Here is a 270,732-nt window from a genome sequence, read left to right as displayed (position 1 = left end):
GGACTTTATTTCGTGTCATGTACATACTGTGTCATGCGATGTGGTCGTGTGCTTTGCTTTGCTTTGCTTTGCTTTGCTTTGCTTTACCCGGCTCTCGTTGCTTTGGTACTCCACTCTCTTCGTTGTACTCGGCTCTCTTTGGTGCGCATTCCTGTTTCGCTGCTGGCAGTGCATTGTCTTGGTCTTGCATGTCGGCTGCCATGTTGGACGGTTAGGTTGTCGCGGCCACATGCACCCGCCCGGCTGCGCCAACGACCACAATGCACTCTGTAGTGTGTACATGTAGGTATTGTACTCTACTAGTAGCATGTATCATCTGGGCTACACGACCGAGTCCTACATAGTACATGGCAGACAAGGGGGACCTGCTCCCCGGGGGGTTGATCATTCCGTCACCAGCACACCCACACTCACACCCACACTCACACCCACACAAATACAAATACAAATACAAATACAAATACACACACACTAGACTCGATGCTCAGGTGCACGCAGCAACATGGTCGTCCATTTTCATCGTCCCATGGTCTCCTTGCGCCAGCCAGTGCACGCCCAGTTCGCTAGTCCGGCTCTTGACCAAGAAAAACCCCCCCCCCCTCCCCAGAGAAGCCCACATAAACACCCTCGTACAAGTGATTTCGGCGCGCGTTGACCCCTTGTCTGGCAGGCAAAAACGGCGGGATGGCTGGGGTTCGCCTGAGTGGTTCCAAAGGGGCCGCAATTGCTGCTTTGGGCCTCTTGCCCCGGCTCTGCTCGTCTGCCTTCCCCCCTCCCCCCGGCAAGTCAGTGGTCAGTCACCATGTCTGCCTCTGCCACACACACACACACACACACTCTCTCTCTCTCTCTCTTTTTCTTTCCCTCGTCCTTTTGTACTTGTACTCCCAAGGCCTCACCACGCTCTTTTGGATTCTTACTCCCCCCCCTCCCCCCCCCCCGGCTCGCGACACCGACGCTCTTTTTTCTTTTCTTGTCCCCCCGCCCTTTGTGCCTGCAAGCCTTTGGCCTACCACTTCTTGCTTAACCACAGTCTTTCCCTCTGACCACCACGAATCACAACAATAAGACCATGTTTCACCGCACAACGGGCGCACTGCCCGCCCTGCTACTGCTTGCCGTCTCCCGCCTCGGTACGTGACCTGGTTGCGCTGCTTACTCTTGTATTCGTGCTCTCGTTGCCGATGTGACTTGCGGATGATCTCTGTCCGTTGCATGCTGACTGTATGCGCCCGCCAAACAGCCAATGCGGCCTGCGAGTGCGGATACTCGCTCAACACCACCACCGACGCCGATCACGCCGTCTTCACCGAGCTGCAAGAAAACGACTTCTTGCACGTCGACACGGACAACTTCCGCGAGGTCGGCTGGCAGCCCCAGGTCTACAATGTCTCGGCCGTCAACGCACGCGGCCCCTTTGGCAAGAACATGGAACTGCACAACGTCGTCGCAAACCCCTTCACCAAGTCGGACGTCTGGGCTGGCGATGCGGATCATGGGGGCGACGCCGGTCTGGAGCTGTGGGTGCGCGGTAACAATTCCAATGGCTTCGTGAGCGGCGCGGAGATGGTCAGCCAACGGACCGATGCCCTGCATGGTTCCTTCCGTATTGGCATGAAGCTGTCCAACTCGTCTGGCACTTGTGGTGCCTTCTTCTTCGTACGTCGTCCACCCTCTTGAGAAACAGCAAAGCAAAGCAAAAAAAAAATGGCCATCCGGGCGCACAGCCAGCACACTCCCACTAACCATGCACACAGTACCACAACAACTCGCAAGAAATCGACATGGAATTCCTGTCTCACCAGTTCAACGGCTCCCAGGGCGCTGTCAACCTCGTCCTCCAGACGCCAGAATCCGTCGCCCATGGCTACGATGCGTCTGGCACCGCCGAGTTCAAGGTCCAACCCCTCCCCTTCCGCCCCGATCAAATGTTCCACGAGTACCGCTTCGACTGGACCCCTGGACGCGTTGCCTTCTACGTCGACGGCGCCTTCTTGTACGAGGTCACCGAGAACGTGCCCACCGAGGGCGGCGGCATCTTCATGAACCACTGGAGCAACGGCGACCCATTGTGGTCTGCAGGCCCGCCCGACAGCGACACCGTCATGACGGTCGCCTACACCAAGTTCTACTTCAACTCGACCGACACGGAGCGCTCGCAAAACGACTACCGGGAGCGATGTCCCACGTACGATCCGGCCAAGGTCTGCGCCATTCCTGCCCAAACCACGCCTCCCGACCCATCGCTGGGCCCCGAGGCCGCCAAGTCGTACTTTTTCTCGCGCGAGGAGAACATGACGCCTGGTCAGACCGTCTTTGGCAACGCCGCGCCTGTCTTGGGTGCGCCCACAGTGTCAATAGCAGTCCCATTACTCGTCACTCTCCTCAGTTGGGCGCTGACATAGTAGTGCCGGATCAATACTACATAATAAGATTCTTTACAACCCACCACGCACACACACTACCACCTCCTTCCCGTGTTCTCCCGCCATCGCACCGTCACCGACTGAACCTGTCCTTGATCAACACCCACGGGCACATTTACGAGCGTATGAACGGCGTTTTCTCCCTTCGCGCGATTTGATTCGCCGCAACTTTTACCATTACCTTTTATGGCCATTATCCGCGCACGCCACACTTATGCATCCCGTATTCCCGGATACGACGCCTACTATTGCGGCAGATACCCCCCACTGTTAGGCCCCCCCTTTTTGCTGTACCTGCATATTTTACCACTTTACGGCTTTTTTATACTACACTTTTTAGTGCACGCACATCATACTACGCTTCTTGTTTATACCTTATTTTCTGCTGCGTTTCCCAAGACGTTCTGGCTCGTTCGCGGGACTTTTGAGAGTTGCTTCACTTGCGTCGCATCGCTGGGCATATATACAATTCTCTCCTCCTTACTCCCAACCTTTCCCCCACCTGCCCTGCGCGGTTCTCCACATCTCTCTCCCTCTCTCAAAATCCAGCGCTTCGAGTATCTTAGCAGCCAAGCACACAAGAATGACGTCGCAAACGTTTTTTTTAATCCGCTCCGTTTCCCCTTGTCTATGGTACTCTGTCGCACACGACACCTACAAACTCTCGCCAGTTATATAATTTCTCGGGCGCTGCTCTGTTGAGTGAAAAGGGGCGAGTTGGTGTTGTTGGTCGTTTACCGTCTGGTCCGCCGCACCGGTTCTCGGCGGATCGAGTCCGGCCCTTTTTTTTAATGGTTGGTTTAAAAAAGAAATGGAATCTCAAATTGGCCAGCGGCATGGACGGATCGTTTTGAGGTTTTTTGCTGCTCCTTTGGACTATGGGGGTTTGCGGGGTTTTTCTTTTAGACAACCGGTGGAAATGGTTACGATTTGAGCCGATTTGAGCCGATTTGGCATTCTTGCTTTGTTGTGGATGCATGCGCCCGGGAATGGTTTGCGTCATTTGTAGGGACGGGATGGCTTGGATGTGTTGTGTTGGTGGTGGTCGTGCTGCACTGCATCTCCCCCTCGTCCTTTGGATCGGGTCAAGGGACTGTGGTGGCCAAGCTTGGTTTGTGCACGACATGGCATGGTCTTGCGACTTTTGTTGCATGGTGGCCGGGTAGTTTTGATAATTGGATAGAGAAGAGAAGATGATGTACATTCGGCATGCAGCGTTCGAGCTCCATACAAGACATGGATTCCTTTTTGTTTGAAACCCTTTTCCAATGCCATTATGACAATGCCAATGACGATGACGCTTATGATTTCCTAGGGCAATCACGCTACTCACTGGATTAGACTGGACTAGACTGGACTAGAGTCACTAGACTAGACTATGCAGCTGCTGTTGCTGATGCTGATGCTGTGCTGTCCGTGGTGTTGGTGTTCAGTACCCAAACTGGTACATTGTAACTATGATGTACTGTGCTGTATTGCAGCACTGTGGCTGCGACTACCAGTCTGATTGGGATTGCCATGGCCATTGGAAGTGCCATACCCTTGGCTTTATTCAGCACTGAATCATCACTTGAGCCAGTCTTGTCGCTATAGTACTGTACCACTCCATGTCCCCTAAAGCTTGCATCACACCCCTCCCTCCCCTCCTCCTTATCATCCATGGTACGTTTATACCAAACATCGCTCCTCTTTGCCGCCATTGTACACCATACATGCCCACCACACCACTCGCACAGCACCCACCCCAGCGCCAAAAAAAACCCCCCAAAACGCCACACCGGCCGGCCAAAGCCCCATAGCTTGTCGCCCTCAAGCATCTTTGCGCCCGTCTGGGCAGCGCTTGGGAGATGAGGGGATATGCGAAGGGGGCGATGAAAAGGTAGGGCTTTACTGTATCTTGGCCGAATGGTTGGGCCCGGTCGTTGGGAAAAAGTGTGATTCGAGTAGAAAACGTCGTCTTCCATCACATTCCGTTTGAAGGGGGTTTTGGATACCCTGCACCATTGTAGCTCTACTAGTGGACGGTGGAATTTATAATCTACAGTAGAAACCCCCTAGTAGGTGTACAAGATATTGCAATCATAGTGTTGTAGAGCTAGGGCGTCCGTTACGTGAACGCGTGCATAACGCGCGCAGCCTTACTAGTACCTACCTACCGTATGGTACCACACATACTGATCCTCGTACCGGTACCTGCATCTCGCTTCCCATTTCCAACCTCCTGTTCTCCACCATCTCCCTATCTAGAGTACCGTACCTATACACATATGTGACTGCACATCCAGCAAACGTTATCCTTGACATTCCTATCATTAAGCCACATTTCTCTCAAAACACAACTCTTGGGTCCCGTCCGTGCTGCAGCTTTTTTCAATACCATCCGCCCCCCTCCCTTTAGCACCTGGGTTGTCAATATTGCACAAGCAATTGTGCTAATGCTGGGGATGCTACTATTGGGGAGACAGGCAAAAGGTGGTGACGCTTGGTGCGGCTTGTGTGACGGTGGTCTGTATGCGAGGTCGGTAGATTGGGAGGGGAGTGCAGAAGGGAGGGGCGTGGAGGGTGGGGGAGGTAAGGAGAAAGTGGGGGAGTGAATGGCGTGGGGGGGGAGGAAAGGTGAGGGAGAGGCGCAGGGAGCGTGGATGTTGTGGGTTGTAGGGAGCAGCAGGGGATTCTAGTGAGGACATTGGAACGTGTACGCATACCTTTGGTTTTTTTCCTCGGGTTGGCCTACAGTACCTTGGGGTTCTCGGGGTTCGTGGGTCCTTGATCGGACACCTTTGATGATGTGATCTCGTACGACCATGAACAGGCTAAGGCGTTCACCCCCATGAGCTCTTCCACCACACTGCAGCTCGAGCGACTCTCGGGTCAGATTTTGCACGACTCCAAGTCCCGTGCAACCTCCCAAGCCATTATCATATACCTCCCCCCCCCCCCCGACTAGATGATTCTGTTGATCTTCGAGACAACGCCTTCACTTTCGTTGACGATATATGTTGATGACATCTCAAAGATGGTTGTGGCTCCTTCGATTCTCTTCTCCCGTTCTCTTCTCTCGTTCTCTCCCTTGCTCCCACTTCTCGGGCGGCGATGATCCAGACCAAGGAGAGGCAGAGGCAAAACTCAAGCTGTAGACGTGATTGGCATTGCCAGAGCGATGAAAAAGGCAGGAGAAGACGTGGTGATGATAGTTGCCACCCACACTTGTGGCAGTCATACCTGGACGAAGCTGAGTTGCTCCTTCCCCATGACCTCCCGATCGGTGTGTCAATCGCTATTCACATTTCTCACCACCAACTCTCATTCCACCATCTTACCAACATCCCACATCCCCCCTCGCCCATCCAACATTCAACTCTGCACCAATTTTTGGGTCTTTTTCGTCACTCTTTACTCTATAGTTTCGTCCCTTTTTCGGGTTCATGCCTAGTGTTTGCTTCGTCAGTGTCACCGTTGCCCTATATCACGCGAATAGAAGTTCCAAGCAAATAGATTGCAACGGCTCTGAAGGTATTTGCCTGTCAGTGTTGGGCACGAAGCAGAACTTACCGTGGTACCGAACTGCAAGGCGATAGCGCCCACGCACGCACTCACGCTCCAAGCCTTGAGGCACAAGCAACATCCAACGCATCTGGAGAATCGAAATCACCTTGCTGGAAAGATAAGCCGTGTGATGACTATGCGCTCCATTGTATTGCACGCGCTCATTCTCCCTACTGTGTCAGCTGGTAGGCTGTTCGCCGACGATGCGTACCTCGAAAGTGCTTGGGAGGCTTCCACCGTAGCGAATGCCTCTCCCGCTTCACTGCCACGATCAGATATTCCATTCCAGACTATAACAGCTGAACACGAGAATATAGAGTGAGCTCCACAATGCCTCATCCATATACAGCTCACAGACGCTTACAGTGATACAGGCTCCGACAAGCACCGGACGTAGCTGCCAATGCTGCCCAGCCACCTGTTGATCCTAAAGCGATGCCGGAAAGCCCTGAGAATGCAGCCAAACAAGTAGAAAGTTCCACGGACCCAGCACTGCCTGCGCCTGGGGCAGCGTTCCCTGCACCAGCATCATCAACCTCTACCGAACTCCCACCCGCCAACCCAGACCCAGTAGACGCAGCACTTCCAGCAACTGAAACCTCATCCCCAATTCCAGCAAGCAAGTCCCCCCCAGAAGCCGCTCCCATGCCTGCACCACTCGTCGCCCCCCTTCCCTCAGCCGCAAGCCCCATCATAGCAGTCGTAGCCAGCGCCAGCGCCAGCGCCGCCACCACCACACCTCCCTCCCCCACAGGCGTCAAAGGCGACGACTACATCTCGGTGCAATGGGTCGAAACCTGGATTGGCGGTACATTCAGCACCTGGGTCCCCGAGACCTGGACCGTCCACTTTCCCTCACGCACACCTGGCCCAGCACCAGGAAAGGGCGAAATCGGCCTGGGCACCATCGAGGGCCAGGCCGGTAGCACGAGGACGATATATGAGGGTGCGGCGCCTACGCCGGCTGCGGTGTGGGCCAGGGGCGTGGCTGCTGCTGTTGGGATGGGTGTGTTGGGTCTTGTTGCGTGAGGGGTGGTGATGCTGGAGACTGTGACGCGCGGTGGGGGGTGTGAAGCAATTTGGTATGGCATAGTTATATGTGAACGAATACATGGTAAACGTTCAGCTACACTTATGACTGAACAGAGTAGGCGGGAGCCACCAAGCATGCACAAGACTACGAAGATATCAACGCGTACGGCGGGCATGGGACAGAACAGGGCTTTGGGGTTTTTCAAACAATGAATTTGGCTTAGATGGGCATGATGTAGCCGGCTACTTTTCACATGTACAATACTTTTTTCTTCGTCTAGAATGAAATACGATTTCGCTCAATGTTTTCTGTCTGACAAGAGCATTGGTGACGATCGACAGGAAAGAAAGAAAAGGAACATCTTCACCTTGATAAACAGTCAGGAGATTACATAGCACAAGTACTAGGAACAGATGAGCCATCGTCCACTATGCCATGCGTATACCGCGCCGCATCACAGTGACCAAATTTTCATCAAAGCTACATGCAATCATCATCATCACCCTCAATGAAAAGCAATTTCAACCCTGGCCCGTTGTCGCGGTTTGCCAATGCAGTCATCTGGCGAGGGCGCGTGGCCACGGGGATTCGGACGGCGGTGGATGTGAATTTCGGACGTGTTTGGATGACGCTGATGGTGTGGTAGGTGGCGTCTATGGTGACTTGACCGTGCACTCGCAATAGGACCGTGGTTTCTGTAGAGCGAGTGTGGAGAACTTGGGGGGCTGGATGGAGAGGGTGGGTTCAGGGGAATTGGTGGGGTGGTTTGATGAGGTTGGTTTAATGGGCTTGAGGAGGTTGGTGGGCTATATGGGGTTGGTGGGGTTTCGGTGGTCGAGGATGACTCTCGATAGTGTGTTTGACGGGAATGAGAGAGTTGGGGTGTTGAAACGTTGTAAGACGAGCTACGTTGGCGGCCTTGAGCACTTTGCGCGTGTGTATATCGACCCGAGGCTTTATCAGGCTGATTGTTGAACAGCCAGGACAGTAGGTTGCGGGATTGGGCAGTGTCGGGCACAATGGGTGTGAAGTCGTAGGAGGTTTCTACCGTTCGATGTCGACATATTTCGTCTGCTATTTTGCGGCAAATGGTGAGGGCATCGCAATGTTTGGTGGCACCTCGTGAGCAGTTTTGCGGGCAGCACTGCGTTTCTGGATTGCAGTGTGCTCCCAGACAGTTGCTGCGTTGCTGCTCGGTCTCAAAGCTAGTGTCCAGTGGTGAATGCACAGCCGTATTTGCGAGTGCGTGGCAGTGCTCCCAGGCTGCTACATCACTCTTTTGGAGATCCGCAAGGATGGCTCTAATAGCAAGAGAAATAACATTACATCCGGATGTGCTGATCTCTGGCTGTAAATCCTGGCCCACGCCTGCTGATACCAGCCCGAGGAGCGCATAGATGTAGTCCTGCCCACGGGAGCTCCAATTCTCCCTTGCTTGGTAGATGACACTGGCCAAGTCCATAGCAACTGCGTTTTTGATGTTGTAATCCATGATCCTGGCACAGTCAATCTTTCTAAAATGCGCACGGGTAAGCGTGGCCATGACGGCGAGCTCGAGAAAATATATCTCTTCCTGACCACAGACAAGCCGGTTCTGCTTGGACACAGCAATCTCTTGTAGGATCCTGGTACGAATGAATATGTTATCAACAAGAATGTTAGTCTCATTGACTGCTCACCATGTGCGCGCCCAGTATGGTTCTTGAAGAAGATGCCGTATTGCTAATTCGAGTTCTACAACATCCTGCACATCTTCATTCTGATCTTCATCCTCATCCCACTCATTTGGTGTTCTGAATCTAGCAGCACGATGTTGGGTTGAACTATTTTTAATGAGACGCATGCTGTGATGAAGCGACGGTGAGCCTATGCCTAGCCAAACTACAGTCTCTCTGGCCCCAGCATAGATCTCCTTCATTTGTGACAGTTGTGCAATCTTTTCTGGATTGTCATCGCGGTGAACCTGGTTGATGCAAAGGGCATCAACCCACCAGTATCCGGCCCATTGATGTGGAGCATGGACTTGTTGTAGCGAGACGTGGTGGAGAAAGTCGTATAGATTGGATTGTACCTGACTGACAGATGCATCGACCAAAATCTGACGCGTTCCACAGTCTGACCAAGCGTATGAGAGTGCTCGATAGCCATCCTCTGGAGGCGATTCCCGATTGAAGACCATCACAGTGCATCTAACGCCATTCTCCCCGTCATGCGGCAGTACGCGAATAAGCCTGATCTGATTGTCGGGATCCTTGAGTGCGGGATATTGCCAGCCCTTCGTAGCTGTGTCCTGAGAGTAGACTGCGGTATAGTTGCCTTTAGTGATAGCAGGCAGCTGGGAGGGTGCTGTGGTTTCATTCTCGTGCGCTGTGGAGCTGGATGTGCCAGAATCCTCCAGAGACTGATTTGACGATCGAGTATGAAAATAATTGAAAACGCGTTCAAACATGATGCATGAAGGAAGTCACTAGACCCGATGATGGGCGTACGAGGGGACAACAGAGGGTTTTACGTGTGTGATTTGAAGTAGTCAAGAGAAGGGTGAGAGCTGACATAGCCACGTTGCTGCGCCCATGGCTTGCCGACCACTGGCGACGCCATGTCTTAGCAGATGACGAAATGGCTCTTTGAAATACCTGAACCGAGCTGGAAAACGGTTGGAAAAACGGATTAATTGATGATGAAATCCAAGAGTGAACACTTTGCTGTCTGTGATGTTGGCAATGACATTGGTGGTCCCAGAGAGCTTCCCCCGCACTCGTGATCTTCCCCGTGACCTTGGCCGTGATCTCGTGACTCGTGGCCGCCCGCAGAGAAGGCTCGACTGACTCCCTCCAGGGTTGCTAGCAGCATTATCAATTATCAGCAACAGCAGGCCAGGCGGAGATCAGAGAGGAAACACTGTCGCGATAGACCGAATCTCTCTCTTCCATTGATTGAGCCGGTGCCCACTCTCCATAGACACGTTTGCTTTCCCCATACTACCGTACGCCGCTGCGAGTAGGAAAGCGACTCAAGTCAGACCCAGCTCAGCCGCCGGTACCCGACCGAAGACCGCCAACATGTCCAGCACGCAAAGCCCGCCAGGACCGCGGGGAACAGCGGGCGCCCAACACACTCGCACCTATCAGGCCTGCATTCCTTGTCGCCGGCGCAAGGTGCGATGCGGTATGTGTCCATGGCTCCAGCCTTGCTCTTCCTGCTCTTCCTGCTCTTCCTTGCCCTCGACCACCTTCACCACCTCCACTACTTCCTTCTTCTGCCAAGTCACAAAAGACATGTGTGCTGACCTGCCTGACCTGCGGCACCCTCAGACCTGGGACCAGTAGTAAGTTAAGCCTGCGACTAACCATCGCTACCTGTACTATCTATCGCTGGGCCCACGGCATCATTGATACACAGTACAAGTGCACGTGAGCATCCTGTTGATAGAATTGTGCCTCTGTAGGACCACCCCCACGACCCGCCCTGTGTGCGCTGTCGCCGTGAGAGCAAGGAGTGCTTCTTCTCGGCCACGCGTCGCAAGAGGAAGACGGACGGCGAGGACGACTTGGACGATGTCGACGACTACGCTGTACGCAATGGCAGGAAGCGCCAGCGCTCAGACGACGTGCGCCCAGAGCCCACCACCATCACGGCGACGACGACCAGCACCGCCTACATCTCCCAGCCCTTGACTCCGGGCGGCTCGGTTGGCCGCTATGAGCCTTTGCGCCGGCCCACCACCTCTGCGAGCCACGACCGCCAGCAGAACGACGAGGAAGACCAAAAGGTCAACAACGAGACCCTGGCTACGCTGCAGGCGGGCGAGGTGTACAGTGGACACGATGCGCTGAACCTGCTGTTCGAGGCAGCCGGCATGAACAGCCACCACCGCACCACTAGCACTTCGAGTCTTCAGCGGCCGACGCTGGGCAGCACGCCAGGCTCGCAGAACAATTTTGCCAGCCCCCAGCCAAACACGTCCAACATGCGGAGCCACTCGCGCGCCGCTCCCGAGCCAGCCGTCGATCCCGCCCTCCACCAGCCCATCATTCCAGATCCGCCGAACGAGCAGGCGTTTGCGGATGCGGTCAGGGCCTGGACCAAGTTTCGCTTTGTGCGTGCAGGCTGGCTCACAGCAAAGGAAGCCATTGCCTACATCGACTATTTCTACACCTACCTGTCCCCCCTAACGCCCATCGTCGTGCCGGATTACCGCGACCATGCCTTCCACGGCAAGATGCTGAGGGAGGAACCCATGCTGGTCATCACCTTGCTCACCATCTCCGCAAGATACTCGCAACCCAGTGGCTCCTGTGGCGTTGGTGCCACTTCGCGCTCCTATCTGATTCACGAGAAGCTATGGAAGTACCTTCAAGGCATGATTGACCGCATGATTTTTGGTCAGGAGCAGTTTGGAGGTGGCTTCTGCGGTGCAGGACAGCAGCCGGGATCCGATGTGAACCCCTTGTCTCGCAAAGGCCTTCGAACGCTTGGCACGGTCGAGAGTTTGATGTTGCTCACCGAGTGGCATCCGCGCGCTCTTCACTTCCCACCTGGCGATGACGATGACGAGCTCGTCCTACCGGATGACCCGTACGAATCGGGCCCCAAGGCTGACATGTACAAGGAAATCGGCGATCAGCGGATCGATAGCTGGCTAGAGCCATGTTGGCGCAGTGACCGCATGTGCTGGATGTTACTTGGCAATGCCATGTCGCTGGCCTTTGAGATTGGTGTTTTTGACGAGACGAGCGAGACCGAGTTTGAGGAAGCGAATCAACATCTTTCGCATGCGACTGTGAAGGCATATTATCGACGGAAGAATCATTTACGAGACCTGCTCATCATCTACGTCACACAAACGAGTGGAAGACTGGGCCTGACATCGATGCTTCCCAAAATCGACGCGCGCGATGAGAGTCTGGCCGGAGGTCCTACTCCCTTGGAACTCTATCAGGAGCGCATCAGCCGCATCAAAGCCCCTCCACCACAATTTGGTATGCGATCCGACGGACAACGTCTCCCCTTGGAATCGATTGCAACACAAGAACGTCACGCCGTTCAAGATCTGGTGCTAGACTTCTGGCAACGCATCGCCAAAGTCATGGAAATGGGAAACCTAAAACTCTTTTCCAACCGCAGGAAAACTCGAGAACTTCTCAAAACAGGAAGCTATGAGGAAATGCTCAAGTTCTTTCAGGGTCCCTTGCAGGAATGGCGAACATCGTTTGATCGCGCACATCAAGTTCCCGCTCAAATTCGCCATGTGCTCATAATCGAATTTGAGTACACGCGCGTTTATTTGAACTCGCTTGCCCTGCAAGCGGTTGTAGAACGCTGCACGCATAATACGCCAATGCAGACGCATGCCCAACCCCATGGCGTTCCGAACAGCAACGGCAATGCCAGAACCGCAAATGGTACCGATGATGGCGGCGCAATCCCCTTTTCCACGCTTGTAAAATGGTACGCCAACGACCGCCATTACATCAACGAAGTCATCGATGCCTCGCGCAACGTACTCCGCGTTGTTGTTGACGGTCTCTACCCCGGTGGATACCTGCGTCATGCACCTGTCCGCACCTTCTTCCGCATCGTCAGTGTGGCCATCATCCTACTCAAGACCTTTGCTCTCGGTGCTACCGAAGAAGACGTCGCGGTTTCCCTTGGCCTGCTGAGCGATTCAGTGGATGCGCTCCGGACGAGTATCGTGGATGATGTACACGTGGGAAACCGCTTCGCAGACCTCGTCGAAACACTGACCCACCGGATTCGTGCTCGCTTTGTCCGTGTCGCCGCCAACGGTTCAACTGGCATCTCGCGTGCAGGCAGCAAAAGTCCCGGCCAAGCACCCCTTATGCCGCCTCCCGCGTCCGTAGGAAACAACAACAATAGTATTAACCCCGGCTATATCGGCGGTGAACCGAACGGCTTCACCTCCATCCCAGGCTCCGCGTCCCCTTCCCTAGCCACAGGCGGTCTCGCAAACGGCTCAGGTCGCGCAACTCCCCTCTGGGGCATCAGCGTCGAGCCCTATGATCCAAACAGTAACTCCATCTCCATTATGCCGCCACCCGGAAACTACAACTTTCCCGCCCCCTCGAATGGCAATCCCTCCTCAGCCTCCAACAACGGCCCCAACAACACGGGATCGACGTGGTCACAATGGGCGAATCACAACAACAACAGTAACGGTGGTTGGGGCGCCGGTGGCCACGATCAGGACTGGCTTGCACTGCCCCTGGATCCGCTGCTCGATCAGTGGGGCGCGGAAATCAATCAGACGGCTATGGGGCCGGACGTCGGGGGGATGGATATGTTGGATATTTTGCTCAACATGGGGGGGCCGCCGGGGAGTACGAGTTAGATTGGGAATGCAGGAACGTGAGCGGGAGGGGGATGGGGGGTTGGAGTTGGATTTAGTAGATGGTTTGGGGCTCAAAGGACGAGGCCAGTATGGCACGAGGATAAAACACTGCCAAGAATGAGATTATGATGATAATGAAGATTATGATGAAAGGGGAAATTTACAGAGTCCCCATTTTGTTGGCACGGCGAATAGCTTGCGCCGGCTTTGATTTGTAACTTCTGGGACCCGGAATTCTTTCTCTTTTCGACGGCTTCTGGAGTCTGGAGCGCGGAGTCTGGAGTCTGAAGCGCAAAGGGCATATGTTCTCGTTGTGTTGGTTCGGATAGAGAGGGTTGTGTTCTCCTTCCAAGGACTAGGGGATATGGATATCCACGGCCTAGGTTTACCAGTGTTTGTTCAATGTCAATCAAATGCAAAGCTGCACGCAATAGAATTCGTCGATGCATTTACGCGCCCCGTGTTATACACAGCTCATGGATGGTTTTTGCGCTGGGGTGGGAGGGGGTGTTTGGCTGGGAATGGGGCTGGGGCTGAGGTGGATGAACGACGTGTGAGTATGTGTGGGGAGGAGAAGGATGTGGGTACACTGAACATCCAAAGTTAGGGTGGTCTGTCAACTTGGTGATTTGCCAGACTACCACCAGGCATAACAGCATACTTGGGTTGGGGTTGATTTTCCAAGTTGGCACAGAGTCCTCTACTCTGTTTTGCCATCCTACCTTGCATCTTCCTTGACAGGAATACTACCATCACACCTCACGCAAGTCTCTTGATCTCAAGGGCCATGCAAAAGTGCCACTACCAATACAAACACCAACAAATTACATCCATCTCCATCTCCTCAAGATTCAAAGCCACCCGTCATGTATACCAAGCCACATGGAGCAATCCATTTCTTTGGTCTAATAGGTCCAGTTAGTTTCACTCGCTCATGCACTCCCAAAAAGTAACAAGAAGAAGAGGGGAAATAGGAAGACAAAGGCCAAAAAAACATACCCTAGGTCGACCACCCTCCTCACACTTCGGTGCCTGCCCAGACCACTGCGCAGCCCGACACTCGCCACACTCCTTCCACGTCTCATCATCATACCACGTGCAGCCCTCATATTCGAGCCGAAGGCGGTTACGTTCCCAGTCAAAAGCGCCAATCGTCAAGTTCTTGTACGCTTTGACGCCGTGGTTTACAGTCTGTTTCTCCTCGGGCCCAAGCTGGAGATTCTGAATGCTTGGTTGACGGCCATTGTAGAAGCTCGCTTTGACCTGGCGCTGGTGCTGGTCGCAGTAGTCGGTGAGGGTGACGTGAAAGGGGAGGATGACGATGGTGTAGCGGGTGCCGTCTAGGTCCCAATAGTGCTCCTTGATGGTGTCTACACGTGAGCGGGAGGCTGTGACGAGGGATTCTGGGGAAGTAGTGGGGGGATTTGTGAGGGCGTGGACAGGGTTGTTGGGAGTGGTGGTATCGATGGATGGGATGTTCTTTCTCTTAATCAGCTTTGGGGTTTCGATGTATGGGATGTTTTTTCTCTTAATCAGCTTTGGGATGTCGTAGGGCATGGGCACCGGACCGGCGCGTGTAAAGTCGAATATGCACGAAGCTATGTAGGACTAGGAACTGTTAGTATAGATGCAATTGATGCTAGTAAGCGCACCTACTCTCGCAAATATTGGCTTGGATTTGCAGTCAGGCTGATGACCGTTGCCCTTCCATCCATTGACGACGCAGAAGCCACAAGCCTGACTGTTGAACCTGTCCATGGACCACTTGCAAGTTCCGAATTGAAAATTGAGAACAGCTGCAGATTCGTCAGTGCATGCTATACAGCGAGCTATGGGGAGCGTACAGCTACCGGTACCCATTGTCAATTTCACTGGTCCAACCTCCGTGTTTACAAAGTACGCAGCCCCAGGGTCTGACATATCTGGGATGTCGACCGAGGCGTGGTCACGGGTGTTTATCCACTGCAATCCCATCTTTTTGGTTTGGTTATCACAATATTCATCGACGGTGACGGAGAAACCAAAGGTCGTTCCTCTAACCGTGGCCAACATCAAGGCAGGGTCTGAGAGCTCCTCGTGCGCGGTGACGGGCTGGGCCTCTGAAGGAGAACGAACACCAGCGCCACCCACAATTGGACTGGCAGTTGCAACAGAGGCGAAGATGATCCCAAATAACAGTGCTAGAGGAAACCTCATCGTGGCTACTTAGACTGCCTTGTGCGACTTGAAGGTGAGTGAATGTAAGTGGCGGTTGAGTGTCCACCTTTCATGACTTGGTCAGAGAGTGTGTACCTTTACCATCCTCATGTAGAATTGACTCACCTTGGCTGATAGAAAACTATATGGAATGATGTTGCAAATGAGTGAGCACGAGGAGTCTTTAAACGCTCGAGAAGGGGGTTGAGTATCATGTATGGGGCTAGGCAAAAGGCACCATCACAAACGGCAGGAGCGTGAGCACGGGCACTTGGAATCGAGCAAACAGTCAGGAGGCCAATGAGATAATAGTGTTGGAGCCTGAAGTGATTAGTCCGACACTAGGCAGACGGCTATTGGAAGATATCCAAGTGCAACGCAATACAATCACATGTGGAGGAGTTGCATGATGTGAAATGCAGACAGGATAAAGTGCAAATGAGAACACGATTGAGAGTTGGAGTGATGAATGACAGTGTGAAAGGTATTACAATTCAACTATGGCATTATCTATGCGTTAGGAGGCACAACACAGTGGGTATAAGATAGGAAGAGAGATTTGGACCAAACATCTGGGAGTACCAGTACCAGCACCAAGTGAGGATAGTAAATGAAACCAGCTCGACATACGCACAAGAAATAGAGAACAGTAGTGATGGGTAAAAATGTGAACTACAAAAACAAAGGAGAGATTAGCGTCTGCTTTTTCGTGTGCCATTGCGACTGGGCCTCTCGTCTCTCAGCGGTTGCTGCATAGCTTGCCGAGAGCCAGCCATCTGATTCTCTATATCAGGCACCCGTCTCCCATCATAGGAGCGCTGGGGTTCGCGGACAGCGTCATGGTCATCGGCGAATTCGTTTCGCCGGGCACCGGCCTCGTCGTCAAAGTCGACATACACAGAGGCAGGGCGAGGTCGACGCTCTCTGGGCAGCTGAGAATCCTTGGCTTTGAGCTCGTCGGGCTTGTAGACCTTGTCGAGATGTTCTTCGAGGAGGCGGACGTTCTTGCCGTTGCACTTGACGGCCGCATCTGCAATGTCGCCGATAAAGGGAACAAGACCAACCAAGAAATCAATCGCCAGATTGATCAGCATCATGACCAGGACACTTGATGGCAGGCCACACTCGATCTTCCTCATGCCTCTGATCAAGTTGAGTGCGAGGGCAGCATCCGCAAAGTCGCCAATAGCGGGCACAAGACCGATGACCGAAGCCCAGCCAAAGCGGATTCCAGCAAAGGTGAAGAGAGCATAGTCGAGCCTATAGGCAGTTTTGCGGGCTTTTGCAAGCACATCGGCATCATGGGGTGGGATGTAGGCTGCAATCTGCTTCTTTACTTTCTTGGTCTTGTTGGGTTTTGTCGGATGGGGGATCACTTCGTAGTAGGGATCCTGTACGTCATCAGTCAAGGGTCAAGGGGAAATGGGTTGAAAAGGAGGAAAAAGACGGGATATTTACATAGGGACCGGCAGCATCCTTGCTCTTGTACTTTTCCATCTCCTTGCCCAGCACCTTCTTCATGGCATACTTTGCGATGAGCCCAGTCATGGTGGTGGCGGTGTTGTTGGATGTGGACTGCAGTAGAAGTGGTGCTTGCTGTGTTAAAGGGGAAGTCGAGTTGAGGTGATGATGACTGTTTACAAGAAGATGTCCAAGCGGCCTTGGTTATATGGCCCACGGATCAAACAAGATCCTTTGCGAACAATGCGATGTCGCGGCAGTCCAGAGTCAAAGGTGGGCGGGTTGTGTGGTGGTTGGCTGGCGGTTGTTGTTGGCTAGAAAATGTGAAACGGGCGCGTCGCTCTCTATGTATAGACGGCGACGGCAGCGGCCGAAGTGATGTGGCAGGCACGAACAAAGCAGAGCAGACTTTTGACAAGATCAAAGGTGAAGCATGCAAGACAGGAATTGTGAATGGGGCATGGGGGGGGGGGGGCCGAGCGACCGTCTTTATTACATCACCAGGCTGGCGGTGAGTCGCTGGCTAGGACTTTTTACTCTAGTAGACTGACTGTAGAGTTGTTGTCGACATGCAACATGCTGCCCTGATTTGGGTAACATGACGCTGCTGTGGCTCAACAAAGTTGCTTTGCATTGTGATTGGTTGAGTGTGCCACTGCCTGCACAGCCTCGACCAGCCACCCGCCACAGTGAGGCAACTGTTTGGCCGACGTTTCCCCGGCACGTTAGTCAGCCAGCCAGTCAGTTCTACTCTACCTGAGGCTGAGGGTGGGAGAGAGAGAGTGTGGGAGAAGTGGGACCTGAACAGTTGAACAGTGAGTGAGCACCACCACCACCACCACCACCACCACCACCTGGCACCACCTAAAGAACGCGCTGGCCAACGCGTGCACCCTTCACTAACTTCCCCTCCCCCTCCACCCTCTCCTCCATCCATCCATCCATCCATCATTCTTGGACATTCTTTTGCCCTTAGACTGGCCGTGTACCGCAGCACCTCAACGCAAACAGTAGCCTAGCTGTCAAACAGTTGAACAACATCAACCTTCACTCCCAACACGCCTCCTCGACTATCGCTAGCAACCACCCGACGCGACCTTTTCTTCTACCTTGTCTTGCCTCGTCTTGCCCTGCCTTGCCTTCCCAACCACACGCGACGCGACAGCTGTCCACACTCCCCGCCCGCCAACTGTACCTAGGTAGCTCCCCACCTGCTTTTGGGGCGCACCCATCTACCACCAACTCTACACCAAGAGTATCATCGCCGCCCACGGCATGCGCGACACGGGCCAGCTCGACACCCACCACCCACAACATGACAAACACAAAAATGACGCTCGTTGACTGGCTGGACGACTTGTGCGTCCGCTTCATCGTCAACCTGCCCAACGAAGAGCTGCAGTCGGTCGAGCGCATTTGCTTCCAGATCGAGGAGGCCCAATGGTTCTATGAAGACTTCATCCGCCCGCTCGACCCCCACAACCTGCCCTCGATGCATCTGCGCAAGTTCTCCCAGCTCATGTTCCAGCACTGTCCGCTCTTCTCCGCCTACTCGGAAGAGCTGCACCAGCAGGCCTATGAGCAGTTCCTCGCCTACAAGACCCGCGTACCTGTCCGGGGCGCCATCATGCTGAACAAGGACATGACCCACGCAGTCCTGGTCAAGGGCTGGAAAAAGGGCGCCAAGTGGAGTTTTCCTCGCGGCAAGATCAACAAGGAGGAGACGGACCTGGACTGCGCAGTGAGAGAAGTCTGGGAAGAGACGGGCTACGACCTGCACGAGGCAGACCTGGTCATGCCCGACGAGAACATGAAGAAGATTACAGTCACCATGCGCGAACAGAGCATGATGCTCTACGTCTTTCGAGGCGTGCCCATGGACACCTATTTTGAGCCGCGCACGAGAAAGGAAATCTCCAAGATTGACTGGTACAAGCTCACGGACTTGCCTACACTGCGGCGGAAGAATCAGACCCAACAGCAGGGGCAAGGTCAGGACTTGGTCAAGGAGAGCAGCTTCTACATGGTCGCCCCATTTCTGGGTCCGCTAAGAGCATGGATAAAGCAACAGCACAAGCTCGACAAGCAAAAAGCGAGGAATAGTGCACACGTTACCGCCCCGCCTGTCGCCATGACCGATGACGAGGACATACAACAGCCTGAGGTATATGAGACCACGGCTGATGAGGCGGGTCCAGTTGCGGGTATGCCTCGCAGCGACAACCTTGCGGGCCTTGCAGCCCAGCTAGGACACGGGCGACAGGGCGAGAATTTACCAGAAGTGTCGAACCACCACCACTACCACCAGCAGCCTCAAGAGCAAGGACAAATTGCAGATCCTGCAGCGGAGCTAAAGAGGTTGCTTAGTGTAGGTGTGGGCATGCAGTCACATCCTGTCGAAGCACCCAGTATGCCTCTTCCAACCCAACATCACCAAGCAAACCCATTGCTTGCCTTGTTCCACCAAGGGAACAATCAGCAAAGTCCTCAGATGCCTCCACCGCGGACACCCTTCGACCAAGCCATACCATCTCCCATGCAGCCTTCAAGCCCTCATGGCCAGCACCAGCCACGCCAACCACAAATGGGTAGCATGGGCCCACCACCATCGTTTCCTTATCATCAGCAGCAGCAACAGCAGCAGCATCACCAAATGCCATATCGAGGACCTCCCCAATTCAATGGAATGCCTCCGCTTTCCATGAACCACTATGTGCAACCACAGTCACACAATAATCCTCACTTCCCACCGCAACCACCCAACATGCAGCAAGCCTTTGACCAACGCAACCCACAAATGATCCATGAAACGAGCAACTCGCAATTTGCTAGTGATCATGGACGACCGGCAATACCGTCCGCCTCGAACCTGCCAGCTCCAAACTTAAATGCACATACCCTTGGACTGTTGAATAGCTTCAAGAATGGTAGCCAGCGGCCACCACCACCACCTCAGTCATCTGTAAATACATTTCAGGGACAACAGAGCGCGCATAACACGCCGAGAATACAACATCGTCCACACGACTTGGCATCTCCTCGGGGATCATATGCTCCAAGTCCACCCAAATTCCAGTCACCGGCTATCAGTGCAAACTTCCAGCCTGAACAGCCGATACCTCGATCTCTGCACCAGGATTCGCTCTTGACACTCTTCAGAGGCGCGACGCCTGTCGCGAGCCCAGAGCCTGTCGAATTGTCTGCACATCCAAAGACTCCTGGTAACATGGCTGCACAACCGGCGTCCAATGCTTCCAAGGTACCCAATGCAGACCTACTCAACGCATTCGGTCCTGGTTCCAAAAAGAGTGTGACACAGGCGACTGTGAACAGACCTGTCAATGTACCTGACTTTGAGACGATGAAGAAGTACTCGCATCCAGCTAGCGGCAGTTCACGGGGGCCATCTCCTCAGATGCCGTTCATGCCACAGCAAATACTCAAGCGCGGCTCTACTAGCAATATCTCAGGAGGGTCTTCGAATGCCACGGCTGTACCGCCCAAGTCTGCACAGCCAAATGCTGCAAGTGCATCGGTCGCGCCACAGGCGGTGTTCAAGCCCCAAATCTTGAAGAGACCTCAGCAGGGGCTGCAACAAACATCACAGGCCCAAAATGCCACACCTGCACCTGCAACCAAGCAAACAGCTCATCAAATGGGCTTACTGGACATGCTCAAGGGCCCTTCACCACAGTCCGCACCTACACAACCTGTTCACCCAGTGCAAGCAAGTCGTTCTCCGCCCCCCCCTACAGGCCACACCCAAGGCCTTCTCGATATGTTCAAAGGCGTAGGCATATCTCCCAACCCACCAACCACCCAACCTACATCCATGCACACGCGACAATCCCCAGCTCCACCTCCAGAGCATAAACAAGATTTGCTCAACATCTTCAAACGCGCATCATCCTCATCCCCTCGACCTTTATCCAATCCTTCTGCCCAACTACTACGTACCAGCCTCTCCCCCGCACCAGGAAATCCAGCCACGAACAACGAGCACCGCGAATCCACATCAGCGGAGAAATCCAACCTCCTCGCCCTCTTTAGCAAACCGTCTCCGCAAACCCAAGGCGTCAATCTGGCCCGAGGACCTCCACCTCCGCTCAAGCCGTCGCGTAGCCCTGCGCCGGGATTCCAGCATTTACCTACGACCAAGACGAACATGCCCGGCGTCATTAGCCGTGTAAGTTCACTGCACGGGGGTGTCGGTGGTGGTGCTGGTGACGAAGGCGTGCACCTTGGCGGCGTAGGCGCTGGAACCAACGTGGCAGGAACGTTGGCAACAGGCCAGGCATCAAAAGGAGGAGATGGGGATAAGAGTCCCGTGGATAAGACGTTTCTCCTTGGATTCTTGGAAAATGTGGCACGTAGGGGTTGAACGGTTGAGTGTTTTGGTTTGGTTCTGGTTTTCTTCGCGTGCAGGTGCGTGCTTGTGTGCATGTAGGGTATAAAGGTGAGTAAGTAGGCAAGGAAGTAAGCGAGGGGTATGGTATACCGAAGGATTTTGGGCCTAGAAGATGTAGAGTAGAGGAGATTAGGGTTTGGGCAGCAGAAGAAAGAGTATTCTAATATTGACATTACTTGAGTCTATCATTTGTTCTATCTTAACGTACAGAAAATAACGAAAATAGGTACTAGAGCTACAAAACATTCCCTTTCCGGATACACTTTTGTGTTCAACATGACTTAGGGATTTTTTATGGATGTTGTCGTTGTTGTTATTTTATCCTCTGTATGCTTCTGTGCTTCTATGCTTCCCCCTTCGCCTTCGCCTTCTCTTCCTCTCCCTTCCCTCTCCACCCTCCATCCTCCACACTTTCCCCTCCTGCACCCTATGCCCCACCCACCCAAAGCACTCCTCCCCACACCACCCACGTCTCAATCAAAACAAAGGATAATTCCCCCCTCAGAGATGCCATCGCCTCTGTTATGAGCGCAACGCGAAAAGTCGTACGACTTAAAATTAGTGTTCTTATGATATAGAGTCTTAGGGGGAGTTAGAAGCGGGGGCAATAGAGTGGGGAGTGTAAAGGAAGGCAAAGAGAAGTGGTAAAATCATGTAAGATATATAGACACATTGATTTCCTATAATATAACTATTCTCCCATATAGGGGTACATACGTATGCTAGACAACCAATATAGATACCCGTTTGATGCATTTCCACAAAACTCCCAACGTACCGTGAAACCCACCGCCACAGTACTAGTATGATTACTCCTCCCAACAATTCTACACACTGCCTTATCCTTCTTGAAGAAGAAAAAATCACCAGGCGATTTTGTCGTGTTGTCTTGGGCGTGTATTGGGATTTACTAGTTGTTTCTCATCTATATGTTCACCAGCCTCGCCTCTTCGATCCCTCACACTTCCCGCCGTGCATGGTTCACTCCGGCTCATACCATTCTAGCCTCATGACCCCCAGTACCACGCCTTGCATCGTCTCGACGCGACACAGCGTCCGGTAAAGGCAACACGAGAGTACCCGTACACGACTGTCTTGTTTCAAGATTTGTAATCTCCAGATGTGGCCGGAATGGGATTAGGCAATTACCGCATCGCGACTGCGATTATGCGGACAAACGGGCGTATGCGTTTCCGTGATATAGAAGGTGGGTCGATTTTTTGAATCTAGATTCCAAGATTCGGGTCTGAAGAAACCGCGTGGGGGTTAGGGTGTAATGGTATCATGCAATGCTGTTTTGATGAGTTGGCTGGGTTTGAGTTGGGGTTTGTTTGCGCAGTTGAATACGGATAGCGAATGGCAGATATCAGACGCATGGATAGAGTCTACTAGTACACGGCAGGTAGGAATGCATTGCTGATGCCTGCTACTGCGCAGGAAGGTGGTGCTGGATGGCATGAAGATGCGGTTTTGACTCTGGCTTTGTTTATGACTACAACTATGACTACAACGATGACTACAATCTGTCCGTCTCTCTTGCCCTCGACGGACCAAAGGCTGGTTAATCCACCTAATTTCCTTGCTATACGCTGGAATGCCGATAAAAGACATGTTAAATGACAGATCCTAAAGAAACACGTGCTATGTTGCCATAGTATTGCCCAAAATGAAGAGGAAAGAAACAACCGAGCTACCATGATGAACAAACAAAATCGGTAAGAAGCGACTGCGACTGCGGAGGACTGGAAAATATGCACAAATAACATTTGACATTGGATACTGAACATACAACCACCTGCCATCATCATTCAAGTGCAGCATTCTTTCTCCCCCTGTCCAAAACTTCACTAGGAACTTCACTCCTCACACTAAACCGAACCTCTGTTCCCGGGTGCGCCCTGAAGATTGGCGCCGTCTGTACAGTCGTCGCAGTGTCGTGTCGTGCATGCTTGACATTTTTGCCTGCTAGTCCGCCTCCTGCCCCTCCACCTTCACTCCTGGTACTCGCGCTGCGGCTCAAATGTTGCGGTACGCTTGGCATCTCGGGTACAGTGTCAATGTCGTCGTGGTGATTGTTAGCATCTCCGCCAGAGGAGGTGGACGATTGCGTCATCCGGAATTGCTGTTTCAACCGCAGCTCCTGGACGCGCGTCGTCTGCTGGCTCACCCATGAGTCTACGGTGCGGAAACGTGGGACAGAGGACCGTTGCGTCATGAAGCTGTCGCGCCCGACGGGTGGCGCGGCCGTGTCACGAGATACTTCGTGGGGTGTTTGAGGGGCATTGGAGTTTGTCCAGCTGAAGCGGCTGGCCATGGGCCCTCCGCAGCCAGGACGTTGCGAGATGGAGGGCCGGTTGGAAAGGAATTGGCGGAATGTTGGAGGAGGTGGGAGTGCGCGCTGAGGGCCAATGTCTTCGGGGTATCGGAGCTCTTCAGATTCACCGTCTAGGGAACGGGTGTTCCGGGTTGAGGCGCTCCGGCGGAGATCTTGGTAGGGGAGGACCGGTGAGGAGGGCGTTGCGCTGTCGTTGCGACGGTGGGAACCGGTTTGCGATGGTGTGTCATCGTAAAAGCTCTTGTCTTGCGACGGGATTCTTTCCAGTCCTCCTTGTTTGAAGCTGTCACTTCGTTTCAAGGCTTGCAATGGTCGCTGTGATCTTGAAGAAGATGAACGGGTGAGTGAGGCTGCTCGTTGGGGAGCGTAGACAGGGTTCTGTTGTTGAGGAGAATAGGCTGGGGTCTGCTTTTGAGGATGGTGGACAGATTTTTGCCGTTGAGCATAGTAGACCGCGTACTGCTGTTGAGGGTAGACTGAGTTTTTCTGTGCGCGTCCGTATCCACAGTCGTGTACCTTTTCCATGCCGTAGTGCTTCTGATCCATTCCATATTTTGCTGGGGGCGGTGGTGGGCCACGTCGTAAGTGACTCTTACCCTGATGAATCACGTCCGCCAGAGACAGACCACGCTTACGCATAACATAGAGAGCCAAGATAATCATGACAATGATGATCGTTGCACCTACACATGTCAGTGGAAATTAGAAGGGGCTTGCATTGTTCTCGCTTACCAATGGAACCTGCAGCAATGAGTAAATGCTCGGTAGTCCGCGAGATCTTGCCATCACCATCATGTCGTGATGGTGATGGCGATCCCACTATGACAGTCTCCCTGGGGTCGTTATCCGCAAGAGCGGGAGGTGTAGCCTGTGTGAGAGGATCCAAAGTCGCGGTGATTTGAAACTATCATTGTCAGCCAAGTTACCTGACTGCCTGCTTCCAGGTTTCCTTACAGCTGGGAGTCCTGTTGGAAGTGTTGCTGTTGCCGTCATAGTCGAAGTTACGGTGCTGATTGTGGAATTGAATGCAGGTTCATCCTCTTCATCATCACTGTCGCTGTCGATATCCGTAGGCTCAGGAGCCTGTCTCTTGGTGTATGATCTTCGAAGTCTGCGGTTCGCTGTAGCCGTGGAGTCTTGCACTTCAACATTGTGGGCTTGAGCCTCTTTCTTGTCCACCACACCTCTGTTCACCACAATGTAATCCACCTTTTCATCCACCCATTGTCGCCATGATGGGGGCATCTTGTTCGATAACTTGGGCGTATGATGGGGAAGCCCCGGTCAGTCTTCCTGCCGATTGTATGTTCCAAACAACATCTGCAAAGTCGTCCAGCGATTGTGCTCTTCGCGATTGAATGGTGAATTACAGCCCTAAGCCTGCAGGACCGTGACGTTGAGAAGCGAAGTTGAAGGAAAGTCGCGTGTATTAGCAACAACAGCCGGCCTGCGGAACGAAGGACAGAAGGAAAGCAGGTTGGCAGAGAAGGAGCGGAAGGCTGGGCGAACGACCAGGAGCAGACATGTTCATGCAACTGAGGGAGGGGCCGCACATTTGAGAGAGATGCATGAAGGAGGCTGCTAGTGAGTCGTTGCTGGTCCCATGTCGGTTTGAAAGACAAGGCGAGAGGCCGGTGCGGCCCTAGGATGAGAGTGGCAGGTTTGTCAACAATAATGTTGCGCAAGTTGCTACGAATGGCCGGATGGGAGACTGTTTGGAGCCCCTAAAGTGGCCATATGGGGGTAAGCGGATCGAAAAGTGTGGGCCAAATGCGAATGTAAGCTCTGTGATGGTGTCTTGGAACTGTCTCAGGGGAGAGTGGGAGCGTTTCAACTTCCGCAGCCGTGACACTATCGGCGCCACACGGGGATATCGTGAGACTAACATGTCCTGAGGTTGGATTACTTCTTCGTTCATGTACCCCACAGCCGTTGTGCAGGCGACACGAGCGTGGGCATCTGGATCTTGCAACAGGAAGTCTTGGGTCGCGACAGCAGCTGTGCACGGCGGTGTACCGGTACCTACAGTCCCTTACGGTACCTACAGCAGGTAAGCCAGCATTTCCTACTGGTCAAGGGCGAAGCCACTCCTGTCCACGAACCGAGCAAAGGGCTGCGCCTCACGATGGCGCACGCTGGGGATGGCGCATAGTTGGTCGCTTGTGCCGTCGGACGGGCTCGGACTCGGAGCCAATGTTCGCTGCGATTCGGCCGAGCGAGGAACCCACCGGTCTTGAATGACGCGCAAGACGCAGATGGCGTTTCGTGGAGAGAGGCCGCAGTGGACAGGGTGTGTGTTTCTTGGTCCATATGTATGGCACATCCACACAGAGGGGGCAATCTGTGTATCGGAAACATCTGGAGATGCCAAGTACTGTTCTGTACAAGCGAACGACGGGAGTGGCCCAATTCAGTTCTCGCCACGTTCAGGCGATAGGTATGTACATAGCACTCTAGAGTACTCTACTGTATGTGCCCTACATGCAACTGTGCAGGTACCCCAAGGGACCGGCATGCCTGGGCCGAACAGGCCGTTGAACTCGGACGAGCTTGCGGTTTGAGGCTGAGTTCAGTGTGTTCAGCTGCCATGGCCCTGCTCCGCCTCCTAACTGAACCTAGGTTTCCTGGTCATGAGGTGGGGGTGGGATCAAGTGTTGTGTGAGTGAGTGAGTGAGTGTGGATGTATGTGTGCAAGTCATGAGAGAATCGAAGACTATAAGTCCAACGTCTGCCTGCTGTGTGGTGTTCCCTCTTCTCTCTCCATCATTACCATACGGTACAATACCATTCCCTCTTCTCTCTCCATCATTACCATACGGTACAATACCATTCCCCATCTCGTCTCCATCTTACGTCAACCAAACAAGGTCACACCCCCTTCCGCAGCCAAGTTACCGTACCCCTCTATCGACCCCTCATTTGAGTAATCACACGTCAAACGTCAACCTACCCATACTCCAACCCTCTCCCTCTCCACACCAAACGACACGCTCGAAACACCCAAAATGTCAGGACCCTACGACCAATACAACCAAGGCTATCAACAGTACCCACCTCAAGGCCAGGGCTACCAACAGCAACAAGGCTATGAGCAGGGCGGTTATCAACAGCAAGGCTACCCAGCCCACCAACAATATGGCCAGCAACAACAAGGCTATGGCGCGCCCCAGGGCCAGTACGGCGCACCTGCGCATGGCGGCTTCCAGCACGGTCAACAAGTAACGCCGTACGGTCAGCAACAGCAAGTGTGAGTTGGCCCAGACTTGCGTGACGTGTGACGAGACTGATTTGTGATGTGATGCCTAGTGGTTATACGCAACAATCACAGTACCCTGGTCCTCAAGCTCACAACCAATTCCCTCAACAAGGGGCATACAGCCAAGACCAATACCCTCAAGGCCAGAATGCAAACGGCCAGCATTACGGTTCAACCGATCCCAGTACACAGGCTGAGGGTGACCGAGGCCTTATGGGCGCCCTGGGAGGCGGCGCAGCGGGCTACTTTGGAGGCAAGAAGTTGGCAGGCCATGGCATCATCGGTGCTCTAGCAGGCGCAGTCATGGGTTCCAAGCTCGAGGACAAGCACAAGAAGAAGAAGCAAAGCACCAAATGGTGAAGTCGCAATCGACTTTGCATTACCTAGGCACCCCCCCCTTGAGTCTTGAGGGTGGTCCTTTTGCTTGACGGCGTCATGGACTTCCTCTTATATTGGGCATTTCTTTTCAGTTTTCATAGGCCATGAGAGGAAGCATCAATAGACTACTATTAAATGGTAATCACGATTCATACCGTACCCTATGTTAACCACAGTCTCGGGTCCTTGGCGATCACACTGCATATAATACTGGTATATCGCCCGTCTGGCGATCCGGGTAACGCCACACCAAGCTGATTCTGCCTTACACACACCCTCGACGTACTTGAAACGAAACTTAAGTCCTTCAAATATAGCCTCAAAAAAAGAACGGCCGATTGCCTACCCCAACGATCTACTGGGTAATGGGCTTTGGAGTTTCCAATAACAGCGACATAAGCCGAAATTACCGAGACCAGAGCTTGAAACAGGCCGGGTTTCGCAAGTAATGGTCGCAAAACTACAAACTCGGTCATAGTCTTTTGGACTGCCCGTGGAGCACATCGGAATCATGGTTCCAGGTTCCATGTGTGGGTATGCATAACATGTTAGGTACACTTGGAGCCTCCTATAGCGATGATGACGAGAGCTTGACGTGTCATTCACATCATGTACGGTACTTGAACTTTGGGAGACGTTGGAGCGACACTGTCACAGCTAAGAACAACCTTTGCCTATTCAAACAAAATGTAGACTTTCGACAATTCCAGTCCATGCTACAACTCCCAATCCAGACCAACACGTCCATTCTCACGCGCAAAGTTGATGTCCCATATACACACTATGCGCACCAATCACTACCACCGGCCTCCAAACCCCCTAACAACCACACTGACCCACATCCCATCCCATCCCCTTTGAGAACCCAACTCAACCTGACGAACCAACTCCCCCACGCGCCTCCATCAAACACAAAAGCACCCCTCAGCGCCGTCGCCCACCATTTGCACAGTGAATCCACACATCCGTCCTGCAACGGGTCTGCAGCGCGAACACCGCATACATACAGTAGACGCCTGGGATTAGGTCTCGGGACGTGGTGGTGGGGGGTGGGTGTAACTGCAAGGAGTGGCGTACGAAGATAATAGATAGTAGTGCCGTGGAATGCGAGGGAGATGGAGGGTTAGGTGGGCGCTACGTATGTACGGTGTAGCGAAGTGCCTCGATGGTGCTTGGGGAAAGGTGCTTACTGGCACTTGGGTACCGGTAGGTAGAGTGTTTGCGCTGCGCGTGATGGATAAAAAGAGCGGGGGAGTTAGGTAGCCACATACATCTACGTTGCACAACCGCCACACAGTTTTTTGTACTTATTTGCGATTGAGGGCTAATTCTCAAGAGACTTTTTTTTGCAGTCAAAGAAGTTTGCAAATCTCTCGTGTTGTCTTCTCTTTCTTCTGGTCCTGCGCTTTTTGACACCTTTGGATGGTACTGTGTCAAGCGAGACTACCTTCACCGCCATGCAAGCGCCATTCCTTCACATACTCCTTCTCTCCCTCTCTTTAACCTCTACAACATTTGCAGCACCAAAACCATCCCTCTTGCCCCTCTTCACGCCAAACCCAAACCCGCAGCCACGCTCCCTTCACCCTCGCCCATTTCCATCCGAATCCCCATCCACAACCCAACTATGCACCTTTTCTCTCCACCACCGCCACCACGCCCCATCACCATCTACATCTTACATCCTTCCCCCCATCTTAACTGACCACGCCAACGCTCTCACCATCGACATTGCACTCCTCCGGCCCCGCGAAGCGTACCACAGTTTTGTGCGCGTGAGCGAGACGCGTGAGTTTAGGATTGCAGGGCTGCTTGGGGGGCAGAATCTGACGATTCGGGGGACGGAAGACGGAGGGTTGGTGTTCGGGGTGGACGGTGGGGCCTTGAGCCGACGCTTAAGCTGGCGGAGTGATGGGCTTGATGGAGAGAGGGAGGAAGAGGGCAAAGGGGAAGGGCGGGAAGCGTGGTGTGTGAGCGGGGAATGGAGTGTTGGCACCACGGGTATGAGTCGTGTGAGTCTTATTCTTTTCTCTCCCCCACCATTCTCGTCGGGATGGCAGTTGGATGGAAGGAGGAAGAGGAGGGAAGTGTCCACTGAGCTTGAGAGCCATACTAACACGCCCATCTCCCTCACTTCAGGAACGAAGACTCCACTGTGCTTTTCCCTGCGAGAAGATCTTCGACAAGGAAGGAGGGGGGGATGAGAGGGCGGACGATGAGAATGAGAGGGTTGAGCTTCGCTGATCCTTTGGGAAAAGAAAAAAAAAAGTAAATCTGGCTGGTGCTTCGGACTGGGGTAGGGTTTGTATCGTACTTTGACACGTACTCTGACATGTCATACGCATGGAATACATAGCGACTGTATCCCCTACTCCCTACTCCATATGCAACAACCATAGCCACTCTCTTCTCCTCTTATAACCCAAGATTCAAGAATGTCATGCATGTATGCAGTCTTTCATCAGCTATCCACTGCAAGCCAGTGTGGTGTGAGACTAGATGTGATTGCTGTATGTGGCCTAGAAAGGGATGGCTGTCAACTGTGTTTCGGATAAGAAGGAAGAGGTGGGATATAGCGAATTATAGAGCGCAAGTCAGAGTGCAAGTACTGTTGCGAAGAGGTGACTGTGTGCGTAGTTCTTGCACAGAATGGCATAACATTGGGCTAGATTGTAAGGTCAGGTCAGACTATACCTTGAGGAACAAAGTCAAAGGGAGAGAGAGCCACCATAATCACAATTATAGAGTGATGGTTTCAAGTATTGTTTGCATTCATGACTATCCTAACCGGTCGGCCCTGAGCCCTGTCGCTCATCTCATCTCATACTCAACCGCATACACTCATACAGAGGCCTAATACCAATCCAAATCACAAAAGCAACGCCAATTCACGCCTCAAAACATCATAGCAGCGAACACCCAAGAGCACGCCCGCGATAGCAGACCATGCTCTACACCCGCAAATGCAAAGCCACCGGTAGCCCAATGTTACCCCAAAACCCCACCCCGCCCAAAGAACCCAAACGGTTTTCCAAACCAGGTATACAGCGACTAGATAATTGAGAGATGAAATGGTCGAGAGAGTAAGACAAGTGTTCGAGTGAGAACGGTGGGAAGAAATGATGAGATCGCAAAGAGAGGCAAGGAAAGGAAAACTTCAAGACTCATGTCTATCATGACCAATGGTCTAAAAGTCCTCTTCAAAGCAAAAATCACCACTCTGACCCATGGGCACGGGCGCCGCAACAAGCGAACCATCAGCATTCTCTTCGTGTTTCTTGGTGCTCGCCATGACACCTGCCTTCTGGTAGTCACCGACGCGCTTCTCAAAAAAGTTGGTCTTGCCGGCTAGCGAAATGTTCTCCATGAAGTCAAAGGGGTTGGTCGCGTTGTAGAACTTGGTGTTGCCGAGCGACAGGAGCAAGCGGTCGGCGACAAACTCAATGTACTGGCACATGAGAGTAGCGTTCATACCGAGGAGTGCGCAAGGCAGCGCATCGGAGAGAAACTCCTTCTCGATCTCGACGGCCTCGGTGATGATGGCTTGGACGGATTCCTTGGAGGGGCGTGTGTTGAGGAGTGAGAAGAGGAGGCAAGCAAAGTCGGTGTGCATGCCTTCATCACGTGAGATGAGTTCGTTGGAGAAGGTGAGACCAGGCATCAGACCACGCTTCTTGAGCCAGAAGATGGAAGCAAAGGAGCCACTGAAGAAGATGCCCTCCACGGCAGCAAAGGCAACCAGGCGATTGGCAAAGGTGGAGTTCTTGTCCGAGATCCAGCGCAGGGCCCAGTCGGCCTTCTTACGAATGCAGGGAATGTTGTCAATGGCATTGAACAGGTACTTGCGCTGCCTAGGCTCGCTGATGTATGTGTCGATGAGGAGCGAGTATGTTTCCGAGTGGACGTTCTCCATCATGATCTGGAAACCGTAGAAGCATCGCGCCTCCGGTATTTGCACCTCGCCAGAGAAGCGCTCAACCAAGTTCTCGTTGACAATGCCATCGGAGGCGGCGAAAAAGGCAAGGACGTGGGAGATGAAGAAGCGCTCGTCATCATTCAATCTCTTGTTCCAGTCATGAAGGTCCTTGGAGAGATCGATCTCCTCTGCGGTCCAGAAGGATGCTTCGGCCTTCTTGTACATTTGCCAGACCTAGTGGGAGGATGACGTTAGTCATGGTTCATACCAAGGTGGATTGACGCGTGCCAGTACGCGTTTGACGCGTATATCACATGGGACAACTTACATCATGGTACTTGATGGGAAACAAGACAAAGCGTTGAGGGTTCTCCTGTAGTAGAGGCTCGTGTGCCTCCTCTGGTCGGATCGTTGGCGCAGTAGATGGCTTGTGGTCCGACGCGTCCTCTTCAAAATCTGGTATGCCGACAATGGGCCTGTAGACATTTTCCTTTTCTGCCAACGAGAGATTGAGCTTCTTTGCAGGTGAGTCGGTCATCTTGAGAGTGTCAATTGCAGCAGTCGCCTACATACGCGTTAGTCATGGCCGGGACGCGTCCGTAAAATAGTACTCGAGTTGCGCGACATACCTGCTTGGAAGGCGTTGACTGAAGAGCAGACATTGTGTGCGTGTGTAGGTGGGTAAAGGCTGGGTGAGGCTCTGGATTATCTATACACGGACGAGTGTAGGGTTTCAAAATAAAAGTCCTGGCGCGTGAGAGGAGTTGATGATGCTGTGGTGTGAGTAGGGAACAATGGCAGACGCGCTCTCTCTCTCTCTTAAAAGTACGATGTCCCGCTACCACGTGACTTGGCGAGCAACCTGCCGCCCCTCGCACGCGCCTTCCCATCGCGAAAAGACGCTATGACCTCATGGCCAAGCACCACCGATCGCTGCACTTTTCCACCACCTCGGCCCAGAAATCACAAGGAAAACTCGCGACAGGATACATAATCGACTGCGCTCGTTACAGTGGTACCCATATCGACTTTGCAAATACTCTGCATGGGCTACAATTCCTCGCCATGCCACTCTTCACCTTCACCCCAGCCACAGCTTTGATGCGAGACCGTCTGTGCAAAAACGCGTCTCAACGCGTTATGATTCGGCCTGCCTCCCCCACCCACCAAAACACCGCCAGGGGTCTGTGAAAGCCTATTGTACGCCGAGAATGAAAGCGCCAATACTCAGCCCATCCACTCTCAGTACAGTTCCTGCAATTGCACGAGCATGTCGCGGCTGGCGGCTGATTCAGGCCTTGCAAGTGCCACCGCCTTTGGCCGCTACAGGCATCGCACCGACTACGCTTTGCACCTGGCTTGCAGCTCCTTCGTGCCGTCCTCGGATCTGATAAGATTATCTTTTTGTCAAGCTGATGTGATCGGACGTGACGGCTTAAAGAAGCGCCCCACCGTACTCGTCACACTTTTGTCTTTGGGAGGATCGGTGCAAGGAGAACGCGTGTGCGTGTGCGTGCGCGTGGGACGCGTTTTGTACGTAAACTTGCTACCTTTTCTTTGCTGTCGATTTGACACTCAAGACCAATGTGATACCTTGATGATGAACTTGCCCAAGGAAATGCTACTTGCAACGCCTTTGACAATGCTTTTGAGTCTTGACCATGTCCTTGTCCAAGGAAGCAAAACCACCCATCAGCCAAGCATATTCTCCCAGTCCGGCACTACGACAAACTTGCCCTTGACCCTCCCCATGCTGATCGCATCCCCCGCCTCCTCTGGAACCACCCTATCTACCGGGGAGACAGCATGGATACTCACAACCTCCTGCAGAAACGACGCCTTGTTCCCAGGCGTGAGTTCGTAACTTGTTCCGCCCCAATCTAGTGTCGTACGACCTGATGCCCGGACACGTAGTTTGCCCACCAACCCACTGGCGAAGCGTGGGCCGTCGTGCGCCTTTGCAGAAGGGTCTGAGAAACTACCCTCCTCGAGCTTGATCTTGGTTCCGATCTTGGTTCCGGATTTGCCTGATGCTGGTGCCGGTGCCGGTGCCGGCGCGGGCGGTGCGACGATTGCGGTACTGGAAGGTTCGTCGGTTGATTCAAGTTTGAAGGATGGGGGGAGCAGTTCTGGCATCAGAGGGGGAACTTGGAAGAGGTAGACGTTATTGTCTCGTACAGTAGGCTTCTTTGCTTTGACGGCTCCATCTGCCATTTCAGTATCGCCATTCTCATCCACGGCCGGTGTCTCCTCTGGGCCAAGCTCTGCTCTGACAGATTGCAGATTGGACTGGAAGCGTGCCCATTCTGCGCGATCTTCATCGGTTTGTAGAATCGGCTCTGCGATGCTTTTCGTCCGTATCTTGGATCTGCGCTCCGCATTTGGCGATGCGGTTACTGACTCCTCGGTGGGTCGGGGAGCCTGCTCAGAAAGACCTGCTGGCTCGGATTCTGCCATAGCCTCATCATCGCTTATTGTCTCGGTCTTGACGGCAACTTTAGAGTCGTCTATATCTTGCCAGACACCTCTGAACGGTTTTCGCTCGCCTGTGATTTCAACTTCCTTCGCCTTTCCCTTCCGCGGAGCTGACTCCGACACTGCCTCTGTTGATAACTCGCCCTTTGATTCGGTTTTCTCGAGTATCTTTGCTGCAGTTTCCGAACTTGCATCTGTGTTGATGCCTACTGTACGTTCTTGGTGTTCCTTTCTGCCGATGCGAACAGGTAGTGTTGTGCGGGTTAGACGTTTCGATGGGGCGGCGGCGCCTTCATCTTCGTTCTCGTCGGATGAGATTTCGATGAGATCAATGTCTCTTCGCGGAAATTCTGCGTCACCGTCTTCTTCATCAGAGGAAACGTAGCCTCCGTCCTCTCTCTTGACAGAAGGACCTCCTCCGCCTCCACCTGATCGAGAGCCCGAGCCCGAGCCTCCATAGCCGTCTCCTTCATTTTTGACACGTACAGCTCGCGAGCCTGATCCACCTCCGTACCCCAACGGCCCACGGTTGGAATTGTTCTTCCGGTCTATAATTCCAATTAACATTGTCCATGCATGAACATTGGACGTGACATACCTTCCTTTGAGCTACCCAGTGAGAAAGGGCCGCTCACTGCAGCATGATAGCCACCTCTTGCACGCTGCTGCTTGTTCTGTTCCCTTCGATCCCTGAACTTCTGGTCGCGTCTCTTCTTCTCTTCCGCAGCATTGCGTTCAGCGTTTCTCAACTCTTCACGTTCCTTCAATTCTTTCGCCAGAGCCTCTCGCTCTTCCTTTGTCCGTCGACCTGTAAATGTCGGCTTTACCATGCCCCGCTTGCCACGAGTTACGCTTCCGCGTCCTCGTGCAGACGGTGAGGCAGATCGCGAGGGCGGCACCGAGCCCTGTAAGCCTCCGATTCTCTGGACAGGGGGGCGTGAAGATGATTCTACGTCATTGGAAGGATTAGGGAGATCACTGGGTTTCCACGTTAGCATTGCACCGCATGATGCGGTGGATGGTATAGCGTACGATGCATCTGCAGAAACGACTTGCGGTTCGACGGCTCCAGAGAGGTTCTCTCCGATGACCGGCACCTTTGTGTCTTCGCCATCTTCTTGCTTTGTTATCACGGATGCTGCTGGTGCCTCAATTGCAGCTGTCGCATCTGTGCTTTGCGGTGTTGCATCGTTGGTACCGGCAGCGGATCGCGCTGCTGCTGTTGCTCCCCCTCTGCTAGCTCCACGAGCGCGCGTAGCTCCTCTACCTCTTGAGGCCTTCGGAGGCATCACTGTCTGCTACCTTCAGGTTGTGTTGGTGGGCTGGATGAATCAGGATGCAGTGACTCGCGCAACTGCAAAACAATTTGGGGGTCTGCTTATCGATAAGCAGGGGGGGTATGAGAAACGCGACGTCACCTGTATTTTGTTTCACTTAGCCTGGAGATCCCATGGATAAACACAACCAGTAAGAAACGGCGCGACACAATGCAATATGATTCGTTTCAACTATATCGTTCCCAAAGCAACCTCTCTGGAAAGCAAACCACTAATTCTACCAATTACAAATTCTTTCGCGGTGCATGCTTCAAGGAATGGGGTTGTGTAGTAGGCGGATAACAGTTGTGTGGTATGTCGATGAGTTAAAGAAGCTTTGCTCCGCCAATGCTCGCACGCTATAGATGATGAGATACTTGCTTTCCGAAAAAAACGCCGACCGTCCAACATCATGGGTTGCCAACTTGTCCAAGAACTCTATGTGACAAGGGACCCTTCAACAACAAAGCGATAATGTAACTTCAAGAAGAAGGATGACAAATGTCGGTAGTGCTAGGTGATGATAGGGAGGCGATCAAGCCTATCACCCTTCGACGAGGGCCTTGGGGGTCTGGCCCAAAAGTCCAAGGCAGCGGCGGGCGAGGGTGACTACTTCGCCTTCGCCGTCCTCGTTGTCTTCGTCGTCAGATTCGATGTTGCGCTCGGCAATCTCAGTGACCATGTGTACGATCTCAGTGGAACTGCCAATGCGCTCCATCAGTTGCGTGTCCTCGGACTCGAGGAGCTGGAGCAGCGTCCAGATAGCGATGTGCTGAAAGGTCGGATCGCCGCTTGCGAGGAAGCGACGAAGGTATCCGTGAATACCGCCAGCCGGCTCGGTCCAGTTTTGAATGAAGATGGAGTAATCGCCCACTGCGTTCAGTCAGCAAACTTAGCCTCGAGATGGGTCCGATGCAGAAACTTACCTTTTGATGATAGATTACCAAGTGCAGCCGCACTGTTGCCCTGGACTTCTATGCTCTCTGACTCGGTGAGTGGAATCAAGACATCGAATACACCGAGGTTGAGGAGGTGCGGCTTGAGCTCTTCACTAAGAGCAAGTACAGCAATGGCAGCCGTCATCTCGGACTGCACGGGAAGTCGGACGTTGAGGACCAATTGCTTGCACTTTTGTACGGCGCCAGCCTCGAGTACCAACTCCTTGTTCTTGTCGGAACTAGCTGCGAGGTTGCGTAGCGTGGAAATTGCGTGGCATTGGATTTCATCGTTGTCCGTAGAGCCAAGCAAGTCTACTAACGGCCGAAGGAAGCCAGCTTCGATAATGGGCGACTCGTTGGCGGGGTGGATGGAGATGTTTCGTATACATGCAACAGCGGAAAGGATGAGGGGAAGGTAAGATGACTGCAACAGGCGGAGGAGAGACGGCAGACCACGAGCGCGTACGATTTCGAGCTGGTATCTTTCGTCGGAGGCTAGGTTACGCAGGGCCAGGGCAGCCTGACATTGGACCTTGGGCGAGGACGATTCCATCAGGTGCACCAAGGACCCCACCAATCGCCCTTCGGTTTGGGCCAATTTGGCGCGGTTGCTGGCGTCGACGGCTATGTTGCTCAGTGCGGTTGTGCAATAGTATTGGACGTCGACGTCTGGTGAGGAGAGGAGCTGAACGAGCACCGGTATCGCGCCAGCATTGACGAGCTGTTGCCGGTTATCGTCTGTGGGCAGGTGAGTATAGAGGATCGTGATCATGGCATGGCCAAGCTTGCCTACCAGAGTGTGTCATGTTCAGCAACGCGCCCGTGGCGTTTCTCTGAACTCGCATGTCCTTTGACTTTGCCAGCCGTGTGAGGGGCTGCAGGGCACCTGATCGTGCAATCTTGGCCTTGTTGTCCTCGTGGGTAGCCAGATTCGTGATGCATCCCACGGCATTACATTGCACCTCGACGTTGGGCGAGTTCATCTGTTTGATCAGGGGTGCAAGCCCTCCCAGTGCGACAATGGCCACCTTGTTCTCGGCTGCTGGGCGGTCAGTACTTTTTTCTGATGCGGCTCATGGGACCTACTGTTGACGGCCAAGTTGCCCAACGCCGCACTCGCAGCGCGCTGCACCTCGATATCTGGGTTCTGGAGAAGGAAGAGAATGGGCTCCAGGGTGTCTCGATCGACTTCTCTGACATCTGGAATGCTTCATCAGCGTATGTGTGGGTCGGGCAGGCGGAGACAGACGTGTACCTCGCTCTGTGATCTCGGCAAAGGTCAAGCTAGCTGACCGCTGCAAGTCGATGTTGTCGGAATAGACGAGGGTGCTCAGTGCGCGGAGGGGCTCGCCGGAGAAGAAGTCGGTTTCGGCTCGCTGCGAGGGCTCTCAGTCAGTATGGGACGGGATGGTGCAGTGTCTCGAGGGCGGGCAGGTCCTACATTCTCCAGGAAGCCGAGCAAGTCAGCTACGGCCTCGCGCTCGCTGTCGGCCAGCACAGGGTCGTAGAGGCTGTCTCTCGAGCGTCCTGCCATGCAGCATGTTAGTCATGATGGCGGGCACTGGGGCTGGCGCAGAGAGAAGGACTTACCGCCGCAGCAGTATGAGAAGAACTTGGAGAGTCCCATAGCGCCGGTGGACAGGCCGGGGCGGCCTTGGGGTTGTGCAGGGTCGGGAGTCGGGCGCTGAGCTGGGCGGAGCTTGGAGGGAGGAGGCTGCGGAGGGCGACAGCGGTGGCGCTTGTAAAAGGATACGGGGAGGGGGGTTGGATGGGTGGGTGGATGGACGGGCGGCGAGAGGGAGGTTGGCGATGGCTGCTCTTGTTGACTTGACCTCGTCACCTCTCCTGCGAGTCCTGCGGCTTCGACGATGCAACGCACACGCCCGCCCCGACGTGGACCCTAGCTCGAGCTGTAGCCGCCTTAGCTGGATGCGGTATCAAGCGCCAGCCTCACTTGGGCATCGCGCGGACGGCGGCAGTGTCGACTGGACCGATGTCCATCCCATCCATGCCCATGTGTGAAGGAGGCCACAACGGCCACAACGGCCACTACATGGTTAACTGGAGCCCATGGTAGAGTAGAGTAGTAGGTACCAGTCCAGTCCAGTCCAGTCTCTACGACATGGCCTACCCACCGACGGTAATGGATGCATATCTATCCTTTTGATGCTTCCTCGCCTCCCCAAATCAACAAAGGGTCATTGGGAGGAGGAAGTCCCTCGCCTAAACAGAGCTGGTTGCTCCACACGCTTACCCGCGTGGGCCATTGGGGCGCCGACTTGAGTGCTGGGGCAGTACTCTACTCTAGTAGTAGGTAGGTATTGGGATCCCAAGGTAGTGACAACGTCATGGACTTGGCGGACTCTTTGCAACGTGCATCGTTCTCTTTCTCTCCTGTGTGAATTCAGATGGAATCAGAGCAACATGACAACATGGGGTGCAAGTAGACAACAGGTACGGTGTCATGTAGGAGCTTCGCGGTGGGCCTACCTAGGACGGTGTACAACTCAACTTACATAAGTACCGTACCGGTACCTACCGAAGTGGACGGGACTTGGACGTCTTACTGGAGACTAGCGACTAGCAGTAGCAAAGCGAGTTGGCGCTGTTGTGACCACCAAAGAACAGAGTTGTCTAGTTGAGCCGCTGCCCTGCATGTCCCTTGACTTGCAGACTACAATTACACTGCACTGGGTGTGGACCATGACCACAGCGCGAGAGCCTTGTCGCCGACTGCACGGTATCGACTGTATACATGTACATATATATATATATATATATATACAAGGCACACCATCGGCAAGCATGGCTCAAGTACCCAAGTCCGTCATACCACACCGTGTTCAAGCATGGTTTGCGTGAGCCGACGCTGGCGTGAGCATCCCTCTGTACCTACCGTACTCATCGCCAGACCAGAGTCTCTGCGAACTCGCACCACCACCCGCCACCATGACCCGTGCCGTATGAAAGTACCAGGTAAAGTACCTGTCTGCAGGAATCTCTACCCAATTATACTCAACATCCAACAACCCAACACCCCAACGCCCAATACCCAATACTCTACCCAAGGATGCGGGGCACACAACCACCCGCTTGCACTCGCTCGTTTCTTATCTCGGCAACCAACAATCGCTGGTCCACTCAGCGTGCCCGGCCAGTATGTGTTAGAAAGCCAAATTTCTGCTGCTTCGCCTGCGGCCACTCACAACACGTCCATCATCCCCATCGGCTTGCTGCACTCTTGCTGCTCATAGGCCCCCGAAAGACTGCCCAGCCATGCCATCCCCGTTCACGTGCCCAGCATGCACAAATTCCGACCCCCGCTCCGGTCCTCGCCGCTGCAAGTCCCCCCCCACGGCCCATCGTCGACCATGGCCCGCCGCCGTGTTAACAACGACGGCCGTGCCTTCTAGATAGTGTGGACATCTTTTTGTATTATTATTGTTATTATTATTATTTCATTTGGCTAACACGACTTCTTGACTCCTTTCACTCCTTCACTCCTCCCTTCACATCACCACCAAATTCTTTTTTACCACTTTTCGCCGGTAGCGTACCCATCTTTTTTTCTTCTTGCGGGCGCGACCATCCAGTGTACCGGGCGCTAGTAGGACAAGCAACTTCCAGGACATAATCGCATTACCTTTTGCTCCCGAAATTGCTCTTTGCGCCGCGACCTGCACCCCACGATCGTCGCATATTAATACTCACGTCGCCGGCGAGCGCTGCGAGGTTTGCTTCCACCGTACTGTGAAACGATGTAATGGCCCCCTCGGCGTCCTCACACAATTTCCAGAAGCTTAAACTCAAAACCTCGTCGCCCGCCAAACCTGTCGTCTCTACCTTTGCCTCGTTCCCTCGCCAGGAATGCCCGCAGCCGGCTACTAAGCATGCTGCTACGCCGCCGCAAGACATTTACGAGGCTGCCGCCCTCACTCGCGTCCCTAGTGACCGCAATGGCCGCTCCTTTGGCGGCAGCAGTGCCCTAGGCAGCAGTGGGAGCGACGAAGACGATGTGCTGGCCAGGTTCAACGAGCGGCGGCCGTCCATCACTTTCAACAGCGAAGTCAAGCTCGACAATGGCGAACGCCATGCGCTCGAGGTGCCCATCCCCAAAGCATCGCGAGGATCACGTTCACGCACGCCCGAGGAGGGCAGCTACTCTGATCGAGAGTACCTCGAGATGCCCTACCATGTGCGTAGGCACAGACAGTACGGTGTCGGCGAGGCCACCTATCCTCTTGCACAGCCTACCGTCCATGACTTGGCAAAGAATCCCGAATACATCGACCAGGTCGCATCCCTCACCTCGGCCACTACCGCCTCTCCTCTGCTTGAGGAAGCCCAGACGCCTCTCGAGACCCCGACCGACTTTATCCTCTCCCCCTTGGGGGCCACGTCTCCCTCTGACTTTCCGCTCTTTGCACGGCGGAACGTGCCGGTGAGAAACAAGAGCTATCGGTCCGAAATAGGAGAAGAGGGCAGCTTACGGCGCGCAAGTCGTCGATCCTCCACACGCTCGGGTCGCTCCCTGTCGTCCATGTCGCCGGCTGCTTCGTTTCTGGCACGCTACAAAGCCTCCGAGGCGCCCATCAAGCCAAGCGAACCCGACGACGAAGGCCAAGGCATAGGCTACGAGGGTGAATACATCATTGGCAAGCAAATCGGTTATGGTGGTTTCAGTATCGTCAAGGAGGTTACGAGCATGGAAGACGGCAAGCCTGTGGTCAATGCCGTCAAGATTGTGCGCAAGACACAGCAGGACAAGTCCGAGCTTGAGAATGAACGTATTCAATCCCAGTTCGATCACGAGGTGGAGATCTGGCGGTTCTTGCGACATCCCTACATTCTTCCTCTGCTTAGAGTGTACACTACCGAGTTTGCTACCTTTTGTATCACAAAGCTGAACAAGGGGGGCACTCTCTTCGATCTGATCCGGGAGACGCGCCGTCAGAAAAAGTCTGGTCTCCCGGCCCATCTAGTGAAGCGCTATGCTTACCAGCTGGCCTCGGCGATGCGCTACCTGCACAACGATGTTCAAGTCGTCCATCGCGACATCAAGCTCGAGAACTGCCTCGTTGATAGGACGGGCCCAGATTCCGATCGTGATGGAGGCAACCTCCTGCTTTGTGACTTTGGCATGGCCGACTTCATTGTGAGCGACCAACGTGATGGTCCAGAGCCCATTTCCAGTGGCGACAATCTCAACATTGGTCCTGCAAACACTAGCACGTCCTTTGCAGGCAGCTTACAGTACGCCGCTCCCGAGCTCTTCAGTGCTACCACCCCCCTTTTTTCGCCAGCGGCCGACATGTGGGCCTTTGGTGTCGTTGTCTTTGCGCTGCTCACGGCCAGACTGCCCTTTGACGATGGGCTTGACATAAAGACGACCGAGAAGATTCTGCGTGGCGAATGGGATGAAGAGCTCATTCGCAACGCAGAAGCCGTCAAAGGAGGTTGTCCCGAGGACGCTTTAGCTCTCGTCAAAGGTTGTCTCGCAATGGACCCTGAGCAACGCTGGACCGTCAACGATGTCTTACATTGCCCCTGGCTTGCCGAGTCTGCCCAACAGTTTGAACATGTCAACTGTGACTGGGTTGCCGGCTCCTAGCAAGATGGCAAGTCTTGCTGCACGCTTGAAATCTCATGTTACTGCGCGTTTTTCCAATACCCTGCATTTGTTTCCTTCCCATCTCTCTACCTCCGGTATTCAGCATTTTTCCTCCTCAGGTTTTCTCTGTTGGTTCTGGATACCCCGCTCAATTGTCTCGTTCCTGTGTCTTTCTGGTCGATATGTGGGGAGTTGGGCTTACCAGGTGTGCGGTCGAAATGAAGTCTTTCAGCACATTGCATTTGTTCTTACACATCCTTTGGTCAGGCGATTATTGGGTACCCCGAGAAGTGGTATTATGGATTGCGTACTTTCTTAGTGTTTAAGAAACTCCTCGATGCTCAGTAGATGCTAATAATCTCACTATACCCAAAATTGCGAACATCCCCTGGCTTTCTAACTCATGTGGCATCGGCCTTGTAGACTCTTTCTCTCGGTCTCTCTAGTAATAGGACAGACCATGGTTTCATACATACACGTGGCAACACATTCGCGCCTACATCTCACCACGCCTCCGTGAGACTGGCGCCCAACAGTTCGCGTGTGCACATGTACTACATGATCCTGCCATGTCATATTGATATCAACGCTCCCCCACCCCTAATTACGCGCCACTGTATTCTCGGATAATTTCTGCCTCACACTTCCCCCGCTTTTGTTTCCACACCACCTGCCACCGCTGTCATCTGCATCCTCCCGAACGCCATCCCCGTGTTCCACAAGCATTTGCTCTCTCGGCTGCACAACCACGCAACCTGCATTGCACACTTCAACTACACGCCTGCTTCCCAATGGCGCAAGGCCACAACCATAAGCTCTCTTAGTCTCTGTACGAGTACAACGCTGTATGAATGGGACCACGTCACTTGTACGCAAGATCCATTCGTCTTTGGTACCTGATTTACGCTTCAACAACGTGGCAAAACAAAGCGGTCATGGGCATCGTGAGGCTGCACACTCATGCCTTGGCTGGTAGTATAGTTGGCCGCCGTCCTGGGCCCTACATTAGATGCGCTGCGGTTGGAGTAAATCACGTCCTGCAGCTCAATCTGGCTTGGGTGGTTGAGTCTATCCCGGTAGTCGCTTGGCCTTGACGTTGAACGGTAGGGTAGAGTAGGGTACCGTACAGTACCGGGAGCTAGCTGCAGGACAAGCGTCAAGAGCCTTTGTCTGCTCGCTTGTTCCTGCGCATCTCACCAGTTTTATAGGACGCTTGCACGGTACGCCAATGAAGTTGTGGTTCTGCTCTTGCGACAACAATCAATCTTGCTGGCCCGATTGAATTCGAAAGACTGACTTGCCATCTATCAGTACCGGTACCGTACCGTACGCAACAAAAGTTGTACTTTCCACACTACAAGGACTTTTGAGGTCTTATGTTTTTCAGTCATCATCTACAGGCCTTCACAATCTTGGGCAATTTCTAATACCGGCAATGCGAGTCTTCGGTCTCCAGAATCTAAACAGTGCATTCTATAACTAGCCAAGGGCTTACCACAGCCCTAGCCCTCAACCGTGACCCAGACATTGACCGTTTACATTGCAGTCGGGCGCTTGGCAGCGGCAAACTAGCACTGTTCACTCGACATCTAGGGAGTCATCTCTTTAGTTCACACTGGCACGAGGCGGAGGTTCTCGGTGCCTGATTCAGGACTTATGTGCTATGGATGGTTGTTACAAGAAGTACTCTATAGGGTGACATAGGATTGTAGGCAAGTACGAAGCTTTGGTGAGATGTAAACGTAGCTGATTATACCGTAGTGAACTTCCATCGATTCTCCAAGTAGGTACACTTTATGTAAATACTAAAAACACCAATTTTTTTGAAAGCAGCTACAATTTGCCTTTACTTGCAATACAGGCAATACAAACAGCCCATTTTTTGGTTACATGGCTTCGTTGGACTAGACCTTACGTCCTAAAACTTCTGCAACAATTTTAAGAAATGCTACGGTGTTTAAGCATTCTCTTCTAACGGATTCCTCACCGCTCAAGGTATAATCTATGATTTGGGTGTCTTCATTATACTGTAATAGTGTCCAGTCGTAAGAAATGTCCGCTTGTCCCGTCAGGTAGTGCCTGCCACCCGCAAATTTATCGGTCATGGGGGCTACCTATGGGTAAAACCTCTAATTCGAGCATAGATTGTTGTACTCAATTCCTCTTATACCTCATCTCTGTCTCTGTTCGCTTTCATAATACTTTAAATACTTTGATTGACGGAGATTCAGTCATTGCTAATATTTAGTATCACATTTGGCGGCTTGTTTGCCACCGTACTGCAGATTGGGTCTACGTTCTTCCCAGCGCGCCCTGCGGCCTTGCCACTCGCGGTCAAGTCAGCATACTTTAGTGCTTGGCTTCCTGCAGGAAGCAATGATAACAAGGGTGGCTATCTTCCTGGTCGGTGGCCAACATTCTGGACGTACACACATGCATACTCACGACAATGCTGGCCAGAGCTATTCTTATGCAGGCGCCAGTATCTTGGATGGACTGGATTGATAGAGTTCGATGGGAAGGCTTTGACGTGGATGGGCGCCCCGAGTTAAGTCAAGGACTTGGTGAACCAGACATTTTATGAATATACATCGACGAGCAGCGTCTTCATACTCAGAGTGGATAACAAGATCGAGCGCAAGGTCACGTTTCTTTCGCCACTGACTCCAATGAACATCAAGCGACTAATACTCAAACTGTTTAGGTCATCTAACCAACTTCGCCTTTCTTCCTTTATACGAATCCGGAGTTGATGACCATGCTCCTGACCTGAAACCGCACTTCGAGCATCAGGAACATGGTTGGTATCCTTAAAAAATCTGCCATACATGGTTTGCGCATCCAATATTCAACAGATGATTTTGCCGGCAAACTTGAGATTCAAACCAATCTTGCATTGAGAGGAATCATTGGTCTCGAAGCCATGTCGCACATTTCCAAGCTCGTCGGCGAGACCGCAGACGCCACCAACTTCACCGAAATCGCACATGAATACCTGACCAAATGGAAACAACTAGGCATCAACCATGACGCCAAACCTCCACATTCAACTCTCACATACAACAAGTCCACCCACGGTGTCCTCCACAACCTTAATAATAATGACCGCCTCCTCAACCTCAACTTCATCCCCAAAGACATCTACACCATGTAATCCAAATTCTACCCAACCCTCCTCGACAAATACGGCGTCCCCCTCGATACGCGAAACCGCCACCGGACGAAGACCAACTGGCAAGTCTTCTGCGCTGCAGTTGCGAGCACAGACACGCGTGACAAGTTCATCAATGCGATTGCGAGATTTGTGCAAGAACGTCCTTGGGTTTTTTTTTGACATCACTGCATCGCATCTTGAGTGTGTAATGTGCATAATATGGGTGTTTGGAGGAAGGGGCGGGTGGAACGTCTGGGGCATGAGGGAAAAGGGAAGCTGATGCGGAGAGAGTGTTGGAAAAGGGGAAGGGGGCATATGAATAGGAGGGGCGAGTGAGGAGGAGAAGGAGAAGGGAAAAAAGTCAATGCACAGGGTTTACTATGGCACCCTTTTGGTCTCTGTTCCTCTGCTTGACATTGACTTTCTAGAAGTTACGGGCCGTGCATCTCCCACTGTTTCGAGAATAAAACATCGGGGGAATTATCGCCGGCTGTACCACCGAGATCTGCGTAGTGGAGCAGCACTGTGATTTGGCGTGCGGTTTTTAGTTTTTCATATCTTTATTTTTAGTTCCAACGACTGCTAGTACGGTACAATAGGAAACTGGTAGAGTACTACTACCGGCATGCACGAAACTGCCTTGCACCTCCTGTGTATCTCACGTACGTTGATCGCAAACTCTAGATGCTTACACAGGGGGAGACGATGCTGTGCGTCCATTTCTGATTGGTGGAAAGTACCATGGTGCGCTATAGAAGCGTAGATTGCTAGGGACTACGATTCACTTGGAATGATACCGGTAGTCATCGGTAGCTCTAGGATACCCACATACGGTAGGCAGCTCTGGTGTTTTGGGTTGCCTCTAAGCTCAATATCAGTGGTCGCATGCTATAGCACATGTGCTTGAAGCTGCTAACTATGAGCGGCCCACGGATCACGGCGGGACTTGGTGCCACACCATCGAACATGGCGTCACGTGTTTGGTACCTAGGCTACTCTAGGCGCATTCCTTGAAGAAGCCACAAGCGAACAACGTTGGAAGAAACGCGATGCAACAACAGGAAGGTGCGTGGAGCTTACTGACAGCTCTACATATTCTGTGTCGTCATTGAAAAGGAACACGGAGGCAGCTATCCTCACTCATCGTTCCCACGACACTTGCGAAGCTTTCTGCAGCCTCCTTACGTTATGCCGTCCGTGTGATCCCGCGGCACCGACGACACATCTTATCTGCAGACACCACTTTCAATCTTTCTGACGCTTTCGCAACAAAAGCGCACACCGATTCCCAGAGTCGGAGCCAGACACTGCCAAAGTAAAACTGTACCTGAAACACCGTCGCAAAGTACCAAGACAATAGCGGCAGCACGGCTATGTGCATCCATGTTACTGCTGTGTAGAGTACGAAGATGCTAGATGCGTTACCCAAGATCAAGGTCTCAGACCCCGCAAGGCAGACTCCAGCATGCCCCTTTGAAAAACAAGAGACTGGATCTGCGTCTATTGACGGTATGTGACATGTCTACACGAACTCAAATTACCGAAGCACGGGAACCACACTGATTTTGCCCACTGTAGGCTCACCGTCGAACAAGAAGCTGGCCGCCAAATTTCGGAATTCTACCTTGACACTCGCACAGGCGAATGACGCACAAAATGGACTTGATAGCAATGGAAGGAGAGTATCGGACGCCGCTATAGATCCATTGTCGCACGTATGTCTCCTTCGAGAACGCGTGTCGTGTACGATCGAGAGCGAATGCTAATCGTGCAGCAAATTCTTCAACGAACGAATACATCGCCGGCTGGACAGAAGCTACGACTACAGGGTACGGACGTGGGTTTGAGTCAAAGCCCAGCGTTGCATACAGAGATGAACGCGGACAATAATAAGCATAGTGGAGAGGCATCCCGCGAGCTCAACGTGGCGCCCAGGGCCGATAAGAAGTAAGTAAGCTCTTAGTGTCGCTTGATCTCACTACACAGTATACATAAAAATGCATTCATTATGTGATATGGGGTAGTCCATTACCCGTATTTGCATCCTCCAAAGCGCGCTATTCTTATCCCCTGTTTTGATTGGCGGGGAGTTAATTCCGCCGAAGTCTGCCTGAGGCTGAGCACCGTATGCATTACTTTTCAAGGCTAATGAGTACCACAGAAAAGGAGTTTCATTTCTCAGTCGCTTTATAGGCACCAACAAAAAGAAAAGTACAGTCAATGGAACGAACGAGAATGGTTCAGATGCCGGAGACCTGCGACCAGAAGGTATGGACGCCCAATTATACGTCGACAATGTTAGTTTCAATCCCAAGATTCCACATCCACCAGCCTACATCAAAGTCCGGGCCAAATTCAAGAAAGACAAAGAGTTCGATCACGTGTTTCTTGCGCAGGAGTTGCGATCTGGCTCGGGCAAGACCAATGCTCCTGTGGCGGGAATGAATCCGGCCCCTCAATCTGGATCAGCAGCAAAAAACAATCCCATCTGGGCTATCGAATTCAGTAAGGATGGCAAGTACCTCGCAGCAGGTGGACAGGACAGAGTTGTACGGGTTTGGGCTGTGTTAGCGAATCCTGAGGAACGCCAATCACATGGCGGTCATGAGAATGAGGGGGAAGGAAATCGCCTCAGTGCACCTGTATTCCAGCAAAAGGCTGTTCGAGAGTATCATGGCCACACTTCCACAATCCTGGATCTGAGTTGGAGCAAGGTAAGCTGTGCAGGATACAAAGCATCGAAGTAGACAGGCTGACAAACGCAGAACAACTTCTTGCTCTCTTCATCGATGGACAAGACGGTCCGACTGTGGCATGTCAGTCGCGAGGAGAATCTTTGTACATTCAAACATTCAGATTTCGTCCCATCGATACAATTTCACCCCACAGACGATCGATTCTTCCTTGCTGGCTCTCTCGATGCGAAGCTGCGATTATGGAGCATACCAGACAAAAGCGTGGCCTATTCGACTACAGCCCCGGATATGATCACCGCTGTGAGTTTCACGCCAGATGGTAAGACTTGCATAGCGGGTACCCTTGGCGGACTCTGCATGTTCTATGATACGGAGGGCTTGAAGTGGCAGGCTCAACTCCATGTCAAGTCAACACGTGGACAGAATGCCAAAGGCAGCAAAGTCACGGGTATACAAGCGACATATTGGCCTCCAGGTAGTGAAAGTGGGGAAGTCAAACTTCTGGTATCCAGCAATGATTCAAGAATACGGGTATACAACCTCAAAGATAAGAGCTTGGAAATGAAATTCCGTGGGCATGAAAATAATTCTAGCCAGATAAAAGCGACTTTCGCTGGTTGCGGCGGTCATATCATCTGCGGCAGTGAAGACCGCAAAGCGTACATTTGGTCTACAGCCACTCCTGAGGGCGACAAGCGGGAGCAGCGGCCGGTGGAGATGTTCGAGGCTCACAGCTCAATTACGACTTGCACAATTGTAGCGCCAATCCAGACAAGACGGCTGCTGAGTGCATCAGAAGACCCAATTTTCGATCTCTGCAATCCACCGCCAGTCACCCTCGTGTCGCGTGCCGCGTCTGTTGTATCTTCGCGGGCGCCAACAGAAGCAGGCTCGGCAGCTCCAAACCCAGCACATGTCGACTCAACGTTCAGGAAAGCCGCAGAAAGTCCAGCGTACATCTCTAAATCCGCTCATCATGGCGGCAACATCATCGTCACAGCCGACTATACTGGTGCGATCAAAGTTTTCCGCCAGGACTGTGCCTTCCACAAACGCATCCGCCGAAGCGAAGCTTGGGACACTACCTCCATGCGACCCAGTAGTATCCTCTCTAGAACCAACAAAACGAGAAGAGATAGTGCTTCCACTCAACCATCCGACGACCGCATCATGACATGGCGCCAAGGCATCTCCAATGGTAGTTTCGACTCCCACACCTCCATCCCCCGTCGCAGCAATTCGACTCCCAAGCACTTGGTAAATCTTAGCATGCGCTCCCTCGACTCTTCCATCTTCGGTCCAATGCGCGCTCCAACACAAGATACTCCTCTCGGGACACCCAAAGACTCATTATCTGTCGATCGGGCCGCATCTGTACATAGCGCTTCGCAAACAGAATCTGACGAGTCAGAATCCTCTGTTGAAGAGAAATCCCCACCAAATGGGAGGCTGGATCGGGGCCCAGAGGCGAATCCGCTCGCGGTATATGGAGGCCAGAGTTGGCTGTTTTGGACGGCGAACCGCAATGGTATGATGGAAAATAACCAGGCTCCGGCTGAGAAGCGATTGGGCTTGACGCCTCAATTCAGCAATGTCAGTCAGGTTAGTCGTCTGACTGATGAGATGAGTGGGGCGGAAGGGAGTGTGGAGGAGAGAAAGGGGAGGCTTTGAAGGGGATTAAACATCATACTGTTCAACAAGTGATTGGGATATGGGCTTATCGACTCATTCACATTTCTGCAATGGCGCTGTGATGATCTATATCGACGACTGTGTTCAAGTGTAGAGCTCTTATAGAGTAATCGAGGTGGTGACTACCTGCGGTATCCAAATGCTAGTCGTCTGAACGCGGCTAGGGCAGATGCTAACTCCAGATGCTATTTAGGGGCTTTTGTCATCCTCGTTCTCTTGACCTCTGCATCTTGACACTCCATCCCACCATACACATCCCACCATACCAAATAATTTGTCGCTCAACACCGTACCAACTCAGGGACAAGAACCAGAGAAGCTGCGCAAGCTGCTGGATCCATACTTTTTACCTTCTCTTACCTTTTCCCTTTTTGTTCTTGGGTTCCCTGATGATAAACTCGATTGGTAGCTGCGCCTGCTGCTGAGCCTGGAGCCGCAATAGGACTGTCTTCCTATCCCCTAATAACTTAGACAATCGTTTGTCCTCCTCGTCCGCTTCCTGACACTGCCGCTTAAGGCTCTCGATGTAATCGCCCTTTTCTTGTACCTTTTCTTGTACCTGTTCTTGTACCGGTCGGTCCTTTTCGTCCAAGATAGGAACAAGCCGTTCTTCCGCGCTTTTGAGGTGCTCGTCCTTTTGGCCTAGCTTCTCTTTTAGAGACTGCACTTGCTGGGCGGAGGCTTCAACGTGTTGCTTCAGCTCCTGGCCCTGTTGGGTTTGCAGTGTCTCGACATGTACTTCAAGATCATCTTCGCCATCCTTGGTGCATTCCCTCGGTATGTCAACATTCTCTTTATTATCATCAGCTTCTTGGGCGAGATCCTCGGGCATGAAAGCGACCTCCTTTTTCAGCTTGGTGCATTGGATATCTTGGTCTTCTTCCTTGGAATCCTTTCCTGGTTGCACCTCTTGAAGTTGGCCTGCGAGGATCTTGATGCGGTCGTCTTTCTCTCGCTGCTGTCGATTGAAAGCTTCGCGAAGGGCTTGGAGTTGCTCTTTTAGTTCCTCAATGTACTCTTCCTTTGCATGTCCTTGCTGGCCCAGCGATTGGATTTGTGCGTTCGAGTCCTGAGAACGCTCGTTATCTTTCGCTAGAAACGGCTGCCAGGAGTCTTTGTCTACGCATGTGTATTTCTCAAGGTGCTCTTCGATGTACTGTGTGCTTTTGCCATTGAGAGAACCACAAAGTGTTTCCATGTTGGAATATAATTCCCAGTGAGTTTTTTCCAGCACATCTTCCAGATTTCGACACTTGTTGATCAAGTCATTGACAAAGCCGGGCTCTTCCCTGTTTTTGGCCGAGTTTCTCAGAAGCCGATTGTCGTTTGCCAACTCCGCAGCAAGAGTACTCTGCGCTTGTGCATCTCGCCGATACTGCGCTTCCAGGTGTGTACGTGCCATTTTCATTTCCGCAATGACAATGCCCTTCTCCTGAGAGTCTTGCTGAAATTTTCTGACTTGGTGAGACCAGGCTACAAGCTGTCGGTTCAGTTCATTGCAATGTTCCTTCCATATGTCTAGTTCCAACTGCTGTTGTTTCAACACATGATCGATATCGGCACATGTCGTGCAAGGAGCCCATTTACAGCAGTCGAGAACGCGACCAGTCTTTGCGCAAGTAATACATCGTATGCCTTCCTTTTCTGGTTTGGCAGGAGAGCAGTCCCGGCTTTTCATCGCATGAACCGAGCCTGTCGCTATATCTTGTCTAGGATTGTCGTCGGGCGCATCTAAGATGCGCTGGTACCGTCCGAAAGTCCCTGCTGGCAATTCCGGTATCATCTTATATTGGTTGTGGGGAATAGGTTGTGATACTGCGATCGTTGAAGCTTGTTCTCGTTCATGCAGGTAGGCAGTATTATGAAGAGTAAGAGAATTGAAGTATCTCCGGAAGTGCCAAAGGTGAATGCAGAAGGTTATTGCCACAGTGCCGGCCCACAAGACGTGAACATTTGATCGCACGCACGCGACGCGCAAAGCAAACGCAGCTCCAGGGTACTTCGATGGCCTAACGTGGCTACCAACGCAGCGAGGCGATGTAATACCCATTCGCCGCCACTCGACCACATAAATACTGAACAACACCTATCTTCACGCTGAAGGACCACGAATCGAACGCGTGAATTCTTCTGTTCATCGCTCTGCACATCTCGCCCAACTAATTCGAAACCTCAGCAACCTTCTGCTTTCATCCGAAGGCCCACCCCCAAACCAACTGCATCGTTCACCTCAGAGCCACGGCCGCTACATAGCGCACACAGAAGACAGTGAGATCTCCAGGGGAATCTGCAGACATCCATATCTGCAACGACGCAGGCGCGTACTGGTCCGCGATGTCAACAAGTACAAGCCTAAACCCAACGCGCAACCCGGATCCAACTCCCACCACTCCACGCCATAGCAACGACTTTGTTAGGATCAGGGCAAGAGAAGCGCACAGACGGCTTCTGGGTATACCAGTACCTCAAGGTAGACCTCTTGCGGCTGGCTCACACACGGGAAAGCCGACAGTGCACCAAATGCAGAACAAGCGATCCGACAATTTACTAGGGCGTATTGTGCAAACAATTCCGCCTTCACTCTTTCCTTCTCCGGCACAGCCGTCACTGATTTCACTGGCGGGCATTGCCGCACCACCGATATCACCATTCAACTTCGGTTCGCCCCCGTCTAGTAATAATCCAGGCAAAGCGTTTACACCTGTATTGCCTAAGAGCCACAAAGATGAACATACATCTTACTCTCGACTTGCTGGAAGACAACCTCCCAACACCCTAGTCGATCAACAGAAGCCCACTCGCACAACAAATACCTCTTCCACCTTGATGCCATTGTTCAAGATTGAGACATTCGAGGACCTCCTCGCGTGGGTGAGAACATTCTTAGATATAGACTCGGCCCACATGAAATCATTTCATACCGAATTGAAGGAGATGTACGACATAATCAGTGCATTTGAAAGCCTTACAGATCTTCAAGCTAAGGCCAGATATGAATGCGAAGCTTTCATGAGGACCAAGGACGACGAGATCAAGGCTTTAGAAAAGGATATCGCTAGGACGAGCTTCAGCTATAGCAAGAAGTCCAAGGTCATCCAACTAGAAAACTTACAGTCAGAGCTGTCTAGCCTGAAGCGTGTGACGCAAGAACAAGACGCAAAGTCCGATGGCATTCGCGATCGATTTACGAAAGCTCTTTTAGCACCGTTGAAGACTTTTTCCAGGCTGAATGAAATGAATTGGCAAACCGCGCTGAACCAGAAGCAAAATATCATAGCTGTTCTGCAGGCCGAAGTCGGTGGACTGAACGGACAGGCTTCGTGGTTGGTGACTCAGAATGAGAAAGGCCGCGAGGATCTCAAAACAGAGGCTCTTACCAGAAAGCGAATGTGTGGCAGCGAATGCCAGTCCAAGCTAGAGAAGTTCCAGAAAGATCTCAGAGCAAGTCGCGAGATGGAAGCAGTACTCACAGAGAGGTTATCAACGGCAATCACAGAACGCGACAGCGCGTTTGCTGTGCATCAGCACAAATTGGCCGAAGAGGCTGCTCAGAAGACGAGATTGGAGAACGAGCTTGCTGCAAAGGCAAGCGAGCTGTCCCTGCAAGAAAACACCTTCCAGACCAAGTACCGCGAAAAGATGAACGAGAAGCTTGCTTCCTTGAAACAAGAACAGGAACGCGCTGTGCAGATTCAGAAGCAAAAGTACGAAGCGCAGATCGACATTGCTCATTCAAGAGCACCTTTGTACGCGGAAGCGGAATCCAAACTCTCGGTTCTCGAGCGACAGATCAAGCAGCTGGTCAAGGAGAAGGTAGACCTCAACATGGCCAAAGCAACACTTGAAAAACAACTCCACGACATCAAAGCTCGTGGTAAGCAATTGCAGAGCTTCGAGGATGCATATGAGCAGGTCAAGCGAGAGTTCGACGAGCTTCAGAGCACGTACAATGATGTTGAGGTTGAGCGAGATGAGTTGAAGCAACAACTGAGCGCACTCAAGAACGAACTGAAGATCTCGACTGATGCTAGACTCGACGCCCCTGATTCTCGCCGCACGAATGGAAATGCGCAACGACCGGAGGATGAACATACTCGCTCTGTTGCAGTGCATTGGGAGAATCAGCTCAAGTCCAAGATGAGGGCTGTAGACAAGAAGACAGCGGATCTTGCATCGTGCGATGAGGAAATTGTAAAATTACAACTCTCTAAGTGCGCTGAGGCTTCTTCCTCGAAGGCGCTACTGCCGCCGTCGTCGCCGTCGCCGCCGCGTCCTGTAAGCAGCGGTCAGCTGCTGGATGTCGGTGTCATAGAAACAGAAGCCCAGGGAGCTGATACGCATGCAAAATTGAAAGACTATAGATCGTTCACAACTCAACAAACTAATTATATACCTATACTTCCTGATGCTACTGCAGATCCGAAGTCTAGCGACCAGCTCATCCGAACAGGTGTTTCAAGCGCTTTGGCACCCACGTCCAGTAAGAAGGAGCCAGGCGTATGTCTTGGGAAGCCGGAGATTGGGGAAGCAGCGTGTTTGGAGGTACTGACTCGGAAGATTGTGAATGCTAAGGCGCGGAAGCTCTAGATGATGATGATGCTGTCTATGAAGTGGAGGAGGAGAAGGCATTGTGTGATGTGATGATACCGGTATGTGGTGTTGCCTTGGCGCTCTCCTCATGTCACAGTACTCTGGAGTCTCCCCAAGCAGATCCCATGTGTGTCTTGCACGGGATTCGGGGTTGACTGGAGTTGCGATGCAATCTGGATATATCTAGTGGATTTGCTGCGCGGGGCATGGTCTCACTTAACCTAGTGCAAGTGATTGAGATTTGAATCAGAAGTTACACCCGGACCGGTGCGTATTATGTAGTATGCCAGTGATGAAGATTCGAGTGTACCTTCATTAGGTAACGCCATGCTGAGGGTTATGGCAAATACTCCTGTACATTGTGACCTCCACACAATACCACTGCCGCCTGATGACAGCGTCTATAGTCTTCAGCTTCTGTCTCACCGATTGATAATGCACTCTTGATAACACACTACAAAGCCCTGCTCTCTCCTATGACACCTCTCCATTCCAACCACTGAATGCTCGCGCCAATCATCACGCCACCACGCCTCAAAACCTCCACCCAGCCTTCAAACCCTCATTATCCATACCCTCCCGCGCCCTCCTCAACGGCTGATCCTCATACATGATCCTAACCTCCCACATCTCCCCCCTTGTCCCCATCGCCATCAACATCCCCGTTCCCCTACCCCCCTGATCCCAGCTCTCCGTAACCCTAACATTGTTCATGCCTTTCATAAGATCCCGCATTACACCCTGCGCCATGCGCTTCGCCTCGCCCCTCTCCACATAACTGCCAATAAGTCGGGAAGTCGCGGCATAGCCCCGCGGCTTCGTCATGCCAGAGCGTCCTGCGCTCCTGCGATCAGCGGCGAGTGAGACGGCCATAGCGGAGTGGACGAGCGGACCGGACGCGATAACGGTGTAAACCGGGGCGGGGAGATGTTCGAAGACTGCCTCATCGACACGGCGGTGGATCTGTAGGACTGTGTAGATACCGCGCTGACTGTCTACTACAAACGTGGTGAAGCCGTTGATGTCAAAAGCGTCGTTGACTTCGTATGTGTCGCCCCATGCGTCTTTGGTTTCGCGCAGATTATCTAGCTTGTCGATTGCGGCGGGGGAGTTGGAGATGATACTTGAGATGGAGGGAAGGAGATGGGCAAAGGAGCGGACGGGTCCGGTGATGGTGTCGGTGTCGGTGTGAGGGCGGATGATGGAGAGGTAGAATGTGGTATGGGGGGCTGGAGCGGGCGGATAGAGGCTGTCGTCGGGCTTTTGGTAGGTGGGTGGTGATATGGTGGGGGGGCTTAATGTTTTCATCGACTCTTCGAAGAAGACTTCTTCTGCCATTGTAGAAGCTGTAGGGGAGTCGAGGTACTGGAGGAGGAGATCGTGACGCTCCTGAAATAGGCAGACGTCTGCCTTGTCGTTATATTGTAGAGACCATTGAGAAAGGAAAATTCGAGCGGCTGGATAATAGTTAGGGTATGAGACAAGGCACCTGCGTTGAGAGCGTTTGCGTGACACAAGATCTAAAAAATCGCGACTGGTGAGAGAAGGAGTTAACTCCTAGTCGTCGCATGCCCGCTCTCTGACCGCCCCAATCACCCAGAAAGTATCATCACCATACTCCCATAAGTCGGACTAATAGTTGCTAAATGTATTGTAGTCATCGTACTATACTGTCGTATTAGCGTAATCATAGTTACGTCCAATAGCTCCATGTGTGATATACTGGTATGCCTTGGTATCTTACGACTGCAACTATCTCGCAAGAAACAGTCTTTTGCCCACCCAGACTAAAACGCCAAAGCGCCGTATCTATGCATAACTGCTCGTTCTCCCTTCTACAGTAGCACCCTAGTGCCGCTTCGCCCTATTCGCCTTACCAGGCCGTTTACTCGCACCTCCAGTTTTACCCTTCATCTTCTTGACGGAGAAGTCCCTTCCATCTGCACTAGACTGCGCATCATTGCTCTTCGCATGTCTCTTCTTGCCACCAAACCCATATTTCTGATCCTTCTTCTGGCGCTTGTTGTTGAAGATTTTGCCGCCACCGTCGCTGCGTTCGCGTTTTCCGGGCTTGGAGTCGTCGTTCTTGACGGCAACGTCGAAAAGGTCCTCTTCATGGGTGGCTGTGATATCTGCACCTTGACGCTCTGTGGACAATGACGGTTAGCAAATTGCGCGTAAATAGATAGTAAGGACAGCGAGCATGGACATACTTCTCTTGAGCGTTTGGATCTTTTCAATAGTCTCACGCTTTTCCTTAGCGCGCTCCTGTAGCTTAGCGACCTGAACTTGCTTTCCGAACTTCTTCAGATCCCTCTGCTTGCGTGCCTCAGCTGCGGCCTTCTTGCCTGCTGCCGCATCGATCAGCTTTTGCTTGATCTTGCCCATGTGCTCATCGCTTTTGACCATCTCGGCGAAATAATCTGCTGGTCGCGAGAAGGGGACGCCTTCCTTCTTCAGCCTCTTTCGCGCATCCTTTACAGATGACAGACACTGCTTATAGAACGCAAGCTCACGGCTGAGATCGTCTTCGACGTCTTCGATCTCGACCGGCTCATCGGTGACGACGGCTTGGTATTCTGAGAAGGCGAGCTTGTTGTAGGGGAGCTGTATGCGGTGGAGGGCGGCGGTCAAGGCGGTCGTGTTATTGATAATCAAGCGCTGATGTGGTATGATGTCGCCCTTGTCCTCTGAAGCGACAGACTCGAGGTCTGAAAGCGGAATGTCATCTTCTTCCTCATCATCATCCTCTGCTTCCTCATCCTCATCCTTGTCATCTTCCTCATCTTCTCCAGCTTGTATTTCTTCCTCGTCAGAACTAACATCACTCTCGCTGTCTTCGAGATGCGCAAGGTTCAGCACAGCTCGCTCAGGCATGTCGTCATCATAATCGCCATCGCTATCGCTGCCATCTGTCTCCCACTCTGGTTCCTCGGTGGGGGTGGGCTCAACATCGCTCTTCTTTGATTTCTTTGATTTGCCATGGACCTTGACCTCGACCTCGTCGAGTGGCACAGGTGGGGCTCCATCATCCTTATTCTTTGCGCCATCCACGTCTAAGCTGCTTGCCTTGTTCTTCTTCTCCTTCAGTTTCCTTACTTCCTTTTCATGTTTGCGCTGTTTCTCAAGCTTAATATTTCGGCCTTTGTGATTGTCTAGTGCCGACTTGAGCTTGCTTTTTACCATTGTTGTTCTTGAATAGCAAATTGACCGGCGCGCACGTAACAAGCAAGGGTTGCGAAGGATGTGGAGATGCGATGTGGTGTAATGCGACGCCAACGTCAGTAGCTTACTGCGCAAAAAAATTATCGCGAAGTTCGAAATCTTGGCCGAGAAAACATTCCAAAGGTTTAGCGTCGGCAACTCGGCGCCGCCTGTGGGCGATGCATTGACCGCCTTCGCGAAGGGGCAAGAAGCCGCGGCGTTGCTGCACAGTACAAGGACATGGGTGCCGTGGGCATTCTTAGCATTCACCCTACCAACATTCCCAGTCAGGTGCGGACTTCAAACACCGGGAAGCTGTCAGTCCTTTCGTCCTTGGGCTTTTACTTTAAAACACAATCATGGCGACCCCAGAACCTCTAGCAGATCGTGTGGCGAGCGACAACAATGTATTCGCCCCAGACGTATGACTTCAACCTCATCTAACAGACCGCGCTAGTCTGTCAACTCCAACAGCGAAGGATCAGGAGAACTGACCGCTGTCGTCGACGACCTTCTCAACCAACTCAACACCAAATTCACAACAATCAGCAGTGAGTTGCTGTCCAAAAGTAGGTTCTCTGCTGATCTTGGAGTCTGTGAGGGCTGACTGTTAGCAAGTGGACGACATGTCGCGACGGCTGGACAACTTGGAAGCGACTATTCAGGCCAGCGAAGGGAGCAAGCCGTCTGGGACTGGGAAGTAGAGTGTCTCTACCCAAAGACTACGATGAACGGTTGCATCCAAGTGTTCATTAACGGACATGTTGCGTTGTAAGCAAGTTGTTGAGCGTTGGAGCATCATACGCGTTGTTTGATATATGTACATACAGTGCGCTTGTCGCAAGTCGTACACGTATACTGCATATGTTCTTTCCCATCCATTTCAAGTAATGATTGATGCTATCTCATGACCATGACCATGCACAAGCCTCTCGGCGCATGCAACTTCGTTCTCTACTATATATCTTATCCTATACCATTCTTAACCTACACAAGCGCTAATGCCAAAACGATCGAAAGTTTCATGAGTCCTTTACAACTCAGACTTCTCTTCCATGCCCAAAAACTTCCTCAGAATGTTACTCCTGCTGGTAACATCATCGACCTTCTCAGGGGCTAAAGTGCCCTTGGCAAGAATGCCCTGCAAGCGTTTGAGCTCCTTAGCAGCATAGTCCTTGTTTGCCCCAATCTTTTCAAACACCTTGACGTAGTACTGAGCGTACTTGTCCTGGAGACCAGCAGCAATCTTCTTCGCCTCCTCCGCTCCATCGCCGTATGCGCCCTGAAACTTCTCGATGACAGAGTTGAAGGCCTCGATGGTGCCACCAGTGGCATCAAGTCCGCCACCGACCGCGCGGTGGGTGCCTGAGTTCGTGTTGAGGAAGTTGATGAAGTCGGCCTCGCTGCGTCCACCCTCATAGGGTAGAGCCTCGGTGGATCCCTTCTTGAAGTACTTGATGGTGGGGTAGCCTTGAACGCCCTGTTCTGCAGCGAGTGCCTTGGAATTCTCAGCCTCAGCATCGACCTTGGCGATCAGCACGTTGGGCTCGTTGATGAAGTCTTTGGCGAGCGTCTCCCAGATGGGGGCGAGCGACTTGCAATCTAGTAACTCGTCAGCAATGCATTTTCGCAGGGAATAACAAGGTTGACATGACATACGTCCGCACCATGGAGCAGTGAATGCGACTAGCACATCTTGATCCTTTCCAACCCTCTCCTTGAAGCTCTGATTATCCAAATATGTAACCGCGCTGGGCAGCTTGGCCTTGATCTTGGGCTTGACCCCCGACTTCTCTGTGATGAACTTGGCTAAGCTGTCTAGATCGCGTCCTCCATCGTAGTCGGCAGGCTTGTCGCTTTTCCCGTCGAACCACTTGAGTGTGGGGAATCCTGTGACGCCGAAACGCTTGCCCAGGTCCTTATGGGCATCCGCATCGACCTTCGCTACGCTGACTTTGTCGGAGGCGTGCTGGAAGGCACCAGCAAGTTCTTCATAGATGGGGGCAAGGTTCTTGCAGTGACCGCACCAAGGGGCGAAGAACTCTACAAGAGTGGGTTTTCCAGACTTGAGTACAACGTCGTCGAAGTTGGTGGGCTCGAGGTCAAGCACTCCCGCGGCGACAGTAAGAGCTGGCAGCAACGCAATGGCTGCGGGTATCACGCGGCTGAACAACATATTGATCTTCTAGTGAAGCTCAGTGAAAGTTTGAGACTTCAATTGACTGTGTAATGTACAACAAGAGAGTTTAAATGTCAAGCGACGAGCACTGTACATGTGCTAGCGCTTAGCGGCTATTGGAACAGGTGGCGGCGAACTCTTGGCGGAACGTGGCCTCTTACACAGCATTGTTTCAGGTCTCAACCCATTTATAGCTTTTATCAGCACCGTCAGAAGAATGGGTACCCTATCACGCAATCTTCTATGAACGAATGTATTTGAGATGGTAAAATTCAGTTGCGCAGTACCATCTCCAACCAGTTCCTCGCCAATCGATAGGTGCTCACAACCCAATAGTCAGTGAGACCAAAATTATCATGGATATCACACTATATTGAACCTGGGCTCATGAACTGCTGTCCCCTAGTAACAAACTCGAAGGAGTTCTTACTAACCAAAGTTGTAGATGTTCTCAGCGGGCATGTCAATCAGCTGCTGCAACCCGAGTCCCCACTTTGTTTCTACATCCCCGTTGTCAATTCTCTGGTTGTTCCGGAACATGACAAAAGCAACCACGGATACGGTAGTGGTTACGATAGAAAAACCACAGGATGCGATTTATCATTGGTTATTAGCTTTGCAGCAAACGAAAAGGCCGCACTGCGCTCAGTCACCCAAGTGGGAATCAGAAACCCAGTCATCTGGTGGTAGAGTGACTTGGCTGCGAACGAGAAGTGTGATTCCATCCGGCCGGCTTACCTGCTCCAAACGCTTTGATCAATATCCCACGAACATAGAATCGTATCGACAGAAACAAAAGCGACGCCACTGTTAGAGAGATTGCCGTGGCCGTAATGCGTATATTCCTATTTGGAACATTCGCAGGGTTGTGAGTCCAGCAGACACAAGTGCCAATCTCGTCAGATTCTGGAATCAGCCACGCAAGTGCCGAAGACCATGGCCACTAATACATTATGTCCACCATCAGACGATAACTGGAATTGGCGCACGTTATGCTCGTCTATCACAAAGGAATCTGGAACAGTTCACTCGGAACTTGCGCTGTTCCTAGGGCGTGCATCCCGGATGCCTGGGGATCTCTGTGGCGTCTGCATATGCACTATAGTATATGCATTAGTCTCATCGCTATGCAATTATACATGGGTAATCTGCAGAATGTATGAAACAAATCTATAAAGTGAAGGATGACGCCGCAAGTATACTGCGCCGGCCTTACTGTCGACTTTACCGTCCAGCAAATTGACACATGTCCTCGCTAACACGAACGTCTATCGTTAAGCTCATGTGTGCAACGCTTGCTAGCCGTCAGTCTTTAAGCTGCTGCAAGACATTCCTTTGAGATCCAACATGACCACTCACAGTCTGAGTGGGATGCCTTCAATCAGACAGTGCGGACGACATTTAGTGGCAACTGTGCCACTTGGAGCGCTATCTCACCCACCCAACTTAAATAACGCCACCTGCGAGGCTTTGAGGAGTGAATGGCAGACTGAGAAGATCCAGTGTGCAAAGGATGCCACAGAATCAAAGATTACAACTGACATCCTATTAGCTACACCTCTTCTTCGTCAGTCATGGCACTATATTTTGCTGATCAAAGCTGTGACCCTTTCCAACCCAACGAGCGCCCTTGCGAGCTTAGAAACTACGCTCGATACGCTGTCGATGCATTCACACCTCTAGATATTCAACGGACCATTGCTTTGGCTACTTCAAAGAATATTCGCTTAGTTGTTCGTAAGACTGGACGTGATTTTTTGGTCGCTCTACAGCGGCAGGGTCTCTCGCTGTGTGGACACATCATCTGAAGGATGTTGCTCTGATCCGGCAATACCGTGACTCGGGCTACGCCGGACCAGCCTTCAGGTTCGGTGCTGGTGTCCAAGGATTCTGAATTATGACTGCTGCACGTGACGTAGGTATGATTGTCGTTGGTGGGGAGTGCCCGACCGTTGGGATCGCTGGTGAATACATGCAGGGTGGTGGGCACAGTGCCCTCAGGACTAGTTTCAGCCTTGCTGTCGATAATGTCCTGAAGTGGGAAGTCGTGACTGCCGCTGGAAAACTTACCATTGCCAACAAAATTGAGAACGTCAATTTGTTGTGAGTTTGAACGGAGGGGGTGGTGGCACGTGTGGCGTCACTGTCTCCGTCACACTGAAAACCTACCTAGGCAATGTATTCGGTGGTGCCTCACTATCATTTCCTGTGAAGGAGAATCTGAGTACTGCTGTCTATGATTGCATACAAACATCCCACAAGGAAGTGCTCGGCATGATCGATGAGGGACAATGGTAGTCCAATACTTTATCACCCAATTCTTCATGATTCGCCCCTCACAATGCATACAACAAGACCGCCCACGAATTCGAAGCCATCCTCGCCCCTTTTACCGGCAGAGCAAACTGATGAGTCTCATTATAAACTACACTGTCACGTACACCGAGTTCAAACCTACTACGGACACTGGAATAAGCTCTTTGGGCCCTCTCCTCATTGGCAGCATTCAAATCGGTATCGTACAGTACGACGCCCCCATCAACCCCCGATGCATCATCGGCAATCTCACTCACGACTGGAGAGACATAGTTGAACAGTAACATGAATCGGCGCCGGGACTAACGTCAATCTTTCAGTAAAAAGACACCACATCCGTCCACCCAGCCTGGCACAACATCCTCATTTACGCCCCTCTGACGTTGCCCTAGAACTTCTCGGTTCCCTGATCGCTAATGCCACGCAGAAGGAAATGACAGAGAATTAATTCCTCTTATTGAGGCGGCTACGTCGGGGAGCGGCGCCTAAGTGCATAAAGCGGATTAGAGGAATTCGAATTGGCAAGATAACTTGTGTACGCAGTGTAAAGAAGAAGTGGGATCCCGAGGATATCTTTTGCACATCTGTTGGAGCTGGTAGTGAGGCGTTTAACGGACGGTTGTGTCATTTTAGTTGAGCGTGAGGTGGAAAGGTCTCTTTTGGTGGGATGCCACGTAGATGTGGGTGGGTGGATATAAGCTTGGAGGGAGAGTTTAATGTTTCCTGAGACGATGCTGAGGTTAAAGAGCGTTGTAGTAGGGATGAATAAGTTGCTGTGGTTTGTAGCACTCTACTTTCGGATGATAGTTTTTCAACGTCCATTCGACCAGAGAAATAGAGCGATGCTAAGAGGAAGAGGAAGTGCGTGTATCTGCTTGATTAAATTGACAATTGATCTTTGTGAATTACATGTATGTCCATTGTTCTAGATACTAGAGAATAATAGCGGGAATTTCGAAGAAGAAAATCTGAATGGAAGACTTGGGAGGCGGGCTGTTTGGTATAGGATATTGATTTTGAATGTTAGTTCAAGTGAAATATCGTTTTTCAGACAGGCAAAAAAAGACTCATCCTGCAGCTTGGTGAAAGAAAAGCCAGTGGATTGTGAAGTATCTGCATCCTCCATAGTCGTCAGCCGAAACACCCACCCATGCAAAATCTACATCGCAGAAAACGCCCTCGCTATGCATGCAACTTTTCAGGTATAAATCAATCCGCAGTGCTTCCACAAAAACCCCAATTGCGAAACCCATGCCCCTCAGCCACTTTGTCTCTCATGTCGGCCCCCTCGCAAGTATATCCTCCCTTTCCAACACCTCGGGCTTGAACTTGATCAAAAACACCGTTTTCCCAGGCCACATGCCCTTCCCATCCTTGCCCTCATCCTGTTCGCCCACACTGTGTGCCGTAACACCCTCTGTCGGAAACCCGGCACCATCACACGTGCCCTCAATCACGCCGGCCACAAAGGCTGCGCAATTCAGACTGGAGAGCTCTTTGGGCAAGGAAATGTATTGGTTGACCATGGGCTCATTGTCGAATAACATGTATTGGCCTGGATCTGTGCCTGAGCGTTCCAGGGCGTCGGCGGGGCGGCCGAACAGGTGTCGATAGAGTGTTTGGGCGATGAATTGGAGCAGCGAGAGGATGCGTGTAGGGCGGATGCTGGCGAGGGGGTTGGGTGAGCGGGAGAGGAGGAGGTCGAGGAGGCGGAGGCCGATGGGGTAGCCTTGGGTGTTTAACCTATGTCGTTGTTAGCACGGATGGATAGTTTGTAGGTATTTGGGTATTGACGCTTTGGGAAATTATACCGTTGTTCCAGATCGCCAACATCCTTTGCGCCTTTCTGCGCATACGCAATCATCTCAATGAACAGATATGCAAATGCCGCCCGGCTGAGCTCTGCATTCTTACTCCGATTCAGATTGCGGTCATATATACTCTTTTTGTTCGATGGATACCGCAAGCCCGGCCCTTGGCTGGGTGTCCCACTCATGATGATTTATGCCCTGTGGTCTGCCTATCAAGTCTTGTTCGTCGTTGTGGTTGTGCCGTTGTAATGGTGATGTCGCATGCACATGCACATGCACATGCATCTGCGATTGCGACTGCGATTGCGGTTGCACTAAGCCTACCTATTGTCGCGGCAGAGCTGGTGGAGGCGACGGTGTGAAGTAGAACTAGGAGGGGGGATTGGCGGGGGCGATCGAAGTGAGGGTGGTGGAGCAACGACGGCTTGGGTCTTCCAAGGTTGGGCAGGGGTGGACGGACGTTGCGCCAAGGCATACCGTATGGATAGGTACGGTACGGGCGCAAAACGCTACAAACAAGACACTGGATTCTTCTTTCTCCAGCCAGAAAAAGAAAGAACAGAAGGCCGGACCCAGGACGAAAGTCACTAGTTTTGTGTGCTTTCAATACGAATTTCGTCGCATATAGCTTGCAGAATCCACTCTGTATCGCACCAAACGAACCTTCACGATATTGCAAACTTCACTCTTTATCACACCAAATGAACCTTCACGATGTCAGGTGCGACCGGATAGATACCTAAAGCTTCCCTATCCAGGCCTACAACCGCTCATTACATTCGACTGAAAAGCTCCCTAACCCTTCAAGTAGCCTGTTCACTCATGCATACAGGGCTCTCTACTCAGACATCCTGCTGTAGGCCATCTTCACTGCTCATTTGGACGCATCCTCTCTTTTCTTTGCTTTTGCCTTGCCATCAACTACACGCAACGTCTTCCAGGCCAATATACCACCACCCATGTGCGAGACTGTGACCCGCCTTCCCAAGGCAGGAAAAGCTTCCTTTGCTACCAAAGGCTTATTGTTTAGACGGGGTAGCTCGTTAGGTCTTGGTGTGTTTGCAGTCCAGGCCACCGTTGTCTTCGCAGGAATCGGGACAGGACTTCCGACCCTCTCGTCAGACTTGGGGCTTTGTTCGTTCTGCGGTTTACGAGCATTCTTGAGTTGCATTACTTGTGCTTTGGCCTCGCGCACTTTGATACCCGTCGCCGTCTTTGCAGCTAGTGATTGGTCTTTCTTTGCAATAGCAGCATGGAGGGCGTTCTCCCAGATCGAAACAAGGCCGTCCAGATGTTGGAGTGCAGCAATCTGTCGATCGAAGGAAGTGACGGCCACAATTGGCATGATGGATGGCGTGCCGTTTTTTGAGATAGTGGTAGATTCCAGCTTCTCTCGCAGTGCGTCCCCCTCCCTCTTCACCTTCTTTTGTTCGTCCTTCAGATCATCAATGTCCACCTGTAGTGTGTTATTGTCCACCTGAAGTCTAGAGACATCGGTCCTGAGTTGCTCATAGCCTTCTCTCAACAGGGACAGTTCCTCGCCCCTTGTTTTTAATTGTTGCTCGAAGTCGTCCCTTGCCTGACGGTGTATGTCACTATCCTTCTCTAGTCGCGCCACACGTAGCTGCAATGCTGTATTTTCCTCCTTTGTTTTGTCGTATTGCAAAGCCTTGCTTTCAGCAGTGCTCAACCTATCAGAAAGCTCCAATTTGACATCGGCAACGCGACTCTCGACTCGTTTCTGGACATCTTCGTAGTAAGTCTTCTCTACGTCGCGCTTGCTGTACTTAAGCATCCGTTCTGTTTCCAGAGTTTTGTCCTTTGCGGCTTTCAATTCCAGCTTGAGAGCCCTAATCGATTCGTCCTGTCGTCTGAGTGAGGCGTTCAACGTGTGAATTGCGTCATTCGCGGCATCTAAGCTTTCACACAAGCTCTCATCATGCATGCATTTAGGTTTGCAGTTCCATATTTCCACACCTGCATATAGTAGTTTGTACGCAAAGAGCTTGAGGACCTCTTCCATTGCTGTCTGTTCCTCTTGTAGTTGATGCCATGCTTTCCTCCAGGCCTCAAAAAACGTCGGTCTCAAGTTTCTGAAAGTTTCACCTTGGCTGATGTTGTTTCCCGTAGTATTCTGGTTTTTGGCCATCCACTCGTTTGCAATATTAGCAGTAACGGCGTCTAGACAAGCTGATGCTTTCAATTTCCTTTTTGTCTTTGTTTCTAGCAACCCGAAATAGCGGTCTAGATCTTGCAGTTCTTTCGTGGCACAACTCTTCGTATGAAAGTCCAGATACACGAGAGCTCTTGTGAACTTGGAGAGATCGCCGGGTTCACGGTGGGTGACATCGTACTCCCAATGATGGACGCATGTGCCACTTGCTTTGTATGCGCGCATCTCTGTGTTCACAAGTGCGATGTGTTTACTCCAGGAATCTTTGCAAATTGGGGCTCCATGCATCGGACTAGAAGATGGCATAGATTCTGCTCCTAGCCTTGCCAAAGTCTGAACTGTATTTGCGGCGTAACTAACGTCAAGGGACGCATCGAAGTCCTGATGTTCGCATCGAGTACGGATTTTCTCCCACAGGATTCTGTGCAGCATATCGTCAAGCCGAGCGTGAGCTTGTTCTTCCACACAACCATCTTCCTCAACATGATCTGTGGCTAGATTCAGCGGGAAAGTTCGATTGGTATTCATAATAATTGCACAATCTGTGAGAATGACTAGGGTTGTAGATGAAGGACACCGGTATACGCGCGTTTCCTTGAAATTGAGATTTTGTCTAGCGGGTTGACAAGCGATAAAAGGAGATTACTCGCCACCGATTTGAGACAGTGTTTCGATCGCAAGTTGAGTTCTTTGGTTTGTGGGAGCTAGAAAGTCACCACTTATGAATACCCAGCTGATGATGCAGGTCTCGTTTGCATGATGCAGATAATGAGCATGCCGAGCTAGTTTGTGCTAACCGCAAGCGTTTGAGTGGGTGGGGTGAGAGCAGGTACATGCTCACTCATTATGTCGAAGTGAGAGTCACAAAGCGCGCTTCACCAGGGAATTAGCAGTAGTGGCTTGTTCTATGCTTCTACACTATCCATACCCCCTAAGGGGGCTTTAATCGGTGGTATTTGGCATAGCAAGCTTATACACAAACGACAATTCAGCTTACCATATTGGTTGGCACATTGGTACATCATGCTGCTGCAGCTGCCCTTAAAATTGCGAGGCTGCCATGGTTCTCCACTCAGCGCTGAAACGCCAGCGTTCATACCAGGCGATACTCCAATCAAGCAAAGTGAAGGCCAGCATCCAAAATTTGAAAGCGAACACCTTGAGATGGATGGCATCAATGCGGCTATATACGACCCTATCGACGCGAGCGGTACCGGTACTGCAAGTGTATCAAATGAGACATCCAACAATCAGCTCCCGGCAACCGAAAATCCTGGCAACGTTGAACGATGCGACTTTTGCGATACTACGGGCCGCATACTCGATTGCTGTCGAACATCAAGAGCTAGACGGCCATGCACCACGTGCACGAGACTAGCTGAGCTCTTTACTCAAGATTACCGCAAACAACAAGAATGTATCGAGGACTTGAAACACAAGTTGGAACAGCAGAATCGCGAAACACTAGATGAGAGATACACTAGGCTGCATGTCGAAAAGAATAGAAGGATCGAGCAGCTCAAGGAAGAAACCATGAAAGTCGAGCAAGAGGATGCAGAACTGAGAGCAGACGCAGAGAAGCGACAGTGGGAATTGAAAGCGTTGAATATGGAAATTAGGAGGTTGCAGCCGGTACAGCTATTCTTTATTAAGGAGAGAAAGGGCAAGAAGTGATAGGTCAAATATCGTATGCCGGTAGGTACCATTGATTTGGAGTTAAAGTTCCTCCTGCATGGGATACCTTTGATTAGGTGCCATTTCCTATCTGATTACATGACTGTGGAAATTTGGATCACTAAGGTCAGGAATAATTTAGGAGATGGATTATTAGATTGTATCTACTACGATTGGACTTATATATATAGAGCTTCAGCTACCCTTACTAGAAGGTGTATAATTAGTAAACCTTCCTTACTAGAGCTTCTACTTCTATTAGGTACTTAGTAGTAAGCTAGCAGTTAATTAGATAGTAGGTTGTATAGGGGTATTAATTAGGATTAATTAGGATTAATTAGGATTAATTAGATTAAGATACTCTATAATCTAGTTATTATCCCTCCTGTGGAAATTTGGATCACTAAGGTTAGGAATGATTTGGGAGATAGATTATTAGATTGTCTCTACTACGATCAGACTTATATATATAGAGCTTTAGCTACCCTTACTAGAAGGTGTATAATTAGTAAACCTTCCTTACTAGAGCTCCTACTTTTATTAGGCACTTAGTAGTAAGCTAGTAGTTAATTAGATAGTAGGTTATATAGGCACTACGGTAAAAAATTGTTTACTGTAGAATAGTACGCTAGGGGTTTACTATATAGGTGTAAACTAACCTTATGTATACCTGTAAATAGGTTTAAAGTGGTGGTTTACTTTTTTATAGTATAAACATAGTATAGTTTACTATAGACCTATTAGTAGAGTAAATAAAGTAGTTTATAATAGACCTATTAGTAGAGTATATAAAGTAGTTTATAAAAGATAAAATATAAGTATTAGGTATAGTAATAATAGTATTAGATTTTTTTTAGTATCCTTATATAAACTACTAGTACGTTATCGCCTGTCCTATCCCTAGGCCTAACCCGCCTAATTAACAGCCTATACCTGCCTAATTAACAGGCCTAAAACTACCTAATTATTAGCCTATACCCGCGTAATAATCAGCCTATACCTGCGTAATTATAAGGCTGTCCACTACGTACCTTACTTATTTTTAGAAAACTGCAGTATAATATAAATTAAATAGGTATATAAGTAGTATAACTACGTAGTAATTAGTATAAGTTAGTATATCTAATAATAGTCTAGCGTAATATATAGATAATATACTTACCTAATAAATGCTAGTATATTATATAGTAATAGTGTTAGTATAAAGAGCCTAGTACTATAAAGCTAGATATAGACCTATTATCTTACTTAACTATAGGTAGTTAGTCTTAGACTATCCGCGTTTATTAATAATATATAGCTTATTACTAGGTTAAAGTTAAGCGCTATATCTATAGTAAACTATAGCTACTCCTATAAGGTTAACAATTATTGTTGTTTAAATCTATTTAATACTATTATTATCTTCTATTATTCTCTAAGGTTAGGCTAGTTAGCCTATAGCAGCAGCGGGTTATATCTATTACTATTAAAGTACTCCTGCCTATTTAGAGTTATTAGCTAGATCTTAAAATAGGTGTATTACTATCCTAAAGGAGAGCTAAATATAGTTATTATAATTATTTCTAGCAGCGTAATATATAATAAATATAGTGCTTTAGGGGTAGTTACTATCTTTATAATTCCCTAAAACCCTAATAGTATACCTATTTAGAAGTATATAATAGTTATATATAACTATATCCTAGGCGCGTGTCTATATAGTATGCACTGTAGTTACAATTATAGTATAAGTATTATCTAGGATACGTCCCTAGTGCGTATCTATGCTACTATAAGACTTAGATTTTAGATAGTGCTCTTATAGCTAAGTTATAATTATATTTTTATTAATATTATACTCTATACTAAGCCTAAGCTATTACGCGTAGATAATACACTTATATACTAGTATATTCTACTTTAAACTAATATACTTCTAGGAAGGAGAAGTTACTATCTTCTTAATATAACTAATAAGTCTCTCTAAAGACTATTAGGCATAGTATATAGGTAGTCTAAAATCCCTAGTATTAGATATAAGGTAGAGTAGGTAATAGATCTAAATAGAGCAAGATAGTAACTAGTCTACTTTACTATAGTAGTAGAGTAACTTATACTAGCAAATAAAATTCTCTACTAATAGTTCTAACTTGTTAATCTAGTTAATAGTAAACTCCCTCTAGCTTATACAGAAAAGTAGTTTATAGTAGCGTAGGAAGTTATTAGTATATTCCTTCTAAAGATAGACCTATATAGCTAGCGCTCTATAAGTAAGTATAAAAGTCTACTATTTAAACAAAGTCTATATCTTGTATATTATAGTGCTTTATAAGGCAGTGCTAACTTAGGTTAGTACTAAGGAATAGGACTTGTAAAGACCTTTATTAATTAAAGCCTAATTAGCGTTAGTAATAAGCTATAGTATAGTCTTGTTATTAAATTTATCCCCTTTCTAGAGTTAGAATAAGGCTTTAGGTATATTATAGGATATTGCGTGTATAACGTTAATAGGAAAGCTATAAGGAAAGTGTATAGTAGGGAGGTCTAACAGGATAGAGTAGTGGTTAATACTAGTATCTTAGCGTAAGGTAGTGTATCTAGAGGCTAGCATATTAGTCTATTATTTATATATATCTTTAATAGTAGTAGCTAAATTATTATATATAACTAGGCAAAGGGTATCTCTATTTAGGAAAGAGTATTTACTAGTTCTCCCCTTAGTTCCTTTATATAGGCATAGGCAGTAACTCCTTTTTAATATACTAGGCTATTTTATTCCTATAATCTCTACTATAGCTAGCCTATCTCTAGTTATTAGTATAAGGTAGGCGTAAAGAATAAATTCTTCCTAAGCGTCTACGTTATATATATAAACTCTAACTACAAGTTAGTATAATTCCTCTACTATTAGGTATAGCTAAGTATCTATAAAATTTTTGTTAAAAGTACTAGGTATAATAGTAGTAATAAGTGTATTATAGTCTTAATCCTAAATAGATAGGTAAAGGTTTAAGATATATAGCACTACTAGTATAATACTTTATTATTTCTTAGGGTTCTTTACTATACCTACCGCGTCTAATATAAGTTGTAAAGCTAGATCCCTAGGGTCTTAGAAGTATCCTTTCCTACTATATTCTTAAAACTAGTCCCTGTTATACACGTCTTAGTGCAAAGTACATTCGCTAGTAGGGTTAAAAGTTACCTAATACGCTTTTAATTATTATAACTAATAACTATTATTATACTAGATACGCAGTTATAGAAGTATAGGGATATATTACTATTAATATTTTAATTTGCCTTTCTTATTATACTAAGCTCTGCTATAGGATAGGCACGTATAAGTAGTGTTAAGGTCGCTAGTAAAGGCTACGCACCTATTAGCATAACAATTAATAGATAGAGTAGTTATAGTATCCTAGAATAAGGTATGTAGTATATACTACCCCTAGTAGATAGCATTACTAATATTAATATTATAGCATTTCTTTAAAGTTTATTATATCTTTTAGAACTTCTTACGTAGAGTACCTATAAATACAGCGTATATATTAAGAGAGGTAGTGTAAAGTTATTAAACACGCTCTATTTACTTTTAATATAATATATATCCTATTTGCTATTATATATCCCCTAAAAAATTCTCTAGGTATAGAACCTCTTTATCCTTGTCCGCGAGTTGCATGTTATTGTTATAGTTATCTATTAGGTCTGCACTATTACTAGCAGAATTACTAGTAGAATTATAGGAAGAATTAATATTAAGTACTCCTTATATGTTATTAAGGTGTAATAGTTAACTAGTAGGGCAGCTAGTAGTCTGTAGTATAGCAGCATCTTTAGCAGTAGTAAAGGGAATATTTTATTTATAGCACCTTTGCTAGTGTTATATATACTACTTTTAATTCACCTTATAGTATATACCTTAGTATAGAGTAAGATAATAATAACACTAGAACTTGTTCTATTAACTAGATATTTATAGGCAAGGGGTAGCAATTACCTACTGCGTACTATCTATAATAGTTTCTACGTTAACATAGCACTTAGGGATATAGATAGTAGATATATAAATATAGATAGTAGTATCTAATCTAAACTGTAGTGTGTTCCTTTAATAAGCTATAATATAATTATACTAGTCTTCTAGTATAATAGCTTAGTAGCATAAACTTGTGAAGGGCTTAGGCTTATGCCTAAGCCTAGGTCTAACACAAGACGGACCAAGTCTAATACTACTACTAAGCGAACACATTGCACACCCATAAAAAGGCGCTAAGGGCTTACCTCTCCTTTAAGATACTAAATACTATTATTAACGCTTATTACATTCTCCCTTAAGGCTAGTCTATAATATTTTAGTATCTTCTTCTAAATATACTATAATAGTAATAAGAGATAGACGCGCTAGATATTTAGAATAACTAGGTGCAACCTAATATAGTAGAAAGGCTAATACAATAGGTCTATAGATTAATAGAATAATAGGCTTAAGACTCTACTATAATAGCTATACTACGTTAATAGAATAAGGAAATACGCAATTAGATTCTATCCTAACCCTCCTCTAAGCCTACTAGGTTTAATAATATGCTGCCTCTGCCCTCTCCTGCCTTATATTGCAAACCCTTCCTAGTTAGCTTACTATATAATAGCACTAAGGTAAACTTCTCCTTCTAGTAAATAACTATAGAGTTTAAACTACGTGCAGACAAGGTCTTTATTAGGGATAAGGAGGCAAGGTTTATATATATTTAGTCCTAGTTATTGCCTATAGTTTAGCGCGCTATAGTACTATACTTTAAGAATAGTATATATAAGTGTTAGGATATAAGCAGGTTTCTTAACTACCTAGCGTTTTATTATAGCAACTATTATAGGCAGGAGCGCGCCTAAGTTACGTTAGAATACTTATATTAGGGCTAAAATTAGCCTTTTATAGAGTTCTTTATAAATTTTATATAGCTTCTTATATAGTTAGGAGGTTTATACTAGGATAATAAATAGAAGCTTTTATAACTTTAGTAATCTCTTAATAGTTATATGCGCTTAGTTTCCCTTAATAGGGGAGTCTCTAGGATAAACTACAACATAGCTATAGAGGAATATAAGATAATTATAGTAGATATTAAAATAGCCTCTCTAGAACTAGGTTTTCTTTAGGCTAGTAAGTCTAAGGAACCCTAGTAGAAGTCTAACTTAGATTAGGATAGTAATATAAATATAGTAGAAGTAGTAGCCTTATTAAGTGCACTTACTAAACTACTAATATTATGTCCTAACTAGATCCTATAGGACCTGTTTAATATATAGAAACTAGCGAAGGTCTATACCTAGTATAGATAGGGTAGTTATTTTGTGCGTGCATGCCCTAATACCCTATTACTACAACTAGTAGGTGTTAAGATAGTTATAGTATTAGTAAGCGGCTCTAATTTAGGAAACTAGCTGCCCCTAACTTTAGGCTAAGTTAGGGGTATAAGGAGGACACTATAATAGAGGAATTATTAATAGTAGAGGCTATTAAGTATCCCCTAGATATTAAGGCTAGGTTAAATAATCCTCCTTTCTTTATTCCCCTCCTCCTAGGTAGAGTAGAGAATATACAAGTAATAGTTAATTTAGGGTGCTAGTGTTTTAGTGTAGTTAAGGAAAAGTTAGCAAGATAGATTAGTAGGAACTTTATAGATATTCCCCCGCGACCCTTGCAACATGCCTAGGGAATTGCTAAGGGTATAAGAATTTTATAGTTAGTAGTATTAGACTATAATTTAGATAGTTAGTAGTCTTAGCTTTTAGCCTATATAGTACCTAGTCTCTCCTATTAACTAATACTAGATAGACTATAGCTATGTAGAGAGGGTGTTATTATAGACATTCTATAAGGCGAATTAATAATTAGAAAGGCAGGAAATATAGTAGTATAGGAGAGTAGGAGACGCCTATATCCTACCTATATCTCTATTATCTTAGGTTTAGTTATAGTAGGGTTGCTAAATTAAGGACCCTAATAGAAAGATATATAGGTACAAATATTTATAATAAATATACTAGATATTTTATAGGTAATATATAACTTACGCCTAATAAAATATCTAGGAAGTATTAATAAGGGAAGTCCTATTAATATACACACTATCTATATTACTAATAGCATAGTTCCCTATAAGCCTAAGTATAAAACTAGAAAGATAAAGTTACTACTAGAACTACAAGAGTTTAGGGACCTGTTTAACAAAGAGTTAGCAAGCAGTTTGCCACCCTATTAGGGCAGTATAGATTACTATGTTTAGTTAACAACTCTCCTAGATAGAACCTAGCCTAACCCCCTATAGGGTCCCCTATACCCTATATCTTGTAATTAATTACTAGAACTAAGAATATAACTTACTAGATTAATAGATAAGGGCTAGATCTAAGCAAGCTCTTCTGTAGCTAAAGCTCTAGTATTACTAGTAAAGAAGCTATTAGGTAGTTAGCGCCTTTGTATAGATTACTAGATACTTAACAGCATAATAATATTAGACTAATACCTACTACTACTTATTAAGGAAACTTTATATATACTATCTAGCGTAAATTAGTTTATAAAAGTAGATATTTACGCTACCTTTTATAAAGTTAGAATAGTAGAAGGTTATAAGTCCTTAATAGCTTTCTATACCTAGTTTAGGTTGTATAAATAGTTAGTATATCTATTTAGTCTTAGTAGTGCGCTATCTACTTTCTAATAATATATTAATACTACGCTTATAGAGTTACTTAGATTATATATAATAGCCTACCTTAATAATATCCTAATTTATTTAGGAGGAGACTAGTTTAACTATATAGAAAAAGTAAAGCGTGTACTTACACTATTAAAAGAAGTAGGACTACACCTAGACTTAGAGAAATATGCTTTTAGTATTAAGGAGGTACGCTACCTAGGCTATATTGTTAAGGCGGGCAAATTACTTAGACCTAACCCTAAAAAGCTTAGGGCAGTATAGGAATAGGAACCCTCTAGGAATATAAGAGAGGTAAGGAGTTTTCTAGGTTTTACTAACTTCTACTGCAATTTTATCGCAAAGTTTTCTAAAGTAGTAGCGCCTTTAAACTAACTAACTAGGAAGGACACCCTATTCTAATAGGGAGAGGAAGAATAGAGTATATTTAATATACTAAAAAAGGCATTTATATCTAGACTAGTACTAATGTAATAGGACCTAGCTAAAGAAATGTTATTAGAAGTAGACTATTTAGGATACGCTCTTAGGGGTTGCTGTTATAGACTAGCCTTAAGGGAGAATGCAATAAGCGTTAATAATAGTATTTAGTATCTTAAAGGAGAGGTAAGCCCTCCACGCCTTTTATATAGGTGTCCAGTGTATTTACTTAGTAGTAGTGTAGGACTTAGTCTATCTTATATTAGACCTAGGCTTAGGCATAAGCCTAAGCCCTTTACATACCCCCTAACCTTCCCCTATAAACTATCGTGAAATCGTCTTTCTTAGGGTCTAGGGTTATATCTTTGTCCTCTATAATCTATATTAGGCTTTATTACTATATTTTTTAGTTTTATTGTTATATCTTTGTGTTCCTTCCTAATTTATAACAGGCCTGTATATTAAGCAGTACGCGCGCGTGGCGTCTATACGCTTATTTTAGCACCCTACTATAAAAGTTCTAATATAGCTGTCCTACCCTACTATAAGTTTCCTACACTTACTTTATTACATAGCAGATTTTCCCTACTAATTAGTCTTATCTCTACTCCTTTTCTATTAGTCTAGCCTATATAGCCTTTATTATATCTCTATCTACTACTACTAGTGCTAGTAGTAGGGAACTACTGCAAGATAGTTAGACCCCGCGCCAGGCCTACTAAGATAAGGTGCGTACTTCCTATATTCTCCTAATATGTCCTGCACTAACTTTTGCTTAGTACACATCTCCCTAAACCTAGCTACTTAGTAGCTTTATTATTTCTAGTAACTTAGATAATAAGGAGTATAACAGTAGTTTTATAAAGCTACTTCCCTATAATTAGTATATTAACTAACTCTATCTCTTTAGTAAGTGTAACTATTAGGAGGGTAGTAGTAAGTTCTTCCTAATTTTTATATTCTTTATAGCAAGCTCTAACTATATCTAGGGCGTTTATGCAAGTCTTATTATTATAGTTACAAAACCTATACTAGGTTAAAGGCTATTCTTGCTAATAATCCTAACGTCTGCCAAGCCCTCCGCAACTAGCTTTAGTTTTATTATAGTTACTAGGAGGATTGCCTCTACATTATAAAGAACCCTTAGGACCTTTATAGGAAAACCTACTAAAGGCACTTACTACTAGTTTGTGCCACAATTCTACTAGCTCTACTATTAGTTTAAGGATCTTATATTAAGGGCCTAAACTAATAATACTATTACTCTACTTGCCCCCTCTACCTACTCGCGCGCCTATAATTAGTACTAGCTTAGTGCTGTTATTCCCTCTACTACTAGTGCTCTAGCGTTTCTACTATAATCTACTATTACGCCCTTACGTAGCAGTTGTAGTAATAATAACGTTATATAGCTTGCTACTACTACTAGTGTTGCCTTCTAGCGCATTAACTAGCGTATAAATAAGACTTAGGCCTAAACTAACCTTTATATTAATAGGCTTAAGAGCGCTGCTAAGCGCACTACCTAAGGTATTAAGACTCTTATTATTAGTATTAGTTTTCCCTTATTCCCTTTATATCTATTCTAATATTTATTTTCTTTAGGCCTAGGGTACTACGCGTTAGTAAGCTATTAAAGCACTACCCTCCTCCTAACGCCGCTACTACTACTACTTATACTTATTAACTAAGTCCTCCCCTACCTACGCTGCGCGTAAGCGTTACTACTATTACTAAGAGATATAAAGGCGTTAGAATAATATAAACAATAGTTTAGGGGGGGCTAGGAGGGGGTTAGTTATAGATAGTAATAGTATAGATACTACTACCTAATTATTAGCTATATTATAAAGCTTTAGTAGTAGGGTACTTACTTAGAGTGTTATTAGGATAAATAAAAGATATCTCTAATACTTTTCTACTTCTTAATTATAACAAAGGTCTAAGTTATTATTTTAGTTTCCTTTTACCCTTACCTCCTAGCTTTTGTGCGTATTAGGCTATTATTATATATAGCATCCCTATACTATTCCTTAAACCTATCTAGAGCCTTAGTATCCTATACTACCTCTAGTAGGTGCTATATTAGATTAATATACCCCTTCTATTTTACTAGGACTTAACACTTTCCTTTTCCTCTTGCGTTCTTTATATAAAGGATCTCTTCTACTTCCTATTTATCTAGCGTTGTATCTTTATTTTCTAGGGTAACTATTAGACCTAGTTATAAGTCCTAAAGCTTCTAGCTTAGTAGTAGGTTATTAGTAGCTCTCTCTAGCAGATCTATATATATAGTCTTATATAAGTTCCCTAGTAAGTCTAATACTACTATAAGTAGAGTAGGGACTTCTATTACTTTATACTTAACCTATAGCTAGTTAAACTTTTTACTTAGTTAGTTTATCTTTATATTACGTATTGCAAACTAAACTATATTACCTTTTAGGAACTTTTTAGCTAGGCGTTAAGACTAGTTTATTACTTCCTATTATTATTACTATTAGAATATAATAGTAGCTTGCGCTAGCTCTACACCCCTCTATAGGTGTAACAAGAACGTTACAGCTTCTCTATAAGGATTCTTAGGCTTTACTAGTAGTAATATTATCTTTTATAGCGTGTCTATAGTATACCTATTTAAAAGTAGATTTAGGCTAATACTAGTTATGCTAGAGTCCCTATTATTAAGTGCAAGTTAGTAGGCTAGTAGGTAATTAGGCTAGTTAGTCTACTTAAAGCATACTATTATACGTAGAACAGCCTGCACTTCTTAGTTTACCTACTCTATCCTGCTATCTGTCTAGGGGTAGTATATAGTAGATAGTAACTAGTTTATCTTTATTATCTAGTATAATATTATCTAGAAGGATCCTAACTAGTCTAAACCTTAGTTAGTAATAATAGAGGATAGGAAGCCCTAGAACTGCTACTAGTTATCCTAGAAGATCCTTGCATAATAATCTGCTGCTATAAAGACTATTGCTTTAAGCTAAATATATTTAGATAATCTATTAGTAATAACTAATAGGGACTAGGGTTTGCTATTATCTTTTATAGGTAGGTTAACTATAAAATCTATAGATATTTAGGACTAGTATTATAACGCGACTAGTATAGGTTGCAATAGACCCTATTAGCGCTTCTAGGAGATATAGGCACTATAATAATAGTAGTTTTAAATATACTACGCAATATCTCCTAATATTCTATCCTAATAATAGTCGCGGCGTAGTATTTAAAATATTGTATTCTTCCCTAGATATCCTACTAAACCTAATTTATGTGCTTACTATATAATAGTAGTTATAAGGGGTTCCTATATTAGTAACTAAATAACACCCCTCTAGAGCAAAGTACTATGTGCGCTAATTATATAGTCCCTAATCTATTGCTTTGTATTAGTAGAAACTAGAAAAGACCTAGCGCCTTTCTAAACCGCATTAAGACGCACTTAGTATATCTTATCTTCTAATACTACTTTGTCCTATAATGTCTATATATACAGGTTAGCAAAAAGGCTAGCGCCCTTTAGTAACTTAGACGCCTCCTCTACTTCTAACACTACAACCTAAATTAATTTAGGGCATATTACTAACTATAGTGTTGCTTTAGGGGAGTTTAAATCTTATAGTTATCTACTTAAGGTATTAGGTTATCCTATAAGATAGCTAGGCCTATACTATAGGATGTACTAATATTTTAAAAGTTCCTCCGCCTAGTAGTACTATTGCTTACTTAAGCTTTAAAGGCTAGTAAAGTACTCTAAGTTTTTATAGTCTATAAATATTATAAATAGCTTATAAACGCTCTATAACTCTACTAACTAACTTTTAAGATACTTAATAATAGTAAGCAATTCCTTATTATATATAGTGTAGTTTTGTCTCTCTAGCGTTAGTGCTATAGAGTAGTAAGCAACTAGGCGCTAGACGCCCCTAACTTTTTGCAATAAGCAACCCCTAAGAGTATATCCTAAATAGTCTGCTTGTAATAACATTTCTTTAGCTAGGTCCTATTATATTAATACTAGTCCTAATATAAACGCCTTTTTTAGCGTATTAAATATACTTTATTCTTCCTCTCCCTATTAGAATAGGGTGTTCCTCCTAGTTAGTTAGTTTAAAGGTGCTGCTACTTTAGAAAACTTTGCAATAAAATTATAGTAGAAGTTAGTAAAACCTAGAAAACTCCTTACCTCTCTTATATTCCTAGGGGATTCCTATTCCTGTACTACCCTAAGCTTTTTAGGGTTAGGTCTAAGTAATTTGCCCGCCTTAATAATATAGCCTAGGTAGTGTACCTCCTTAATACTAAAAGTATATTTCTCTAAGTCTAGGTGTAGTCCTACTTCTTTTAATAGTATAAGTACACACTTTACTTTTTCTATATAGTTAAACTAGTCTCCTCCTAAATAAATTAGGATATTATTAAGGTAGGCTATTATATATAATCTAAGTAACTCTATAAGCGTAGTATTAATATATTATTAGAAAGTAGATAGCGCACTACTAAGACTAAATAGATATACTAACTATTTATATAACCTAAACTAGGTATAGAAAGCTATTAAGGACTTATAACCTTCTACTATTCTAACTTTATAAAAGGTAGCGTAAATATCTACTTTTATAAACTAATTTACACTAAATAGTATACGTAAAGTTTCCTTAATAAGTAGTAGTAGGTATTAGTCTAATATTATTATGCTATTAAGTATCTAGTAATCTATATAAAGGCGCTAACTACCTAATAGCTTCTTTACTAGTAATACTAGAGCTTTAGCTACAGAAGAGCTTGCTTAGATCTAGCCCTTATCTATTAATCTAGTAAGTTATATTCTTAGTTCTAGTAATTAATTACAAGATATAGGGTATAGGGGACCCTATAGGGGGTTAGGCTAGGTTCTATCTAGGAGAGTTGTTAACTAAATATAGTAATCTATACTACCCTAATAGGGTGGCAAACTGCTTGCTAACTCTTTGTTAAACAGGTCCCTAAACTCTTGTAGTTCTAGTAGTAACTTTATCTTTCTAGTTTTATACTTAGGCTTATAGGGAACTATGCTATTAGTAATATAGATAGTGTGTATATTAATAGGACTTCCCTTATTAATACTTCCTAGATATTTTATTAGGCGTAAGTTATATATTACCTATAAAATATCTAGTATATTTATTATAAATATTTATACCTATATATCTTTCTATTAGGGTCCTTAAGTTAGCAACCCTACTATAACTAAACCTAAGATAATAGAGATACAGGTAGGATATAGGCGTCTCCTACTCTCCTATACTACTATATTTCCTGCCTTTCTAATTATTAATTCGCCTTATAGAATATCTATAATAACACCCTCTCTACATAGCTATAGTCTACCTAGTATTAGTTAATAGGAGAGACTAGGTACTATATAGGCTAAAAGCTAAGACCGCTAACTATCTAAATTATAGTCTAATACTACTAACTATAAAATTCTTATACCCTTAGCAATTCCCTAGGTATATTATAAGGGTTGCAGGGGAATGTTAATAAAGTTCCTACTAATCTATCTTACTAACTTTTCCTTAACTGCACTAAAACACTAGCACCCTAAATTAACTATTGCTTGCACATTCTCTACTCTACCTAGAAGGAGGGGAATAAAGAAAGGAGGATTATTTAGCCTAGCCTTAATATCTAGGGGACACTTAATAGCCTCTACTATTAATAATTCCTCTATTATAGTGTCCTCCTTATACCCCTAACTTAGCCTAAAGTTAGGGGCAGCTAGTTTCCTAAATTAGGGCCACTTACTAATACTACAACTATCTTAACACCTACTAGTTGTAGTAATAGGGTATTAGGGCATGCACGCACAAAATAACTACCCTATCTATACTAGGTATAGACCTTCGCTAGTTTCTATATATTAAACAGGTCCTATAGGATCTAGTTAGGATATAATATTAGTAGTTTAGTAAGTGCACTTAATAAGGCTACTACTTCTACTATATTTATATTACTATCCTAATCTAAGTTAGACTTCTACTAGGGTTCCTTAGACTTACTAGCCTAAAGAAAACCTAGTTCTAGAGAGGCTATTTTAATATCTACTATAATTATCTTATATTCCTCTATAGCTATATTATAGTTTATCCTAGAGACTCCCCTATTAAGGGAAACTAAGCGTATATAACTATTAAGAGATTACTAAAGTTATAAAAGCTTCTATTTATTATCCTAGTATAAACCTCCTAACTATATAAGGAGCTATATAAAATTTACAAAGAACTCTATAAAAGGCTAATTTTAGCCCTAATATAGGTGTTCTAACGCAACTTAGGCGCGCTCCTGCCTGTAATAGTTGCTATAATAGAATACTAGGTAGTTAAGAAACCTACTTATATCCTAACGTTTGCGTACACTATCCTTAAAGTATAGTGCTATAGCGCACTAGACTATAGGTAATAACTAGGACTAAATATATATAAACCTTGCCTCCTTATCCCTAATAAAGACCTTGTCTGCACGCAGTTTAAACTCTATAGTTATTTACTAGGAGGAGAAGTTTGCCTTAGTGCTATTATATAGCAAGCTAACTAGGAAAGGTTTGCAGTATAAGGTAGGAGAGGGCAGAGGTAGCATGTTATTAAACCTAGCAGGCTTAGAGGAGGGTTAGGATAGAATCTAATTGCGTATTTCCTTGTTCTATTAACGTAGTATAGCTATTATAGCAGAGTCTTAAGCCTATTATTCTATTAATCTATAGACCTGTTGCATTAGCCTTTCTACTATATTAGGTTATACCTAGTTATTCTAAATATCCAGCGCATCCATCTCTTATTACTATTATAGTATATTTAGAAGAAGATACTAAAACATTATAGACTAGCCTTAAGGGAGAATATAATAAGTGTTAATAATAGTATTAAGTATCTTAAAGGAGAGGTAAGCGCTCTACGCCTTTTATATAGGTGTCTAGTGTGTTCGCTTAGTAGTAGTGTAGGACTTGGTCCGTCTTGTGTTAGACCTAGGCTTAGGCATAAGCCTAAGCCCTTCACAGTTGCTTATTATAAAAAGTTAGGGGCGTCTAGCGCCTAGTTACTTACTACTCTATAGCACTAACACTAGAGAGATAAAACTACACTATATATAATAAGGAATTGCTAGCTATTATTAAGTGTCTTAAAAGCTAGTTAGTAGAGTTATAGAGCATTTATAAACTATTTACAATATTTACAGACTATAAAAACCTAGAGTACTTTACTAGCCTTTAAAGCTTAAGCAAGTAATAGTGCTGCTAGGTAGAGGAACTTTTAAAATATTAGTATATCCTATAGTATAGACCTAGCTATCTTATAGGATAACCTAATACCTTAAGTAGGCAACTATAAGACTTAAACTCCTCTAAAGTAATACTATAGTTAGTAATACGCCCTAAATTAATTTAGGTTGTAGTGTTAGAAGTAGAGGAGGCGTCTAAGTTACTAAAGGGCGCTAGCCTTTTTGCTAACCTGTATATATAGACACTATAGGACAAAGTAGTATTAGAAGATAAGATATACTAAGTGCGTCTTAATGCGGTTTAGAAAGGCGCTAGGTCTTTTCTAGTTTCTACTAATACAAAGCAATAGATTAGGGACTATATAATTAGCGCATATAGTACTTTACTTTAGAGGGGCGTTATTTAGTTACTAATATAGGAACCCCTTATAACTACTATTATATAGTAAGCATATAAATTAGGTTTAGTAGGATATCTAGGAAAGAATATAATATTTTAAATACTGCGCCGCGACTATTATTAGGATAGAATATTAGAAGATGTTGCGTAGTATATTTAGAACTACTATTATTATAGTGCTTATATCTCCTAGAAGTGCTAATAGGGTCTGTTATAACCTATACTAGTTATATTATAATACTAGTCCTAAATATCTATAGATTTTATAGTTAACCTACCTATAAAAGATAATAGCAAACCTTAGTTCCTATTAGTTATTACTAATAGATTGTCTAAATATGTTTAGCTTAAAGCAACAGTCTCTATAGTAGCTAATTATTATGCGAGGATCTTCTAGGATAACTAGTAGTAGTTCTAGGGCTTCCTATCCTCTATTATTACTAACTAAGGCTCTAACTAGTTAGGATCCTTTTAGATAACGTTGTGCTAGATAATAAAGATAAACTAGTTACTGTCTACTGCATATCACCCCTAGATAGACAGCAGGATAGAGCAGGCAAACTAAGAGGTGTAGGTAGTGCTGCGTATAATAGTATGCTTTAAGTAGACTAACTAGCCTAACTACCTGCTAGCCTACTAACTTGCACTTAATAATAGGGACTCTAGTATAACTAGTATTAGCCTAAATCTACTTTTAAATAGGTATACTATAGATACGCTATAAAAGATAATATTACTACTAGTAAAGCCTATAAATCCTTATAGAGAGGCTGTAGCATTCTTATTGCACCTATAGAGGGGTGTAGAGCTAGCGCAAGCTACTATTACATTCTAATAGTAATAATAATAGGAAGTAATAAACTAGTCCTAACGCCTAGCTAAAAAGTTCCTAAAAGGTAATATAGTTTAGTTTACAATGCGTAATATAAAGATAAACTAACTAAGTAAAAAGTTTAACTAGCTATAGGTAAAGTATAGAGTAATAGAAGTCCCTACTCTACTTATAGTAGTATTAGATTTACTAGGGAACTTATATAAGACTATATATATAGATCTGCTAGAGAGAGCTACTAATAACCTGCTACTAAGCTAGAGGCTTTAGGACTTATAACTAGGTCTAATAGTTACTCTAGAAAATAAAGATACAACACTAGATAAATAGGAAGTAGAAGAGATCCTTTATATAAAGAATATAAGAGGAAAAGGAAAGTATTAAGTCCTAGTAAAATAGAAGGGGTATATTAATCTAATATAGCACCTACTAGAGGTAGTATAGGATACTAAGGCTCTAGATAGGTTTAAGGAATAGTATAGGGATGCTACGTATAATAATAGCCTAATACGTATAAAAGCTAGGAGGTAAGGGCAAAAGGAAACTAGAATAATAACTTAGACCTTTGTTATAATTAAGAAGTAGAAAGGTATTAGAGATATCTTTTTATTTATCCTAATAATACTCTAAGTAAGTGCCCTACTACTAAAGTTTTATAATATAGCTAATAATTAGGTAGTAGTATCTATACTATTACTATCTATAACTAACCCCCCCCTAGTCCCCCCTAAACTATTATTTATATTATTCTAACGCCTCTACATCTCTTAGTAATAGTAGTAACGCTTACGTGTGGCGTAGGTAGGGGACGACTTAGTTAACAAGTACAAGTAGTAGTAGTAGCAGCGTTAGGAGAAGGGTAGTGCTTTAATAGCTTACTAACGCGTAGCACCCTAGGCCTAAAGAAAATAAATATTAGAATAGATACAAAGGGAACAAGGGAAAAATAATACTAATAATAAGAGTCTTAATGCCTTAGGTAGTGCGCTTAGCAGCGCTCTTAAGCCTATTAATATAAAGGTTAGTTTAGGCCTAGGTCTTGTTTATACGCTAGTTAATACGCTAGAAGGCAATACTAGTAGCAGCAGCAAGCTATATAATATTATTGTTGCTATAACTACTATATAAAGGCGTAATAGTAGACTAAAGTAGAAATACTAGAGTACTAGTAGTAGATAGAATAATAGCACTAAGCTAATACTAATTATAGGCGCGTAAGTAGGTAGTAGGGGTAAGTAAAGTAACAGCGTTATTAGTTTAAGCCCTTAATATAAGATCCTTAAAATAATAGTAGAGCTAGTAGAACTATAGTATAAACTAGTAATAGGTGCCTTTAGTAGGTTTCCCTATAAAGGTGCTAAGGGTCCCCTTCTTTATAATATAGAGGCGATCCTCCTAGTAACTATTATAGACTGGCCTTAAGGGAGAATGCAATAAGCGTTAATAATAGTATTTAGTATCTTAAAGGAGAGGTAAGCCCTCTACGCCTTTTATATAGGTGTCTAGTGTGTTCGCTTAGTAGTAGTGTAGGACTTGGTTTGTCTTGTGTTAGACCTAGGCTTAGGTATAAGCCTAAGCCCTTTACATACCCCCTAACCTTCCCCTATAAACTATTGTAAAATCGTCTTTCTTGGGGTCTAGGGTTATATCTTTGTCCTCTATAATCTATATTAGGCTTTGTTACTATATTTTTTAGTTTTGTTGTTATATCTTTGTGTTCCTTCCTAATTTATAACGGGCCTATATATTAAGTAGTACGCGCGCGTAGCGTCTATGCGCTTGTTTTGGCACCCTACTATAAAAGTTCTAATATAGCTATCCTACCCTACTATAAGTTTCCTACACTTACTTTGTTATATAGCAGATTTTCCCTACTAATTAGTCTTATCTCTACTCTTTTTCTATTAGTCTAGCCTATATAGCCTTTATTATATCTCTATCTACTACTACTAGTGCTAGTAGTAGGGAACTACTATAAGATAGTTAGACCCTACGCTAGGCCTACTAAGATAAGGTGCGTACTTCCTATGTTCTCCTAATATATCCTACACTAACTTTTGCTTAGTATATATCTCCCTAAACCTAGCTACTTAGTAGCTTTATTATTTCTAGTAACTTAGATAATAAGGAGTATAATAGTAGTTTTGTAAAGCTACTTCCCTATAATTAGTTATAGAAATTTGGATCACTAAGGTTAGGAATGATTTAGGAGATGGATTATTAGATTGTATCTACTACGATTGTACTTATATATATAGAGCTTTAGCTACCCTTACTAGAAGGTAAATAATTAGTAAACCTTCCTTACTAGAGCTCCTGCTTTTTATTAGGCACTTAGTAGTAAGCTAGTAGTTGATTAGATAGTGGGTTATACAGGGGTATTAATTAGGATTAATTAGGATTAATTAGGATTAAGATGCTCTGTAATCTAGTTAATATCCCTCCTGTAACACACCCCCTAGGTGTAGGTGGATCTTTTGTTGTTGTGGTTGCGCTTATAGTTAGTAGGTAGTGTAGCTAATTAGAGCGTTATATATCTAAAGGGTTAAATTAGCTTACCCTTTAGATACTAACTAGCGCGCCTTCCTTATTTAGCCTGCGCTTACACGCGTAGATATTATCTAGATAGAGCTCTATAACTCTATCTACCTAACTATAATCTTTACTATAGCTTAAGTTATAAGATTATCTAACCCTAAAGATCTAAACTATACCTATATCCCTACTAACCTATCTTAGTTAAAGTTAAAACCTACTACTTACGCTCACTCTGCCTGCGCTGCCCTTATTGCCTCCTGCGTAGCTAAAGCTATAGTTGCTAAAGCCGCTACTACTAAAGAAGAGCGCGCTACTACTAAGCGTAAGGCTATAGCAGAGTGTATAGTAGCTAAGTGCATAGCTACTACTACTATAGCTAAGATTACAAAGCTAAGGAAGGGTGCTCCTGCTCTAGCTCCTACTACTCTAGCTCTAACTCTAACTCTAGCTCCCGCTTCTCCCTAGACCCCTCCTAAGGCCCCTACTCCTGCTCCTGCTCCCTCTCTAGCTCCTAAGGAGACCCTAAGATCCTCCTACTATAGAGAGCCTAGCATTTATTGTGCTAAAACTTGTCTAAATTATCTGCGCTTAGCGCTCTTTAATAAGTCTAATAGCAAGTGCTATAACTCTTCTAGTAAGGGGACTTAGTGCTAGTAGTGCTCCTCTAGGTATAGCTATATCCTAATATATATAATCTATATAAGAATTTTTCCTTTATAACGCTTAGTAAGATCTTATACTAATAAACTAATAGCCCTAAGCTTACCTAACGCTCTATACTGTCCTTCCTAGTAAGGAAGTAGGTAGGTAAGAGCTAAGACCTTCTTAAGGATAAGAAGAGGAGGGTCTTAGTGCTCCTTAAGGAGAGTAAGGCTAAGCAGCAGGAGCTAGTAAAAGCTGCTGCTGCTACTGCCAAGCTTGCGCGCAAGGCTGCTTCTACAGCTAAGGGCGCCTAGAGCTCCTTATTAGAAGATAAGGACTCTAGCTCCTCTAAGGTTCCCCCTATAGATCCTAGGATAGGGTAACCTAGGCAGCTCCCTATAGACTCTAAGGCACGCTTCGCGCGCATAATAGAGCTCCTTAGGGAAGCTACCTAGTTAATAATAGAGAGGTAGGCTATAGTTAGTTATTTTTGTATTATATATTAATAGATCTTATATACTACCTTACTTTAATTAACGCTATATAATATATGCTCTACTATTATATAACTTTAGGTGTTCCCTAAACCTTATAAATTATTATATAGTTAGGTTTTTAGTAAGCCTATTAGCTAGCATATTACTAGTAGGTAGGTAGGCAATATAGAAAGATCCCTTTATATGCTCTTGCCTAAGCTATATGTTTTAAATATCTACATAGCGCAGCTTAGTAGTAATCCTTTTATTATTGCCTACTACTAACCTAATAGTTTGTTAATTATTACAATTAATTGTTTAGGTAGTATCTAAAGTAAGGTGTATTTTAGTTAAAAAGCGTTTTAACCCTATTACTTCTTTGCTTACTTGCTTAAGCGCAAGGAGCTCTACCTTAGTAGTTAAAGTAGTAACAGTTAATTGTGAAGGGCTTAGGCTTATGCCTAAGCCTAGGTCTAATATAAGACAGACCAAGTCTAACACTACTACTAAGCGAACACACTAGACACCTATAAAAAGGCGTGGAGGGCTTACCTCTCCTTTAAGATACTAAATACTATTATTAACGCTTATTGCATTCTCCCTTAAGGCTAGTCTATAATATTTTAGTATCTTCTTCTAAATATACTATAATAGTAATAAGAGATAGACGCGCTGGATATTTAGAATAACTAGGTGCAACCTAATATAGTAGAAAGGCTAATGCAATAGGTCTATAGATTAATAGAATAATAGGCTTAAGACTCTACTATAATAGCTATACTACATTAATAGAACGAGGAAATATGTAATTAGATTCTATCCTAACCCTTCTCTAAGCCCGCTAGGTTTAATAACGTGCTGCCTCCTCCCTCTCCTGCCTTACGCTGCAAACCTTTCCTAGTTAGCTTACTATATAATAGTACTAAGGCAAACTTCTCCTCCTAGTAAATAACTATAGAGTTTAAACTACGTGCAGACAAGGTCTTTATTAGGGATAAGGAGGCAAGGTTTATATATATTTAGTCCTAGTTATTGCCTGCAGTCTAGCGCGCTATAGCACTATACTTTAAGGATAGTGCACGTAAGCGTTAGGATATAAGCAGGTTTCTTAACTACCTAGTGTTCTATTATAGCAACTATTATAGGCAGGAGCGCGCCTAAGTTGTGTTAGAACACTTATATTAGGGCTAAAATTAGCCTTTTATAGAATTCTTTGTAAATTTTATGTAGCTCCTTATATAGTTAGGAGGTTTATACTAGGATAATAAATAAAAGCTTTTATAACTTTAGCGATCTCTTAATAGTTATATACGCTTAGTTTCCCTTAATAGGGGAGTCTCTAGGATAAACTACAACGTAGCTATAGAGGAATATAAGATAATTATAGTAGATATTAAAATAGCCTCTCTAGAACTAGGTTTTCTTTAGGCTAGTAAGTCTAAGGAACCCTAGTAGAAGTTTAACTTAGACTAGGACAGCGATATAAATATAGTAGAAGTGGCAGCCTTATTAAGTGCACCTACTAAACTACTAATATTACGTCCTAACTAGATCCTACAGGACCTGTTTAATACACGGAAACTAGCAAAGGTCTGCACCTAGTGTGGATAGGGCGGTTATTTTATGCAAGCATGCCCTAATACCCTGTTGCTATAACTAGTAGATATTAAGATAGTTATAGTATTAGCAAGCGGCCCTAATTTAGGAAACTAGCTACCCCTAACTTTAGGCTAAGTTAGGGGTATAAGGAGGACACTGTAATAGAGGAATTATTAATAGTAGAGGCTATTAAGTGTCCCCTAGATATTAAGGCTAGGTTAAATAATCCTCCTTTCTTTATTCCCCTCCTCCTAGGTAGAGTAGAGAACGTGCAAGCAATAGTTAATTTAGGGTGCTAGTGTTTTAGTGCAGTTAAGGAAAAGTTAGCAAGATAGATTAGTAGGAACTTTATTAATATTCCCCCGCGACCTTTATAATATACCTAGGGAATTACTAAGGGTACAAGAATTTTATAGTTAGTAGTATTAGACTATAATTTAGATAGTTAGCAGTCTTAGCTTTTAGCTTATATAGTACCTTGTCTTTCCTATTAACTAATACTAGGTAGACTATAGCTTTAAAGAGAGGGCGTTGTTATAGACATTCTATAAGGCGAATTAATAATTAGGAAGGAAGGAAATATAGTAGTATAAGAGAGCAGGAGACGCCTGTATCCTACCTATATCTCTATTATCTTAGGTTTAGTTATAGTAGGGTTGTTAAACTAAGAACCCTAATAGGAAGATATATAGGTATAAATTTTTGCAACAAATATACTAGATATATTATAGGCAATATATAACTTGCGCCTAATAAAATATCTAGGAAGTGTTAATAAGGGAGGTCCTATTAATATACACACTATCTATATTGCTAGTAATATAGTTCCCTATAAACCTAAGCATAAGACTAGAAAGATAAAGTTGCTACTAGAACTGTAAGAGTTTAAGGACCTGTTTAACAAAGAGTTAGCAAGTAGTTTACTGCCTTATTAAGGTAGTATAGACTACTATGTTTAGTTAATAACTCTCCTAGATAGAACCTAGCCTAACCCCCTATAGGGTCCCCTATACCCTATATCGCGTGATTAATTACTAGAACTAAGAATATAACTTACTAGATTAATAGACAAGGGCTAGATCTAAGCAAGCTCTTCTATAGCTAGAGCTCTAGTATTACTAGTAAAGAAGCTGTTAGGTAGTTAGCGTCTATATGTGGACTACTAGATGCTTAACAGCATAATAACCTTAGACTAATACCTACTACTACTTATTAAGGAAACTTTACGTATACTATCTAGCGTAAATTAGTTTATAAAAGTAGATATTCACGCTGCCTTTTATAAAGTTAGAATAGTAGAAGGTTATAAGTCCTTAACTACTTTCTACACCTAGTTTAGGTTATATAAATAGTTAGTATATCTATTTAGTCTTAGTAGTGCGCTATCTACTTTCTAATAATATATTAATGCCGCGCTTATAGAGTTACTAGGATTATATATAATAGCCTACCTTAACAATATCTTAATTTATTTAGGAGGAGACTAGTTTAACTATATAGAAAAAGTAAAGCGTGTACTTACACTATTAAAAGAAGTAGGACTACACCTAGACTTAGAGAAATATGCTTTTAGTATTAAGGAGGTACGCTACCTAGGCTATATTGTTAAGGCGGGCAAATTACTTAGACCTAACCCTAAAAAGCTTAGGGCAGTATAGGAATAGGAATCCCCTAGGAATATAAGAGAGGTAAGGAGTTTTCTAGGTTTTGCTAACTTCTACTATAATTTTATTGCAAAGTTTTCTAAAGTAGTAGCACCTTGAAACTAACTAACTAGGAAGAACACCCTATTCTAATAGGGAGAGGAGGAATAAAGTGCATTTAATACGCTAAAAAAGGCGTTTATATTAGAACTAGTATTAATATAATAGGACCTAGCTAGAGAAATATTATTAGAAGTAGACTATTTAGGATATGCTCTTAGGGGTTACTTGTCGCAAAAAGTTAGGGGCGTCTAGCGCCTAGTTACTTACTACTCTATAGTACTAACACTAGAGAGATAAAACTACACTATATATAATAAGGAATTGCTTGCTATTATAGAGTGTCTTAAAAGTTAGTTAGTAGAGTTATAGAGCGTTTATAAGCTATTCATAATATTTATAGACTATAAAAACTTAGAGTACTTTACTAGCCTTTAAAGCTTAAGCGAGTAATAGTGCTACTAGGCAGAGGAACTTTTAAAATATTAGTACATCCTATAGTATAGGCCTAGCTATCTTGCAGGATAACCTAATACCTTAAGTAGATAACTATAAGATTTAAACTCCTCTAAAGTAATACTGTAGTTAGTAATGCGCCCTAAATTAATTTAGGTTGCAGTGTTAGAAGCGGAGGAGGCGTCTAAGTTACTAAAGGGCGCTAGCCTCTTTGCTAACCTATATATGCAGACACTATAGGATAAAGTAGTACTAGAAGATAAGACATACTAAGTACGTCTTAATATAGTTTAGAAAGGCGCTAGGTCTTTTCTAGTTTTAGCTAACACAAAGTAATAGATTAGGGACTATGCAATTAGCGTACACGGCACTTTGCTCTAGAGGGGTGTTATTTAGTTACTAATATAGGAACCCCTTATAACTACTATTATATAGTAAGTATATAAATTAGGTTTAGTAGGATATCTAGGAAAGAATATAATATTTTAAATACTACACCGCGACTATTATTAGGATAGAATATTAGGAGATATTGCGTGGTATGTTTAAAACTACTATTATTATAGTGCTTATATCTCCTAGAAGCGCTAATAGGGTCTATTACAACCTATACTAGTCACGTTACAATACTAGTCCTAAATATCTATAGATTTTATAGTTAACCTACCTGCAAAAGATAATAGCAAACCCTAGTCCTTATTAGTTATTACTAACAGATTGTCTAAATATATTTAGCTTAAAGTAATAGTCTCTATAGTAGCTAATTATTGTGCAAGGATCTTCTAGGACAACTAGTAGTAGTTCTAGGGCTTCCTATCCTCTATTATTACTAACTAAGGTTTAGACTAGTTAGGATCCTTCTAGATAACGTTATACTAGATAATAAAGATAAACTAGTTACTATCTACTATATACCACCCTTAGATAGATAGCAGGATAGAGTAGGCAAACTAAGAAGTGCAGGTAGTGCTGCGTATAATAGTATGCTTTAAGCAGACTAACTAGCCTAACTACCTGCTAGCCTGCTAACTTGCACTTAATAATAGGGACTCTAGTATAACTAGTATTAGCCTAAATCTACTTTTAAATAGGTATACTGTAGATACGCTATAAAAGTTAATGTTACTACTAGTAAAGCCTAAGAATTCTTATAGGGAGGCTGTAGCGTTCTTATTACACCTATAGAGGGGTGTAGAGCTAGCGTAAGCTACTATCACGTTCTAATAGCAATAATAATAGGAAGTAATAAACTAGTCCTAACGCCTAGCTAAAAAGTTCCTAAAAGGTAATATAGTTTAGTTTATAATACGTAATATAAAGATAAACTAACTAAGTAAAAAGTTTAACTAGCTATAGGTAAAGTATAAAGTAATAGAAGTTCCTACTCTACTTATAGTAGTATTAGACTTACTAGGGAGCTTGTATAAGACTATATATATAGATCTACTAGAGAGAGCTGCTAATAACCTACTACTAAGCTAGAAGCTTTAGGACTTATAACTAGGTCTAATAGTTACTCTAGAAAATAAAGATATAACGCTAGATAAATAGGAAGTAGAAGAGATCCTTTATATAAAGAATACAAGAGGAAAAGAGAAGCGTTAAGTCCTAGTAAAATAGAAGGGGTATATTAATCTAATATAGCACCTGCTAGAGGTAGTGTAGGATACTAAGGCTCTAGATAGGTTTAAGGAATAGTATAGGGATACCACGCACAATAATAGCCTAATACGTATAAAAACTAGGAAGTAAGGGTAAAAGGAAACTAGAATAATAACTTAGACCTTTGTTATAATTAAGAAGTAGAAAGGTATAGGAGAAATCTTTTAATTATCCTTATAATACTCTAAGCAAGTGTCCTGCTACTAAAGTTTTATAATATAGCTAATAATTAGGTGGTAGTATCTATACTATTACTATCTATAACTAACCCCCCTTTAGCCCCCCCTAAACTATTGTTTATATTATTCTAACGCCTCTACGTCTCTTAGTAATAGTAGTGGCGCTTACGCGTGTTACAGGTAGGGGACGACTTAGTTAACAAGTATAAGCAGTAGCAGTAGCGGCGTTAGGAGGAGGGTAGTGCTTTAATAGCTTGCTAGCGTGTAGCACCCTAGGCCTAAAGAAAATAAATATTAGAATAGATGCAAAGGGAACAAGGGAAAAATAATACTAATAATAAGAGTCTTAATACCTTAGGTAGTGCGCTTAGCAGCGCTCTTAAGCTAGTTAATATAAAGGTTAGTTTAGGCCTAGGTCTTGTTTATACGCTAGTTAATGCGCTAGAAGGTAACACTAGTAGTAGCAGCGAGCTATATAATATTATTATTACTATAACTACTACGCAAAGGCGTAATAGTAGACTAAAGGGGAAATACTAGAGCACTAGTAGTAGATAGAATAATAGCACTAAGCTAATACTAATTATAGGCGCGTGAGTGGGCAGTAGGGGCAAGTAGAGTAATAGTATTGTTAGTTTAAGCCCTTAATATAAGATCCTTAAAATAATAGTAGAGCTAGTAGAACTATAGCATAAACTAGTAGTAAGTGCCTTTAGTAGGTTTTCCTATAAAGGTTCTAAGGGTCCCTTTCTTTGTAATATAGAGGTAATCCTCCTAGTAACTATAATAAAACTAAAGCTAGTTGCAGAGGGCTTGGCGGACGTTAGGATTATTAGTAAGTATAGCCTCTAACCTAGTGTAGGTTTTATAACTACAATAATAAGACTTGCACAAACGCCCTAGACATAGTTAGAACTCGCTATAAAGAAAATATAAATTAAGGGGAACTTACTACTACCTTCTTAATAGTTACACTTGCTAAAGAGACAAAGCTAGTTAATACACTAATTATAGGGAAGTGGCTTTACAAAGCTACTATTATATTCCTTATTATCTAAGTTACTAGAAATAATAAAGCCGCTAAGCAGCTGTGTTTAGGGAGGCGTGTGCTAAGCAAAAGTTAGTGCAGGAAACATAGGGAGGACACTAGAAGTACGCACCTTATCTTGGTGGGCCTAGCGTAGGGTCTAACTGCCTCTTAGTAGATCCCTACTACTAGCACTAGTAGTAGTAGATAGAGATATAATAGAGGCTATATAGGCTAGATTAATAGAAAAAGAGTAGAGATAAGACTAATTAGCTAGGAAAATCTGCTGTGTAACAAAGTAAGTTAGGAAATTTATAGTAGGGTAGGATAGCTATATTAGAACTTTTATAGTAGGGTGCTAAAATAAGCGCATAGACGCTACGCACGCGTACTGCTTAATATACAGGCCTGTTATAAATTAGGAAGGAATACAAAGATATAACAATAAAACTAAAAAATATAGTAATAAAGCCTAATACAGATTATAGAGGACAAAGATATAACCCTAGACCCCTAGAAAGATAATTTCATGATAGCTTATAGGGGAAGGTTAGGGGTATATAAAGGGCTTAGGCTTATGCCTAAGCCTAGGTCTAACATAAGATGGACCAAGTCTAACACTACTACTAAGCGAACACACTAGACACCTATAAAAAGGCGTGGAGGGCTTACCTCTCCTTTAAGATACTAAATACTATTATTAACGCTTATTACATTCTCCCTTAAGGCCAGTCTATAATATTAATTGTTAAGCTGCCTTCTAAATAATAGGTCCTCTAAAGAGCGTAATTAGGTATCCATGTAATAATTGCTAAGTATTAATATTATTAGCAAATAACGCATTACTACATATTATAAGCTTATTAGGATCCCTATTCCTATATTAGATTAATTAGTATTAAGTTTAGTATAGATAGACGATTACTTAATTAACCGCATTAAAGTGTTGTTTAGATAGGTTAGTAAGGTATTAGGAGAGCTAGGAGGCTACATAGGCAATATTAGGGCGCACTATAATTAAGGTGTAAAGGATTAATCTAACGCGCTCCTAATAGTCCTTAATCTCCTTTTTAGTAGCTTCTCTAGTGCTCTTTTTAATATCTTTACTTAATAGTAGTGTAGCAGGGAATTTTCCTGTCTCTACTAGATTAAATTTCTTTGTAATCTTGTTAATGTATTTATTATAAATAAGCATTATTGTCCGTCTCTTTCTATCCTAGATTACTCTTACCCCTAGAAACTAGCTTATAGGTCCTTTTTCTTCTATAGTATATCTTTGCTTTAGAGCTTAGATAACCTTGTAAGCTTAGCTTGCGTAGTTTTAGTAATAGAGCGATAGGATATTATCTACATAGAATATCAACAAGATACTGCGATCTCTGTTAAAGAACAGGCATAGCTCCTCTTTAGAAGTAATAAGCTTATTTTCTTGGAGTGTAGTTAAGAGCTTATTATACTATAATAATAGTAAGTCTTTTAATCTATATAGAGCTCGTTTAAGCTTAACGCACTTCCTAGGTATTTAATATCCTTTAGGTAGCTTACAGATAACTATAGGGTGTTAATCTCTTAAGGCGTTAAGGAAAGCTCTAACAACGTTATATTAATATATCTTAAGGTTAAACTTAGCTCTAATAGCTATTGCAGTCCTAAAGGTTTAAGCTACTAGGGTAGCTGCGTAGGTTAAATAAATTAAGTTAGTAAGCTGTAGATCTCCTCTTACTACTATCCTTGCTTTGCACTTAATTAGGTAACTATCCTAATTAAGCTTGTATGTAAACACCTATTTAAGTAGGAGTAGACGCTCTCCTATATTTAGCCTATTAATCTCCTCCTAGGTACTAGCTTTTAGTAGAGTATTAATTTCTTTATATGCTGCGTCTCTAAATTACTATCCTATTTAGTAGTTATAGAGATCCTTCTATTATTTTAGCTCTTTTTGTAGAGCGTCCTAGTGCGTATTCCTTTTAGGGTTTTTAGGAGATTTACTCCCTATTACTACTATAATTATAGCGTAGATTATAGTATTTAGTTTAGGATATACTAAAAGATTATATAAGGGATTTCTAATTAGATCTATATCTAATAGATCTATTACTATATATATTCCCGTACTTATAGAGCCTCCTAGTAGTTTATTAAGGTCCTGTCCCTAAGCTTACTTACTAACACGTGTTAGTGGTAGTCCTTTAACTCGTGGTTTTCTACTTCTTCTAGGAGCTCTAGGTACTGCTTGTAAGGGATCTGCAGGAGATACAGAATCTAGTCCTAAAGCGGGTAGGTAGGAGCTCTACTTACCACCCCTATAAGAGCTAGATAGGGTACCCTTACCTATCTCCGTGCTCTTATAGAGTGACCTACTAATAGCACTCTCCCCTCTAGGTCTTTCCTAGGAGCTACCTATTATAGCGTTAAAGTAAGTTAGATTACTACTATCTTAGGTAGTAAGACCCTAATCTATAACCTGTATAGATCCTTTATTTCCTATACTAAAGTTTAGTTCTAGTGTTAGTTTAGGAGTTTAGAGCCCTGTTAGCTTAGGGGACTTTATATAGATCCTTTGTGCTAAGCTAGCCGTGCTTAGTACCTACGCTAGAGGTGTCTGCTTAGGGGGTTGTGAATTACTAGGCTAGCTAGCCTAATTATCTACCTCCTCTAGCTCTACCCTACCCCCTAGCTCCTACGCTAGGTTTAGTCCTCCTTACTTACTAGACTCCTTATATTGCTCTACTGCAATATAAAGCTAATTAAAGATATTAAGCTCTTTATATACTTCTCCTATATTATAGATCTTATCTTTACTAATAACATTAACTATCTTTTAAGCTTCTAACTATTAAAGCTACTCTAGATCTTTCTCTTTATAGAAAAGATCCTTATTAAAGGTAACGTTCTATGTTATAATAATTTAATTAAGTAAGGGGATCTATATCCTATATATATTAGATACTCTATATTCTACTAGATATCTAATATAACCCTAAGGGTTCACCTTAAAAACCCTCTTATAACGCCTAGCTACTTAATCTCTGTTAAGGGGGTAAGCTTGACAGCTATAGGCGTATATTCCGCTCTAATTAGGGCGGAGATTAGTAGTTGCCTCCCTTATCTGCTCTAGTTGCCACCACCTAAAGTATCTAGTAAACTAACAATCTAGCACTTTATTAGGTAATATTATATTATAAGTATAGGACAGGCTTATATTATAGAGCTAAGTTGCTACTTTAACAATTTTAGGCTAGAGCTTTGTTAGTAGTGAACTGTTAGGGAGAGTAACCTATTCAAACGAGGAGAAGTGGGAGGGGCAAGGTTTAATAGTAGTGGTGCTATAGTAGAGGATATGGTTTAATCTAGGAACATAAGTAAAAAGATAATATTGTAAGGTTAAAGTAAAGTCTCTAAGAGTTACTATTCTCCTATCTTCTAATCCTTCATGCCTTTATACTATTTAATCCGCCTAACCTTTTAGGCTAAGCCTTATTTTTCTCCTATACATCCCTTACTATAGCACAAACCTCCCCCTCCTTTAAGCTTAGCCCTATTAAGCTTAGACCTTACTCTTCTCCTCCTAGTCTGCGACCCTAGTTCCTAGCTTGTTAAGCTTTAGGTAAGGGAGTAGGAGTATCTAGGGTCTCTAATCTTAAACCTAAACTTAACAAGACAGTTCTCCTCTACGCCCTAGCTAGACTTCCTAGATAGCCTAGCTCTAGGCGCCTAGATCCCTCCGCCTTCTATTCCTCCTTAATAGCTCCTAGATACTTTTTAATAGTATCTAGAGTCTCTAATTACTTAATCTATCTATTATACCTCTACTACTCTCCTGCCTTAGTAGGCTATACTCCCTTTATACTAAAGTAGGATTAGTCTAGTACCCTAGCATCCTTGTCCTTACTAAATGCAAGCTTCTTATTCTTAATGTAGATAGCCTAATTCTTCTTTAACTCTTTTACTATCTTAACCTAACTCTTCCTAATCTATACTCCTATCTTTTCTCTATTTAAATCTCCTATTAGGTACTTCTAGATCTCTACCTTTACTAAAGGGTTATCCTATTAAACCTAATATATAATTGCCTTTAAGATCTAGGTTAGGTAGGTAGCCTAGACGTCCCTAGAAAACTACTATTAGACTCTACTATATTTAACTAGGTACCCTAATAGAGTCTTTAGGGCTATACTTATCTATAGGTAGGCTAGTGCGATCTCTATATATATCCCTATCTCTAGCACCTCTATTATTATTATATTGTCCTACACTTTTATATACTATAGTAGAACTATACGCCGCGTTTAAGTAGTAGGTCTAGTAGATCTATATAGCATTACTAGGCTTATAATCCTTACCTATCCTTTTTAGCAGATCTCCTTCTCCTATTTTACTATAGGGCACTTCTCCCTTAGCTCTTTAGGCTAGTGCACCCTATCTTCCTATACTTAGATATAGGCCCTCTTATTCCTCCTTAATCCTCTATCTATCTAATTTACCTAATTCTTCTATACTTCTTTAAACCTAATTAGAAGCTTAGTATAGTTATCTTAGTCCTTATTATTAAAAGAAACTAAGCCTTAGATTATCTTAAGCCCTTATCCTAACTACGCTGCCTTAGAAAGGTTTACGTCCACGTAACAAAAGAAGGTCTAGTCTCCTACCTAGGCGTACTTAGTATAGTATAGGTATAAGATTAGGTTTATAGTTTCCTAGATTATAGCGTATTAGAGCTAGTATCCTATATCCCCTTATACTAGCTATTAAATAATAGAGTAGTATATAGTCCTACACTACCCTAAATTAGCTACCTACTTTATCTCCCTTAAGTACTATTTATATATCTTAAAGCACTTATCTACTATCCTTACTAGTTCTAGGTCTTTGTAGATCTATATAAAGGTGTCTAGGGTTATACTTCCTTTTTATAAGAAGCCTTAGTAACTCTACTTAAATCTTATTACCTGTTGTAGTTAAGCCTAGTTAATTATTAGTGCTATCTTCTTTAGCTAGTAGCAATAAGCTTATAGATCCTTAGAGGTGTAATCTTAGTTAAATAGCTTAGTAAAAGCTACTATAGTAACTAGGTTAGCTTGCAAATTTCCCTATTCTTTAGGCTTATAGTATAGTACCTTTAGCTATCTATTACTTGCCTCTACGTTTAGAGTCTAAGTGCAGAGCCCTATCTTGCTAGTAATAAACTTTAAGTAGCTAAAGCATACCTAATTTAAATCCTGCACTATCCTCCCCTTAGTATCCTAGATAGTGCTATAATTAGTAACTTTGTAGTACTATACTTTAACTAGCTTCCTTTGCTTAGTGTTATTAAGTACGCTACTCCTAATCCTAGTAGCAATTAATTATAGTGCAGAGCGTTAGTTTTTACACTAATAGGGCGCTTTATTCTTAACTATAGTATGCTTATCTTTAGTAACACCCTCTTCTTCTAGTATTATTATCTTAGTGTCTAGAGTCTTGTTAAGTTCCTTAAGTAGTCTAGGTAAAGAGTTACGTAATTTATTTATTACCTCTATATTAGTATCCTATAGTTATAGGCCTACTACTATATATTAGCTAATAATACTAAACTCCTAGTAAATATTCTCTCCTATCCTTTTTAAGAGCTAGGCGGCGTGTCTTCCTTATGCTCTTATTATCCTTTGCATAGGTAATTCTACTAGAGATTCTTCCTCTAAGATACAGGCAGCTAATTTAATTTCTCCTAGGGTAGTATCTAGTATATCCTCTATCCTCTTCTTATAACTCTATAACTCCCTTGCTATACTTCCTAACCTTAATAGTCCTCTATTCTAGACCACACTCCTATCTAGTAGTATAGTCTAGGCGCGTCTAGCGTAGGATATAGTCCTAGGTAGCTAGTTACAACCTAGATTCTTAATCTCTTATGTTACCCTCTCCTCCTCTACTTTCTTTTTAGCTACTTCTCTGCTTCCTTGTGGAGAGCTAGCTAGAATATCTTTAATTTCTTTTAGTACTAGTATCCTATAGTTTATTAATAGCCTTATACCCTCTTTCTATATCTATTTACTAGGGGGGATTATACTAAGTAGCACCCCTACCTAGTTCTCTAACTTCCTATACTATTACAGCACTAGGCGCTAAATCCTAGTATAAGCACTATCCTCCTCTCTATAGCGTATATTAAAGTTGCGTAGGTTACTTATACCTTTAAGCGTTAGTCTAGGTAGGGTATATAGGCCTATTACGTAGTAATAAATAATTACCCTAATATATTATAAGAAATAGTCCTCTAGTTCCTTCTTAGCCTTTAAGATAGTATCTACCTTTCCTATTAGCTTAGTAATTATAACCTAGACCCTATGCTAGTTAGTAATATTAACAAAATTATCTTTTAACTAGTTTTAACCCTATATTCTATAGTATACCTCTAAGTTTAGGAAGCTAGCAAGCTAGTCTAGACCTACGCGATATAGAAGGTACCTTACGTCTATATATCCTTAGTGTGTCTAACCTACTTATAGGGTAAACTAGCTTAGGTATTTCTAACTAAATTTAGCGTAATTAGCGCAGATATACTATATTACTAAGCGTATTTTATTAAGCCACTTCTTGTGTGTATTACGTGCTTCCTTTATAAATAGGTACTATAGCCTAAAATTAGCTACACTACTATATAACTGCATAAGTGCTAGGCTAGACTCTATAAAGCTCCCTACTACTATTATTAATCCTAAAGTTTTATTAAAGTACTCCCCTAGTGCTCCTATAAAGTTATCTATAATATTCCTCTATTGCGTAATAGTGCTTATACGCATCTTGTTAATCTAGCTACCTATAGTTGCACCTCCTTTCTATAGAAGAGGGATACCTTTATAAAGTGCCTAGGTCTACGCGTTAAACTCTTTAGGCTAAACTAAGTCTAACCTTTTAATAGCTAAAAGACTCCTCTATTATAATATATGCTAATAGTCTAGTGTAAAACTTCTAGGTATTATAGGCTATAGCTACAACCCTCTAGGTTATAGGCTTAACCTTAGGGGCTGCAGGGAACCTATTAATATTAGGGATCCTAGTAAACTTAGCTTAACTACTAGCTATTTTCCTTTCTAGACTTCTAATAACTATTTAGGGCTTGTTATTTTGTTTAGGATCTTCTAGTAGTAGCTTTGTTAGATACTTATAGCTTTGTTAGATATCTAAAGTTTTTAGTGTAGCTTATTATAGTAGTAGCAGCGCAGGCAGAATATATATAGGAACACGCGTGCCTTCCTATTATGCTTGCGCCTTCCTATTATTCTCCTACCTTTACTTTATTCTACCTTTACTTGTTTATTATCCTTCTACCTTTACTTATTTATTATCCTTCTACCTTTACTTTCTTATTGTCCTTATTATAATTGCTTATCTACGCGCAGGTAGGTAGTTAGTATAGCTAATTAGAGTGTTATATATCTAAAGGGTTAAATTAGCGCACCCTTTAGATACCTATTTAGGACTAGCGCGCTTCCTGCCTTCCCCCTACTAATCTTGCGCCTGTCCTATAGCGCATCTTTTTCCTAAGTTTTAACACTAAAGTATTAATACTATTAACTCTTTAATTATTAATTATCCTCCTCTTAATTACTTTTACTAGAATCTAAGATATTAAAATATTAGTATTCTACTTGTTCTTTATCTAAGAGCGTCCTAGGCCTAATCTTAAGAGTAGGACTGCCTATATCTAGTTATAGGATTTCCTAGTCCTAATTCTCTAATTTAGCTTCCTTATTTTCTTCTCTTCCCTCTATACCTAACTTATTAAACTGCGCAGGCGGCGCTTAGAAGATATGCCTATTTTCCTATAGTGCCCTATCCTATAACTTTATAAGTCCTTAGTCTTCCTAGTTTACCTTATCCTAGCTTCTCTAGTAGAAGATCTTTACCCTCTAGCCTAGTATTATATATATAAACTTAGCTCTATCTAAATCTTTTAGCTAATACATCCCTAACTCTAGAAAGCTCTACGCTACTAGGTATAGACCTAGCTATTTGTTACTAAGTTTCCTATCTCTAGATATATCTATCTAGCGGGCTAAATCCTATAGTAGTACTAACAAGCTAGGGCTAATTTCCTCTCTTTAAATTTCCTTATAGTTATCCTAATATTCTTTCTTCTATAAGCGCAGCCTCTTAATTCTTAATACTGCATCTTTAAGAAACTAATCTCTTAGGTTAACCTAGGTAGCCCTTACTACTAGTAGCTAAGCCCTATCTATTATCTGCCTAAAGGGAAGCGTCTGCTATATTAGAAGAGCTAGTTTAATTAGGAGTACTAGGTTCTAACTAGTAACTAGCTAGTATGCAGAGTATCTAGTATTTTCTTAAATAGATATTTAGTTAGCTAGGAGTACTATTAGTAGATTAGAGACCTAGCTCCCCTAGAGCTTTGCAAGTGCGTTAATAATTAGTTTATACCCTCCTTTAATTTTTCTATTAGCCTAAGGGTTATAGGCAGAGATCTAAACCCTATATATACTATAGATAGTAGCTAAATTATAAATAACTTTTTAGAAGTTAGGCCCCCTATTAACTATAATCCTTTACGCTATACTCTATCTATATAGGATGTCTTTGTATATAAATTTAGTAATAGTTTTTAATCTATTATTTAGCAATACTTATGCTTTAGGCCACCTGCTTAAATAGTCCTAGGCTATTACTAGGAATTATTTCCTAGAATTATAAGGCATGTAAACTACGTTAATAGCTACTATCTCCTATAGCGCATAGGAGTAGGTGTTAGTAAGCATATTAACCTTCTTCTTGCTACTTCTTTTCTAACACTTATAACACGTGCGTAGAGTAAGCCTTACTATCTTATATATCCTTTCCTACTAATATTACTAAGCTATTATTAAGTAGATAGTATTTACCCTATAATAACTAACAAGGTAATATATTTCCTATATAGCAGTAATCCTAATATCTTTATTATTAACTACTTGTCTTACTACTATATTTTAAGATATCTTGCAGAAGAGGAACCTATCTCTTATAAAGAAGTTTAATGCTTATTTCTTCTATACTCTTAACTCCTTCTATAGAACGTCTAGGATTTTAAACCTAACTAGAAACTAGGCAATTCCTTCTAATTTAGCGCTATATTTAGGACGTAGTACTTTGTCCCTTATTAGATTATATAACTTAACGTTAGTAATTATATACTTAATAAAGTCTTTAACGTTATCTTTAGTTTTATCTAGGGGTTCCTATCTATCCTCTTTTAGATATCGTGATAGAGTATCTATAACTATATTCCTCTTGCCTAGAACATGTTAAATTTTAAAGTCCCACGCTAAAATAGTAGCAAGCCACCTATTTATTACTCCCCCTAGTATTTTGCTTAAGGACTAATTAAGCTAAGTAATTAAGGTTTAAGCGTCTATCTTAATAATAAATAGTATTCTATAGAGCTAAACTCTAAACTTTTTTAGGGCCTATAGTATAGCTCTATACTCTAGCTTAGTAGAGTGCTACTTTGCTTTAGACTTTAACTATACAGTACTTTTAAACTAGCATAGATGTCGCCTTCTATCTAGCCCTATTTGTTCTAGGGAAGCTCCTACGCCTTCCTTACTAGCGTCTACTATAAGGTAGATAGTCCCTCTAGTCTTATAATTAATAGTTATTAGGGCTAGTGCTATAGTAATAAAATACTTAAGCTCTTTTATTACTACCCTCTATAGTTCTTCCTATATCTACCTAGTGTTGCCTTGTAGGAGTATAAATAATAGCTTTGCTTAGATAGCAAAGCTAGGAACCTATATCTAGTAGTAGACACAGATCCTAATAAACATCTAGACTTCCCTTATATTTCTATATTCTAGCTATTTTATAATCTTTTCTACCTTTATATAGTTAGGGTATCTTCCTTTAAAGCTAACCTTATAGCCTATAATACTAAGACAAGCTATACCCTAATAATATTTCTTTCCTAAAACTATACCCCCCACTCGCTTAATATCCGCTAGGACTTGGTTAAGCTACTACACATGCTTAAGCACAAATCTCTAGACCCTAGGAAGCGCCTCTTTGCCCCTATAGTTAGTCTTAGGCCCCCCTATAGTTATATTATCTATAAATAGTATTATATAAGAGGAATAATTATACAGTATTTTTATTATAATTCTCTAAAAGGCTACTACTAAGTTTGTTACTCCTTATACTATAGTGTAGGATTATAGTAGGCTAATAGGGGTGTATATAGCAGTTATATCTCTACTATCTAGGTGTAGGGTAATCTAGTTATATCCTAAAAACATATCTATTAGGGATAATATCTTGCACCTAGCAAATTTCTTAGAGAATTTATCTGTAGTTAGAGGTAGGTTAGCGTCCCTCTAGCTAACCTTGTTTATATAGACAGTATTCTAGACTAGATAGTACTTCCTATCTTTCTTTGCTACTAAGAAATATAGGTTCTAGTACGGGCTATTGCACCTCTTAAGTATTCCTTAATCTAGACACTCTTCTAATATCTAAACAAATTCTTCTTCTACTGCCTTAGCTACTAGGAAACTACGTATTTGCTATACCTTATACAGGATTATCTTTATTTAGTAAGGTAGGCTAATGTCTTAAGTAATACGTCCACTTTCTCTAAAGTTAAAGGCAATAGCTACTTCTTAGTTAAGAATTATTTCTTAAAATAGAGTCCTTTCTACTACTAATAAGTCTAGACTAAATTTCTATTCTTGCATCCTCTTAGTAGTTAGCCTAGACCCTCTTAGAAATAATGTATATCTTTTCTTAAAAAGATAGTTAAAAGGGCTAAGGTTAACTCTTTCGCGAATACTAAGCTTTAGCAGTTAGTTTTCCTTAGCTACTATTTTCTAGTCCTCCCTTCTAAACTCTATATCCTTATCCTTCTCTTTTAGTTTATCTACTAGTTAGATTTTCTTGCTAACTTTTTTATACTTAGTGCTTACCTTAGTAACTATTTACACTACTTTTTGCTATGCACCTTAATTTAGCTTATATATTACTAATATTAGGTTTAGCTCTTAGATAGCCTATAGGTCTTTGCTTGCCCCTATACTATATTCTATAGTTTGTGCTACCTATTTTTCTAGCATCTTTTTATCTTCTAAGGTAAATAGTTATCTATATTTACTAAATCCTGCTTATAGCTCTATATAGTCTACCTCTTGTAGAAATTTTAAATATGCTATATATTCTACTATATAGCATTTATCTCCTAGGTATTAATTTTGCAGGATCTCTTTCCTAAGCAAGGGTCCTGCTATTAGTTTTCTAACTTGTCTTCCTCTTCTATTTTATCTCTATCTTCTAGCTTTAGATCTAAGGCTATAAAGACTGCATTCCTTTCCCTATCTAAGGATAGCACCTAGCAGGTAACCCTCCTATAGATATTATACTAAATAGCTAGCCTAGTAGAGGTATACTATAGCCCCCCTAATATAGCTAAGTAGGTTAGGTTTATAATTACCCTAAAATAAGTTAGGGTCTCTACCTCCCCTATATATACTAGCATATTCCACGCGGTTCTAATAAATAGGTCTATCCCGCTGTTAGCTGTAACTACCCCCTACGTATGCCCTAGGGTCTAGGTTAGTATCTTAATAGGTACCTATAACGCCTACACAGCACTTAATCTTAAGAGATTTATTTATACCCCTATATTAATTAGGTAGTTTACTACGTTCCCCCTTATACTAGTCTAGTAGGTTAGTAGTTCTATATAGAGAGTTATCTAATTTAATTCCTAGTTAGCGCAAGACTTATCTTTCTCTTCTTATATAACTAAATCTTTTCTATACCTATCTAAGTTTTGTCTAAATTAGAGCCTTACTTAGGTATTAAGTACTTCTAGCATCGCGCGTATATTGCGCTAACCTAGCATAGGGTCCTTTACCTCTAGCTCCTCTAATTAGTTAATATATCTAAAGGGTAAAATTAGCGCACCCTTTAGATACCTATTTAGGACTAGCGCACTTTCTAGGCCCCCTAGCTCTACTATGTTTACCCTGCTAAAGTTATTATCTAGCGGGACTTAAGTCTAGGGTTCCTATAATAACGTCTTAATTTGTTCCTATAGATAATCTTACCCTAGTAGGTTAGCTACTATAATTCCCTAGACTTCCTATCTAAGAAAAGCAGCTATTATTTAGTTTAGGCTTAGGCGTATTATCCCCTTAAGCTCCTTATTCTTTACTTCTTTAAACTGTACTTTTCTTCTTATTACTAGCAGGTCCTAGTTAGGCCCTAAATTTGCATAGCCTTTACCTGTATTATCTAGTAGCTAGATTATTATAAAGGGGTCCGTATAGGCCTAAGCTAGGTATAGAATCTCTAGGGTCTCTTTAAGTTCTATCTCCTTACTTGCCCCCTCTTCTTAGTTTACTAGGTTTTGTGTTAGTCTTCCTTACCTGCGCTTCTAGATTAATCCTATCCTTACTTCCTCTAAGACTTAGTCCCTTTGCTTTTCTTTCTCCCTTATAGAGGCGTGGATCCTAGGTATATTCTTATCTGCTAATCCTAGGATAATATATCTTAAGTCTACATAATCTAGCATTATTACTACTAGGTCTTCCTTACTAGTTTATAATATTTAATAGTTTAAGAACTACTTATATTCTTTTTAAGTATCTCCTAGTTCTAATCCTTAATTCTAGGAAGATATTGCGTTAGCTCCTGCTCTTTTTGCTACTAGGTAGTCTAGTCCTTAAGTCTACCTCTACTACTAGCCTCTTAAATCTATTCTATTAAATAGTTCTAGCTTAACCTATAACGCTAGCTAGCTAAGGATATCCTTAGTGACTTTATAGTATTTACGTAACTTTTTCTTTATCTAGTAAAGAGTAAGGTTCTATAGTACTAGCTTAGTAACCTGCTCTAGTCTTTTATATAATAGTCTATAGTAAAATATCCTAGTCCTTATTTCTAGATTCTAGGAAGTGCTTACCTACCCTAGCGCTATAAGTTCTAACTAGGGGGGGTAGTCCCTTACTAGGTAGGTTTCTAATCTATATATATTACAGGTAGGTAGTTTCTTATTATACCCCCTATAACTCTATAGCCCTAGCTAAGTAGTTATTATTTGCGTAGGGCCCTAGGTTCTTAGCTAGTTTATTAGTAACCCCCTAATTACTATAGTATTCTAACGTATTCCTTACTCTATCCTAGCGTTAGTTGTATATAAAATAAAGTAGAGCTAGTTTACTAGGCTTTTTAGTAGCAGGCCTATTATATAGTGTTCCTATAGCCTATTAGCCTTAGCTAAACTTATCTTTATTTTTCCTAGTACCCTAATTAACTAGTCTATTTCTAGGTTAACGTTTAGTAGTAGTTAGGTAGTAGCTTACTCCTTTCTAACGCCTTTTGCTGCCTCTATAATATCCTCCTTTATAGGCGTAGCTTTTACTAATTCTAATATCTAATATACCTGCTAAGTATCTTCTTCTATTTAGCTAGCTAATATATATTTTATTCCTTCTCTTTGCTAATAGATTCTTTTAACGTAGGTATAGATCTTCTCTAGCTTATAGCTTACTACCTTATCGCTATTAGGCCCTCCTAGTATACTAAGCAAGACTAGCTCTTTATCTACCTAGGGTAACCCTCTAAAGAAGAAGAATCTAACCTTGCTTTTATATAGCTATTTAGATACTAGGCAGGCATTGCTATACACTACAAAATTAGTATAGTAGTCTAAGAGACCTAGGAAGTTCCTAGAGGCTTCTTATATATACGCATCTAGGAAGGTTTAGGTACCTATCCTTTAGGCTATATCCTAGTCCCTCTAGTGCTCCTTTATAGCTTCCTGCAGCTCCTCCTAGTCTTGCTTCTAGTAAGGTCTAAGCTTCTTTATAAATATTCTGTATATAGCATTATAAAAGTCTAGTAGAATTTTTAGCTAATCTACTTTATCTAGCCCCCTATTTTCTACCTAATAGTTATAGTTATCTAGGAACTCTATAACCTCCCTCCCCTAGAACTAAAAGTTAGTTTTCCTAGGCCTTATAGGGACAAGGACTCTTCTTAGGGGTCTAGAGGTTTCTATTTTAGTTAACCCTAGGGTAATATTACTTTCTCTAGGTATTATTCCTAGTAAAAAGGATAGGCTTAGTTAAGGTAGTAGGCTTCTATAAATATTAAAGGAGGTGTATAAACTAGTAATATTAATTAAAATTATTAGATAAGTTAGTATCTGCTTGCTTATATTACTTCCCCCCTTTCCTGTCTCTTACTTTTATAGACTGTCTCCTCTTCCTTAGTAGCTATATCCCTAACACCCTTCCTAACTAGTACTAGCACTTGCATTTGTTTTTAGTAGATTCTTATTGCATTAGTAACTTTAGCCTAGCTCTATTTTCCTGCTAATAGCGCATACTATCCTATAGCCTTTGCTATAGCTTTTCTATTAGTAGTAATATTCTAGGTGTTCTAGCACTTCTAGTATTACTAATACTTCTTGTAGTTCTAATTATTCTAATAGTTCTAGTTGTTCTAGTTCTAGTTATTCTAGTTCTAGTTGTTCTAGTTCTAGTTGTTCTAGTTCTAGTTGTTCTAGTTCTAGTTATTCTAGTTATTCTAGTTCTAGTTATTCTAGTTATTCTAGTTCTAGTTATTCTAGTTGTTCTAGTTCTAGTTATTCTAGTTGTTCTAGTTCTGGTTATTCTGGTTGTTCTAGTTCTAGTTATTCTAGTTCTAGTTATTCTAGTTCTAGTTATTCTAGTTGTTCTAGTGTTTCTAATGTTTTCTAGTTAGCCTCTTAGTGTTGTTACTCTATTCCTACTAACGCGCGTTTGCCACGTCCTAATATAGGCCTACTATTTTTGCCTTAACAATATTAATTATTAATACTACCTATTTTTTAATTTTTCTCTGCCCTCCTTATTCTTAGAGAAACGTCCTCTTGGTTACATGCTGCTAGGCCCTCCCCTTTACTAAGATAAGATAAGTTCCCCTTAGGCTTCGCTATTTAAACTGTTAGGGAGAGTAACCTATTTAAATAAGGAGAAGTAGGAGGGGTAAGGTTTAATAGTAGTAGTGCTATAGTAGAGGATATAGTTTAATGCAGGAACATAAGTGAAAAGATAATATTGTAAGGTTAAAGTGAAGTCTCTAAGAGTTGCTATTCTCCTATCTTCTGATCCTTCATGCCTTTATACTATTCAATCCGCCCAACCTTTTAGGCTAAGCCTTGTTTTTCTCCCATACATCCCTCACCACGGCACAGTAGGTTAGCACTAATCCTTATTTTAATTAATTTTGTTATAATCTCCTGCCCTACTCTTTCTGCTCCTTTATTAGGTTTATAGGTATATACGGGTAAGCTCTTAATTTTAATACTATTATTAGCTACCTAGATCTAAAAGCAAGATTCGCCACACTATAGGAGCGTTGCAACGTTATTATCTTATATAATCTTAACTATGCTAAGCTTATATTAGTTAAGTATTAAGCTCTTAAAATTTTTAAACACCTGTATAATCTTATTAAGGTTTTTAGCTTGCAGTAAATAGGTATAAAGCTTTCCTAAGTAGTTACACTTTAATACCAAGATCTATTACTTGTAAGCTATACCTGTTAGCATATTAAATAGATCCTATAATACCTAGTAGTATAGACGTAGTAATCTTTCCCTTAGTTGTCTTAATATAACCTGTTAGGCATGTGTAATAGCGTAGTGCTTGCATTTGCTCCTAGGAGTTCCTTTAATCCTAACGTTTATAGCTAACTTAACTAGAGCTTTAAGCGCCTTAGGTCCTAAATAGCCTAATTATTAGTGCTAAAGCTCCTTACTGTTATGTCTTAGGTAAGTCGTCTAGGATTGCTAGGGTTATTTAGGCACTATGCTTTAGATTATTAGATAAGGAGTAGAGGGCTTGTATTCTAGGAAAGTTAAGTTAAACTTGCGCAGTAACTTAGCTAATATAACGCTCTTTTCTAATAATCTAAACTACAAGGTAGCATCTAGCCTAAGGAACTAAACTCCTGCTTTAAGCAATTAAGCTTCTAATATAATATTTATATAAAAACCTTCTACTAACACCACGTTAGTAAGCACTAAATCTTCTGTTTTTAGACCTCTTGGTCTATAAAGAGCATTAGGGATTACTCTTGTCCCTCTACCTAAGATTAGAAAAGCTTAAGTTCCTGCTTTAACTATCTTATATTTAACTAATCTAAATAAGCTTTCTTCTAGGTAGCTTATATTATTAACTAGGTGCACTACACCCCTGTTATTAAAGATAGTGCTCTTTAATAGAGCGTAAGCTTTAAAGTCTATAGTTAAATAGATCCTGTTCGTTTTCTCCGCTATTAACATAGGGTTAATTAGTGCCGCCTAGATACTACCTAGATAGGTGATTGTGCTTACCTTACTACTATAATCTTAATTAATAGGATAGGACTTAATTAGAGCTTTTCTTAACTCTTTAAATTTTAGATTCCTATTAATCTTTTTCTTAATCTCTAATTGTTAAGTAGTAGTAAGCTTGTTACCTATATTAGTCTAAGCTTTAATAACATTTTTGTATTTAGGAGGTTTCTATAGGTAAGATCTACTACATAGGTATAAAGACTCCTTCTTTAGTTAATTAGAAGGTAGAGCTCCTATTATTGCAAACACTCTAGGACCTTTAGAGCTTAATCTTATATCGTTTTCTTAGAGAAGTAATAAATAGATCTTAGTAACCTATAGGAGGTTATAAGTTAGCTCTCCTATTACTAACTTTTTAATAATCCTTTAAAATATAGTTTAACCCTAATCTAGTAAGATCCTAGTAGATAGAGCTTTAAGATAATCCTGTACTACGAGCTATCCTTTAATATTAGGAACGTTGTATACCTTAGCTTGCGCATATAGGATTGTCTACTCCTTCTGCTAGTAATTAGTGTCTTAGCCACTTATCTTTGCCTTAGCAAGATAAGCTTTGTACTATAATCTCGCTAGTGTTGCAGCGCTTAAGTTAGTTAGCGCTAGGTTGTTGCAGAGCACTTAGATAAGTGCTTAGAGGGTTACTCTTCCTTAATTAACAAGCTCTATATAGGCTAGGGTAAGGATCCCTTAATCTACTATATTGTTAACCTATATAAAAAGGTTCTAGATTGCTAATAACTTTAATACCTAATCTAATAAGCAGGCTTAGTACTAAGCTATTTAGAGTTTGTACTACTCGCTTATTATATTAGATAGCGTGATACCTATTAGCATATTAGGCTTAATAGGTTTATTCTTAAAGTGGTTTTTAGCATCCTAAGTATTAGGGTCTACCTCTACCTAGATCCCTTTAGTTAGGGTATAGTATCTAAATTAAATGTACTAGGTAGGCTAGTTAGTTAATCTAGTAAGTAGGATATCCCCCTTTAGGATTTAGTTGCTTATAGTAGAAGAGTAATAAGTAAGCTTCTGCTTAAGAAATAGTATAAAAGAAAAAATAAAGCTTGCTAGCTTAGTGTCTAAGTTAAATAATACACTTAAATAGATAGGACGATCTTTTAATAAGGTAAAGCGCGAACTAGGCTTATAACTGTAGAAATCTAGATTACTAAGGTTAGGAATAATTTAGGAGATAGATTATTAGATTATATCTACTACAATCGTACCTATATATATAGAGCTTTAGCTACCCTTACTAGAAGGTGAATAATTAGTAAACCTTCCTTACTAGAGCTCCTGCTTTTTATTAGGCACTTGGTAGTAAGCTGGCAGTTAATTAGATAGTGGGTTATACAGGGGTATTAATCAGGATTAATCGGATTAAGATGCTCCGTGATCCGGTTGATATCCCTCCTGCAACAGCTCCTCTTCAGCTCCTTACTAAAGGAAAGCTAGTATTAGAAACTTAAGAAGACCCTATCTACTATACTAGAGAAACTAAACTATAAGGACGCCTTATCCCTTACTTCTTAGATATATAATATATAAAAGATTACTAAAGAAAATATAGAAAGAGCTTAGGACTAAATACGCTCTACTACTAATTACTATTACTATCTAGTTAACTAGAAGGTTAGTAAATATATTTATTTATCTACTACTAATCTTACTATTTTATTACCTAGCTAAAAACTATCTAAATACTAGGAAGGTCCCTTTAAGGTATTAGAATAAGTAGGAAATGCGTACTATATCTAATTGCTACCTAGTTCTAAGGTCTATAACGTTTTCTATCCTAATATATTATACAAAGATCCCTAAGACCTATTACCTAGATAAGAGGCTCTAAAACCCCCTAGTACCCCTATATAAGGTGTAGAGGAATAGAAGGTAGAAGAAATCCTAGCTAGCAAATTATATTAATCTAAGCTAAAATATAAGGTTAAGTAGGTTAGATATAATCCTAATCCTATTTAGTATCCTACCTCTAACCTTATAGGTGCTCCCTATAAATTACAGGTATTCTACTAATAGTATCTAAATTAGCTAGGTCCCCCACGTAGCTTACCTAAATAGATATAAGTATAGGAAAAAGGTAAAGAGGATCTAATATTACTTTATAATAATTATACCTAATATTAGAACTAATTTATATCCTATTTAGCTACGTATTATACTATTAACTATTATCTATTACTATTATTCTTGTTACTATTTATTATTATATCCTATTTAGAACTATCCTAGAACCCTTAAGGTTCCTAGGACACTACCCCTAGGAAACCTCTTTATTCTATATCTATCTCCCTATTAGAACCTAGTTTAGACTCTATATTAGCTAAGATAGCGCCTAGACCACCTTTCTTAGCTAGCTTCTAGATAACTAGTGTAGTAGGTTTTAGAGTAGGTATAGGAGCAGGTGTAGGAGCTAGAACTAATTTAGACACCTTCTTATTAATCGCCTTTATCTTAGCCTATACTATAAAGGTTACCTCCTAATTTAGTGCTATTTCCTCTTTAAGTTTATTAATAGCCCTTATTAAGCCCCTAACTACTAAGACTATCTTATAAATACTATTCTAAAGCTAATATAAATTAGATATAGTAGTATAATATATAGCTATAAGGATCTTAGTAGCTTCTATGCCCTTAGTCTAAGTATTAGTAATAGTAACGCACTTAGTAAGGTTTTAAGTAGCTTCTTAAATAGTAGCCTTAAACTATTTAATATCCTTCTAATAAGTAACTATAGCATCCTTATCCTTATCCCCTTTAGTAGGGTTTGCTACTAGGCTATAGTACTTATCTAGAGCACCCCTAAGGGTAGAGTACTCTAGGCTAATAAAAGAAGGAATCTACTAGAATTAGTAAAGGAACCCTATTAGACTTAGATACTTACTAGATTATAATACTTATTCTAGGAGATATAGTACTAGCACTTCTTAGAATTCTTTAACTTAAAATTAAAATTATTAAACTTGCCCCTAGCTAGAGCCCTAACTGCCCTTATATAGAGAGCGCGATAAGTAATAGGGAGGACTCCTAGTAGTACTAGTACTAGCATAGCTAAAGGTTCTAATTTAGATTAGTAACTACTTAATTATATAGATTAAATACTTACTAGATTTTAGATAGATTAGGTTAAATAATTAAAAAATTAGGGATATAGGAATAAGAAAGTTAGTAGGTAAAGGGCTAGTTATAGGCAGGCTAAGGATAGGGGTCTATGCCCTAGGAACAAGAAGTAAAGGTAAAGGTAGAGGTAAAGGTAGATTTATTTTGCAAGAGCTTTTCTTTAATAAGGGATCTAAACCTAATCCTAAGGATAGGGACTATCCTTTCTCTATAAGAGGGGGTAGTGTAATAATAAGGTAGAGTTACCTGCCTATTATTCTATACTAAGTTAGGCCTAATAAAGGCCTAACTTACTAATATATATAGAGAACAGCTCGCCTATAGTTAGGATAGGTATGTTCTTCTTATCCTTTCGTACAAGACCTATAGGTATAGGAATCTTATCCTTTTCTGTATAGACGCGCACTCCTATATGCCTTTAAGTCGTATAGGATACCTATTAGATGCCCTACCTACCTAAGTCGTTACATAAAGAGGGGGGATAATATTAGGATATAGGGCTCTACTAACCCTACTAACCTACGTATAGGCTAGAGTAGCCTAAGCTAGATAGATTATATACTTATAGGTAGTATAAATACCTATAAGAACTAATACATATAGTATTAATATATTTAATATTTAATTAATACCTATTATCCTAACCTACTACTAAACCTCTATCTCCTACTATAACGTCTTATAACCCTAACCTAACCTATTTCTATTTAATACCCTAGTTATAGAAGTCTTTAATAAAGTAATTAAAAGGACTCCTAAATTAAAACAACCCTAGAATTAGATAAAATCTTAAATACGCTAATTAAAGCCCTATAAGAGATCCGAAGGGAGGGCCTAGTAATAGCTATTAGCTACTACATCTAGTAAGAAAAGATATTTTATAACCTAAAAGAAACCACTACTATAGCCCTACGTAAGCTAGGGAAGAAAGACTACCCCCTAGTAAACACGTATAGGCCTATTACCCTTAAAAATAAAATAGCTAAACTAGTAGAGATAACTAAAGCCACGAGTCCTTACTATATACTAGACTAACTCTTAGGATCTTTTGCTCTTCTTAGTCCTCTAGAAGCTTAGAGTCTGGTGACCGTTGGAACCACCCATGGTGCACGTCACACGTGCACGGACGAACTCGAAAGGTACCGTAACGCTTGCCCGACTCAGATTGCCCCTCTCGCATTCCTACTCTTTTTTAAAACATTGGTCTTCAACATGTCAATTTCACAATCAAACCCTCCAGTTCCTTCCAGACCACTTGTTATTGCGTCTTCTCAAGCTCATAAAACGACATTAATCATTCTCCACGGTCGCGGGTCCACTGCCGAGAAGTTCGCTGAGCCTCTACTACAACATGTGGTCTCTGCAATAGATGGCAAGACCATTGAGAACCGCGAAACATCCGCAAGCAGCAAAACCTTCCAACAGCACCTCCCAAATACCAAATTCGTCTTCCCGACAGCCCCCCTTAGAAGAGCAGTGGTGTTCAAGAGAAGTCTAACGCATCAGTGGTTCGACAACTGGTCTCTGACACAGCCGGAGCTAAAGCAACATTTGCAAGTCCCTGGCCTTCGCGAAACGAGTGTCTTCCTACATGACTTACTCCGAGAAGAAATCAAAACCATTGGGGCCGAAAACGTCGTGCTCATGGGGCTCAGTCAAGGATGCGCGGTCAGTACTATTGCTGCGCTCTTATGGCAGGGCGAGCCTTTTGGAGCTTTGATCGGCATGTGTGGCTATCTACCATTCCGCAAAAGCATGCAAGATTATATTGAAGAATCAGACGATAGAGACAGTGATTCCTTCGTGGGATCTGAGGCTGACGGGGATGACATGTTTGAACGGGACGGCGAGGACCGCGATGAGCGGAGTCGGTATGGTAAGGCAGTAGACTGGCTACGCGAGGAGCTACGATCTGGTGAAGAGCTCGAGGTTCTGAGCAGCGCTTCACCATCTTTACAGTCAATACCAGTTTTCATGGGACATGGGAAAGATGATGAGAGGGTACCACATACCTTCGGAAAGTTGGCTGCGGATTTCCTAGATAGTATAAATGTGGACGTCACTTGGAAAGAGTATGAAGGACTGGGACATTGGTACTCGGAGGATATGCTACGGGATGTCATTGAATTTTTAAAAGAGAAGGTCAAAGGATGACGTCTTCATGAGTAAAGAATTTGTAGTCACGCTACGCTTTACATTCTTACCATCTTTGATGATAGACCGACAACATATAACACAAAAGTTGATTGAATTGTATTAACGATTGATTGATGATTAAGGTAAATATCTTACAGCTTTGCTTATCTGCTATCATAGCTTCGTTCAGAATTTTTATACTAATGAGTTTCACAGAAGAACAGCGTCGCGCTGCGGCACAGCTACTGTGTCCGACCACTTTACAATCCTATGAAGATCCTTTCAACTCCACTGAATCAATGCCGTGCAAACGAAGCGGCTCTAAAGTGGACCCTCATCTCACTCTATTAATTCCGGCCCTGCCGTCATTTTGGTGAGTTTTGGGCGTGGTCACTTTGATAGGTAATTCAATGCACATTTCAATGATCTATGTTCACTTATATGCAGGTGGGAGCTACTCGGGGTAAATGACAGGTCCATGTTCTTTCTAGTTCCCTAGTTTCATGTGTAGTGTGGGCTTTGGCGCCGGCTGCGCCACGCTGGTGCATTCGTCTGATACGGAGAAAGTCTCAAACAATTGCGCGCGTGAGTCTAATCAATCAAGCGTGAGCAGACTTCTGATATTTCTTCAGCCGAAACGGCATCGAAATGTGCTAAAATTGAAGTCGGCTTTGCACCCCGGGCTTTTGCCATGGTTGGTAGACAGGCTGATCAAGTCTCTACACCTTATAAAGGCTTCGCCGCTCTCCTATGAAGAGTTCGATCGAACAAAGAGAATTCCAGCACTCCTATCTATCTATCACAGCACCCTCTTTTAAATACGCCTGACTAGAGCCAAGCGTCCTTGTCTATCACGCCGTTGTGAAGACGTAAATCACACCCAACTCGCATCTGGCTTACGTCCGATCAAGGCAAAACAGTTTTGATATCAATATGCCAAGCCAAATCTTCGACATTTACGTTGCATTCGGACAGCGACGTGGCAATGACCCTCTTCATTGGATGCTCCTTGTAGCCCCGACCGGATCCGATCGATGCACTTGGTATCATGTAACTGGAGGGCCAACACAGGGAACAGGTTACTCGCTCATAATCCAAGCCAATAAAAGAGTAAACAGTCTAGGTATAGCTTCGAAAGAGCTTGTTGGGAGGATAGAAGACAAGGACATCAACAAGCTGAAAGCATCAGCGCAAAAACCCAACCTCCAAAGATGCCAGAGATGGACTTGCGAGGTACTTGAGGACTTGGAACGTAAGGGGCTTATTGCAGTGGGGACGACTGCGACATACCGCCGCCGTATCGAGCCTAGTCCTCATGAGAGGTCTTGCTAGAGCAGCGTGTGTACACTGTCACTACGGTACAAAACCTGTTTACAGTAGCCATATTTATCTAAAGTAGACTAAGAAGTGGTTTAGGTAGAAGAAGTAAACCTAAATAGGGTTTACTATACCATGTATTCCACTTTTACTTCTACTTCTATTAATCTACTAGTTTCCTACTAACTATCTAAGTATTTTACCCCTCCTTTCTTTAATCTTCATTACCACCTCTACCACCACCTCTACTACCACCTCTATCACCACCTCTATCACCACCTCCACCACCTCCACCACCTCCACCACCTCTATCACCACCACCACCTATTAGTAAAAATATCATGACTCATTATTATGTTACATGTGCGTATAGCGTGAAGCTAATCTTTTCTACCCCTTTTAGTCTTAGTTAGGTATTATAGTGTATAATAGAAATAAAACTACTTTTTATACTTAATTTAAACCCCTACTATAAAAGTAAACTACTACTTTAAACCTATTTATAGGTATACATAAGGTTAGTTTACACCTATATAGTAAACCCCTAGCGTACCATTCTACAGTAAACAATTTTTTACCGTAGTGAAGGTGTTCGCGCACCTACACGATCAGCTTCACGCTCAGACTGGGAATAGCTCAGACAATGAAAAACACGAGTGCAAATATGACAAGCAGTATAAGCGTGCATGATCGTACCAGTGTCTACATCAAGCTGTTGTGAAAGAATAGCACGAGTTGTTGTATTATGGCCTAACGCTCTTGATGCCTACGAGCTTACTAGCAACGCACGGACCTCTGGGTGGGGAGCTGAACCGATAGTAAATTTAGGGTCGGCTGCTGAAGTTTGTTCTTTCCCCATCTCTGCACCCTTTAGGGACTAGCTACGGCACTTTTTCAACGAAGCGACAACTCGGCTTATTGAGATAAACAACTTTACTCCATGTTAAGAAGCAATCGCATTTACTGCCTACGTTCAGCCATCTGATTTCCCAAAAGGTAGGTACGCATCCCAGGTAGTCTTTTATTACTATAGGTCTTCTCAAGATTCTTACATTCCGTAGATGCCGCCTAAAGGAAGACATGGGAGAGTCATTACTGAAGATGAGCTTGCTCAAGCGTCGAGATTTGGAGAGTTTGTTCCTGTCTACAAGGTCGATTCAACAACTATTGTCAAAACTGGCGACTCTGTCCGATCAGCTGAAGCGGCCGCCATGAAATTGGTCCGTTCGAAAACGAATATCCCGGTGCCTGAAGTCTGGAACACATATATCGATCCTATCACAGGCCATACGCGGATTGTGATGGAGTTCATTCAGGGTGACTGCCTGAAGGATGTTTGGGACAAGTATACCCCTGAAGACAAAGAGCGCGTTATCGATCAATTACGCGAAATGTTCTCAGAGCTTCGCCATCTAAAAGGCTCGTTCATAGGATCTATAGATGGAACAGCTTGCGAAGATCCAATATTTGAGGAGGATCTTGGTGCGTATGGCCCTTACAACGACGAGGCTGCCTTCAACGAGGGCATCGTCACAGCGCTCGAAAATACCTTATCGAGTGGTTGGGTAAGCACTGTCTGCGACATGGTTTGCAGCTTGAAAGACCACGAGATTGTGATGACACACGGTGACTTTTCCCCAAGGAATATCCTGGTTCAAGGCACCAAAGTAGTCGCGGTATTAGACTGGGAGATGGCTGGCTATTATCCTGAGTATTGGGAATATGTGAAAGCGTTGTACCGGCCAGCGTGGGAGGATGACTGGATCAAAAGTGGGACTGTAAACAAGGTTCTAAAGCCTTACCTCCCTGAGCTGGCTATACTCCTGCATGTCAATAGTGTGGGAGCATGGTGATTAACTCACGCCAATAGTAAGACTTCAAAGATGATAATAGAGGTCCTTAAGGTAGAGTAAATAATAGTGTTAAATATATTAGTACTATTATAGACTAGCCTTAAGGTAGAAAACAATAAGCGTTACTAATAGCATATAGTATATTAAAGGAGAGGTAAGCCCTCTACGCGTTTATATAGGTGTGTAGCGTGTGTCCTTAGTAGTAGTATTAGTCTCTACCTATCATAACGACGCAGGTAGGTAGGGCATCCAAAAGGTATCTAATATAACTTAAGGGCATATAGGAGTGCGCGTATATATAGAAAAGGATAAGATTCCTACACCTCTAGGTCTTATACAAAAGGATAAGAAGAATATACCTATTATAATATAGATAAGCTACTCTCTATATACATGTGCAAGTTAGGCTATAGTTAGGTAGTTATTAGGGTTAACTTAGTGTATAATAATAGGGAAATAAGTCTACCCTATTAGTATACTACCCTCTGCTATAATAAAGGATCGTTTGTATTATTTTAATATTAGGTTTAGTATAAGACGATATAGTACAGGATACAGATTTAGTAGTATATTAGGATAATAGGTATTAATTAAATATTAAATAAATAAATACTATTAGGACATAGGGCCCTACTAGCCCTACTAACCTAAGCATAGTCTAGAGTGGCCTAAGCTAGGTAGATTATATAATTATAGGTAGTATAAATACCTATTAGAATTAATATATATAGTATTATTTACTTAATATTTAATTAATACCTATTCTTAATATCTACTACTAAACCTCTATCCTGTACTATAATATCATACACTTAAATTAATCTACCTAACCTAATAGAATATTTACTAGCTAAGTAGTATATTAAAACATATAACTCTAATAAAGGCTAGCTTCCTATTAGCAACTCCTAGTAACTACTTACTAGTAGACCTAGTATAAGATACTGTAACGACTTAGGTAGGTAGGGCATCTAAAAGGTATCCTATACGACTTAAAGGCATATAGGAGTGCGCGTCTATATAGAAAAGGATAAGATTCCTACACCTATAGGTCTTGTACAAAAGGATAAGAAGAATATGCCTATCCTAACTATAGGTAAGCTGTTCTCTATATATATAAGTAAGTTAGGCCTTTATTAGGCCTAACTTAGTATAGAATAATAGGTAGGTAATTCTACCTTATTATTACACTACCCCCTCCTATAGAGAAAGGATAGTCCCTATCCTTAAGATTAGGTTTAGATCCCTTATTAAAGAAAAGCTCTTGCTAAATAAATCTACCTTTACCTCTGCCTTTACCTTTACTTCTTATTCCTAGGGCACAGACCCCTATCCTTAGCCTACCTATAACTAGCCCTCTACCTACTAACTTTCTTATTCCTATATCCCTAATTTTTTAATTATTTAACCTAATCTATCTAAAATCTAGTAAGTATTTAATCTATATAATTAAGTAGTTGCTAATCTAAATTAGAACCTTTAGCTATGCTAGTACTAGTACTACTAGGAGTCCTCCCTATTACTTATTACGCTCTCTATATAAGGGTAGTTAGGGCTCTAGCTAGGGGCAAGTTTAATAATTTTAATTTTAAGTTAAAGAATTCTAAAAAGTGCTAGTACTATATCTCCTAGAATAAGTATTGCAATCTAGTAAGTATCTAAGTCTAATAGGGTTCCTTTACTAATTCTAGTAGATTCCTTCTTTTATTAGCCTAGAGTACTCTGCCCTTAGGGGTGCTCTAGATAAGTACTATAGCCTAGTAGCAAACCCTACTAAAGGGGATAAGGATAAGGATACTATAGTTACTTATTAGAAGGATATTAAATAGTTTAAGGCTACTATTTAAGAAGCTACCTAAAACCTTACTAAGTGCGTTACTATTACTAATACTTAGACTAAGGGCATAGAAGCTACTAAGATCCTTATAGCTATATATTATACTGCTATATCTAATTTATATTAGCTTTAGAATAGTATTTATAAGATAGTCTTAGTAGTTAGGGGCTTAATAAGGGCTATTAATAAACTTAAAGAGGAAACAGCACTAAATTAGGAGGCAACCTTTATAGTATAGGCTAAGATAAAGGTGCTTAATAAGAAAGCGTCTAAATTAGTTCTAGCTCCCCTACCTACTCCTGCACCTATTCCTGCACCTGCTACACTAGTTATCTAGAAGCTAGCTAAGAAAGGTAGTCTAGGTGCTATCTTAGCTAATATAGAGTCTAAACTAGGTTCTAATAGAGAGATAGATATAGAATAAAGAGGTTTCCTAGGGGTAGTATCCTAGGAACCTTACAGGTTCTAGGATAGTTCTAAATAGGATATAATAATAAATAGTAACAAGAATAATAGTAATAGATAGTAGTTAATAGATAATACGTAGCTAAATAGGATATAAATTAGTTCTAATATTAGGTATAATTGTTGTAAAGTAATATTAGATCCTGTTGAATTTTGGATTACTAAGGTTAGGAATGATTTGGGAGATGGATTATTAGATTGTATCTACTACGATCGGACTCATATATATAGAGCTTTAGCTACCCTTACTAGAAGGTGAATAATTAGTAAACCTTCCTTACTAGAGCTCCTGCTTTTTGTTAGGCACTTAGTAGTAAGCTAGTAGTTAATTAGATAGTGGGTTATACAGGGGTATTAACTAGGATTAATTAGGATTAATTAGGATTAATTAGGATTAAGATGCTCTGTGATCTAGTTAATATCCCTCCTGCAACATACCCCCTAGGTGTAGGTAGATCTTTTGTTGTTATAGTTGCGCTTATAGTTAGTAGGTAGTATAGCTAATTAGAGTGTTGTATATCTAAAGGGTTAAATTAGCTTACCCTTTAGATACTAACTAGCGCGCCTTCCTTATTTAGCCTGCGCTTACGCGTGTAGATATTATCTAGATAGAGCTCTATAACTCTATCTACCTAACTATAATCTTTTACTATAGCTTAAGTTATAAGATTATATAACCCTAAAGATCTAAACTATACCTATATCTATACTAACCTATATCTTAGTTAAAGTTAAAACCTACTACTTACGCTTACTCTACCTACGCTACCCTTATTACCTCCTGCGTAGCTAAAGCTATAGTTACTAAAGCTACTACTACTAAAGAAGAGCGCGCTACTACTAAGCGTAAGGCTATTGCAGAGTATATAGCAGCTAAGCGCGTAGCTACTACTACTATAGCTAAGATTACAAAGCTAAGGAAAGGCGCTCCTACTCTAGCTCCTACTACTCTAGCTCTAACTCTAGCTCCCGCTCCTCCCTAGACCCTGCCCCCTATCCCTACTCCTGCTCCTGCTCCCTCTCTAGCTCCTAAGGAGACCCTAAGATCCTCCTATTGTAGAGAGCCTAGTATTTGTTGTGCTAAAACTTATCTAAATTATCTACGCTTAGCGCTCTTTAATAAGTCTAATAGCAAGTGCTATAACTCTTCTAGTAGGGGGACTTAGTACTAGTAGTGCTTCTCTAGGTATAGCTATATCCTAATATATATAATCTATATAAGAATTTTTCCTTTATAATACTTAGTAAGATCTATACTAATAAACTAATAGCCCTAAGCTTGCCTAACGTTCTACGCTATCCTTCCTAGCAAGGAAGTAGGCAGGTAAGAGCTAAGACCTTCTTAAGGATAAGAAGCAGAGGGTCTTAGTGCTCCTTAAGGAGAGCAAGGCTAAATAGTAGGAGCTAGTAAAAGCTACTACTACTGCTGCTAAGCTTGCGCGTAAGGCTACTACTATAGCTAAGGGCGCCTAGAGCTCCTTATTAGAAGATAAGGACTCTAGCTCCTCTAAGGTTCCCCCTATAGATCCTAGGATAGGGCAACCTAGGTAGCCCCCTATAGACTCTAAGGCACGCTTCGCGCGCGTAATAGAGCTCCTTAGGGAAGCTACCTAGTTAATAATAGAGAGGTAGGCTATAGTTAGTTATTTTTATATTATATATTAATAGATCTTATATACTACCTTACTTTAATTAATACTATATAATATATGCTCTACTATTATATAACTTTAGGTGCTCCCTAAACCTTATAAATTATTATATAGTTAGGTTTTTAGTAAGCCTATTAGCTAGCATATTACTAGTAGGTAGGTAGGTAATATAGAAAGATCCCTTTATATACTCTTACCTAAGCTACATATTTTAAATATCTATATAGCGCAGCTTAGTAGTAATCCTTTTATTATTACCTACTACTAACCTAATAGTTTATTAATTATTATAATTAATTGTCTAGGTAGTATCTAAAGTAAGGTGTATTTTAGTTAAAAAGCGTTTTAACGCTATTGCTTCTTTGCTTACTTACTTAAGCGCAAGGAGCTCTACCTTAGTAGTTAAAGTAGTAACAGTTAATTGTTAAGCTGCCTTCTAAATAATAGGTCCTCTAAAGAGCGTGATTAGGTATCTATATAATAATTGCTAAGTATTAATATTATTAGCAAATAACGCATTACTACATATTATAAGCTTATTAGGATCCCTATTCCTATATTAGATTAATTAGTATTAAGTTTAGTATAGATAGATAATTACTTAATTAACTATATTAAAGTGTTGTTTAGATAGGTTAGTAAGGTATTAGGAGAGCTAGGAGGCTACATAGGCAATATTAGGGCGCACCATAATTAAGGTGTAAAGGATTAATCTAACGCGCTCCTAATAGTCCTTGATCTCCTTTTTAGTAGCTTCTCTAGTGCTCTTTTTAATATCTTTACTTAATAGTAGTATAGCAGGGAATTTTCCTATCTCTACTAGATTAAATTTCTTTGCAATCTTGTTAATATATTTATTATAAACAAGGGTTATTGTCTATCTCTTTTTATCCTAGATTACTCTTACCCCTAGAAACTAGCTTATAGGTCCCTTTTCTTCTATAGTATATCTTTGCTTTAGAGCTTGGATAACTTTGTAAGCTTGGCTTGCGTAGTTTTAGTAATAGAGCGATAGGATATCGTCCACATAGAATATTAACAAGATACTACGATCTCTGTTAAAGAATAGGTATAGCTCCTCTTTAGAAGCAATAAGCTTATTTTCTTAGAGTGTAGTTAAGAGCTTGTTATACTATAATAATAGTAAGTCTTTTAATCTATATAGAGCTCGTTTAAGCTTAACGCATTTCCTAGGTATTTAATATCCTTTAGGTAGCTTGCAGATAACTATAGGGTGTTAATCCCTTAAGGCGTTAAGGAAAGCTCTAACAACGTTATATTAATATATCTTAAGGTTAAACTTGGCTCTAATAGCTATTACAGTCCTAAAGGTTTAAGCTACTAGGGTAGCTGCGTAGGTTAAATAAATTAAGTTAGTAAGCTATAGATCTCCTCTTACTACTATCCTTGCTTTGCACTTAATTAGGTAACTATCCTAATTAAGCTTATATGTAAACACCTATTTAAGTAGGAGTAGACGCTCTCCTTTAGTTAGCCTATTAATCTCCTCCTAGGTACTAGCTTTTAGTAGAGTATTAATTTCTTTATATGCTATATCTCTAAATTACTGTCCTATTTAGTGGTTATAGAGATCCTTCTATTATTTTAGCTCTTTTTATAGAGCGTCCTAGTGCGTATTCCTTTTAGGGTTTTTAGGAGATTTGCTCCCTATTACTACTGCGATTATAGCGTGGATTATAGTATTTAGTTTAGGATATACTAAAAGATTATGCAAGGGATTTCTAATTAGATCTATATCTAATAGATCTATTACTATATATATCCCCGCACTTATAGAGCCTCCTAGTGGTTTATTAGGGTCCTGTCCCTAAGCTTGCTTACTAACACGCGTTAGTAGTAGTCCTTTAACTCGCGGTTTTCTGCTTCTTCTAGGAGCTCTAGGTGCCGCTTGTAAGGGATCTGCAGGAGATACAGAATCTAGTCCTAAAGTAGGTAGGTAGGAGCTCTACTTACTACCCCTATAAGAGCTAGATAGGGTGCCCTTACTTATCTCCGTGCTCTTATAGAGTAACCCACTAATAGCACTCTCCCCTCTAGGTCTTTCCTAGGAGCTACCTATTGTGGCGTTAAAGTAAGTTAGATTACTACTATCTTAGGTAGTATAACCCTAATCTATAACCTGCATAGATCCTTTATCTCCTATACTAAAGTTTAGTTCTAGTGTTAGTTTAGGAGTTTAGAGCCCTATTAGCTTAGGGGACTTTGTATAGATCCTTTATGCTAAGCTAGCTATGCTTAGTACCCACGCTAGAGGTGTCTACTTAGGGGGTTGTGAATTACTAGGCTAGCTAGCCTAATTATCTACCTCCTCTAGCTCTACCCTACCCCCTAGCTCCTGCGCTAGGTTTAGTCCTCCTTGCTTACTAGACTCCTTATATTGCTCTGCCGCAATACAAAGCTAATTAAAGATATTAAGCTCTTTATATACTTCTCCTGTATTATAGATCTTATCTTTGCTAATAATATTAACTATCTTTTAAGCCTCTAACTATTAAAGCTGCTCTAGATCTTTCTCTTTATAGAAAAGATCCTTATTAAAGGTAACGTTCTGCGTTATAATAATCTAATTAAGTAAGGGGATCTATATCCTATATATATTAGATGCTCTATATCCTACTAGATATCTAATATAACCCTAAGGGTTCACCTTAAAAACCCTCTTGTAACGCCTAGCTACTTAATCTCTATTAAGGGGGTAAGCTTGATAGCCATAGGCGTATATTCCGCTCCAATTAGGGCGGAGATTAGTAGTTACCTCCCTTATCTACTCTAGTTGCCACTACCTAAAGTATCTAGTAAACTAACAATCTAGCACTTTGTTAGGTAATATTATATTGTGAGTATAGGACAGGCTTATATTATAAAGCTAAGTCGCTGCTTTAATAATTTCAGGCTAGAGCTTTATTAGTAGGTTAGTACTAATCCTTATTTTAATCAATTTTATTATAATCTCCTGCCCTACTCTTTCTGCTCCTCTATTAGGTTTATAAGTATATACAGGTGAGCTCTTAATTTTAATACTATTATTAGCTACCTAGATCTAAAAGCGAGATTTACTACACTAAGGGAGCGTTGCAACGTTGTTGTCTTGTATAATCTTAACTATACTAAGCTTATATTAGTTAAGTATTAAGCTCTTAAAATTTTTAAACACCTGCATAATTTTATTAAGGTTTTTAGCTTGCAGTAGATAGGTATAAAGCTTTCCTAAGTAGTTGCACTTTAATACTAAGATCTATTACTTGTAAGCTATACCTGTTAGTATATTAAATAGATCCTATAATACCTAGTAGTATAGACGTGGTAATCTTTCCCTTAGTCGTCTTAATATAACCTATTAGGCATGTGTAATAGCGTAGTGCTTGTATTTGCTCCTAGGAGTTCCTTTAATCCTAACGTTTATAGCTAACTTAACTAGAGCTTTAAGCGCCTTAGGTCCTAAATAGCCTAATTGTTAGTGCTAAAGCTCCTTACTGTTATGTCTTAGGTAAGTCGTCTAGGATCGCTAGGGTTATTTAGGCACTATGCTTTAGATTATTAGATAAGGAGTAGAGGGCTTGTATTCTAGGAAAGTTAAGTTAAACTTGCGCAGTAACTTAGCTAATATAACGCTCTTTTCTAATAATCTAAACTGCAAGGTGGCATCTAGCCTAAGGAACTAAACTCCTGCTTTAAGCAATTAAGCTTCTAATATAATATTCACATAAAAACCTTCTACTAACACTATATTAGTGAGCACCAAATCTTCTATTTTTAGACCTCTTGGTCTATTAAGAGTATTAGGGATTACTCTTATCCCTCTGCCTAAGATTAGAAAAGCTTAAGTTCCTGCTTTAACTGTCTTATATTTAACTAATCTAAATAAGCTTTCTTCTAGGTAGCTTATATTATTAACTAGGTGCACTGCACCCCTATTGTTAAAGATAGTGCTCTTTAATAGAGCGTGAGCTTTAAAGTCTATAGTTAAATAGATCCTGTTCATTTTCTCCGCTATTAATATAGGGTTAATTAGTGCTGCCTGGATACTGCCTAGATAGGTGATCGTGCTTACCTTACTACTATAATCTTGATTAATAGGATAGGACTTAATTAGAGCTTTTCTTAACTCTTTAAATTTTAGATTCCTATTAATCTTTTTCTTAATCTCTAATTATTAAGTAGTAGTAAGCTTATTACCTATATTAGTCTAAGCTTTAATAATATTTTTGCATTTAGGAGGTTTCTATAGGTAAGATCTACTGTATAGGTATAAAGACTCCTTCTTTAGTTAATTAGAAGGTGGAGCTCCTATTATTACAAACACTCTAGGACCCTTAGAGCTTAATCTTATGTTGTTCTCTTAAAGAAGTAATAAATAGATCTTAGCAACCTATAGGAGGTTATAAGTTAGCTCTCCTATTACTAACTTTTTAATAATCCTTTAAAACATAGTTTAACCCTAATCTAGTAAGATCCTAGTAGATAGAGCTTTAAGATAATCCTATACTATAAGCTATCCTTTAATATTAGGAACGTTATATACCTTAGCTTGCGCATATAGGATTGTCCACTCCTTCTACTAGTAATTAGCGTCTTAGCTACTTATCTTTGCCTTAGCAAGATAAGCTTTGTACTATAATCTCGCTAGTGTTGCAGCGCTTAAGTTAGTTAGCGCTAGGTTGTTGCAGAGCACTTAGATAAGTGCTTAGAGGGTTACTCTTCCTTAATTAACAAGCTCTATATAGGCTAGGGTAAGGATCCCTTAATCTACTATATTATTAACCTATATAAAGAGGTTCTAGATTGCTAATAACTTTAATGCCTAGTCTAATAAGTAGGCTTAGTACTAAGCTATTTAGAGCTTGTACTGCTTGCTTGTTATATTAGATAGCGCGATATCTGTTAGCATGTTAGGCTTAATAGGTTTATTCTTAAAGTGGTTTTCAGTATCTAGAGCCTTAGGGTCTACCTCTACCTAGATCCCTTTAGTTAGGGCATGGTATCTAAATTAAATGTACTAGGTAGGCTAGTTAGTTAATCTAGTAAGTAGGATATCCCCCTTTAGGATTTAGTTACTTATAGTAGAAGAGTAATAAGTAAGCTTTTGCTTAAGAAATAGTATAAAGAGTAAAGCTTGCTAGCTTAGTGTCTAAGTTAAATAATACGCTTAAATGGATAGGACGATCTTTAATAAGGTAAAGCGCGAACCAGGCTTATAACTGTTAAATTTTAGATTACTAAGGTTAGGAATAATTTAGGAGATAGATTATTAGATTATATCTACTACGATCGGACTTATATATATAGAGCTTTAGCTACCCTTACTAGAAGGTAAATAATTAGTAAACCTTCCTTACTAGAGCTCCTGCTTTTTATTAGGCACTTAGCAGTGAGCTGGCAGTTAATTAGATAGTGGGTCATACAGGGGTATTGACCAGGATTGATCGGGATTGATCGGGATCAAGATGCTCCGTGATCCAGTTGATATCCCTCCTGCAACAGATCCTCTTTACCTTTTTCCTAGGCTTAAATCTATTTTAGTAAGCTACGTAGGGGACCTAGCTAATTTAGATACTATTAGTAGAATACCTATAATTTATAGGGAGCACCTATAAAGTTAGAGGTAGGATACTAAATAGGATTAGGATTGTGTCTAACCTACTTAACCTTATATTTTAGCTTAGATTAATATAATTTGCTAGCTAGGATTTCTTCTACCTCCTATTCCTCTACACCTTGTATAGGGGTACTAGGGGGTTTTAGAGCCTCTTATCTAGGTAATAGGTCTTAGGGATCTTTATATAGTATATTAGGAGAAAAAATATTATAGATCTTAGAACTAAGTAGTAATTAGAGGCAATACGCGTTTCCTACTTGTTCTAATACCTTAAAGGGACCTTCTTATTATTTAGATAGTTTTTAGCTAGGTTATAAAATAGCAAGATTAGTAGTAGATAGATAAATATAGTTACTAACCTTCTAGTTAACTAGATAGTAATAGTAATTAGTAGTAGAGCGTATTTAGTCTTAAGCTCTTTCTATATTTTCTTTAGTAATCTTCTAGGCGTTGTGTATCTAAGTAGTAAGGGATAAGGCGTCCTTGTAGTTTAGTTTCTCTAGTATAGTAGATAGGGTCTTTTCTAGTTTCTAATACTAACTTTGCTTTAGTAAGGAACTAAAGAGGAGCTAATATAGAGCTATGCTAATAGATAAATATAGAAGAGTACTTTAGGCACGGTCTATTATAGGTAGTAGGTCACTCTAGTTATCTTAGTAATAGGATATAAAAGGCCTTAGTCTCTAATTAATATACTTATTTATAATCTTAGTTTATCTATTAGTTTATTTATAGTAGGTAGTAGAGAGCTTGATTTTAGTGCCTATAATCTAATAGAATTTAGACTAGAAACTAGATATAAACTAAGGGCCTTAATTAGAAATAATAGTATCTAGAGTGTGTCTAAATTAGTACACCTACTAAATAAATAAGGTAGCTATACCTTAGGCGTCTATAGTTTTATAGCAAGGGATAGTAATAGCTTGCTTTAATAGGCGATTAATAATAACTATAATCTAATTATAACCACGTTAATCCTAGGGAAAATCCTTAAAATTAATACACAGGTGTTGCATTAGTAGACTAGGGATAGGAAGGGGGTAGAGTATACTAGGGAGTTAGTGCTATCTTAGGTGCCCTCTCCTGCATAGGATATAGTTCTAAACGTAGCGTTTATAGGTAGTCTCTATACCTTTCTAGTAGTAATATTAGGCTAGAATCTAATAGGTTTTAGTAGCTAATAGGTAGGTAGTAGACACTTAATTATAAGCCTTACGAATTAGTCTAGTATATAGGACTAATCTAGCAGGCACGCAAAGTTAATCCTAGTAGAGAAGGAGTCTATTTTCTATCTAATAGTGCTTAGGCAACTCTAATCTTTCTATTAGGAATAAGGACCTATTTTCTTAAAGAAGAGATTTAATAAGTTCTAGGGATCTAAGAGTTATAGGGTTCTAAACTATTATAATTAAAGCAAGGATTAGTAAGGAATACTTAGCTAGGTAGTCTTGCGCTAAGTTAGAGTTAATTTAGGGGTGTAACCTATCTAGTAAGATTATTACTTATAAGCAATTATCCCTTTAGATAGTCTTAAGGTTAATTATATCCTATTCCCTTCTACTTAGGATATTAGCTTAGGCGTTATAAGATCTAGGAGTATACTTAATTTAGAAGTTAAAGGGACTTATAACCTCTAGCTATCTAGCTTGCCTAGCACTAAGGACTTTAGTAGATATAAAGTACTCTAGTGCTTTATAGTCTATGTATACTCTAATAAGGTGCTAAGTACTTATTAAGTTAGCACGCTATTTCTTAAAGGCGTAGATTATTATAAATAATTCTTTATTATAGATTTCCTAGTTAAGTTTAGAACTAGTAAGGGTCTAACTAAAGAAGGATACAGGGTACTATTTCCTATTAGGATGCTCCTATAAGAGGATAGCTATAATAACTCTATTAGAGGCGTCTATCTCTAGTTTTAGAGGGTATTTAGGGTAGAAGTAAGCTAAGCTTAAGATTGCTAGCAGGGCATTCCTAAGCTAGTTAAAGGCCTATTAACATTCTAAAGTCTATACAAATAGGGTAGCAGGGCTCTATAGAGCGGTTAAGGGCTTAGCTATCTTAGAGAAGTTTTCTACAAATTGCTAGTAGAATCTAGTAAATCCTAGGAAGGACTTTACTCTAGTTATTGTCTTAGGAGCAGACTAGTTTTAGAGTACTTTAACTTTGTTAGGGTCTACCTCTAAGCCTTTATTAGTTAGGATATATCTAAGGTAATAGGTATAGGTTATATAGAATTCGCTTTTCTTAATATTAGCCTATAATCTAGTAGAATAAAGACGCTTAAGGACTTTTTAAATATAGTCCTTATAAGTAGCAAGGTTTTTAGAGTAGATAAGGATATTATCTAGATAGGTAATATAGAAGTTATCTAAATAATCTATTAGTATATTATTTATATAGCGCTAATAGGTTATAGGTCTGTTATATAGCCTAAATAGTAGGACTTTGCATTTATAGGCACTATACCTAGTGTAGAAAGTAGTGTACTCCTCTAAGTTAGGGTCTATTTAGATCTTATTAAAGGCAGTATAAATATCTAGCTTAGTAAATATTTTTGCTTTAGCTAGCTAGGATAATAGATTATCTATACAGGGTATTAGATACGCGTCCTTTTGCGTTAAGCTATTAAGCTTATAGTAATCCACACAGATCCTAAGGCCTCTATTTAGCTTCTTAACACACAGGATAGGAGAGGCAAATAGGCTCTAACTAGTCTTAATAAAACCTTTCTATAGGTGCTCTTATACATATTCCTTAGTAGCCTAGAGTTCCTTAGTATTTTAATAATAGAGGGGACTATAGTAATTTAGAAGGGGTTCCTCTAGGACTATCTTGTAGTTATAAGGCTAGTAGATTAGAAGTTTATTAGCCTTAGCCTTGTTAAAGACGTCCTAATAGGAGTTATAGTTAGATAGGAGCTTCTAATCTAACAAGCTATAGTTAAGAGTATCCTATTTAGATAGGGTTTAGATCCTACGCTTAATCTTATACAGGCTAGTAGTAAAGAATTTATTAGAAGATTTTTTTATATTAAAATAGAAAGTATTAGCAGAAATAGTAGCAATTTAGAATTTTAAGGGTAAGGTAATAGTTAGCAATTAGACTAGGGTAGGTAGCGTAATAGGTTTAGTAGCAGCCCTATAAGTAGCTAGAATTTTAAGTATACCACGTATCCTATTAATTAAACTAGGACTATTTTAGTTCTAGTTCTCCTCTTAATCCTAAAGGGCGTCTCTTTGCAAGATGTTATAGGTAACTAGAGTTAACAGCACTTGCTAGTAGAGTTGTACTAGAATAGGAGGTGCAGGGTTGTAGGTTAGAGGATATTTCTCTAGCTAGATTAGTTAAGATTTATCTATATTAATTAGGATTTAGAACTATTTTAGCTAGTGTTATCTAATAATACAATCCTAAGAACCTAAGTCTACTATTACAAAGGGGCAGTTATAAACCTTTTAGCTACTAACTATTATATAAAGCTAAATATAGTAGGCAACTAGGGAGGTAATCTAATCCTAGAACCCTTTAATAGTAAGCTTATATAGTAGCTTTTAGATAGGTACCCTAAGCGTAGAAGAGATATTATAAGTAATTTTTAAATTAAGAAATAAGTAACCTTAGGCCCTAGTATCTACTAAAGCGTTTAGGCAAATACTAGATCTATTAAGGCACAGGGTTATATATGTAAGTAAATAGGAACTAATAAATAATTTAGTTAAGGAAAGGTTTAATAGGTTATATTAAGTTAAGCTTAGGAAGGAGGATCCTCCTAGGCGTTATTATTTCCTGTCTAATAGCTATCTAAATTAGTTAATTTAGCAGTTTCTTCTTCCTTAGAATTCTTAATAACCTATTCTATATCTATAGCCTAAATCCTAGGGGGTTTAGGGTAGTTACTAGAGAAGTGCCTAGGCTTTCTATAATTATAGCAAGTTACTAGGGTTCCTATTGTAGTAGCGCTAGGAGTGGCTAGCGTAGCAGATAGGGGTTAATTACTTTAAGGGATAGTGCCTTATTATTGCAAGTAGGGCATATAAGGTTTAGCTATTAAAGGTTAATTATAGGGTTTCTAATTAGCGTCTAAATAGGACTAGTTTCTAGAGTATTAGAAGGGGGTTAGTCCTTTTCTAGATAATAGAGTAGTCTAGGTAGAAGTAGACAAGGTAGGGTATAGGCAGCGTTCTATATTAAAAGTAGTAAGATAATCTACTATAGTCTTAAAATTATTGTGCTAATTCTATTAGAAAGTAAGGTTTAGCATCCTTAGGGAAGGTGTAATCTTTATCTAGAGGTAGTAATACTACTCTAATTAGGGTACTTCTCCTCTAATAGCAAGACTCTAGAATTATAACTTAAAAGTAGGGAATATCTTTATATTAGTTATATACAGGCGGTTAAATATAGTCTAACTCTTAGCTATCTTATTTCTAGTAATAAAGTAAGTTTAAAGAAGGGTAATTATTTCCTTAGCTTTTTAGAACTAAAGACTTAGGGAATTAGATAGGTAATGTAGCTCTAAGTATTCTCTTGCTAGTCCTAAGTAGTGTCCCTAGACTAACGCTATCTAAGCTCTAGAAGAGGGGTAGTAATTAGCGTTAATCTCTAGCCTATCCTAAATAGATACTTGCTATTATCTAAAAGTAGGATTAGCACTATTACTAAGTATAGAGATATTTAGTATCTTTTTAGATTATCTCTTAGCTTTTATAGTATATACTATAGGGTTTAATATAGAAGCTAAAGACTAGCTAGGTTAGGTAGTACCCTATATCTCCTTATAGAGGGAGGTGTTGTACAACTAATTAGTAAGTTGTTTAACTTATTCCTCTAACCTCTCCTTTTTAGATAGGGTTAATATATATTTATCTTTAAGGGAGGTGTTGCTTTAAGATCTCCTAGGAGCACAAGGTACCTTAAGAGATAGATAGGAAGCAGGTCCTTCTAGGAGGGCGTTATTAATTAAGTCTTCCTTATCTAATTTGTTTCTATTAGTAAATAGGCTTTTAAAAGCAGCTAAACTAGATACCCTTCCTTTACCTTTGTCTAACATTTTGTAGTTAATAAGAATAACAAATCTTTTCTTTTTAGGGGGTTTAGTTATAGGAGGATATTAGCTTTGCCTCTAATTCCTCTAGGCTTTTAGTAGTCTCTAGGTCTCTACCTTAACGCAATCTAACGCGATTTTTCTAAAGGTAATCTAGCACCACCTATAGGTCTAGAAGTCTAAGCCTATAGGCTTTAGTTATTAGAAGTTCTAATAGCTGTTCTAACTATAGAGTTGTAGGGTTAGATAGCTACTAGAACTAAATTAGTAGCTTAAAATAATAATAAGTGCAATATTCTTAAATACTATTACTAGCTAGGATAATATTCTTCTTATAATATAATAACTTAGGTAGGTAGGGCATCTAAAAGGTATCCTATATAACTTAAAGGCATATAGGAGTGCGCGTCTATATAGAAAAGGATAAGATTCCTACACCTATAGGTCTTGTACGAAAGGACAAGAAGAACATGCCTATCCTAACTATAGGCGAGCTGTTCTCTATATACATAAGTAAGTCGGGCCTTTATTAGGCCTAACTTGGCATGGAATAATAGGCAGGCAATTCTACCTTATTGTTACAATTATTATATCTTTATATTTCTTCCTAATTTATAACAGGCCTATATATTAAGTGGTACGCGCGTATAGTGTCTATGCGCTTATTTTAGCACCCTACTATAAAAGTTCTAATATAGCTATCCTACCCTACTATAAATTTCCTAAACTTACTTTGTTATACAATAGATTTTCCCTACTAATTAGCCCTCTCTCTACTCTTTCTCTATTAATCCCGCCTATCTAGCCCCTATTATATCCTTGTCTGCCACTACTAGTACTAGTAGTAGGGATCTACTATAAGGTAGTTAGACCCTGCGCTAGGCCTACTAAGATAAGGTACGTACTTCTAATATTCTCCCTATATTTCCTGTACTAACTTTTTACTTAGTATATATCTCCCTAAATATAGTTACTTAGTAGCTTTATTATTTCTAGTAACTTAGATAATAAGGAATATAATAGTAGCTTTATAAAGCTGCTTCCCTATAATTAGTATATTAACTAGCTTTATCTCTTTAGTAAGTATAACTATTAGGAAGGTAGTAGTAAGTTCCCCTTAATTTTTATTTTCTTTATAGCAAGTTCTAACTATATCTAGGGCGCTTATATAAGTCCTGCTATTATAGCTATAAGACTTATACTTAATTAGAAGCTATCCTTACTAATAATCCTAATATTTGCTAATCCCTCTGCAACTAGCTTTAGTTTTATTATAGTTACTAGGAGGATTGCCTCTATATTATAAAGAAGGGGACCCTTAGCACTTTTATAGGGAAACCTAGTAAAGGTACCTATTACTAGTTTATACTATAGTTCTACTAGCTCTACTATTATTTTAAGGATCTTATATTAAGGGCTTAAACTAATAATACTATTACTCTACTTGCCCCTACTACCTACTTGCGCGCCTATAATTAGTATTAGCTTAGTGCTATTATTCTATCTACTACTAGTACTCTAGTGTTTCTACTTTAGTCTACTATTACACCTTTATATAGTAGTTATAGCAATAATAATATTATATAGCTTACTACTACTACTAGTATTACCTTCTAGTATATTAACTAGTATATAAATAAGACCTAGGCCTAGACTAACCTTTATATTAATAAGCTTAAGACTGCTACTAAGCGCACTACTTATAGTATTAAGACTCTTATTATTAGTATTAATTTTCCTTTATTCCCTTTATATCTATTCTAATATTTACTTTCTTTAGGCCTAGGGTGCTGCGCGTTAGTAAGCTATTAAAGCACTACCCTCCTCCTAACGCCGCTACTACTACTACTTATACTTGTTAACTAAGTCGTCCCCTACCTACGCCACACGTAAGCGTTACTACTATTACTAAGAGATATAGAGGCGTTAGAATAATATAAATAATAGTTTAGGGGGGACTAGGGGGGGGTTAGTTATAGATAGTAATAGTATAGATACTACTACCTAATTATTAGCTATATTATAAAACTTTAGTAGTAGGGCACTTACTTAGAGTATTATAAGGATAATTAAAAGATTTCTCTAATACCTTTCTACTTCTTAATTATAATAAAGGTCTAAGTTATTATTCTAGTTTCCTTTTACCCTTACTTCCTAGTTTTTATACATATTAGGCTATTATTATACGTAGTATCCCTATACTATTCCTTAAACCTATCTAGAGCCTTAGTATCCTATACTACCTCTAGTAGGTGCTATATTAGATTAATATACCCCTTCTATTTTACTAGGACTTAATACTTCCCTTTTCCCCTTATATTCTTTGCATAAAGGATCTCTTCTACTTCCTATTTATCTAGCGTTATATCTTTATTTTCTAGAGTAACTATTAGACCTAGTTATAAGTCCTTAAGCTTCTAGCTTAGTAGCAGGTTATTAGCCGCTCTCTCTAGTAGATCTATATGCACAGTCTTATATAAGCTCCCTAGTAAGTCTAATACTACTATAAGTAGAGTAGGGACTTCTATTACTTTATACTTTACTTATAGCTAGTTAAACTTTTTACTTAGTTAGTTTATCTTTATATTGCGTATTATAAACTAAACTATATTACCTTTTAGGAACTTTTTAGCTAGGTGTTAGGACTAGTTTGTTACTTCTTATTATTATTACTATTAGAACGCGATAGTAGCTTACACTAGTTCTACACCCCTCTATAGGTGCAATAAGAACGCTACTACCTCTCTATAAGGATTCTTAGGCTTTACTAGTAGTAATATTATCTTTTAGAGCGTGTCTATAGTATACCTATTTAAAAGCAGATTTAGGCTAATACTAGTTATACTAGAGTCCCTATTATTAAGTGTAAGTTAGTAGGCTAGCAGGTAGTTAGGCTAGTTAGTCTGCTTAAAGCATACTATTATACGCAGCACCGCCTATACCTCTTAGTTTGCCCGCTCTGTCCCCCTGTCTGTCTAGGGGTAGTATGCAGTAGATAGTAACTAGTTTATCTTTATTATCTAGCATAATGTTGTCTAGAAAGATCCTAACTAGTTAGAGCCTTAGTTAGTAATAATAGAGGATAGGAAGCCCTAGAACTACTACTAGTTGTCCTAGAAGATCCTTGCACAATAATTAGCTACTATAGAGACTATTACTTTAAGCTAAATATATTTAGATAATCTATTAGTAATAACTAATAGGGACTAGGGTTTGCTATTATCTTTTATAGGTAGGTTAACTATAAAATCTATAGATATTTAGGACTAGTATTATAACGCAACTAGTATAGGTTATAATAGACCCTATTAGCGCTTCTAGGAGATATAAGCACTATAATAATAGTAGTTTTAAATATACTACGTAATATCTCCTAATATTCTATCCTAATAATAGTTATAGCGTAGTATTTAAAATATTATATTCTTTCCTAGATATCCTACTAAACCTAATTTATATACTTACTATATAATAGTAGTTATAAGGCGTTTCTATATTAGTAACTAAATAACACCCCTCTAAAGTAAAATACTATATACGCTAATTATATAGTCCCTAATTTATTACTTTATATTAGCTAAAACTAGGAAAGACCTAGCGCCTTTCTAAACTATATTAAGACGTACTTAGTATATCTTATCTTCTAGTACTACTTTGTCCTATAGTGTCTATATATGCAGGTTAGCAAAGAGGCTAGCGCCCTTTAGTAACTTAGACGCCTCCTCCACTTCTAATACTATAACCTAAATTAATTTAGGGCGTATTACTAACTATAGTGTTGCTTTAGAGGAGTTTAAATCTTATAGTTACCTACTTAAGGTATTAGGTTATCCTATAAGATAGCTAGGTCTATACTATAGGATATACTAATATTTTAAAAGTTCCTCTACCTAGTAGCACTATTACTTACTTAAGCTTTAAAGGCTAGTAAAGTACTCTAAGTTTTTATAGTCTATAAATATTATAAATAGCTTATAAATACTCTATAACTCTACTAACTAACTTTTAAGATACTTAATAATAGTAAGTAATTCCTTATTATATATAGTGTAGGTTTGTCTCTCTAGTATTAGTGCTATAGAGTAGTAAGTAACTAGGCGCTAGACACCCCTAACTTTTTATAATAAGCAACCCCTAAGAGTGTATCCTAAATACTCTACTTCTAATAATATTTCTTTAGCTAGGTCCTATTATATTAATACTAGTCCTAATATAAACACCTTTTTTAGTGTATTAAATATACTTTATTCTTCCTCTCCCTATTAGAATAGGGTGTTCTTCCTAGTTAGTTAGTTTAAAGGCGCTACTACTTTAGAAAACTTTATAATAAAATCGCGGTAGAAGTTAGCAAAACCTAGAAAACTTCTTACCTCTCTTATATTTCTAGGGGATTCCTATTCCTATACTACCCTATGTGAAGGGCTTGGGCTTATGCCCAAGCCTGGGTCTAACACAAGACGGACCAAGTCTAACACCACTACTAAGCGAACACACTAGACACCTATAAAAAGGCGTGGAGGGCTTACCTCTCCTTTAAGATACTAAATACTATTATTAACGCTTATTGTATTCTCCCTTAAGGCTAGTCTATAATATTTTAGTATCTTCTTCTAAATATACTATAATAGTAATAAGAGATAGACGCGCTAGATATTTAGAATAACTAGGTATAACCTAATATAGTAGAAAGGCTACTATAATAGGTCTATAGATTAATAGAATAATAGGCTTAAGACTCTGCTATAATAGCTATACTATATTAATAGAATAAGGAAATACGCAATTAGATTCTATCCTAACCCTCCTCTAAGCCCGCCAGGTTTAATAATATGCTACCTCTACCCTCTCCTGCCTTACGCTGCAAACCTTTCCTAGTTAGCTTGCTATATAATAGCACTAAGGCAAACTTCTCCTCCTAGTAAATAACTATACAGTTTAAACTGCGTGCAGACAAGGTCTTTATTAGGGATAAGGAGGCAAGGTTTATATATATTTAGTCCTAGTTATTACCTATAGTCTAGCGTGCTATAGCACTATACTTTAAGGATAGGGCACGTAAGCGTTAGGATATAAGTAGGTTTCTTAACTACCTAGCGTTCTATTATAGTAACTATTACGGGCAGGAGCGCGCCTAAGTTATGTTAGAACACTTATATTAGGGCTAAAATTAGCCTTTTATAGAGTTCTTTGTAAATTTTGTATAGCTCCTTATATAGTTAGGAGGTTTACACTAGGATAATAAATAGAAGCTTTTATAACTTTAGTAATCTCTTAATAGTTGCATGCGCTTAGTTTCCCTTAATAGGGGAGTCTCTAGAATAAACTATAACGCAGCTATAGAGGAATACAAGATAATTGTAGTAGATATTAAAATAGCCTCTCTAGAACTAGGCTTTCTTTAGGCTAGTAAGTCTAAGGAACCCTAGTAGAAGTCTAACTTAGATTAGGACAGCAATATAAATATAGTAGAAGTGGCAGCCTTATTAAGTATACCTACTAAACTGCTAATATTACATCCTAACTAGATCCTACAGGACCTATTTAATGCACAGAAACTAGCAAAGGTCTACACCTAGTATAGATAGGGTGGTTATTTTGTGCGTGTATGCCCTAATACCCTGTTACTGCAACTAGTAGGTGTTAAGATAGTTGTAGTATTAGTAAGCGGCCCTAATTTAGGAAACTAGCTACCCCTAACCTTAGGCTAAGTTAGGGGTATAAGGAGGATACTATAATAGAGGAATTATTAATAGTAGAGGCTATTAAGTGTCCCCTAGATATTAAGGCTAGGTTAAATAATCCTCCTTTCTTTATTCCTCTCCTCCTAGACAGAGTAGAGAATGTGTAAGCGATAGTTAATTTAAGGTGCTAGTGTTTTAGTGTAGTTAAGGAAAAGTTAGTAAGATAGATTAGTAGAAACTTTATTAACATTCCCCCGCAACCCTTGCAACATGCCTAGGGAATTACTAAGGGTACAAGAATTTCATAGTTAGTAGTATTAGACTATAATTTAGATAGTTAGCAGTCTTAGCTTTTAGCTTATATAGTACCTAGTCTCTCCTATTAACTAATACTAGGTAGACTATAGCTTTGTAGAGAGGGCGTTGTTATTAACATTCTACAAGGCGAATTAATAATTAGGAAGGCGGGAAATATAGTAGTATAAGAGAGCAGGAGACGCCTATATCCTACCTATATCTCTATTATCTTAGGTTTAGTTATAGTAGGGTTACTAAATTAAGGATCCTAATAGGAAGATATATAGGTACAAATTTTTACAATAAATATACTAGACATTTTATAGGTAATATATAACTTACGCCTAATAAAATATCTAGAAAGTATTAGTAAGGGAAGTCCTATTAACATACACACCACCTATATTGCTAATAACACAGTTCCCTATAAACCTAAGCACAAAACTAGAAAGAAAAAGTTGCTACTAGAACTGCAAGAGTTTAAGGACCTGTTTAACAAAGAGTTAGCAAGCAGTTTGCTACCTTATTAAGGTAGTATAGATTACTATATTTAGTTAATAACTCTCCTAGATAGAACCTAGCCTAACCCCCTATAGGGTCCCCTATACCCTATATTACGTGATTAATTGCTAGAACTAAGAATATAACTTACTAGATTAATAGATAAGGGCTAGATCTAAGCAAGCTCTTCTATAGCTAGAGCTCTAGTATTGCTAGTAAAGAAGCTATTAGGCAGTTAGCGCCTTTGTGTAGATTACTAGATGCTTAACAGCATAACAATATTAGACTAATATCTACTACTACTTATTAAGGAAACTTTACGCACACTATCTAGCGCAAATTAGTTTATAAAAGTGGATATTCGCGCTGCCTTTTATAAAGTTAGAATAGTAGAAGGTTATAAGCCTTTAATAGCTTTCTATACCTAGTTTAGGTTATATAAATAGTTAGTATATCTATTTAGTCTTAGTAGTGCGCTATCTACTTTCTAATAATATATTAATACCGCGCTTATAGAGTTACTTAGATTATATATAATAGCCTACCTTAATAATATCCTAATTTATTTAGGAGGAGACTAGTTTAACTATATAGAATAAGTAAAGCGTGTACTTACGCTATTAAAAGAAGCAGGACTACACCTAGACTTAGAGAAATATACTTTTAGTATTAAGGAGGTACGCTACCTAGGCTATATTATTAAGGCAGGCAAATTACTTAGACCTAACCCTAAAAAGCTTAGGGTAGTATAGGAATAGGAATCCCCTAGGAATATAAGAGAGGTGAGGAGTTTTCTAGGTTTTGCTAACTTCTACTGCAATTTTATCGCAAAGTTTTCTAAAGTAGTAGCGCCTTTAAACTAACTAACTAGAAAGGACACCCTATTCTAATAGAGAGAGGAAGAATAGAGTGTATTTAATACACTAAAAAAGGCATTTATATCTAGACTAGTACTAACGTAATAGGACCTAGCTAAAGAAACGTTATTAGAAGTAGACTATTTAGGATACGCTCTTAGGGGTTGCTTATTACAAAAAGTTAGGGGCGTCTAGCGCCTAGTTACTTACTACTCTACAGTACTAACGCTAGAGAGACAAAACTACACTATATATAACAAGGAACTACTAGCTATTATTAAGTGCCTTAAAAGTTAGTTAGTAGAGCTATAGAGCGTTTATAAGCTATTTACAATATTTATAGACTATAAAAACCTAGAGTACTTTACTAGCCTTTAAAGCTTAAGCAAGTAATAGTGCTGCTAGGTAGAGGAACTTTTAAAATATTAGTACATCCTATAGTATAGACCTAGCTATCTTATAGGATAACCTAATGCCTTAAGTAGGCAACTATAAGATTTAAACTCCTCTAAAGTAACACTATAGTTAGTAATACGCCCTAAATTAATTTAGGTTACAGTGTTAGAAGTAGAGGAGGCGTCTAAGTTACTAAAGGGCGCTAGCCTCTTTGCTAACCTATATATATAGATACTATAGGATAAAGTAGTACTAGAAGATAAGATATACTAAGTGCGTCTTAATATAGTTTAGAAAGGCGCTAGGTCTTTCCTAGTTTTAGCTAATACAAAGCAATAGATTAGGGACTATGCAATTAGCGCACACAGCACTTTGCTTTAGAGGGGCGTTATTTAGTTACTAATATAGGAACCCCTTATAACTACTATTATATAGTAAGTATATAAATTAGGTTTAGTAGGATATCTAGGGAAGAATATAATATTTTAAATACTACGCCGCAACTATTATTAGGATAGAATATTAGGAGACGTTGCGTAGTATATTTAGAACTACTATTATTACAGTACTTATATCTCCTAGAAGCGCTAATAGGGTCTGTTATAACCTATACTAGTTACGTTATAATACTAGTCCTAAATATCTATAGATTTTATAGTTAACCTACCTGTAAAAGATAATAGCAAACCTTAGTTCCTATTAGTTATTACTAATAGATTGTCTAAATATGTTTAGCTTAAAGTAATAGTCTCTATAGTAGCTAATTATTGTGCAAGGATCTTCTAGGACAACTAGTAGTAGTTCTAGGGCTTCCTATCCTCTATTATTACTAACTAAGGCTCTAACTAGTTAGGATCTTTCTAGACAACGTTATGCTAGATAATAAAGATAAACTAGTTACTATCTACTGCATACCACCCCTAGACAGACAGGGGGACAGAGCGGGCAAACTAAGAGGTATAGGCAGTGCTGCGTATAATAGTATGCTTTAAGCAAACTAACTAGCCTAACTACCTGCTAGCCTACTAACTTACACTTAATAATAGGGACTCTAGTATAACTAGTATTAGCCTAAATCTGCTTTTAAATAGGTATACTATAGACACGCTCTAAAAGATAATATTACTACTAGTAAAGCCTAAGAATCCTTATAGAGAGGTAGTAGCGTTCTTATTGCACCTGTAGAGGGGTGTAGAACTAGTGTAAGCTACTATCGCGTTCTAATAGTAATAATAATAAGAAGTAACAAACTAGTCCTAACACCTAGCTAAAAAGTTCCTAAAAGGTAATATAGTTTAGTTTATAATACGCAATATAAAGATAAACTAACTAAGTAAAAAGTTTAACTAGCTATAAGTAAAGTATAAAGTAATATAAGTTCCTACTCTACTTATAGTAGTATTAGACTTACTAGGGAGCTTATATAAGACTATGCATGTGGATCTACTAGAGAGAGCGGCTAATAACCTGCTACTAAGCTAGAAGCTTAAGGACTTATAACTAGGTCTAATAGTTACTCTAGAAAATAAAGATATAACGCTAGATAAATAGGAAGTAGAAGAGATCCTTTATGCAAAGAATATAAGGGGAAAAGGGAAGTATTAAGTCCTAGTAAAATAGAGGGGGTATATTAATCTAATATAGCACCTATTAGAGGTAGTATAGGATACTAAGGCTCTAGATAGGTTTAAGGAATAGTATAGGGATGCTACGCATAATAATAGCCTAATATGTATAAAAGCTAGGAAGTAAGGGTAAAAGGAAACTAGAATAATAACTTAGACCTTTATTATAATTAAGAAGTAGGAAGGTATTAGAGATATCTTTTATTTCTCCTTATAACACTCTAAGCAAGTGCCCTACTACTAAAGTTTTATAGTATAGCTAATAATTAAGTAGTAGTATCTATAATATTACTATCTATAACTAACCCCCCTCTAGCCCCCCCTAAACTATTGTTTATATTATTCTAACGCCTCTATATCTCTTAGTAATAGTAGTAGCGCTTACGCGTAGCGCAGGTAGGGGACGACTTAGTTAACAAGTATAAATAGTAGTAGTAGTAGTAGTAGGAGGAGGGTAGTGCTTTAATAGCTAGCTAACACGTAGTACCCTAGGCCTAAAGAAAATAAATATTAGAATAGATATAAAGGAAACAAGGGAAAATTAACACTAATAATAAGAGTCTTAATACCTTAGGTAGTGCGCTTAGCAGCGCTCTTAAGCTAATTAATATAAAGGTTAGTTTAGGCCTAGGTCTTGTTTATACGCTAGTTAATACGCTAGAAGGTAATACTAGTAGTAGTAGTAAGCTATATAATATTATTATTGCTATAACTACTACGCAAAGGCGTAATAGTAGACTAAAGTAGAAATACTAGAGCACTAGTAGTAGATAGAATAATAGTACTAAGCTAATACTAATTATAGGCGCGCAAGTAGGTAGTAGGGGCAAGTAGAGTAACAGCGTTATTAGTTTAAGCCCTTAATATAAGATCCTTAAAATAATAGTAGAGCTAGTAGAACTATAGTATAAACTAGTAATAGGTGCCTTTAGTAGGTTTCCCTATAAAAGTGCTAAGGGTCCCTTTCTTCGCAATATAGAGGCGATCCTCCTAGTAACTATAATAAAACTAAAGCTAGTTATAAAGGGCTTAGCAAACGTTAGGATTATTAGCAAGGATAGCTTCTAATTAAGTATAGGTCTTATAGCTATAATAGCAGGACTTATATAAGCGCCCTAGACATAGTTAGAACTTACTATAAAGAAAATAAAAATTAAGGGGAACTTACTACTACCTTCCTAATAGTTATACTTGCTAAAGAGACAAAGCTAGTTAATACACTAATTATAGGGAAGTGGCTTTACAAAGCTACTATTATATTCCTTATTATCTAAGTTACTAGAAATAATAAAGCTACTAAGCAACTATGTTTAGGGAGATGTGTGCTAAGTAGAAGTTAGTACAGGAAATATAGGGAGAACATTAAAAGTACGCATATTATCTTAGTAGGCCTAGCGTAGGGTCTAACTACCTTATAGTAGTTCCCTACTACTAGCACTAGTAGTAGTAGATAGAGATATAATAGAGGCTATATAGGCTAGATTAATAGAAAAAGAGTAGAGATAAGACTAATTAGCTAGGAAAATCTACTATATAACAAAGTAAGTTTAGGAAATTTATAGTAGGGTAGAATAGCTATATTAGAACTTTTATAGTAGGGTACTAAAATAAGCGTATAAACGCTACGCATGCGTACTACTTAATATATAGGCCTATTACAAATTAGGAAGGAATACAAAGATATAATAATAAAACTAAAAAATATAGTAATAAAGCCTAATATAGATTATAGAGGACAAAGACATAACCCTAAACCCCTAGAAAGACGATTTCACGATAGCTTATAGGGGAAGGTTAGGGGTATATAAAGGGCTTAGGCTTATGCCTAAGCCTAGGTCTAACACAAGATAGACCAAGTCTAACACTACTACTAAGCGAACACACTAGATACCTATAAAAAGGCGTGGAGGGCTTACCTCTCCTTTAAGATACTAAATACTATTATCAACGCTTATTGCATTCTCCCTTAAGGCCAGTCCATAACACCCTAAGCTTTTTAGGGTTAGGTCTAAGTAATTTACCTACTTTAATAATATAGCCTAGGTAGTATACCTCCTTAACACTAAAAATATATTTCTTTAAGTCTAGGTGTAGTCCTACTTCTTTTAATAGTATAAGTATATACTTTACTTTTTCTATATAGTTAAACTAGTCTCCTCCTAAATATATTAGGATATTATTTAGGTAGGCTATTATATATAATCTAAGTAACTCTATAAGCGTAGTATTAATATATTATTAGAAAGTAGATAGCGCACTACTAAGACTAAATAGATATACTAACTATTTATATAACCTAAACTAGGTGTAGAAAGTAGTTAAGGACTTATAACCTTCTACTATTCTAACTTTATAAAAGGCAGCGCAAATATCTACTTTTATAAACTAATTTATACTAGATAGTGTGTGTAAAGTTTCCTTAATAAGTAGTAGTAGGTATTAGTCTAATATTATTATACTATTAAGTATCTAGTAATCTATATAAAGACGCTAACTACCTAATAGCTTCTTTACTAGCAATACTAGAGCTCTAGCTATAGAAGAGCTTGCTTAGATCTAGCCCTTATCTATTAATCTAGTAAGTTATATTCTTAGTTCTAGTAATTAATTATGTAATATAGGGTATAGGGGACCCTATAGGGGGTTAGGCTAGGTTCTATCTAGGAGAGTTATTAACTAAATATAGTAATCTATACTACCTTAATAAGGTAGTAAACTACTTACTAACTCTTTGTTAAATAGGTCCTTAAACTCTTGTAGTTCTAGTAGCAACTTTATCTTTCTAGTTTTATACTTAGGTTTATAGGGAACTATATTACTAGTAATATAGATAGTGTGTATATTAATAGGACTTCTCTTATTAATACTTCCTAGATATTTTATTACGCGTAAGTTATATATTATTTATAATATATCTAGTATATTTATTATAAAAATTTATACCTATATATCTTTCTATTAGGATTCTTAATTTAGTAACCCTACTATAACTAAACCTAAGATAATAGAGATATAGGTAAGATATAGGCGTCTCCTACTCTCTTATACTACTATATTTCCTACCTTCCTAATTATTAATTTACCTTATAGAATATCTATAATAACGCCCTCTCTACAAAGCTATAGTCTACCTAGTATTAGTTAATAGGAAAGACTAGGTACTATATAAGCTAAAAGCTAATACTACTAACTATCTAAATTATAGTCTAATACTACTAACTATATAATTCTTATACCCTTAGTAATTCCCTAGGTATATTATAAGGGTCGCGGGGGAATATTAATAAAGGTCCTACTAATCTATCTTACTAACTTTTCCTTAACTATACTATAATACTAGTACCCTAAATTAACTATTACTTATATATTCTCTACTCTACCTAGAAGGAGGGGAATAAAGAAGGGAGGATTATTTAACCCTACCTTAATATCTAGGGGACACTTAATAGCCTCTACTATTAATAATTCCTTTATTATAGTATCCTCCTTATACCCCTAACTTAGCCTAAGGTTAAGGGTAGCTAGTTTCCTAAATTAGGGCTACTTACTAATACTATAACTATCTTAATACCTACTAGTTATAGTAATAGGGTATTAGGATATATATATATAAAATAACTACCCTATCTATACTAGGTATAGACCTTTGCTAGTTTCTATATATTAAATAGGTTCTATAGGATCTAGTTAGGATATAATATTAGTAGTTTAGTAGATATACTTAATAAGGCTGCTACTTCTACTATATTTATATTACTATCCTAATCTAAGGTAGACTTCTACTAGGGTTCCTTAGACTTACTAGCCTAAAGAAAACCTAGTTCTAGAGAGGCTATTTTAATATCTACTATAATTATCTTATATTCCTCTATAGCTATATTATAGTTTATCCTAGAGACTCCCTTATTAAGGGAAACTAAGTATATATAGCTATTAAGAGATTACTAAAGTTATAAAAGCTTCTATTTATTATCCTAGTATAAACCTCCTAACTATATAAAAAGCTATATAAAATTTATAAAGAACTCTATAAAAGGCTAATTTTAGCCCTAATATAAGTATTCTAATATAACTTAGGCACACTCCTACCTATAATAGTTACTATAATAGAATACTAGGTAGTTAAGAAACCTACTTATATCCTAATACTTATATATACTATCCTTAAAGTATAGTGCTATAGCACGCTAGACTATAGGTAATAGCTAGGACTAAATATATATAAACCTTGCCTCTTTATCCCTAATAAAGACCTTATCTATACGTAGTTTAAATTCTATAGTTATTTACTAGAAGGAAAAGTTTACCTTAGTGCTATTATATAGTAAGCTAACTAGGAAAGGTTTGTGTTATAAGGTAGAGGGGGGTAGAAATAGTAGGTTATTAAAACCTATAGGCTTAGAGGGGGGTTAGAATAGAATCTAATTATATATTTCCTTATTCTACTAATATAGTATAGCTATTATAGTAGAGTCTTAAGCCTATTATTCTATTAATTTATAGACCTACTATATTAGCCTCTTTACTATATTAGGTTATACCTAATTATTCTAAATATCTAGTATATCTATCTCTATTACTATTATAGTATATTTAGAAGAAGATACTAAAATATTATAAACTAGCCTTAAGGGAGAATATAATAAGTATTAATAATAGTATTTAGTATCTTTAAGGAGAGGTAAGCCCTCTACGCCTTTTTATAGGTGTGTAGCGTGTTCGCTTAGTAGTAGTGTTAGACTCTGTCTATCCTGTGTTAGGCCTAGGCTTAGGCGTAAGCCTAAGCCCTTTACAGGGGATAATATTAGGATATAGGGCTCTACTAACCCTACTAACCTAAGTATAATAGGCTAGAGTAGCCTAAGCTAAATAGATTATATAATTATAGGTAGTATAAATACCTATAAGAACTAATATATATAGTATTAATATATTTAATATTTAATTAATACCTATTATCCTAATCTACTACTAAACCTCTATCCTACACTATAACGTCTTATATCTTAGACTTAAATTAGAGCTATATTAGAGCTGTATTAGGGCTAATAATATTTTAGCTAGTCTAACGAGAACTAGAACAAGTGCTTGCACTTGTTACAGAATGGAGCTATAGCGCGTAGCCTTGGTGTACAAAGCACTAATAATTGTACATCAATCACTATTCCTCTTGCAGTGTTCTTCACCGCTTCTATCATGGCAGCCTTGTTAGGTATCTTTCCACGCTTACTTGCACTGGTATCAGACTACCGTCTCCCCTGTCCCAACATGCCCAGATAACGCTCAATCTCTACTGCTGCACTGCCCCCGGCCTTGTCTCTGATCTCCTCCAACAGGGGCCTGTCCTTGGCCTTGAATGCCTCCTCCCCAGCCTTGACCAACAATCCACATTTGACCCACATGTTTGTCCTCTCCGCCACTGTCAAATTTGTGCATTTAGAAATGAATACACTAGCCACCCTAGTGTTACCCGCTGCCAGTATCTCATTGAAAAACGGTTCCCACCCGATTGGGCTCTTCTTCTGCTTTGCGCTCTCTTCGAGCTCGACCCAGTGGCGAGCTGCTACAAGAGCTCGGAGGCGGACGTAAGCGTAGGTTTTGTCAGAGATTTTGAACTCGGCTTGTACGCGTTGGGCCCGCTTGTAATGTCCTTGACGTATGAGATGGAAGATTGTCTGATTGGCGCTGAGGCCAATGAAGGATTGGCCGGGCGTTGTGCTGCCTGCAGGTACGGGGTCTCTGGATCCAAGGTCTTTCTCAAAAGCTTCTTGCATCTTCAGGAGTTTTGAAGCGTCATCGAGGGCTTGTCGCTGGAAGACTGCGGCGTTGTCGCGAGAGTCTTGCAGGTATTTTGAAGCAAGCTTGAGTTTGTCAAGAGAGGCACGCAGGTCGGGTTGCGTTAGTGCTTCCAAGAGGAGGAGATTTGATCCGTCTAGCCGCCTGTCATCCTGGTAGTAGAGATCTTTGAGTAATTCTCGGTCTTGATCCCACGCCGAAGACTCAACAAGGGCGGTTGCCATGGGTCGGCTGTTGATGACACGGAAGAAGGAAGCGAGTGGTAATTTCTTGCGTAGATGCAAGAGTACATGATAGACAAGATCTGTGTCGCCCGATTCGATCGCTTTGTCCAGCGCAATTGTGTCCTCTTTCATATTGAGCAACAGGGGAACCTGCTTGCCAGCTCTAGGTTCATAGTTCAGTAGTTCCGTCGCCAGGCGCACACGTCCTTCATCATAGGCCGCACGCGCTATCTCTTCGAAGGAGACCCCGGGCTTACCACACAGCTTTTTGACGATTAAGCTGCATATCTCTTCTTCTGGAGCTTGGGAGACGCGGACCTTCTGCTGCGCCCAGTGGCCATGTATCTGGTTGGCCGGTAGATGTAAGTGGTCGGCTATGCGTAATGCCAAAAGATATTCGTTGCGATTCGTAAGACGCTCGATCAGTTTTTCGGGTGTCATCCGACGGTATTGATCATAGCTCAATGGTAGCCCGACCTCGTAAAAGCGGACGGCGTTAAGGACCCTCAGGGTATCGCATATGTCGACGAAGTCGTCGGATGAATAGAGATCGAGTACTGATTTGCCGTACGATGCTGCCTTTAGTAGTGCCTTTTGCCAGTGTATATTGTATTCGTGCGCGGCTGCTTTGATGCACGTGTCGACTGCCTCCGCCAGGTTTGGGCGAATCAATTGAATGAGATCGTCCGCTTTTGGACTCTTCTGATCCAGCAAAGATGACGCCTCGAGCAAATTTGCAGCAGGCGAGTCCGACCCTAACCTGAAGACTTCCACCGCTTCGTCCGGCACCTTCTGAATGAATTCACACACCTCGTTTGTAAAAAGCCGTATGCCGTCCACATCTGGGAGTAAATGGACCCAGGTGTCGTAGTAGAACTTGGTAGCTGCGCTATTGGGCCCAATCAAGTGGACTTCATCTTCCCAGGCCAGAGCTACGGCGTTGGACCCGCACCACTGCATGTCTTTGGGTACAGTCTTGACTCCGCTGTCGTACTCGCTGAGCTTCTCGCTCCAGTCGCCACTGACTACCCAGACCTTGCCATCGTCTGTGTAAAAGGCGAGGAACTCAGCGCGCGGGCTGATGCCTATGTGTCTGAAGGGACCAGCATTGAAGTTGCGATCCTCGGCTTCGGTCGCATCGACGACATATAGGGTGGCTCCAATGGCAAGAATGACCTCTATCGATCGCGAAAGGGAGTATGCCGGTGGAATGATGCTCCACGACACGACAGGCTCATTGGGCGGAATGGCGAGGAGCTTGGGACGCGGTTCGGTGTATGAAGTGATAGAGACGAGATGATTGTTGCCAAGCAAGGCGACAAAGCCAGTGCTGTAGAATCTACACGAGACCACGCCATATTCATCTGCGCCATGGCCCAGCGTGAAGGGGACGAAGTCGCCCTGGAGGTCGCAGTAGCAGCGCACCGTGCCGTCCGAGCTCACAACAAGCAGCTTCTCGTCTTCGGACCATCCCAAGCCTTTGATCGTGCCCTTGTCCCACTGCCTGCTGTCAGCTTGCTAGTTGTCCATGCGTCAGTTGGGCGTGCGCGTTCGTACGTTGATACTACGGATGAGCTTGCCAGCGCAACTGTAGAGATCGATGCTCGCCTTGGTTGCACCCGGTCCGCGGTATGTGTGCAGCTTCTCCTCATCACGGTAGACGGCTATAGAGAGGGGTTAGGTAGAGCATGGCAATGGCAGCACATAGATGCATACCTACCTACAGCACCGCTGTACGGCGCCCCCACCACATTGTAGTTTTCGAGCTCGAGATCCGAGTCGAAGACGGCCGTGTAGAGTTGGACCTTGCGGTAGAATTTGTCGCCGACTTTCTCCCAGTTAGCTGTTGGCTTCGACATGGCGATCGGGCTTATCGGGCTATCATGCTGGTGCGGTGATGGCTGGCTGCAACCTGAGCTGTCAGCCACAACTACGGTATCTAAAGCTTTGGAGGTGAGGTCCTCCAGGGTCTGAGCTTCCCTGCTTCCGGTAGGTACTACCAGTATCGGAAACGTGACAATTCAAAACACCATCTAACGCATTGATGTCTCAGTGTACAAATGTTACGTATCATCTCATTCCATTTCTTGAGAAGCAATATACTATCCAAACTATGTATTGCAAGCCATGACTATAACTCGACTTTATCCCAACGACCTCAAAACGCCCTCGCTCGATGCATTCATTCATTACTCGCTCATGCGCCATGTCAACAGCGTAAATTATATGGTTGCTTTGATGCCAATCCAAAAGGCATCCACATGATACTCAATGACCGGCCATCATTTGAGCTAGTGCCTCCCGTACGCCAAATCGTTCAACGTCACTTCCGACCTTCTTGCGAAACATGCCGAGGTCCTTCAAGAAGTCCTGCGCTTCGTTCTGCAACTCCTGTGCCAGTTCGTCATGATCGCCCTCATCATAACCTGAATCCGAGTCATCATCGCTGATCTCATCATCAATGGGAACGGGCATGTCTTCTTTACCATCCCCGTCACCTAGCCAATCGCCTTGCTCAAAATCAGGCGTACCAAGGGATCGAGGCGGCGGTAGCACGATGGGGTTCTTGAGCTCTCCTACTGCAAGCGCAAGATGGCGGCGCAGCGAATCGATCTCAGCGCGGAGTGCAGCATTGAGCGGACGAAGTTCTTCAACCTCGGAACTCAAAGCCTTAATCTTTGCAGCGGAGACTTGACGGTTCTCTTCCATCAGTCGCTGCATCAAAGCGACTTGTCTCTGATACTCCTCCAGCTCAGTCGCTTCTTCACGCTTACGTTGGCTGGCTGCGTTGACGCTGACTTGCAGACTGCGGATCTGCTCGGCCATCTCCTGAAGCTCCGCATCTCGCTGGGCAGCAGACATGCAATCCTGGTTGACCGAGGCGCGGGTGCGGATTCGCTTCGCTTGGTCTGCGTAGCGCAGCGTTGATAATGTCTCTTCGTAGTCGGCAGGTGCAATACAGGCAACCATGGCCGTCTTACTGTTACCACCGAGCGAATCCTTGAGAAGCCATGTTAGGACCGAATCACGGTATGGCACAACCTCTCGTGGTCGCCGGCCTTTTGTCTGCCGTCGAGGATCTGCAAGGGCAGCGATGACTCGGCCCAGTGTTGTGAGGGACTTGTTGATCTGTCCTCCTTCCTTTAGTCGCTGGCCTGTGGCTTCTGTTGACTTCGCCCGCTCAGAGCCCGCAAGATCGACAAGGCGCATGCGTGCTGTACGTTCGACAGTCTCGTCAGAGAGCAGTGAGTGCGTGATTTGCTTGAGGCGGATTGTGAAGACGGCGTGAGAGCGTGACGAGGTGTCGTTCATCTTGGTGGACGCTGTTGTTCGGCTCTGCGAGGGGATAAGTGCATGCGCTTGCAAGGCTGAGAATACGAAGTACTCACCATGTCACCGATCTTCATTAAGCGCTCGACGTCGGCGTAGCTCCGGACTTCAGCCTCCGTCAGACCTTGTACATACACGCCGTCCTTTTGACTCTCGCGGATCTTGAGGTAGATTGGCGGAACGGTTCTTGGGGTTAGAAGATCCCGAACGTGCTCATTGTAAACCTCAAAATACGAGACCTGAACATGGTAATTTGTGTTGGGTGAGGGTTCATGGGCAATGCGGTCGAACAGCTCTTGGCACGTGCGTGGAATCAACCCCGGATTGTCTGGAGTGCCCATCATGGTGTAACTCTTGCCTGAGCCCGTCTGGCCATATGCAAAGATACATGTGTGGTATCCTGCAAAGTTGTGATCCAAAAACTCCTCGCCAAACGACCGGTAGACGTCTTCTTGGTGGGCGTAGTGCGGGTCAGACTCGTCGTGCGACCAGTATGACTTGTCAAAGGTAAACTCTTTGTCTTCATAGACTCGCCGCGAGTTGCCGTCCTCTTCATCGGGTGCATACAGCGTCGTCTTCTGGGTCGCTGGGTCCATTCGAATAAGACATCGAGTTCCCTTTTCCTTTTCTTGTTGGATGCGTCAGTACATACAAGTGCATGTCTCTTTGGCAACGAGTCGCTGGTCCTACCTCTGGGCACAAACGCTCGGCATCGCACCACGACCTTGACATTGCCGGGGTCGTCGTTGACGAGCGGTGTGGACATGATGGAAAACGGCTCGACGGCGCGCATCGAGGGCGCTGAAGCGGTGGTGTGGAGTCCAGAGTACATTGGCTCAGCTATGATCTCGTCCAACAACAGATAGCAATGATGAAGGAGCTGTCGCGACCGCGAAATGTACAGAAGGTGCATTGGGCGCAGTTCATCGGGACACCGCACGCATGGAGCGAAGCCCGGCCGCGCCTTGCCCAAACAAGGCAAATGTCAACAACAACAACAACAACAACAACAACAACAACAACAAAAGCGCCCGCTGCCCGGGCGGTTGCTGGGGACCTCGGGAGAGCCTGGAAGCTTGTGCTTAAGCGACGTCACGGCCTTGGCACCCCGCAACGGACGATCAATGCCCAACTCTTTCTTCAACGTGACGGTGACGGGGGGAAAGCGGGTTCGTTTCGTGGATGGGCTTGGATTGGGATTGGGATGTGGTGAGTGATGAGATTCCCTGTGGACAGAACACATCTCTTTTTAGGGTACAGCGCTGGAAGGGTCTCATCAACAGACTGGTTTGCATTCTGGAAGACGTCTGCAAACATTCCGCTGCTATGCTACCCTGGGGCCTGAATTAATTACCTAGCTACCTAGTACTTAGTTCCTATTAGCTATTCGGTACGGCGCTGTAACCTACTTACCGCTACCCATCGGTACTAGCGACAAAATTAATTTCATCGCATCAACAATTTTGGCTGCTGACTGGTTGTCAGTTGACAACCGTATCAGCCTGAGAATGCACAGCCAGACCTCTCGTGCATTCGATTCAACCTTCAAGCTCCCTTCAGCCACGCGATCTAGGCCACAGCTTGTGTATATGCCCTCCGTTGTTCTTCCTTGGATCATCTCCGCCATTCTGAAGACGTCATGCGGTCCGATGCTCTCCTAGCTCTCCTGGACGAGAGCACCAAGAGGGCCATCTTCGAACGCAGTGTAAAGAATCTCAATTTCACCGCGTCACTAGACCTTGATGCACTTCGGACTGCCGTGGCCTTGGCGCCCACGGTAGAGTCGTCACAGTCAGACCATGCAGTTTTATGGGATGGATTGCTCCACTGGATAGACTGTGTGCAGCGTTCACCGGACGAGAATACGCATGGGCGTCTGTACGAGATAGCTGACATATGTCTCGGCAATGGCTTCGTCATAGCCTCGCGCTTCCACGATAGGCTTTTCTCTGCACTGAAGACAGTCCTTGCAGACTTGAGCATCAAAACTTCGTCTAGGGCGTCGGCAGGGCATTTCTCCGATCCATCAGAGGCGGCGAGCCCATCCAACTTGGCCGCAGCATATCTCAGGTTCTTGCGCTGCTCGTTTTGGCTACCTTCGGATCGACACCATCTGATCAATGCTGAATGTATTTCGATCATTTCAGGCTTCATCGGTCTAGAACTAGAAGACATTGCGCTGGATACATTGTCAGCTCTCTTATCACTTCTCCAGAATAGTGAGCAGATCGCGATCGCTAGTACACTCAATAATCTCCAGCTACCTTCTACTTCCTCCTCAATAGTCGCTGCGAATGTGTTAGCAGGAGTGCTCCTTAGTCATAAGCGGCATGATCAAGATTCACTATGGACGCAGATTGAGCACGTTTCGCCATCAACCTGGCAGACGTACTCCAGCAAAATCATGAAAGTATGGTTTCAATGGATTTCGCAAGCTCGTATGGCCGGAACCGAACTACACTGCTTACGAAACGCTGTCTACTGGCAAATTGTGTCTAACAAGCTTTCACGTGGTTCTGCAGAAGAGCAAAAGTACTGTCTTGGCATCATCTACCAGTCTCTACTTCTTGCAAAACAGGATATTGTCACAAAGACTATGGTATATCGTGTGGGCTTGGCCTACCAGACAGCTTACGAACAATACACCACGCTTTACCGAACTATCGTACTGAATCGATATCCCAACCAAGTGGAAGCATGTCTACCTGAGTTGACAGCATTGCTTGGACCAGGTTCAAAAATCACTATGGATATGACGGCAAGCTTGCTCTCAGCGGCTTTAGATTCGCGCGTTCAAGTAGGTGTTCGCAAGATAATTGGACATTGGTACATGAATCATGCGTCCGAGGTACGTGCATTTCTGAATGCCTGTCAGTGATCTCTGCTCAAGGCGATCAGGGAGTAGCTGCTACCACCATAAACAGTGTCACTGTCATCGTTGCTACACTTTGACGTTATGTGAAGAATCTCCTGCTAATCATGGGCCCCTGCATTTAGACCGACAAAGTTACCATAACGGACAGGAACTTCTTCACTGGTAGCTTCCTTCCGTGGGCCACAGAAGGCAGCCTTTTTGTTTCCAGTCTCCGATCGACCCGCAGTGAGACAGTATGTTCGCATGGTGCTGCGTTGACCGATGTCGTCGCACGGTTGGTTGCAACCGAGGGCGCCAGAACTGGCATAGAAGATGCATCATCTCTACAGTACGGTGCAACCGTCATCGCTGATGTCATCTGCTTCATCAATAATGCTCGTGGTCGAATCTTTCAACCGGCCATCCTGTATCTATTGGAAGGCCTGCTCAAGGGACTGCAGAAGCGCGCTGCGGGCTCTACCCTAAACGCACTGCAACTCTCCTTGAGTTCCGCAGACTTGGTCGGAATCTTGACCCTTGCGCGTCTACCTGGGCTACCTGAGATCTCAACTGATCTTCTTACTCTATATTGTCGAGACATTTGCGCACTCATTCGTCCCGACTTTGGCTCTATGGGCCTCTCAGGATCCGCACAATTGCTTGAGCGAGTCCGAAAGCTATGCGATCCAGCTGATGGAAAACAACTCCCTCTCGTGAACTCGTCTAGTGGGGAAAATGTGTCTTGCTCCTTGCAGAGTTTTGTTGCAGAGTTGAAGCGCTCCAGGCATCGATCTATCCAGGACGACAGATTTGGTCTGAGTTGCAACATTGTCACCGGTATACTGGATCAGATCGAAGTCTCATCAATAGACTCACAGCAGCTCTACGATATCTTGCAAGCGTTTTGGGAAGAAGCTGAAAGATGTGAGTTCGGTAGGCACGTGGCGATACATCTACCTTCCGTACTATTTCATCCCTCCTGCGTTGCGATTTGTGTTCAACAACATTCGGTGCCGACAGGAGACCCCGGAGGTTGTTTGGAAGGCTTGCTTTCGAGAGCCTTGCTACATCTTCAGCATTTGTCCAAAGGCCGATCATATATTCTCTCTGTACTTGGAGTGTCGATCCGCAAAGCTGTCTTTTGCAATCCTCCCATTGCGAACTGCCTCCCTCTGGAGAAATACATACTCGAATACTTGAACGATCCGCCAACTTCCAAGCCCGAGTTCCTCTTCGAAGTGGCTGCGGCAGAAAAACTAGAACGCTTGGTGAGCCACAAGACCTATATATCGTACTATGGACAGCGTGAGTGGCATGCATATGCAGCATTTGTCGACATGCTGCAGCGCTGGCCTGAAGAACAGTTGGGTATTGCCAAAAATATCTTCGCTGAGCTGGTTAAGCCATGGCGAGAACAGAAAATTCCAGCACCTATCAACAGCCCGTGGAAAGATACCTTACAGCTACAAGCTATGCTTATACTTAGCGACTATTGCGTTGAAGAGTCTGATGCGGATGAATATATAGAGTCGCTGACGTACGCTTTGTCTCATGAGCCATGGCCCCGTTATCGTCATCTGCTCGAGTGGATCGTAGCACGTATTTACAGCCGATTCTCAGGAAAGACCTTTCGTATACTCGAAGACCTGGAAAAAGCGGCACAATACCCCCCTGCGCGTATTGCAAGTCTTATCAAGCTTGGACAACTGGTTGCACCATTCGAGTCGGAAAGATTCGCAAAGCAACTTCTGCTACAGCTGGTCTGCTTCTCCGCTAGCCCGAAGGTCCAAATTCGCCATGAAGCCAATTTTGCGTTCCCTGTCCTGTTCTCACTAGCAGGAGAAAAGAAATGGCAAGGAATCACTGCAGAAGCCACCTATGCAGCATTAGATCACTATATTCGGCAGATGGAAAAGTTCCATGCCGATCCCTGGACAATTCGGACACTGCCATTGAACGCGAAAGAAGACTATAGTCTTGTCGATATTTTTCAAGGTCGCTATCTCACTATAGAGTCGCCAGAAAAGGAGCGAGTGATCTATGAGGACTTTATCTCACTAGAAGCGATGGATGATGCTGAAAGCATACGCTGTCCCCCGTCCCGCATACCACTTGGCGAGAAAAGACCGCTCTTTTTCGATGTCCAGGCTCTGGAAACTCGCCCGAAACAATACAGCAGTAATAATGATGTCTTCACTGTCGCTCCAAGCTTCCTGCAAACCAAGGCCTTCGACTTCGGCTCGCTTTACCCACCTCCAGACTCCCCTTTCACCAAGTATCGGCGACCAGCTTCGGTCATCCTGGTCGCATCTCTAATCGACAACCCTACCAATCTCGGCGGTCTCTCTCGAATCTCCGAGTCCTTCGGCTTAGAAGCTTTATACATCGACGACCTCAAGAAAACAGCACACAAAGACTTCAAGGCAACAAGTGTCACGTCTGAAAAGCATTTTCCCATTCATGCATTGAAAATTTCAGATGTTCCGCAATTCCTCATTGAAACGAAACGCAAAGGGTATGTTGTCGTGGGTGTTGAACAAACGGACCGTAGTGGGATTCTGGGAGAAGGCGAGGATGTGGATGCACATGGAGGAGCGGCTTCCACACGCTGGGGGAAGAGTATAGGTACATTGCCGAAGAAGTGTGTGGTGGTGTTGGGAAGCGAAAAAGGCGGCATTACGCCAGAGGTTTTGACGGTTATCGATCGCTGTGTAGAGATTAAGACAGTGGGTGTGACAAGAAGTCTCAATGTGCAAACTGCGGGGGGTATTGCGCTGTATGAGTGGTGGAGGGAGTGGGGAGGCAAGAGTTGAGTTGAGAGTAGAGAAGAGACATGCAGTGATTCAGTCGCTTGTGCAATGTGCTGCACTGTGGCACATGGTATATTCACCGTTATTGAATTCATGATTTGCGTTTCTGCACACCTGATCAACAAGATTGTAGGCCTCGGCCCGGCGAGTATCTGTGTCCGAGAGATACATGCCACAATGCCCAGATTGGCCCAAGAACGCCAAAACAATGCTGCGCGAATCTCCAGTGGAGGTACATACGATACAAGGGTATAGAACACCAAAATGCAAGTCAAGACCTCAACCATGCACCCCTCCTTCTTCCACTTCCAGCGACAACACCCAGGCCAGCCATCAGATTGCCTAGGTCCTCGCCGCAGGTATGAACATGGCACCCTCGGAGCCCAATATTTTCTTCACCCTCTCCACCCTCTCCACGGCCTTCTCCAGCCTGTCCAAGCGCGCCATCTTCTCTCTATCCCTCCGTTCCAGCGTCTCCACCCTCTCCTCGAGCTTTGCGCGTGCACGGCGCTCTTCAGCCACCATCTCGTTCGCCTGACTGAACAACTGTACACTCAGTTCTTCAATCTCAATGTCGATCTTTTGTGCGCGCTCCTCTGCTTTGGCGCGGAGGCTGCGTTCGCGCTCGAGTTCGTTAAGGAGGGTTAGGTCGGGCGGTGTTGTGCTTGTGGTGGAGGGCAAAGCGGGTGGAGGAGGCAGAGAGGCAACATTGGCAGGACTCGCGCGACGGCCTACGCCGGCGAAAAAGGAGAAGCGGCTGGCGGCTTTGGCCGAGCTTGCGGTGCTGGGTCGCGCTGCTTCCTCGGACGGGAGACGGACTGTTTGGTACGAGTCGAGAGTCTGAGAGCGCAGGGGCTGGACCGGCAGTTGGGAGGAGGTTTGGAGGCGCTGGAGTTGGTCTTCGTAGTCGGTGCATTTATCCACTGGGCGGGGGTCAGAGCGGCGTTGATTTCCTTGGTGTTGGAAAGCTTGTCGCGCGGACAGGGATGTGTATGTACGTAAGAGAGAGAGAGAGAGAGAGAGAGAGTTGGGTGGACGTTGAGTGACTGACCTGCAGCGGCGAGTTTTGCCTTGAGCATCTCGGCCTGCTCTTCGAGCTGATTTATCCGCTGTCGCGCGCTGTCGAGGCTCGCTCTGTCCAGCTCCATGGCTGCTGTCCCGCATGCAGGACAGCTCAGGCTGCTCGTCTCTATCGACGGGGCAGGGGGCGGCAGCTCCACTGCTGCTGTCATTATGGGTGAAGTCTGCGTGGCTGCGTGTTTGGGGGAGTAGCAGTGTATACACTGTAAACACAAAAACGGTAGTAGTAGTAGTAGTAGTAGTAGTAGTAGTAGTAGTAGTAGTAGTAGTAGTAGTATAGTAGTAGTACCTGAGGTAGGAATGCGAGCTGCAAAATGTTGGCGCTTGCGGCGTTTCACCCGTGTTCCATGAAATCCATCATGGTTCATGCTGGCCATCTGCCCCTAGGCTGTACTGAGGCTAGCCATCTTTGTCGATCAGATGGCTCCCGCGCCAGGGTCCAGTCCAGACCCTTTGGTTAGTCCACTCCGGGCATAGCATGACATCACCCTCCACTGCATGTGATGATGAGCATCCTGCGGTTATTCAACTTGTTATCCTTGGAAAGAAATCACGTCTTCCTGTCCTACTCTACTATCTCCTCTCCTCTCCTCCTCTCTCCTCCACGCTCTAGAGTCAACTCTACTCGCCGGCACACATTACTTTGAAATCCTATCTCTTTTCTCAATATCGATCAATATCAGGAATCATGCACCTGTCAATACAAACACAAAATACGAAGGCGTCATCCGTCTTTAGGCAATTTTCCGGCCAAGAAATCACTACATGAGCTACTCTACACCGTGCTGTCTTGCTGCACCCGCAGATTCCGGATTACTTGTACTACTACACATGCTATTTCTACCTCATACCCGTCCCATCCCATCACCGACAACGCCCCAGGTCTCTATGCATGCTGCAGTTTCCTTGTAATTCCCATGTCGATTCGTGCATGCAACAAGGAGCCACCTCGAGATGATGGCTAACGTACTTAAGCGGTCCACGGTACCCTCTTTGGCTCAGTCGTATCCTATAGATTCTCTCATTCTCTGTCATAACGCTACGTGCAAGTGACATCGTCCTAATGTTTCTCTGCAATCGAATAGCCCTTCTCATCCTCATCGTCATTTGTCTCACCTTTTCCATTGATGCAGTGCAAACGAGACCAGGCAATGAGACCAACACGTATGATTATCTAATCGTCGGTGGCGGGGTCACGGGACTCGTCGTTGCCCATCGCCTGACAGAAGACAAGAACAGTAAGCTCTCTTCTCAGCCTTACTACATGCTACGAGCTTGAAGGGAGATTTTGATCTAGTGAGAATGATACATCCGTCAAATAGCCAGTTCGATCTGCGATTAGTAACCCTCACATTCGCAATGCTAACCCGACAGTCTCTGTATTGGTCATCGAAGCCGGTGGCGCATATGATAATCCCAATGTTCGCTTACCATACGCTGCAAATTACCCTCCCAATAGCTCTTTGCTATGGGCAAATTATATTTCTGAGCCGGAGCCGTTACTTGGAAACAAGACATGGGAGGTGTACGTGGCTCAGGTGCTGGGTGGTGGATCGGTTATCAACGGTATGGTGTATGATCGTGCAGCAAAGATCGATTACGACGCCTGGAAGCAACTAGGAAATGACGGGTGGGGATGGAATGATCTGTTTCCCTACCTAAAAAAGAGCACAGAGTTTATCGCACCGCCTAATGCGACTGCTGAGGCATTTGGGATCACTTGGAGTGTAGATGCGTAAGTTCGTTATGATGGATGCTACGTAAATGCTGACCACTTGCCCGATAGATACGCCAATGGACCTTTGAAGATTGGTATCTCAGATTTTCATTACCCGGACATTACAGCATACTTTAGGGCCTATGAAGAACTGGGTGCTCATAAGTCTGTTGATGGCAACTCTGGTGATGCATATGGTACATCATGGTATCCCAACTCTATGGATCCTAGAACGGGTGAAAGATCACATGCGCGAAATTCGTACTATGAGCCCATCAGCGAGCGCGAGAACCTCCACGTCCTTTTGGAGTCTGAGGCGATAGAGCTTGTTTTCGAAAAGAACATAGATTTGACGGCTACAGGCGTTAGAATCACCTCTAGGAAGACAAGCGCAATAAGTACAGTCTATGCATCGCGCGAAGTAATTCTCGCCGCCGGCGCAATCAACACGCCCAAACTCCTCCAATTGAGCGGCGTAGGCCCGCGCTCTGTCCTCAAATCCGCGGGCATTGCTGTAAAATATGAACTCGACGGGGTAGGAGCAAACTTTCAAGATCATCCATTCATGTTGATGGCTTTCAACGTTTCAAACGTCAGCAACCCTAATCCGCACTCATTGATAACGAACGCGACATTCAACGCCTCAGCATGGGAACAATACCGCACCACTAAAACAGGTCCGTTGACGAATGCCCGCGGAAATAGTCTAGCAATGATACCTTTTTCCCAAGTCGACCCAACCAACTACCTAAACCTTACCCTAGCCATGCTCAGCCAAGACCCCAGCGCTCACCTCCCACCCATCTATAATAACAGCTCCAAGCTCCAAGCTGGCATCGCAGCACAACGCAAAGTCCTCGCAGGTCTCTACACAAGCAACCTCTCTGCAATCATGGAATCTCCCATCTCTGCGGCCGGTGACTCTGTCCTCATTGCGCACGAGAAACCGCTGAGTAGGGGCAGTGTAACATTAGACCCTCTGAACCCCAGAGGTCCCCCAAACATCTTCTACAATGCTCTCAGCAATCCCATCGACAAGGCTGTTCTTGCAGCTTCCGTCCGATATATTCGCCTCACGCGCAAAACCGCCTCCCTGGCTAAGTTCTCCCCTATAGAGACGTTACCGGGGGCGCAATTTACAACCGATGACGGCATTATTGATGCCCTGGTGGCCGCAGGGAGTGTGATGCCCACGCTCGCCCATCCGAGCGGTACGTGTGCAATGATGGGGGAGGAGTTCGGCGGGTGTGTGGACAAGAAGCTTAGAGTTTATGGGGTTAGGGGTTTGAGGGTTGTCGATGCGAGTATTATTCCCTTGGTGCCGAGTCAGCACCTGCAGAGTACGATGTATGCAGTTGGGGAAAAGGCTGCGGATTTGATCAAAGAAACTTGGTAGAAGGGTACTGTTGGTATCGAATAAGGCGGTCGGGACTGAGTCTCTGACTATGGTGCTGTGAGTTGGTTGGTCCTGAGAAAAGATGGCCGGAGCCAATAGGTCTCAATATGGGATGTGCCGCAAGAATTGTGTTTTAGTTTGCGAATGTAACTTGGTCCAATATATCGTATCGTTCATGGTCCGTTAGCGGCAAAATCAAGATGATAAAGTCCTCGCCCACGCCCCGGTAGAACGACACACATGAAGATCCGAAAAGGAGGATGCGATTTCGCTTCTAATATTCTTGAGAACATTGACAGAGCAACGTGCGTATGCTGATAACTTGCACGATAAAGAACTAGAGATCGGCCCAGTTCAGGAATTACACGGCACATACTTGACAACTGACTCATCTAAGACTGACCGCGAACTTGCTCAACGCGAACGTTCTCGTCTTTCTCGTATCCGGAGGTCATGACAGTGGCCTCAACCTTCTCCAGATCCACATGGGCAACCTCAGCTTCATCACCATCGAATATCTTGGCAACCTCCTCGAGAGTAGGTCCACGAGTCTCGACGTAGAACACGGTGACGAAGACGAGTTCAAGGAAGATCCAACACTGGGAATTATTAGCAGCGTGTTTTTCAATGACAAAAAATAACAGGTGGGTAGACTTACAGCGTAGATGGTGTAGAATTTCCAGGTTGGATGAAGATACTCGAAACCGTACGGGTTGACGTATTGGTTGATGGTCAGAGCAACTTGAATGAAGAAGTTCATGATCATAAGACCCTTGGCACGAATCTTGAAAGGCAGGATTTCAACGGTGTAGGCGACTAGGAGGCCAGACCAGGCCAACGCATATGCCACAGAGAAAATCCAGATCATAGCAATCACAGTCTGGCCAGCGGACTTGCTCTTCTTGGCTTCTTGCTGTGATGATGCGATTGTCCAGACAACGAAGGTGACGCACATGGAGGCTGTGGCAGTCATGAAAAGTGGGCGACGACCGACACGATCGACAAGTAGAGCGCAGGAAACGGAGACTATTAGCGAAAGGATGGTGAGGCCACCGTTGAGACCGAGCTGGGTATCATCATCGGTAACACCAATGCTTTTATAGACGTCCGTTGCGTAGTAGGACACCAAGCCGTTTCCCGACCATTGCGAGAAGAGACCGAGAGATGCAAGAAGCATGAGTCTGTATCTGTTGCCCTTGGTCTTGAAGAAATCAAAGTAAGAAGATGTTTTCTGATACTGGAACTCGAGGCGAAGAGTCTCCTTGATCTCGGCGTATTCGAACTGTACTGTGGCGTTGTTGGCATCGCCATTGGCGTGGTACTTGGCGAGTATGTTGAGAGCTTCCTCATTCCGCTCCTTGGAGATCAACCAACGCGGAGACTCCGGGATAAACCAGATGAAGGCAAGTTGCACGACGGAAGGCGCAGCCTGTGTGAGTGCAGGAATACGCCAGCACCAGTCGTTTTCGATGCGCTTGGTGCCAAATGTCAACCACGTGCAGACAATAGCACCTACGTTCCACAAGCAGTTGTAGACGGCGGTAACACGAGCACGGTGCTGGGGATGACATAGTTCAGTGAGCAAAAGCGGCGAGGAAAGCTGGGCTAGCGAATTCCCGAAACCCAGCAAGAAACGGCCACCCATGAAGTAGTCGAGGTTCTTAGCGGCAGCCTGGATGGAAGCGCCCACGATCATGATAATGCATCCCAAAGCTATGCAAGACCGACGGCCAAAGTGGTCAGCAATGAAGGGAGTGACGGGAAGCGAGGCGATGGAACCGATGGAGTAGAGCGCAGTCAAGAGCCCGAGGGTAGACTCCTTGGGGTCATTGAAGTAGTTGGTCCACCTGTCGAGGATTCGGAGGTTGTTCAACATGGAACTGTTGTCTTTCAGCATTTATGACTACCTGCCATTCGGTCAAATGACTACTCACCCATCGTAACCTGTAGTCGCAGAGGCGATACAAATGATGAATGCCCAAAAGTACAGCTTTCGTAAACCGGGATCCGTTTTCCAATCTACACGTGCCAGATGAGGTGCCTCAGCTTGAGCAGCCTCCACATCCGCCTTGCTCTTCGCAATGGCACCAATTTTTGGCGTAAACTTCTGATAGAGACCCATCTTGTCCTGCCCTTGAGTGCTGTCGACCTTCGTAGATTCAAGGAAGGGAGTTGATGATGTAGGTCTGTTTCGGAAAACACAACCAACCCTATGTCCGCAACTGTAGAGGACTTGAAATGTCGTCCTGCAGGCTGATTGCAGCTTGGCCTCAATGGATTGCCATGTGCTGCTTCATATATATGTATCTGCTATGCAGGTCGTGTGATCCATGTCCATAATGATTTCTCGTTCCAGAGCAGCGGTCTAACGGACCGGATAAATGAGTATGTGCATAGCTTCACCTGGCATTTTGCGCGGGCGAAACCCCGTATGGGGTAGAGGGAACGGCAAAATATTCGAACCGTCCAAAAGGCGATCGCGGGGAGAAGCGCCTTGACATGATGGATCGGCCGTTGTCATAGTCAAGCCGGGCTCGGCATTCTGAAGCAATGAGACTCCTTGGGCTCCCTATCACTTGTGCCGTGGAGGCCTTGCACATTGACAGGTGCGACATGCATAGTATACAGGATAAACACAAGTATAGTATGGTACCTCGAGATCCGTCAGAACGGTTGTTGGTATTTCTCGCCAAGCTGGCAGAACACCATCGTTACTGGTGTTTCTTGCGACAAAAGTACGCCATAATGTATCCCTGGACCTTTGTTGAAGGTTTTGCACACGCGAAGAGTAAGCTCTGAGCTACGGTTGAATAGATTAACCAGGCACTAGTCCCTTACTCTTCAAGCTCATCTGTCAGTGACCGAGGCCATGAAGATATCGGGCCCTTCCCCACAGTCTCTTCGTAGGCGAGCATCGAATAACGCCGAACACTGCATGAGGGGCCCATGTCGTGAGACGCACGTTGGTTGGTGGAATACCAGGGCTACTGTTCCCCAATTTTGATCTTTTGATTAAAGTAGGCAGACTTCCAAGGTTGATGACAATGTTAGCCTCGGCACGTAATGCTGTCTATAACAGTCAACTCATATCAAGTGTGTCCCCGAAGCAAATCAGCACCAACCTGGGAAGATGGGTAACGTTCCTTCAACGCAAATTATAGGGGTCATGTGGCGCACTGTTGTCATGCCGGGATGACTGCGTGTACAGTCTGATCGTCTTCATTTGAAATTTGGGAGAATGATTGAACAGGCGAAGGCTTACCTTCAAGTACAGCGCGGGAAGCCAACATGCTCCCTCTCCCAGGTTTCTTTCCTGGATCATGTTTCACGGAGTCTGTAAGATTGTTGCCCTTGAGCCTCCACAGTACGAAAAGTTGATTATTCCAAGGTTACCTGCACGAATTTGGCACGGGATGCATACGTTGGCTATCCAATCAGCTTCATAGAATGGCCTTGCGTGGAGGCTGAACCAGGCGGCTGCTGTGGCCGGAGGGCAGTTTAAAAAACACCTCTCGACAAATCTCCAGATTGCTTGCAGCTTCTTAAACAGCTATTGATTATATAGAGATGCTTGGCTAGGAGACATTGAATTCACTGATGAGTCCTGTCCAAACGAACGTCGTCCTAGTAGAGCCGCAAGCATGATCAGCCTTGCATTCTGTGGGTTCCCTTGAACTCCGGACCCGATGAGGTTAGTTAGGTACCATAGGTACCGGTACCTAGCATTGGCCCGCAATGCACTGATTCCTTCGACATCGCTTGTTCATCCTACCATGCACGATCCTGCCGGCTATCTGAGCCAGACGCCCGGAAACATAACGGACTGTCTCTTATAAAAGGGAATGCTTCAATACGGTGCATTTCAGCAACGAGGTCTCACTGATCGCATTGCATATCCTACAGAAGCCAGCTACGCACGGCTAACTCCTCGTATGATCTCCTCGCGTTCTTCTCACACAAGCCAACGAAATTATAGTAAGCCCAATAAGCACCCACTAGGTAAGGATTTGTCCGCTGAAGTACATGCAATATCACATTGCCCTCGCTCCTTTGTGACTGATGACCGCACCCGAACAGTATCAGCCTTATACACCATGTATCACTTATTGATGATCGAACCCAAGAGTCCCAATTAGAAGTGCTAGATCTTTACTCAATCTAGCTTCACAAAGTATGCATCTCGCTAATAGCCACAATCACGATATTGAGTAGCGATACCTACCCACGGATTATTCTGGCTGCAGTCTGAGCATGTTAATGGATACCGGTACCGGGACATCCATGAGTCGAGACTCTTCGCTGCCCGAGCGAAAGACTGTTCGCTACCGGTATACATCACTTGTACAAAGCCACCGTGTGAACACATCAAGCCTCTGCACACGCTATAGAAATGCATTTTCACATACCTCTGCCACTGGTTAAACGGCTAAAGTCCGTCTCGCGGTATCACGTGATCTGCTGGACGATGAGCCGAGGAGATACCTAGGACGGGTAGTTTGCGTGCTTTGGTGAAACATTTCGATATTGAGGCACGATGCGGTAAGAGACTTTAATTGTGTTGATTTTGTCTACTGCAAGATAATGTAGAAGTGCTGGAAACGGTGCTGGAACAATCCATACTCTGTTGTCGTGCATGGACGTCTTTGTGCGGGTTCAGGGATCTGCTCTTTGGAAATCACAGGGTAATCTGGAACGCGATACCGGTACCTACAGCTACTGGCTTTGCGATTATTCAACCATGGTCTTCTTCAAAGGGATGCGATGCAAATGCAGTGTAACAAAATGCAGTATTTGTAAAGGCACATCCTTGTCGAAACTAGGCAGAAACTAAGATTATAGGTATCCTTGAAATCAATCACTCGAGTGACATTTTTCTATAAAAACTTTTGAATAAGATCGCGGTGAAAAAATGCTGAGCTAGAGACTCTCCCGTAGGTACAGGTAGGCTTCAAAATTCCTTAGCATATTCAAGCCACACCTAACTACACGATCATCAACGTATCTAAATGCTATTAGTAAAATAACACCTCCTCACCTAAGCCCACTATACGTTTCTAACGATATCCTGTCAAACGTAAGAAGCATCGCATACGACTAAGGGTGCTTCCGCAAATAGCATTCTATAGTCTAATTAAGTAGGTTAAGGGATAATGCGACAGGGTGGGTGGCTAAGGAGCGGTTAGGATAGCATGGCAGAGGAGGTGCAGGTAGAGTAGCACGTGCACTGTAGTTAGGTCACGTGTTGTAGCATGTAAGTAGTTATCACATAATCTGCTTACGTTAAAATGTTCAGCTTGTGTCATGTTAATTAGAGGAGGTTTTATCTCAGCTAATCAGAGGCTACGCTCTAAATTTTTTGGGGACTATCCTAGGAGCTGTAATGCTTCCTGCGGAAGCCAAAAAAAAGTATGTTTGGACATATATACAGTTGTGAAAACCAAAAACAGCGGCTTTATTCCACTACTAAAGCAAGTCTGACAAGCACGCTGGACCCACTGTACTCTAAAACTCAATACTACTGCTAAAGCCCAGCTAAGCCTATAAGCATGTCATCCGTGAACTGGCATGCACATGTAAGAACAACTAAAATGGCACAGAGACTACCAGTACTACCTAACGTGATGGCCATTCATATCTTTTCGCGTCTTTGTCTCGAAATTTTCAAAATGCTCGCACTCGGTGTAATATCATTATCTGCTCGCCTTGGGTATGGCAGTCACATATATCTATACATCGCACAACACTCTTAACATTTGACAGCTTGCCTAAACAGGAATGTATCAAGGGCCATACCGATAGAATCGTCACGTGAAGAAACAGCCAGCTAGCAAATTTACTTTCTCTTGTCCATGAAAAAAAAGTCCCATGACGGCCTACAAGGCCATTGCAGAGACCGCAAGCACTGAACCATTCAGGCACAGGGAACAATATAGTACAACTATCACTTGAGTATTCATGACAGTCACATCAATCTGTATATATAGCAATCCAGACCATGCGCAAAAATACCAGAACGACGATGCCATCAAATGCTTTTGCTACTTCATTGCAATTGTTTCTCGTAATATACAGTAGTTACTTGCTTTTGGAGCACGCCAGCCCCATATATCCATAACATCAAGACCTTCCCTAAAAAAACCAACTTTACGGTTTTACAAAGCGCAATGTGCAATATACATTACACCAAACCATACTTGGTATAGTCATTAGGGGTCAATTTATCCCATGACCATACCCTTCAATCCAGCCATGTCGCCCTCCTTGGCCGCAATCTCAAAGTATCCGTAGATGATTGTGACAGCCAAAAGGATACCAGTACCACTACCAAGCGCACCAAGGAGATCGCTACCAACGGAGAGCGCACCAATGCAGGCACCACCAAAGGCGGCGGCGGTGGGGATAACGCGCTTGAGCTCTTTGTACATGGATTCTTCACGGTGACCGGCCATGACGAGACCTTGCTCTTTGAGCTGCTTGGCTACATCGCGGGGGGAGGAGCCAGAGACCTCGATCCAGGTCTTGGAGAAGACTGCACAGGCGACGAGCATGTAGACGATGAAGATTGCGGTCTTGAGGGGGTCGGAGAGCGCTTCGGTGATGCTCAGAGGGGGAGACCTGGGAAATGTCAATATGTCGAGTCAAAAATCGAGGATGATAATGGGACATGCATGTAATAAGCGATACCAGAGGTAGCAAACAGTTGGGCAGAACCCTCCTTGGGTTCCCAGACACCGATAAGCTTGACGAGGAGGTTGTCGGAGAAGCGGCTGTACAGCATCTGGCTGATGAGGAAGACGTTGGAGGACAGAGCCGACTGCAGCATGATGGGCATGTTGGATGTGTAGAATAGACGGACGGGGTACGAGCCGCGGACACCACGCTGGCGGGCAGACTTGACGGGAATCTCGACACGGAAGCCCTGGAGGTAGATGACAGCGCCGAAGACGATGACAGTTGAAATCAGGTTCATGACGTTGGGCAGGTTCTGGCGGTAGAAAGCCTCCTTGAGCGCAACCGTCTTGTTGGGCCAGGTGAACAGAAGGTGAACAAGGGCGATGATGGCACCTTCGAATTCGGGGCCACGACCAGTGTTGATGGTGGTGGGGGAGAAAGCCTTCCACATGATGGACTCGCAAATGTTGGTGGCAATGAACAGCGAAATACCACTGCCGAGACCATAGCCCTTCTGGAGAAGCTCATCGAGGAGAATGACTATGAGACCGGCGATCATGAGCTGAATGACGAGGAGAACGCAGATACCGGCACCGAGATCAGAAGGCTGTCCGTAGAGGCCAGAGATAACATAGACAACAGCCTGGCCAAAGGACAGGAGAATGGCAAGAAGCTTCTGGGCGGTCTGGTAAAGCTCGCGGTCGGACTTCAGGTCGAGGTTGACGTCAATCAGGTGGGTTCCAGCGAGGAGCTGGAAAACCATGCCGGAGGTGATGATGGGCGTGATACCCAGCTCCATCAGAGTACCTCTATTACTCGCCATCATCATACGCAGCCAGTATAGCGGATCCGAGGTATCAGACGACACAATGCCGTACAGGGGCATTTGGCTCATGACCAAGAAAACCAAGAGGGTGAGGCCCGTCCATACCAGGCGGTTGTTGAAGGGGACCTTGCTCTCGGGCAGTTGAATTTCGGGTACCAGAGGTACAAAGGGTTTGACCAAGTCGAGGAACCGTACTGCCAGCCGCTGTCAGCAACAAGAACATCTGCTGTCGGCGCGACTTCGCGGTGCCATGTGGGCATGCGACTTCGAGTTGCGCGCCTGAAGGGAGCCGTTACAGCGTGCAAGGAGCATTGCAATTGTGTAGGGAATCTGACTTACGGCCGCTCATAGCTGCGATCTAGGGTCCACGGGGACGAAGAAGAAGAAGAAGAAGGAAGAAAAGTGAAGGAGAAGATTGGTTGTGGGCAAGGCCGCGAGATGGAAGAAAGAAGAGGGGGGGTGAAGGGATATTGCTCTCGTTCTCGCAACGTGTCGCTGGGGGAAAATGTTCGTCCGTGCGCGCCAAGCTGCGGTAGCTCCATCCCTGAGCCAGCTTTGGATGGCCCATCTATCATCTCGCCATCTCCCATCTCCTATCCCCCATCCCCATTCTTCCCGACTGCTCACAAGAGGCCACATGTCTTTCCAAGGTTCCCACTCATCGCAAGCATATTTGTGGGCTAGGACCCCGTTTCGGCCTTCTGTATTTTGAAGTGTGTGCATTACGACGTGGATTCAGTCGGATGCCTACTATGCTCTGGGGTGTGAAGCTGCAAGCTCCCAGTCGGAGCTGCGGCCTGCCATAGCTACCCACCCTGTCTATTACAATGCAATATCTGTCTATGCCCATCTTGAGGGGCCTGGTCCATATCGAGAAAGTGAATATACACAGTCCAATCTCAGCATGCGACGCGAAGGGCTTCCACGCCTTGAAGGGAACTCGTTTCCAAAGGGTAGATATCACCGCAGCACAAGTCTCCCCAGCAGGACTCTCAGCGCCTCGGCTCCCTCTCTGCCCGGTTCTCCCAGCCTTTCTTCCACAACTCTCACGTGCTCTTCTACCTTGGCTCGCAGTTCCTCGAGCACGCGTTTGCTGTAATCGAAACTGCCCTTACTTTCCATGTATTTCAGCGCGTAACGCTTGACTTCTTCATCAGTCGTCTTTTGCTTCAGTATGCTGGTTAGGACTTGGTTGGAAGGGTCGGCGCGGATGGCGTGGATGACAGGGAAGGAGAATTTCCCTTCGGTGAGGTCTTCACAGAGGCCTTTGAGGTTGGTGTAGCCGGATGTTGGTGAGAGATTGAGGTGGTCATCGAGGATCTGGAAAAGGAGGCCTATGGTAGATACAAGGGGTGTGCAGTCGCTGATGGAGGTCAGTAGGCGCCTCGACCTTCGCATCGAGGATAGATGATGCAAGGGAAGTAACGAATACGCACACATCCACTGCACTCTCAGCCTGCATCAGCTTGATTGCCAACCTGAAGAGTCCCCCGGTCTTGTTCCCCACCATCTCGAGATAGTCGGCTTCGCTGGGACAGGTCAAGCTATCCCGCCAGTATAGATCCATGCCCTGCCCACGGTGAAGATTCAAGAGCTCCTCGGTGAAGATGTCAACCAGCTTGGGATTCTGCATGAGCAGCAAATGTTGCAATGCCTTGAAGTAGACGTAGTTTGCCGAGTTGATGGTCTGCGGGATTCCAAAGATGGAGTGCGCGACTGGTATTCCGCGGCGCAATAGTGATGAGTCTTCGACATCGTCGACGCTGTATACCAGTGGTCAGCTCGGCGGTCCTCAAGGCGGAAAGTAGGTTACCGCCCTCGCCCGATGTGAATGTGTAATTGTGAGTGGGGTTGCGAGGCGGGAAGAGAAGATGACGTACAGCAAGCTGGCGGTATGTAGCATGCCCACGACGCGTGTGATGATTTCCAACCGCTCTGCAGGGACATGCAGCCATAGGTTGAAGGCTGCGATGCATTGGCTGCGTATGTCCTTGCCTGGGTGTCCGTAGAGATAGTCGTACGGGCCAAGCAGGATGCGCTCCTTCTCCTGCGTCCATGCAACGCCGTTGCCATAGATTAGGTCCTCGCCTACGTCTTTGATGTGATCTGCGGGCGGGGAGAGGGGTGTTGGGTATGACGTGCTTGGTTCCAGCAGACTGTTGCCTTGCGAGGACGTCTTCTCGCTGGACTTGTCCATGAGTACTTGGTTGTCCATCTCCAGGCCAGATGACATTGTCTGCGAGCGACTGTGTGTCGATGGCTCTGGTGGCTCGTGCAAGGGCGCATTCAACGGGTCTGCCGAGTGGCTCGTCTTGCTTTTCTTGCTCTGACCCAGCCAGTCAATCTCGCTCAGTGGGCGGAGGACACTGGTGCGGTGCTGGATCGTGTTCGCGTTGAGGATGCCGGTGGAGCTGGTGCGGGGCGGTATAGCGTTGGGCGATGCGAACGGATGGTTTGGCCCAGGCATCATCTCAGGCGGGCAGAGGGGGCCGGCGAGGGTGGGCGGCTCAGACGTGCGATGATTTATGCGAATGCAACGACGACTATGGTCGGGCTTGGTGGTGGAGACTGGCAGACGGGGCGGCCCTTTGCCTCACATCGAAGCCTACTTTGGTGCCTGACGGATGCTGTTGGGAGGGGAGGTCCAGAGGAAAAGGGTGTGGAGCTCTCGGCGCACGAAAGGTTGCTGCTGGCTCGAGGATAAGTACAAGTAGTGGATGTGATGTGGATGCACTACACTACCTAAGTTACCGGTATGGTACTGACCAAGGTGCTCTGCCCCAATGGTGCATGGGATACCGGTATACATGGTTACAATTCCTACGTGTCAAAGCAGAGTAGAGCCAGAGAGATCCAAGTCTACCGATACGTCCCAAGCAGTTTGCCAGCCATAGCTGATGACTACAAAGCAACAGCTTCGACATGCATCGAGGCCCTTCGTCCTTCGGCCATGCTTGCACACCTAAAAGTGCTCGTTCGCGGTCTCATGCCATGCACACAATCAATCATGACGCCAGCCGTGGCTTAATCCCTGTCCAACTGAAATTCAGCCCCAAGACGAAGACGACGACGCTCACATGGCCCGCCACATTCACTGCACAATGGAATTTACACAATTCCAATTAGAATTCTTGACACTTCACTCTACAACGAGAAATTTCCCCTTTCGTTCCATCTTGAACCACGTCAAATCATCTCATGTTCTTCCCATCGCTATGTCACTGTCACATGTTTATCTCAAAATCCGACGCTCCGCTTAGCTTCGCACTAAAGGCTAGCGTCAAACTAAGAACTCCTAAGCCAATAAGATCCTGCTTATATAATCATGTGTAAAGCATTAGTAGAGCGTCTAAGGAAAAATAGGATATATTTTAGTAGTACTCTAATTTTATAAACCTTACTCTTTATATATTTTTATTAATATTATTAACTATAGTACTACTATTATTACTAAAAGTTTTTATTTTAAAGTAGGTAAGATTCTAAATCTAATAGTATAAATTTTATCTAATACACGTAAAGTAGGTATAGAAAACTATAGCACCTATATATATAATTTAAAGTCCTAAGTCTAAAAGTTTTATAGCTATTAATAACCTACCTACTACGCTACTACCACGTCCTCTATAAGCCTAGTAACTATTAGAGCTATTTCCTACACGCTTTAAGATACACCTCTAGAAGTTTAAGCCTAATAGCGTGTTATAGTAGTAGATATTTAGTTATTATTAGTTAGCACTAGATATAATTATACTAGCTAGACCTACTATAATTAGTATTATAATAGTTAGCCCTATAAAAGATATAAGAACTTTAGGGTTACTTACAAACTCCTTATCTAACTATAGCTTATTATAGTTAGATATATTACTATTACTAGGCTATTAATAAACTCCTATAAACTCTTATAAACTTCTAGGAACTCCTATAAACTCCTATAAACTCCTATAAACTCCTAGGAACTCCTATAAACTCCTATAAATTCCTATAAACTCCTATAAACTCCTAGGCTAACTAAGGTTTAAGTTGCTTACTACTATAGGCTAGAAGAAGGGGAAAGTAGTAAGTAGGAGGAAGGGAGACCTAAGGACAAAGTAGAGTAAGATTACTATTACTACTATAAACCGCGTAGCTATAGCTTAGATAGAAACTCGCTAGGATAATAATAACTTACTATAGTAATTTATTAATAATATTCCTAGTATACCTCTAGTTAACCTACTATATATTATTAACTTTGCTTATTAACCTATAAATATTAGCATGCAAGAGGAGGTTATCTATATATCTCTATAGGCAATACTATTATATAATAGATCTTGCCTATACCTTCCTTAGGATTAATAAGTCTAGATATTATAGAGGTTAATATATAGTAGGGGTAACGTGTTATTAATTACCTATACTAGTTTTAGTAAGAGCTTAATCTTCTACGCCTATTTAATCTTAACGCGTAAGGTTACCCTATAGCTAATACCTTTATTAAAGCTTAGAGATAAGTAACTTATTAATATTAGCGTGTTTCCTAGAGCTATACCTTACCTAGTTAATATAAGAACTTATTCTATAGAGTGTTATATTTTATTAAAGGTCTAGCGTAGTAACTTTACGCATGTTTTAATAGGACTAGAACAGGCTTCTAGTTAAGCTTTCTATTAGGTGTTAAGGGATCCTTTATTCTAGGAGTAGGTTAGTCTTATTACTATTAATAAGTGCTATCTAGTATTATAATAGGAGACCTTTTACCTAGTATTTATATTATTTAGCTAGCTATAGACTATATTATATCTAGATATTATATAGTTTAGGTGCTCTACTACCCTTAATAACAAAGAGGAGTAGAAGGTATTACTAATAATAGGTTTCTAATCTATTAGTAACACTATATATTAAACTACTATTATTTAGACGTTAGTAGACTAACTAGATATATTACTAGTAGTAGTACCTATCCCTTAAGGAAAGTTAACGTCTTAGGATAGCCTATATTTCCTATTAGTAGACGCTATCTATAAAGGAGTGGCAACGCTATAATAAATACCTAAGACAATTATCTTTATTAATAGGATTACGTCTATCTACTTAGCTACAGCTTAGGCTATAGATATACTATTATAGTTAAGTAATTAGTATAGCCCTTATCTAACTACTACTAGGTATAGTGTCCTTAATATTATTAGTATGTATACTGCTTAGGTAGCCTTATATAACTAGGATACTACTTACTAGGAGTTTTTAAAGTCCTCTTCTAATATTAGGATTATATTTGCTATAACTACTTTAGGCCTTAGGATTAATTTTAGAGACGTGGAGTAAGTTATTATATAGAAGATCCTAATAACTAAAAGTCTAGGGGATATATAGCAATAACTTAGTTAAGGGGGGAGAGCTATTAGCTATACTAGTCTATTAGTTATTATACTACTATATTAGCTATTTAACTCTAAGGGGTGATATAAGTCTATAGGTAGTAACGTTAGTTAAGATATAAAGAGTTCTTAGCAGGGTTTTATAATTCTAAAGTAGGCTGCTTAGAACTAATTACTATATAATAGGGCGTTAATATAGTCTATATAGTTATAGTTGTAGTTATAGTCGCAGTCTTTAATAACGCTAGGTAACATAGTTATTATAGACAACAACGTGTTACAAGAGGTCCTACTAAGCTAAGACGCTAAGGTAGATAGTAGTAGCTAATATATAAAGTTCTAGATAAAACTAGAAATAGAATCCTATAACTAGACTAACTACTCTATCCTAAGTATAGTAAATAGCTCTTATTATTAGAAGGAGTTCTTATTTAAGCTTAGGGAGTATAAACTACTAGCATCTAATAGGTATATTATACTAAAGGAACATTGTTATTTAGTGTGTAACCTAGACCTACTTCTAGATATTACCTACCTACGTAAGCGTCCTAAGCTATTAGTTTCTCCTAGGATAGGATTATATAGAGCGTTTATTAAGGCTTTGTTCTATTATTTTATAGCTTATAGAGCGCAGGCTTGTTTTAGTATAGCTAAGACCTAATTTCTAATAATAGGTTTAGTATATATAGACCACGCTATAATACTTGCGCTTATATATAAGTATATAGTAGAGTATTATTAGAGTATAAACACTAATATTATTAGTGTTATAGACTTTAATTATCTATATAATATAGTACTAGAGTTAAGAGTGTAGGACTTTTATAAAATAGAAGGAGTTATATTAGTAGATATATTAAAGCAGATTCTTAAGGAGGCTCTTATAGTATTTGTATCCTATTCTAATATAATATAGGCACAGCGAGACTAGTAAAAAGAGTAGTAATTATCCTAGGATTCTAGTGTATTAGGCTAGGGTAATATAGCTATAGATATAGATAACGCGCTAGCCTTATAAGTTACTAAATATAATTATAATCTATCTAAGCGCGCCCCTATATCTATTCTACGTTAGCGCGTAATAACTTTAGTCTTAGATTAGGGATTACTAGTATATCTACCCCTATCTTACACTACCTATACACTATTATATAGCTAACACCTATATAGTTAGACTCCTCTACGCAAGCGCTAACTAAATTAGACACTATAAATACTTAAATAGTTAAAAGGGGCGCTTACTTACACTCCTTAGTTATTATAGGGGAGGATACAAACGTTAATAGATAAGGGTAAGGAGAATTATTATTAGTGTCTACTTATCTTATTCTAAGAGTAGTAATTATAGCCCTAGATAGCGTACAATTATTAGTCTTTTAGTTTAGGAGAGTAGTAGGAGTTTATAGAAGTCTACAGGAGTATATAAGAGTCTATAGGAGTCTATAGGAGTCTATAGGAGTCTCTAGGAATTTTTTAGAAGTATAGTAAAGCTATTATAATAGGCCTAGGAGTCTATAGGAGTTTTTTAGTGTAGTTAGTGTTATATAGTAGTATATATTATATATTATAGATTATTATATTATAGTAATAGTAAGTTACTATTTAGTTAGTTAGCTATTACTAAGGTAAGAAATATAATCTTAGTTATCTAAACTATTATCCTTACTACTTACTCCTACTCTAAATCTTAAACCTAACTACTACTACTACTACTATTACTACTATACCTACTACTCCTACTACTACTACTCTTCGCGGCAATATCCGCTATAATAAGGACGCCCTCCTTTAGGAGGCAGCTAGACTAGAGTAGAGCAAGTTACACTTAGGGCGCCTTTACTAGTATAACTATATGTTATATTAGCTTTGTTAACTATAATACTAACTATCCTAGTGCCCCCCCTTATTATTAGGTTCTTGCGCCCCCCCCCCCTCTCCTTAGTCCCCTCCACGTCCACCGCCTATAGCTCTTTTAGCCTATTATAGTATCTATTATAAAGTGTAATACCTATATATACTATAGCTTCTATATCTAGGGTAGCTAAATCCCTTTATAATATTAGTTTCTAACCTTCCCTAGTTATCTTAAGTACCTATATAGGGAAAGGAGCTAGGTGTTTAGGATAGACTAGCATTATAAGGGAGGGCCCCCTGTGTATATTAGAATATAAGTCTAGGTATAGGAGATTTAAGGTTATCCCTACTACCTATATAATTCTTTGCTAGGTAGGTTTAAATCCTAGTAATAGGTAGAGTGTAGGCTCTTATTAAGATAGGTGTAGTAGCACCTACTTAAGAAGGGTTTATAGATAGTATCTTACTATTTATACTATATATATTACGTGTTAGTATATACTAGACTTATTATATAATAATACTACCTATGCTATAGTCTATATATATTATAATTAAGATATAATAATAAATTATAATAGTAAAGTAAACCTATATACTTAGTTAGTTATACTATATAATATAACCTTAACGCCTTAACTTTAACTTACTACTAATACTACTAACACTACTAGCACTACTAACACTACTAATACTACTAACACTACTAATATATTCTCCCTTGCGTAGTTCTGCTGCGCCTACTATACTAACTTCCTTATAGCTAAGGGGATAGTTATTACTACTACTACTACCCTCCCCCCTTACACCACGCGTTTAGGTTAAGTATTCTAGGTTAAGTATAGTATTATACTTTAATATTAGAAGTTATATAAGAAAGATAGATACTAATACTAGTATAGCCCCCCCTCTACTACTACTACTACTACTACTACTACTACTACTACTACTGCTACTACTACTACCGCCAACGCTGCCGCCGCTACCGCTCCTACTACTACTACTACTACCCCTACTGCCCCTATCCCTACCCCTACTACTCCTACTACTACTATAGATAAAGATAATAATAATAATAATAATAGGGGGGTTTAGCCCTAGTTTTTTAGGCAAGACAAAGATAAGGAGGAGGGACTAGTAGGCCTCTATGTCCTATCCTCCCCCCTACCCCCTACTCCCTTACCCCCTTTATTACTTTTTAGCGGTTCTTCGCCTATAGCGTGTAGGAGTAGGTTAGGGTAGGAAGGCAGCGTTAAATAGGAGGAGGAGATAGAGAGGATAGAGGAGATAGAGTAGAGGGAGGAGGAGGTAGGGTAGAGGGAGGAGGAGGTAAAGGATATAGACTAGGTTTCCTCCTATCCCCCTACACTATATATTACTATATTATATAGTAAGTTCTAATATACTAACGTGTAATAGTGGCCCTATAGCTAGTACTACTCCCCTTATTCCTAGTAGCCCTAGTAGGTTATATGTAAAGGTTAGTAATAGCTTAAAAGAGGGCTATAACCTTATATAGCGTGCGCGCTTAGATTAGATTACCTAGATATATACTAGTTATAAGCGCTCTAACTACTAGCGTTATATTAGAGAGGGGCTTTAGTATTATATCTTAGAGGAGTTATACTAGGTATATACGCCTAAGAATAAGGCTATTGCAGACTATTATAGCTATATTATAGAGTTAGTGCTAGGTAAGTAGTATTTTAGTAATTAGTAATACTAGACTTATTAGGATAATAACTAGAAGTGCTAGATCTACTATAATAATACTTTTAAGTATATAAAGCATACGTCTTAAACCTGCGCCTAGTGCTACTCTTACTTAAAGAAGTATTCCCTTAGAATAAGGGCTATACCTATAAAGCAGACTAGGTCTAGTAATAACTAGTCTTCTAGAAAATAGCAACTACTTCCTAAAGCATAGCTATTATTAAACTAGGGTTTCTAGTAGAGTTATATAAGGGTGTAGTACTAGGGCGTGTTATTTCTTATAGTGTTAGCTTTAAACCTTTCCTAGTTAGTTTAAGTACCTATATAGGGAAAGAAGCTAGGTATTTAGGGTAGGCTAGTATTATAGGTATATTATAAACTAGTACTATAGCTAGCTTATCTATAGGCGTATAGAAAGTTAGTAGATAGGTAAGGATTTAATAGAATAAAATACGTAAAGACTATCTTAAACAAACCTCTTTAATTATTAACGTAATAATTATATAATAATAGTATAAACCTAGTTACTTAACTAGCTAGGGAGTTCCTAGGAGTTCCTAGGAGTTTATAGGAGTTTATAGGAGTTTATAGGAGTTTATAGGAGTTTATAGGAGTTTATAGGAGTCTATAGGAGTTTATAGGAGTTTATAGGTGTTTATAGGAGTTTATAGGAGTTTATAGAAGCTTGTAGGATAATAGTAGTATAGGATAATAGTAGTATAGGATAATAGTAGTATAGGATAATAGTAGTATAGGGCATTAATAGTATAGGACTACTTAATAGTTGCAATAATAAGGGGGCGGCAATAGTATAGGATAGTGACAACAGGAGTTAATAAGGCAGTAGAGATAGCGGGCTTATTTTCTAAGACACATAATCTTAATAGGGTGCGCTCTAATAGGTTAAGTATATTATAATTAGACCTAATAGCAACCCTAACTATATAATTATTACAGGAACTAAAAGTTAATATACTACTAGTAGCTAATACTATTCTAGGATAATAAGGTATAAAAATTTTATTTTAGCTATACTACACTAATTACATCTATATATCTACTACACCCCCGCAAATACTACTAATATCTATAGTAGGATTATTAATAATATTATAACTACTATATATAACCTCTATATAGGTAGCTATATCTATAAACTCTAGCGCGTTAATATTAGAATTATTAGTAACAAGAGGTATAAAAGTTTAGGTTAACTGCCTAGTATACTAACTATTAAACTACGCAACCTTCTCCTTAAGCACGTCTATACCTGCCTAAAAGATATTAAGTAAATTAAATATATCTATCTTATTAACCTTAGATTTATCCCTACTATTACTATAACTACTACTATATATTACCTACGCAAGGAGAAACATGTTATCTAGTGCCTAAGTAGTAGTGTGCAATAAGGATATAGCCTTGCTATAGAGATGTTTAAAGTATTCCTATATATCCTAAAGCTAAGTGTTATAAAGCGCAGCCTATTAGAATACTATACTAATATTATAGGTAGAGTTTTTATTATTATAAAGGTCTAGCTTATAGTTATAGTTTAAGTACTCTAGCGCAAGGTTAATTAGCTTAAATAACCTAGCTTGTCCACTCTAATTAATAAGGCTAGATAATAGGAAGGCCCTCTATAGGGCTAGCAAGTTAGTAGATAATAGGTGCTACTAATAATATAATATCTCCTATCTATAGTTATTTTATAATACCCTAAAGAATATTATAATTAGTAGATCTACTAGTTAATAAAGTAACCTAATATCCCTATACTTTACTACGTGTCGCACTATTAAGAATATTTTAACTTCCTAGAGTAGGCGTACTATAGTCTAAAAGTCTATATCTATAGTAGTACTACTCTAAGTAGTATATATAAAAGCGCTTACTTACACGTCTTTAATAAGCTCTATAAACTACTTAGTAGATAATAACTAGATTAAGTCTTCTATATATAACACCTAGCAAGATAGCCTAAGTAGTAGAAGATAATCTAGAAGTCCTTAACGCCTTATTACTATATAAAATAGTGCTATAACTCTAGATATAAAACCCTATACTACTATTAGCTCTATTAAGTAATATTTAATATTATCCTAAGTATTTTATATTTAATCCTAGCAAGTAGTGTTACTAGATATATAATATATATTAGAATATTACTATAAAGTAGGTTTCTAATAGGTCTAGATAATAGTGTATAGCAAGTTTATCTAGATATAGAACTAAGCAGGCGCCCCCTATAGCTAATATCTTTAATTATATAGCTAACTTACTCTAGCCTGCTCCTATTAGATACTATAAATACGCTTAGCTATTAACTAGTCACTATAGATAAGGAATAGCTATTTAGTAAAATTATTAGTATTAGTTAGGTTACTACTTATATAGAGTCTAAGTTAATATAAGAAAATATTATTATAGATAGTATACGTGCCCTCTATTATACCCTTATCTATAGTAATACCTACAAACTACTAGAACTTTATCTTCTATATAGGTAATAACTCTAATACTAGGAACTCTAGATATTTAGATAAACTCTTAAAGACGTGTTAAACAGCGCGTAGATAGAGTTACTTTACAGCGTCTGCTATAAGGATACTTAAGATACTTGTCCCTACCCTATCCCTACCTATAATCCTATACCTAGTTATAATATCCTATACTCTTAATAGTATACTAGGGTTATATATATCCTAAGTAAGACTACTAGTTAGTAGATCTTTATAGATAGATAATATCGCATTTATAAAGGATTAAAACGTTGCAGTATAGCTAGCTTCTTTATTGCGTTTCTAGTCTATAAAATTAATATTATTATAAGCAATTATAGCCTAAGTATATAATAATAATATTTTAAGTTACTTCTATAATAATATTAGTATTAATATATTATAATAGTCTATAGGAGTTTATAGGAGTTTATAGGAGTTTATAGGAGTTTATAGGAGTTTATAGGAGTCTATAGGAGTCTATAGGAGTTTATAGGAGTTTATAGGAGTTTATAGGAGTTTATAGGAGTTTATAGGAGTCTATAGGAGTTTATAGGAGTTTATAGGAGAATTAAGAAGTTCTCTTACTATATAAGATAATATACTATTACCCTCTTCTTCTATAATATTTAATAAGAGATGCTTATTAGCACGTACTATAGTATATTTAGTAATCCCCGCTATTAGACTATTTATATAATAATAGCTATAGTATAACCTAAGGCCTGCTAAAGTCTTAATTACTTGCTAGTGTACACCTAATCTAAGGAGATAGGCGTTAAGATAGGATAGTAGAGTATTTAAGGTCTTCCTATTCTAAGAGAAGTATATTATACTTATAATTATAAATATATAGTAACTAATATAATTATTCTTATTTAAGCTACTATATAAGGAATAGTGTTAGTAGATATTTATAAGTAAGTCCTAGAGGAAATAAAACTAAGTAGGCGTATATTACTAGATAATAAGAGTTACACGCTTTGCGTTAAGCTAATCTAATAATATATTAATTATAAATTAACTAAATAGCAGGAAGTTTACTAGCCTAGCAAGTTTAGTCCTATAGTAATAAACTACAGACGTGCTCTAGCAAATACCCTACTCTGCAAGAGTCTCTAGTACTCTTACTAACACCCTCTAGCAATCTTTCTACCTATAGTATCTTTAATAGGATAGTTGTACGTCTACTTAGCTACTATAATCCTTAAGGCTAGCCTACGCCTCTACTATTTCTTTAAATAACTACCTAACTTATTAAAGTGTTTAAATAACTACTTCTAATTTAGTATGCTTATTTAAATATTCACAACCTTTATAGCTACCTATAGGGGTTAGTATAGACTCCTAGCCTATATTACTACTAAAGATATTCTTATCTTTAGTACTATATATTATAGTAATATTTGTTACTAGTTTAATAGAGCTAAGATAGCCCTAAGATAGTATATTAAGGGCTAATAGTATAGATAAGAGTAGGCTAGATAATTAATTTAGAGGAGGGCTATATATCTAAGAAAATAAGCTAGGTATAGCTATAATATATATAATTAATAGAGAATATCTTAAATATTAATTTACTTATAGAGGCAAGACTATAACGTGTTATAGTAAATAGGATATATTAGGTTAAGTTATATGCTATCTCTTTATATAACCTAAATCTAAGTATTACTAAAACCTATCCTATTATTCCTTAGACGCTCTAGCAAGCTTTGCCCTGCGGCTAGCGTGATTGGTTAAGGAGTTTTTAGCGCAACGCTAATCCCTTTAGAGTTCCTAGGAGTTTTTAGCGTTGCACTAGCAGGGGTAAAAGCTTGTTAGAGCGTTCTGATGAATGAGATAATCACATGTTTGGGTTTTGGGGTGATTACTAACGTTACGTACCGGTATTGAATACACTAACCAAATGGAGTCATCAGAATTGTCCACCACCTTACCATGTCCATCAAGGCTTCGACATGACTTCAATAAAGTCACTCATCTCCTTCCGACTTGACCTGCCACCTAGCTGCATCGAGTTCTTCCCCCTCAACCCGCAGTATGCCGTCATCGGCACATACAATCTCGAAAAATCAGATGCAGCAGAATCTGCAGGCTCCGCCCCCCACGATGGTCATGTGAAAAGCGTCAAGAGCCAGCAGCGCAATGGCAGTCTGGTCCTTGTACGTGTCATGGGAGATAATGTGTACGCCCAGGGAAATGGCCATCTGTTCAAGCCATGAAACTGACTTCAAGACAGCGACATCATCCAATCCTTGCCCACACCCTCAGCAGTTCTGGACGTACACTTCTTGACCCAGGTGCCCAGCTCCAACTTTGGCGTTGCCACTTCCACCGGCGCCTTTGCCATCTATGAGCTGAAGTCTTGGAAGCGGAATCCGGAAATCAGTCACATCAAGACTATCCAGTATTTCCCTGAAGACGTTCTCATCACCGCCTTCTCATGGCATCCAGAGTCATACATGATCGGCATGACGCTGTCAAACAACCAAGTGCATCTAGGAATCATCGACACCGAGGACGACAACGACACTCCATCCACTATGGAGGTCACGCGTCATGATCTTGAGGCCTGGACATTGGCTTTTCTGTCCGATGGCTCGGGAATTCTGTCCGGTGGTGATGACAGCACACTACGTTTTGCCGAACTCACAGAGGGTACAGAACTCAGCGTACCATGGACTGACCAAAGGATTCATGATGCGGGCGTAACAGCCATTTTACCTGTCCATCTAGACGACGAGGGTGCATTGATGGTCACTGGTAGCTACGATGACCACATCAGACTTCTCCACGCATCTAAAGGTGGTCAGCGAAAGGTTCTGGCAGACACTAATCTAGGAGGCGGCGTGTGGCGTTTGAAGCTGCTTGATCGGAACCCAAAGCTCCCTGCGCATCACGGGGTGGAGAAATGGAGATCGGAGCCACCCCCAGAGACATTGTTGCTGTTGGTTAGCTGTATGCATGCCGGGGCGCGGATTATAAGGCTCGTAAGGAGTGGCGAGGACGAGGACAAGGAATGGAACTTTGAAGTACTTGCCAGGTTTGAGGAGCACGAGAGTATGAATTATGGAAGTGATAGCCAGCCGGAGCTGAACAGCGCGGGAGAGCGGACATTCATCTCAACAAGCTTTTACGATAGACGGTTGTGTTTGTGGCGGTATTAGAGCCTTTCCCTGCATCTCGGCTTGCCGCGGTGCTATCAATACCTAGCTACATTGGCTTGCTGAGAGATACACGCCCTAGACTTGTGGTATATATCCATATGGTAGCGATCTGGATTACACAGAGTGTTTAGCGGAACTGCAGTCTTTCGACCTGTTTGTCACCTCCCACCCAGACCATACAACTCTTTAGCCTCTCCTACCGTTCTTATCGTCCGCCCCACAAATGTACTTGTACTCACTGAGATAGTGACAATCGGGCTCAGCAAGACATTGCCTGCACGCGTGACGCGAATGGCGGAGCATTGCGCGTAATGTCATGTTCTATTTTTACTAATACTATTTCAGCTCTACCTAAGGCTCTGAAACCTCAACGTCATCTACTATATATTCAAGATCAGTCTGCCAGTCTCCTTAGTTCCCATCCCACGCAAGTTTAGTTTGTCGTTTGTTTAAAAACTCGATTGCTGTTCAAGATATTTAGTAAATCTATGGTAGCATGATCACAATATTTCCCGGTCTTCCTTTATACAGTAGCAGCGGATCCATGTATGGCTTTGACCGCTAGGTAGGCTGAGATATTGCAGTATCCCTTGCATCCTGTACTTCATTAACGCCTTTATATTACTCTAAGTTTCCTCGACAACTTATATTATCGCTTGCCCTTCTTCAACACCAGACCCTTCCAGCCTTTGCTATCTTTAATTCGCCTGAACGCTTTGCTCGCCACTGGGTCCTTGCCCAACTCTTCTTGACAAACCTTTCTCTCTTCCTCACTCTCATGCTCATGAAATTCACACCATTCCTTCTCCATTTTTGGTCTCTCTCCTCGTGCGAGCATCGTCACTAACTCGAACAGAAACGCTTGTGGCAGCTGACTTCGTAACGCAATGGTACGCTCATCATCGCGATCTGGGTTCCAGTATACAGAGTACATATCGAGAAAGTACCTGCAGAGGGACGCATCTGGAGGGAGACTCTCGTACGCCGCGATCACATTGCTGTGATCAGGCATGGCCTGGAGAATCTCATCGTTGTTTTGCCACGCAAGAATCACTGCGCGGCGCAATTTAGGAATAGCATATCGATGTGCGAACACATATAAGGATATGAATCGCCGCTCCAGGAAACCCTCTAGACCTCGCCATTTATAAGGCCTCGAGCAACAAGGACATAGAGTTTCTTTGGGTATCTCGGGTTTCTCTGCTGGATTCCGGACCGGTGGTGTTATGGCGGTCTTCTCGCTCTCGCTATCGCCAGGCACTTTTTCAGCGCTTGGTTGAATGGGGCTAGTGGCTGTGTCTCTGCCGCCTTGTGCATCTATGGTAGTGTCGTCGGTCTCGAGAGCAATGCCCCACGAGGCTGTGTCGACATCGTCACCTTCGGTGTGTTCTGTCAAAGTGGTACTGTCGCCGTTGCTAAGGCTGATGGCGTGTGTGGGAGGATGTATCTCTTTGCCGCCTTCGATGAGGTGGTGTGGGATGAAGCCCGTGTAAAGCCAAAGCATGAAGGCATCGAAAACATCGGGACTGGTATCATCTAGCTCGAGTGTGGTGTTTGAATGCTGGTATGGTGATTCACTCCTCTGTTCCAAGCATTGGGCAAAGTACGATGAGCATCGTTTGAGCAGCTCGCGATGGCAACTAAAAGACTCTGGGTAATCGTTGCCGCCGACCTTGACGGTGATGATGGTCTGGTCAAAGTTTCTACCCCTGGTCAGTCGTCCAGCTTGGTGGAGACGATTACAAGAATGGAATTCCTCACCTGAAGGTATAACCTAATGTTGTCGCTCCCTTGATGAACGGCATTTTGAGAAGGTAATCTGGTTCCATTTACAGTTGTTGCATGAAGGAAAGCCATCTTATAGCTCCATCTCGTACCGGTACCATTTCCCCAGGCACCGGTACCGGTATGGAGGCAACAGTTTCAGGAACACTGACAGTACTTCTTGGCGTTCGACCTTTTGCTTCCCAATGCTTGTTTGAGGGCTGGCCCACGGCTCCAGAGAGCTTATGTTAAAAGGAAAGCTTATTTGAAACACACAGAGAGGGACAGAGTGGCTGAGAGATGGGCGATCGCGCAGCAGAGCAGGGTTAGCAAGGCATTCTGATGTACAGGGCGGGTTTCGTCTGCTGTTTCATAGCACTTGGCGCAGGAAGGCGGGGGCGTGATGTGCCTCAGCAACGCTTCACACTAGCCCTCTGAGTTCTGTGGTTGGTAATGAAGCAAGCAAGCAAAGCGTTTTCTATAGTAGTACCGGTATACTACACACCCAACCATATCCTGTCCTGGCCAAGTGCACAGAGCGAGGCGATTGTTGTTGACGAGGCGAGGTGTACGGTACCGTATACAGATGTCGAATGATGCCAAAGGATGTGTGGGTACCGGTACCGGTAGGTAGGGGGTAGAGCACACTGTGGAAAGAAAAAGAATCAGGTTGGGTATGACAATTGCTGGTCCACAGACTACCCAGACGACTTCCCACTGTTGTTTTTGCGCATTGCTTGCGATGGTGTTCTTTCGTCAAACGGCCGACCTGTCCACGACAAGCCGGAAGTCGAAGGAGAAACAACCCAAGGTTGAGCCGAGATTGAGGCGACGACGTGTCCAAGCTCTTGGCTCACGTGCATAGGCACGGGCACCTAACTTAACTCCCACCTACCTACACCCTCACGGTACCGGTGTTCTTCCCGAGCTCGCATTCCACACCCATCCGCAAGAACTTGATCTCTACTCTTAAACGTCGAGGATCTGCCAAGATGTATGACACATGGTCCACGGCAAGTCCGAAATGTACGATGGTCGCTAGGTACCGTACCCTATCCGATGGCTGACCCCGCATTCGATTGACAACCAAAGTTGAGGCCCGGGTGATGGTCATGTCCTGGACTGGCAACGCCGCCTCCCGGGTAGGTACCGCTGTATACATATATATAATCGTAGCTTGATCGTTTCAGATCTTTGCTGTCTATTTCAGGATCCCCAGGAGGAATTGCGTACATATCTAGCACACTCGGAGCCACGGACGCAAACATGACGCTCAAGCTCGACATCACCCGTTATCCCGGCAACATTATCAATGGCAACTTTGTTCCAACGCCCAAGACTCATCACTCAATCAACCCGGCAACCGCCAAAGCCCTTTACGAAGTCCCTATTGCGCGTGAAGAAGACGTTGAGGCTGCCGTCAAAGCAGCAAGAACAGCATTCAAGTCCTGGAGCACCACCCCATTCTCTGAGCGCGCCAATCTTCTCCTCAAATACGCAGACGCCATCGAAGCAGCACGCCATGAAATTGAAAGCCTACTGACGATGGAGCAAGGCAAGCCTTTGTCCTTGTCCCATACAGAAGTCGAGTGCACGCTGAAGTGGTTTCGTGCGTTTGCAACCATGGAGATCAAGGACGAGGTACTGAAGGACGACGATGAAAAGACAGTCTATTCCACCCGCATCCCTCTTGGCGTATGTGCAGGCATTGTCCCCTGGAACTGGCCGATTTTGCTCGGTCTTGGAAAGCTGGGCCCAGCTGTGATTACCGGCAATACGTTCATCATGAAACCCTCACCATACACACCGTATTGCAATCTAAAGCTGGGCGAGCTGGCCATGTCCATCTTTCCGCCTGGAGTCGTCCAAGTCTTGTCTGGTGATCACATGCTTGGACCATGGATCACGGAGCACCCGGGCATCGACAAGATAGCGTTCACCGGCTCAATCGCAACCGGGAAACTCGTAGCAGCATCGTGTGCAAAGACACTCAAGCGCTACACTTTGGAGCTAGGTGGCAACGACGCCGCTATCGTTTGTGGAGACGTAGATATCGAAATGTGCCTTCCAAAAATCGCCACATTGAGCTTCAAGAACTCCGGTCAAATTTGCATGTTGACCAAACGGATTTACGTGCACGAGAGTATTTATGACAAGTTCAGGGATAGGATGGTGGAGTTCACAAGAAGCAACATCAAGACGGGCGCGGGTACTGAAGACGGCGTCGTTGTTGGACCCATACAAAACAAGATGCAGTGAGTTGACCCATCGCATACCACGATACAAATTGACATTGGCAGGTTCGACAAGGTGAAGGAATTGTATTCGGAGATTGAAAAACAGAAGTGGAAGACGGCCTTGGAGGGCTCTGTAGGCGATGCTCGCAATGGCTACTTCATCACGCCTGCTATCATCGACAACCCACCAGAAGACTCCCGGATCGTTGTCGAAGAACCCTTTGGGCCGATCGTCCCACTGCTCAAATGGACCGATGAGGACGATGTCATCGACCGTGCCAATGCGTTGCGGACAGGTCTCGGCGCATCCGTTTGGAGTAAGGACATTAGGCGCGCTGAGAGTATGGCCAGGAGGTTGGAAGCAGGCAGCGTGTGGGTGAATAGCCATTTTGATGTCGACCCCAAGGTGCCATTTGGCGGTCACAAAGAGAGTGGCGTAGGGGTAGAGTGGGGCATGGAAGGATTGAAGAGCTACACAAACAGTCGCAGTTTGTGGGTGTGGAAGAAGGTCTTTGAGTAATTACGATGAACCCAAAGGAGATTGTCTGCCAGTCAAGCACTAGTGAATAGCTCAATGCACAGATACGTTGAACCTGAAGCGTGATGCCCTTACTGCGTGATGTGGGGAGTTTGCAGGCCCGTTGGCAAAGCCGAGGGATGGTTTGGCTGCATGTATGAGGTGAATAGCCTCTTGGTAATGGGAAGTCTCTAATTACGGCTTAATGGCCCACTGACGACGAGAAGAGCAGCGCTCATGATCCTACACCTCCCTTTCGTTATATCTTGAATGTAAGTGTATCTTTCTGTAAGCAGGTGTACAAGGGAGGAAGAACAGTGGGAATGGGTCGCGGGGTGCTATTCACAAACCAGAAATTGCAGATAACACAAGATAGGTATGACGAAGCTGAGTACCGGTACCGTCTCTCGCAGAACCCGGACTTCCGAGGAGCACGGCGCAAACTATAGTATCACCGTGGTACATTGAGGGTGTCTCCTAGAAAACTGGGACCGCAACCACATGCACCGGGGAAGAAGATTGCACTTCCGCCCTTCCTTGTTGAGCTTTGCCCGCAGCTGCCACGAGAAAAAGAGTGCCTTGTCGAGCCGAGTCCATGGTTGACCCGTTGTGGTGCCGAGTTACCTTGTCGTCACCAGCTCATGAAGGATTCCTGCCTGGTTACCTACATATCGGCAAGGCTGCCACGCAACCAGTAAGCGCCAGACATGCGCGGTATGCCGACAGCCTCCCGGAGCATGCTGATCCGGCGATTTGGGCGCATGATTCTCTTACATCGGTCAAAAGGGTGCACAAGCTGCTGCAGTGTACTGTGGGTTCCTGTTTGGACGCAAGTCATGGCGGGGAAGGCCGGTATCCAGTCCCTATACTTGCCTCATTTCATTCACAGTGCACAGTGCACACTGCACCGCCAACAAGCCCACGATACATTGTCAGCGTAGCGTCCAAATGGATCCCATAGTATGTTATGGATATATCTAACGGTCTCGCTTAGGAAAGTCATGGGCTTGGAGCCAACCGACGAGACTGTCGAACCCGACGTCTTCACGCGGGTACCGGGCCGTACGGTCTTGACTGGGGCGGCATTTTCCTTCCGGCTCCTCGAGACGCAGACTCGGTCTTCCATGAGCTGGCCACATGAATGGCATCGTCTATGCAGTGTCAACCTCATGTTGGGACGATGTAAAATTGCACCTGCGATGTCTAGCTATAAAATGTGCGTGATCTGGCTCCTGACAGAAATCTACCGTCTCACCCGTCTCCACCCCCGAGACCACATAGAGTTAACGACTGGTAAACATGGAATCAAAGCTCTCTCCTATCGAGCTCGTTGGTATGCATTTTGAGATTACTGTCCTCCTTTCTGCAATGCCAGTTGCGCTTCTCCACATGGGAGCCTGGGTGGCTAATAAAGTAGAAGACACGGAGGGTAAGCTACCAGTTCCGGGTGCAAAGCAAAAGCTGTCCATTAGTCAACGGATATAGAGGACTACGCATCGACACTACCGGACTCAGAAGGGGTCTCCAGTCCTGAGGTTGAACCCGGACTCATCATCATGGCTACAGAAAGGCTCACGGTCCGAGATCTCCGCCTTCGAGGCTTGGTGGCAGGCCGAAGATTGTACTGCACTGGCTCATAACGGAGCGGAAACGGGAGCAGCATTGCCTATGCAAGCAAGTATAGAAGCAGTGATTTCTCTGAGCGGAATCACAGTTATGGAGCCGTTGCTTGCTGGCAGTACACAAGTTGAGAGCAATTGAGCCTAGGTAGCTGTCTACTATTGAATAGAGACTTCCTTGGCGCAATACTGCAGGCACTACTTTGATTCCTTAGTGTATGCGTCCAATGATATAAACAAAGTCTTTGGTATCTTCCCATCAACGCTAGTAATTGCGAAGCATACATATAGTTACACCACATGCTGAACAGCCCTCCACGGCTTGTTCATGCATGTCTTGATCTAGCACCTGCGCCAAAAAAAGAAGCGATGACAAACCCAACTAACACCTCTGCTCAATTGTTGATACACATGTAACCATTTACAGACTCATCACTACTCCCATTTCCCTGCGCATCCAAGGACGAAGCGAGGAAAAATATGCACAATACCGTACATACGGCCCCCCAAGCAGTGGTCAAACCATTTACAGACTGCCTCACCGTCCATATTTAATCTTGACGCAGTCGGCAAACTGCGGATACATCGTTTTGAAACTAGGGCCCAGGGTCCAATTATTCAGATCGCGGAGATGGCTTTCGAAAGCTGGATTGATAAGCCATGAGTCGTCGTCCTCGGGGAGTCGTGGGCCGATTGTGTTTGTGCCTGGTGTGCCGGCTCGTGTTTGAGGTGTACCAGGGGCAGCGGGCGATGCAGCGTTGGCATGGTTGCTGAAGGGTGATGCTGCCAATGGCACGGACGAGGAAGTGGTGGAGAGAGAGTGAGTGTTTATTTTGGAAGCTGGCAAGAGACAATCTCTCGGCTCATAAGGCCAGTTCAGACTCACAGTCGTCGTATAGGGTATAAAGAAGTGTTCGAATTGGACAAAGGGTTGTTGATCTATCATTTTGTCGCGCAAGCGTGGCCAGGGTAGATGATCAAACCATGCCGGGTGGGTGGTGAAGAGCTGAGAGGGTCGAGGGGTGATCCAATGAGGGAGGCGATCGTAATTTTCCTGCGTGGGCTCGATTTGCCAGCGCATGAGGAGGTACATGACGAAGACTATGGCGACTTGTTCGGGGATACCACAGATGTCGGGGAAGGTGCGCAAGATGTCGGTGAAGAGCATGGACAGTGGGTGGGCTTCGACTACGCGGTCAGGGAAGACGAGCGAAGTAAAGTTGGGATAATGTGGGCCGACGAGCGTCTTTATGGGCACGCCCTCGGCGGCACGACTCTGACGGTCTTGGAGGAATTCCAGGAGGATGACTTCGAGGGGGCAGGTAGCGGGCAGATTTCGCGGAAGGGTCAAGTGAGCGACCATGTTGGGTGCGTACTGGGCATGTTGAGGACTGCTTCCGTGGCTGGTGGGCGGGGGTGGTTGCTGCGGGAGAGGGAGGTTGGGATCGACTGCTCGCCGCTGGCCGTTGTCGAGCAGGAATTCGACACCGAGTCGCTCGTCAAAGGGCATATCTGGCTGCATGAGCGGCGTACGGTCGTGGTCGTAGGGGGCGGCTGGGCTGTCAGTGGAGTAGCGGCCCAGGTGGGAGTTGGGGTGGGGATGAGCTGTAGGGGCATCGGCTGGGGGGTACAGCCAGGGACAGCCATTGTCGGTGGCGCTGGGGGATTGGCATTGGGCGTGGTGGGCGCCGTTCGTGGACGAGGCTGCGGCTATGTCGTGGAGGGTGGCGTGGTAGTGGCGGGCATCGACTGTCGTTGCAGCTGTGGCTGCATGGGGAAGGCCGCGAGGAGGTTGGGATTGATTTTGGGTTTGGTGTTGGTTTTGGTGATGATGATGATGATGGGGCACAGCGACGGCGGCCGCTGCAAGTTCTGTGGTTGCTGATGTGTGAGCGATGGATGACTACTAGATTATGAGAGGGGGAACGAGGGAGGAGGAGGAGACTACTGCTGCTATTACTGCCATATGTACAGACAGGAAGATGGCAACAAAGGCGAGGAGGAAGAGGACGACGACAATGATAATGACGACGAGATTGTAGTCATCTTTTGGAATGAAAGAAGAAGACATACGTACCATTGAGCCCACCCGCTGCCGCCACCGCAGCCGACGACGACAACGACAAGGCCAACGAGGTTGACGAGGAGGAGGATGCCGAGGATGACGACTCCCGCACGGCAATCATGGGCTGGATAATGGCCATGACACTCTCCAAGCGCTTCTTCATGTCGGCATTCTCGGCCTGCACGGCCTCCTTCTCGCGCAGGACCAGCTGCAAGTCATGGTAGGGTTGCTGGCTCTCCAGCTCGCGGATGCGCTCATTCAGCCGGTCGATCTGTTTCTTGGTGCGCTCGCGGATGGCGCGCTGGGCCTCGCGATCGTTTGCGCGTTTGCGGGCGAGCTGCTCGGGCGTGAGGTTGGCGACGCCGCGCGAGTTGGCCTGGCTGCGTCGCTTCTTACTGCTGGCCTGTTGTTGGTGTTGGTGTTGGTGTTGGTGTTGATGTTGGCCGTCATCTGCAGGGTCAGCCTCGTCGCGGAGAGGTCCGTCTGCCGGTGTATTGCCCTCAGCCGGCGACGCCATTTGCTGACGAAGAAGGGGACGGGGAAGGATGTGGGGTGTGGGGGGAAGGGGAATGCGAAAGAGTTGCGACTCAGGTCTGCTGGAGAGAAATGGGCGGCCGAGTCATGAAGTTCGGCTTTGTTTTCCAGCCGTGAGGTGCCAGGTAGAGTACCGGTACAGTACTAGAGTAGCATTAGACGAGTTGCCCAAGGTGTTTGCGGGGCTCAGATCAGAGATGACGATCACAATGCTCAGCTAGGTATGTACAATAGCCATATCTTCATCCTCTACTACTGAGCCTGTCTACTCCAGGCTCAGGCATAGTATGGCAGAAGCTCAAGCTACCGGTACATACATCGAGAGTACTATCATAGGTAGGCATGTTTTTGTACGGGAGGTATGTTTGTACTGTGTATGTAATACATTCATTACATACACAGTACCTTACTAGCCTATCTAAGTACATTAGCCTCGGTGCCGCTCTCCACTTCACTGGCTGATCACACCGGCACCGCTTCCACCATCACTGCCACTACCACTACCACTTCCACTTCCACTACCACTACCACTACCTACTACAAGTGTTCCATTCGCGCCACATCCAGCACCATGGCCCATCTTAGCAACCCCTTCTTCTCCATCTCTATCGCTGCTACCATTCTTTCTACTCCTCCTACAATTAAATCTTCTCCGTCATCTTTCCTTGCCCTACCGGTAGTGCTTTGCCATGTCGGATGAGCACTTAAGCCGCATCGGTATTGCCTCGGCTGTCGTCAAAGCCCGTATGTTGTTGTTCTCCCCACCCCCTCGAGTCTCGACATAGGGTTGCACAGAGACTAACCTCCCCCATCCCATACACCAGTGGGCTCTTCTTCCAAACGGCTGATAACCTCGCCCTTCAAAGGTGCCAATGGCGCCAGCACATACTTTAAAGATGTCGCATTCGCAGCCCTTCGTACCTCGCTAGCCAACCTAGATCTAACAGCTGAACGCTTCCTCAACGGGACCACCACGCCCAACTACCTCAAGTATGCCAAAGACCACAACTTTCCTCCCGAGACCATCACCCTGCCTCTAGGCGAGCAGGCCCACTGGTTCGGCAGCAAGACGGCGACCAAAGTCCTCGTCTACTTCCATGGCGGTGGCTATGTCTTGCCCTGTGGTGCCGGACACATGGCCTGGCTCGACGATTTGCGCAAGGCAATGGGACCCGACGTATCAGCCCTCTTGCTTGCCTACGACCTTGCACCAGAACACACGTATCCCACACAACTGCGACAGGCTACCGAGCTCCTGCGCCATTTGATCCAGGTCCAAGGACGGAACCCATCTGATCTGGTACTCGGCGGGGACTCGGCGGGCGCCAATCTGCTGCTTGGTCTACTTTCACACCTTGCACACCCCCACCCACAGGTCGAGTCTCTGCTGCTTCCTGGCAAGTTTCGCGGAGCCCTACTCATCTCGCCCTGGTGCTCCCTGACCAACACGCACACGCCTGCTTTCATTGCCAACGCTGAGCGCGACATGTTCGATGCCCGTGCGCTAGCTCGCTGGGCTGCTGCTTTTCTCGCCTCCGATTCGGCCTTTGCCGGTGATTTCTACAATGAGCCCGTCCTCGCGGCGCCCGAGTGGTGGGAGCCGGTGGCTGATCTTGTCGACGAGGTCTTGATATGGGCTGGTGACAACGAGATCCTGAAGGATGGCATCGAGGCTTTTGCCGCCAAATTCACCGAAGGCTTTCGGGCAAAAGGCGGACGCGTGGACACTGTCGTCACTCCAAGGGCATGCCACGAGGAGATGATTGTAGAGCGCATTCTGGGATACAAGGGCGACTCTGGAACGGGCAGTCAAGCCGTGGTGGAATCATGGGTTAAGTCGAAGCTGTGAGGTTGGCTAACCAGGCCATGTCTGTAGTCAACTGGTGGCAGCAACAGCAGCAGGAGTTGTCGTCGTCATAAACATGACGGCTGCGTTAAAAGAACTGAAACCCATTCCACCATATGTAGCCCAACACAGCGACCACGTTCATGGCCGCACATGGGAGACTCATCTCCACCACACTCCACACCCAAAGTGTACCTACAGGAGGCGCTGCCTTCATAACATAAAAGTAGCCATGCTTGTTGGCAGAGTAGACCAGGTAGCAACCAGATACTACCGAGCCTGCCAAGAAGGATAGATCCCGTAGTATAGGGAATCGATACGAGAAACTGACGTGTGTGAGGTAGACAAGCAGCATAAACACGGGCGTCGCGGCGGCGGCTCGTCGTATAATCTCTGCCCATAGTATATCTTCCCGGTATTGACTGTAGACTATGACATCGAGTGTGAGGTGCAGTGCTGCCATGCTCGTGCAGTAAAGGAGTGCGTCTCCCAGGGGCCCAACTGCCGCATCATCCGTGCTACCGGCAGAAGAAGCCATGGTATTTCCAAGACCCCAGCGTCCTGCCTTTTCCCTGTCCAGCTCCCGCTGTCTTTCCTCTGCTAGCTGGAATAATGTTTTGCCCTTGGGGCCAGAGACGTCGGGGTGCTTGAGAATCATTTCCACGCCGTCTTCATCGATTTGGCTCGTGGAATGCAAGCCATTGTCGACAGATTGGGATGTCGAGGAAGAAGCATTGGCATTGGCGCGTCGTTGTTTGCGATTACCAGCAATCATTGTGATGGTGGTGGTGGTGGTGGTGGTGGTGTTGTTATTATTAACGAGGGAAGGAAGAAGGGTGGATGCATCCATCAGGCAGGGTCTAGGACTCTGGGACTAGCTCCTCCCCGCTTACATAACGCTTGACTAACTAGAGGAAAGTACCCCCAACCTCCCAACCATCACCGCACCTACGTATGCATGTACTGTACTCTATACTCTATCTAGGTACTGCTGCGAGGAGAACATTCTCTGCATCAATCCCCTCCCTCGTCCACAAATACAAGACGTGACAAATGATTAGGTAGACGGTCCTCGACAAGCAGCAGCAGCCAGGTGTCTCTGCAAGATAGCCCAACGAGATGAATTGGCTTGTCTGGGCTTCCTTGCCCGTTGCTCTGTTAGGCTTTTGGATGTATACCAGTATCTTGGTCTCATCCTCCTTCCCCACACTTCGCAACAAGCGTATTCTGCTGCTGATTGCGCACCCGGATGATGAAGCCATGTTCTTTGCGCCGACCTTGCTCGCTTTGACGCAGCCAGAGCTTGCCAATCACATCAAGATACTCTGCCTCAGTAGTGGTATGTGGATCAGCACTACAAGGAGAGCACCATGCCGCTAACACCATAATTCACGCGCCAGGCGATGCAGATGGCCTCGGCGAGATTCGCAAAAAGGAGCTGGTTAAAAGCGGCCTTCGACTAGGCATCGCCAGCAAAGACGACATCCTCGTCATCGAAGACCAGTATACCGTCCCCGGGTCTACTTGCCTTCCTTATTCAGCTAACACGAACCAGCAACTTCCCCGACTCTATGACGGTGACCTGGCACCCCAGGCTAATCTCCAACCTCCTCACTACCGCCTTTGCCCCTAACATGTCCTCCATCTCAGCCAAAGATGCCCCACAGACTACAATTGACACAATCATCACCTTCGATACCCACGGCATCTCCTCTCACCCTAACCACAGATCCCTACACGATGGCGCACACACATTTCTCAAAGCTCTCATGCATCGACATAGTGCATGGGAATGTCCTATCAGACTGTATACCCTCACTACAACATCTATATTCAGGAAATATTCAGGTATACTAGATGCGCCGACAACGATTTGGGGGGCTACTCTCGCCCAAAAGGATGTCGGAGAGTTCCCAAGCCCCTTGTTATTTGTGAGCAGTCCAAAGGGTTATCGGACAGCGCAAAGCGCCATGACCACGGCGCACCAGAGTCAGATGAGGTGGTTCCGATGGGGGTGGATAGGGGCGGCGAGGTATATGGTTATCAATGACTTGAAGATCGAGAAGAGGCGATCGTAACGCAGAAAAAGTCGCCATTGGTTTGGGTACTGAATACGGACTATGGAAAGGATACTGCAGTATGGACAATCAACATCGGTGAGCGGTTGAGATGCAGATTGGGCACATTCAACGCACAAAACTGAGCTCTGATGCCCATCACCTACACTTCACGCTTTCCTCTCTCCACCACAGCGCGAAATACTGTTAAGTCGCAGACTACATAGTCATTTTCTCAAGGGGCTACTGATAAAGTTGCCATATTCAAATACGACTCACACCATTCCGCCATTATATAGCGGGTCACTTCCTACGTGTATCGCCAGTAATCTCACGAGATATCTACTTTTTCTCCTTTGGTTCCCCAACACGTCAACCAATGCTCCAGCCACCCTTGCTACGTCTACCAGTCGAACTTAGATGCGAAGTTCTGAACCTGCTCTAACTCCATGTCAGAGTCAACGCAGCCCTCATGAACTGCCACTTCCGATTCAATACGAGGCCGCCATCGCATACTGAACCACTGGAACACGACAATGGCCAACGGGCCAGACACCGACAGCTTCTCACATGCAAAGGTTGTGTTCAGCCTCGTGTTTTTGCAGACTTTGCCGACGGTATGAGAAAGAACAAGCGATGTCGTGGCGGTGCAGAAACCCACACGAGATTCTGTATCAGATGCGGAGTAGATAAAGGATGGTACGCCCCAGGAACGCGACTCACCGCTGGGATTGTTCCCCACGTGGTCTGCCGGATATGTAGGAAGTTCTCTAAGACCGATCACAAGTCGAACTGCCTCATATGTTGTGCGAGACCACGTCGGAGCCATCCGTGGTTCCTCGACCCACCGTGTCACGTTGCGGAAGGAGACTACATATTGGACTACAATATGGAAATGCGACCACCACGGATACTATTTACCAGATTTTTACTGACTTGACATTTGATCATCACAACGCTCGCGATTATCACCGAAGTCGCCAAGTAGCGGCTAATCTCTCTTGCAGAAGCCCATGGCGCCATCATTCATGTGCTACAATCAAGAATCGTGATGATGGTAGTAGCTCTTGCCTTAGTGAAGTCTTGTCGTCGAACACTCTGTCTTGCATCGTTGTTTGCAACATTTCCCCACCTTTGTGCCTGAAGCCTATCATCATTTCACAATCGGCTATTCGAATTAGGTTTCCTCGTCATCACTTTTGTCCCTATTCACACGTACAGTTCACATAGGATATATATCATAAGACTATTCACGGATCTATTAGCTATGACCTCTGTCACAGCCAGATAATAGAGCATTTGCATTGTCGGAAGCCTTCCACTGCACCCCTAATCCTTCATTGCAATTTTGGTATCTTCTCAACACTCATCTCCGCTTTCTCGTTACTCTCTACTGTCAATGACTAGCCAAAGTAAACGCAGACAGTGGAAGTCCACCCAAGATGCGCATAGTGCTTCGTCTCATCCCCCGCAGAACATACGACAACGGATATCATCAGGATTCTCCATCATAAAGCGAGTCATTACCCCAGGCAAACTCCGGACTAGGAATCCTTCAGTAAACCGCTCCCAAACTGCACTTGCTCTCATCGAGCCACTTGGTGCACATCATCACGGTGTCGCTTCTCATATTCCATCTGCTCGAAATTCACGAGCCGCTCCTGAACTGCCTTTCATTCATCTTATTTCCGATCCGGGCCCCGAAGAGCCTTATTCCTATGATTGGAATCACTATTGTCCCTTTCCCAGATTCCAAGAGCCAACGTGTCATTTCCGTGACCTGGGGCATTTGACTGGCACCAGGACTACGATATTGACTTGGACCAGAAGCAGACCGTGCAGTGAGTGTGGATCTCAAAGCGCAAATTCGCAACTGGAACAAGGAAGAAACGGGCAAGCAAACGAGACGAGGAAGAGGTCTGGATTGGGACAGAAAATTATATCAACACGCCCTATTGGCACAGCGGTGACGACAGACAGTAGAGTGGTGGGTAGTTCTGCTAGCCAAGTTGGAGAGATAGCAGAGTCACGTCAGACGCAAACGCAGACACCGAACCAGCTTTCCTCACCCGTGGGCTCTCATCAATCCACTACGCGCGGCACGATTCTGGCACAGCACATCAGCCATTACCGTTCTAAATCTCCAGCACTACACCACCTGCCCCTGTCCCATTCCAGCGACTATCCTTACGTACACAAACACGAAGTCTTCCAACATCTCGAGGCCCTGCGCGCAGGCTCGCATAGTCCGCCAAGACGTAGCCCTGATGCAGGGGGTCGTACGCCCAGACATACGGATAGGCAAATCGAGGACTCGATCGATTTTACGGAGACTGTATCTTATAGCCAGAAGAGAAGCAGGTGGAGAACAGAGGGAATTGAGAGACCGCGATCTAGAGGGAGAGGCAGAATGATGGACACTATCTTAATGATCGCAAACTATAACAGTGATATTGGAACGCGCACTGGGTATCAAAACCACCATGATGGGCGCGTGTTTGCAGTGGAGGAAGATGGACCGGAGATTGGGCAGACTAACCACTCCTTACGATCTGGTAGAACGGGTACAATAGACAGAACTGATCCGCAGGATGGCCAGATTGTTGAGGAAATGCGCGTTGAGCCGAAGGGCGGTTCAGAGAGCGAAGAGTTGAGACTGAGAGGAGGTGATGATGTTGAGCAGGAAGAAAAAATCTGCGGCTTCAGTTCGTGCCAATGGCTTTTACTTGGGCTGTGTGCCCAATCATCGAGAATAGCAGGCTTAGAAGAGCTACCGCCAGCTCGCGTCGTCTCACCTAGTCGCCTGTCTCGCAGACGTCACGAAGGTCCCCGAACCGCGCATATACCAGTGAATATCCTGCAAGGCCGTCGCACACAACCTCCAGGCCACGATATTATCCCTTGGCCTTTTCCCGGACTCAGAGGAGGCGCCGGTTCACGTTCATCCACGTTTTCGAGCACAGACAGGCTACCACCAACGTTGTTCTGGCTCTCGGGCGGCAAAGGCAGACCGATGACTGTGGCGGGATGGAGACGGTTGAGGTCGAAGAAGAGAATGGGTGGCTTGGTAGGTATGGCTGTATTCGGTAGAAGGGCCGGGGTGGAGTACAGTGGGAGGAAGGGTGGCGATGAGAGCGGAGTAAGCGTTGTCGATGAGTCCGTGAAGATGGCGTCATTAGAGGCAGAAGGCCAGGGTGTAGGTGCAAATGGGGGGAATAGGGAAGGGGATGTTTAGTCAACTATAGACAATGTAGTTAATAAATATAGTAGAGCAGAAAGAAAGACTCTGTTCACGGACAAAGTGAAGCAGAATTAAATCTCGTTACAAGTGGAGAGTCATGTATAAAAAAAGAGGCTTATATTTATCCACCTACTGCAAATTTAAATTAGAACCTCACTATCTATACAAGTGCTTAATAAAAAATAAAGGGACTGGCCGTGACACAAGACCTATTGCACCGATAAGTGGTTTAATTCCTCCAAAAATAACGAAGCGCAGTAGAATCTGCAAAAAAGCACCCACCGATCTCGAGGGGAGAGGGGGTGGGCGACCTGTAACCCGGCGATACCATTAATAATTACTCATTAATGGGAGACAGGTTTTGGTTGGGAATCGAACTGACGCCCTAGGAGATGATCGGTCTGGAAGGTCATAGCACTCCTACAGATATCGTAACAGATGCTAGTCCTTAACCTCTCGGCCAAATGCTAGAGCGTGAGTTGATGGATAGATGGGAAATTTCTCGTTATAAATACGTGAGTAGATAGGTGCTGTGGTGTATGGCTGTAGGCCGTAGCTGTGGGCATAAGACATGTTTGCGTGGTCGTGGTTGGAGCGTTTGCAACCCGGCGCGCTGTTGCCTGAGCGTTTGCGGTGGCACGATGAGCAGGCTCTGAACAATCCTCCGATGCTCATGGTGATGAAATACGATGAAATTGCTTGACTTGCCGTTATTAGATCCAGTGCTACTTGCAATATGTCAGTCGAGATCTCAGCAAACCAGAACCTGGAATGTGGAATCAATCGACGAACAAAGGACGTGAGAGGCATGGAAGAGACGCGGACACTGAGAGGCTATATTAGCTGACTAGCAGTAAGAAATAGGAATCAGCCTCATTGATAACATGGGACCCAGAGGTCAGGCAGACGTCACGGCAGGAGATGGACCGGGCTTGATGATAACAGTTTATTCCCGAAATGCGAAGTGAAGCTTAGAAGGAATGCAAAGGAGAGCACGACATTATAAAAATAACCTTACATAAATCCTCCATCTTAGAGCCTGTAAGTATTCAATCAAGGTTGCCATTCATTGACCAGGTTTGGTTGGTGCCGGTGAAGCTTTCTGAGTTCCCTGATCCCTCGACTCGGCAGCTTTTTTGCGCAACTCGGCAATTTTATCGTCAATCAGAGCTATTTCGGCCTCCACATGAAGGACCTTCTCTTGCATCATCTTCTCGTACTCTTCATCATTCAGAACACTCATAGGACTCCACTTGCTCTTTGCGAATCGATACATCAGCGACTCCCCTGGCTCCTCCTCGCCCCTGGCCTTGCGTTCGATTGCAGCCGTGTTCCTGGCGTCAAAGTAATTGTAGCCACGCTGACCCAAGTATCCGAACAGACCCCAAAAAATCGTACCTGGGATCACATTGGCGGGGATTCGGAAGACAAATCCAAGGCTGAAACCAGTCAAGGCACCGGCCATGGTCGAGGCTTGTAACTTTTCGTTCATGGTGGGCTCCAGATCACAGCGAACCTTCAGTGGTGAACCTCGAGTTGCGTACCACCAATTCTGTAGGCCGTCCGAATTCAAGATAGCGGTTCGCAGCCCCCAGAATGTCGTGCCCAGGGTGAAACATTGCACGCCCGAGATTAGAGAGAAGAGTACGGGAGTTTCGGTGCGAAGCGTGCCATAGACAGCGCCAGAAGTGAGGCCGAAAACACCTGACCGGGGGTTAGGCAAGTTCACAACGGTATTGGTGTGTGGTCTACAAGAGCAATTCGAGAGGCACCTTGGTCTCACTCTTTGGGTGACAACAAAGGCAAGGAGATGTGAGAATGAATGATGCAAAGACGAGAGACGGAAATTTACCATAGTGATGACGGGAGTGACCACAAGAAGCAGGGGTGAGTGGGTAAGTAGGTAGGTGGGTAATGGAGATTTCCAGCAAAACGTACCCGTGAAAGGACCAACATAAAGGGCACGACGAGCTACATCAAGGGGATGAGTGAGGTCGTCGGGAGAGTGTTGCTGCGATGTCATGACTCCAGCATTGTGTCGTCGTCGTCGTCGTCGTCGTTGTCCTGGTGTTGTCGCAGGTGCAGGTGAATGGGCGGATGAGTGAATGTGTGTCGTTGGGCTGGGTTCTTTGGTTTTCGAGCGATGACATAAGCGAGGAGGGTCCAACGCACAACTAAGCTTTGAGATTTTGGTACGGGAAAGCGGACTTTGACGCACCAAAAGAAGAGTTTGGCCTATCGCCTTTTGCCTTTTCCTTTTCCTCTCTTTCTCTCTCTCTCTCTCTCTCTCTCTTTCTCACTCTCCTCCCTCCACCCACGGAGCGCAGACGACCGACCCGCCTCCCCCTCCCCCCCCCCACAAAACAAAGACAACCTTACTACTTACTTACTACTCCTACTCCTACTACCACTACACCACCCCAACAACATCAACAACAAATAACAACAACCACCACCAACATCAACCGCCAACGCGCAGGATCCCACTCTGCGCGCTGACTGCAAAACCGCAATCATGGGTAGGGCTGCCCTCGACTCTTGTTTCTTCTTGTGTGTGCGCACACTGGCAGGCCTCGCCCCCGCCTGCCTGCCCGCACACCCGCCTCTTTTTGCTTTTTTCTCTTTTTTTTCCCTTCTTCTTCCTGCTGCCCCCACCACGCAGTGCGACGGTCGTGAGGATTACAAAGGATTATAATGGCTGACAGTGAGACTCGCAGCGCCCAAGAAGAAGGAACAGCAGAAGATGTCCCTGGGAGATTTCCTGGGAGACCAATGTACGCCTGCCCCTCCCCCACACGCGTTCCCTCTGCGAGCGGAGACAGACAACTAACCCACTGCAGCGCTGGGATCATGGGCCGATGAAATGGAGGACGCACCAATGCCTGGTATGTCGCCTGCTGTCTGCGACACTCTGGCCCCTTCTTCTTTTACTGACGCCGCCCTGCAGGTGCAGCCGGTACGCATATACCTACCCCGCCAACAACACTGGTGGCCATGCGCATAGACGCCGCCATAGGCAGTTGTCATGTACTACCATGTACTTGTCTAGCTATTTACTCACTCATCTCCAGGGGCCGGTGCTCGCGCTGGCTACGGCGGCGACAGACCTTCGTATAGCTCAGGTGGCGGCTTCGGCGCTGACCGCGGCGCCAGCTTTGGTACGATCCTCTCTGCTCCACCCTTACCATGGCTCCTGTGCCGGCCCACATCGCCTGCTAACCATGACTCTGGCAGCCGACCGTGGATTTGCTGTCCGCGAGGAGCTCCCGCTTCCCTCGAAGCCTCCGTACACAGCCCATTTGGGCAATCTGTCCTTCGATGCCACCGAGGGCGATGTCAACGACTTCTTCAGTGGCTGCGAAGTCACCAACGTGCGCATCGTTGAGGACAAACTGGACCGCAAGCCCAAGGGCTTCGGCTACGTCGAGTTTGGCAGCGTCGAGGGGCTGAAAAAGGCACTCGATTTGTCAGGCAGCCAATTCCAGGGCCGCAATGTTCGCGTCAGTGTTGCTGAGCCCCGTATGTGCCGCCGCTGCGTTTGACTCGTTCACTAGCTGACACTGCCACAGCCAAAGACCGTGTAGAGGCCAGGGAAATTACCGACTGGACGCGCAAGGGACCCCTCCCCGATTTGCCGGGCCAGCGTCGACCATCTGAACGTGGCGGCTTTGGCTCTGGCCGCGACCGTGGCTTCGAAGGCGGCTCCGATGCTGGGAGTGAGCGCGGTGAGCGCAGGCGCCCTCCTCCCTTTGGCGGCGATGGCAAGGAGCGGGACTTTAGCAACTGGGAGCGAAAGGGACCTCTCTCGCCCAGCGCGCCTGCACCAGCTCTCTCGAGAGATGGAGGTCGGCCAAGAAATTTCGAGGGAGGAGCAGCCCGTCCTGAGCGCAGGCAATCACCTGCTTGGGGTGAGGGTCAAGGAGACGCAGGATCCAGGGGGCCACGTCGCGAGTTCCAGCCCAGCGAGAGGCCACAACACGATAGGCAGCCCACCGCGCCAGAGCTTGACAACCAATGGCGTACCAAGATGCGCCCTGACGCGCCGTCTCCCACCGCAACACCAGACGTCAGCACACCCTCATCTCCCGCACCACAACCCGTCGCACCAGCTGGCCGTCCCAGGTTGAACCTGGCGAAGCGAACAGTCTCCGAGGCACAGCCCGCCCAGGACACGACTCCATCAGACAAACCCAACCCATTCGGCGCTGCTCGTCCCATTGACACCGCTACCCGCGAAAAGGAGATTGAGGAGAAGAGGCAGCTTGCTCTCCGTCAGAAGAAGGAGGCTGACGAAAAGGCTCGTGAGGAAAAAAGGGCCAAGGATGCGGCTGAAAAGGCTGCTTCAAAAGCCACCGCTCCCGCAACAACCAGCGCCGAGAAGAAAGAAGACGGCAGCGAAGAGAAGCCTCGCGCAAATTTCGAGATTCTCCAACGAGCTGACGACGAGGGCAACTCTGCAGGCCAAGATGAGGATGCCCAAGGCAAAATCGTCGACGACAAGGCCGTCAAGCCGCAGGAAGTTGTGCGTGATCCAGCGAAAGCAGACGGTTCGTGGAGGCGAAAGTCAAACACCCCCGTCGCACCTGCTGGTACCACCACTGAATCCCTTGACGACGATGGCTGGAGTACCGTTACCAAGTCCGTGAAGAGCGCGAAGAGCAACAATCGCCGTGGCGGTGGTGGTGGCGCTCCAACTCGTGCTATCGCGTCTTAGGTGGACGTTACCAACGGCTAGGCCTGGCTTTGAGGGCCTCCAGCTCGTTTTGTTTCTGGGTAACGCAGCGTCGCGCGCATTTCACGGCGTGTTGGCGTCCTTGTTCCGGGCTTTCTTGTTTGTGTCTTTCATATACACAAGCAGCTGCTTCCCAGTTTGCATCGAGTATTACCGCACCATGGCTTTACTTTGTGCTTCTTCAGATGTCACGATGATCATGTGAGTTGTTTCACGATTAGATGCATCACGAGCTTTCCTTATACCTGAATACACACTTGTATCCTGACGCTCCTCGTCTTATAAAAGTATTGGTCCCTGCTGCACTTTTAAAAAATGGACCATGCCCTCTTCTCGAATATCTCCACTCGGACAATTTCAGTTCATCTGAAGCCTGGTCGAACCACATCTGCTTGTATAAATCTTTGTGATGGGTGTCACGTCCAAAATTAGACTATGAATTCCCTGGCGTTGTTTGTGTGAAGACTAGATAGTTTTCGTAGGCTACTATGTTCACTTGCTACACTTGGCATGATCTTTTACGATAGAGCTCTTGCTTCTTAATCTTCTCACTCCTAAGAAGTCGAGGATATGCACACACCCCCTGTAGGTAGGCCAGGATGCTTTCAGACACTTTTGGGAAGCGTTGACGTTGACGCTGATCGCTTAGATGACCAGGATTTAGACCGCATTATCCTTGCCCCCATATGCGCCACTTACCGGTATACGTCAGTTGTCTTACGTCAATTGTGTCTAGGTTCTGTCCCACGCTGGTATCCTGTTCTAGAGAAGAACATTTGTGCGGTCTTCACGTTGTGCTCTCGTAGTAGTCAGAGCATGAGATCATCTATATAAATTGTTGTCGTCTACATATATTGAGCTAGATCTCCGTTCCAGCTTGGCGCACAACGAAGGTCCCGCATAATCACAATCAAAGCATATCCAAAGCTAACCCGATGTATTTGGGTCACCCTGCTATTTACCTCCACATGAACTCGCTCTAGGGCTCATGACTACCAATCCAAAACCAGCTCCCAACAGCAAATCCGATCAAGTCAAATACTACGACCTTCTACGGCAGAATGGAACAGGAGAGAGTAGGGCGAGCAGCAGATGCAAATGGAAAAAAATCCTCAGTCATCGAGACAACCACGACTGTGAAGTCCAGTACCCCCATGCCTACGAAACCCACCTCTGAATTGCAATCACCCGCAGTTGCGAAACCTCGACGCAAACCGCGAAAGCTGAACAAAGACAACCCCCCTTCTATTCCCGCATTAGAAGGTGAGAGTATACCAGCCGCTATCATCAAAAAAACTCAAGACCCTACGGCGGAACTCGACGCCCTCAAGTCTCGGGTTCGAGGCCTCGAAGCCAAAGTCGAAGCCCTTTATGAAAGCAAGACTAGGAATGAACCTTCGCGATCTCCCCGCCGTCGTGGCAAGGGTAGGAAAACCTCGTCGTCAACTCAAGTTTCTACACTGAATAGGCTTCCCAACACGAATAGAGCAAAGGATGAAAATCACACTTGTGAAGCCCATGAGGAAGAAGAAGATGAGGAAGAAGAAGACATAGAAGAACTCGTACGTCTAGAAGGAGAATTGGAAGTGGCACGTCAAGATTTGGACTCCTATCCTAATCGCCCAAGCACCTATTACACTGAATTACGGGAATCTGATGAAAACGTAGAGGAGATCCCTAGGAACCGTGGTGGTAGTGCTGCTGCTCCTACTGCTGCTGTAAGAAAGCCAAGCCAGGGAGACAGACAAGTCACACTTTCAGGCAGCTACCGTATCCCCATCCCAACCAACGTCTCGCTTGAAGACGTCAAGAAAATAAAGGGTGGCGTGGCTGCCGTGCAGAACGTTGCGAGGACATTGTTGGAACAGAGGAGGGCAGCTGTCGCGGCGGCGAGGGCAGAGCAGAACCAAAACCATGGTGTTGCCAGCACTGATATCGCACAACAGTCTGTCTCATCGACATCTGCCCGACCTGTTAAAACCAAGGCTACAGGTGCGCCGTCAGCAACGAGTGTAACGCTGGAGGAGGCAGGAGACAGACAGAGTTGGGGTGATTGGATCGGCGGGTATAGTCTTGCTATTACAAGGGCGGTGAAGAATATTGAGCATGAGGCTGCCATGGAGAGTCACAAAGATTGGAGTGTGGGGACCGCGAGAAGTACACAATTAGGCAGGACAGTAGACCAAACACCGGTCGTTAAGCAGAATTCCGGGAAAAGGTCGCCTGCAAAGGCGAAGCTTAGTAGTGAGCAGGTTCACAATCTCATGAGCTAGAGGGGAGAGGATTTCTGCCCTGAAGAAGGGCATCGTTTCTCTATTTCTTGTGTGAAGCTAGCTGTAGAGAATGGCAGGGTATGATAACACAAGTATTTGACGATCTATGACCAGAAATAGGAAGAGTCTACGCATCAAGTCCATCCCTTTCAACTAACCTCCTCACAACATCGACCACTTCTCTCTCTTGCACACTCATACCTTTCCCGGGCTCTTTGACCATGCCGTCCAACACTCTATCCAACATGCCCCTTAGCCTGCTGACTAGAACCCCAATCCTCGCCCACCCCCTTAGCCTGATCCACTCGTCAACAATCAATCCGCGCCCCAAAGTATCGACCTGTATCTGACCCCCAAACATGAGCAGACTATACGCATTAAAAGGCGTAATGTCCCGTATGAAGACTTTGGACGTCATCATCTTGTTGAAATAAGCGATGAACGTAGCGGTAGACGAGAAGGTTTGTGAGGAAAAAAGCGTAGACGATGGATGCACAAAGACACGCCCATTTTCCTGGTTGAAGTATTTGATCATCCTGGCTTCAGGATCCAGCTCGACAGCTCCAGCGATACCCGCGGCGAATCTTTTGTCAGGGAGCTGGATGCGTGCAATTTGCGGGTTGAATGATCCAGCAATGAGCGCGCGGAGAAGGGCATCATTGGCGTTGTGCTTGTTGTACATGCCGTGTGAGGATGTGTCGTTCGAGTGGTAATTACTGTGAATGAAAGAGATCTCTTTGAGCGTGGAGAGATACTGCGATCGGTTCGACGCGATGTCGAACATGGTGTTCGGATTGATTCTGTTGTCCTGACACCAGGCGCGAATATCGCGTGCAGACACCCCTTTGCTGCGGAGTGCAGACCACTGTTCATACGCACGTAGGTCGACGAGCAGATCCCCTTGACCATTTGAAAAGGAGGCACGAAGCCGATCAAACTCATCGCGGGTTCCTTGGTCTCTTTCTCGAGGCGATATGAACGGACTGCGCGCGGTCAAGACGGAGGCGATGGTGAGTGAAGCTTCCAGGCAACCAAATGTCGCGCCATACACTAGGAGTTTACTGAGTCGTAAGTCTGCGGGAATCATCGACATGTGTCGACCAAGCGCCGTCAGCTCACTATCAGTAATCACGCCCATTTGAGAGAGTTGCTTGATCGCACCCTCGACTGCCGTGCTTTCAGGTGGCGTGAGCGCTGATGCTAGAAAAGCGGAGACGTCTTGGATGCCCATGGCTTTGATATTCAGACACATTTGTTCGAGTGGCACTCGTCTAATCTCCGGCTCAGGTCGCTCCATCATTTTTTCTTCAGCAGTCCGAGTGTAGAGCTTATAGCAATCACCTGGCCGTACACGGCCTGCACGGCCTCTGCGTTGTTTACAAGCTGCTCTAGACGCCCACGTCTCAGCTAGCCGGACGACGTTGAGTTGAGCGTCGTAGCTCGTTTCCTTGACGCGACCGGTGTCGATGACTGCAACGACATCCTCAATTGTGATTGAAGTCTCCGCGACATTGGTTGCTGCAATGACCTTTCGCTTTCCGTGAGGCGGTGGAGGGAACACACGCTTCTGGTCTATGGGTAGAAGCGACGCATGCAGCGGCAAAGCATATATGTTAGGGAACTGATCTAGTGCTCTGATTGTGCGATCAATTTCCATTGTACCAGGAAGGAAGATGAGAATAGCACCATCTTTGGACCCGAGCTGCCGATCGATGTGACGGACAGTCTCTGCAATCAGATCATAGTTTATGCCAAACCCAATACTTCGGAGACTAGAGGACATGGTCTTTTCCGTTGTATCGTGATCATCATCCCCAATGCCGTTGCCTCTGAAGCCAGTAAAGTGCACAACGTCATCGATGTAATAGTCCGTTACAGGGTGGGTTCGACCTTCAATCTCAACACGACCAACCGGTCCCACGTCTCTGAAGTATGTTTCAAACACCTCGGCATCAAGAGTGGCACTCATGAGAATGACCTTCAAATCCTTGCGCCGCCGGAGAACCTGGCGCAATAACACAAGAGCGAAGTCGGTATCCAGACCACGTTCATGGACTTCGTCAACTACGACGTGACTGACATCGGCAAGTGAGGCGACCACGTCATCCTCATTTCCACCAGAGGTTTGGAGTCGACGCAATAGGACACCAGTTGTCACGAAGGTGATTTTTGTGGTGCCAGGCTTCTGTTTTGATTCTCCACGAATGATGTACCCGATCTCGTCTCCCACTTGCGAGCAACGCTCATCCGCAACTCGATCGGCAAGACCCAAGGCAGATATGCGCCGGGGTTGAGTACAGATAATATTTGCAACCGCACCAAGTTGCCGCTCTATCAAGTCGTCTAGGATAAACTGGACGGACTGTGTTGACTTGCCCGAGCCTGTCTCACCGGATATAATTGTAACCTGGCAGTCATTCACAGTTCGAACTATATTCTCTCTTAGTCTCCAGGCCGGAAGATTCTTTCTTACGTTTAACATCTTTTGAAGTGCAGGGAGACTCTGCTTTGCCTGCCAATCCGAGAATACTTTTTGATTCGAGGGCGTGGCAGCCGTCCAATCAATAGGTTTTCGTGCTCTGGGTTTCCCTTTTGGCCTGTGACTTTGCTGTTCTGCCGAGTGATCCGCGGCGGAAAGGCCAGCCGAGACATCAGACAACCTACCCGGGTTTTTGAAGATTTCACCTGCGTTCTGTTGTAACCAATCCACAATGTCATATACCATTGGCATTCCGATGTAATTAGCCTGGGCATGCAGAAGTGCTTGTCGAATTATACTTAACCTGATGTAAGCGGGGATCGTAGCTTCGAAAGTGATGAGAGGTACAACAGCCGGGTAGGCTCCGAAGGGTTTCGAGACCTGCAATATGAGGCGCTTCCCTTGCTGCTTGACGTCGAGCTCGATGCGGCAGGTTGTGGCCGATAATCGAGAAAATAAAGTGTCATAGATCGCTTCAAGTGAAGACATCTCGACATCCCACTGATCATCCTCTGCGTCCTCTTCAGCACCTTCTGCGAGGCCAGAATTAGCCAGCTCTTGCGCAATGATCTCATCGTCATCATCGGGCCGCAGAAGGCGAGCTTGGAGGAAGGCGGCGGCTTTTCGTTCGTCGCCGTTGTGCCTGTCGTAAGCCTCCTCACACAGGTCAACGGAGTATCCTGCTGCAGCAAGACGGTTCACAGCACCCTCACGTTTGAGATTAGAACTAGCCATACTGATACCAGCAACATAGCCATCGGGTAAACTCCAGGGTGGCAAGTCGTCCTCTGGAACGTGGATGAGTAGCCAGTCGATGATCTCCTGACGATCCTTGCAAATGTTGGCGGCTTCTTCGACATGGCTTTGACGAAACCCGAGATCAGTGATTTCTTTCACGAGGCACCTCTTGGTATTTGGATCGATTTGAATCGCGTTAGGATTCCATATGGCGTCGCGCCGAATGAGCCGTTCAGCCTCTTTGCGTGTCTTTTTGCTAAGCTCAATCTTGGGCACCCGCTCCCATCCCTTCGTCACGTTCCTGCCGGACGAGGAGGCCTTGGCATTCGGCATAGCTGCGCCGGGTTGCAGATTATGTGCCTTCTGCGATTCCTCGTGTTGCTTTGCTCTCTTGTCGCGTGCCTTGACTGCTGCTTCCCTGGCCTTCTCGCGCTCAGCGAAGCCGAAGAAGGGGTCTGCTTCGTACATCCACCCTTTGCCGTCCTGCTCGTCTTGCTTTTTGAGGTCTGCGAATTCTCTCTTCCACAAGTCTCGGTAGGTAGGCGGAAGGGTCATGTGTAGATTCTTTGCGCTGGCAACGCGGAAAAGGGTGTATGCGGCGGCGAAGTTTCGGGCTTCCACCGCAGTGGGTTGATGAGCCTGTTCCTCGAGCTCGGGCGGAATCTTTATAGCAGGTAGCGTCGTCGTCTCTCGAGTCTTTTGGTTCAGCTTGGAGATGACGACGGCATAGGCAAAATGTCGGTCTCCATCCTTGCGCTATGGCTTGTCAGAGGCGACCCCGGGGAAAATGCTCGCGCACCAGTGCAAGTAACTCACAATACGGTAGTCTGGCTTATTCCAGTGTTGTTTTTGAAAGTGTTCCTGCAGTAAGTTGACTGGCAGCTTCCCCGTCCATGAAGCGCCACCAATCAGGGTCCTGGTGTCTGGCTTCTTTGGTGCGTCTTCGCCTTCTCCAGCGGCAGCTTTGCCCTTTGCTTTGCCCTCGCCGTGGGCGGCCTCGCTCGTGGTTGAGGTTTCCGCTCTTTTCTTTTTTGGCTTTCCGTCGCCAAAGACGATGAAGCTAGTATCCTCTTCCGGTGCGACCGTCTTCTTTGTGGGCTTGCCTCGGGGTCCGTGGGCATTTTTTGGCATCGTGGGTTATATACAAGATTGTGGAGAGGTCAAGCGCCCGAGCCTCTATGAATCACCACCATATGGTAGGTACAGTACCGGTACGGTAAGGAACGTTGACTCAAGTACGCTTGTACCTATGTCAAGAAGGGGATGGATGGCCGGTGCTTGCTTGTGAGAACGACACGTGCATGCAACAGTAGTGCTTTGGCCACAAGGTTGGACTGCGTCGCCGGCAGTTGGATCTGTTGTGTGCCGCAATATTGAAAGTGAGGCGTGAGGCATCCATTGCGAAAAGTCAATCCGATGAAAGTGTTGTCTCTTGGAATCCCGAAATTCCGACAAAGTATGGCTTGGCGTTGCGGGATTCCTCGGGCTCTGGTTGGCCCAATGCGCTCAGTCGGGTTATGTAGTATGTGCGTAGTGGAACTCTATCCTGGCTTGTCTCCCGCCCGCTACTATACATGCATGTCATTGCTTCTCATAAAACTTCACTTGCAAAACGCATATGCTCAGAGTCGCTTCTAGACTCATCAGATGGTCTGGAAACAGCAAGGCCTTGTACGGAACCAAGGCAAAGTTCAATTCCAGAATGTCTTCACAAGCCCATCAGACAGTCCCAGAGCACGATCATCAAGATGCAATGACTGTTGAGGAACTTGCGAGCAACAAAAGTAGTGCCTCGTCTTCAAGACAGCCCAATGCATGTATGTCACATACTCTGTCCAGCACATTTCGAAGAACAGTAGGAGCTCAATCTGACATCACAGTCACAGAATTGATGGCAGGATCAAAGAAAACAAAACCCTCAGCCACCTCTACTACACCCACTAAACCTTGGGAGAGGGCGAAAAAGACTGTAGGCAGACTGGACCCACGCAACGGACTAGGAGTCTACATTGATCATCCAGAATCGAATCCAGAGGGTAGAGTCATTGAATACGACGACGAGTTCGTGGTGATCAATGACAAGTTTCCGAAAGCAAGGTAATGAATGAATCCACAGGGCCCACGTCCATGTCCCTCAAGCTGCAGGACCGACTGACTGATGATTCCATTTGTAGTGTGCACCTTCTCCTCATCCCTCGAAAACCAAAATACTACAATGCGCATCCGCTGCATATTCTATCTACGGACGCAAACTTCCGCCGTCAGGTAGAGGAACGCGTTGCGCGGCTAGAACAGCTCGCTGCATCAGAGCTCCGCCGACAATATGGACACTGTAGCAAGTCAGACAGCGTGTATCAAGTGGCCTTGGAAAAACTGATGAGCTCCCCAAACCCTCCGCCATCGACAGAAGAACGGGATGCGCTGCTTCCGCCTGGTCGCAACTGGCAATCCGACATCGTCAGTGGAGTACATACGCACCCTTCGATGAACCATCTACACATTCACATCATCAGCAGAGACATGCATTCACCTTGGCTCAAACATAAGAAGCATTACCTGAGCTTCAACTCCTCTTTCTTGGTCCAGATCAAGGAGTTTCCCTTGCCAGAAGGAAGTGAGCGCTTCCATCCGGGCAATTGGCCGAGTTGGAACATGAAATGTTGGCGATGTGGGGAAGACTTCAGAAACAAGTTTACAGCACTCAAAGTACATCTCGATGACGAATTCGAGGATTGGAGGAAAGCGTGAGACTTGACCAACCCATGTTAGGTTCAGCAAGCATTTGACGGACCACATGGTTATATCTTCTTGAATTATTTTGCTAGCCCTATCCGTGGCTGCACAACTTTTGCTCACTACCATGAAAATCTATATAGTAAATCCAACGGTAGTAACGTATTGAAATGGATCTTTGCCGTGGAAGGTCCCAAATGGATCTTTGCCGTGGAATCACTCTCTCAATGCTGCCGTGGCATCTAGTCACCACCACACCTCATAGCCTGAAAGATGATCCTCAACCCAGTGACGATGGCTCCCATGTCGACAACCCCGCAATTACGTCATGGTGTACAAATTAATAATACAGGATCCGAATTCTCGCCTCTGACACACACATGATGTGAGTACCTAGGCCTTTGGCTTCGTCTTGGGGGTTCCACTACGAACGCGCTTGGCCTCAGGGCGCTGTAGATGCGAGGCGGGGATCCAGCTCTCGTCGTAGGCCTTGGCACCAGAGGTAACAGCGGGGCCATCAGCACCCACGACCGCAATCTGGTCAGCAGGGTCGACCTTGATGGTACCGGCTGAGGACCTCTTTGCGCGCTCGCCACCCTTGCCACGACCCTTCTTCTGAGGGAAGAAAGTGGAGATCCAGGTGTTGTAAACGAAGTAGGCGGTACCAGCGAAGGCGCCGAGAAGCACGAGGTACAGGAAGAGACTGGGGCTATTAGTACGTGCAACTCGGTGGATACGAACCGCGCAAGCGGAGACGGAAGGAGGGCTAGGCGTCGAAGGGAAAAAGGTACGTGGCCGAAGACTTACATCTGTGGGTCAAAGAGGCTCGTGGGTGCTTCCACCACAGTGACAGTCTCGTTGTAGGCGGGAACGGTGTACAGGGCGTTCTTGCTGTCGCTTAGCACCGCAATGAGCTGCAGACGCAGATCCTGGGGGTGCAGCTCGGTGCTGAACGTATAGGGGACTGTCTCTTCGGCGCCAGCGGGGATCGAGATGGAGTACTTTTGCGTCGTGAGGTTGCGCACGATCTGCGATTGTCCACCGACCTCCTGGATCAGTGAGCCGCCCACGATGGTCACGCCAATGGGCATGGGCTCCTTGTTGCTAATCGACAGCCGCGCCTCAGTGGCATGGCCATTGATGAGCTTGACGCCAAAAATCTCCGACTGGGGGAACGAAACCGAGATGGCCACATTGAGATTGGGCGTTTGCGGCTCCTCGTTAAGCTCAGCGACGGGCTCGACCTGAAGCGCTTTGTTGTTAGCGAAGTGTTGGCGATTGCCCCCCCCCTCTTCCCCTCTCTTCCCCGCGTCCGCCCTTCCCGAAGGTGAACTCGCGGGGAAGGTGTGCCGTTTGCATGTACGATGGGATATCAGTAGAGCCGTACCTTTTCGGCCCCAAGGACGGTGAGGGCGCGCAGAGAGAGCAGCAACAGGGCGGAGATGGACAGGGCGACCATGATGAAAGGCGGCGACGTGCGAAGGGGGGGGATGGAAACAGGAAGGACCAGGTAGAAAGATGGGAAAGTGCGAACGTGGGAACGTGGCAACGGCGGGAAATAGCAGTTAATGTTGCAACGAACAACGAACGTGACTTCCTCTGACGTCTGGGCGCAGCTTCCTGCAGTGCAGTCGAGTGGACCAAGCTCCAGTGCATCCCTTGTTATCCTAGTTTCCTTGGCGGGAAGCGGCAACCGGCTTCTGCCCAGGTGTGATCTGTCTGCTTTGGGTAGGGAGCAGGGACGTATTGTACTACTACTCATGCGCTCGGGTAGTTTGAGTATCATGTGATTTGCCACTGCTCCATCCCGGCTATTTTCATGGCACAAGACAAGTAACGTGATCCTCAAACTAGCCGAGATAACTAGTACACAGTATGTACTGTGTTATGTCATCACCCACCAATCAGCAAACCCTTATCCTCTCTCTCCTCCTTCTTCACCCACTCACCCATCCATCCATCCATCCATCCATCCATCCACCCACTGCGCGTGCAAAGACAAGAGACAATAGGCAGCCTATGGAGGTGGGTATACAGTCATATCCCGCGACATGAGCACTCACCACTCACCGCGGCAGTTGCACTCTTTGATTCTATCGCCGCTGTTTGCTCCCATTTCCCATTGCAGAAAACCATCTTCACCACCCTGCTGTTGAGCGCTCGCCCAACGGCAGCCTGCAGAGCATTTCATTTGGCTCTCTCTTTCTGCCTTTCTCTCTCCCTCGCTCATGATGAAACCACATTCAATAGACAAGCCACCAATCTGCTTCTCACTGCTACTCCCAGCAGTGTGGTACTAACAACAATATGAAAAAAAAAGTCAACTATGAGCTCACCTTCACCTACTGTTGCCTAGCTCGTGGAAGTAGTCTCGATAGCTCTTGCCTATTTTTTCCTCCTCGTCCACGTCTTCGTCAACAGCCTCCTACCTTCCTTCCATTTCTCTTCAGCCACACATCTCTGCCACCCATCCTCATTACACCAAGCTGCCCTGACACTGCCTACGCCGTGAACGTGTCAGTGCTGGGAGCGTTTCCATCTCAGTAGCTTTTTTTTCGTATCTTCACATCTGAGCGCTTCACCGTCGTTTACACAGACATGCCATCGCCGCCATACCTGAATGGTCTTGGCCAGAGTCAACCGACTTCACCTGCAACCCCAGTATCTGTCGCTGGAGATTCTGAGCTCGCATGTCTTAGCAAGCGCTGCGAGCAGTTCATGGTCTTCGACCAGGAAAAGGCGAAATTTATAAATGTATACACGTCGAGCGCCTAAACCATCACTTTTGGCTAATGCCCTTGCAGGAGCTGATGACGCGCTACGAGTACCTTCACCAGCAGCATCAGGTCATGATCTCAGAGCGCAACCGAGAGCGCGACTGGGCCGTCCAATGGCAAAAGGAGAAACTGCGATACGAGAAGTGGATCAAGAGCATGCAACGAGCCATGGTAGGTCCCTTTCTTCTCTCTGTCTGACGTCCACTGACCCAACAGGCTGATAACCCGTTTGTCATGATCCTCATTGACGGAGACGGCATGATCTTCCGCGACGAACTCCTTCACCAAGGCGAACTGGGTGGTCGTCGGGCTGCATTTGAGTTGTATGCTGCTGTCCAAGCTTATATCGAGAGCGAGACCAGCGACATACCAGTGTCCGCACGCATCGTTTGCCGCATCTACGCTAATGTCCGGGGACTGAGTGATGTACTTGTGCGGACAGGTGCTGTCCAAGAAATGGGCCAATTCGATGAGTTTGTACGTGGCTTCACCCGAAGCAAGACACTCTTCGACTTTGTGGACGTTGGACCTGGTAAAGATCGTGCAGACGAAAAGATCGTAGGTGAGGACTGCTTTCTTCGCCTTTCAACACCACTCCAACACCACGAGGTCGTTTCATGTAGCTAATAATGTCATATATGAAGAATCCTTTAAGCTCTTCTCCCAGGATTACCACTGCCGCCGCATACTTTTTGGATGCTCACACGATAACGGCTACGCGCGAGCCTTGGAAGAGTCGTCTGACAAGGCTGAGCTGTTGAGCAAGGTAGTCCTCCTCGAAGGTGTGCCCTTCGAGAAGGAGTTACTCTCACTCCCTTACAGCACCAAGAAGTTTCCTAATCTGTTCCGCGACGCCAAGATTGTCCTTCAAGATCCCACTGTACCAAGCAAAGCCATCGACTACTCATCTCCAAGTACCCCGATTCTCAACATGCTATCGGGCGTTTCCACTCGATTGCCACCGCCAGGTCGACCCACTCAGCTACTGGACAGTCCCATGCTCGGTCAGGCCGTGCTATCCGCTCTCCCAAGAACGCCTTGGACCTCTACAGTAAATTCGGATCCGTTCCCGGCGCTCAAGCCTCAAAACACTGTGCCGAACAGTTGGGCGGCCAAAGCTGCTGCCCCAGCACCCCCGGTTCCCGCCTCTCCTGTATATCTGCCTACGAACCGCGAGGAAGTCATTGCGCGCAATCGTTCCGGTCAGCGTATTGATCCTCCATGCAAACATTATGATAAGACCGAAGTGGATCGTGTCAAGAAGTTGAAGTTGTGTAATGTCCACTTTCTGCGAAAAGAATGCCCCTATAATGGGGACTGTACACATTTTCACGCCTTCACGCCCTCGAATGACGAGATTCGTACACTCCGCCTGGTTGCACGTATGGCTCCATGCCAAAACGGTAGCGGTTGCCAAGATGTCAAATGTATTTATGGTCATCGCTGCCCTGCGCCTCTTCAACGCAACAGGCGTAACACAGATGTCAAGCCTTGCATCTTTGCAGAGACATGTAAATTCCCAATCGAGCTTCACGAAATCGACACAAATGTAGTAAAGACCCTTGTGGTTCGTTAGGGGGTCAATTTGCGACAGACATGGCAAAAGGAAAACATGTCATCGACACAAGAGACAGAGGTACTTGACCGTATGGATCATAGTGGATATACCCTTGGTGATTTTGCGACGTCTACAATGTGTAGTCAACCCAGGACATATTTCACTTGATCACATCATCATTTCGCCACTCGTGTTCGTATTCAAAGCACATGTCTCTAGAAGTGCCCAGATGTATTTCACTAAAGCGGACCGATCTCATATGTTTTCTTTTCGCGAGACCTCATGTCAGCAGCTATTTTGGATCAAGTAGTGTGACTGGAGCGCGATGTGGAGGAAGCAAATCGTCCTGCAGTTGTGAGCAGATGCGCTGGCTCATTGCCAACTAAGCTACAGCAAGATTGAATATATCATGAAGTATATGTCTTGACTGTTTGCTGTTTTCTGGAACCGAAAGAGGAAAGTCTCGACAAGCGTCCCCGTTGGTCTACCGACGGTACCGTAACGGTACTTCGTCGGTCTGTTCCAGGCGCGCTTACCTCAGGAATCAGGATGCGTATACATGTACACCTTATTGTCCCAATTACAATTTGCGCACTTGAATACCATTTGCACGAGTCGAGTGAAAGTGGGAGGAGACACGTAGTGAACTAGTAAGATATCCAAATCGGGTGCGAGAGATGTTGATTGGTGGGTAATTTTACTGGATTGGTGCTCAAGGTTTGAGGTTAGTGATGTCCCAAGTTTATCAGGGCATTGGCATGTCTGCCAGCGATCTACTGTGTATGTTTCATATGGTCAATGTAGAAATGATTTATTGGGTATACATACAGAAGACAAAAGGTTCATATCAGAGCATCAAGCTTTTCTTTTATGATGGAAAAGGATGCAAGGGCAGCTTGGTGCGCCGCTCAACCGAGCCACCGCTGTTTCTGGCACGGTACGGTAGCAGTCAAGGTCCTTGAGTTTTTTTTTACCATACCTAAGTAAGCACAAGCACACACATCTACCGTTCCGTTTCAGCCGACATATTAACAGCCATCCTCATGATTGAAACTATATTATCCGTGACTTGACCCGTGACTCGTACAAAACTGTCGACAATGCCAAGCTCGTACCAGCCTCCAAGGTTACCTACTTCAACAGGGATCCGTTCCTTCAAATTGGCAGGGCGAAACGTGGCTCCACGCGACTGACTCAAGCAAGTCAAGATACTATAGTAGATGATGTTCCACCTCAAATCAGTTACGATTCTTCCTCGTCACTCGGGCATAGAGATCTGGTAGTCGAAATAGTTGGCGTCATGTTTGTGATTGCGCATTCTCGGTGGTGGCAACCTTGTGCTGCAATCGCGATCCTCGTCTCGCAAACTGCAGCCGAACTCTTCTACACAGCAACTAGTCCTGCGATTCAAGACGGCCTCTTGAACAGGCCTCCGTCCATCTGCTCCATCGCACAAGACGGCTATACCACCAACACTTTTCCATGGACCCATCACCCGACTTGTGTCGATCTTACACTTCACGATCTTCACGACCCGGACGTTGAGTTTCGTCGAACCTTTTGCGCATACACTAACCGTGACTACAATGACAATCGCGGTATAAGTCTTGTAGTTCCTCCAGAAGTTGCAGCGACGTTCACAAATGAGGCCTACAGTCTAGCACTCGGTGGCTTGGATGGTCAGATTGGCGAAGAGCTGGGCATGTGGGAAGTGAGGGAAACGGAAGACAGGGGAAAGGGCTTGTTCGCGAAGAAAGATGTAGCTGCTGTTTTCGCCGGAGAGAGCTTGATTGTACAGACGCCCGTCTTGTTGGTCTCCAAGGAATTACTTACGACGGACATGGCGTCCGAGCTGGAGAGGGTGTTGAAGGCCGCTGTAGAGCAATTGCCGAGTGCTACCCAGGAACAAATCAGAGCACTGGATTCTTCGAATGCCGCCGTCCCGATTAATGTGGTACGCGAAACTGGTATACGGATCAATTGGCCGTGGGCGGACGAGGTTCCCAAACTTCTCGCTGTCATTCCAGAGGCTGCTGTAAGTTTCCCGACTTGGGACATTTTGACGCGACTAGAGGAATTATATCTGACTAAACGCAGCGTATCAATCATGCATGCCGCCCGAATGCCGGCTGGCGATTCAATGACTACACAATGTCTGTCGAAATCTTTGCACTGAAGGACATCAAACCGGGCGAGGAGATCACTGTGAGCTGTAAGCGGAGATTGCGTGCAAAACTTAAGAGTGCACCCCACTAACCTCGTAACAAGATGGCTTCGAAACTCGATCCTCCGCAAGGCGTATGAAATCCATCGAAGCGAATCTGGGCTTCACGTGCCGCTGCTCACTGTGCAGCGCTGATCAAGATGTCATTGAAGCCTCCAACGATCGTCTCAGTGAAATCAAAGCGCTGAAGTCTGTCCTACCTACTGATGAAAAAGAATCCCACGAAATCGCGAGGCTTTTGCCATTTCTTATTTCTCAACTCGAGAAAGAGGATCTACAAATGGATTTGCCAAAATATGAAGAAATCTTGGCGTACACGTGGTCTAGCTTCGGTATGGAAGACCGAGCCAAGTACTGGGCTGGCAGGGCAAGAAAGCATTGGGCAGTCATTGCGGGGAAAGATAGTTGGCAGCAGAAGAGATGTGCTGATCTCGAGGACGATGTCAGGGCACATCCTACTTGGATGACGTGGCAAGGGGATCCATGGGTAGATGTAGGCGAGGGACAATCATAGGGTGAATAGGAGGGGAGCTTCCCACAATCATAGTCACGACCAACACTACTATAGTGCACCTGGGAAGGAAAAGGTGAGGCTGATTGATGAGCGGTTTGAATCCAAGCATCATGCCTTGTGTCTTTTGGGCGTAAAAGAGACGACAGGCCTGAGTTTATGCCTAGCCAAAACAAACGAATTACATATTGGCACTGCCAGGTTTTAAAATACTGAGCCAATCTGGCTCTTCCTGCTCAAAGGACTTGAACGTGGGCGGGGGTAATCTATCGAAAAGCCCTCCTTTGAGGTACACTGTTGGATTGTCTCCACCTGGTACCGACATGACAGGTCTAATTCTGTGTCAGTGTGAAGGGCAACATGATTTTGGGTTTGGAAGGGGGCTCACGATCCGCAATTACTACAGAACCGACGGGTGATGGTATTCCCGCTCACCGTATCCGCATCTGTGTAATCCTTGAGGCTATTCTTCTTATCTTCAATCTTTACATCTTTACCATCGATGATGAAAATGATTGATCCAGCGCAAGACCCAGCCCGACGACAGTTGGCGCTGGACCACAACGTCAGCTTCCGCAGAACTTGGGCTCGCTGTCATCTAGTAGGAGCCTCACCAGTAGCATATAGCCGACTGTTCAGGAATTGCGGGAATGGAAATGTTGATGCTCCCACAGTTGCAGCGCCCTGTGGCCATTGTTCAAGAGGGGGTTTTCAATAGACTTGAAATGATCAGAATCAGAACGAGGGCAAAAAGCAATTTGTTAACTTTGAGGTATGTGCGTGATTAGGAGTTTCAAAGTGTGAATCAACGTAAAAAAACGGACTTGGATATTGCGTCACTGATAATGTGGAGAAATTGAGGAGCCAGTTCCGTGTGCCTCGGTACCGGTAGTGTACAGTGCATGGCCTAAGGGTGTGCACTCTACTAAGTTAGGCTATGGGATGTTAGACTACGATACATTCCGAAATCTTGTTAGTGAGGGCATAGAAGAAAGCGAGTTGAGATGAAGACTACTGCTTGGGTTTCGAAGTAGAGCAGACACGAAATTGAGCGAAGACAAAGATGAGGCTTGGGTGAGAATGACCAGGTACCGGGACTACCGTACCATAACTACCGTACCGGTAACTGCTGAGCGGCTAATCGCGCATGTTGCTATGTTTATTGCCTCCACCATCATAACAACACCACAATCACAGTCTTGTCGCATTGCCGCGTTCTGACCAATATAGACCGAAAAAAGAGAGGAGTCACCCAAGATGGTATGTGCGCGCTACAAAGCACGCATGCGTTCCTACTGACTGTGCAGACGCGCGACTCAACCGCGACCTACTTGCACATGCACCACTCGCACCACGCCGACCTGCTCGAGCAATTCACCAATCTCACCTCTTCGCAGCTGGCGCCCGAGGACATCTACATTCCCGCGTACCTGCAGCCTGTCAATCCCGAAGACGAAGATGATGTCGTGCCCGATCAACACGCCGCCTTTGGGATACAGAGGGCGACGCAGACCAGAAAGGAGCCGACATGGCGCGATCTGGGTCTTGAAGAGCTTCTCCGACGTGGCCCTGGTGATGGTCTACATCTGGCCCAGAGCGACAGTGGTGCGGCTGGTGGAGGCACTGGTGTGCGTGTAGGCGGACTGGTCAGCGCCAGGCCCAGTGAACCGGTGAGACTGGCGCTGAGCAGGCAGCCAGGAGCCCGGGGAACAGAGCAGAGGCATACGCAAAGACCGAACCCAGTACAGACTCCTGGAACTTCTGGGCCTGGTCGTGGCCTTCCTCGATAGAAGGGCACTGTCTGGCCAGGCCCCAGCGGCCATGGTCTTTTCTGTTCTGTAGGATTTTAGAGCTTTCTCATTTCAAAACATTAGCATTTCATTACCAACTTTTTGAGGCAGCTCGATCCTGTAATATGGAACAAGTGCCTGGTATGGGCAAGGCGCTGAATTATGGCAGAATGTCTCAGGGCTACCTAGACAACTAGAACTGAAGAATCCATGGATTCTAAACAAACTAGACATATCTTATTCAAAACAACAATAAAAATACTATGAGTTGATATAATGTATGTATTAGACTGGCATTTATCTAAGTAGGGCATCGGTACATCTCGTAGTACAATGTGTGTAAAGAGGCTGGCTTCTTGGTGATTGCGCGTGATGACCAGCGTGGCGGTGTAGATAGACTCGCCAGACCTACATCAATACATGCGCTCTGTCTCGTACCGATACCCTCAATCTGTTGTACATATACTGCCACATTTTACCTTATATCCACTAGAACAATGACATTTATTAACAACGACATAATTGTGGCACTTAATCTTATCGCGTGGTCCCTCGCACCTGTTTTGAGCTCCCTTCTTCGCGCATATGGCAGCTGACGACATACACAAGGTTGCCTCACTCGAGTCTGCTAGGAAAAGTAGAAAAACTGGAACCAGCTTGATTTGCATGCTGGATTGCTAGAATGTTGTCTTAGATATAATACCGTTAGGCTTGATTACGACTTACATCAAAAGAAGATCAATCCTTATACAAGGGAGTGTTTAGGTGGAGTCGTGTCTTCTGGAATCGAGTGAGCACTGAGAGCAGCTAATAGCTTCGTTAGATACCAATGGTAGTAATATCTTGGATAAGGCACAGGAGAGAATTGCTTACTAGAGTATAAGTTGATCTGTCTAGACTTCAGAGAACTTATAAATGTGAGTCTAAGCCCTGATAGAATACTGTAGGAAGACACATAAGATACGCTACTTACACCTAGTACTACTTTAAAATTAACCCCCCCCCCCCCCCTCTGTACGTTACGTAAAACATTTCTAAAGTATCAAGCATGCTGCATATGTTTTCTGTGCATGCAACCTTTTTTCACTTATGTTCCTACCCCTACAAGTACTCAGCGCTAGAGTAAGGCCAAACAAAGTAATGTTTTACCGGTAGTTAGCAACTTAGCATTGAGTTTGTCATACTCCTAGTAGGCTTCATTTCTACTTGCAAGTTGTACCTATTTAGCTTAGGCTACCCGCACCAGCCCTCAGTAATTGGACTGGGCTCACTACATCGAGAGTGTTCCTTTTCGAAGCACGTTCACTTTGAAGATAGGTTGGCAAGTACGCCCTTTCCCGACGGTTACACCGCGTATTAAGGGCGATTGTGTGAAGTTTTAGGTCAGCAGAGCGGGTCGGGTCTAAACACCTGTTTATCAGGCCATCGCTGCCGTACGGTACCTGGTGGCATGCATAACCTTTAAGGAGGTAGCAATTTAGCTGAGTATTCTCTACTCATACGAAATGCAATACCCGCACCCAACTTCATCTCTTCGACACTTCGATCTTTGTATTATATTCTATCCTGCACCCCTATTTCTAACCTCAAGGCCTGACAACATTTTTATTTCTCGAGTTATAGGCTGTAGATGAGGGTTAAGAGGCATTCTCCTACTCTATCATAATTACCCATAAATTGCATGTTTAGGTCTGACGTTTTGTGTACCTCATGTTCCATAGACTGCTACTGTGCGGCTAAACTACATAATAGGTGGAATTTGAAATTATATAGGATATCCTTGCTAATGGTTTGTGCCTATTCACGGCCTAGGTAGTCAGATGACTGAGATCATGACTTGACTGGCTTAGGAGAATATGAAGAGGTGCCAGTGCGATATGCATTGATGAAAAAAGATCGATCTAGCTGATCATGCTTCGTGTGTCTATCCGTCAGTTCGGGTTTCAAGAATCGACGGCAAGAGCGATGCCTATATCAGCGGATCATGATATACCGTATGAACGCCGCAGTCAGCAGTGGCATGCCACCGAAGATGGGCCGATACAAGCCCGGCTTTGCTTATTAGCATTTCAAAGGGGAGGCTTTTCTTCTTGGAGTCAATATAGCCTAGCTCCTTCATTTTGTTCTACTACTTGCCTTTTAGTGATATCACTTGTAACCTGTCTACGCAACCTATATATAGCAGGTAACAGAGTAAATGTAATTCATAGAGATATGGCATGGATGGCAAATACTGCATGTAACGATGTACGCCGTACAACAATTAATTTTCCGCAAACGGGTGTTTTCACACCAAAATAGTGATGCTATTGGAATCTGGGATATCCTTAGCGAGATGGCCGATGTCGTTATATGGCCAGGGGTCTACTGTAGATTATAGCCAATTAAGCCATCTACTAGATCTGTCCTGGTTAGTACCGATCTTAGGTACAGCTGTTGCTCGCGGGTTTATACGGCAACTCCCAGCCAAAGGTCGATCTGGGCTCACACGGACTCAGTTGACCACGACGGACAAATCAAGGACAAGGCAGCGAAGGGACACCGTTGCGGAGCAGTGCCAGCAATACCTCGCCCTCTTCATCGGAAGAATTGCAAGGAGAAATGGTACTTTATTACAGCAATGGACCTGGTTCAACGGCCAGCATGTTGACATTAGGTACGATGCCACTCATGAGGGGACAGCACCTGGCTGTAGGGACATAGGGGACTAGGAAGCAATCGATATCCATCTGTTCCTCCCAAACATGGCGATTATCAGGAATGTCTCGTTGGTGCTGACAAGCCGACGGGACAAAGGGTGCCATGTATGTACTATGGATCGTCGCAGCAAAGCCATGAAACAGGTGCAGTGTGCCAAGAGAGGCAACCATGGTCTGTGCAGACCATTCACCCTTGGTCCCTTGCACGCCTGTGTCCAGCCAATAGAAGATGGGGTACAGATACGTAGTCCTCTGCTCGTGTGTTTTTGTGTGCAACGATACCTAATCTTTCCTCTCTCTGTCTCTCTCTGTCTCTTTCTGTCTCTCTCTGTCTCTTTCTGTCTCTCTCTGTCTCTTTCTGTCTCTCTCTGTCTCTCTCTCTCTCTCTCTCTCTCTCTCCAGCTTCAACCTCACTTGCTACTGGATGGCCATAGCCGTCAGAATAGCAATTCCCAGCCACACATAGCTGACATCACAAGTACATACGCGGACAGTGTCATGTGCGCAGCGAGGGAGCGAGCGGGACGGTGGGCGAGCTTCCATTTCCCCGCATTTTGTGAGCTGGGGGAGGTGAATGTGCAGCTAGCCGACGTATGCGCGCGGGGTTTGTGCATAAGTTGGCTATCACCGTGCCGGCGCAACGCCTTCTTGAGTTCTCCACCTCGCCGATGATTGATGACCCTCTCGTGTTTTGTCCTCTTTCTGCCGCAGAGTCCGGGTCGCTGCCATGAACTTTGTCGATGTGCAACCCAGATCCTTCCTTGACTATGCCTGGACCTCTCCTTCGCCAGCCGGCGGGATCAAGGCCGCCAAACCGTCCAAAGCCGGCAGGAAGCAGAACAGGTGTTGCGATCAGTGTCGAAAAGGGAAGAGAGCGTGCGACGCCGCCATCCTCGAGGACACGCTGTTGGACACGAACAAACCATGTGGACATCCGACGGTGTTTCACTATAGTGGTATGTTGTTACCATAACCTTGGTTCCCAACTGTTACGCTACCTACCATGCCTTCACCTATCTCTACCTTAGGCCGGTGAAGCAAGCTCCGAGCCTACCGAGACAAAGTGTAAACACCAACAAACTAACCAGACTAGACGTCTTTGGTCCTCTGACCGCCTGTAGTAATTGCGACAAGACAAAAAAATCGTGCACGTTTGACTGGCTTCGATCACAGCGCGTTTCGCAAGCTTTGCAACCGCAGTCGGGAACCACGCCCCCAGCAAAGCGTCGCCGCACGCAAAACCGTCGTCACGACGAAACCGAGCAGCCGTCTACCGCTGCCAACGGAAAGACAGACAAGGTCGCATCAAGGCCTAGTAGTGAAGCCTCGGCTTCGCGGACGACGCCAGTGGAGTTGGGAGTGACCTTTGGAGACTTTGCCTGTGGAGCGTCTTCGTTGGACTCGAATACGAGCCTGCCTGCGTTCCAGCTGCCATCCGCAGTGCTCCCATACAGTGCCGAGCCCTGTATCCAAGGGGAACACAGTCCACCAGAATGCGACTCGACCAAGCGTTCGTCGTGGGAAACCCCACCAGGCGATGTAGATAAGATGCATGACGCTTATAGCCGATGCACATCGCGAACGAATAGTGAAAATGGATCCACGCAGTCTTCCACCATGAGTGACACCATGGTTCCATGTAATCGAAAACGACGTCGGCGCAGTCTGTCCCCTGTGTTCATCACAAATGCTGCCTATCATCATGCCGCAATATCCATTGAGCGCAGCCTATTCACCACGACGAACAGTACATACCTTACAGAAGGCTTGTTACAAATCTATCAAAATAGCTTCGAAAATGCTCTTTCGTGTTGGATGACGGAGCGCACCTGTCCATACAGTACCAAGACTGATATTCTGTTGGCCAACGGCGCCACCCCAGATTGGAATCGAATCTATCATCGTGCATCTCGGCTGGACCGCTTGACGGCAGCCATCCGGGGAAGACAACTGACGTATTCCGAAGATCAAGCAGTGTCGAGATGCCTAAACTTGGCAATCTATGCTTTCGCCAGCCAATGGGCCCAATCCAGTCAACGAAGCAAAACAAAGTATCCCTACAAGGCCGGCATGCCAGACGACCAGACCTATGCATTTTCAAACGGTGCTACCGATGACAACGCATCGGCCAATGTCGAGTTTGACCAAGTCGTCCAGACAACTGCGTGGCATGAGGCACGCAATGCATTGCAAAGCGCGGGGGATATCGAATCCTTCCGTGTAGTTCTCGCACATATAGTCTTTGCTTTGACCCAAAAGCCGGTTGATCTTACAGAATCACTACAAACAGATATCGATGGTATGAGTCAAGAGCTGGAACCAGTTTCGAGCGAGAATGAGTGTGTAGATCTCATGTCCAAGTTGAATCTTGCTATCGAAACCGAAGGGCCACCAGTACACCTAGAGAAGGGGCTTCGCTTGATTCACTCTCTTAGGTCTAAGATGGCCATGCTCGGTGACCACACGCGCACTGGTTCTGGCGTCTCACGCTGCTCGACGAAGTATCGCGCCGTGGCCAATCGCCTCGACGCTGCTGATCGTGCCACGGTTGATTTACTGTTTTGGTTAGCAGTCATGTTCGACACACTGTCAGCGGCAATGAATCGGCGACCCTTGGTCGTCTCAGACGAAGACAGCAACATATATCCCAGTGAGAGCGGCCAGCGCACAGAACAAGGGAACTTCGACACAGAAGTGCCCCCTACAACTGATGGGCTCTGGGACAAGTACCTCTTCGCCCATCAAAAGGAACGTCTACAAAGACATCCCACAAGGTGGCCTTGCTCCTTTGATCAAGCTGCGGCTGTGCTTTGCGATGCTGCTCCCGTCAAGGTCCTACTATTTCGAAAGGTCACCCGAATTCAAACTCTTCTTTCTCGAAATTCGCAGGCGCCCAAGATTGAGGAAGCCATCGAGGGGGCACTGGAAGTGTGCAAGCACTGGAACAAGCTGTATGCACCTTTTATCCGCGATTGCCTGGAGCATCATGATCGACTACCTCCACGTGTGCAATCTTGGTACACGTGCCTTACAGGTCACTGGCACCTTGCCACGCTTCTTCTAGTCGATCTTATTGAAATAGTAGATGACTCCGGACTCGGTATCGAGGAGAACAGAGCTGTACGAATGTCGAGTGAATTCGTTGCCCGATTCCGCGAAGACCACTGCCGCACACTTTCCGATTTGGCGAGGTGCGCATGTCCCAGACCAGATACTACCTTTGCACGGTCTGGGGAATTTCATTTTGCAGTGAGCGAAGGCGCGCTGCTGACAGAGCCATGGACAGCGGTATTGATCCGGGCGTTTGCAAAGGCAGGTGTTATATTACTGGAGTTGGAGGATACAGTCGCTTTCCGCCTGGACATGGACGGACATGACGCCTTTCAGCGAGCTGATGACTGTGTAAAAGCGCTATGGTTTTTGGGAAGGAAGTCTGACATGGCACTTTCGGCAGCAAAGATCTTGGGTGACGCCCTGAGACAAAGGCGAAAAGACACACAGGAAAAGGTACAAGAGGTGAGCACTTTCCTCGAGACTGAGCTCTGGCATGGGTTTGAGGGGTTCGGGGCGTTTGAGGCCGACTGTGATTCATGAGAGATACCAAACATGGGCTCTGATAACTGCCCTTTGAGCGTCTGGTGACTTGCTGGTGTTGTAAATTATGAATGCAAAAGCAAGAATTCGATTTGTGTTATGGAAAATCAAAGCTTGTGGATTTCATTGCATCAAGGTTTCCGTTGTTTGGCGTTAACAAGGCGGATATTCATAGTCTCACCGAAGCGGCGTAGGTGCATACTGATGATAACGAAAGAGAGTACACATCGTATAAGAATTGATGAAATGTAAATGAGATTGGCAAGTCACATGGAAACTTCAATATGCTGATGGGTATCACGTACCTGTAAACGTTTCAAGAGCAAACGAGAACGTAACATGCTCAAACAGTACTGATCATCAGCATCAGTATTATCAGTATCCCTAAACCATCAACAAACCCGCCAACAGAGACCACACAATCTCTCCGCCTCCCACACCCCCAATCGCTTTCACATACCCCTAATCTTCCTCCTCTGTTTCTCCCGCTCTTCCACATCGATGTTGATATTGAAGTGCCTACTCCTAATCTGCTCGTAGAACTTGCCCGCAGTCACACCCCTCATCGGCTCCGGCCATGTACCCACAATCTCCGTCTCAAAGTCTGCAGAATTGATCAAGACCGGCTCATGAGCCCGGAGAACGAAGACGATGGAGAATCGATACCTCGTCTTCTCTTCGACTGGCGCGGACGCGGAAACAGTAGAGGGAGAGCTGGGTCCAGGCAGACGACCGTACGAGACAACCCTGTGACCGCCCGCTGGATATCGGCCATTGGAGAGCCTTTCCAGTTGGCGTCCAGCAAGCATGATCGCGCCTTTTCGTCCAGCGCTGTGCATCTCCCTCTCGCATTCGAACCAGGTAGATCCGTCCCAGACTTCCAGGCCAGGCACATTGCCAACCACAACGCTCAAAAGACCAAGATCAGCATGCGGTTCAGCGACCTCCTTTGCCTCCCAGCCCTCGTAGCGAAAGAGCCGAATCATGGTCGCCGTCTTGGTTGCATCACTCTCAGGCATGCGTGCGCACGGCCCAAGAAATTGCCTCAATCCCTTGGACTCGTCCTCGTTCTCTGGTAGACCCAACGTCGTCCCGATTCTCCCCAGCGTGGTGGACAGATGCGCGCCCATCAAGTTCCAAAACCGCTGTGCTGGCCCGCGAAGAATCTCCGGGCAATATTCGAGCGTTCGCAACGTGATGAATTCTTTTTCTCCGCGGATACTGGACCAGCCTTCTTCGGACCCGAGCTTGTGTTTCCACTTCTGCTTGTCGGCTTCTGGCTGGGCGAAGAAAGCTTGGCTGGCGGCGAATAAGGCCTCATACGCTGCTTGCAAGGGATGGGGCCCAGGAACAGGAAGCATATCAGAGGATCCTTTAGATTCGTCTCCTGGAATAGAATCGGGAATGCTAATTGTCGTCCAGCCAAGCCTGGACAGGGACTCCTGATGTTCTGATAGAACCAAGGGCAAAGGTGTGACGATGAGTGGTGGCCTTGAATCTTGTATGACATCTTGTGCTTTATTGGGGATGCAAACAGCACGCTTGGTCTTTCTTTTGGATCGAAAGCGTGAAATCAAATTTGAGATGGTGAAGTGATTGTCTGATGGCTTTGGGGACATTGTGGAGGCCATCGCGGTGTGAGTGTCTCGTCGATGATTCCAGCGAAGCGCGTAGATGTATAAGCTATTCATATGAGACAGCCCGAGTGGTAGTGAGTAATCACGCAGGATTTTAAACGTGCAGGAAGCATTCATGGTCCTCAAAGGTCATGCATTGATGTGATGTTACGAGTAGAAACTAAGCTAAGCCACAATAGCTCAGCCCCAACCGCCCAGTGGATGTCATGCCTAAAGCCTTCCACCAAGGGACGCATGTGTAGCACTTGGACCATGTATACAATCTTGATATCACATTTGCGTTTGTATATATAATGTTCTTGTTAGTAGGCTGCGGTTTGCTCATATACGTGTCCGATTCTTATCCCAGAGATGGCTCTCTCTCGACAGAAACCAGTCATGTAGAACCGGCTTCACTTTTACAACACCATTATCAGTGTCGACACCAAATTGCATGCCTGGCTTCCAGCTTCCACCCTCTGCGCTGACCTTCATGCTTGTCATCATCTCCAAGCGACACAATGCAAGTCCAACTTGCCCAACTCCAGCTATGAATTTGCCTGCAGCGCGGCCTCTCTTCGTCCTTCCGTCATCATCCAATTGTTTGATGTCTGTACCAGAGACTGGTGGAGAGACCGAGGCACCGGGATGTTCCAACTGGATGGGGAGCATGCGCTTTCGCACTACACCAGTGTGTTTCGTTCGAATCGTAAGCTCCTGGCCGACATAGCAACCCTTTTTGAAATCTATCCCCGAAGATAGATCGATATTACATTCCATTGGTAATGCGCTTTCTCGTGGGATCTCGACTGGCCCTTCTGGTACCCCGAGCAAATAGCGTTGGAGGTGATATTCACTCACATCCAAAACTTCCGATCGATCTGCTAGTGAGGTCCGATCATGTGCCACGAGATATCGATGGAGTCCTGGTGCACGCGGATCCTGCAGGTCACTGACAGCATTCTCCTTGGGTACTTGCGCAGGCGCATCGCCCCAAGCAGCCCATATACCAACCGATTCGGCGTCTTCAATCGTCACCTTGCTCCGCAGTTTGTGTCGCTTCAGGTGCTTCTTGAGGGCACCTGCCTCGGTTTGATCCACTTCAATATAACACGCCCAGTGTCCCTTTTCCGCCACCAACTCGGGCCAAACCCAGATGAAAACATCCCACAGGACTCGGCCCCTGGCGTCCAGAAAGGCGGCATAGAAGGGAGCCTGTCGGCTTGCATCGACGTTGTTCGTGATGAGTCCTTGAAGAAATTTGGCTGCATCAGGGCCCGAGAGCGAGATGAGACTTCGATGGGCGAGCGGTGCCGAACCGGACTTGCGAGGCTGTGAAGGCGAGTGTGTTGAAGAGTAGAAGCGAATCGGCATGGTCGCAACCGCCCGAGTGCGGTTGACGTGAAAGTGGCTATGATCTACATAGCTGCGCGTCTGCCATACTGGGTGTCGTCGCAGTGTGTTTTCATCAGACTGCCATGGCGCGGTAAAGGTAGCAAAACGTGACCTTGGGAGTACACGTGCGCTACACAAGCAAGAATCACATGCGTAGCCTGATGTACGTACATGCACACGAGGGCGCAGTGCCGGCATGTTGTTTTGAATCAGCCAAGATCTTGTTGTGGTTGTGGTTGTGGTTCTGGATGTCGTCTTCGGGCATTGGTACCACCATTATCGTCAGAATATTTCGTCATGACGCCTCGGCATGTCCACTTTGGGAAGTCCGGACCATTTCCAGCCGCCTCGCGTTCCGGTATTAGATGACGATAGAGCTTGGTCAAGTATTGCTTTGATCTTATGGTATTACGAAGCGCCAGCAATGCATACAACAGCCGTACCACGAAACTACAGAGTCAATTCAGACAAATCAAGTATCTCAATCACTTTGCAACGCCAATGCCCATTCCTGAGCAGGTTCTGTGACCCATGCCTCTGTCGCTATCAAACTATTGAATAAACGCCAAATCTAATCATTTTTCCGTTCCGAGCCCGTCAGCTTAGAGTATTCATCGTCTCTGTCCCGAGGACTTGATGGCTCGCCGTCGTCGCTGTTGTCGTCGTCGTCGCTCCACTTATCATCCTCGCCTACAGCAAAAATCGTATCACCATCGAGACTCTCTCTTGGGGGTCTTATGGGCTTCTGTGCTTGTGGTGCCGGTAGGGGCGATGTGTTGCCCGCACTGTTCCCCTGTGACCTATAAGCTGGATCATAGGAAGGCGGCTGATCATTTGGGCCTTCTTCCTCATCAAGCGAGTCTCGGATGGAGGCGATCTCGAAACCCTCATCGTCTTGCGCAATCTGTCATACTATAAGTAGAGGTTCATTTTGGAGGGGTTCGTGGAACTTGCCTCGTCGCTCATGGCGAATCGTCGATTGTTGGCTGTGGGCCTCCACATGTAGGCGACGAAACAGACATCGACTAGATATACCAGGTTTAACCAGCCATCGAGCACAAACCAACGCGTCTGCCAATGCGTTGGTGCAAAGTCTGGGGTCGATGTTCCTGCAAACGTGAAACTGTTGATGAAGAAGAAACCAAAGATCACGATGATACTGGACAAGATGCACCACCACAGTCGCTTATACATGGTCGCCTTGACATGCTGCTTCCGTTCCATGAGGTCTTTCATCGTAAGGTTCAGCGAGTTCAGGGTCCAGATGTAGAAGGCGGTCAAGGTGGCTGACAGCGGTAGGATAACCAGGAGGACAAGGGGTCCAGCATCGTCAGGACGTATTGTGAGGGATGCCACAGCATATATGACACCAAATACAAAGTGCGCGACTGCAAGCCAGCGGACAATGGTCATGGTCTTCCCAAGAGAAGGCTTCACTACACCGTAGCCCATGCACACAATCAGAAGCAGGAAAAATGAGAATGAGTTGCGGAAGGCGTTGAGGACTGCAACGATGATCATAAGAACCTTGGCCGCCACATTGTTGCCATGGCGGTTTTGATAGTCATAGTATCCCCAGGTCATCAGCATCTCCACCACCAGGAAGACCAGGATGGCAGTGATGTAATTTTGCACCGCGAGAATGTCGTGCCTGTTTTGGAAATACAGGAAGCCCCAAAAGGCCAAGACGACAAAGTAGACGATTGTAATGCCACCGTAGAAGGGGAGCTTCGCGATCTGGGCAGCCTGTAGTTCTCCATAGGCATTGCGGAAGGTCACAATGGCCTCGTACTCGAGATCGTCTCGGTCGGATGCAGCTGCCACACAGTAGTAGCCCGTCTTGATCTTGAGTTTCTTTTCGCCCGCTGAGACGGGGTACTTGATGGGCTTGGGATCCCTTAGGTTGACAGCAGCGGTGCGGACGTACATCTGGGAGACGACATCGACGTCGTCGGCGAGGATCCACTCACCCTTGTGGGTGGCGTTACACAGCTGTGCATCAATCGTATCATTGCTGCAAATGTACTCGCGCTATATCAGTGTGTCAGCGTACCGGTCTCGAAAGTAGTAGTTGTGGAGGTGATGGTAGTGTGGTGATGGTAGTAGAAGTAGAAGAAAGCAGGAGAGAGGAACGGGGAAGGGCACCAACATCTGCAACGGGCATATCCGAGGGCTTCCCCAGTAACAGCGTATCTTTCCATTCCCAGATGACTATGCCGACCGTGGGGTTCTCGATGCCCTTGTTGCGCTCGCCGTTGTCCATGAACTTGACCAGAATAAACGGGTCAACCTTGCCTCCCCACGACTTCTTGCTGTACATGCCCGAACATTTCTGGCGGTCTTTATTACTTAGCATCACATCCATAGCGGTTACGGCTGTCAGAAGCGACAGCAGCGCAACTATGCGCAGCCATGGCCTCATTCTGGTGTACGCAGAGAGAGGCTCGAGAGCCGGACTGAGGTCTGCGATGAAGGTGACGTGTGCGATAGAGGCAACGGGTGATGCGGAATATTCAGTTTGGAGGTTGGCGTACAGTCAATGTGAAGGTATAGAGTGTAGGAAGTACGGGATAGCCTTGCTTTTGGCCAGGAATGTGCAGCGCGTTGCAGGTGCTGCTTTCTCCAATTGTTTGTTGCGACGACTCGTCAGACGTCTTGTCGGCTTCCTTGCGCTTACTTGCGCGTCCGTCACTCCCGTGCGATGCGGTCTTATTCCCGTTTAGCGCGACATCTCTTGTGGCGGTGCACTCTGCCGCCAAGCCACATCAAGCAGCACAGCCACTACCGAAATCTCAGCCCTATGCACACACACACACAACTCTAGTACAACACAACACCATCATCCCCCCCACACAGGACGCATATATGGCATCTACCAAACTGTACCCCACTCACCACTTCTTCTCCACCCATCACCATGCCAAGCAAACAACCTGGAATTTCCAACAGTGAGCCCTGCCGCCGTTGTCATGACTCTCCTTCCGTGCTCGTCGTGCGCTCGGAGCCACTATGCCAGTCAGTGTGCCCCCGCCAGACCACCCTTTGTCATACTAAACGACGTCTGTAGTGAATGTTTTGCTCGCTATGTGCACACCAAATGCATCAAGCGTCTAGAGTCTTTCCGTGTGAATTTCTCGGCCACAGCCCCGCAACGTCGAGTGCTTGTACCCCTCTCCTTTGGTGTCTCCTCCATAGCTCTCCTGCACATCTTGCATCTTCATTTGACCACACAGAAGAGCAAGACGGGTCGTACTGGCTTTTCTATCCACGCCGTTCACATAGAGGATTCCTACCAGGATACCCAGGCCCATGATCTACTACGCAAGGTCCAAGAACAGTACCCCGACTGTCAATTCACGTCACTTCCACTACACGACGTTTTCAGTATCAATTCAGTTGACCCAGCTCTTCAGGCCTTGCTTCCAGAATTCATTGCGGGAGAAGATGCAGACTTGTCACCTCAACAGTCACTCACGCGTTTCATGGCCTCACTCACATCGGCCGCAGCCAGAGCGGACGTTTTGTCCATCCTCAGAACTCGGCTCATCATAGAACATGCAAAGGCTACTGGATGCCAAAGCGTTCTCTGGGGAGACAGTACGACCAAGCTCGCTGAAAAGACTCTGTCCGAAACAGCCAAAGGTCGAGGATATTCCTTACCGTGGCAAGTCACAGATGGGCCGTCCCCCTTTGGTTTGAATGTTCACTATCCACTCCGTGATGTGCTCAAGAAGGAACTCGTATCATACATCAACATGGCGCAGCCTGAGCTTGCCGCTCTGGTGCAGAGCTCTTCATACGGCGCCACGCAGGCTTCCACAAGTTCCAAGAACACCACTATCGACGACCTCATGAAGCAGTACTTCGAGTCCGTCGAAGAAAACTTCCCCAGCATAGTCTCCAATGTAGTCCGTACGACGAGTAAACTTCAGGTGCCCGCAGGTGCGCCAACAGAAGCCTGTTGTAGTCTTTGCAAAATGCCCGTGCCTGGTGGCAAGTTTGGCATCCACGGCTGGGGTGGTGATCAGCAAGATGGCATTGATTTCGCATCAGTGGATGTCAGCCAACAGATCTGCTATGGCTGCACAAGATCAATTCCAAAGCCTACGGATGTCGCGAGTCACACCTGAGAGAGTACGAACCGCTGCAGCTCAATCCATCTGTTATGATGTTCTGTAAACAGGCTATAGTCATGGAAGTTGGGAAAACCGAATACCCCCTCTGCTTTGGGCTCTTCGTTGATTATCACTGTATTCATCGAAATTCCACTTGCATGTATAGCCGGTAAATCAATCAAAACCCTGGTCGCAGTAAAAGCCTCAATGGCTCTGAGTCCGGATATCCATTGGACCGCAGTTCTTTATCATCCAATTCGATGCAATCGCATAACACTCCTCTCGATTAAAGCTGGCTTGTCTCCCGATACAATCATCAAGGAACACCCTCCTGTATGAAATCGGCCAACGACCGCACACCAAAAATACTCGAGCAAGTCCAAAATGCATTTTTTCGCCCTTTTCCTCCTTTTCATCACCACTGTCCCCCAAACCCTCGCTCACTGGAACTATGACCGAATTATCGTCAACGGCAAAATCATCGGATCCCCGTACCAATACATCCGCAAATCCAACAACACCAACGCCCCCCTCCAAAACGTAAACTCCACAGACATGCGCTGCAACTCCGGTGCCTCCTCCGGTACCCTTCTCCACACGCAGACGTACACAGTAACCGCAGGCAACCGCCTCGGCTTCGCAATCCACGACACATTCGGTCACCCTGGCCCCCAACAAGTCTACCTTTCCAAAGCACCAGGCTCGGCCGCAGCATACGACGGCAGCGGAGACTGGGTCAGGATCTACAGTCTGACGTATTCGCTGAATGCGAGTGCAGGTGCGAGCGACGGCTTGCTGAAGTGGGCTACGCACCGCGCGCGAACCTTTAATTTCAGATTGCCCTCGGAATTGCAAGCTGGAGAGTATCTCTTGCGCGCCGAGGGTCTTGCGCTTCACGCAGCGCATAAGCCGGACAAGGCGCAATTCTACGTCGCGTGTGCGCAGATCAAGGTTTTGGGGTCTGGTCATTCTGTGCCTGGACCGACAGTCAGGTTCCCGGGTGGCTACGCGTGGGACTCGACTGGTGTGTTAATTCCGGGTTTCTGGAGCAAGATTACGAATTATACGGCTCCGGGTCCGGCCTTGTGGCCTGAGGGGACAGTGGAAGCGCATGTGTTGGATGGAGTCAGGAAAGTGGGTGCTGATTGATCGAAAAATGCATCATTGACAAATTTGATGCAAAAGTCGTGCTTTTGTGGTATTGCGGATGATATATTGTAAGCTGGAATATATACACTCACCAATCGATTCTCATTGGGTTTCCGTCCTGCTCTCCACTCCGTAGACATGCCTCTAAGATCTTGAGGTCACTTAGTGCCTCCTCTGGACTCTGCGCCTCATTCCTCTGTCCCTTCTCCAAACTCTCCGACCAGGCTTTGATCTCCTGTCCTACACCATTCCCCTCATCACCAAACTCCTTGACTACTTCCTTGCCCTCCTTTACAACCGTCACCTTGCCCCGACTGACATGCACACTCCCCTTCTCACACGCAACCATGTACTCCGAACCCTTATCCGTGGTCCCGAAAGATACGGACAGGGTCCCAGACGCTCCGCTTCCCAGCTTCAGCGTCGAGTTCAACGTATCCACCGGCGGCAAGTGTTTCTGCAATTGGGCCGTGAACGCGCTGACGCCGTGAATCTTTTCACCACCACCCTGAAGCATCACTCGCATCGCCGCAATAAAATGCACACCACCATCCAGCAGGAATCCGCCCTGGTACTCCGGCACCTTACGCCACGCCGTCTCAAAGTACTTTCCACCCGCCTCCACATAGGCTGCGACACGCACGCGGAAAGTCAGAACGCGGCCCAGAGACGCGATTTCCCGGGCTGCGTAGAGGAAGGAATCCAGGTAACGGAAGTTTTCGGCAACAGCATACATGGCTGTTGTTTCCGAAGCGTCCTGGGTCCAGGAGAGGAGGGCTTGTGCGGTGGCGACGTCTTTGGCGATGGGCTTCTCCGCTAAAACGTGTTTCCCTGCCGCCAGAGCTTTCTTGATGAACTCGGGCTGCGTGAGGATGGGCAGACTACCCGAGTCGGCGAGTGTCAGTTTGAGATCGATGTGGATGGTGCGGTAGTGAGGAGAGCAAGACGTACGCAATCACCACTCCTGTAATATCGTCGCGCCTCAGCAGATCCTCGTATCTCTTGCCATTGGGCGAATCATCGCTGTAAATTGCGCCGTCGGAGAGGTCCTCGGTCAAGGCTCGTGCGGACTTGAAAGATCGGGAATATACGGCTTTCAAGCTGAGTGTTGGGGTTGCCTGGATGGCAGGGAGATGCTCTCCTTTGGCAAAGATACCACTGCCAATGATTGCGACTCCGATAGCCATTGCGTTGCTATTATGACGTCCCGTGGGTAGATTGAATAATGGGAGTGACCGTGCGAGAAGGAAGAAAGAGTCCCACGTCTGCGAAATTGCAATCCGTCTCGATGTACCGGTACTCTGTAGAGCGGGAGATAGTAGATATATATGCTTGCAGTTAGAGTGGCCACTATAGCAGGCCCGTGGCTAAATCTGATGTTTGACTTTAGCGTTGCTTTTCCATCGCAACTGCGTCATAGCAGAGGTTTGGCCCGCTATGAGGAACCAGTTAGGTATCGTCAGAGTACTCGGTAAGTTAGCGACGTTTAGGAAGCTTTACCCAACAGAGCAGCCACAACAGTTCTGCACCGCGGAACGAACTGCCTTGCGTACTTTTGACAGATAGGTAACACATTTTGGCATTAGAGTTGTAAACGTTGCTGCACGCCTTGTTCAGAGTACTTAGTCATCAGCTTTGGGGGGTGACACAGGTGACATGACGCAACGCCAGGTAATCAGACAGTACCGGTACCGTACTTGTGAAGATGAAACATGTTCGTGTTCCCGTATATCTGACGCAACTTGATGGACAGCTTGAGTGACAACAGCCTTAGTACGCGCCCTAATCATAGTTTCTTTTTGCCCGTAGTGATCACGGCTTACTGGTGCTGAATGTGGCTGATCGCGGGTCGTTGCGGGACCTGGTCGCGACTTGGGTAAACACCTCGCCAGTCTCGCCAACATGTCGTCTTTTCCACTGGTTCGACACGACACATGACGAAACCGGTGTCGTCGTACTCTCAGTACGGCACTTTCCACCCAAGATATATCCAAGTACTTCCAAGCGGTGTGTAGTTCAGCTGGAAACACCGACATCGAACCATGTTGCTGCGTTTCAGGGGGCACACAACCGCTCTGACAAGTTCCATTTTCAATCACCAGCACCACCTCGCGACGGAAGCAAGGAAGTTTCCGAGATCCACTGCAGATCAACGCCGATTGCTAATCCGTTATAGGATTGAGCCACACTTCAGCTACGCGTCCTGTACCAGTCAACTCACGTATGAAGCAACAACTAGGATGCTCGAACGAGGCGAAACGGTTGGTGTAGGGGAGATGAGCAGATGTACCGAGAGGTCCCAAAGCGCTGGGTACAACAGTAGTTGTGGTATAGGCAATGCGGTTTCGTGATTGCAAGAATAGGAAGAAAAGCATTGCTAAGGATGCTTCATCACGGTTTCGCTACTACATGGCAGACCTGGTGCCTGAACCAGGCAGCATAAAACCATTCATGAGGACAGAGCGGACGCTATCGAACAGTACCCCAGAGCTGGACTCCTATTAACTATTATTATTTTATTTTATTTTATTTTATTCTTTGCCAAATTTCTGTTCTGTTCTGTCCTCGCGCTCGTTATACTGCCATTCACATCGATTTGTGAATCCACGCAAGTCTGCTGGCAGACAAGAAAAAAACTTACTAAAAACTCAAAAAATCAAGACAAGGTCCCAGAAACGATGGGGTTCGGTGTGCTGGAAGACAAGCACATGGCGATGCCTCCGGGCACCGCCACCATCAATTCCACGGAAACAGAGGGTACGAAATGGGCGCGGAAGGAACCAACGGCCAGCACAGATATGTTGTGCTAACTACACTTAGTCGACGTCGACGACTCTTTAAAATCGAGCCCGCTCAAACGGGACGGCGATGTCATACTCCAGCCCCAGCCCTCAGACAGCCCAAACGACCCACTCAACTGGCAAGTCGCGCCGCAAGACGTTGTGGGAAATGTGCAGCTATGCTAACATCGTCTAGGTCGCCGGTCTGGAAAGAGACGATTATGGTTATCCTGGCGTTTAGCTCGGGTGTGACGACTTCGTGAGTTTGCGCGTACCGAACCGCCCTGACATGCCGAGTTGCTGACAAAGTATATAGGCTTGGGCCAATGATCACGCCCGGACTGCAAATTGTGGCGATGAAGTACAATGTTAGCATAGGAATGGTTACCAGTTTACTCATCGGCTTCCTCGCCTTTTGGATCGGGTTTACCACCTTCTTCACCGCAGCCGGGGCCAATATTTGGGGTAAACGGCCATTCTTTGTCATCTCCATTGTTATTCTGCTCGGCACCAATGTGTGGGGTTACTTTGGAACCGTGAGTTTTGTTTCACAGTTGCTTGACTTGCCACTGCTCGAGAGGCTAACTGAGCAAAGTCGTTCGCCTCGCTGGCCGTGATGAGAGCGATACAGGGAATGGCCTCGGCGCCACTCGAGACCCTGGTGACGTCGACGGTGTCTGACCTGTTCTATGTGCACCAGAGGGGTACTCGCATCAGTCTTTGGGGGTGTATGCTTGCCAGCGGTGTGCTTCTCGGGTTTGTGAGATGCCGAGTTTTTCAAGTAGACAGCAGCTAATCTTGGTCTCTAGTCAAATCATTTCTGGCACAATCATCCAGAACCTTTCGTTTGAAGCCACGTTTGGCATCTCGGCGCTCATCTACATCCCCCTCTTCTTCGGCATCTACTTCTTCGTGATCGAGACGACTTACAATGGACCCCGGCCGACAGCTACAAAGGTCATTCCGGACGAAAAGGACCTGTCATTCCTGGACGAGGACGAGCCGAAGCGCTCATATAGCCAGAGTCTAAGTATATTCAACGGCCGTCTGTCGCAAGAGTCATTCTGGAAGAATGTCTGGAAACCACTCCCTCTGATCGCGTACCCAGCAGTGCTGTTCTCCACCGTTGTGTTTGCATCGTACTTTGCTTGGCTGCTCACCATCTCGGTTCTCTCCGTCAGCATCTTCTCTGCACCGCCATACTCTCTTGGACCGGCTGACATTGGACTGACCAACATCCCACTACTGGGTGTCTCGCTCATTGGCTCCCCGCTCTCTGGATGGCTAGCAGATGCAGTTGCAAAAGTCATGGCACGCAGAAACAACGGTATCTTTGAGCCGGAATTCCGTCTGGTGCTCATGATTCCAGCGACAGTCTTTGCCACCCTTGGCTTCATAGGCTTCGGTATCAGCGTCCAGCAACAGTTGCCTCTTATCTGGCCGCTGACATTCATGTCTATCCATGCTCTGTCGGTTCCTTTTGCATCTACGGCATCATTGGCCTATGTCATTGATTGCCATCCTCGCGATGCTAATCAAGCTTTCGTAACCATCAACTTTGCAAAGGCCATTTTCACTTTTGTTGCAACGACCTATGCCAATGGCTGGCTGGCGCAGGCGGGACCTCGTGGTGTCTTTGATACCATTAGTATAATCAACACTGGCATTTGTGCCATGACAATCCCAGCCTATATATTTGGCAAGAGGTTCAGAAGTTTGGTGAGCGGTCCTTGGGCTTTTGCTGCGTGTAGATTGTGTGCTAACAACCGATTAGGTCGCCCGGAGCAACTTTGGCCAGAAACTCTCGGCATAATCAGGACGACTTAGGCATGCTTCAGCATAATTCTCCACGTATTCAGCTAGCAAATGACAGTATTCCCTCAAATGCGTGTCATGTATCACCATTTATTTTTGATGTGGTTCGTGTCGGGTCGCCACAGGTCCGAAGAGAACGAGAAGAAGGACGTACCGGTAGCAGTTAACTAGTATCATGAAATTCGAGCCAGTGTGATTGTTCCATTGCATAACGCTTGACCAAATGCTTTTCAATGTGTAGTGAGATTGCGCTCTCTGATGTTTAGTGAAATAAGAGGCGTGACAGGATGCCGCCAAACGAAGAGAGCCCGCTGTGCACAAATGTGGTGCGGGATGGATGCAGGATGTGTCAAAGAGGGGAGTTCGAAATCTTGGCGCAGCTAAGCCGGCTCGAGACTAGCTCACACAACACGACATGGCAAAATTGCCAGCAACCGACGACACCTTTTCCAGCACCCACGAAACACTCGCCGTACGCAGGATATCCACCTCTTTGCGTTCTCACCACCAGCCCATTGCAGAAAATGGCTCCCGCAACCGTACGTACACCGCTTTGCTGTCTGCTGGGCTGAGCATTGCGCCTCTCCCCCCGGCCATGAGAACAGTAGGCTAAGAGTAGAGTGAACGTGTAGAAGAAGTCCGCCGCCGGCGCAAAGAAGGGCCAAAAGGTCACCAAGAAGTTCATCATCAACTGCTCGCAACCCGTCAACGACAAGATCTTCGACATCCAGGCGTTTGAGAAGTTCCTGCACGACCGCATCAAGGTCGAGGGCCGCACCGGTAACCTGGGCGACGTTGTGCAAATCTCGCAGCAGGGTGATGGCAAGATCGAGGTGATTGCGCACCAGGAGTTCTCTGGCCGCTACCTGAAGTACCTGTACGTTTCTGTGGTTTCGCAGGATGCGAATTGCATTTGTCCAAGGGTGGATGTTGACGGTATGACAGCACCAAGAAGTTCCTCAAGAAGCAACAGCTCCGTGACTGGCTTCGTGTCGTCTCCACCTCCAAGGGTGTTTACGAGCTCCGCTTCTTCAACGTTGTCAACGATGAGGCGGATGAAGACGACGAGTAGATTATACCCCTTGTGTGATGAGATGACTTGAGACGGCATCCGAAATGGGATATAGACTAGGGCGAGAGTTCACAAGGCAGATTACACAATCTTGATTGATTTGCTGTCATCGCTAGATGCATGCTTCCTATGATGACTGTCGTGATGACCGAAGTTTTGCAATTGCATGTTGAAAGTGGAACCTGAAACCAGCCGCCCAAAGTTTGCAGTCGGATGTTGAGGTGGAACCTTGAGCAACAGTTTGCAGTCGATTGTTGAGGTGGATCCTTGACAAGGCAAACACCAACAAAACTGCGGACCAAGACCAGTTTGCCGTTGATATAGGCAAGCATTGCGTGGCAGTATTGAATCCGGGGAATCCGGGCAAGAAAAACAGCGTGCAATTGTAACGCGTTTCCCCCTGGGCACCCAAGGAGACGAGTACTCTACCTCGTAGGTAGTCCTGTAGCCGCTCACGTTGCAAGGGGTGGTGGGTTACCTCGATTGGCCAGCGCTAGCTAACAAAAAGTCTACCTAGTTTGCGACATGACCGTGAAAGAGGGCGACAGAAGATGCCGTGTTCTAGTTTGTCCGGGAGGTTTGAGGTAAGCCCTAGGATGAGTATAAGGTGGGGGGGGGTTGGGAAAAAGGGTTTTCACGGTGGAATGGAAATTACTATAGTCACAGTCGGCCCTTTGAAGGAGGGGGGGGGGGAAGGGAAACCAAGTCATATGAGTTTACCATTTGAAAAGAAGGACGACGACTGCAGGTGAGAGTTGGGGGGGGACTCGTGGGAGGAGTAAAAAAGCCAACAAGAAAATCTAGCCAAACCAACTCCACTTCCAGACAGGAAAATGGAAGGATGGGGGTGGAGCGGTGAGACATTGTCTTTGTTGTTGGCAGCACGGTGCCATTGGGGCACGTTTTGTCAGGATTGGATGGCGCGAGGCGCATTGCAAAATCTCGACCGGATGGATGGTTTCAGCAAGGAAGGCGCGGCATGGTGAGCAAGCCGATGAAGCCGACGGGACTTTGTATTCCTGTATGTTTGGTAGAGTTAGTGAGTAGGTAAGTAGGCAAGTAGGTAAGTAGGTAAGCCAGATCTAGGTATGTCCAAGGTGAGCCAAAAAGCGTTTGCATGCAGATGCTGCCGCTCCATTGCCTTGTTGGGGCAGGCGGACTCGGCGGAGCTGTTCGTGGCGCAAACACACTTTTCGGTTTGCTCGTTCGACGGGATTAAGCGAAAAGAGGTGGTATGCAAATATAGGCAAGGACGCGTGTTTGGACAGGTGAATTGAGTTTCGGGATCTGACTTGTTGGTCACACGGATCCGATCAGCGACGTGGTCGAGTGTGTCCGACGGAATGCGGGTGCAGGGCCGGATACAATAGAAAGGATGGCGTCGGAATAAAAAAAATAAAAACAATCGAGTCATAGAAGGAGGGAAGAAATGGTCAGGGTTCGGGTTCTGGGCCTCACAGGATGTGGGACTTTCCAGCTTGCTTTGACACGAGGCGAGACCAAGTGGGAAGGAAAACTGGAGCATGGTTACTAGAATAGGTTGGTTGCGCAGTCACTGACTGTGTAGGTACATACTGTTACTAGTGGTTACACTGTACTCCAAAGAAGCATGCAGTCAGGCCACGGGCAGCCAGGACAAGATGGTGTTTGGTCGAGTGCGGCTAAAAAGAATTTTCCAGACACAACTCGACAACGGCGTCTTGGCAGATCGATCGCACAGAGGACGCTGACGGTGCTATTATTCCCATGGTACAGTAGATGCATACTTCCCAGGCTGTTGCAGGCCTGCAGCAGCCATGACTGAAGGGTGACGAGAGGTTTGCACAACCTGCTCGAATGCCTACCGGCTACCTTGGCGATGAGGAGAAGTCTCGAGTCTGCAGGTCAGGTGGTTGCACGGAGATGTCCAGCTGGAGTGCCCGAGATGGGCTTGGTGAACCAGCGGCAAGGCTTGGAAGTTTGCGGGGAGCGAGAGAGAATAGGTACGGGTAGGTAAGTAGATGATACACAGGTATACGTACGGCACTAGACGTGTTGGATGATACACAGGTATACGTACGGTACCAGACGTGTTGGCGTGGTGGGTTTGGCTGTGCATGGAGTATTCTCGGTACATGGTACCTGCTCTGCTGAGTCTGCTCTCTCCCACATGGGACGCTGTAGAGAGGATGGGGTGTGGGTGGTATGATGGTGTAGTAGGATGGTATGATGGTACGATTGCCCATGGCCACTGTCTCATGGTGGTGGATTCGTAGCATCATCGTACCTACACAACACAGCAAGACAGCGAAGAAGACAGCGAACAGTAGAGTAGCGACTGGCATGGTGGACTGCAACAAAGTGCAAGGACTGCAAGGTACACGGCCAACCGTACTGGTCCAACCGTCCTGCGTACTGTACTTGCTGCACGCACACTGGTACGCGCACCGGGGTTTGTTGTAGTCGGCCCACGGCGATCACGAGAGAGCAGCGGCTGTCTGTGCTCGCCTGCCCTGCCCTGCCCTGCCCTGCCCTGCCCTGCCCTGCCCTGCCCTGCCCTGCCCTGCCCTGCCCTGCCCTGCCCTACCCTGCCTGCCCAGCTAGGTACACCGTATGTACTGTACAGTAACTGTCGTGGTTAGGGCAGGTGCCCGTGGCTGTCCAGTGGCTGCCCTTTCCGCCTTTCCTCTGCCTTCCTTCCTTGTGGCTTCCCCCCTTCCCCCCCCCCCCGCTCCCCTCCTGGTGGTGGCTTCCCCCTTCTTCCCTTGTGCCTCGTGCCTTCCCTCGTGTGTGCCCTCCTGACGTCCCAGAAATTGCTCGCAGGACGCGCGCAAGGGAAGGAGGGTGTGGGGCCCACCTTGCTTTTGCCGTCTTTGGCCTAGCCTCGACAGTGAAAAGCTTGGATCCCGCCTTTCATTCTCTGATGGCATCATGCAAACGCCCATGGCCACCCACCCAGTCATCGTGTTTCTCTCATGTAACAAATCCACGTCCAGCAGGCTCTTTCATTCTACTACAAACAAAGTACAAATAAATGTCTTGCCCGTCCACCCTGCCTCCCGCCCCCCCTTCCATTTCCACTTCAGCCTGACCTTTCCATCCAACTTGCTTGTCCTTTTGGATCATGTTCCTGCCGCAAACACTCACCCATCACCTCCACTCGCACAGAATCAACTCGTGAACAACCGCCGCTTTCATCGATTGCTCCTCCCCTCGCCTGCGCCTGCACCTGCATAGCATAGCATAGACCATACTAGAACCATAGCCTTTCTTTCCCCGGACTCGCAGACCAGGCCGCCATTGGACAGCTTCCTTATCCCGCACCTCATTATCGATTCACAGCCGTCCAATCTCAGCCCTCACTACACCTTCTTCTCTCTCTCTCTCTCTCTCTCTCTCTGTCTCAACCCGCCAAGTCCTCTCAGCCCTGTACCCCAGCTTCTAGTCTACTTTACTAGCATGCCGGGTCGTCTGCTGAGCACCCTCGTCCGGGCGGCGCCTTCTCCATTGCCTAGATCCGACGCGGTCAAATCACACACCACCCCGCTCTTCCCCCCGGTCTATTCCTTCGAGCCCCCGCTCAAGGAAAAGGAAAAAGAAAAAGAGAAGCGAAAATCCCAGGACTCGCTGGTCATGGATATCTTCAGCCGCCACAAGCACGACAAGCACCATGACGACCACAAGAAGAGCCCCAAGGTGGAAGCCCAGGGTGTGGCCTCGATGAACATGAGCGTCGAATCCCCGCCTATTGTCTTCTTCAACAGCCCGCAATCCTCGACTGGCGCCATCTTTTCCGGTCAGCTGGTCATCAACATCCATGAGCCCCATGTGACTGTCGAAAAATTCGAAATGCGCCTCCTGGCCATTGTGAGCACCAAGAAGCCAGTTGCGCCACACTGCCAGGATTGCACCTCGCAAACTACCGAGATCCACAAATGGGAGTTCCTCTCCCATCCTACCTCTCTGCGTCACGGCCCACACAATTTCCCCTTCAGCCACCTGCTGCCGGGCCATTTGCCCGCTACCACGCACGGAAGCCTAGCCTCGCTCGACTACTACCTGTCGGCCGTAGCGACCACTTCGTCGGGCAAAATCACCTACAAGCGTAACATCCAAGTCAAACGTGCCATTTTCCCGGGAAACGAAAAGCTTTCCGTCCGCATCTTCCCACCCACCAATCTGACGGCAACGGTCAAGTTGCCGCCCGTCATCCATCCCATCGGTGACTTTCCCATTGAGATGCGTCTAGCCGGCATCGTCCAGAACAAGGCCGACTCGCAAACCCGATGGAGGCTGCGAAAGCTCAACTGGCGCATCGAAGAGACGCAAAAATTCATTGCCCCTGCCTGCACCAAGCACATTTCAAAGGTGGGCGGCCAAGGCAAGGGCATTCTGCACGAGGATATTCGCGCCATTGCCAATGAAGAGGTCAAGACTGGCTGGAAGACCGACTTTGACAAGGGCGAGATTGATGTCGAATTCAACGCTGCCTGCAACGTCGCTTTGAAGCCGCTCTGCGATGTAGACAGCCCAAGCGGTATGAGCGTCAAGCACAATCTCGTCATTGAAATGGTCGTTGCTGAGGAGTGGGCTCCTCTGAAGAAACTCAGTCAGGCAACACCCACTGGCGCCGCCCGCGTCCTCCGCACCCAATTCCACCTCGTTCTCACCGAGCGCTCTGGCATGGGCATCGCATGGGACGAGGAGCAGCCGCCCGTCTACGAAGACGTTCCCGCTAGCCCACCTACCTACGTCGACGATTGTGAATTTCCAATTTCCAATGCCAGTTCGCGCTCTGCCAGCTTTAGCTTGTGAAGCTTCACTTTTGTCCGTTTGGTGCCTTGCCTCTTTTCCATCACGTTATTACTACAGCGACCTCGATGGAAGCTTCTTTACGAATTTCCTTAGCCTACCGACGAAGATTGGTTTCAGTTTGAGAAGAGGTCTTGTGTAATTGTGCAGGAGATACCCCCGTTTTGTTTGGATCGGTTTGTGCATAGTTGGGACTATGCATCGTCACCACTCTAGTTTAAAGTATGGCGTTGGAGGCTCTTTGCATTTTTTCATGTATACTGAGTTGAGCCCGTTTTGTGCGCTCCTCTTGTTTTCCTGTCTTGGCAGGGCATAGTGTTTGGTCACGGAAAAGTCTTTGTTGTTGTTGTAATTTGCAGATGTAAGAGTAATTTGAATAATTTACATGATCACTTGACAAGATGCAAGTCACCATTGCTGTAAAAGGCGTAGAGATGTGTGTTTTGTTTTTGGGGGTTATCATGGTGCTTTGATTCCCTACTACTACTACTACTACTACCACTACTACCACTACTACATGAGCGACTTCGAGTGCAGTACAATATACGTCATGATACATGTCAGCCTGTAATGCCGCCTTTACAACGAATCATGTAGCTCTCTTGGTCGCGTGGGCATTGCATCTCAGACGACGGGGTTCCGTGTTGTGATGGAGAGTGGCAGGGTGAAGGATGGATGGATGAATGGCGAGTAAATCTCCAAACAACTTGTGCAGATTGTGTTACTTTTCTGGGATTTTTTTTTTTTTTGTTTTGTTTTGTTTTGTTTTGTTTGTTGGGGAAAATAATGGGGTTGGGGTACATTGATTGGCTTGGGGGGTTGTTTTTATGATTGCTGTGTATAAGTGTCGAGGGCTGGGTTTTTTTTAAACAAGGTAGGTATGGATTTAGGAGGAGGGGGAGGGGGTGGTGGTGTCATGGTATGGTGGAAAATGGGTATCCATCATTCTCTGCACAAGAATGGATGTTGATTTCTTGTATCCTACGTCAAACCATGCCATTCTCACTCCAGCTTACTCCAGCTTACTCCAGCTTACTCCAGCTCATTCCAGCTTCTCCCACCCCTACTGCTGCGCTCGATACACCATCCCCGGATCCCTAACATACACCTCCGCACTCGCCGGCCCCGCCAACCTCCCCCTCGCCTCCTCCCGCCCCCTAACCTCCCTCTCATTCTGCACCGCAACACAGCAGCAACAACAACATCCACGCGCCACATCGCCCGCCAGACTACCCCGCAGCTTATACGCATGGCGGATCCGGGTGCGTTGGAGAGTGGGAAAGACGCACCAGAGGCCACAGGCGAGGGTCATGAGGAGACAGTGTGGGTTGATGGCGCGGTGGTCGAGCAGGTCGGTTGGGTCCTGGGCGGCGGCTTTGCGGGCGAGACGGTGGGTGGTGCGGCTGTGGAGGAGGCAGGGGCAGAAGAGGCCGGTGAGGCAGGTGGAGGGGTTTGGGCTGCACGCGCAGAGGTGCGAGGACCAGGGTTGGGGGGAGGCGGTGGTCATGTTTGGGTGGGTGATTTGGCCGGGTTGGTGGAGGGCTGGGTCGAGGCCGTTGGGGCCGTGGGGGGCGTTGGGGGAGAAGATGGCGTGGGGGGTTGGGGTTTGGAAGCCGTGGGGGGAGTAGGGGGTGGTTGGGTGGTTGGTTCGTCTTGGGGAGTCTGCGGATATGGGCGTCATGGGGTGTTTGTGGGGGAGGGGGGAGTGCGGCTGCGTGGTAGAGGGTGAGGTGGGTTGTTGGGCGGAACGAGGCAGTGGGCGCGTGGTGAGATTGGTGTTGATGGGGGAGAGGTTGCTCATTTGTCGTGTGTGTCTGCTTTGCTGGGTGTTGATTTGGACATTCGGTGTAGGTTGCGACATCACCATTTGCGGACTTGCCTGCTGATGATGATATTGTTGTATATTGGGGTCATGACGTGCGGACAACGAGACTGGTGGCTTCTCATCCTGCAAGTAAGACGGTGGTACGTAAGCCATCTGAGGCACAGGCGGGGCTGACGAGTTGGGGTCGACAATGGACTGTGTTCGCGGATCAATTGGTGTGAATAACGAGGCTGCTACCGATATTCGGTGTTGCGGAAGAGGCGGCTGGTTTGGTGTGGATGTGTACACAAAGGCACGATGCTCGGCCGGAGTCTGCGCATAGGAAAAGTGTCGCGATGATGCTTGTGTGCTATCGGTCGTGGGCTGTGGTCGTTGGATACTTTGTTGGGACACTTGCTGCTCATGTTCATCATGTGTAGACGCCTCTTCCTGCAGTGGAGCCTGCCATGAGAAGCGATTGTGTTGTTGTCGTTGTTGTTGTTGTGAATTTACGTGGGGTTGTAGTTGTCCAGATTGGTTGTATTGGCTGTAGTCCATGATCTGCGATATTTGCTCGAGTTTGAGTTCGAAATCGGGTTCGAAGTGGTTCTAGCGGTCGTCGCTATCCAGCGTGGTGAGGGTATGCTTTCTCTTCTTCTTCCTCTTCTTTTTCAAGTCAACAGGAAATGCGGATGCTATGCGATTGAAGGATGCGAAATACGAGTAATGTACAGGAGTTAGCAGAAGGTAGATGGGGTATGCGGCACTTTCACTTTGGGGGCTAAGCGGTCTGATATTGGGTCCTTGGAGGTACGCATGATATCAGATTAACCCCCAGCACAGGGTGGAGAAAGATTGTGAACAGAGGATCGGCCTTGCGTCGGGACTGCCATTCACTCCGGTTGGCTCTAAGCCAGGATCTAGGTCGTTGACGGCCATGTTCGTAAGAGGAGATTCGCAGAGCTCCCGCCGTAGGATGCCTCTCTTTTTTAAGACGTGCAGTTGAGGCGCAGGCGTGGCCAATTGGTGTTGGTGTTGAGGTGTGACAGCGAGTCGTCGGCGCTTACGGGGTGGCCCATGTGACCAATCAGCGGCCGCCATGAGCGTTGCTTTTAATCTGATACTTTGCGTAGTATGCCTCTCTCTCTCTCTCTCTCTTAGAATAAGTTTGCTGTCTCGATCGATTCGTGTAGGTAGAAGCCTTCTGTTGCATTCGCAAAGCCACATTCAGCATCTCACCTTTGCCGTTTGTCTTGGCATGTTCCACATCTCATCAGAAGGCTGCACAGACAGATTAAAGTGCTGCCATGCTACGTCGTATCTCGGGCTAGGCAGTAGATCAGAGGGAACATAGAAATCATGGTAGCAAATAAGATAATACGTGAGTCCCAGTCCAGTATACAATTAGCGGCGGCAGACGACGTCACCGCTGGATTACTATAGCAACGGAGATGGTGTACAGTACATGTATAGTACAGGAAGATTGCTCTAAGCGTCTTTGTCAATATGGGACTTGCCACGCTCCTCCTTGTTCTCAGCCTGTTCACGGTCAGCACTTGCACAGTATCTTGTGCTTCTACATGACTCACGCCAGGACGATCTGTGGAGACGGTTCCCTGGAGCTTGGCACTCTCAGCGACACCCTCGCCCTTCTTGCTCTTCTCGGGCTGCTTTGCGATTTGCGATGTATGGTGGGTATCGTCATTGGACAGTCCCCTTTGCTTGCCCGAAGTTTCATTCTGGCTCTTGGTCTCGGCCTTGCGAGGATCGGCCTGGCGAGGTTAGCAGAGAAGAGCCGTGGCAGATGAGGGCAATTACAATGTCGGACTTGTCCGGTGACTGGTTGTCCTTTTCCTCGCTGTTCCCTGCGGCGCCCTTGATGTCCTCGTTGGATTCGTCCGTCTTCTCGTCCTTGGAGTTGTCCTTGGTCTCAGTCTTGGCATCGTCCTTGGAGTCGTCCTCTGCATCCGTCTTGGACTCTTCCTCGGTCGACTCATCCTCGGCAGGCGCTTCCTCTTCATGGTGTTTTTCAGCATGATCGTCGCCGTGGTCTTCGTGGTGGCCACCGCTGGTGTCCTGGTTCACGACAATGTACAGACCGACGGCCGTACCGACAACAGCACCTATAGCCCTGAAGACTGCCTGTTAGGAGAGACTGGAGAGAGTGTGGGGGTCGAAGCAGGACTTACCAGGGCATATCGCTGGTCTTAGCATGGGCGCCGCCTTCGTGGGCGCTCGCATACGTCCTGCGCTGGACGGCTCGTTGCCATGGCTGGAGCTCCGCAGTACGTAGGTAACGCGGCGTCTGGCGGGCAGCGCGGGCGAGGGTCGAGGCGCGCAGGGTGGTGGTGCGGAGAAAAGACATGGTGAAGGAGCAGCAAGGCCAATTGGCTGGGAGGGAGTAAGGGCGAGGGCGATGGGATGGGCAGGCGTCCGGCGTCGTGGGAGTTTTGATGCGCGCGGGAGAGAGAGCTTGGGGCAGTCGGGAAGGTCACGTCATTCCTAAAATCACATATCACGTGATGAGTCATGAGTTTCCCAAGGTCACCCGTCTGCCTACCTGTCTCATGTACTGTGCACCTCCGGTCCCAGGGCCAGCTATTCTAGGACGACGATTTGATTACACGACGGTATAGGTTGATGGATGCATCAAAGCGCATTTCCGTTTCGGCAGCCACCTACACACACACACACACATACACAGATACATGAAATGTGGTGACTCTTCTCGACCCTCTGCAAATCATTGCCCTCTCCAATTTCATCCGCGACACATACTTGGCGTTTGTACACTCGAAACTACGAACACTCCTTCATTCTCTCCAGTCACCCATTCACTCGCTCACTCAGTGTCCATCCAGCATTGTCGAGGGCTGCCCACTGCCGTTGACTCGACGTAGATAGGAACCCACCAGGCAGACGGTAGACACAGTGTGGCGGTAGTAGGCAGGTCCCACCCCCACCATTGCTGCCCCGCCTACCTAAACATTGCTCTACTACTACCCATTGTATTGTACCAGCAAAACAATATATCCCCACGCCATCGGCATTGGCACCACCACAACTACCAGTCTCCCACCAACCGCCGCCATCGGCCACCACCACCATCCCCCCTCAACTATGGCGCCCTCGTCGGTCCCCCCCAATCCGACGGCCGTCAATGTTGCCCATCTCCTACCCAGACTCAGTGACGACGACCCCGACTTTCGCTTCATGGCCCTGAGCGACCTGCACGACATCCTCGTCGTTGCCCACCCTGGCCTCCTCGCACACGATGAAGTCGTGGCCGCCCGCACTGTCGACGGCCTGCTCACCACACTCGTCGATAGCAATGGCGAGGTGCAGAATCAGGCGGTCAAGTGCCTGGGACCCTTTGTCAACAAGTGTCCCGAGCGCATTCTGCCGCCCATGATCGATAAGCTGTCCAACCTGCCGACAGGTAATACAGTCGACCAGGCCATCCCCGCCCTAGCCCTCCGTGAAGTTGTCGTCTCCCTACCGCGTCCCGTCGCCGGCCTGAGCCGCAACAAAGCCGTCACCGACGCGTACAGCGCCATAAGCCGCGTCTTAATCCCGCGCCTCATCGGCCACCATGTCATTGCGCCTGTCCAGCAGGGCCTGCCCAAGCCGCCCCCGGGCATGTTGGAGACGGACCTGGCCAAAGGAACCGATAGTAATGCTATTGACGTTCTCACCGAGGTTGCTCGCTGCTTTGGCCCCATGCTGCAGGAGGTGGAGATCGAGGCCCTGCAGAGCATCACCTTCGACATACTCGAAAATGACCGCGCGAGCTCCATGATGAAGAAGAAGTCGGTCACCGCCATCTCCACCCTGGCTGGCTACTTCTCAGACGCCCTCTTGAGCAACTTCCTCTCGCGCCTCATCGAACTCCTACGAGACCCCCACCTCACACGCTCCAAGCGCAAGCTCTACATCACCATCCTCGGTTCCATGGCGCGCTCTATCCCCCGCAAATTTGGGCCCTACCTTAAGACGCTCGCGCCATTTGTCATCAGTGCGCTGACTGCACAGGAACAGGACGAGGACATGGACGCCTCGGACGACGAGGGCGAGCGAGATCCTGAGATTGACGAGGTCCTGGAAGCCGCACTCATTGCACTCGATAGCTTTCTCGCCTCCTGCCCACAAGACATGCGCTTATACACGGACGAAACCATTGATGCAGCTACACGCTATATCAAGTACGATCCCAACCTCGCCCAAGACGATGACGACGACGACGCACATGACGAAGACGATACGGGCAGTGACGACGAAGTAGCCCTCGAGGGTGATGACTTTGAGGAAGAGGTTGGTTATGACGATGACGAAGACGCGAGCTGGAAGGTCCGCAGGTGCGCTACCAAGGTCCTGTACACCTTGATCTCCACGCGGAGTAACGGCGATCTGCTCGACGACGGCACACTTTACAACCGCGTCGCCCCAGTCCTTGTCACGCGATTCAAGGAGCGTGAAGATAACGTGCGACTAGAAGTGCTAGCTACCCTGTCAAACCTGGTTAAGAAATCTGGTGACGGTCCCTCGCCCATCAAGTTCGCCGATGAGCTCCCGCAAGGCGGACTCATGATGCCTCCGCCAAGCAAAAAGCGTCGGCGTGGTGGTAGTGACGCCAGCATGTTCGACCTTCAGGCTAGTTCCTCGCTGTCCATGGGATATGCTTCACCCGCCCCGGCCGGTACACCGCCAGCTGGCCCTCGAGCGAGTCTTGCAAAGCTCAGTCCCGAGATCGTAAAGGGTGTGGCACAGCTTCTGAAGCAGCCATCCTGCCCACCTACTACCAAACAGGCGTCCATTGTCCTAATCAAAGACATTGTCATCACCCAGCGGGGAGGCCTCGAGGGCTTCCTTAGCCAATTGATTGGCCCTGTCGTTGACGCAGCCAAAACGACGAGTGGATCGACGAGTAGTGCCTCTGCTACGGCAAACAGTTTGCGGGTCCAGGCTCTACAGCTGACAGGTGCCATTGCCGACACACACTCTTCCAAAACCATACAACCTTATATTGCTCCCATTGTTGAAACTCTACTTCTCGGCGTCAAGGACAGGTACAGCAAGCTTTCGATCGAAGCCCTTGCTGCAACGGAGCAAGTTGTCAAGGCTTTGACGCCTCCTCGGTCTGCCGCGGCTGGTAATGATACCCGGCAATACCTGGAGCAACTTTACGAAGTACTAGTCGACCGGATAGCCGCAAATGATGCCGATGTAGAGGTCCGAAGGAGCGCCATTCATGTCCTTGGCCTGCTCCTGGGACGCACCTCGGGAACTGAGAGCCTTCTTGCGGCTGAAAAGCGTTCGGCTGGCCTTGAGCTTCTGGGCGACCGCCTGAAGAATGAATTAACGCGCCTTGCGTCTGTTCGTGCGATCGATTCTATTGCTGCTCATACAAAGACTGCGAGCGAGGTGTCAACCAATTGGGTTCGAAGCGTAGCTCTGGAGCTCGGCGCACAGCTTCGAAAGGCTAGTCGGGCACTTCGCGGTGCCAGTCTTAGTGCTCTGCGGACGCTGTCATTGAACTCGCACTCTCGAAGTCAGCTTGATGGGCAGACCAAGACGCAGATTGTCGAAATGTTGCTACCATTGCTCAACTCAGTAGACCTTCATCTCCTTGGACCCGCCCTGGTCATCCTTGCTACATTCGTCAAGGACGATGCGCAAGCCATCATGACGCCCGCTTTAAATGCTGCCCTTTGCCAAGTCGTGCAAGGCTCCATCAGTGGCTCTTCGTTGGACGCCCTGCTTAAGCTTGTGCGCACAATTGGAGAACAGCGTTCCGGTCAGGCACTTATGCAGTCCCTGCTTCGAGACGTCGGTGTTGCGGGACACGCAGATGTCGTGGGCAAGGTCATTGGAAATCTCTTGGTCTATGGCGGTGACAGTGTCGGCGTAAAACTCGAACAATTCGTCGCAGAGCTCCAAACTGCGACCGACGATAAGCGTAGGTGTCTGGCCCTAGTTGTGCTTGGTGAGTCGGCGATGCGATTGGGACAACAGTCAACAGTCGATCCCGAGCTTTTCATCAAGTACTTCACTGTACAGTCTGAACAGGTACCTCTCGCAGCTGCAGTTGCCCTCGGTCGTGCTGGTGCTGGAAATGTTAGCAAGTACCTTCCCGTCATCTTGTCTACTATGGGTGATGCCAAAGCTCCACAGTACCTACTTCTACACGCTATTAAGGAGATCCTTCAACAAGAGGATACAGAAACCGAGATCATGCCCTTTGCTTCGACGCTCTGGAACAACCTTGTCGTTGCTTCACAACTAGAGGACAACAAGGCCATCGGTGCAGAGTGCATCGGACGCCTGACCATCATTGATCCAAAGACATACCTTCCTCAGCTCCAGGTAAGACATGGTGCCTGTATGATTGCAGACTCCTATTAACATAGCGTAGGCCTTCTTGAACAATGGCAAGGGTGGTGTCCGCGGCATGGTCATCTCTGCGCTCCGTTACACCTTCACAGAAACAGACGAAGCCTATGACGAATATCTCAGCCCAATCGTGGTTCCCATGCTCATCCAGATGCTCGGCGAGCCTGATTTGGAGAACCGCCGCTTAGCCCTTATGACCTTCAACTCCGCCATGCACAACAAACCTGACATTATCCTTCCAGCCCTGGACCAATTATTGCCGTTGACCATGAAAGAGACTGTCATCAAGCCAGAATTGATTCGCGAGGTGCAAATGGGACCTTTCAAGCACAAGGTTGATGATGGACTAGAGATTCGAAAGAGTGCATATGAGACTCTTTACGCTTTGCTAGAGAAGGCGTTTGCTAGGCTTTCACCGATTGAGGTCTCGGATTTCTTTGACCGCGTCGTGGCGGGTATCGCCGATGAACATGACATCCGCGTACTATGCAATCTTATGCTGACAAAGCTAATGGCGATTGCACCCGACCAACTGCATTCTCGACTTGATGCCATCGCCACAAATTTCCGTGCCGTGTTGTCGGTCAAGGCCAAGGAGAATGCCGTCAAACAAGAGATTGAAAAGATTGCAGAAGGCGCCAAGGGTGTACTGAAAGTATCGGTTCAGCTCAACAAGCAAATGGGTACAGAAGGCAACGGTAACCAAGATGACGCAAATTCGCGTCAGTGGTCGGCCTACTGGGATTGGGTGTCGAAGGAACACTCGGCCGGCCTCAAAGCTGTCATAGATGAGCTGAAAGATCGTGATCGTTAGTTGCGATTCAATAGGTAAAGCGACTTGAACGACGGAATGAATGACGATGATATTGCATTTTCATGGGATGCAAAGCATAGCGGATACATAGCATGAGATTGGGCTATTGGATTTTATAGTTCCTTGAATGAACAAGTGAAACACCATGAAGCTCTGTAGATAGACATCCAGTTCTCTGTAGAAGGGCACCCAGGGCGATCCTGTAGAGGTCATCTATCGCGCATCTGCATTAATAGAGAATTCGATTGACTTTGATCAATGCTGATTTTGTGCCCGCGAATGAGTAAAAGCATCCTGCTACCCACCGTACAGTGACGTTTCGGCTAGAGCTTCCCAACACGTGAGACAGACCACACAGTCCTCGTAGCCCTCCAACACGGTACTCGGTCAACACAATTGCTGCGCATTTACCCCAATTCATAATTGACTTTTTCTGGTCATAGAAGGATCCTCATATTCTACAGACGACAGACTTTCTACAATCTTGAAGCACCTAAAACCCACTCTTTCCGCTCGCTAGCAGGATATTCTGCACTTTGCAGCACCTACTGTACCTACCTCCACCTGCCAGCATGGGCAGGACAGAAACCTCCAAAGGCCTTGCGCCACCTGCCATTCGCAAGGATATTCGAGCCAAGCAAGCCCGCCACATTATCAACAAAGTTATACCGGCACTGTTAGCCTCTAGTGCCCGGGCACGGAAAGGTGTCGGGAGTAGCGAGTTGATTGTGAATCCCAAGTCTGTGGCTCGCGACTGTGAAGGCCAGAGTAGGGATGAGGCTAGAGAATCTGGAGATTCCATGTATGTCAAGCGGAAAGGCCGGGGCCGGCGGAAGGTGGAGAAGGGGGATGTGGAAGAGCAGGGAGACGAGGGAAGGACAGGGAGAAGGAGGAGTCGGATGGAGGGTCTTGGAGAAGAGAGCAAAGAACCTCATGCAGAGCCTTTGGCAAAAATGACCTCCCGACGTACCATTCGTGTTCTCGCAACCGACTCCCTGACGGCCGCACACATGCTCACCTTTCCTCCCCATCAACCCAAGCCCCGCAAAAATCAACCAAACACATGTATCCTAAACATGGCCTCGCCCCTCCGTCCCGGCGGCGGCGTCCTCACTGGCGCAACCTCGCAGGAAGAGTTTCTCTGCGCCCGAACCACCCTTCTCCCCTCCCTGCTCGACTCCTACTACCGACTGCCAGAGTACGGCGGCGTCTACACGCCCGACGTACTTGTCTTCCGCAACCATTTGCCGCTTGGGGACAGCAAGGGCGAGTTGCCGGCGGCGGAGCGGTGGTGGGTCGATGTGGTGAGTGCGGGCATGTTGCGCTTTCCTGAACTGGAAGGGGGCGAGGAGGATGAGGCGAGGTGGTTGAGTCGGGCGGACAGGGAGAGTGCGGAAGGGAGGATGAGGGCGGTGTTGAGGATTTGTGCGAGAAACGGGGTCAAGAAGGTGGTTTTGGGGGCGTGGGGGTGTGGTGCGTTTGGGTGTCCAGTCGGGGATATTGCAGAGGGGTGGAGGAAGGTGCTGGAGGGGTGCGCGGTGAGCCATGGTGGAAAGGGCAGGGGGAAATCCGGGGGAGAGATGGAGACTTTTTTGGAAATCGAAGAAGTGGTGTTTGCGATTGGGAATCGTCCCATGGCGCAGGCGTTTGCCCAGGCATATGGTGGGGTCGAGGTGGAAGAGGTTGGTGGTGTGCAAGGGGAAGACGAGGAAGAGGTTGATGAAGTTGCGGAGGAGTTGAGGACGAAGATTCGGGAGATGGAGGAGCATTTGGGCAAGGTTTGCAATCCGGATCTGAAGAAGAGAATGGGGTTTATTCTGGACGGGCTGAAGGGCCAGTTGAGACAGCGAGAGGGGAGTCAGAAGACGGAAAGCGAGAGTGCTAATGACGATGACGATTATGATGATAGTAGTAGCGAGGCATGAGCCTGAGATGCCTATTACATGCCAATCACGAGGTTGAGTCAGGAGGCGGTAGAGAAGAGCTTATTGTTCCTGAACAGTCGAGTGAATACTACCTAGGCAACCAAACTTTTGAGTCATACAACTCTTGACCCTCTTCTCTCCTCCGGCACTGCAAAAGGCCCATTCTCAACAGCTCTTCATGATCATAAGAAACCTTCAACTGCACTGCCACCCGTCATGGGCGTATTTTTCTCAATTCCTTTCGCTCTGGTCGGCGGCGTGATTTCCCAATTCATTCCCCCCCCAAAAAAAACCCCCCCCAACACCTTAAACACGACAACCATACGCCACAAAACGCCATCCGCATCATATGCTCGAGTCCCAGCAAGGACACATCCCAGCGCACAAATCTAAAATGCAAAACCCATCAACTCCCCACCCCCCCAGTCTAAACTTCGTTCCTCTCCCACAACCCCATCCCTCCATGCCCCCGCTCACTCACTGCGAAGCTCCTACCCATCATCAGTACCGTACAAGAAAGCATGCAACTCGTCAAACCCCACCATGCCTGCTAATGCAACTCACCGCTTCTCATCGTGCTCGCAGACACATTGGACTGGTGTGTCGACGCCTCGGTTCCTCTGCCTTGTGGTACCGTCATGGAGAAGGTTGTGAATCTTGAACTTAGCGCGGAGGGTGGGGATGCTTTTCTTGCGGCTGTGGTGGTTGTGGATAGGGAGGATGGGGTTGAGGTGGTGGCTTTGAGGAAGACGCGGGCGGGTGGGAATTGGCTGACTGGGGGCATTTTGAGGGTTGTGGAGGGAGGGTTGGGTGGCTGGTGGATTGATTGTAGGTTGGTGGATTGATTGTAGGTTGGTGGATTGATTGTAGGTTGGTGGATTGATTGTAGGTTGGTGGATTGATTGTAGGTTGGTGGATTGATTGTAGGTTGGTGGATTGATTGTAGGTTGGTGGATTGATTGTAGGTTGGTAGGTTGGTTGGTAGGTTGGTGGATTGATTGTAGGTTGGTAGGTTGGTTGGTAGGTTGGTTGGTAGGTTGGTTGGTAGGTTGGTTGGTAGGTTGGTTGGTAGGTAGGTAGACAGTTAACCTTAAGTACGAATACGACAAATAGAACCAAACCAACGCATAATCAACGTAGTTGCACAAATCAAACGCAGTTGTATATCTCGCACACAGACAAGACAAAAACGAAACCCCAGCTCAGATCCGTACAAGAAAGTCCGTCTTTGGAAAATCTTTATTTAGCAGTAAGATCCATCTACCACAATCCACCCAGGGGGCCCAGGCCACTCCTATATACCCCCCGTTGCGGTTGCGGCACTGCGTTTGACTCACGGGATCCGCAGCCGAGGCGTGCGGAGTCACAGACTTTGATGCGATGATGCACCGGGCCCATACGGTACGGTATATTCAAACGCAGCAAACCCCCCCCCCCTCATCATCACCATACCGGTACATGTCGCGCACCACCAATCACCCTATGCTCTCGTGAAAAGTCACATGCGTGGGTGCACGCGCCCCACCGAGGTCTCGTTGCGGCGGATTAGGGGACGTTGGCTTGCCGGGGAATTATCGTGGAGCTGACTGCGACGGTAGTTGACCGGTAGGTAAGGGTGGATGACTCCTGTCCTCTTTCGTTTCGCCAGATTGTTTTTCCGCAAGTGTTGTACAGTATCTACGGTGGAAGTGTGCGGAACGCGTGGATGGCGAGGGTAGTACGCAGGTAGAGTGATGGTTGATTGGAGATGGCGGCTAATACGTTTGATGTAGACAGGATACGCGCGCAAGGTACGTTACCGGTACCTGGGCAGGTCGCTAGCCAACAACACACGGGTTGAAAACATGTGCGCATCCAAGTTTTGCCTGCAGAGCGCAATATCAGCGCAGTGCGGAACTGTCCTTTGACTTGGAAAACAGTGCAAAAGATTTCCGCAGTCGCAGCAATGTTCACAGAAAGACTGTTGCGTGCAGGTTATGCATTGGGAGCTGTCGATCTCCCCATCTGCCAAAACCTGTAACCACGTGACCACATGACTCACAGACGATGAACAGCATCGACCTTGTTGCGATCAATGGAGGCTTCGAATTTATGAAATTCAAATTGTATGTAGAGCTTTCATCTGGGCAGTTTTGATTTCTGTTTCATAGCTGCTTGTCGATTAGAATGATTATAGGGACCTCACCAACTATGAATCATTGCAGGCCGGGATGCATCCAGACTAAATTACACCACATCCTTCATACAACGTTGTGACAACCAAGGGTATTTTGTTTAGAACTTTGATACTTTGAGAATGCATGTAGATAGACAGTTCTGGCCATCTTGCGACAAGTCTACTGCATGAATTGAAGTCGTCGCAACTGCAACGATAAAACACCGCGTGCATGAAGTAGAAAAATGAATGGCAATGCCACCTCTCCACCAATGCAATGCCTCAGTTTCCTAGAGCTCACAGTGGCACAAGGTATCCCCAATTTCCCTCTCTAGGCATTTGTGCTTTATGGGAATGCAACTGACAATCGACCAACCCATTCGTCACGCATGCTATCCTTTCCAAAGAGCGCCGTGACTACCTTTGGCGGGCTAGAGGTTATCCGCGTGGTACCTATGGGACATTCCTTACAACAGTGTCAAGTTTTCCAGGCAAGAGTGAATGTGTGAGTGCATAGCAAGGCCAACAATATTGTTCTCCACTCCCAGAATTTACCGGCGTCTCGAACCTGATTCCTCAAAGTGAGACCTTGGATGTGACCAGTACCGCTATATTCATGAGAGCTTTGTTCTCGCCCAAACTGGTGTCAATGGCATGTCTCAAAATTCAATTGCCAACCTCCCATGGCCGCTGTGCTATACCACACGCTTGCACATGTCAGATTCACGTCTCAACGAAAGATGCCGCGGGAGATGTGCCAGCGCAGTCATGGGGAGACAAGTCTTGTGGCCACCACATGGTGTCTGGACCGCATTGTTCGGTGTGCAAGAGCCTGGCTGTCAGTTTTCGTAAATAGTAGCGGTATATACAGACGGACAGGATCCCTGTATTGTCATTCCGTGAGCAAGTCTCATCGAGGAGATGCGGCAGTAGTCGATGCAGGAGCAAGAATACTCATGAGTGGTTGGATGGGATGAAGAGAATGGGAAACGACCGAAGAAACATCAGGAAGACTGCTGTGAAATGCCAGAGTCTACTCTAACTCGCTGACTGTTTCCACGCTGCAGCCATTCAAACTTCCGTTTCTGGCAGCTCTCTACAAACCATTGATCACCGTACATTCTTGGCCTTGTTCGAGAAGTGTCTGGAAACCCTCGCAGTCGGCGGCATCTCAGCGCCATCTCAGCGCCACCGTCTTTTATTGGGCTGTCATTTGTGATAGGGCGAAGCTGCAGTCGTAACCTTGAGTTCGGCGATGGCCTTGAAACGGAGTTTTTTGCTGTCTTAGCCACGGACACAGAGGTTCTCTCCAGCATGTCTTTCCCCCTCAGCGTGACGAAGGTGTGTGTTGTGTTGGAGTTTGTGGGTGGAAAAGCCAGGCGACCGCAACGCCACGCACGGACCCTCGCTTAGCCCACACCCGCCGAGGATGGCCCGTTCAATATTCTCGGAAAGGGCAGCAACTTCAACAATCGTGAACGACAAGCGCCCCCCAACTGCACGACCGACAACTCGCCTTTCCGCACAACTTCACCGTCAGTACAACTTCCCAGGTAGCACGCGTGGCGCCCTCTCTCGTAGACGAGTCGAAATGCTGACTTGTCTTGTCCTGTAGCTCCAGCGTCACCGCAACACCTCCACAACCACACATCATGTCTCACGAGTCGGTTTGGTATTCGCGTCCTAGGACCTACGGCAAGGGCGCCCGCGAGTGGTACGTTGGATATATATATATATATAGGCTGCCGGAGAGAGATCGTTGCTGCGTACTGTGATGGGCAGTGAGCATATGCGCAGCCAGCGACATTGGACATGAATGGCTCCATCAGGAAAAGGTTGCTAACATGGTACTCTCAGCCGCGTCTGCACCCACCCTGCTGGTCTGATCCGCAAGTACGGCCTTAACATCTGCCGTCAGTGCTTCCGCGAGAAGTCCGCCGACATTGGTTTCGTCAAGGTAGGATGCCTTTCCTGTCCCCGCCGACGACAGGACGAGTCTCGGTGGAAACAAGCGGCACACACCAGCCAGCTTGCTCATGACCCCAAAGACTAACACTTGGACAGCACCGATAGATTTCCCAAACATGGCAACAATGTACGGGCCGGAGTAGACAAGGGCGCAAACGGTGTGACGCGATGACTACCCGAATAGACGACGATCACGACTTCTACCCCACGGGAAACCAAGTGTCGGACATGGAGGAGTGAAGGAGCGGGTAGTCTGGGTGTCTGCATAAAGCACGATTCTACATGGCTTTTCTTCTTTCGGGTTTCAAACTACTTGCTCATGCTCCGAGGGGGAACGGTGTGCCGGCTTTTGATAAAGCAGAAAAAAAGTCAAATACCAGTTCATCTACAACAACATGCCAGCTTTGCCCCATGTGTCTCTAATTCACACTTGGGGGAATCTCATGCTCATCGAAACAGTACTTTGCCACCACCCTCTCAAGTCCACCCGAACCACAGAGACGCACGGAGACGAGAAGCCTCACTACACAGCCAGGACGACCAAGACGTGACGTGCACACTCCAACCGGCCACAGTTCTGATCCAATCCGGACAGAGAAACGAAGTAAAAAAAGCAGCCACATCTGTCCAAACAACCCAAGATCATCCAGCCTTTCTCATCATTAACCACCCCCCCCCCCCACAGAAAGTACATCTCGCGCCCAAAACTCCAACGCTGCCTGCCCGGGGCCTGAGCCGTCCTTTTGCCCCCTCTCCGATTGCACATGACAAAACTCGTTTAGCTCGCGTTGTGACCTGTCCTCTCAAGTAGGCGCATCATCCTGCTTGTGAAAAGAAAAGAAAAGAAAAGAAGAGAAAAGGGCAAAGGTGGGGAAAAGAGGGAAGAGGGCGAGGATATACAGATTTCCACCTCCCGAGCCCAGATTGCGCAATGGCAATTCCTAGTAGCCTCACGTCCACAAAGACTATTGACACTCTTGAAGAACCGCATATGATACGCCTACCGGCACGACACCCCAACCCCCAACAACCTCCCCTCTACTCAGCACTCGGCATACTCTCCACCTCCTCGCCCAAAGCACGCCAATTGTCCGCCTGCAGCTCCGCATACTTGACCCGTTCCTGGGCCCAATCCTGATGCAAGCGTGTGACGTGATACTGACTCTTTTGGAAGAACAAGAGTTCGTCGCGTATGCACTCGATGATGAAGACGCTGCGCGCATGTTGTGCGACTATGGATTCCTTGTCCTGGTGGGTGGGTGGTTTGTTAGTACAGAGGTACGCCAACTGGAGGGGGGATGGGGGAGTTTGTGGCTCGAGGGAAAAGTGGTAGGAATTGGAAAAGAAAAAAAAAAGTGAAAAACGAACCTTGAAGATTGCATCTTCAACTTTTTCCTTCTCGCCAGGCTTGACCTGCTCGGCCGGTTTATTCCTAATGGCCTGGAGTTTTGCCTCGTTGTTCGCAATCCGCTTCTCGAGATAGGGGATATTGTCTTTTGCATACTTGTCCCGCCGGTCAAACATGTCGCGTACACTGACCAGAGTGTCGCGCTGTCGTTTCAGATCCTCGAGCACCCCTTCTTCCCAGCCCCTTGCCTCATCTTCGAGCAGCTGTTTGGACTGGTCGAGGTGGCGGGCTGTAGCATGGAGGCCTTCGTTGAGCAGGGCCACATCGCCCGTGTCCACAGCATACGTTTCCTGAGATGCTTCGGCGAGGCTGCAGAGCGCTGTGGAGAAGCGAAGGTATTCGGCTGCCATGCCTTCGTTGCGTCGTGTAAGGCGCTCCATCATATTACAAAGTATGATATATGTCTCTGCGCTTCGGCGCACCCCGGATCGGACGGTATCGAAGAGATCGGGCAGGGTCTTGGGAAGCGAGTCCTCGAGGTCCGGGGGAAGAGTTTTGCCGGTGAATTCTTCTTGGACGGAGAGATTGGCTTGTTTGCGCCAAACGGCGAGTTCCTAGATCCGTTGTTCGAAGGGCATCCTGATGGAGGGTCAAGGAAGACTTACAGTGGGCACTGTGAGGAACATGACAACAAGTTGTTCCTGATTCAAGACTGGATGGCGCACAAGGGCGTTTGTGAACCTTTGTAGACCTTTCCGCCTCTTCTCGAGAAAACTCGCGTCCGCGGCTATTGGGGTACCATTGACTATTTCAGAACTCTCAACACACATGAATGGTCTTTTCGCAGTAGGCTTACTTACTGGCAACGCGCTTCGGGGGGAGGAGCGGTAGCTGTCGAAAGGGATAGCGCTTGTGGAGGCAGTCCAATAGCCAGACAAAGTCACTATACCGACGCACCACCTTTGCCGTCCGCCGTGAGCTGGCGACTTCGTAGTTGCGATGCTGGAACATGAACATGCCCTCTTTCTCCGACAGTGCGGTAATGGTGATGACTTCGTCTGAGCTACTACTAGCGGGGTTAATCCGACCTATGGATCTGTGCAGCTCAGGATTGGGATTGGGTCCACCCTCGTTTGCCGCTGGTGCACCAAATCCACCATGCCCAAGGTCAGGCGCTGCAAAGGGAGCAGCTCCTCCCCCATTGTAGCCTCCCCAGCCCCCTTCACTGCCTAACGAGCTGGGCTGGACGGGCGCTTGCATCGACGAGTTGGGAGAGGACTGGGTGGTGAACTGACTGGTGGTTCTTGCAGGGGCAGTTGCGCTCGCGCCATTGCTCTGAGATGGTAGACTGGTATAGCTCGCATGACTATGGTCTCGGTGTAGATCGGGGCTGCCCCAGGGGTCCGCCTCTGGGACGCCGAAAGACTGTTTGCGCATGGGAGCAGCATGCGACCGGGCAGGTCTAGGCTGCTCAGTGGACTGCGGCTGCGGCGTAGGAGGCGTGGATGGAGCCGCGTCTTGGGTCATGGGCGACGCTTCAGGGGCCAGCGTATCTGGCTTCGAGGGCGTGGGCAACGTTACGGTAGGCACGGGGAGATCTAGAATGACGTCAATGCTGCTCTGCTCCTATGGCATACCCACAAGGCGACCAGCTCACTTCTCTTCCTCTCGTCGACGCTGTCCAGGGTGATGTCTTCGCCCTCTTGCGCCAGCCCAATCAGTGCAAACACGACATTGAACTCGTTCCTTCCCAGACTCGCGCTTTCCTGTCGCGATGTGAAGACAATCTCCAGGATCCTCGACTGGTCGCCACTCGACACCCCGCTCGAGGCCACCAGCGCCTTCACACTGCTTACACTGACACCGTTGCCCACGCCATTGCCGGCGTCTAGCAGTGCGTCGTAGGCATCAATGTACGAGTCGGGCACGTCCGAGGTGGGTAGCAGCGACCTCACCAGCGCAGCACGGCCAGCTTTCTTGGGCGTGGGCAATGCCCATGGCGAGTCGCCCCCAGCGTCCACATCGTCTGCGAACAGGCTACTGCCCGCCCTGCCCGTGGCCTTGGGCTCGTCGTCGAAGAGTGACGTCGATTGCTTCGCGCGCGCTGGCACATCGTCCTCGCCGAAGAGAGACATGGAGGCGAGTCACGTGAAATGGTAGGTGGATGCCCAAGTCGCATGTATGCGCGAAGAAAAGGAATAGAATTTTCAAGTCTGCACCCTGCACGTGTCAACCAAGAGCAGCGGCAGTGTACACGATAGGCAGGCTCCAGATGAAAGGCGAGGATGGCTTCAGAGTGGTGATAACATGAAGCTTGGACATGCGGCACTGCCCAGGGCCCGAGCGGGCGGGAAAGCAGGGCCCTCCAACCGAGAAGCACGCGTTGGGCCCAAGCTCTTTTGCCCGCATCTTTATTCACGTCATGGTACATAGGTACACACTACTGGCTGAAGTGGGAGGTACAATTCGAGACGCTTAGGGGGAATTTCCAAGACACATTTTTTGAACTGTTTATTGGCATAGATTTGATGGCATTTCTCTCCTCTCCCTCTCCCTCTCCCTCTCCCCCTCTCTCTCTCTCTGTGGTGTACATGTGGTGTACTCCAAAACACAGTTCCAATCGCAATGCCTGCCGTCTTCCAACAGGCTGTTGCGCAACTCCACTCCTTGAATGAAATAAAAGGGCCAGACCCTAGTAGCCGGCGGGTATCCAAAAGAGTCCAATGCTTCGTAAAAAAACACATCTCGCTCCTTTTCCCAATTCCAACCATGCGCCGACTCATGCAATGTGCGGTACAATGAAACCACTCCACGGCATCCAATGCCACTTATGCGCCAAATGTGGGTATATACGATGAACCAAAGGAAAACGAACCGGTAGAAGTTGGCTACCGGTCGTGGTGGGAATGTGACTGTTGTCGTGGTAGGCTAAAGTCCATTATGGCTGTGGACTCCTGCACGGGTGATAGGGGGCTTCCAGCTGCTGCTGTGCCTGGTCGTCGCACCTCTGCACCGATCCCGTCGCAGACGGAACCATGTTGCAAAGACTCGTCGTCTCTCTGGCGAGCACACGACGACTCAGCTGCGAATCGAATATGTGAACTGCGGTTTTGACTGGGTGAAGATGGGGGGTGAACAACCTCGCTGGAATTGGTGTCCACTCCCGTATTTAAGCGAGATGGATTTGACTCTCCCTCAATCATGGTGGGTGAGTAGTCTGAATGAGCGTGTGGTTGATATAATATATCAGGAGACCAAGTCTGGCCTCGTGGCTGAGCTGGTATGATCGTCACTGGTAAGCTGGTCTCGAGATGGGGACCGGGTTTCTTCTTGGACCGGAAGCGCTCTCCCGACTGTGCAGCGAACGTGCCTAATCGATCTGACAAAGCAAGCCCATTGTAGTTCCGTGGGGGAATGTGGACGGCTACATCTTCCACTTCTAGCGGCTCAATGACCCTGCCGCGCTGCAGTTCTTGAGGTGGTGTACGCCCTTTGCGCCGAAACGTGTTCCCCACGCCTTGCCATTGCCATTTACGTCTGCTGGTAACGGGTTCTGATGGTGCTGCATCGCCTTGCTCGGGATCCTCCCTATTGGCTGGCTGGCGTGGCGATCTTGGAGCTTCGTCTGCAGCCGCGGGTCGCTCTTCCATGGTTGCTACCCCCCGATCGGCCATGGGTGGGAGTGGCTGATGAGGCGGGGTTTCACTGATTGGGTGGTAGCGAACGGTATAGACGGTGGAATCCGCGCTGGTCGTGTCTGTCCGACTGACGGGGGATGAAATGACGGGAACAGGAGGTGGGGTTTGCACACGCTGGTACGTGCGTGAGCTACGATCCCCATGGGTCGCAGTATCTGAGCGTCGAAGAACTGGTGCTGGTGCTGGTATGCGTATGGTCCTCCTTTTGCGTGCCTCGGCACGTGGTGATTCAGTCATTTTGCGGCCCCATGAATGAGCCAGATGGTGGAAGCGACTGGCCTGCGCACCGAAACCACCTTTTCCTTGGGGGCCGTCCGTGTTTCCTTTTTCGGAAAGTTGACTCTGCCGTTTGGCAGGCCAACTTGGGTCTGATGACGACGAGGGCGTCGTATCGAGCATGTCGTCTCCGTCGTAAATTTCTCTTCCTAGAATCCCATCTTTTCTCTCCTCTCTTTCCAGTGCCTCGATTCGCTCCACCCATTCCCACACAATCACACTGGCAGCGGCGGCGCCGACCCAGCGGAAGTAGTCTCCCCATCCAGCAATGGTGTAGTTGGCAATGTCGGTAATAAAGAAGATGACGGGGGTAAGGATAGCAATGGTGGATAGCATGGCGACGACGCTCATGTTCCACATCATGGGGTGGTAGAAGGCGTATCTTCGCTTCGTGATGGCGTAGTACATGACCCAGGCAGCGTAGAGCATACTCAACGAGAGTTGGAACAGATAACTGAGGGCGGGAATGGCCGTGTCGAAGTGAGCCGGGCGACGGGCGCTCTCATAGGGGCCGAAGCTGTTGAGAGAGCTGAAGACGATGTCGAGGAGGATGAGGGCAAAGCCGACCCACTTGATGATGACCTTTTCCTTGTGGCGGGGAAACAGGCGGATCAGGGTCTGGACCTGGGCCAGCCACAGGAAGATGTCGGAGATGACGCGCGAGACCTTGATTTCCATGCCGGCGACGACCATGTCGCGGAGTTCCTTGGCGTCGATGAAGCCATCCTCGTACTGGCGCTGGGCGATTTTGAACGTGTCCGCGGTGGCGAGGGTCAGCGAGATGGCGACGGTCAGGGCAGCCGCCTTTTGCAGCCACGGCCGACTGCCCACACCGATGATGGAGCCGCTGCCGGTCGCGCCGCTGATAATGCCGCGTCGTCCCATGAGGCCTGAGCGGCCCGACGCGTTGCCGACGAAGAAGGTGCGCGGGGTGATGATGAGCATGATGACGAGCATCCAGGCGATGACGGTGGCGGCGCCCGTGGCATAGGCCTGGGGGGTGATGGAGGCGTGGAAGGGGTCGCGGATGTCGGCGATACTCGTGAGGCCGCCCGTACCGTCGCCGCCTTGTTGGACTTGGTTGGAGAGGCATTGGGGGCGGAAGACGGCGTCGGAGTCGAGGGTGATGGTGTTGCCAGGGCTGAGTTCGATGACGCCCAGGGCAGGCAGTTTGTACGAAGGGCAGTGCTAATGGCCGGGTGTGTCAGTCGCGTTGTGGGAGAAGGGCAGAGGGGTTTCGCGGGCGCGGGCGCGGTCATGGACGTGGACGTGAACGGGATGAACTTACATATGGCCGGCTGGAGTCGCGACTCTCCAGGGACTCGCTGTCGGACGGCTGGAACGCCCACATGCTGGGGCGACTAGACGTGTGCAGCAGCAGCAGTGGGAGTCGGCTCGAGGTGGCCCATCCGGGGGGTTTCAGACGTGTGGCATGGCCGGTCCGGTGAGGGTGGAGGATAAAGGGTGAGGGCAACCGGCTTTGAGGGTGAGGAGGAGCGAGCGAGAGGGGGTTCGAGGTGTGGTGTTTGCAGCGTGAGGGCAGTCGGGTGTGGGGTGTGTGTGTGTGTGTGTGTGTGTGTGTCGTCCAAGGGCGTTGTGTTCGAGGCCAGACGGGGTGGTGTGGGTGGGTTAAGCGTCGAGGGACGGCAGAGAAGACTGGAGCCAAGTCCAAAGCTTGTGCGCTGGGCGGAGAGAAAGGGTGGGTGAGCCAGAGGTTCCCAGACTGAAAAGAAGGCGGCGGCGTTGGGAGGGCAGGCACGACCAGGGTCAAGTTGCCAGGGTCAAGTTGCCAGGGCTGGCTTGCCGACACCAGAAGCCCCTCAGCCCGGCAGGCAGGGCAACCAGACTTTTGATGGCATGGAAGCACTGCACACTGCACACTACTGTACGCACACTACACACTACCCACTTCCCACTACGAATACAACAGTACACAGTACACAGTATACACAGTACTCCACACTACCAAAGGCAGTGAAGCTAACCAGCACCAGCCCATCCAGCGAACGGCTGTCAGCACCCGCACACCCGGCTGACAAACTTGTCCGATTGGCGGTATTGTGCCGTCCCTACTAACGTGATCCACCACCGAGCGCCCACCCCCACCGAGCGCCCACTAACACCAAAATCCACCACCCACTAAATAAGGATATTGCGCCACCTATAATAGCTATTATCACGAGATTTCTTAGAGTCGTGATTATTAGATCTATTAGAGTAGATTAAATATTTTAGATTATATAAGCAGCTTTTTAGGGGGTCTAATTAGGCGCCTACACTATAAAGTTGCCTCTACTACTATATCCTCTTCTACTAGCTCTTTATTAACTACCTTAGCTAGTATAATAGTAGGAGGCTTAAGGATTTACCTCTTGCCTATTTAGGATATTTTAATATTATTTTAGAGTTACTTTTCTAGTTACTTAGTAGTTTTCTGCTTATTACGTGTAGTAGCTTTTTAGGTAGCTTTCTCCTCCTACTCCTTCTTAGTAATTACTTAATTTAGGTAACACTCCTCTATAAGTTAAGCTTTAGTAAGCTCCTATTACTTATAAAGCTTAATTACCTTACTTTTTTAGTATTATAGCTCCTATTCTTTAAGGTTCTTTTACTTCTAGAGCTTAAATACTTACTCTACCTTTAATAGTAAAATAAATTAGGTACTACTACTATAATTATTATTAGAGGGTAATAATAGAGGTTTACTACGCTTCCTACGCTTCTTCTTATTAGCTAGGGTAGCCCTTAGGTGTTTATTTTTATAGTTAAGTAGAGTATTTCTTACTAATATAGTGTAGATTATCTAGCTAAGCTTCTTTAACTATTTATTATAGATATTAATTATAGTATTATAGAGTAACTACTTTATTTTTCTTTAATTGCTTGCACTTAATATTAAGGTTATACTATTACTTAAAGAAGGCTAGTTACTATTATTTATAGGTGCTTTAAACCTTAAAAGGATAATATTAGGGTTAAGTAGTAAAATACCTATTACTTTAAAAGCTATTAATATTAGCTTTTCCTTAAAGGTATTACTCTATGTAGTATTAAATAACTAGTAGAAATCCCTCTTAGTAATGCTTGTAAGCCCTTAGGAGCTATCTAGAAAACTAGATAGTTAAGCTGTGGAAATTTAGATTACTAAGGTCAGGAATAATTTAGGAGATAGATTATTAGATTATATCTACTATAATCGTACTTATATATATAGAGCTTTAGCTACCCTTACTAGAAGGTAAATAATTAGTAAACCTTCCTTACTAGAGCTCCTACTTTTTATTAGGCACTTAGTAGTAAGCTAGTAGTAGATTAGATAGTAGGTTATATAGGGGTATTAATTAGGATTAATTAGGATTAATTAGGATTAAGATGCTCTATAATCTATTTAATATCCCTCCTATAATATACCCCTTAGGTATAGGTAGATCTTTTATTATTATAGTTGCGCTTATAGTTAGTAGGTAGTATAGCTAATTAGAGTATTATATATCTAAAGGGTTAAATTAGCTTACCCTTTAGATACTAACTAGCGTGCCTTTCTTATTTAGCCTACGCTTATACGCGTAGATATTATCTAGATAAAGCTCTATAACTCTATCTACCTAACTATAATCTTTACTATAGCTTAAGTTATAAGATTATATAACCCTAAAGATCTAAACTATACTTATATCCCTACTAACCTATATTTTAGTTAAAGTTAAAACCTACTACTTATGCTTACTCTACCTATACTACCCTTATTACCTCCTGCGTAGCTAAAGCTATAGTTACTAAAGCTACTACTACTAAAGAAGAGTATACTACTACTAAGCGTAAGGCTATTATAGAGTATATAGTAGCTAAGTATATAGCTACTACTACTATAGCTAAGATTATAAAGCTAAGGTAAGGTGCTCCTACTCTAGCTCCTACTACTCTAGCTCTAACTCTAGCTCCTGCTCCCCCCTAGACCCTACCTAAGGCCCCTACTCCTGCGCCTACTCCCTCTTTAGCTCCTAAGGAGACCCTAAGATCCTCCTACTATAGAGAGCCTAGCATTTATTATACTAAAACTTGTCTAAATTATCTATACTTAGCGCTCTTTAATAAGTCTAATAGTAAGTGCTATAACTCTTCTAGTAAGGGGACTTAGTACTAGTAGTGCTCCTCTAGGTATAGCTATATCCTAATATATATAATCTATATAAGAATTTTTCCTTTATAATACTTTTAGTAAGATCTTATACTAATAAACTAATTAATAGCCCTAAGCTTGCCTAATACTCTACGCTGTCCTTCCTAGTAAGGAAGTAGGTAGGTAAGAGCTAAGACCTTCTTAAGGATAAGAAGTAAAGGGTCTTAGTGCTCCTTAAGGAGAGTAAGGCTAAATAGTAGGAGCTAGTAAAAGCTGCTACTGCTACTACTAAGCTTACGCGCAAGGCTGCTTCTATAGCTAAGGGCGCCTAGAGCTCCTTATTAGAAGATAAGGACTCTAGCTCCTCTAAGGTTCCCCCTAT

The 270,732-nt window shown here is 45.7% G+C and overlaps 79 protein-coding genes across 79 annotated transcripts; 40 read left to right on the top strand and 39 right to left on the bottom strand.

Annotated features, from left to right (window-relative positions):
* Positions 1 to 1,072: 1,072 nt before the first annotated feature.
* IAQ61_005649 (uncharacterized protein) lies at positions 1,073 to 2,405 on the top strand (the record flags this gene model as incomplete). Its single annotated transcript, XM_003839915.1, has 3 exons — positions 1,073 to 1,133; positions 1,244 to 1,659; positions 1,758 to 2,405. 3 exons carry the CDS (start codon positions 1,073 to 1,075, stop codon positions 2,403 to 2,405), a joined length of 1,125 nt encoding a protein of 374 aa, XP_003839963.1.
* A 1,397-nt stretch (positions 2,406 to 3,802) lies between these two features.
* Positions 3,803 to 4,243, bottom strand: IAQ61_005648 (uncharacterized protein; the record flags this gene model as incomplete). Its single annotated transcript, XM_066096873.1, has 1 exon — positions 3,803 to 4,243. The coding sequence occupies one exon, from the start codon at positions 4,241 to 4,243 to the stop codon at positions 3,803 to 3,805; it is 441 nt and encodes a 146-aa protein (XP_065953224.1).
* Positions 4,244 to 5,309: 1,066 nt separating this feature from the next.
* Positions 5,310 to 7,173, top strand: IAQ61_005647 (uncharacterized protein). Its single transcript, XM_066096872.1, has 2 exons — positions 5,310 to 6,290; positions 6,347 to 7,173. The coding sequence occupies exons 1-2, from the start codon at positions 6,103 to 6,105 to the stop codon at positions 6,999 to 7,001; spliced, it is 843 nt and encodes a 280-aa protein (XP_065953223.1). The 5' UTR covers positions 5,310 to 6,102; the 3' UTR covers positions 7,002 to 7,173.
* Positions 7,174 to 9,711, bottom strand: IAQ61_005646 (uncharacterized protein). The gene is made up of 2 exons (XM_003839919.2): positions 8,685 to 9,711; positions 7,174 to 8,630 (listed from the first exon to the last, which is right to left on the bottom strand). Exons 1-2 carry the CDS (start codon positions 9,452 to 9,454, stop codon positions 7,511 to 7,513), a joined length of 1,890 nt encoding a protein of 629 aa, XP_003839967.1. The 5' UTR covers positions 9,455 to 9,711; the 3' UTR covers positions 7,174 to 7,510.
* Positions 9,712 to 10,067: 356 nt separating this feature from the next.
* IAQ61_005645 (uncharacterized protein) lies at positions 10,068 to 13,357 on the top strand (the record flags this gene model as incomplete). The annotated part of the gene is made up of 3 exons (XM_003839920.1): positions 10,068 to 10,173; positions 10,320 to 10,333; positions 10,454 to 13,357. 3 exons carry the CDS (start codon positions 10,068 to 10,070, stop codon positions 13,355 to 13,357), a joined length of 3,024 nt encoding a protein of 1,007 aa, XP_003839968.1.
* Positions 13,358 to 14,281: 924 nt separating this feature from the next.
* IAQ61_005644 (uncharacterized protein) lies at positions 14,282 to 14,914 on the bottom strand (the record flags this gene model as incomplete). Its single annotated transcript, XM_066096871.1, has 1 exon — positions 14,282 to 14,914. One exon carries the CDS (start codon positions 14,912 to 14,914, stop codon positions 14,282 to 14,284), a length of 633 nt encoding a protein of 210 aa, XP_065953222.1.
* Positions 14,915 to 14,965: 51 nt separating this feature from the next.
* On the bottom strand, positions 14,966 to 15,553 carry IAQ61_005643 (uncharacterized protein; the record flags this gene model as incomplete). The annotated part of the gene is made up of 1 exon (XM_066096870.1): positions 14,966 to 15,553. One exon carries the CDS (start codon positions 15,551 to 15,553, stop codon positions 14,966 to 14,968), a length of 588 nt encoding a protein of 195 aa, XP_065953221.1.
* Positions 15,554 to 16,245: 692 nt separating this feature from the next.
* Positions 16,246 to 17,101, bottom strand: IAQ61_005642 (uncharacterized protein; the record flags this gene model as incomplete). The annotated part of the gene is made up of 2 exons (XM_003839922.1): positions 16,246 to 16,944; positions 17,012 to 17,101. The coding sequence occupies 2 exons, from the start codon at positions 17,099 to 17,101 to the stop codon at positions 16,246 to 16,248; spliced, it is 789 nt and encodes a 262-aa protein (XP_003839970.1).
* Positions 17,102 to 18,344: 1,243 nt separating this feature from the next.
* IAQ61_005641 (uncharacterized protein) lies at positions 18,345 to 21,395 on the top strand (the record flags this gene model as incomplete). Its single annotated transcript, XM_003839923.2, has 1 exon — positions 18,345 to 21,395. One exon carries the CDS (start codon positions 18,345 to 18,347, stop codon positions 21,393 to 21,395), a length of 3,051 nt encoding a protein of 1,016 aa, XP_003839971.2.
* A 1,492-nt stretch (positions 21,396 to 22,887) lies between these two features.
* On the bottom strand, positions 22,888 to 26,052 carry IAQ61_005640 (uncharacterized protein). Its single transcript, XM_003839924.2, has 3 exons — positions 24,712 to 26,052; positions 24,490 to 24,661; positions 22,888 to 24,440 (listed from the first exon to the last, which is right to left on the bottom strand). Exons 1-3 carry the CDS (start codon positions 25,000 to 25,002, stop codon positions 23,227 to 23,229), a joined length of 1,677 nt encoding a protein of 558 aa, XP_003839972.1. The 5' UTR covers positions 25,003 to 26,052; the 3' UTR covers positions 22,888 to 23,226.
* Positions 26,053 to 26,762: 710 nt separating this feature from the next.
* Positions 26,763 to 27,373, top strand: IAQ61_005639 (uncharacterized protein; the record flags this gene model as incomplete). The annotated part of the gene is made up of 2 exons (XM_003839925.1): positions 26,763 to 27,004; positions 27,064 to 27,373. 2 exons carry the CDS (start codon positions 26,763 to 26,765, stop codon positions 27,371 to 27,373), a joined length of 552 nt encoding a protein of 183 aa, XP_003839973.1.
* A 3,007-nt stretch (positions 27,374 to 30,380) lies between these two features.
* Positions 30,381 to 32,119, bottom strand: RNR2 (Ribonucleotide-diphosphate reductase (RNR), small subunit). Its single transcript, XM_003839927.2, has 3 exons — positions 31,937 to 32,119; positions 31,636 to 31,872; positions 30,381 to 31,541 (listed from the first exon to the last, which is right to left on the bottom strand). The coding sequence occupies exons 1-3, from the start codon at positions 31,967 to 31,969 to the stop codon at positions 30,579 to 30,581; spliced, it is 1,233 nt and encodes a 410-aa protein (XP_003839975.1). The 5' UTR covers positions 31,970 to 32,119; the 3' UTR covers positions 30,381 to 30,578.
* Positions 32,120 to 32,219: 100 nt separating this feature from the next.
* On the top strand, positions 32,220 to 32,498 carry IAQ61_005637 (uncharacterized protein; the record flags this gene model as incomplete). The annotated part of the gene is made up of 1 exon (XM_066096869.1): positions 32,220 to 32,498. One exon carries the CDS (start codon positions 32,220 to 32,222, stop codon positions 32,496 to 32,498), a length of 279 nt encoding a protein of 92 aa, XP_065953220.1.
* A 501-nt stretch (positions 32,499 to 32,999) lies between these two features.
* Positions 33,000 to 35,071, bottom strand: IAQ61_005636 (uncharacterized protein; the record flags this gene model as incomplete). Its single annotated transcript, XM_003839928.2, has 2 exons — positions 33,000 to 34,330; positions 34,381 to 35,071. The coding sequence occupies 2 exons, from the start codon at positions 35,069 to 35,071 to the stop codon at positions 33,000 to 33,002; spliced, it is 2,022 nt and encodes a 673-aa protein (XP_003839976.2).
* A 571-nt stretch (positions 35,072 to 35,642) lies between these two features.
* On the bottom strand, positions 35,643 to 38,828 carry VAC8 (Vacuolar protein 8; the record flags this gene model as incomplete). The annotated part of the gene is made up of 7 exons (XM_066096868.1): positions 37,627 to 38,828; positions 37,478 to 37,563; positions 37,292 to 37,412; positions 37,123 to 37,236; positions 36,830 to 37,075; positions 36,025 to 36,774; positions 35,643 to 35,971 (listed from the first exon to the last, which is right to left on the bottom strand). The coding sequence occupies exons 1-7, from the start codon at positions 37,661 to 37,663 to the stop codon at positions 35,643 to 35,645; spliced, it is 1,683 nt and encodes a 560-aa protein (XP_065953219.1). The 5' UTR covers positions 37,664 to 38,828.
* Positions 38,829 to 38,985: 157 nt separating this feature from the next.
* Positions 38,986 to 41,647, top strand: IAQ61_005634 (uncharacterized protein; the record flags this gene model as incomplete). Its single annotated transcript, XM_003839930.2, has 3 exons — positions 38,986 to 38,997; positions 39,664 to 39,768; positions 39,833 to 41,647. The coding sequence occupies 3 exons, from the start codon at positions 38,986 to 38,988 to the stop codon at positions 41,645 to 41,647; spliced, it is 1,932 nt and encodes a 643-aa protein (XP_003839978.2).
* Positions 41,648 to 44,444: 2,797 nt separating this feature from the next.
* Positions 44,445 to 44,801, top strand: IAQ61_005633 (uncharacterized protein; the record flags this gene model as incomplete). Its single annotated transcript, XM_003839932.1, has 1 exon — positions 44,445 to 44,801. One exon carries the CDS (start codon positions 44,445 to 44,447, stop codon positions 44,799 to 44,801), a length of 357 nt encoding a protein of 118 aa, XP_003839980.1.
* A 1,045-nt stretch (positions 44,802 to 45,846) lies between these two features.
* On the top strand, positions 45,847 to 49,435 carry IAQ61_005632 (uncharacterized protein). Its single transcript, XM_066096867.1, has 5 exons — positions 45,847 to 46,310; positions 46,380 to 46,516; positions 46,576 to 46,748; positions 46,963 to 47,515; positions 47,567 to 49,435. The coding sequence occupies exons 1-5, from the start codon at positions 46,211 to 46,213 to the stop codon at positions 49,166 to 49,168; spliced, it is 2,565 nt and encodes an 854-aa protein (XP_065953218.1). The 5' UTR covers positions 45,847 to 46,210; the 3' UTR covers positions 49,169 to 49,435.
* A 100-nt stretch (positions 49,436 to 49,535) lies between these two features.
* On the bottom strand, positions 49,536 to 50,972 carry IAQ61_005631 (uncharacterized protein; the record flags this gene model as incomplete). Its single annotated transcript, XM_003839934.2, has 1 exon — positions 49,536 to 50,972. The coding sequence occupies one exon, from the start codon at positions 50,970 to 50,972 to the stop codon at positions 49,536 to 49,538; it is 1,437 nt and encodes a 478-aa protein (XP_003839982.2).
* Positions 50,973 to 51,709: 737 nt separating this feature from the next.
* Positions 51,710 to 53,776, top strand: IAQ61_005630 (uncharacterized protein; the record flags this gene model as incomplete). Its single annotated transcript, XM_003839935.2, has 1 exon — positions 51,710 to 53,776. One exon carries the CDS (start codon positions 51,710 to 51,712, stop codon positions 53,774 to 53,776), a length of 2,067 nt encoding a protein of 688 aa, XP_003839983.2.
* Positions 53,777 to 54,313: 537 nt separating this feature from the next.
* Positions 54,314 to 57,120, bottom strand: IAQ61_005629 (uncharacterized protein; the record flags this gene model as incomplete). The annotated part of the gene is made up of 3 exons (XM_003839936.2): positions 55,993 to 57,120; positions 55,657 to 55,926; positions 54,314 to 55,236 (listed from the first exon to the last, which is right to left on the bottom strand). The coding sequence occupies exons 1-3, from the start codon at positions 56,963 to 56,965 to the stop codon at positions 54,314 to 54,316; spliced, it is 2,166 nt and encodes a 721-aa protein (XP_003839984.2). The 5' UTR covers positions 56,966 to 57,120.
* Positions 57,121 to 57,342: 222 nt separating this feature from the next.
* Positions 57,343 to 57,687, top strand: IAQ61_005628 (uncharacterized protein; the record flags this gene model as incomplete). Its single annotated transcript, XM_066096866.1, has 3 exons — positions 57,343 to 57,405; positions 57,441 to 57,552; positions 57,602 to 57,687. 3 exons carry the CDS (start codon positions 57,343 to 57,345, stop codon positions 57,685 to 57,687), a joined length of 261 nt encoding a protein of 86 aa, XP_065953217.1.
* Positions 57,688 to 58,016: 329 nt separating this feature from the next.
* Positions 58,017 to 59,159, bottom strand: IAQ61_005627 (uncharacterized protein; the record flags this gene model as incomplete). The annotated part of the gene is made up of 2 exons (XM_003839938.2): positions 58,017 to 58,585; positions 58,643 to 59,159. The coding sequence occupies 2 exons, from the start codon at positions 59,157 to 59,159 to the stop codon at positions 58,017 to 58,019; spliced, it is 1,086 nt and encodes a 361-aa protein (XP_003839986.2).
* A 390-nt stretch (positions 59,160 to 59,549) lies between these two features.
* IAQ61_005626 (uncharacterized protein) lies at positions 59,550 to 59,852 on the top strand (the record flags this gene model as incomplete). The annotated part of the gene is made up of 2 exons (XM_066096865.1): positions 59,550 to 59,567; positions 59,634 to 59,852. 2 exons carry the CDS (start codon positions 59,550 to 59,552, stop codon positions 59,850 to 59,852), a joined length of 237 nt encoding a protein of 78 aa, XP_065953216.1.
* A 681-nt stretch (positions 59,853 to 60,533) lies between these two features.
* Positions 60,534 to 60,845, top strand: IAQ61_005625 (uncharacterized protein; the record flags this gene model as incomplete). The annotated part of the gene is made up of 1 exon (XM_066096864.1): positions 60,534 to 60,845. The coding sequence occupies one exon, from the start codon at positions 60,534 to 60,536 to the stop codon at positions 60,843 to 60,845; it is 312 nt and encodes a 103-aa protein (XP_065953215.1).
* A 4-nt stretch (positions 60,846 to 60,849) lies between these two features.
* IAQ61_005624 (uncharacterized protein) lies at positions 60,850 to 61,765 on the bottom strand (the record flags this gene model as incomplete). Its single annotated transcript, XM_066096863.1, has 2 exons — positions 60,850 to 61,227; positions 61,556 to 61,765. The coding sequence occupies 2 exons, from the start codon at positions 61,763 to 61,765 to the stop codon at positions 60,850 to 60,852; spliced, it is 588 nt and encodes a 195-aa protein (XP_065953214.1).
* Positions 61,766 to 62,396: 631 nt separating this feature from the next.
* On the bottom strand, positions 62,397 to 63,702 carry IAQ61_005623 (uncharacterized protein). Its single transcript, XM_003839941.2, has 2 exons — positions 63,290 to 63,702; positions 62,397 to 63,221 (listed from the first exon to the last, which is right to left on the bottom strand). The coding sequence occupies exons 1-2, from the start codon at positions 63,472 to 63,474 to the stop codon at positions 62,753 to 62,755; spliced, it is 654 nt and encodes a 217-aa protein (XP_003839989.1). The 5' UTR covers positions 63,475 to 63,702; the 3' UTR covers positions 62,397 to 62,752.
* Positions 63,703 to 64,163: 461 nt separating this feature from the next.
* IAQ61_005622 (uncharacterized protein) lies at positions 64,164 to 65,990 on the bottom strand (the record flags this gene model as incomplete). Its single annotated transcript, XM_066096862.1, has 1 exon — positions 64,164 to 65,990. The coding sequence occupies one exon, from the start codon at positions 65,988 to 65,990 to the stop codon at positions 64,164 to 64,166; it is 1,827 nt and encodes a 608-aa protein (XP_065953213.1).
* A 495-nt stretch (positions 65,991 to 66,485) lies between these two features.
* IAQ61_005621 (uncharacterized protein) lies at positions 66,486 to 67,136 on the top strand (the record flags this gene model as incomplete). Its single annotated transcript, XM_003839943.1, has 1 exon — positions 66,486 to 67,136. One exon carries the CDS (start codon positions 66,486 to 66,488, stop codon positions 67,134 to 67,136), a length of 651 nt encoding a protein of 216 aa, XP_003839991.1.
* Positions 67,137 to 113,750: 46,614 nt separating this feature from the next.
* IAQ61_005620 (uncharacterized protein) lies at positions 113,751 to 114,692 on the top strand (the record flags this gene model as incomplete). The annotated part of the gene is made up of 1 exon (XM_003839945.2): positions 113,751 to 114,692. The coding sequence occupies one exon, from the start codon at positions 113,751 to 113,753 to the stop codon at positions 114,690 to 114,692; it is 942 nt and encodes a 313-aa protein (XP_003839993.2).
* A 2,160-nt stretch (positions 114,693 to 116,852) lies between these two features.
* On the top strand, positions 116,853 to 117,966 carry IAQ61_005619 (uncharacterized protein). The gene is made up of 2 exons (XM_003839944.2): positions 116,853 to 116,987; positions 117,053 to 117,966. The coding sequence occupies exon 2, from the start codon at positions 117,053 to 117,055 to the stop codon at positions 117,842 to 117,844; it is 792 nt and encodes a 263-aa protein (XP_003839992.1). The 5' UTR covers positions 116,853 to 116,987; the 3' UTR covers positions 117,845 to 117,966.
* A 29,099-nt stretch (positions 117,967 to 147,065) lies between these two features.
* IAQ61_005618 (uncharacterized protein) lies at positions 147,066 to 149,698 on the bottom strand (the record flags this gene model as incomplete). Its single annotated transcript, XM_003839946.2, has 3 exons — positions 147,066 to 149,339; positions 149,397 to 149,503; positions 149,560 to 149,698. 3 exons carry the CDS (start codon positions 149,696 to 149,698, stop codon positions 147,066 to 147,068), a joined length of 2,520 nt encoding a protein of 839 aa, XP_003839994.2.
* Positions 149,699 to 150,107: 409 nt separating this feature from the next.
* IAQ61_005617 (uncharacterized protein) lies at positions 150,108 to 151,935 on the bottom strand (the record flags this gene model as incomplete). Its single annotated transcript, XM_003839947.2, has 3 exons — positions 150,108 to 151,175; positions 151,229 to 151,797; positions 151,860 to 151,935. The coding sequence occupies 3 exons, from the start codon at positions 151,933 to 151,935 to the stop codon at positions 150,108 to 150,110; spliced, it is 1,713 nt and encodes a 570-aa protein (XP_003839995.2).
* Positions 151,936 to 152,808: 873 nt separating this feature from the next.
* Positions 152,809 to 156,836, top strand: IAQ61_005616 (uncharacterized protein; the record flags this gene model as incomplete). Its single annotated transcript, XM_003839948.2, has 2 exons — positions 152,809 to 154,017; positions 154,167 to 156,836. 2 exons carry the CDS (start codon positions 152,809 to 152,811, stop codon positions 156,834 to 156,836), a joined length of 3,879 nt encoding a protein of 1,292 aa, XP_003839996.2.
* Positions 156,837 to 157,175: 339 nt separating this feature from the next.
* Positions 157,176 to 158,065, bottom strand: IAQ61_005615 (uncharacterized protein; the record flags this gene model as incomplete). Its single annotated transcript, XM_003839949.1, has 2 exons — positions 157,176 to 157,756; positions 157,885 to 158,065. The coding sequence occupies 2 exons, from the start codon at positions 158,063 to 158,065 to the stop codon at positions 157,176 to 157,178; spliced, it is 762 nt and encodes a 253-aa protein (XP_003839997.1).
* An 863-nt stretch (positions 158,066 to 158,928) lies between these two features.
* IAQ61_005614 (uncharacterized protein) lies at positions 158,929 to 161,026 on the top strand (the record flags this gene model as incomplete). The annotated part of the gene is made up of 3 exons (XM_003839950.2): positions 158,929 to 159,151; positions 159,288 to 159,648; positions 159,700 to 161,026. Coding segments are annotated over 3 exons (1,911 nt in total), but the record flags the coding sequence as incomplete, so codon positions are not given.
* A 392-nt stretch (positions 161,027 to 161,418) lies between these two features.
* IAQ61_005613 (uncharacterized protein) lies at positions 161,419 to 163,148 on the bottom strand (the record flags this gene model as incomplete). Its single annotated transcript, XM_003839951.2, has 3 exons — positions 161,419 to 161,625; positions 161,685 to 162,906; positions 162,961 to 163,148. 3 exons carry the CDS (start codon positions 163,146 to 163,148, stop codon positions 161,419 to 161,421), a joined length of 1,617 nt encoding a protein of 538 aa, XP_003839999.2.
* Positions 163,149 to 167,244: 4,096 nt separating this feature from the next.
* On the bottom strand, positions 167,245 to 168,873 carry SEC61 (translocon subunit; the record flags this gene model as incomplete). Its single annotated transcript, XM_066096861.1, has 3 exons — positions 167,245 to 167,641; positions 167,695 to 168,718; positions 168,864 to 168,873. The coding sequence occupies 3 exons, from the start codon at positions 168,871 to 168,873 to the stop codon at positions 167,245 to 167,247; spliced, it is 1,431 nt and encodes a 476-aa protein (XP_065953212.1).
* Positions 168,874 to 169,484: 611 nt separating this feature from the next.
* IAQ61_005611 (uncharacterized protein) lies at positions 169,485 to 170,994 on the bottom strand (the record flags this gene model as incomplete). The annotated part of the gene is made up of 3 exons (XM_003839953.2): positions 169,485 to 169,887; positions 169,961 to 170,287; positions 170,405 to 170,994. 3 exons carry the CDS (start codon positions 170,992 to 170,994, stop codon positions 169,485 to 169,487), a joined length of 1,320 nt encoding a protein of 439 aa, XP_003840001.2.
* Positions 170,995 to 171,279: 285 nt separating this feature from the next.
* Positions 171,280 to 171,552, top strand: IAQ61_005610 (uncharacterized protein; the record flags this gene model as incomplete). Its single annotated transcript, XM_066096860.1, has 1 exon — positions 171,280 to 171,552. The coding sequence occupies one exon, from the start codon at positions 171,280 to 171,282 to the stop codon at positions 171,550 to 171,552; it is 273 nt and encodes a 90-aa protein (XP_065953211.1).
* Positions 171,553 to 181,904: 10,352 nt separating this feature from the next.
* Positions 181,905 to 183,295, top strand: IAQ61_005609 (uncharacterized protein). Its single transcript, XM_003839955.2, has 2 exons — positions 181,905 to 182,149; positions 182,204 to 183,295. The coding sequence occupies exons 1-2, from the start codon at positions 181,923 to 181,925 to the stop codon at positions 183,129 to 183,131; spliced, it is 1,155 nt and encodes a 384-aa protein (XP_003840003.1). The 5' UTR covers positions 181,905 to 181,922; the 3' UTR covers positions 183,132 to 183,295.
* Positions 183,296 to 183,529: 234 nt separating this feature from the next.
* Positions 183,530 to 185,672, bottom strand: IAQ61_005608 (uncharacterized protein). Its single transcript, XM_003839956.2, has 2 exons — positions 184,893 to 185,672; positions 183,530 to 184,834 (listed from the first exon to the last, which is right to left on the bottom strand). Exons 1-2 carry the CDS (start codon positions 184,958 to 184,960, stop codon positions 183,781 to 183,783), a joined length of 1,122 nt encoding a protein of 373 aa, XP_003840004.2. The 5' UTR covers positions 184,961 to 185,672; the 3' UTR covers positions 183,530 to 183,780.
* Positions 185,673 to 185,816: 144 nt separating this feature from the next.
* Positions 185,817 to 187,820, top strand: IAQ61_005607 (uncharacterized protein). Its single transcript, XM_003839957.2, has 3 exons — positions 185,817 to 185,937; positions 185,988 to 187,150; positions 187,196 to 187,820. Exons 2-3 carry the CDS (start codon positions 186,162 to 186,164, stop codon positions 187,650 to 187,652), a joined length of 1,446 nt encoding a protein of 481 aa, XP_003840005.1. The 5' UTR covers positions 185,817 to 185,937; positions 185,988 to 186,161; the 3' UTR covers positions 187,653 to 187,820.
* Positions 187,821 to 188,610: 790 nt separating this feature from the next.
* On the top strand, positions 188,611 to 188,946 carry IAQ61_005606 (uncharacterized protein; the record flags this gene model as incomplete). Its single annotated transcript, XM_066096859.1, has 2 exons — positions 188,611 to 188,865; positions 188,931 to 188,946. The coding sequence occupies exons 1-2, from the start codon at positions 188,612 to 188,614 to the stop codon at positions 188,944 to 188,946; spliced, it is 270 nt and encodes an 89-aa protein (XP_065953210.1). The 5' UTR covers position 188,611.
* A 2-nt stretch (positions 188,947 to 188,948) lies between these two features.
* Positions 188,949 to 189,134, top strand: IAQ61_005605 (uncharacterized protein; the record flags this gene model as incomplete). Its single annotated transcript, XM_003839959.2, has 1 exon — positions 188,949 to 189,134. The coding sequence occupies one exon, from the start codon at positions 188,949 to 188,951 to the stop codon at positions 189,132 to 189,134; it is 186 nt and encodes a 61-aa protein (XP_003840007.2).
* Positions 189,135 to 189,806: 672 nt separating this feature from the next.
* On the bottom strand, positions 189,807 to 191,850 carry IAQ61_005604 (uncharacterized protein; the record flags this gene model as incomplete). Its single annotated transcript, XM_066096858.1, has 2 exons — positions 189,807 to 191,140; positions 191,346 to 191,850. 2 exons carry the CDS (start codon positions 191,848 to 191,850, stop codon positions 189,807 to 189,809), a joined length of 1,839 nt encoding a protein of 612 aa, XP_065953209.1.
* A 706-nt stretch (positions 191,851 to 192,556) lies between these two features.
* On the top strand, positions 192,557 to 193,716 carry IAQ61_005603 (uncharacterized protein; the record flags this gene model as incomplete). The annotated part of the gene is made up of 2 exons (XM_003839961.1): positions 192,557 to 192,611; positions 192,692 to 193,716. 2 exons carry the CDS (start codon positions 192,557 to 192,559, stop codon positions 193,714 to 193,716), a joined length of 1,080 nt encoding a protein of 359 aa, XP_003840009.1.
* Positions 193,717 to 193,801: 85 nt separating this feature from the next.
* IAQ61_005602 (uncharacterized protein) lies at positions 193,802 to 194,488 on the bottom strand (the record flags this gene model as incomplete). The annotated part of the gene is made up of 1 exon (XM_003839962.1): positions 193,802 to 194,488. One exon carries the CDS (start codon positions 194,486 to 194,488, stop codon positions 193,802 to 193,804), a length of 687 nt encoding a protein of 228 aa, XP_003840010.1.
* Positions 194,489 to 194,832: 344 nt separating this feature from the next.
* IAQ61_005601 (uncharacterized protein) lies at positions 194,833 to 195,791 on the top strand (the record flags this gene model as incomplete). The annotated part of the gene is made up of 3 exons (XM_003839963.2): positions 194,833 to 195,052; positions 195,114 to 195,216; positions 195,269 to 195,791. 3 exons carry the CDS (start codon positions 194,833 to 194,835, stop codon positions 195,789 to 195,791), a joined length of 846 nt encoding a protein of 281 aa, XP_003840011.2.
* Positions 195,792 to 196,173: 382 nt separating this feature from the next.
* Positions 196,174 to 196,599, bottom strand: IAQ61_005600 (uncharacterized protein; the record flags this gene model as incomplete). Its single annotated transcript, XM_066096857.1, has 1 exon — positions 196,174 to 196,599. The coding sequence occupies one exon, from the start codon at positions 196,597 to 196,599 to the stop codon at positions 196,174 to 196,176; it is 426 nt and encodes a 141-aa protein (XP_065953208.1).
* A 570-nt stretch (positions 196,600 to 197,169) lies between these two features.
* On the top strand, positions 197,170 to 199,005 carry IAQ61_005599 (uncharacterized protein; the record flags this gene model as incomplete). Its single annotated transcript, XM_003839965.1, has 1 exon — positions 197,170 to 199,005. The coding sequence occupies one exon, from the start codon at positions 197,170 to 197,172 to the stop codon at positions 199,003 to 199,005; it is 1,836 nt and encodes a 611-aa protein (XP_003840013.1).
* Positions 199,006 to 199,943: 938 nt separating this feature from the next.
* Positions 199,944 to 201,142, bottom strand: IAQ61_005598 (uncharacterized protein; the record flags this gene model as incomplete). The annotated part of the gene is made up of 2 exons (XM_003839966.2): positions 199,944 to 200,715; positions 200,950 to 201,142. Coding segments are annotated over 2 exons (831 nt in total), but the record flags the coding sequence as incomplete, so codon positions are not given.
* A 384-nt stretch (positions 201,143 to 201,526) lies between these two features.
* Positions 201,527 to 203,725, top strand: IAQ61_005597 (uncharacterized protein; the record flags this gene model as incomplete). Its single annotated transcript, XM_066096856.1, has 7 exons — positions 201,527 to 201,530; positions 201,729 to 201,785; positions 201,852 to 201,896; positions 201,959 to 201,967; positions 202,083 to 202,169; positions 202,246 to 202,530; positions 202,581 to 203,725. The coding sequence occupies 7 exons, from the start codon at positions 201,527 to 201,529 to the stop codon at positions 203,723 to 203,725; spliced, it is 1,632 nt and encodes a 543-aa protein (XP_065953207.1).
* A 1,079-nt stretch (positions 203,726 to 204,804) lies between these two features.
* IAQ61_005596 (uncharacterized protein) lies at positions 204,805 to 206,016 on the top strand (the record flags this gene model as incomplete). The annotated part of the gene is made up of 1 exon (XM_003839968.2): positions 204,805 to 206,016. The coding sequence occupies one exon, from the start codon at positions 204,805 to 204,807 to the stop codon at positions 206,014 to 206,016; it is 1,212 nt and encodes a 403-aa protein (XP_003840016.2).
* Positions 206,017 to 206,143: 127 nt separating this feature from the next.
* Positions 206,144 to 210,733, bottom strand: IAQ61_005595 (uncharacterized protein; the record flags this gene model as incomplete). Its single annotated transcript, XM_003839969.2, has 2 exons — positions 210,050 to 210,733; positions 206,144 to 209,989 (listed from the first exon to the last, which is right to left on the bottom strand). Exons 1-2 carry the CDS (start codon positions 210,362 to 210,364, stop codon positions 206,144 to 206,146), a joined length of 4,161 nt encoding a protein of 1,386 aa, XP_003840017.2. The 5' UTR covers positions 210,365 to 210,733.
* Positions 210,734 to 210,816: 83 nt separating this feature from the next.
* IAQ61_005594 (uncharacterized protein) lies at positions 210,817 to 212,015 on the top strand. Its single transcript, XM_003839970.2, has 3 exons — positions 210,817 to 211,050; positions 211,114 to 211,330; positions 211,408 to 212,015. The coding sequence occupies exons 1-3, from the start codon at positions 210,852 to 210,854 to the stop codon at positions 211,979 to 211,981; spliced, it is 990 nt and encodes a 329-aa protein (XP_003840018.2). The 5' UTR covers positions 210,817 to 210,851; the 3' UTR covers positions 211,982 to 212,015.
* IAQ61_005593 (uncharacterized protein) lies at positions 212,016 to 213,581 on the bottom strand. Its single transcript, XM_003839971.2, has 3 exons — positions 213,354 to 213,581; positions 212,774 to 213,210; positions 212,016 to 212,669 (listed from the first exon to the last, which is right to left on the bottom strand). The coding sequence occupies exons 1-3, from the start codon at positions 213,423 to 213,425 to the stop codon at positions 212,360 to 212,362; spliced, it is 819 nt and encodes a 272-aa protein (XP_003840019.1). The 5' UTR covers positions 213,426 to 213,581; the 3' UTR covers positions 212,016 to 212,359.
* A 983-nt stretch (positions 213,582 to 214,564) lies between these two features.
* Positions 214,565 to 216,319, top strand: IAQ61_005592 (uncharacterized protein; the record flags this gene model as incomplete). Its single annotated transcript, XM_003839972.1, has 4 exons — positions 214,565 to 214,720; positions 214,771 to 214,914; positions 214,960 to 215,305; positions 215,388 to 216,319. 4 exons carry the CDS (start codon positions 214,565 to 214,567, stop codon positions 216,317 to 216,319), a joined length of 1,578 nt encoding a protein of 525 aa, XP_003840020.1.
* Positions 216,320 to 217,421: 1,102 nt separating this feature from the next.
* On the top strand, positions 217,422 to 219,039 carry IAQ61_005591 (uncharacterized protein; the record flags this gene model as incomplete). Its single annotated transcript, XM_003839973.2, has 3 exons — positions 217,422 to 218,336; positions 218,399 to 218,513; positions 218,570 to 219,039. Coding segments are annotated over 3 exons (1,500 nt in total), but the record flags the coding sequence as incomplete, so codon positions are not given.
* Positions 219,040 to 219,217: 178 nt separating this feature from the next.
* Positions 219,218 to 219,730, bottom strand: IAQ61_005590 (uncharacterized protein; the record flags this gene model as incomplete). Its single annotated transcript, XM_003839974.1, has 3 exons — positions 219,218 to 219,368; positions 219,425 to 219,589; positions 219,651 to 219,730. 3 exons carry the CDS (start codon positions 219,728 to 219,730, stop codon positions 219,218 to 219,220), a joined length of 396 nt encoding a protein of 131 aa, XP_003840022.1.
* Positions 219,731 to 220,298: 568 nt separating this feature from the next.
* IAQ61_005589 (uncharacterized protein) lies at positions 220,299 to 220,826 on the top strand (the record flags this gene model as incomplete). The annotated part of the gene is made up of 1 exon (XM_003839975.2): positions 220,299 to 220,826. One exon carries the CDS (start codon positions 220,299 to 220,301, stop codon positions 220,824 to 220,826), a length of 528 nt encoding a protein of 175 aa, XP_003840023.2.
* Positions 220,827 to 223,858: 3,032 nt separating this feature from the next.
* Positions 223,859 to 227,394, top strand: IAQ61_005588 (uncharacterized protein). Its single transcript, XM_003839976.2, has 2 exons — positions 223,859 to 224,481; positions 224,619 to 227,394. Exons 1-2 carry the CDS (start codon positions 224,253 to 224,255, stop codon positions 227,117 to 227,119), a joined length of 2,730 nt encoding a protein of 909 aa, XP_003840024.1. The 5' UTR covers positions 223,859 to 224,252; the 3' UTR covers positions 227,120 to 227,394.
* Positions 227,395 to 227,571: 177 nt separating this feature from the next.
* Positions 227,572 to 228,750, bottom strand: IAQ61_005587 (uncharacterized protein; the record flags this gene model as incomplete). Its single annotated transcript, XM_003839977.2, has 1 exon — positions 227,572 to 228,750. One exon carries the CDS (start codon positions 228,748 to 228,750, stop codon positions 227,572 to 227,574), a length of 1,179 nt encoding a protein of 392 aa, XP_003840025.2.
* A 327-nt stretch (positions 228,751 to 229,077) lies between these two features.
* On the bottom strand, positions 229,078 to 230,109 carry IAQ61_005586 (uncharacterized protein; the record flags this gene model as incomplete). Its single annotated transcript, XM_003839978.2, has 1 exon — positions 229,078 to 230,109. The coding sequence occupies one exon, from the start codon at positions 230,107 to 230,109 to the stop codon at positions 229,078 to 229,080; it is 1,032 nt and encodes a 343-aa protein (XP_003840026.2).
* Positions 230,110 to 230,701: 592 nt separating this feature from the next.
* Positions 230,702 to 232,552, bottom strand: IAQ61_005585 (uncharacterized protein; the record flags this gene model as incomplete). The annotated part of the gene is made up of 3 exons (XM_066096855.1): positions 230,702 to 231,034; positions 231,085 to 232,161; positions 232,280 to 232,552. The coding sequence occupies 3 exons, from the start codon at positions 232,550 to 232,552 to the stop codon at positions 230,702 to 230,704; spliced, it is 1,683 nt and encodes a 560-aa protein (XP_065953206.1).
* Positions 232,553 to 233,047: 495 nt separating this feature from the next.
* Positions 233,048 to 234,260, top strand: NCS2 (cytoplasmic tRNA 2-thiolation protein 2; the record flags this gene model as incomplete). The annotated part of the gene is made up of 2 exons (XM_003839980.2): positions 233,048 to 233,145; positions 233,198 to 234,260. 2 exons carry the CDS (start codon positions 233,048 to 233,050, stop codon positions 234,258 to 234,260), a joined length of 1,161 nt encoding a protein of 386 aa, XP_003840028.2.
* A 369-nt stretch (positions 234,261 to 234,629) lies between these two features.
* Positions 234,630 to 235,394, top strand: IAQ61_005583 (uncharacterized protein; the record flags this gene model as incomplete). The annotated part of the gene is made up of 1 exon (XM_003839981.2): positions 234,630 to 235,394. One exon carries the CDS (start codon positions 234,630 to 234,632, stop codon positions 235,392 to 235,394), a length of 765 nt encoding a protein of 254 aa, XP_003840029.1.
* Positions 235,395 to 235,482: 88 nt separating this feature from the next.
* Positions 235,483 to 236,581, bottom strand: IAQ61_005582 (uncharacterized protein; the record flags this gene model as incomplete). Its single annotated transcript, XM_003839982.2, has 2 exons — positions 235,483 to 236,275; positions 236,346 to 236,581. The coding sequence occupies 2 exons, from the start codon at positions 236,579 to 236,581 to the stop codon at positions 235,483 to 235,485; spliced, it is 1,029 nt and encodes a 342-aa protein (XP_003840030.2).
* A 2,358-nt stretch (positions 236,582 to 238,939) lies between these two features.
* Positions 238,940 to 240,001, top strand: IAQ61_005581 (uncharacterized protein; the record flags this gene model as incomplete). Its single annotated transcript, XM_066096854.1, has 1 exon — positions 238,940 to 240,001. The coding sequence occupies one exon, from the start codon at positions 238,940 to 238,942 to the stop codon at positions 239,999 to 240,001; it is 1,062 nt and encodes a 353-aa protein (XP_065953205.1).
* Positions 240,002 to 240,404: 403 nt separating this feature from the next.
* Positions 240,405 to 241,092, top strand: IAQ61_005580 (uncharacterized protein; the record flags this gene model as incomplete). The annotated part of the gene is made up of 2 exons (XM_066096853.1): positions 240,405 to 240,461; positions 240,628 to 241,092. The coding sequence occupies 2 exons, from the start codon at positions 240,405 to 240,407 to the stop codon at positions 241,090 to 241,092; spliced, it is 522 nt and encodes a 173-aa protein (XP_065953204.1).
* Positions 241,093 to 244,499: 3,407 nt separating this feature from the next.
* IAQ61_005579 (uncharacterized protein) lies at positions 244,500 to 245,855 on the top strand (the record flags this gene model as incomplete). Its single annotated transcript, XM_003839986.1, has 1 exon — positions 244,500 to 245,855. The coding sequence occupies one exon, from the start codon at positions 244,500 to 244,502 to the stop codon at positions 245,853 to 245,855; it is 1,356 nt and encodes a 451-aa protein (XP_003840034.1).
* A 1,060-nt stretch (positions 245,856 to 246,915) lies between these two features.
* On the bottom strand, positions 246,916 to 248,214 carry IAQ61_005578 (uncharacterized protein; the record flags this gene model as incomplete). Its single annotated transcript, XM_003839987.2, has 1 exon — positions 246,916 to 248,214. The coding sequence occupies one exon, from the start codon at positions 248,212 to 248,214 to the stop codon at positions 246,916 to 246,918; it is 1,299 nt and encodes a 432-aa protein (XP_003840035.2).
* Positions 248,215 to 249,144: 930 nt separating this feature from the next.
* Positions 249,145 to 250,021, bottom strand: IAQ61_005577 (uncharacterized protein; the record flags this gene model as incomplete). The annotated part of the gene is made up of 4 exons (XM_003839988.1): positions 249,145 to 249,195; positions 249,246 to 249,428; positions 249,475 to 249,787; positions 249,846 to 250,021. The coding sequence occupies 4 exons, from the start codon at positions 250,019 to 250,021 to the stop codon at positions 249,145 to 249,147; spliced, it is 723 nt and encodes a 240-aa protein (XP_003840036.1).
* Positions 250,022 to 250,251: 230 nt separating this feature from the next.
* On the top strand, positions 250,252 to 255,075 carry IAQ61_005576 (uncharacterized protein). The gene is made up of 2 exons (XM_003839989.2): positions 250,252 to 254,019; positions 254,069 to 255,075. The coding sequence occupies exons 1-2, from the start codon at positions 250,777 to 250,779 to the stop codon at positions 254,858 to 254,860; spliced, it is 4,035 nt and encodes a 1,344-aa protein (XP_003840037.1). The 5' UTR covers positions 250,252 to 250,776; the 3' UTR covers positions 254,861 to 255,075.
* A 357-nt stretch (positions 255,076 to 255,432) lies between these two features.
* On the top strand, positions 255,433 to 256,785 carry IAQ61_005575 (uncharacterized protein; the record flags this gene model as incomplete). The annotated part of the gene is made up of 1 exon (XM_003839990.2): positions 255,433 to 256,785. The coding sequence occupies one exon, from the start codon at positions 255,433 to 255,435 to the stop codon at positions 256,783 to 256,785; it is 1,353 nt and encodes a 450-aa protein (XP_003840038.2).
* A 477-nt stretch (positions 256,786 to 257,262) lies between these two features.
* IAQ61_005574 (uncharacterized protein) lies at positions 257,263 to 257,569 on the bottom strand (the record flags this gene model as incomplete). Its single annotated transcript, XM_066096852.1, has 2 exons — positions 257,263 to 257,276; positions 257,350 to 257,569. The coding sequence occupies 2 exons, from the start codon at positions 257,567 to 257,569 to the stop codon at positions 257,263 to 257,265; spliced, it is 234 nt and encodes a 77-aa protein (XP_065953203.1).
* Positions 257,570 to 260,765: 3,196 nt separating this feature from the next.
* Positions 260,766 to 261,026, bottom strand: IAQ61_005573 (uncharacterized protein; the record flags this gene model as incomplete). The annotated part of the gene is made up of 1 exon (XM_066096851.1): positions 260,766 to 261,026. The coding sequence occupies one exon, from the start codon at positions 261,024 to 261,026 to the stop codon at positions 260,766 to 260,768; it is 261 nt and encodes an 86-aa protein (XP_065953202.1).
* A 920-nt stretch (positions 261,027 to 261,946) lies between these two features.
* Positions 261,947 to 264,391, bottom strand: IAQ61_005572 (uncharacterized protein; the record flags this gene model as incomplete). The annotated part of the gene is made up of 5 exons (XM_066096850.1): positions 261,947 to 262,156; positions 262,277 to 262,870; positions 262,922 to 263,061; positions 263,117 to 263,854; positions 263,914 to 264,391. The coding sequence occupies 5 exons, from the start codon at positions 264,389 to 264,391 to the stop codon at positions 261,947 to 261,949; spliced, it is 2,160 nt and encodes a 719-aa protein (XP_065953201.1).
* A 753-nt stretch (positions 264,392 to 265,144) lies between these two features.
* On the bottom strand, positions 265,145 to 267,908 carry IAQ61_005571 (uncharacterized protein; the record flags this gene model as incomplete). Its single annotated transcript, XM_003839993.2, has 2 exons — positions 265,145 to 267,418; positions 267,519 to 267,908. Coding segments are annotated over 2 exons (2,664 nt in total), but the record flags the coding sequence as incomplete, so codon positions are not given.
* Between the last annotated feature and the right edge of the window lie 2,824 nt (positions 267,909 to 270,732).

This window comes from Plenodomus lingam (genome assembly GCF_022343315.1).
Source record: "Plenodomus lingam strain CAN1 chromosome Unknown contig_22, whole genome shotgun sequence".
NCBI lineage: Eukaryota > Fungi > Ascomycota > Dothideomycetes > Pleosporales > Leptosphaeriaceae > Plenodomus > Plenodomus lingam.
Note: the sequence above shows the minus strand (reverse complement) of the source record. Positions and strands in the feature narration are given on the sequence as shown.

What these genes read in the sequence shown, in the direction of transcription:
- IAQ61_005607 (XM_003839957.2), top strand. Translation starts at nt 186,162, where the DNA reads ATGACGCTCAAGCTCGACATCACCCGTTATCCCGGCAACATTATCAAT. An exon ending in CCCATACAAAACAAGATGCA is followed by an intron (nt 187,151 to 187,195) that starts GTGAGTTGACCC and finishes TGACATTGGCAG; the next exon opens with GTTCGACAAGGTGAAGGAAT.
- IAQ61_005623 (XM_003839941.2), bottom strand. Translation starts at nt 63,474, where the DNA reads ATGAGTGGGACACCCAGCCAAGGGCCGGGCTTGCGGTATCCATCGAAC. An exon ending in GTTGGCGATCTGGAACAACG is followed by an intron (nt 63,222 to 63,289) that starts GTATAATTTCCC and finishes ACAACGACATAG; the next exon opens with GTTAAACACCCAAGGCTACC.
- IAQ61_005619 (XM_003839944.2), top strand. Translation starts at nt 117,053, where the DNA reads ATGCCGCCTAAAGGAAGACATGGGAGAGTCATTACTGAAGATGAGCTT.
- RNR2 (XM_003839927.2), bottom strand. Translation starts at nt 31,969, where the DNA reads ATGTCTGCTCTTCAGTCAACGCCTTCCAAGCAG. An exon ending in AGTCAACGCCTTCCAAGCAG is followed by an intron (nt 31,873 to 31,936) that starts GTATGTCGCGCA and finishes ACGCGTATGTAG; the next exon opens with GCGACTGCTGCAATTGACAC. An exon ending in TTCCCATCAAGTACCATGAT is followed by an intron (nt 31,542 to 31,635) that starts GTAAGTTGTCCC and finishes TCCTCCCACTAG; the next exon opens with GTCTGGCAAATGTACAAGAA.
- IAQ61_005593 (XM_003839971.2), bottom strand. Translation starts at nt 213,425, where the DNA reads ATGGTCGCCCTGTCCATCTCCGCCCTGTTGCTGCTCTCTCTGCGCGCC. An exon ending in CCGTCCTTGGGGCCGAAAAG is followed by an intron (nt 213,211 to 213,353) that starts GTACGGCTCTAC and finishes AAAGCGCTTCAG; the next exon opens with GTCGAGCCCGTCGCTGAGCT. An exon ending in AGCCTCTTTGACCCACAGAT is followed by an intron (nt 212,670 to 212,773) that starts GTAAGTCTTCGG and finishes TAATAGCCCCAG; the next exon opens with TCTCTTCCTGTACCTCGTGC.
- IAQ61_005647 (XM_066096872.1), top strand. Translation starts at nt 6,103, where the DNA reads ATGACTATGCGCTCCATTGTATTGCACGCGCTCATTCTCCCTACTGTG. An exon ending in GCTGAACACGAGAATATAGA is followed by an intron (nt 6,291 to 6,346) that starts GTGAGCTCCACA and finishes ACAGTGATACAG; the next exon opens with GCTCCGACAAGCACCGGACG.
- IAQ61_005608 (XM_003839956.2), bottom strand. Translation starts at nt 184,960, where the DNA reads ATGGAACCAGATTACCTTCTCAAAATGCCGTTCATCAAGGGAGCGACA. An exon ending in ACATTAGGTTATACCTTCAG is followed by an intron (nt 184,835 to 184,892) that starts GTGAGGAATTCC and finishes GACCAGGGGTAG; the next exon opens with AAACTTTGACCAGACCATCA.
- IAQ61_005594 (XM_003839970.2), top strand. Translation starts at nt 210,852, where the DNA reads ATGCTCAGAGTCGCTTCTAGACTCATCAGATGGTCTGGAAACAGCAAG. An exon ending in TTCAAGACAGCCCAATGCAT is followed by an intron (nt 211,051 to 211,113) that starts GTATGTCACATA and finishes CTGACATCACAG; the next exon opens with TCACAGAATTGATGGCAGGA. An exon ending in GACAAGTTTCCGAAAGCAAG is followed by an intron (nt 211,331 to 211,407) that starts GTAATGAATGAA and finishes TTCCATTTGTAG; the next exon opens with TGTGCACCTTCTCCTCATCC.
- IAQ61_005640 (XM_003839924.2), bottom strand. Translation starts at nt 25,002, where the DNA reads ATGCCCCCATCATGGCGACAATGGGTGGATGAAAAGGTGGATTACATT. An exon ending in TTCCAACAGGACTCCCAGCT is followed by an intron (nt 24,662 to 24,711) that starts GTAAGGAAACCT and finishes TGACAATGATAG; the next exon opens with TTTCAAATCACCGCGACTTT. An exon ending in CATTGCTGCAGGTTCCATTG is followed by an intron (nt 24,441 to 24,489) that starts GTAAGCGAGAAC and finishes TGACATGTGTAG; the next exon opens with GTGCAACGATCATCATTGTC.
- IAQ61_005632 (XM_066096867.1), top strand. Translation starts at nt 46,211, where the DNA reads ATGCTAGATGCGTTACCCAAGATCAAGGTCTCAGACCCCGCAAGGCAG. An exon ending in TGGATCTGCGTCTATTGACG is followed by an intron (nt 46,311 to 46,379) that starts GTATGTGACATG and finishes TGCCCACTGTAG; the next exon opens with GCTCACCGTCGAACAAGAAG. An exon ending in TGGATCTGAGTTGGAGCAAG is followed by an intron (nt 47,516 to 47,566) that starts GTAAGCTGTGCA and finishes TGACAAACGCAG; the next exon opens with AACAACTTCTTGCTCTCTTC.
- IAQ61_005588 (XM_003839976.2), top strand. Translation starts at nt 224,253, where the DNA reads ATGAACTTTGTCGATGTGCAACCCAGATCCTTCCTTGACTATGCCTGG. An exon ending in GACGGTGTTTCACTATAGTG is followed by an intron (nt 224,482 to 224,618) that starts GTATGTTGTTAC and finishes TAACCAGACTAG; the next exon opens with ACGTCTTTGGTCCTCTGACC.
- IAQ61_005576 (XM_003839989.2), top strand. Translation starts at nt 250,777, where the DNA reads ATGGCGCCCTCGTCGGTCCCCCCCAATCCGACGGCCGTCAATGTTGCC. An exon ending in CATACCTTCCTCAGCTCCAG is followed by an intron (nt 254,020 to 254,068) that starts GTAAGACATGGT and finishes AACATAGCGTAG; the next exon opens with GCCTTCTTGAACAATGGCAA.
- IAQ61_005609 (XM_003839955.2), top strand. Translation starts at nt 181,923, where the DNA reads ATGACTTCAATAAAGTCACTCATCTCCTTCCGACTTGACCTGCCACCT. An exon ending in CGTGTCATGGGAGATAATGT is followed by an intron (nt 182,150 to 182,203) that starts GTACGCCCAGGG and finishes ACTTCAAGACAG; the next exon opens with CGACATCATCCAATCCTTGC.
- IAQ61_005646 (XM_003839919.2), bottom strand. Translation starts at nt 9,454, where the DNA reads ATGTTTGAACGCGTTTTCAATTATTTTCATACTCGATCGTCAAATCAG. An exon ending in CCATACTGGGCGCGCACATG is followed by an intron (nt 8,631 to 8,684) that starts GTGAGCAGTCAA and finishes CATTCGTACCAG; the next exon opens with GATCCTACAAGAGATTGCTG.